The sequence below is a fragment of the Alligator mississippiensis genome, chromosome 15, assembly GCF_030867095.1.
Source record: "Alligator mississippiensis isolate rAllMis1 chromosome 15, rAllMis1, whole genome shotgun sequence".
NCBI lineage: Eukaryota > Metazoa > Chordata > Crocodylia > Alligatoridae > Alligator > Alligator mississippiensis.
Window position 1 is genome coordinate 11,550,260 of NC_081838.1, and position 278,198 is coordinate 11,828,457.

Consider the following 278,198-nt stretch of genomic DNA (forward strand, 5'->3'; position numbering starts at 1 on the left):
ATAATTTATAAAACACCTTGATGAAGTGGTTCAAAAGAAATAAATAGACTGCAAACAAATACATGCCTTAGCTCCATACTATAACAAGTCTCATTTACAAGTTCTCTATAGGATTGGCAGTACTTTGCACTTCTGACATTTGGGCCCAACAATTTTTAAAAGATCATAAAAATTAAAAATGGGCCAGTTTGTGAAGACTGATGATGATGATGTGGTTGGAGCAAATATAATTGAGAAGGGATTGAAGAAATGGGATGAGGCAAAAGAAACCAAATACAGATGAGCCAACAGATTTGGAAGAGTCTTTAAATGAGGACAAAGGCTTGAACTTGTGGAAAGGCGAGATGTGCCTGGAGGAAGTCTGTGTTCAACACACACACTCAGGCACACACACAAATTCCCTGGTGTTCTGTAATGAGATTTTTATGAGGCAGGACTTTTGTGTTCCCACAGTGAGTGATCCACATTCATCCTTACCCTAATGGATTTTCTCAGAGATAGAAGTAGTAAAATTTATTCCCCCCCCTTTTTTGCCAGTTTTTACAGCTGGTTCCTAGTCAAGAATAATTTGGCCATAGCAACTAGCTTAACCCTCTCTGCCATTTAAGCACCTGTTTTATTATTCTGACACCTATTTGCACATAAGTAATAAAGAGAGCAAGCTGGCTATTGCCTGTAGGAGGGTTGTGTGTTGCATACATTCATGGTGACTGTTCACTGCATGGTGCAATAATTTCCCAGTTGCTCAAAGTTTATGAAGCATTTACCATGTGGGCTGGAATTTATTTTTATGTATATCTACCTTAGGCCAATTAATATTATTTTTTGGAAAGCTTCAGCTGAAAGAGTTTAGCCGCTCCCAAGAATAAACTTAGAAAAAAATCCATTGTTCAGCCCACATTTATCCCTCACTAAAATTTTGGTGGAAAGTCTTGGGACTTCTATGCTTTGGAGAAGGACTGTGTTTTGACAATAGCACAAGAGGGCTGATGTAAAGTTGCCTGGGCAGCCTAAATTATAGCGTTTTTTAACTTCTGAGTGCTTGACTTTGTAACCTTAAATGCTTTGCTTGAGGTTTTTCTCTCTCTTTTTTTTTTATAGTAAAATATCAACAACTCTTGTGCTCTATGCTGAGGACAAAAACACCTCTTCAAGCATTTTGCTTTTATTTGCAAGCTGAAGCAGATACAGGACCATCAAACCAAACATTTGCAAGCCAAAGCAGATTCAAGACTGTCATAGATAATCCTGTTAGACATACTGCTGATGGGCAGTGTTGAGATGGTGGCTAATGACAAAGCTTGGTGGCAATGTTTCTGTTTTCTGCAACCTACCTTATCCTGTAGCACTTTGTCTAATGCACTGAAGGGTTTGACTTTGAAAGAAAAAAAAAATATGAGAGTCTCTTTCCACTGTAAAAAAACTCCAAGATGACCTTTATATCTTTAATAAGTTGGTGCTAGAGGAATAACAAGTAGTAACAAGAGATGGAACCTGTCAACAATGCAGGTAGACTGGTAACTCTTCAGGAGAGGGTGTAAAATGAGTTAGTGTGTTTCTAATGTCCAGGTTCAGCAGGATCCATAATATATCTCCATGAATGGTCGTTTCACACAGATTTCGTTGCCCTCCCATTGTCTTTGCTTTCCTTCTCAGAGCTTTTACTAACATCTTGGTTTTGTTTCAAACAGAATTTGATTTTTTTTTTTCCTTTTCGTTAAAAAGTATTTCTTTAGTTTGCCATCATAGGGCTTTTCCAGGATAACAAAACACTAATCAGAGTTTTCTTCATTTGTCAAAGAGTTCAAGCCAAAGGACATTTCTGGTAAATGTTTCCCTTGCTAGTAAACTGCTTTTCAGGGCTTTATGCTAATTAAAATCCAGCCAGATACCAGCTCAAATATCTAGTCTTATAGCTTTTCTGACATGTTATGTTAAAGGCACATATGGAGTGGAATGAGAAACTCAAGACGACAGAGAAAAGAGATGGAGGTGTATATGCTTGAAAGTAAGGCAACTGTTCCATAATAAACTCAAGCCTAGTTGGACTTCTCTCTCATAATAAAAAAGTTCAGTCTCCAGGCTCCATCCAAAGCACTTGGTCCAGTTTATGAGTCTAACAACAAGGACAACATAAAAGAAAATACCAATAAAGATGCTACTACTTGATGTTGGCACCTGTCCACTAGAAACTGAACTAAGATGCACCAAATTCGTATCGCAATATTGTTTTTGCCAAGAACTGGCCTTACATTTTTGGTTTCAAGTTGTACAGATAAAAAATGTACATCCATCCAGCTGGCTGTTCAGCTCTGGAGAATTTGCTTTTTTTTTTTTTAAGCTAACAAAAAGGAATATGTGGATCTCAATTTAATACTGCATTAATACTTTTCCACATCACAGATGTATTGCCTAAACTCGTTCGATCTGAATTTTCTGCTCAGGAACCAGCATTTGCTCAGGACCGGTGCAGAGTCAAGATCCCAGTGTGCTGGCAGCAATGTTACTGAGCTCCACGTTGGGAGATCAGTAGGTACCGCAAATAAAAAGTGAACTGTGTAAATATTGATACAGGAGACAGAACATGTGTGATGTAACAGTTATATATAGTAGTAGTATATCTCTAGATATCTCCACCTTTGTCCATTATGTTTTCTAGTGCCGGTATTTTGTTTTCATGAACACTATTCTTTTACTCCTACTCCACTACATAAACTGAAGACAAATTTGTTTGAAGGATGACTTCTGAAAAAGATAGGCCGAGCAGTCTTGTCAGCTGAGCGATGGGAGGCTGCCAATCCAGGTTTAATGGTGAATAGTGTTTTCCTAGCCTTTTGGACTTTTCTTTCCATGACCTGAGGTAAGCTGAGTGGCGCAAAGATCAAAGGAGGAAACAGCTCTTTATTCTGAAATCTATCATCATGTTTTAAAATCTCTCCCTCTTAGATTTGCTTTTTGCTTGCTTGCTTTTTTTCTCTTTTAGAAAACAAGTGCTGGGAAACCAAGTTTGTGTGGGCTCAGGACCATTCTGTACAACATAATGTATCTATTGCCAGAGATGCCTTGGTTGCCCATGCAATATTACATTTAGTTATTTGCTTCCTTAACTAAATGCATTTGTTTGCTAATTGACAACTTGGCAGAGAATACAAAAATGACTGTAAAACTGAACAGCTCCAACATGTGATACTGTGGTGTTTGTGCCTTTCAACTTAAACAACATTTCCACTGATTTTCTACATCACTTTTTGGTCTAAAAAGTTAGTATGGTTATCCTCATTCTGTAGGCAGAGAACCGTTTCCTAATACATGATACGTTATGCCTAAGGCTTCTACTGTGATTTACAAATAATGTTAAAAGCCCTTGTGAGGTAAGGAGGTATTGTATCACTTTATGGAAATAGAAGAACAGAGAAGCCAAGGTTGAATGTCATGGATAGACTCAAAATTAGTGACTATGATTTATGACACAAAGTCTGATCTTTTTCAAAGTCCTGATTACTCACAGCCCCAATTTATGGGATTAATGGGAGCTGCTAGTCCTCAGCAGCTAAACTACTTTATGCTACAAACCTGTAATCATGCATTCTGCTGAGGCACACTCACTAAGCTATGGGGACAGCAAAGGGGAGCCACGTGTCAAGAAGGTATCTACCTACTGGTCTGGGAGGAATGTCTGTCTTCTACGCATACTTCTCCCCCCTAGGGAAGGCATAGTGTGGCCTGTGGAAGACTATAGACATAGCCATTACCAGATTCAGCAACAAACTTGAAAGATTTTTTAGCCTACAAGAGCATGAGATTCATAGCACAGGAGAATAAATTTAGTTCATTGCTTGGACACCAACAGACATCTCCCAGAAAAGTGTTGGTTCCAATACACTGGGAAAGGCCAGGCAAAGGGAAGTTATCAGAAAGCGCTTCCTTCTTCTGTAACTTTGATCTTGGAGTCCTAGTGGACTCCAAGTTGAACATGAGCCGGCAGTGTGACGAAGCCATCAGAAAAGCCAATGGCACTTTATCGTGCATCAGCAGATGCATGACGAATAGGTCCAGGGAGGTGATACTTCCCCTCTATAGGGCGCTGGTCAGACCGCAGTTGGAGTACTGTGTGCAGTTCTGGGCGCCACACTTCAGAAGGGATGCGGATAACCTGGAGAGGGTCCAGAGAAGGGCAACTCGTATGGTCAAGGGCCTGCAGACCAAGCCCTACGAGGAGAGACTAGAGAAACTGGACCTTTTCAGCCTCCGCAAGAGAAGGTTGAGAGGCGACCTTGTGGCTGCCTATAAGTTCATCACGGGGGCACAGAAGGGAATTGGTGAGGATTTATTCACCAAGGCGCCCCCAGGGGTTACAAGAAACAATGGCCACAAGCTAGCAGAGAGCAGATTTAGACTGGACATTAGGAAGAACTTTTTCACAGTTCGAGTGGCCAAGGTCTGGAACGGGCTCCCAAGGGAGGTGGTGCTCTCCCCTACCCTGGGGGTCTTCAAGAGGAGGTTAGACGAGTATCTAGCCGGGGTCATCTAGACCCAGCACTCTTTCCTGCTTATGCAGGGGGTCGGACTTGATGATCTATTGAGGTCCCTTCCGACCCTAACATCTATGAATCTATGAATCTATAACCAGAATGGCTTTTGCATGCTCACTGTTTCTGCCCGAGCATCAGACCATCCACAAAAGAAAATGAAGTCCTCTCATTCTCCTGTGGACAAATGAATGCAGAAGGAAATGTGATGTGCTCATCCAGACTTAAAACTGCACCATTATCTGTATCTGAGAAGTGATGGATTTAGCTGTAAGATATGATCTTTAAATGCATTTAGCAATGCAGAAACTGGGTGCTCATCCTCTGTACATTTTCAGCTCAGGTAGTAACTTGAGCTGTGTTCCAACGGGAATCCATACTTATACAATACACCTGTTCAAAGTAAGTGTTGCTTTAAACTCAGGCTAGCTGGTAAGTTGGAGATAGGGTGAGATGGTTTCATGCTAGAGTAGTGTGGAAATGAAGGGGCATGCAATTTTGAACTACAACAGCTTGTCAGGTACTAATCCACTCCTAGATGGTTTAAATTTGGCTTGTCCAGCATACGGCCCACAGGCCGCCATACAGCCTGCCAAGCCATTTTATCTGGCCCGTGGCTGCAGTGGTGGTGCAGAGCACGGAGCCGCAGCGGCAGCGCGGGGTGCTGAGCCGTGGTAGCGGTGCAGAATGCGGGGCCGCTGCTGTGGACCTGCGGCAGTGGCGGCAGTGTAGAGTGCGGAGCTGTGGCAGTGCAGAGTGTAGGGCTGTGGCAGCGGAGGGGCCACGGCAAGGCGGGCAGGGCTGGCCCGTGGGCCCCAGCCGGCAGCGAGGGGAGGGGAGCTGCTTACCCCCATGGGGCCCGGGTAGTGGCCCCACACAGGAGGCCCAGCAGCAGTTGCTGGCACTGCCAGCCCACGCCTGCCTCCTCACCCGCCCGCTTCAAGTCAGCCCCGCCCTACCCTACAGCAAAGCGGCACCTGCTCCCCCAGCCAGTCTCCCCCGGGCGCTGCAGCCCTCCGGGCCCAGCACCCGCATGGAAGGCCCTGAGGGGGCTGCTTCTCATGTGCTGCTGGGGACGGGAGGAGGCCGGCTGGGTCTGCACTGGCCAGCAGAAGTGGCGATGGAGCCATGTGCCGCTCGGGACAGGACGAGCCTGCAGTGGTCAGTCCCGAGCGGCACACGGCTCCGCTGCCACATGGGAAGCCAGCTTCAGCTGCATGCTGCTTTTCCTGGCCAGTGCCGAGCTGGTTCTGCTCAGACGGGTCCTGCAGCACCATGTCAACCCAGGCATGGCACCAGCGGGCTGGGTGGGCCCCAGGTTAACCCCAGCCTGGCCCCGAGGCTTCTCCAGCACCAAGTCAACCTGGCTGTAGCCAAGCGGCTCCTGCAGCACCCCGTCAACCCAGGCATGTATGCCATGTCAACCAGCACCATGTCAACCCCTGCAACTTCATTGGTGTCAAAGGTCACGTGACATCACTTCCTGATATGATAACACTTCCTGTGACGTCTGTGGCAGAAATGCCACCGTCTGTGTCTCTCTCCAGAAATCTGTCTCTGCCAGTGTGAGAGGCTGGTGTTGAATTCCTCAGGGTGGGGATCTTCCTCCCTGCCCACATGACAAAAGCCTGGTGCCTCGGACGTGGATTCTCTGGTCACCTGGGGAGTGGGAAGGAAAAGCCCTGCTCACTGGCCCAGGTAGCCAGTGATGCTTTTTAAATTGGTTGGCTAGTGGCCAGCACTGGCAGCTTCGATTGGACCAGGCTGCTGAGGTCAGGAAGGTTATTTAAAGGCCTGGTCCAGGAAGAAGTCAGCCATTAGCCATGCGGTCATCCAGGTGAATCTGAAACTGGCTCTCTCCTCCTAACCGCATACTTAAAGAGTGACCTGCCTCCAGAGGGAAACTCCAACCACCTCTGGATGATGCGTGTGAGTAAGCTACTCGAGCTCCGACTAGATATTTAGCTTACAGTAACTCAGATGCAAGATCAAAAGGGCTACCTCAGCCACCCTGGTTTGCTCTATGGGATTCCTCTGATATTCCTCTGATATTTCTATGATACTGCTCTACCTTTTACCCTGTTTCTGCCCTACCCCCTGTAATCAATAAAGTTCTCCTTGTGACCGGTGTGGGAGACTTATTGAGGGGTGGGTCTAAATTATGCCTAGGAGGCCCCTTAGGTCTGTGGACTAAAGGAGGCTTTCCTAATAAGCCCCTGACTTGGGGGAAGTGCCCCAAGTGCCTGTATTGGGTCTAGTACCCATTGGATGATCAGGCCTGTGTTTTCCAAGGTGCGCAGAGCCAGAATTGAGTCCAGAGCCTTGGATGGTGGCAGCAGGAACCCCAGGCTAGCGGGTGTGCTCCAGGGAAGGGGTCGGCCAGACATGAAGCACCCCAGGGAGGCACTCAGATCCTGGAAGGTGGTCAGGTGCAGTGAGGTGGGCGGCTCAACGCAGGAGTGCCCCCTACTGGCCCGCCACACCCCTCACTGGAAATACAATCAAAGTCATGCAGGAGAGTTTAGGGGCCTCCTCAGGGGATCAAGGTCCCTCCCAGGGATCACACGAATCCCCATTACATCCACCACCAGGCACTTGTGCTAGGGTGGTGCGGGAATGGGTGTTCAGAGCCAGGCAGTCACAGAAGCAAATATACCCCATAGTAAAAGTTAGTTTAGATATCCCAGAGTAAGGTAGGAAGAAGTTCTGATCTTGTATAAGAGAAACATTGATTAGATTGTTGAACCAGTTTGTGAGGTACTTGATACGTTTAGCTAGGTTGTAAAGGGATAATAGTCAAATATATTCTCTCTGGGCAAGGTACTTCAGGCAAATCATTTCTGAAGACACTGCCCTGGGTTCAGGGGAAGTGATTAGTACAAGAAGTAGAGGGTTTCCTTTGTTTCTGTTTTGTTGCAGCTTCAAGGGTCTGGCAAGTCACCTGCTCTAAAACTGAGCAGAGTGAATTACTGCAGTGTGTATATCTTTGGCCAGCATATTGTCACTAATCACCGATTCTGGGTGCAATGTCAGCTAAATCCCTTGCCAATCTAGTGCCTTGGTCTATCTGCCTGTGAAACTGAGTTAAGAACAGAAACCAGCCTGCTGAACAAGTGATATGCTTGAGCTAAGCAGATGGGCTCTAAAAACAATAACTGTTATTATTCAAGCTGGTATTTTCTGTTAATACAGGAACCAAGGTCCTACCATTCTTGCTGGAGTAACCAAGTTCTCTCAGGACCATCTGTTTTACTTGCTATGATCAAGAAAGGGTTAAGTCCTTCCTTGACATCCATGGTCCAACTTTCTTGGACGCTTTAGATAAATACTACAAAGTTTGTGCGATCACTTCTCATGAATGACCCACCCCACCCCCATCATCTCATTTCCGGAAGGATCTCACTCTTACAAAGATGCAGAAATATGAACGTCTAGTTTGAGGAACAGGAGATACTTTCATTTGATTAGGTCTGGCTCTAAATATGGAAGACTGTTAATACACTGAATTTAGCAATATGCTGGATGTGTGAATTTAGATCTTGATTTTCCTTTTTAGCTACCAGGGTCCAAAGTTTAGGAGTATTCCAGTCTGGGATCTTGGTTTGGTTTAGTGTATACAGACTGGGGGAGATCAGAAGCTTAGTGTAGGTTCGGGCTCCAGCACTTTCCCCAACAAGTTTGTGACATTGAAACCTGGGACTGAAAGAGCAAAAGGTTGAATCATCCTTTGTGGTAGGATAAGCACATAGAAGCTGACATTCTAGACATAGATCTGCCACTGACTGGCTGTGTGGTCCTGAACAAGTAGGGGAAAAGACATCTTTTCCCCCCCTGATAACTTTTATTGGCCCAACTGTATAGTTGGGAGAATTATAGGATGAGCTTTTCAGTAGGGCTGTGTGAGGCTTCAGACAGACAAAGCTTCAGATCCAGAGAAGCTTCGGATGATTCGGGGTCGGAAGCAATACATCCGGATCGAAGTGCTGGTCTCGTTAGGCTTCCTTAAGAGCTTCGGAGCCGCCTCACAGATCCGGTCATAGGGTATAATGGGGAAACAATAAGATACTTATAACATGGTTGTTTTTTTGTCTGATTTGGATACAATTTTCAGGGGTGGTAGACCCTACCAGCAGGATGAAGCCTGCCAAGTTTTAGGAAGTTTGGTGCAGGGGTTTGGGGAAAACAGCACCCCAAATTCTTGAAAGCAAAACTGATGTCACGTCTAAGCATTACAACATAGCCAGGTGAAAACTGCAGGGGTGGTAGCTCTGATTGAGGCCACAAAGCCTGCCAAGTTTCAAGAAGATTGATGCAGGGGTTTGGGGGGGGGGGGGAACTGCCCCTCAAGCTGCGGACAAGCACAACTGGTGCCATGGGTGCTTGTGGGACTGTCTCCCTCTTGCAGGGTGTGAGACACTACTGCAGGCCTGGATGCTAAGCTACTGTGTTACCAGTTACCAATCGCTCATGATTCACTCAGGGATCAGCTCAATGCACAGGACCTAGCTACTACATAACGACTTAACAAGCATCAATCAGCACCTACAAAACCAAGCTAAGGAGAGGAAAGACTTAATACAGACAATCAACTACCCCAGCACAGACACAGCCTCGGCACGAGTTTTGTCTGTCGGCAGCTGGGGTGCAGGGCCCCAGAGCCCCCCCCCTGCACCGATCTCCCCAACAGCTGGCAGGCATCGTGGCCTCAGCAGGGGCCACCACCTCTGCAGCTGTCATCCTGCCGCGCCTTAACACACAAAGTTTCACCCACGGCACGAGTTTTGCTTGTCCACAGCTTCAGGTGCCGTTCCCCCCAAACCCCTGCACCGATCTCCTTGAAACTTGACAGATTTCATGCTCTCAGCAGAGGCTATCATCCCTACATGTTTCATCCAAATTGGACAAAACCCAACAAAGTTATAGATAGTTCCTTGATTCCCCATTATACCCTATGGCCGGATCTCCAAGGCGGCTCCGAAGCTTCAGAGCCACTTCAGCCGGATCGAGGCAGAAACCCAATCCGGAGCTCCAGATCAGATTGCGGCCATCCAAAGTGGCTGGATCCAAAGCCGACTCACACAGGCCTACTTTTCAGATATTAAATGCCCTTCCTCAGCTCTCAGAAAGAGGCAGTCCCAGGTGGAGCTAAATAGTGTAGACAAGTGAATACCAACCATCTGCTGGGACAGGCAGAGGAGGGCTGTGAACTAGGAGTGAAGAGGTGTTATAGCATTTCTTTTGTCCTGATAACAATACTTCAACTGTACTTGAACAAGTAATTTTATCTATATGTTTCTGTTTCTCCATCTGTAAAATGCTGAATTGTACCATATAAGTGAACTCAAAAATCAGGCTTACCAAGGAGAATTTTCTGCCCCAAAAAGGTAACAAAGAGGTGCCTGATGCTAAGCTTTTAATTTCCCCGTTCCTTGCCTGAAAAACAAATAAGAACAGCAAGGATAGTGAATTTTACTTAAGCAGTAAATGCAGCAACAAAATACTAAGCTTGACCCCCACAATCCTCAGACTTCCCACAGAAAATAATTTTTTAAGGGCATCAATTAGTTATTAAAAACTGTAGCTTGTTGCAGGGACTGATGGAAGAGGAACATAACAGTAGCTGAGGATTTCTAATGCATCTCCAGGCAAGTTGACTGTTTTAAGCCTGCTCCAGTTTAAAACCAAGGAGCCCTGAGTACCTATCAAAACATTTGTTTATTAACTGCGTTAATCATTGCAACCTACCCTGAGGAATGAGAATGCTAATAATTGTACGGTCTATGTTGCAAGCTGGAGGGGATTGCAAAGTGTCAGCATCTTCTGTTAAATGCAGCATGCAGACATAAAGGAAGCCGGGACATTGTTATGGTCAGTCATTACTGTAGGTTCACTGAAGAGAACTGGCAAGTCTGAGTAAAGTTTATAGCCTGCATTGGGATAACCCAAGCAGAAATAAAGAGGGATGTTAACCTGCACATTTATAGTGAGTTGTAAATCTTGTTACCTTTGCTCAGGAGACTTCTACCAACATTATTATTGCTCAGTTAGTGACCATATTTCTTTCAGCTCAAAATGGGACAGCCTCCTCACCCCCTGCTCTCTGGCATGTTTAACTGTTTCTGATCCTCAGATAGTGTGTGTTGGTGAGCAGGGGACAGGGATGGGAGGTTCGGAGCCGAGTGCACTGGTGAGTATGGAAGGGTGCATCTGGCTGGTTTCTTCAAATTAATGCTCTTGTCCCATTTCCAAAACACCCTCCCCCTCTCTCCTAGCAAAAACAGGATGTATGGTTGCCCTAAGCTAATTTCTGTAAGACCAATGATGTGTTTTTTCTATGCAAATACAAGGTAGTACCCCCCTTCTCTAATAAGCGGAAGACCATGCCGGAGAAGATGGGATGTGGTGTGAAGGGAACCCTCCAGTCTTTTCCCCTCCCTTGCGTGTTCTCATCCTGAACATGTATCACTCACAAGTAAAATTCTATTTTAAGAACACAGTGATCTTTAGACATTTTCATTTTTTTCTGCAAGGCTTTCACCTTCCCCATTTCCCTTCCTCCTCTGTGCTTCATTACCTCAAACTCTTAGCACAAGAGCAATCTGTGATTCTTCCTTTATTTTTTCTGGCCCTGTGACTTTCAATATACAGCTCAAATTGCTATTTGAACCTTCAGTTTCAGCATTCCCCTTTATACTCTAGGGTTGGTTGGTGGGGAGCATGGGGGAGGGGGAGGGTGTGGTACTAGTGGACTCCTAGGCTCTGTATCAGCCATTCCTGTGTAACCCATTTCTCCCTTGGACCCCTTTTTCCAGCACAGTGTGCCTTTGACTTCTGGTGCCAGGTTATATCTAGAGGCTTGTATTGTTAACAACTCTTTATTACATACTGGAACTTATATAAAATTATTATTGGTAAGAGACATCAGTGGCTAGCCTGCTCCTGTTCTGCCATCTAGAGGTGCCTGTTGGCCTCACCCAAAGGTCTCCTGGGACATCATACTTTCTAGACACTCTGTGCCCAGGAGAACATACTCTGTCACAACTCTAAACTGAATATGAGATAAGAGTGTGTTCTTGCTGCAGAAAAAGCCAACAGTTTTATATATATATAGGAGCCATAGTCTGTCTGTCTGTCCATAACACTTTATTTGCCCTCTGAATGGTTGTCTTGGCAGCCAATCACAATGCTTCCTGAAACAAGCAATCAGAATGCTCTGCACAGACAGAAGTGCTGCCATGACAGCAGGAATTGAGGAGCCAGAGTGGAGGGGGGGGGCAAGGCCAGAAATGCTGGCCTCGCCTCCCCCCTCCACTCCGGCCCTACTCCTTGGAGGCCAAGGGGATAGCGGGGACAGTGCCACCATGACAGTGGGGACTAAGGGGACAAAATGGGGCAGGGAGACAGGCCAGCATCCCTGCCCCAGTAGTGGGGAGGGGATTGGGGTCAGGCTTGCAATGCTGGGGAGGAATTGGGGTCAGGCCTGTCACAGTGGGGGGGAATGGGGCCATCTCCACACTGGTGGGGGGGATGAGGGAGGACAGGCCTGCACCCAAAGTGCCAGGGAGTAACAGGGTCAGGCCTGAAGTGATGGAGAGGGCAGTGTTGGTGGCGCCTTTTCTCAGGGGGTGCACATGAACCCATGGCTGTCAGACAGCAACATCCTCATGAGGGTGGTGGGTCTGATTTCAGCCCTACTCTGGCCTGTCATTGCATGCCTCTCCATGGTGACCTTCTCTGCCCGTTCCCTATTCATTGGGTGATCCCCATGCACAGAAACATGCTTACTCTCAGGTTTACCCCTGGGCAAAGTTAAGCCATTCCTTTCCAGTATTCCTCAGCAATCCTTTGCAGTCAAGGAGGATTGTCTTCCATGACTGTCTTATCTGTCCTTTCCAGTGTATAATGGCAGACCATCAAGTCATGGAATATGAGGCATGTCCCAGAACCATAACATGTCCCAGAACCATAAGAAAGCTCAACTAAGATCAATTACAGAATAGGGCCACATTCTGTCATAGGCCACAAATGGGCCTTGGGCATTGCTACCACATGCTGCTTCATCTCTGTCCAGAACTGCTACCTCTCCTGCCAGCCTCATGGCACAGCAGGGTGCTGGTCCCAAGAAGCCCAACAGCCCATGCCAGTTTATCCTAAGGTACTGCAGCATCCTGCCAGGATGCATCCTGCCAGACTACCACTGAATTGGGCCCTGACTCATGGAGGAGCTTCAAGGAGCCCCACTGACCATGGACTGAGACTGCTGGTGACAGTGGTCCCCAGACAGTAGTAATTCTGGGTGGGCTGGGAGGTGGCACCATCAGTTCCCATCATAATAGCCCATCCCCAGCTTTGGGACTCTTGCAGGATTGGACCCTCCATCTCTGCAGTTGGTGGCTGACACCTGTCTCCAGGGACTTGACTCTGTCATGGGAGTTTTGGTGGTAGAAGTGTATTTTGTTATACATTTCATATTTATTACTAGTAATGAAAAACTGCTTTATCTTAAAGGCAACACAAGGAATTACCTGCTGCAAGTTGAGCAGGTTCCTGGAGATCCACATTGTAGATATAATCCCTGCCCTTCTCGCCCACCTTGTCCTCTCAACTTCACACTATTTTGGTTCCTGCTTTCTGGGTTTTATCTTTTTTTTTAATGTACTCTCCTCCCATTTCCTGCCTTCACAGTACAGAGCTAGTCTTGTTTATCAGGCCCTTCCTTTCCCAGCCCTTCCTTTCTCTTTTCTTTTTCTTTTTCGATGTTCTCTCCTCTATGCAGCAGCACTGGAAGGTAAGAAGAGATATGCCCGACAAAGAGCGCTCAGAGCTTGTTTATGAAGGTGTTCCAGGCAGCTGTGGGACCTGGTGGGAGTTAGGGATACTTGAGGTTGGCACAGGCTGCAGAGAGATCAGGAGCTGGGAGGGAGGGAGGACAGTCCCACTGCTGCCACTGCTGCTGCTCTTAGGATGCCTGGAGTGGCAGGGCAGGGCTCCAACAGTGGAGAGGCAAGTCAGGGGCTGTGGGGTGATCAAAGGGTGGCTGGGGGGTGATTGCAGGGTGTACAGGGGATTTAGGTTCTGATAGGGAGCAGTGAGGTGATTTTGGGGGTGGAGGAAACAATGCAAGTGGTTCAGTGTGGGGAAGTCTGCCAGCCTGAAGACAGTTCTTTGCAAAACTGCAAAATCCAGGGGCTTCTCCACTAAAATGAGAAATTCGTGTTTTATTCCAGTAAAGGGGAAAATCCACATTTTTCTCCATTTTGCCATGGGAACCTGAAAACCTGTCACTAGCACTAGTTCTCCTTCACACAGAGTAACAGTCATTATAATTAGCACTTCCTGAAACTAATGTGTAGTCTCACCTGTGCTGTCCAGCAGAGTTAGGATTTTTTTTCCAGGTCTTTAAAAATCTTTAAAATTCCACTGAGTGGGTATGTCTAGCCATTTTTGACAAAGGGTGCCATTGGGAACATTGCTGAGGAAGGAAGCAATTTTTTTAATCTGTGTGTTTGGCAATTGGAAGGAAGTGGGGACACAGAAACAGGTCAGTCATGGGTGGTTACTGTCTTTGGATTACTTTCCTGTGTTGGTGTCTGTTACAACATAGTGAATGTTGCTGCCTAAATAATGTCACCTCATTCTAGAAATACCAGGCTACTCTGTTACTAAGGCATGATGGCTACCAGCTCAAGTTAACAGCAGAGGTAATGATTGAGCTATGGGTATACAGCCAGTTTCCATCCAGAGTGTGCAAATGGCTCCTTTTCAATGGTGCACACAAGTTGAGGTGTATAAAGCTTTAGGGTGCATTTGATTCTTTCTTCTTTTTCTTGAAGGAGTGGATGACAAATGGTAACCAGACGACTGAGGTCCTATATGGGCACAACATGACATTTTCTTCCTGTGGAGTAGGGTCTTCCTCCCCTGATGTCAGGGATTTGAATTTGTTCTTCATCTCAATGATTGGGTGCTCAAAGGTGGAGCACTGACAGGTGCCAGCTTCCATCCTTGTGAACACCCTTCTCCTTTCCATGTTGTCTTCCTGGGTCTCTTGCTCAGTCTTGGCAATCTCCTTGAAGACTCCTTGTTCTTGGCTTGTGGCTACTGTCATCAGCTCCAGATGCTCAGCAATGGCACGCAACCTTATCATTGCATCTTGGACCTGTCCCTTGCTTCTGCTTTTTGACATGGTACACAAAGTACTGAGCTTCACCAACTGACCTCTGCCTGGCTCTTAAGTACATACTTAGCCATGAGCTCTAGCTCCAAAACACTTTGGTGCAGGCAAACAATGACAAGAGGGGAAATGAAGATTCCTTTTTAGAAAAAAAAGGTTTTATAGTGGATTTTTACTATCTTTGTGTTTGGTTATGCATAAAGAACTGAACTTTCACAAGCAACAAACTACTTCAGATGGTATGAAAAGACTGCCAGAAATAGATGTTTGATGTAGAAAAGAAAGGCAACACTGATAAGTGGAAAGAATGAGTTGATTGGATCAACTGAGAGGAACAAGGCAGTTAAGACCCCAAGAGATGCTTGTATTGACAGCTCAGCCAGGTAATAGGATAAGAGGATAAAATAGGATAAAACACATCTGTGCTGATACCAAGATTCATAGAATTCTGTGGGGGATTTTCTGCTCTGCATTTGCACATTCCAGTCAGTTTTAGAAGCTTTGCTGTTTAAGATGAGCTACTCTGAGGTCAGTGATGGCTTGTCCAGGGAGGCTAAAGTGCTCTGCCATGGGTTATTGTGTCTCTGTGATATTCAAAACAGTGTCCATACAGATGGGCAGGTGGTGTGCTCTCTGTACATGATGGCCTCAGGGACCCTTCCTAGGAGACAGGGAAGGAGGATATGGAGGAGGAGGGACCCGGGTGGGACCCAGGAGGAGGACAAGGAGGGACCCTTTCCTGCTTCAAAGTCCTTCTTTTGTATTCTCCTTTGCTCCTGATGATTCCTGATGCCTCTTTATCTGTGGCTATCTCTGGTTGGTCCCTCTGTGTGGTTGTCATGCATCCATGTAGCTTATCACATGCACACATACTAATTTGGTCTTTCCAGGCTTTCTTCCTAATTTGGTCTGTGTGATGCCTCAGCTTGGTTAGTGAATGGTCATGTGGTACCCAGAGAAGGGCCCCTCCCCAACTTTCCTGCCATGTCTTGATGCTATTTCAAAAGAAGTGGGGTTCAGTGATGTAATTGGTGGTCCCCATGGGGCTACTCATGATATAGCCATGGTTCACTTGGGGCTCCACCTTCCCTACATGCTGTCCAGTCACCAACCATTGATGTCGATACTTTGAGGTCTGTGCTAGCTTCTCTGGCTCTCTGGCCCCATTCATCTCTCACCGACTGAAACTCCAATGTCAGTCCTATGCTGGGCAATCCAGGGTATGATGTGAGTTTTCCTGGCATCCTTTTCTGCCACTCAGCACCAACCCTTATACCTGGGCCTATGGTACTGGGCCTTCCCCTATTAGGAAGTAGCCCTTACCCTTTTGGCCCACCGGGTCTCCAAAAAACCCCAAGAGTGGAAGGCAAAGAAAATAGCAAAAGAGCTGTCTCCGAGAAGCTCAGACAAGCGTCAGCAGGTTACCTACCTTCTTAGTCTCTCTTCCAGACAGAAGCAAGGGAGGTGAGGTAGAGTGAAGAGCCTGACAGGAATGCCATGCTTTCTCCGGTCCTTATCTCAGTGGGGACCCAGCTAGTTGGGTGACCCATCAATCTGACTCTCTCCAGCATCTCCTGCTCCCAGGCTCACTCTTTCCAGTCTCAGGTCCATATCTCCTCCGCTTCTTCTCTTTGGCAGCATCTGTGCCTTTTAAACTCCCCATGGTGGTGACCAGGGCTGATGTCATCAGTTGGGTGTTGCCAAGCTGGACCGACAGTGTGGATAAAAAGTGGTGCTGCAGCACTGCACATGGTATCAGTCCAGGCTCACTGTACCTTGCTGGTGAGTACTGAGCTCTTCGGAGTCTGGACGGACTTGTGCAGTCTTTGTCACCACAGTCTATCCCCCAAATCTGGGACTCAGCTCCCCCTGCTTTGGGGCCCTGTTAGCTGGTGCCACTTTGTCTTGTTATGGAACAGTGTGGTGCATGTTCCCCTGTTTTCTGGAATATGTGTCTTTGGCCTTGTGGTGTTAGACAGCCTGTCTGCTTTCAAGACTGTGTGAAATTATGTGGCTGTGTGACTCCGACACTTAGAAATCAATTAACTCCTGCTTCCCATCCAGAACCATTCTACTGCATATATATCTATATATCTATCTCTCTCTCTCTATATATATATAGATATAGATATAAGCCAATTCCCAAAAAGCAAACCCTTAAATACCATTTCTAAGCCAACAGTGGCAAGAGGGATCCTGCTGCTGCCTTCCTTGTCATGAGATCAGTACTGTAGGAAGTCAGACTAGAGCCTAAGGCTGATTCTTTCATTTAAGTGGTTACAGTTCTGGGATTGTATTAGAAGTATAAGAAACCATGTCCTGCATCCTGTATCCTGATCAATGGGATCAGAGCAGATACAGTTATATATGGATTTATTTGTTTATGAGTGTAGTAATATAAGTCAAATTGAACATTTTCATTCTTTTATCAGGAAGACCAGCCTGAAGTCACAGATCATGAGGGAGCTTGGAGTCTTTTGGGAACCCCCATGTATTAAGGCTGTCTTCTTTCCTATGCAATAACAGAACAAAGCAATGCTTCTGTGTGTCCTACCCCTCAGTCACCTGGGCTAATCCTTCCACCCACATTTTCAAACTTTAGTGATAAAAGTTAAGCTGTTAAATATATATTTGGGCATTTTGTCAAAACTGGCTGCTTGTGAAGGAAACCAATGGGGAACTGCTTTGAAGTGTTCAGGAAATACACCAAAAGACATGAGACTGCTTTAAAAATGTCACCACTTAGTAAATGCTTCTATTAAGTTTTTTTTTTTGGTTTTTTGTTTGTTTTTTTTACTGTTGTCCTATTTCTTATTGGATACAGGGGGGGGGGAAGGTGTTTTTTTGGGGGGTTTTAAGGAATGGAGAAGTTGGGGAAAAGAGACTTTCTCTGAGCTGCAGGGGAGGAAATGAGCAGGGAATACTTTTGAAGAAAAAGCTGAGGAAAGCAGTGGAGAAGCAGAGTTCACACTGGTAGAGAGTGATGGGTGGAGATTCTGTTTAGAAAGTGAAACTTTTTACTTTCCACCAGCCTGTGGGGGGTTTGCTCAGTGTTGGTGTTCTTAGCTGATCTGCAGCTACGCAGATGAGCTGCTACACTGGAAAGGAGAAAACTGTTCTGCCCTGTCCTGTTGTTTCCAGATGTGCTGGCAGATGTTCTTGAGGGTAAGAGAATGAGAAAAGGGGAAGCAAGAACCGGCAGGAAGCTGCGTGTGGCAGACAGTGTAACTCAGAGGTGGGCAATCATTTGGACCAGAGGCCACTTAGGGAGTTTTGGTGAGCTCTTGTAGGCCAGGTTAGGGGGTTCAGGTCATACACTGGATTGTCCTAACAGGGGATCAGCCTTTTCGTGACACTGCCTCAGTGTGGAGTAGAGACTACTGGATCTCCAGTGCAGGGCACCCATGAGAGAGATCCTGCCTCTCTCCACTCATCTCCCAGAGGAAGAAATGCTGCCCACTCTGGGAATTTAGATACTGGGCCGTTGTTGAATGTTGTGTGTGATTGTGATTGGTGGGCCTTCTGCCCTGCTTTCTGCCCAGAAGGGCTGATATGGTAAGGAGATGGTTATTAATAACTGATAGGAAAAGGCAGCCTGAGACATGGGTGCAGGGGATGTATTGCTTATGCTGCTGAACAAGGAGGATTTTCACCGAATAAGATGGGGGTGGGGAAACAAATAGGAAAGTAAACTGTCCAAATATGGACGGTTGTTGCATGTGGGTCACTTTGCTGACGAAGGTGGTGCGGGGGACACGCCTTCTTCCAACCATGTTCTTAGCAAAAGTGTCCTTTGCTCCGAGCTCAGGCTGCTGCAGAGGAATCCAGGAAATGAGAAACAAACAGTTCCATGAACTGTACAATGCAGATGTCACACTGGAAAATTAGCACCTTATGCACATTAAAATATTAACAGCCAAGACTGAATAAAATGCCCAGCACACTTCAATTCATGCAGCTTTACACCTGTTATCTGTTACATCGTCTGGACACAGCATAATCAACCTAAGACAGAATTTAAAATGCTCCTGAAATCTTTGTTGTATGGAGGCTGTGTGACATGACTCTGCACCCAGCCTTCAGGTTCCAGGCAAACTCTGGCTGAAAGAGAGGGAGTCCTTTGGGAGTGAGTGCTGGTGCTGTCCCAGTTCACCTGTTGTACAGGTTGTTATCTGGGAGGTATCTGTGATGTGTTAGTTTGGGTCTGTAAGCCCATGTGTAGATGAAATGAGGGGCTTGGGTGCATGACACTTTAAAGCAGGCTGAATGCTTTTGTACCGCTTTACTGGTGACAGTGTTTGCACGGCTCAGCGGTGTATTGTGCATTAATTCCAGCTGCTGTAGGAAATTCAGCAGCGTAATGCACCTTAAATGACTTGTGGCACAGCAAACTTAAACTTCTCTGAGGAGTTTTAGTTTGCTGCCCCTACAACCTCAGACTGAAGCACCGGGCTCCGTGCAGCTCAGGGGCTGTGCAGGAAGCCCTGCAGGCAGCCTGGCAGCATCCTGGGAAGGCAGACTCTGCCCAAGAAAAGCAGAGAGCCTAGTTTTGGGGGTTTTTTTCCCCTGGAGCCTGACTGCATGCCTGAGCTGAGTGGGGGCCCAGTGCTTCATTCCCTGGCTGTGGTGCCCCCAGGAGCTGGTTGCCTGTGGGCAGGTGCTGCCTGGGAGCATGCCCTCCCTCCCCACTGGAGAGGCAGGTAAGTTGGGTGTGTGTATGACACAGGGGTTTACTTGGCCCTAAATTGAAGCAGTGTTTTTAAAAACCCACCGCTTCAATTTAGGGCCTATGTTTCATTTAGTCTATGCCTGCCCTAAGTGTTTTGTTTACATGCGTCTTTGACTGAAGGGGTCTATGGCAGTGCACCTTTGGGTGCCTGCCACTTTAGGGGCAGAGGCAGGCAGCTAGCTACCAGGTGCTTGATGGGGGCAGCCATTTTGGAATACTAGGCTATAAAGGCTGCAGTTTGCTTTTGCCAACCCAGGTAGAAACATCACCTGGCTGAAAGGCATGAAGCTCTAGAGGGAAGAGCAGGAGGCTCTTGGTCCTGGGCATGACCTAAAACTGCACCTTGCCAGCAAGGGTGGCCTGGTGGGCCTCCTGGCGGCATGGGAGCTCCCAGGAAATGCCAGGCCAGTTACCACCCCGGTGAAAGGCATGTTGGGGTGCTTTAACCCCAGCCCCCACCATCTAGTGGGTAATTCTGAGAGCTGGGGGAGTAGTGGGGGCCAGGTATGCCCACGTGTAGGCTCCTGTGCTCAGCAGGGATGCAGATCCCAGAGACCTCAGAGTGGGTAGTATGTAGAGCATTGGGAGACCCCACACAGAGTTGGGCTGAAGTTGGAGTAGACCTGAAGGACAGTCCCAGGGGCATGCTGAGTAAGCCTGAAGGCCAGCCCCATGAACAGTTGGTTGCAAGCATGAGACAGAGACCCCAGGGTGGGGTGTAGTGTAGAGTTGCCCGGTGAGGGGCTTGGTGCAGAATTATCCCAGGGTTTGGCACAAGGCTGGACCACGTAGAGTAGGGGAACTTGCGGGAACTAAAGTACTGCGTGGCAAGGCTAGTATGTGAGTAGGAAAGCCTGATGGCCCAAGAGGGGCCACTCAAGGAGGAGCAAGGGCAGTGGAGTGCGGCCCAGTAATGGGAGGTATGCTAGATGCCCCAGTGAAAGGGGGAAGAGTGGAAGAGGCCTCCTGTGAGAGGCAAGGCAATGTGAATGAGTGGATGTGAGGAGACTTTGGATTTGGTTTGCTGTGGTCTCAGACCAAGGAATAATATGAATCTGGATACCATCTGTGAGGCATGGGCTGTGGTGTCGCAGGCTTGGAGTCACAGATAGCATCCCATGGCATCATGGCAGGGAATGGGCAGCCTCCCGCATTATACCACCAATTTATGGGAACAGCAAAGTCGTGGCAGGAGAGACTGGGCAGATGGCCCCATAGAGACAGGTGGGAGGGCCAACAGGAAACCTGGCCCTGAGAGTTGCCCCCTGTCACAGGGTCACTTGAGCAGGAGAAGTGCTTGATCTTGCTTCAGGCCCTAAGTAGGGTCAACCCAGAAGATGGCTTTGGCTACCTGAGGTTTGACCTTCTCACTCTAGGATTTCTGTGCAGGTTCCAATCAGAGCACGTCCAGTCTTTCCAGTCTAAGGCCTTCTCAGGGCCAGAGCCCTTGCTCATTTTAGTCCTTCACCTCCAGGCCCACCTGTTCTCTCACAGCAAGCATGGGGCACCCTGCAGAGTGCTGGGAAGGCTTCCCCAATCTGTGCTTGGCCTCAGGACCACAAGGCTGGATTTCTCAACAGCTCCCCTCACAGCATTTCCCTTCCCTCCAGTTAGTTTCCCTTGTGGGTTCCATGAACTGTTGGCCCTGTTGATGGCTTTTTGAAGTGTGGTGGTATATTCACAAACAGGGAAGAATTGGTGGGAGATACAGAACTGGATGGCAAGTTAGGCAGCAAATGGGGAAAGTTGTAGAGGAGACTTGGCTGTATTTTAAAGAAACCTTACTGAGGGTGCAGGAACAAACCATCCTGACATGCAGGAAGAGTAGGAAATGTGGCAAGCAACCAGCTTCGGTGAGCTTAAACATAGAAATTAAACTTACAAAAAGTGAAAGCTTGGACAGATGACTAGGGAGGTGTATATGAATATTGCCTCAGACATGGAGGGATGAAGTCAGAAAGGCTAAAGTGTAATTGGAGTTGCAGCTAGGAAGGGATGTGAAGGGTAACAAGAAGGTTTTCTACAAGTTTATTAGCAACAAGAGAAGGACCAGGGAAAGTGTAGGTCCCTTATTGAATGGGGGAAGCAACCTAGTGACATCTGATGAGGAAAAGGCTGAAGTACGCAATGCCCCTATACCTTGGTCTTCTTGGGCAAGATCAGCTCCCACACTACTGCACCTGGCAGCACATTTTGGGGAGAAGGTAAGCAGCCCTCAGTGGTGAAAGAACTGGTTACAAGGTACTTAGAAAAGTCCCTTTGAACACTTCACTGGGGGAGGCCTTTTCTTATAGGGGGACAGGCCAGGACCCTCCCATTGCTCTTTAGTCCTTCAGATGTTGTGAGGAATTGTGGACGTGGAGTCCAGTTTTGAAAAAGTCTTGATAGACATGGAGGATGAAGGCTTGTTCACACCCTAGGCACCATCTGATTCACTTGAAAAATAATTCTGTTTATAGTTAAGTCCCTAGGGAGGTTTCCATATAAGCCTGTGCCCTAGTATTAAGGAACCAGCTATCAGACCAAGGACTAGGAGAGATGTTAGATCTTCAAACCTCACCTGCTGGGTTTTTTTTCCTCTCTACCACCTTCTGGCGAACCACTTCATGGTGCAGAATTTCTATCCATTTTTCCTTGATTTCTATCTCTACTTCTTGTCCCTGTTCTGCCTTTTGGATCAGCAGTCCTGAGATTGGCCTGCTTTGATTTATTCCATTATGTGACCGCTGTATGTATCTGAAGGAAGCAAAAGCAGTTTCAGAAGTTCTGTCCTGGACTGGAATAGTAGTTGTTGTGAAAAAGTGGCCTGAAACTCAGGGGGTGACTTGGCCCAAAAGCTGAGAGGTGTGCGAGTGTGGGCAGATGGAAAGTTGAGAACGTCTAACTATGCTTTAAACCCCAAGAGTCTAGACATGCAGGCTGCTTCACACCAGTCTACGTTTCCTGGTACGTTTCAAGAGCACCATCTTGCCCCATCCTGTGTGAACTGGTTCAGGGTTATGTGTGGATGCAGAACTTTCTGTGACCAATCTCTGGTCAGTCCCCCAGGAATCCCAGACTGCCCTGCTCCCCTCCAAAATCCATGCAGGGCAATGGGGCTGCTGAGAGAGCTATTGCTCACAGAGACTGCAGTGCGCAGGGTGGGGGAGCAGAAAACTTCTGCCTCAGTTTCAATTTCCTGCTAGGGACCCTGAGGGAAGGGCCCAGGCTTTTTTGGGGTGGGGTAGGGTACCCAGGTTATGGGAGGAGATCTTTTGTGCCCCTGCTTTGGTGGGTAGGTAGTTGTCTCTGTAACACTACACACCAGCCAATTTCTGGGGGGTGGACAGTGGGAGCCTGGAGTAAGAGATCCATTGCACAATGAGCACTTAGTACAATAAAATGGTTCTCAAGTCCATGCTCAGTGGGTGTGTCTACATGTACGATTATTGTGCCTGAATTTTCATCGTAGAAAATGCAGGTGCATTAAACTGCAGCCAGGTGCACATCTACATGTGCTCTGAGGTCAGAAGCAAACAGCCTGACAGGAACAGCTTACTCCAGGGCTGCTCCTGCCCTGCTCTGCCCTCCTGCAGCAGGCAGGGGAACTCCAGGTTCCCCCAGGTGCCAGCCCTGAGCTGGCAGGAGACACTGGGGGAATCAGAGGCTGGCAGGGCTCATGGGAGGTCAGTCTAAGCTCCAAGCAGTGGGGGAGGAGCTGTCCTCCACTCTGGGGGTATCTCCATTTGGCAGGGTGCTCAGGGCTGGGTGGGCAGGGCAGGGCAGGGCACAGCAGTGACAGCCCAGGGCCCCAGGCTGGTGGCTGGGAGTCATACCCCTACTCGATCCATCTGGGGGTGCTTGCCCTCATGCTGCCCTGGGTATCTTGGGGCATCTCAGCAGGTGAAGCACATGTGTGTTGGGGGTGGGGGGTGGAGAGTGAGATGCAGGAGGGCAGTGTAAAGGGAGGGTGAAGTTTGCCTGGCTTTCTTTGCCCAGTCCCCAGAGGCCAGGCAGCTGCAGTTGCCAGGGGGCTGCCTCTACCTCTGCCCAACTGTTTCCTCCCGCTCAGCACTCCCAGGGGGCAAGGGGTCCCTTCCATGGGGGCCACTGCTTGTCCCATGGCTGAAGAAGGAGGAAGGGCTGTGCAGGTGAGGCATGCAGGAAAACTGAGGAATGGGCTATGGGTTGGGCGGAGAGCAGCAGTGGTGGTCCAGATGCAGGAGGCAAGCAGCACCTGCAACCTCCCCCCACCAACACACACAACTGAGCCTGTGACTGCGCCCCCAGGAGTCCTAGCAGGGAAGTGAGCTTGACAAGGCGGCTTTCCAGGGCAGGGGTTGGAAAATCCAGGGAGTTCATGGGGGTGGTGGGGAGAGGCTAAAGCCCCCTGCCTCCTGGGAACCACAAAAATGAGGGCATATAGCCCTGCCTGCAGCACCTGACACCACCCCATTCCCTGCACATATACTCCCACTATGCACATCTCCCTTCCCACCCCCTGGGAAATCCTGGGGAAAATCCAGGCATTGACCCAGGAAGGTATGATGATTTGGATGTACTGCCCGCCCCTGGGGGCCTTTTGGAAGTAATACAGTCTCTAAAAGGTGGGGTTATGCATCTGCAGCAGTGTATGTGGGGACACTTTTGACCAGGGACACTTTTTGATCTGGTTCCCAATTGGTGACTTTCTTGGAATGATTCAGGTGTTATGTGTGTCCATACCCTTTGTGCCCGCACACCCTGCCTCTGCCCTTCATCGAAGTAAGGGTCAGATACAGAATCTGGACACTTTGCTTTTGTTTATTTCTCTTACCATTTTCCTACAGCTGGGAAGAAAACCCATGATTAGTCTCCATCCCATTGTCGTGGAAAAAACATGCTGTAGAATTTGGAATCAGGTCGGGTAGAAACTTTATTTTGATAGCTATCGGAGAGAAACAGTTAAAGGGAAGATTCCCCCTGGCTCTCTGCCTTACAGCAAGGGCAATTAACCTTTTAAAGATTCAAGACAAAGGGTTTCCTAAACTAGCTTTTCCCACCTTGGGGCTATCTGTTTTGTGTCCTTCAAGACAGCTTTAATGGTCATCTTCCTCTTATCTAAGGAATTTCTCTCTCTCCCCCCCTGAGGACTCAGCCATTCTTTGCTTCCACATTTCCCCCTTTTGAGACTTACAAGTCTCATCTTATTCTATTTCTATTCCCATGAGTCTCTTTATTTCATTTTGCATCCTTCTATATCTTCTTTCAATCTGCTCACATTTTTTTAGTACTCTCATTTTAGTTTCTGTGGTGTGTTTTCTTCAGTTACTGAGTCTTTAGGTTTGTGCAGGACGATTTAAACAAGCAAACTAAGAACTACCCAAGTCACGACCAACCAATCCCATCTCGGGAACCAGGAACTAGGTGGAGGCCTTTTTCCTTTCCCGGAGGGCATAGTGGTGTCGCAGGGGCATATCTTCTTCACTCTGTAGTGGTAAATCCTCTTCGTCAGTGGGCGCTATGCTCACCACTGGTCCTGAATTCTTCTGCTGGCAGGCGCTGAGCTCACTACCAGCTTGTGGAGTCTTTCTGTCCGGTTGGAATTCAGCTGCTTTGGGGTCCAATGGAGGTGAAAACTTTTTACAGTGCAAGGCATAAGTTTACGCCTGGTGTCCTTGGCAACGAACGGCAGTGTTAGTGGTTAGGAGCACCTGGAAGGGGCCCTTCCATCTGGGTTGTAGTGAGTTTTTTTGTTGATGGACCTTGATAGATACCCAGTTGCCAGGCGAATGGCACGGGACGTCTGCAGCGGGTGGCAGCACTTCCTGAACTTGTGAATGAATAGATCTGACACATTTCATTAATGCCTTACAGTAATTTAAAACAGTTTCATCATTCAACTGAAGATTAGTCTGAGGAGGAAATGGGGGTGGTGTAGTGGCCATTCTCATGGGACGCGCCATGAGAATTTCATGCGGGGACAGTCCGTGTTTTCTGTTGTCAGTGTTTCTAATGTGCATGAGTGCCAGTGGCAATGCATCTGACCATTTCAAGTTAGATTCAGCACAAATTTTAGACAGGAGTGTTTTTAAGTCAGAGTTTTTTCACTCTACTGCACCACTGGATTGGGGATTGGGGGCACAGTGCAGGTGCTGGTGTATGTTCAGGGTCTTATAGATGTTTCTAACAATCTGCCCTGTAAAGTGTGTTCCTCGGTCGCTGTCTAGCATGAGTGGCAGGCCAAATCTGGGGATGAATTCTTTCAAAAGTTTCTTTGCTACAGTGGTGGAGTCTGCATGTTTACAAGGATAAGCTTCTACCCAACCAGAGTACATATCAACAATGACAAGAATATATTCAAAAGAACAACATTTTGGCATTTGAACAAAGTCCATTTGCAAATTTACAAAAGGTCCCCATGGTGGGGGGTGTGCCGCTTGTCTAGTTTTAACCTTCTGACCGATGTTATGGGCAAGACAAATGGGACAAGTGCTACAGTACTGCTGCACCATGGAGGGAAAATTTGGGGCAAACCAATCGCGCTGTACTGTCACAATCATCCCCCCTTTGCTTGTATGGGCCACCGAGTGGGCCAGATGAGCAAGGTAAGGTAGCAAAGCCTTGGGCGTCACCAGACAGCCATCCGGGGAGCGCCACAAGGTGTCAGGATGCAGCTGACATCCTTTGTGCAGCCAGTCCTCCTTCTCAAATTTTGGAGCCTGGTCTTGGAGCAGGGCCAAGTCGGAGAGATTGGCCAATGGAGACAGGTCTGCTAAAAGGCAAAGAAAAATATCATTAGGAGCCTGAGGGCCAGAAAGGTCTGCATTCCTGGCTGCATGGTCAGCTAGGGCATTTCCGCGTGTGACATCATCATTAGGGATTTCATGGGCTTTACATTTAACAATAGCAATAGCAGAAGGCAATAGGAGAGCATGTAAAAGAGCATCGACATAAGAACCATTACTAATCTGAGTCCCAGCCGAAGTAAGGAATCCTCTTTGTTTCCAAAGTTGATCAAACTCATGTACAACACCGAAGGCATATCTGGAATCAGTGTAGATGGTGGCAGATTGACCCTTAGCCAAGGTACATGCTCGAGTGAGAGCTACCAGTTCAGCCACTTGAGCAGAGCGGGCATGAGGCAACTGGTAAGATTCTAAAACTTGGTGTTGATCACAGACTGCATAGCCAGCAGTGAGCTGTCCCTTGGAGTTTCTAAGGCAGGAGCCATCTACATATAGCAGGAGATCTGGGTTCTGTAGTGGTGTATCTTTAAGATTGATATGAGGAGTCAAAAGCTGGGTAGTTACAGTTAAGCAATCATGAGGTTCTCCGTCTGATGGGGTAGGAAGTAAGGAAGCAGGATTCAGGATAGAGCAGCGTGTTAAAGTTACATTGGCAGCTGAAAGAAGAAGCTTTTCATATTTGGTAAGTCGGGAGTTAGAAATATGTTGTGTTTTGCCTTTCAGGAGCAGGGCCATAACAGCATGGGGAACAGCAACAGTTAATGGGTGTCCAAGGACTAAGGAATCAGCCTTTTCAACAAGCAGGGCAGCAGCAGCTACAGATTGGAGACAGGGCGAAAGTCCTGCTGCAACAGGGTCTAAGGCAGAGCTATAATAGGCAATGGGGCATTGCTTGTCACCGTGAAGCTGAGTGAGCACCCCTAGGGCAATGCCATCTCGTTCATCACAATACAGGGTAAAGGGTGTCTTGTAATCAGGAAGTCCTAAAGTGGGTGCTCTGGCGAGGGCTTGCTTGGTCTAAATAAAGGCTTGTTCGGCTTCTGGAAGCCAAGGTAGTGGTTCGGGAGTAGAATCAAGGGTAAGGGCCTGTAGGGGTTTGATGATGGAGGCATAACCCATAATCCATTGCCTGCAATACCCAGCCATCCCTAGAAATCTTCTCATTTGTTTCCAGGTAGTTGGTTTAGGGACTTGGAGGATGGCGTTAATTCGGGATTTGGACAGAAGTTTTTGTCCTGCTGAAATATCATGCCCTAAATAATGAACTCTGGGTTGGCATAATTGCAGCTTGGCCTTATGTCCCTGAGAGGCCAGGGCAGTGAGTAGGATGAGGAAATCCTGTTTACATGCTTCCAGAGAAAGTGAAGCCAGCATAAGATCGTCCACATACTGGATTAGCATGGAGCCCCCCTTGAATTCTATAGCATCTAAATCCTTTTTGAGGATCTGGGAAAACAAGGTGAGACTTTCAGTATACCCTTGTGGAAGTCGAGTCCAGGTGTACTGAAGACCTTGGTAAGTGAAAGCAAACAAAAACTGACTGTCAGGGTGAATAGGAATAGAAAAGAAGGCAGAACAGAGGTCTGTTACAGTGAAATGAGTAGCAGTAGCAGGAATACAGGATAGTATAGTGGCTGGGTTGGGAACAACAGGGAAAGTAGGTAGGACGGCAGCATTGACAGCACAAAGGTCTTGTACAAAGCGATAAGTTTCTTGACCCGGTTTTTTAACGGGAAGGATAGGAGTGTTGCATGGGCTATGGGTTGGGATGATGATCCCTTGTTCAAGGAGGGAAGTAATAACAGGTTGAATGCCCTCCTTGGCTTCTTTAGAGAAAGGGTATTGCGGAACACAAGGGAGAGGTTTGGCAGGATTGAGAGTGATGTGCACAGGCTCTGCGCTGAGCGTGTGGCCCACCTCATTGGCATGAGTGGACCAAAGTTGTGGAGGGACTTGAGCCAACAGTTCCTGTTGCAACGAGGAAGTGTCAGCTTCAAAATCATCCTCCAGTTGTTCTTGTAACAGAGCCAAAAACTCGGCCTCCCTTGGTTCCGGCAGTTCTAGGTATATGCCATCTGGGGAGCAGTAGATGACACAGCCCAATTTACACAACAAATCCTTTCCCAAAAGATTTACGGGGGTAGAGGGGCTAAGCAAAAAGGCATGTGTCTCAGAAATGGGACCGATAGAGACAGAAAGGGGTTTGGAAACAGGGTGGGGTAAGGGTGTCCGCTAATGCCAACAGCATTAACAATTTTGTCAGAAAGAGGTATGCTAGAGAAATCAGAGGCTTTTAAAGTGGAGAGGGAAGCTCCTGTGCCTACCAGGCAAGATATAATTCTGCTGTTTACAGACCAATTAAGAAAAGGACTAGATTGGTCAAGTGAAATAAGTGGGGCGATGATGTCATCCCTCAGGCTGTCCTATGCTTGGGTAGGGAAAGGAGGAGAATAACCTGGAGGGGGAGCTGACAGGCTTGGTTTGTTTTCTGATTCAGATGGGGCTGGATTTTCAGCTAAGGCTGGATTGATACAAAAGTCTAATACGGCTTCTGGAGGTTCAGTTAATGGGGGTACCCCTTTCAATACTGGGTATAATGGACTGCAGCTTGAATTTAGGGGGGCGGCCAATTTCTCCTGTATTTCCTTCAATTGTTGTTTCAAATTTTTTCCTGTGAGTCTTTCAGGCTCTTGGTCTGAGACTCAGTGCATCTTTTTGACATCTCTTCATACCAATCAAAAAATGCATTCCACTGGCATTGAGGATTTTTGGATCCACGGGACTCTAACGTCCCTTTTAAGTGCACTATTTTATCTAGATTGAATGTGCCTTCCTCAGAGAACTGCTTGGAAGGATCATCCCTGGTATACCAGTACCACTTATCAGGATGCAGTTCAACAAGGAGAAATGCAAAGTGCTGCACCTAGGGAGGAAAAATGTCCAGCACACCTACAGCCTAGGGAATGACCTGCTGGGTGGCACAGAGGTGGAAAGGGATCTTGGAGTCCTAGTGGACTCCAAGATGAACATGAGCCGGCAGTGTGACGAAGCCATCAGAAAAGCCAATGGCACTTTATCGTGCATCAGCAGATGCATGACGAATAGGTCCAGGGAGGTGATACTTCCCCTCTATAGGGCGCTGGTCAGACCGCAGTTGGAGTACTGCGTGCAATTCTGGGCGCCGCACTTCAAGAAGGATGCGGATAACCTGGAGAGGGTCCAGAGAAGGGCCACTCATATGGTCAAGGGCCTGCAGACCAAGCCCTACGAGGAGAGACTAGAGAGACTGGACCTTTTCAGCCTCCGCAAGAGAAGGTTGAGAGGCGACCTTGTGGCTGCCTTTAAGTTCATCACGGGGGCACAGAAGGGAATTGGTGAGTATTTATTCACCAAGGCGCCCCCAGGGGTTACAAGAAACAATGGCCACAAGCTAGCAGAGAGCAGATTTAGATTGGACATTAGGAAGAACTTCTTCACAGTTCGAGTGGCCAAGGTCTGGAACGGGCTCCCAAGGGAGGTGGTGCTCTCCCCTACCCTGGGGGTCTTCAAGAGGAGGTTAGATGAGCATCAAGCTGGGGTCATCTAGACCCAGCACTCTTTCCTGCTTATGCAGGGGGTCGGACTCGATGATCTATTGAGGTCCCTTCCGACCCTAACATATATATATATATATATATATATATAGGTATTTGCAAGTCTCGGGAAAATAATGTGTGTACATATAGTACGCTGGAGTTCCCTTAGAGGGGACTGGCACTTGCTTTGACTGTCCTGTACCCATTTCACAATCACACAGGGAAAGACAAGACAAAGGAATGGCTTATTAAGGAAGTCCGTGCCGATCCGAACTTCAGTCCTCAATGCTGCCAAGGTGAGTTCTGGATTTGGCAATGGCTCATAAACAGACTGTTTATCTACACAGTAGAATAAGGGTGGGGGAACAACAAAAGGAGTCCGCTAAGGTCACAGAAACCTGCTCGTATGCCCGTCTGATGACCGAGGCTACATACATTCAGGCAGCGGATCTATAGCGGCTCATGAATGGAGGGGGGGGACACAAGACACAGGGCAAAACAAGAGGGTGAGGGACCAGTGACAAGTTCACTGGGGAGGAAGGAAGGGTTGATTTTTGTCTCTCAACCTTGGCTCCCAGTGACTATTCTTTCACCACGCACCCTTGCATTCGAGTTGCGCTGGTCATCGCCCAAACCGGGCTCACGTACGTCTTGGGGCGGCTGCACGTGGTTTCAGAATTTGCCCTGGACCAATTCCAAATCACCATTCAATCAGGGTCACAATCTTATTCCCATTACCCACTCAGACTTCCTAAAGCCCAGTGTTGTGCTGGATGCAAGTGCTTGTGCAACAGACAGATTCTCCCTACCAGTTATGCGTGCTTTCCAGAGACAGACAGAATTTTACCAGATTAGTATGACCGGTCTTGGTTCTACACTGACCTGTAACAAAGGATTGAATCCAGCTACCCAACGTGAGCAGGGAGCCTATGAGCAGTCCTCCTCCAACACCCCAATAGAGATTTAAAAGGCCTCTTACCTTTATTGGTGGCGCTGGGGTTCGGTGGGGAATGGCTCACAGTCCTCCGAACACGTCGTTGGCTGTGGATCCAAGTCACGGCACCATTTAAGTGTCGTGGAAAAAACACGCTGTAGAATTTGGAATTGGGTCAGGTAGAAACTTTATTTCAATAGCTATCAGAGAGAGACCGTTAAAGGGAAGATTCCCCCTGGCTCTCTGCCTTACAACAAGGGCAATTAACCTTTTATAGATTCAAGACAAAGGGTTTCCTAAACTAGCTTTTCCCACCTTGGGGCTATCTGTTTTGTGTCCTTCAAGACAGCTTTAATGATCATCTTCCTCTTATCTAAGGAATTTCTCTCTCTCCCCCCATGAGGCCTCAGCCATTCTTTGCTTCCACACCTCCATTGAAAATATGGTTCTGACAACATGAACTATTTCTAAAACTTCCACACTAACAATTCAGGGGGAGGGGGTAGAGGATCAAATTTTGTTTTAATTTTCCCTCTTTCTGTTTCACAGAGTTCTCCAATTGGAAAACAAATGTAGGAGAAAATGGGCTTCTTTAACAGCTTTCATGGAAACTTAGTCCATTCTGACATTTGATGGTTGGCACACAAGTGTTTTCTGCTGTGAAGGGCAGAACTTCAGCCTCTCAGTAATTTATGAACTCCTGGGCATTAATAATCTGTGGCAGTTTGGGTGTTCCTGTTGTCTTGGGGCAATATGCCTTGTCATTGTGGGACAAGGTTTACTGTAGAGTTTTAGGGCTAGGTTACACAAGCACTTGCTAAGGACACTTTGGGTAAGGATGATCCTGCCTGGAGCAGGGACTTGGACTAAATGTAATCCCCTGAGGTCCCTTCCAGCCAACTTTTCTATGATCCTAACTGCTATTCACATGCCAAAGCCCCTCGTTCCCAGCTCCATCATTCTCACCACCCCAACTCAACCCCAGAAAATATTCAATATCCCCCAGAAGTCCAAATCCCCTCCCTGACAGTGGGGCTATAATTCCCCTTGCCACCCCACACCCACCTAATGCGCCCCCCCCCTTACCTGTAGCTTCCTACATTATCAGTCCCAGAGTGCAGGCAAGGAAGGGTTAACCTGCCAACTGGTCTGTCCTGCCAGGATAAGCCTCCTCCAGGAAGCAGCAGCAGTGGGGGTGGCTGGGCAGGCAGGTTAACCCTTTCTTGCCTGCTCCCTGGGTCAGGCAACATTGGCAGCCACAAGTAAAAGGAGTGTGGAACAAGTGGGATGTTCACACTGAGGTGTAGCCTAGAGAAGCTGCACCTTAGTGCAACATGAGATGGGTACTAGGGGTGAGACATAATCCTACTCTGCAGTGAGATCGCTCTGAGCTGCATAAGGACTGCTTACAATGAGTTTCAGGTCTTAATGTGCAGACAATCCAAGGGGTAAGAGCTCCAAGAGCCAGCTAAAATTAACATTTGCCAAAGGCGTTAGTCACAGAAGAGCCAGAATTAGCAGCTGTGACCCAATGCAGATTAGGACCCAATGCAGAGCTGCCTTCTGGAAACGAGGAACCTCCCAGGTTTTCTCAATAGCTTAGTAATTAGGCCACTTACCTAGGGAGCTGGACACCTACATTTAAGGGCCTCTTTACACAGAGGGAGTTTAAACCTGCTTCCCAGAAAGGTGCTCTAGCTACCAGGCTTCAGGCTGGACACCCCGTGGAGCACTCAGAAGCCTTTCTCTGGAGAAAATGTTAAGTGTGAACAACAGAAAAAGATCCAGTCATCAGGAGGGTTGTTCACTGAAATGGATGGTGCCACAGAAAGAATAGGACATGCATTTTAACCTGGGCCCCTATCTCAGTAGGCTGAAATGACCCCACTGCTTTCCTTCCATTTTATGCAATGAATACTACATGTAAGGTGCAGTGGGCTGTCCTCCAAGGGGAGGGATGGAAAGCAGTCCACGCAACACTTAATTTGTTTTCTGGTAGTTAAGGCACATTGCAGAGAAGTTAGAGATTCAGGTCTTACTACTCTCTGCATGCAGTGGGCCCAGGTCTTACTACTCTCTGCATGCCCAGGTCTGTGGCCTGACAAGCAAGGGCCCCAGGCCCCAGGCTATTGAGCTGAAACAGGACAGGGCCCTCTGCCTGCATTCTGCTTCTAGCAAGTAGGTGAGCATGGAGAACCCATTCTGCCACAGGTGGAGAAAGAAACCAAATTGCAGAGGTGCCAAAAATCCCATTTCATGGCTACGTAAGTGCCATGTAAGCATGTGAAACTCAAGTAGTATTTTGCCCAGCGTGCTTCCATATGCTATGCAGACAAGGTTACTTGTGTGAATTTGGTATCTTTTATTAGACCAACCCAAATAGTTGGAGAATAGTTATTAAGCAAGCTTTTGGGTTCAAAAACCCTTTGTCAGGCTAAGGAAGTTTCAGCAGTTGGTGTGTGGCAGGAATGTCACCGTCTGTGTCCCTCTCCAGAGATCTGTCTCTGCCAGCGTGAGAGGCTGCTGTTGAATCCCTCAGGGAGGGGGATCTTCCTCCCTGCCCACATAACAAAAGCCTGGTGCCTCGGAGGTGGATTCTCTGGTCACCTTGTGGGGGAGGGAAAAGCCCCGCTCACCTGCCCAGGTAGCCAGTGATGCTTTTTAAATTGGTTGGCTAGTGGCCAGCACTGGCAGCTTTGAGTGGACCGGGCTGCTGAGGTCAGAAAGGTTATTTAAAGGCTCAGTCCAGGAAGAAGGAGGTTTTTAGCCATGCGGTCACCCAGGTGAAACTGAAACTGGCTCTCTCCTCATAACCACATGCTCAAAGACTTACCTGCCTCCAGAGGAAAACTCCAACCACCTCTGGATGATGCGTGTGAGTAAGCTACTCGAGATCCGACTAGATATTTAGCTTCCAGTAACTCAGATGTGAGATCAAAAGGCTACCATCAGCCATACTAGTTTGCTCTATGGGATTCCTCTGATATTTCTATGATACTGCTCTACCTTTTACCCTGTTTTCGCCCTACCCCCTGTAATCAATAAAGTTCTCCTTTGTGACTGGTGTGGGAGACTTATTGAGGGGTGGGTCTAAATTATGCCTAGGAGGCCCCTTAGGTCTGTAGACTAAGGGAGGCTTTACTAATAAGCCCCTGACTTGGGGAAGTGCCCCAAGAGCTTGTTTTGGGTCTAGTACCCATTGGATGATCAGGCCTGTGTTTTCCAAGGTGCGCAAAGCCAGAATTGAGTCCAGAGCCTTGGATGGTGGCAGCGGGAACCCCAGGCTAGTGGGTGTGCTCCAGGGAAGGGGTCGGCCGGATGTGAGGCACCCCAGGGAGGCACTTGGAGCCTGGAAGGTGGTCGGGCACAGGGAGGTAGGCGGCTCAATGCAGGAACACCCCCTACTGGCCCGCCACAGTGTGTGCTCTTCCTGGATGGAATGAAAAGTAAAGAAGCCAGGGGCTGGGCTGGGGAGTCAGATGTCAGGCAGATTATAATGTATCAAAAATCCAATGTCTGTGTTTAGTCCATGATCTCTAGTATCCAGGAGGTTGATGAAATGGAGCTCATAGGCTCATCTCTGGGAAATGTTGTGTAAGTTTCCCTTGAGGATCAGGACTGAGAGATTGGAGAGAGAGTGGCCCTCCTGTGAGAAATGTGCCCCCACCGGTAATTGAGTGTTTCTATCTTTGATGGATTTCCGGTGTGCGTTCATTCTGGTGCGCAGTTGTTGTTTGGTCTCTCCTACATATCTTCCATCAGGGCATTTGGTGCATTGGATGAGGTATATTACATTTCTGGAGGTGCAGCTGTGAGATCCTGGGATGCTGATGGCTCTGTTGTGGGGTGTAGTAATAGTGAGGGTGGTGGAGATGTGTTAGCAGGTTTTGCATTTCTTGTCCTGGCACGGTCTGGATTCTTTTGGTGTGTTCTGGGCTTGAGGAAGTTTGCTTCTGGTGATGAGGTTGACAAGGTTCGGTGCTTGTTTGAAGGCTAGGATGGGTGGCTCTGGGAAGATCTTTTTAAGAATAGGGTCTCTTTCTAGTATGGATTGCAATTTTTTGAGGATTTTCCATACAGGTTCAAGGGAGGGGTGATACATCATAACCAGCGGTGTGCGATTTGTGGTGGGTTTTTTTCTGTACTGCAGCAGTTCTTCACGTGGTATCCAGGTGGCTCTTTCAAACATGTGATCTATCTCTCTGGATGAGTGTCCTTGTTGGGTGAAAGTCTTTTAAAGATTGGCGAGGTGGCGATCCCGGGTGTTCTCTTCAGTACAGATGCGATGGTATCTGAGGGCTTGGCTGTATATCACAGCTTTTTTGGTGTGTTTCGGGTGATTGTTGGTTCTGTGCAGATATGTGTGTTGGTCTGTGGGTTTCTTGTGGTCTGTATTTTACCCTTCTGGATACTGATCATCGTGTCTAAAAAGGAGATGTTGGTATTGGAGTATTCTAAAGAAAGTCGGATGGAGGGATGGTGACTGAATTTCTGATGGAACTCAATCAGAGATTGTAGGTTTTCAGTCCAAATGATGATGTCATCAATGCACCTTAAGTATAGCAAGGGTTTGATGGTGCAGTTCTTGAGGAAGTCTTCTTCCAGGTGGCTCATAAAAAGGTTGGCATACTGTGGGGCCATTTTAGTGCCCATAGCTGTTCCCATCATCTGGAGGAAGTGTTGATTATTAAAAGTGAAATTGTTGTGTGCGAGGATGAAGTGTATAAACTCAGTAATATCTTTGGGTCTGTATTCTGAGTTGTAATCTTGTTCCTGTAGATATGTAAGGCAGGCTTGGATGCCAGCCTGGTGTGGGATGTTGGTATATAGGCTGATAACGTCCATGGTGGCTAGGAGTGTGTTGCTGGGAAGGTGGTCTATGTTTTTAAGTTTCCGTAGAAAGTCTGTAGTGTCTTGTACAAAACTTGCTCTGTGGGTGACAAGCGGTTTTAGTATTGATTCAACGAAACCTGATATTTCCTTAGTTGGGGTCCCATGGTTGGATATGATAGGTCTGCCAGGGTTCCCTTGTTTGTGGATTTTAGGGAGCATGTAAAAAGTCCCCGGGTTAGGTAGCGGGGGGATCAAGGTCTGTAGTTTTTCTTGTAGTGCTGATGGAAATGATTTGATAGTATTGTTGAGTTTTTTTGGTGAAAAAGGGAGTAGGATCTTCTTGTAGATCTTTGTAGTAGGTGGTGTCAGAGAGCTGTCTCTTGGCTTCCTTTATGTAATCCTCACGGTTTAGGATGACTATGGCTCCTCCTTTATCTGCTGGTTTTATTACTATTTGGTGGTTAGATCTTAGTGTTTCCATGGCCTTTTTCTCTGGTAGAGAGAGGTTGTTGTGGTGGCGCGTGTTGCTGATTATTTCATTGTTCATCCTTTCCCTGAAGCAGTCACTGTAGCGGTCAAGGTTAGAGTTTCGTCCACTGTGAGGTGTCCGATCTGATTTTTTGGGCTTTTTGGCATTGATCCTTTCCTGAATGTTGTCAGAGGATGAGTTGTTGTTGGGAGTGGGTTCAGTTTGGTCGTGGAAATATTCTTTGAGGCGGAGGCGCAGGCATCAGAAGAATTCTTTTAATTCTCCACATTGAAGTATTTTATTAGGGTATTTTTCTGGACAGAAATTTAGGCCTTTAGAAAGGACAGATTTTTTAGTTTTGGTAAGCGTGTGTGTGGAGAGATTGATAATATTTGTGGGTTGGTTGCTGCTTTCAGTTTCATCAAGTCTGAGGTTGGAAGGTCGTAAGGTGTTGGTGTTGTTCCTCTGCTGGTGGTATTGTGGCTGGGGAGCTTGTTCTTGGGGTAATTTGTTCCATTTCTTCTTTTTATGTAGGATGAATGCTGTAGAAAGTTTTTCGTAGTCTCTTTGTATCCACTGTATATTGTCAGGGAACATGCATGGATTTCTGTCTTTTAAGTTGTTGTAGTATACGGTGATTTCCTTCCTGAGTTGGTCTCTTTTGGAGTAGAGTAGGTGAAGTAGATGATTTCTAATTTTCTCTGAAGTTCTTCTGCATAGCTGTGAAGCATATTTGGAGTTGTGTGTAGTAGTCAGGGGACTGTAGATGTTCAGTCCTCGGGGAATGAAGTTGTGTTTCTTGCAAAGGCTTAGAAAATATATGTCGCTGTTGAGTTTGGCTTCTTTCTTTTTCATGTTGTACAGTTTCCATTTCAGATGGCTGAATTCAATATCTTCCATGTTGCAGGGGTTTAGGTTGTAGCCGTGTTGGTCTATCTAAGGACATAGGCAGACAAGGTCCCTTGGGTGAATTTGATATCTTTTATTAGATCAACCCAAATAGTTGGAGAATAGTTATTATTATTATGTTATGCATGCACTTATCCTCTTATCCTGCATCTTGGATGTGTTCATTGAATAACAAAACAGGGTTTGGATATTTTACTTACAATGTGTATACATAAATTTACAGAGACACATATACATCGGTGGTTTGTGTGTGTAAATATATGTTTACACAGACACACACACACACACACACACTTGTCTATGCCTGTGTATGTATGCATATACATGTGCGTATTTTAGATAGTTATAAAAATAAAGTGATGTTTGCTCTTTATTCTTGATATGAATTTCAGGTAGAGGTTTAAAGAATAAAACACTATGGGAGATACAAGATACCACAAAAATTTTGTCATAGATACTGACAAGAATAGGAGGAATACATTCACATTTCTTTAATCCCAGGTTCAGTAGCAGACGGTCATACCAAAACCATGTACGATTATTCTGTTGTACAGAACTGAGAAACACCATTACAAGTCACAATGTTTTAACACTATGGGTTCCTATTTGAAATGCCTGGGTTTAGATTTGCAAGCATGAGTCACAAGATAACAGCACAAAGATATTATGTAGGCCCATGGCACACTTGAAAAGATCTTAACGCACCCCAGGTGGACCACAGCACCCTGGTGGAGGTTCACTGTACTAAACCAAATTATTTAGATGTGCCTGGTTGAAGTGTGAGTGAGGCATTCAAATTCTGACTATTTAAAAATCCCTGTGCTCCCATTTGCCTCTTCTTAAGATGTTCTGACACCCTACCACAATCCTTGGCTGTGCTGAAAGACTTGTTCTTTTACTAACATTTCTTGAAGAAAACTGTGCTGCTCTGGGAGCAGAAGTCATAATTTCAGAACTTTCTAGGATGAAAATCTACTGCCCTTTTGGCTCACGGCAGTAATGTGCCTATAAGCAATATCCTTGAGTGATCAGGGGCAGTTAGTATCCAATAATTTCAAAGATCAGGTAGGAAGCCACAATATTGACTACTTTTGAGTACTCCCATTAAGTGCTGGTAAGGTAGTAAGAAAAGTTATCATTTAGAGGCACTCCTTTGTTTAGACTACAGAGGTTGGGAAGGGGGAAGTGGTCCCTTAGAGTAGTTAGTTAGAGCCTGAGAGAGATTCTGTAAAGAGTTTGGCTACTGCTCCACAAATAAAGTTTAGGGTGAGGATCTGTTCATCAAAATTTGGTTTAATTTTACATTTTCTTTTAGGTTCATTTCCATATGCAGTGATGGAAAATCAAAGAAATAGAATCCATAACTTTCTCTTACGAGCCCTTGAAGACCTTTCGCAAGAAGACTTCGACAGGTTTAAGGATGATTTATCACATTCTGACCCTGGGGGAAAGGGCAGGATCCCACGAGGGCAGCTGGAGAATGCCAACAGGATAAATACTAAGAACCTCCTCATGGATTTCTATGGGGCAGATGCTGCAGTGGATGTAACCATTGAAGTGTTCATTCGGGTCAATCTCAGGGACACCGCTGCCCAACTGCGAGAGGAAAGACAGAAAGGTAAGAAACCTGGAGTTAATGCGATGCCTGTGGGTCTTGCCCAGGACTGTGCCCCAGTGCAGCAACCACAAACCCTGAAGGAGAAATAAGAGGCTGATGGCAAGAAAAGCGAACTCTAGATCCTAGCAGGAAGTCAAAGATACAGCAGAGATGCCCAGTGTGGGCCAGATCCTTTGACCTGCCCCACTCCTCTCTTGCTTCTCTGATGGCCTAGGGAAGTAAAGGCAGCCTGTAGCTCCCTCCCTGGGGTTGTCTGCGGTGTGGTGGAATCAGCAGTGGGCATTAGGCTTGTGCGAAGCAGCTAGTATTTGCTTTGGATTTGGCCGATTCGGGGGACATTGATTCAATTTGTTGATTCGAATCCTGATGACATCCTCATGGTTAAACTGGAGAACTGCGGCCTCGACCCTCTCATGGTCTGATGGCTGGGGAACTGGCTCTGGAGTCATACACAACAAGTACTAGTTGATGGGAACGAATCAATGTAGCACAAGGTGACTACATGTGCAGCCACGGTGAGGGGTGGGAGAGCCATGGAGCTGTGCTCCGGCCTCATGCCAGCCTCCCTCTCCTGGGTAGGCAGCCGGGCGGCGTGTGTGTGGCTCGCACGTGGCAGGCACCATGACACTGTGCCCCGCATCGCTTGCCCACAAAGCCCCCCAGCAGAGGAGCACCCCTGCCCTTACCCCCTAGCCCTGCTCCCAGCTGTGATGTGCTGCCTGGGGCCAGCAGCATCCCCCACTCCCTCAGCCCCCAACCATCTTCCCCAGCCCTGCCCTACAGTCCCACTTACCTCTATGCTCCAGAGGCGAAGGGCGAGTCTGAGCCTGAGCCCAGCCTTGGCTGCCTCAGAGGCTCAGGCCCTGCTCCCCCCCCCTCTCCCTACCCCTCTGGCCAGGGCTGGGGGTTTGCCATCCTTTTTGCAATCCCTCTTGCAGGCTGGAGCTGTGCCAGTCTGCAAGAGCTCTTTGCAAAAGCGGAGAATCCATGCATTTCTCTGCTAAAAAGAGAAATCCATGTTTTCTCTGATAAAAACAGGGAATCCATGGTTTTCTCCATTTTTCCATGGGACATAGAAAACCCAGATCCCTGCTGATCACAGGCCCTGGTTCTCACGGGGGACTTCAATCACCCTGACATCTGCTGAGAGGGCAATACAGCAGCACACAGGTCATGGGTGACTGGTGCCAACTTAGTCGGGAGCGGGGGATGTGCCTGCCTCCCCCCCCCCCCAATGACTAGTCAGTGACTGGGGGGCAGGTCCCCTCGCAGCCAATTGTGAGATGGCTGATTTCTGTGGCCTCTCCCAGAATTGGCTGCAGCCACTTCTGGGAGTGCCATGGTGCTCCACTCCCTGGCCAGTGCTTACAGAGGGTGCACCTATGTGCCTGCCTGCCCCCACTGCCAAAGTGGCGAGCTCAGCTGGTCAGGGGGTGCACCGGTGCTCTCAGAGTGTGAGAGCACATCGCCCTATGCACTGCCACTGTTCAAATATAATGGCCAGTTGCTCTGCAATCACATCAGCCAGCCCCCTCAGCACCCTCGAATGCATCCTATCCTGCCCCATGGACTGAACACATCCAGCTTTTCTAAATAGTCCCAAACCTGTTCTTTTGCCAGTGTACACTGCTTACCTCCTACAGTTGCCTGGGTCCTCCCTCTTTGTTATTAGGAGTGTCGCCAGCAGATCAAGGGAAGTGATTCTTTCCCTCTATTCTACACTTGTGAGACCACGTTTGGAGTACTGTGTCCAGTTTTGGGCACCAGCTATACAGAAAGAGTGTGGAAAAATTGGAGAGAGTCCAGCAGAAGGCAGCACAAAGGATTAAAGGGCTGTGGTGCATGACTTGTGAGAAGAGGCTGAGGGAACTGGGCTATTTAGTCAGCAAAGAGAAGTCTGGGAGGAGATTTAATAGCAGCCTTCAAATACCTGAAGGGCAGTTGCAAAGAGGATGGAGCTGGACTGTTTTCAGTGATGACAGATGATAAAACAAGGAGCAGTGGTCTCAAGTTGCAGCAATGGAAGTTTAGATTAGATATTAGGAAGAATTTTCTCAGTAAGAGGGTGGTAAAACACTGGAAAAGGTTACCTAGAGAGGTGGTGACAGCTCCATCCTTGGAGGTTTTTAAGACCCATGTAGGCAAGCTTTGGCTGGAATGATATTGCTGAGGGTGGACCACTTTTGAAGAGGGAGTTGGACTAGATGACCTCCTGGGGTCTCTTTCACCCCTGTTTGTAATTCTATGATTCGTGAAGTGTTAGGGCCCAAAACTGGACACAGCACTTCAGGTGAGGCCTCACCAGTGCTGAATAGAGTGAAGGATCACTTCTCTTGATTGGCAAGTTATACTCCTCCTAATATAAGACTCCTCCTAAAGCTGTTTTTGTTGTTTTCCTCCCCCCTGCCCCCAACCTGCCCCAACAAATGCACACTTCTGGCTCGTATTTAACTTCTGGTTCATAGTAACCCCCAGGTCCTTCTCTGGGACACTGCAGTCACCTCCCAGGCTCTGTTTATGCATGCATTTTTTCCATCATAAGTGCAGAACTTTGCAGTTGTACTTGTTGAATTTCATCTGATTCATTACAGACTATTTATTAAAGTGATTTAATAACTTCACTACAGAGCATCTTCAGCTACATGAAACTGGTTGTCATGTGCAAGTGTGCCAAACATGCACTCAATTCCATCCTTCAAACTGTTAATGAAGATGCAAAATAGCACTGGACCCCAGACAAACCTTTGGGGAATCTTATCCAACCTCCTCCCAAACTTTTTCAACCAAGGTATAATTAATTTGTGAACCTCATGGCTAGGTAATACCACTACAACACTCCCAGAGAGATTAGGTGTGTATATAGGAAACAAAAATATTTGGATTTTGAAGAAAGATATAAACTTCATGCTTTCATGATGGCAGAGTAACCCAATTGGTCTGTATGCAGTAACCCATTGCTCTGTATGTTTTCCTGTACTTTCTTGTGTAAATTTTAGTCTTGAGCCCTGTCAGAGATAGGATGATGAACAAGTTGGAGCCTGAGTCTGATACCGTCAGGCCATTCCTATGTTTGTGTGCTTGAGGGGATCCGGATTTCCATTTTGTAAAGGAAGTTCAACTTCAATAGTTTCTGAAGGAGTTTAGAGAGCAGCACAGCAGGTTTGCTTCTTGTTTTCCTGTCTCCTATTTTATGTCTACAGGCTCATGTCCCTTTGAGTCTTCTGGTAGCAGGAAAGTAGCAATAGGAACAAAAGATGTACGCAAAAACTAGCATTGTGCTACTTCCTGAGCTACAGAACAAAATACATTTCTTGTGGGATGCTGACTCCACATACAAAACTACCACTGGGTACTCAGTAATGCAACAAGAATCTGCCCAAATGAGCTCAACAACAACAAAATTGCAAATGTCTTTGGGCTTTTCTCAGCACACTAGCGTAAAAGCCCATAAAAAATGACGGGCAAAAATAGGCTACTTGTTATACAGTACCACATTTCTGTTTTCCACAGTGTAATACCAACTTGAGCTGTTCTGCCTGGTTTTCTTCTATACAACAGGCATCCATCAACATTTCCAAGTGTATCCTCTCTAAACTCCTTCAGATATTCCTTCAGACATTGATGATTTTCCATTCACAGTGCATTTGGATTCAATCCTCCACATGGTCCATGAGTCATACATCTCGTCACAATGATCTTTGCTCACCTTCATTCGGATGCATGTGAGACATGCGATGATAAATTTGTCCATGAACTCTAAAGCAGTAAGGACCTGGACCTCTCAAATTTGCTACTTGTGCTCCCACGGATGCAAAAGGCAACGGGCTGTTATATGATCAAATGCTTATTTTAAGGTTCTGGTAATGCTTGTTGTTCTGATTTGTCATCAAATCCCTCAAATACTCTGGAAATGGTCTTCTAGAGTATTCTGGAGGCAGAATCACTTTACCCTTATGACAACAACTCTGGAATTGGCCATCTGCTGGTCTTTCAGCTTGGAAATATAAAGTTAAGAAAATTGGCATGCTACGTTCATCAATCCACAGCTATGTTCCTCAGTCTCATCTTTAATTAATTTATTGTTGTCTACTCTGTCAGCCTCTCTTTTATTGCCTCTGTGAACCCTTTGCCTTTCCACTGCATCTCTTCTACAATGACCTCTTTTTGTTCATTTGTTTCATTTTGTCTTACTTTTGCCATTCTTTCTGCATTCAATTATCATCTATTCTCTGCTTCACCTTGGTCAGGGTGTTATGGGTTAAGTAAGGGTGCTAAGGGACAATTTTTGCTCAGATACCAAGAGTACACTGTAACTAATTGAAATCAATCACTAAAAGACCAGAAAAGTGAGCACAAATAGGTTTTTGTGAGTGTGACAGACAGAATGACAAAAACACAAATGAAGCAAATTATTAATATGATTCTTTATATTTTTTATTTTTTTAATTTCCCCTTTCTAAAAGTGAATGTCCTCAGGCTGGTTTTTGACTCTCACATTTGGCCAGATGAAATATAAATAGCTATAGTAATGTAAAGTGGCTGATATGAACAGGGTGCTTTCATCTATAATAGTTATAACTAAGAGTAGAATTTGCCTAGTGGATGAGGGTTTTTTTTAATATTTCCTCCCCTTACATGGTATTTCCCTGTCCCCCATCTGTAGGAGATGCAATAAAATCTTCATTAACCAGAATTTCCAGCTGGCCAGCTGGCCAGCGAGGTGGGGGGGCTTTCACATGGCCATGGCTGCCACTGCCACTCCCCACCCCTTCCCCTTGCTCTGCATGATCTGAAAACCCCTACTAGGGTTTCAGATAACTAGAATGTGTATGTAACCAGCAATCCCCTTATCCCAGGCATGCTGGATAGCAAAGATTTTACTGTACAAGCCAAATGACAAGACCTTGCTAAGAAAGAACAGGGCTTTATCCACATTTCCCAGGTGGAAAGGGATCTAATAGCAGTAGGAGAAGATGCTGGGCAGTTGGGAATGGCAACTGGTCTAAAATCAAGAGTGGGCAGGGGATCTGTGTCTAATGCGGTGGGTGGGGGGCAGTGATGGTGTGCACCTGGCAGAAGAGAGAGCAGCAGCACGAGCAGGGAAGAGAAGGCAGAAGCTATTATAGGAAGGTCATGTTCAGGTGCCAAGTGGGGCATGTTCGTTGGGCCAGGGGTTTCTGATGGGGAGTTGAGGTGAAAGGGAAGGGGTGCTGCTGCCTCAGGTGGTAAAGAGTCTGGGGGACTCTGAGCAGGGGAGCGATAGCAGGAAGCACTGGTCAAGGAGAGGGTGCCTGAGTTTGGCAGTGCTGTGCAGCAGCAGCTAAGACTTTTGTTCAGCTCTCAAACAACAGCAAATCCAACCTCAAATTGCTGCCCAGTGTCACCAATGCTGTTTTTTTGGGCTCCCATGTGAACCTTATGGATGCAATAAAGAGGGAGACTAGGCAGTGAGACATGCATATGGGGCCCCATTTTCAAAGCTATTTGGCTCCAAACTGCTAAACAAGGACTGGATTGCAACAGCCCTTCCTGTGCTGAGCTCCTGTGGGAATCTGGCCCCATCTGTAGGAACAGAGCTGCTTTTGGTGGCAGGGCCCATCATGGTAACACCACAAGCATTGCTGGGCCACTTCCTGACAGCAGATTGCTTTGTACTCCCTAACTCCAAAGAAATCTCTGCCTCTAGGCTTTAGGCTTTTTCTAGCTGTAGAAAACCCTGAATGAAACACTTCTCTCACTTCCCTCCATGGGCAACACTTTCTCTTCAGTTCTGTAACTCCAATACTCACATGCTATTTCTTTTCCAGCTTTAGGCCCTGATCAAACCCTTGGAAGAAGAGCAGAAGGTACGTGACATTGCAACAGGACTGTTATCACCGATTGGCAGTTACTCTAGAGCGACCAATGTTTGACTAGCTAATAGGAGTAGTGAATAGCACACCTGAAACCATAGTCTTTTCAGAACCCAGAAGAGGTTTTCTCAGTCCAGATGGAGGCATTCCAGGAGAACATGAATCATGTGACTAAGTCCATATGACAAAGTGATCATCAAGGCTAACCACACTTTATCATGCATTAGCGGATGCATGACGAACAGGTCCAGGGAAGTGATACTTCCCCTCTATGCAGCACTGGTCAGACTGCAGTTGGAGTACTGAGTCCAGTTTTGGGCGCTGCACTTCAAGAGGGATGCGGAGAATCTGGAGAGGGTTCAGAGGATGCCACCTGTATGGTCAGAGGCCTGCAGGCAAGGCCCTACAAGGAGAGACTGAGGGACCTAGATCTCTTCAGCCTTCACAAGAGAAAGCTGAGAGGTGATCTTGTGGATGCCCATAAATTCATCAGGGGATGGCAGCAGGGAACAGGAGATGCTCTATTTACTAGGGCACTCCCTGGAGTAACTAGGAACAATGGCCACAAATTGACAGAGAGCAGATTTAGGGTGGATATTATAAAGAACTTCTTCATAGTAAGAGTTGCCAGAGTCTAGAATGGGCTTCCAAGAGAGGTGGTCCTCTCCCCTAACTTGGGGGTCTTCAAGAGGAGACTAGACAAGCATCTAGCTGGGGTCATCCAACCCCAGCGCTCTTTCCTGCTCAGGCCAGGGGGTCGGACTCAATGACCTACTGAGGTCCCTTCCAACCCTAACATGTCTGAATCTATCAATCTTTGTGAGAACATGAATCAGGCCCCCTCCACTTTCAGTAGATTCTCCAAAATATCTGAACTTCCTGTTACATTCCTTCTTACTTTGTAGCCTAAACAGGGGTCAGCAATGTATGTCCCATGAGCTAGATATGGCCTGCTCAGGACCCACTACTGCTAGAGCTCCTTGTGTTGCAGCATGACTCCAGCCACCTGAGACCCGGTGCCACCTGTGCCACTTGTTGCAGCCCGGCCCAGCCTGGAAAGGGGCTTTGTGCCTTCAGGCAGCACTGGGCCACTCAGGCTGTCACCCAGGGCCTGAAACCGCTTGCAGGGGGCTACATGTTGCGTTACGCTGGGCTGGGTCCTGCCTCTACAGACCTGGCCCAGCCCAACAGCACATGGGGCATGTGAAGGCAGGACCTGGACTGGTGTGACACGATGTGTGGCCTGTACGAGTTGTACCAGGCCCTGAGTGAAAGTCTGAGTGGCCTGGTGCTACCCAAAGGTGCACAGCCCTGGGCGGGGCTGGGCCAGGCTGGGCCTGGGACAAGCAGCACAGACAACACCGGGTCTGAGGAGGCCAGGGCCGTGCCACGCTGCAGGGGGCTCTGGCAGCAGTAGGCCCTGAGCACCCAGTGGCTACTGCTGCTGTGGCAGGGGGAGCTGTGGACCCCATGGGGGGGTGCTATGGGCCCTGTGGGGGTAACAGTCTGTGAGCTGTGCAGGGGGGGCTGCTCCCTGTGGGGGGGCAGGGGACCCACCCCTCCTGAGCAGCCCCCCCACACCCACGGTCCCCCCACAAACCCCACATACCCAGCTACAAATCTCAAACCCTGCACAAGACCTATACCCCTCCCGAAACCCCACACCCTGCATGGCCAGCTGGGACCTGCTGGTAGGAGTTGTGGCTGCAGGGGCAACTGCCACACTGCAACCCTGCCCTGTGCCCACACTGTGCTGGTTTATGTGGCCCCAGCCTTGTGGGGGGAGGGTCCTGGTCCCAGGAGCCACTTGTGGGGTGTGATGGGCTGGGGGGAGAGGAGGAGGTAGCAGCAGGGCTATGTGAGAAAGGGGTGCTGCGGTGGGAGGGGGGGTGCTGCAGATAGGAGAGGCCACCAGAGCCCCCCTACGCCCTAGAACACTGTCCCAGGGACAGCATGGGGCAGGAAGCAGAACAGCAAGGGCTGGCACTGCTCAGAGCCACAAAGCTGTGGGTGGGAGAGCTGCAGCTGGACTCATGTCCTGGTGCTGGGACAGAGCTGCAGCTGGGAGGAAGCTAGGAGGGGCAGGCAGGGGCTGCAGGTCAGGACTGAGGAAACTGGCCAGGGGGGCAGGGGGTGCTGTGGATTGAGGGTGAAGGGCAAGGGCAGAGTCAGGGCAATGGCATATGAGTGCTGCTCAGTGCTGCACATCCTGGTGAGCGAAGGGGTTAAGGGCAGCTTTGATTTTGCTATGACAAAAAGCCCATAAGTAAATGTCAAAATGTATAGATATTTAAAATCCATTTTATTATGATGATAGAGCCACTGGTAGGCTTCCAAATTGCTTTAAACTTGTAAATATATCAATAAAACATTGCTCAACTGATCTCTCTACATAGTGGCATTTCATTTTAATAGTGGAAGAACACTGTTTTGGGTATTTTAATGAGAGAATTTGGGTTTCTATCACATAATTTGCAATTTTTAAACAGGGAACACCAGGATCTCTGCTGGTGAGACAAGTGGCAAGACCTGAGCAGAGGAGCCTGTCCATGGCCAGCATTGGGGACCCAGCTGGAGGGCAGATGAGGTGGCTGATATCCTGGCCATTTGGGGCCAAGAGGACACACTTTGACAATTCAAAGCAGGCCACCACAAGAAACACATCTTTTGGGTGATAGCTCCAGGTGGCAGAGTGGGGGCATCCCATCTGGGTCTGGCAGCAATGGGGCTTCAGGTCCAAGGAGGTGGATACTGTTGCAGGTGGCAGCAGGTCAAAGCCAGTCAGCAGCCACCACTGCCAGGTTGCTGCCATGGGTAGAGGGTGAGGGGACTCCAGGTTAGGGCTGCTTCAGCAGTCCTGCTGGCACAAGGGGCAGTGTCCCCAGATACCAACTGGCTGGGCCTCTGAAGCTCCTGAGGGCAAGTAGCCCTGAGCTGCTCACCAGGGCAAGTTTTTATACATTTCATAGACATTAAGGGATGGAAGGGACTTCTTGACATAATCGAGTCCAGCCTCCCCTGCCATGGGCAGGAAGTCTGCTGGGGTCAAATTATCCCATCAAGGTAAGCATCCAAACACTTTTTAATGAGTCCAGAGTAGGTGCTTGCACCACCTCTGGGGGGGAGCCTGTTCCAGACTTTGGATACTCGGACAGTAAAGACATTTTTCTTTATGTCCAGTCTAAACTGGCCTTCCAAAAGATTGTGGTGGTTAGACCTAGTTATCCCTTGGGCAGCCCCGGTGAACAACTGTTCTTCCAGATCCTGGTGCACCTCCCTTATATACTTATAGACTCCCACCAAGTCCCCCCTGACCCTTCTCTTCTCCAGGCTTATATTGCTGCGGCCAGCACAGGTTAGGTTTTTATACTGCCGGAGCCAGCACAGGTGCTGGTCCCAGCCTCTGGGTCCCCTTGGCTGCAGATCTGGGAGGAGCTGGACAGAGTCAGTTTGCCCCAAGCAGTACAACTTGTCCCACACCAAAGTCCATGTTCAGGCACGTATGCAGAGGCAAACATCTCTGGCACAAACTTGCGCCACTTGTATTTGAGCTGCTGCAAGCGCATGTGCCTGCATGCGTGGATATGCCCAGAGTTCAAACCAACCGTTTTACCTGCATCCTAAATCTAATGGGACTGCTGATGTAAATGTAACCCTTCTGCCGGGCACCAGCCTGCAGCAACAAGGGCGGGGTTCAATTTTGGGGTCTAAGTATATTCTACCTTGGCTTGAGCCCCACCCAGACCACCTGGGATACACTAAATAAATTACTCAGGTAATTACTCCCTGTGATGCTTTAGGGTGATTTCCACTTGTGCCTGGTGGCCTTGGTGGGTTAACTGTGGCTCCAGACCGCATGTTGTGCCCTTACAGTCCTAGTCCCAATCCCTATACTGTACTAAAGCCTGAATTTATAGCTGGGGTTCAGCCACACAGCTAGGCTGAAAGACCAGAGCTTCAGAAACAGGAGAAAAAAAGGCCCAGGCCTATGGCTGTGACCTGGACACCTGGTCTCAGCTGTAGCCCATGCTTTGAGGATACAATTTCAAGTCAGAGGGGGCCAGGCCCTTGTAGCCAGTAACTGCCAGGACCCATTCCTGGGCAGTTTGCTTCAGAGATTAATACCCACATGGCATTAATCCGTTTAATAAAAAAAGGTCGGGGGGAAGAGGGAGGAAATAGGAATAGGAGTCTCAAACTCCAAAATAGACTTGTTCTCCCTCTACCTGAGGCTTTCCCCTTAAATAGCGTTTGCCTGCCTCTCCAGTGAAGATAAGGGGAGACCCCCACTGGGAGCAGCTCCCGGCCCCAGGAGAAAGAGAGAGAGGACCTTAGTGAATGATTCTTATATACCTGGAGTGACATCACCCAAACCTTCTCCAACCTGGGAGGGACACAGTTTAGTCCTTCTCCCCACCAATCTTCCTGAAGCATCCTCTGCTTCCTCTGCCCAATGAGGCCAGAGGGTTTTAGATATTTGCCCCAGATCCAAGCCCCAGCTTGCCATGTGCTGGGCACATGGCCAAAACAACAGGGGCCATCTTACCCATATCCGAACACATGCACAAAAACAGGATGCACAGCCCAGGGTACATGGGTGGGTGTTACAGAAAGAAGACGACAGGACATCCAGCTAGTGGATACCATTTATTCTTGTTAAAATAGCTTCACTGCAGTGTTAATTAAGAGTGTTATTTTCCCTGAACTTCTACCTCAGGATATCTAATGCTTCATGTCTCTAACCCAGGTTACAGGGAGAAGTACACTGAGCACGTACAGGACAAGTACGGAGTAATAAAAGACAGGAACTCTCTTCTTGGTCAGAATATAATTCTAGACAGCAGATACACCAAGCTGATTATTGTAGAGGAAACACGTGCCAGAAAGGAAAGAGAACATGAAATAATGGCCTCGGGACAGAGACATGCAGAAATCATGTCTGAGCAAAAGAGATCCATCACCATCGGTGACTTATTTGCAGCTGATGAAAAAGGGAAAACTCAACGAATCATTGTTTTGCTGGGAGCTGCAGGGATTGGGAAAACACTGACAGCAAAAAAGATCATGTTTGACTGGGCGACTGGAAAGCTTTACAACGAGGCATTTGATTATGTTTTCTACATCAACTGCAGAGAAGTTAACTTTGACACTGAGGAGGGAAGTGTTGCAAATTTGATCCTAAGGAATTGTCCTGATCAACATGCACCGATTGAAGCAATGTTGGTGAATCCAGAGAGACTCCTGTTCATAATCGATGGCTTTGATGAACTGAGATTTTCCTTGGATCAGCCAGAAGAGAATCTGTGCTCTGATCCCTGGGAGAAGAAACCAATGGAAATCGTGCTGAGCAGTTTGGTCTGGAAAAAAGTCCTTGAGAAATGCTCCTTACTCATTACTACAAGACCAGCTGCTTTGGAGGAGCTCAGGCAGTGCTTGCACAATGAACGCTGTGCTGAAATCCTGGGGTTTTCAGAAACCGAGAGGAGAGAATACTTTGACAAATATTTTGGGGATAAAGGGAAAGCAAGAAAAGCCTTTAATTTTGTAAAAAGAAATGAAATGCTCTTCACCATGTGCTTTGTCCCCATTGTCTGTTGGATCGTCTGCACTGTCATAAAGCAGCAGATGGATGAAGGTGAAGATCTTGCACAGACTTCGACAACAGTCACAGGAGTGTACCTGCTCTACCTTTACAATTTACTGAAGGACCCAAGAAGCAAGTCAAAGCAACTCCTGCAAACTAACTTGAAAGGACTTTGCTCCTTGGCTGCAGATGGGGTCTGCAGGCAGAAAATCCTGTTCGGAGCAGAGGAACTCCAGAAGCATGGCTTAGAAACAGGTGACTCCCTCTTTCTGAATGAGAACCTCTTTCAAAAAAGCACCGACTGTGAATGCCTCTACAGCTTCATCCACCTGTCTTTTCAAGAGTTTTTTGCAGCTCTGTTTTATGCTCTGAAAGAAGAAGCACATACGCAGAAGGGGAAAAAATTATTAGGAGGCACTGAGAGCACGCGTGCAAGTGAGTGCACTCAGCCCCTCCAAATTGGGCGTGGGACACAGCTGCAAGCAGCTCGTCCGGGGAGCACAGGGAGGGGGAAGCAGCTCCTACCACTGCACGCACCCAGGGAGGGCATGGGGGGCGTGTGCCCCCAGATTTGCATGAGGGGAGGCAGGCTGCCGCTGCAGGCTGGGGCAAGGGCTGTGCTGGGCTCTTCCCAGCCGGCATTGGGCCAGGCTGCACTTGGGGCAGGTGGCTGCAGCGCTGGGAAGGGGGATCGAAGGGGCAAATTTTTGAGTAGCTGCAGCCCCCACCATAGCCCTGCTCCCAGTGCCACTGCTGCCCACCCCAGGCGGAGCCTAGCCCAGCTCCCACCCAGCCGGGAAGAGCCCAACGCAGCCCCAGCCCGACGCAGCAGCCTGACTCCCCCAGCGCAGATCCAGGGGCACGTGTCCCCCATGCCTTCGGGGGGGCATGTAGCAGCAGGAGCCATGCCCCACCCCACGCCCCCCCGACAAGCTGCTCGCGGATCTGTTAGCACCCCTGCTTCCACCGCCTATGAAGAAGCAGCAGCAGTAGGCAAAGGCTCAGGAAATGACATGCAAGCTGTGACAACTTTGTTAGCCAACTATGGGAAACCTATGAATCATTTAATGCTAACAGTGAGATTTCTGTTTGGTCTCTTAAATGAAGAGAGAATGAAGGACATTGAGAAAAAACTTAGCTGTAAAATTTCATTGAAAATTAAACCAGAATTACTGAAATGGTTTGAAGCAAAGCCCCAAACACCTGACTTGTCTCTGAAATCTCATTGGCAGAAGTCAAGTTTAGGAGCTCAGGTTAAAGCATTTCATCAGCTTGAGGAATTTCACTGTTTGTATGAAATTCAAGAAGAAAATTTTGTGCAAAGTGCACTAAGTCATTTAAGAGCTGTGAATTTAAGTTCTCACGAATTTACCCAAATGGATCAAGAGGTACTTGCATTCTGTTTAAAAAACTGCCACAAATTAGATTCACTTCTTCTACAATTTTGCGACTTCAGATATGAAGCCCCAGATGAAGATGTTTCAAGATCCCCAAAGCAGCCACCTCTGTGAGTATTACCTGGGCTTCAAAAATTCTTACACAATTTCTTAAGAAACTTAATTTAATCCCTGAAACATTGTCTTCCTCTCCCCCTTCTCTCCTCCCCACCCCAGATTTCTTGAGCTTTAAAATGGTCCATTGTAAAAAATAACTGTAGTTAAGGATTAAGGCTTCAAAAGGATGTGCTACTTCTGCCCAAAACCTGGGAAGCAGCATTTGGAGGAATAAGAAATTAATTGTTCTTCAAACTGTCAGTATATGTATGAAGTTTATCAAACTTGCTGTTTCACACAGGACCATGGGATGTGCTGGTGTGTCCATAACATCATTGCAGGGATATTGGAGGCAAAAAAGGCATGCACTGATCCCCCTCCCCCCACCCTTTAAAAAAAATTACTTCAATAGCTAGAATATGCATGTGCTACTGAGTGATCAATATAATGCAGTATTGTCATATTTGTTTAGCATCTTCATCAGTGATTTGGACGAGGGTGTGGAGTGCACCCTCTCCAAGTTCACACATGATACCAAGTTATGGGGCAAAGTTAATACACCGGAGGCAGGGAGCAGATTCAGGCCAACTTGGACAGGTTAGATCAATGGGCAGAGAGAAATAGGATGCAATTAAACAAAGATAAATGTAAGGTACTCCACCTAGGAAGGAGGAATCCCCAGCACATCTACAGGTTGGGGGCTGTCCTTCTCAGCAGCTCAGAGGCTGAGAGAGATCTTGGAGTCATAGCTGACTCCAAGATGAACATGAGCCAGGAGTGTAACGAGGCCATCAACAAAGCCAGTCACACCTTGTCGTGTATTAGCAGATGCATGAGCAACAGATCGAGGGAGGTGATGCTCCTCCTCTATGCAGCACTGGTCAGGCTGCAGTTGGAGTACTGTGTCCAGTTTTGGGCGCCGCACTTCAAGAGAGACACAGAGGATCGGGAGAGGGTTCAGAGGAGGGCCACTTGCACGATTAGTGGTCTCTGTAAAAGACCCTATGAGGAAAGGTTGAGGGATCTGGATCTCTTCAGTCTTTACAAAAGAGCTGAGGAGTAACTTTGTAGCTGCCTACAAGTTTATCAGGGGAGGACAGCAGGGAATTGGGCATGCACTGTTTACCAGAGCACCCCAGGGAGTAACTAGGAATAATGGGTGCAAACTAGTGGAGAGTAGATTTAGGTTAGACATTAGGAAGACATTTTTTACAGTAAGGGTGGCCAGAATCTGGAATGGGCTTCCAAGAGAGGTGGTGCTGTCACCTAACTTGAAGATCTTCAGGAGGAGGCTTGACAATCACCTGGCTGGGGTCATCTGACTTTGGTCCTCTTTTCTGCCAGGGGCAGGAGGTCAGACTTGATGATCCATTGAGTCTCTTCCAACTCTATAATCTATGACTGTATGAAAACAACTGTCTCTATGACAGACACAGCTTGTCAAACTGTTCCAACTGAGCTTAGTCCAAGGTAGTTTGTTTGTAGTAGGATATGGTCTAAATGTTCTCTTGCATGTGAATTTTCATTTCCACCTAGGAGAAATGTTACAATCTTTGCATTCTCCTATGCCTGAAGAAGCGAGTGTGTGCCTGAAAGCTTGAAAATAAAGATATTTTTGCAAATGTCTAGCTGGTCTAATAAAAAGATATCACCTCTGTCACGAGTTCTGATTCCTCTTGCATGTGAATCTCTCTGGAAATAGCTGTTATATTTTTATTGTTCTCCAGCAAATGGGAATTACATTTTAGATGGAAGGTCATTCTTATCAGTTATTAATGCAGCTAGTCTTGTTCTGGTGACAAAGAATGTGAAATGTTTCAGTTCAAGATAATGAACACACATGACAGAAATATTTGAATATATGCCTATTACCATGGCTGTGGGCTGCTATCACGGGAATGAACTCTATGATACTGAGACTATGGACAGACATGTAAATTCTGCCTTTATTTCATAGATTCATAGATGTTAGGGTCAGAAGGGACCTCAATAGATCATCGAGTCCGACCCCCTGCATAGGCAGGAAAGAGTGCTGGGTCTAGATGACCCCAGCTGGATGCTTATCTAACCTCCTCTTGAAGACCCCCAGGGTAGGGGAGAGCACCACCTCCCTTGGGAGCCCGTTCCAGACCTTGGCCACTCAAACTGTGAAGAAGTTCTTCCTAATGTCCAATCTAAATCTGGTCTCTGCTACCTTGTGGCCATTGTTTCTTGTAACCCCCGGGGGCGCCTTGGTGAATAAATACTCACCAATTCCCTTCTGTGCCCCCGTGATGAACTTATAGGCAGCCACCAGGTCGCCTCTCAACCTTCTCTTGCGGAGGCTGAAGAGGTCCAGGTTCTCTACTCTCTCCTCGTAGGGCTTGGCCTGCAAGCCCTTAACCATACAAGTTGCCCTTCTCTGGACCCTCTCCAGCTTATCCACATCCCTCTTGAAGTGCGGTGCCCAGAATTGCACGCAGTACTCCAACTGCGGTCTGACCAGCGCCCGATAGAGGGGAAGTATCACCTCCTTGGATCTATTCGTCATGCATCTGCTGATGCACGATAAAGTGCCGTTAGCTTTTCTGATGGCTTCGTCACACTGCCTGCTCATGGTCATCTTGGAGTCCACTAGGACTCCAAGGTCCCTTTCCACTTCCATCCCACCAAGCAGGTAATTTCCTAGGCTGTAGGTATGTTGGACATTTTTCCTCCCTAGGTGCAGCACTTTGCATTTCTCCTTGTTGAATTGCATTCTGTTGTTTTCCGCCCATATGTCCAACCTGTCCAGGTCTGCCTGCAGCTGTTCCCTGCCCTCTGGTGTGTCCATTTCTCCCCACAGTTTTGTGTCATCCGCAAACTTGGACAGAGTACACTTCACTCCCTCGTCCAAGTCGCTGATGAAGACATTGAAGAGTATTGGTCCAAGGACCAAGCCCTGCGGGACCCCACTGCCCACATCCTTCCAGGTCGAAGCCGACCCATCCACCACGACTCTCTGGGTGCGACCCTCCAGCCAATTCGCCACCCACCGAACTTTGTAGTCATCCACGTCACAGCCTCTTAACTTGTTCACCAGTATGGGGTGGGATACCGTATCGAAGGCCTTCCTGAAGTCTAAGTAAACAACGTCAACCCCTACTCCTGCATCCAGGTGTTTCATAACCTGGTCATAAAAAGAGACTAGATTAGTCAGGCATGATCTACCTGCTACGAACCCATGCTGGTTTCCCCTCAGCATAGTTTGTCCTGCTGGGCTCTCGCAAATGTGAGCCTTGATAATTTTTTCAAAGACTTTGCCAAGGATGGAGGTGAGATTGACTGGCCTATAGTTGCCCAGGTCCTCCTTCCTCCTCTTCTTGATAATGGGGACCACATTGGCCCTTTTCCAGTCCTCTGGGACTTGGCCCGTGCACCACGAGTGTTCAAATATTCCTGCCAGTGGCTGTGCAGTGACGTCAGCCAGTGCCTTCAGTACCCTTGGATGGAGCTCATCTGGGCCTGCCGACTTAAAGGCATCCAGTTCTTCCAAGTACCTCTGCACCATCTCAGGGTCTACGCATGGTAGTCTGGCGCCTTGCTGCTGCCTCTCTACAACCCCAGTGAGAGACTTGTCATGCCCCTCGCTTAGGAACACTGAGGCAAAGAACTCGTTGAGGAGTTCAGCCTTGTCGCCCCTGTCTGTCACCAATTGCTTCTGCCCATTTAGCAGGGGTCCTATTCCTCCCTGGGCCTTCCTTTTACTCCCTATATATCTAAAAAACAATTTTTTGTTATCCTTAACTTGGGATGCCATCCTCAGCTCCATGGTAGCTTTGGCCCGTCTAACTGCCTCCCTACAAGCGCAAGCAGAGGAGGTATACTCCTCTTTAGTAATCTCTCCCTGTTTCTACTTTTTATATGCTCTCCTTTTTGCCCGTAGGCTGCTCTGGATTTCTCTGGTCAGCCAAGGAAGCCTCTTGGCCCCTTTCCCCCTTTTTCCTCGCATCAGGATTGTCTCCCTCTGTTCCCGAAGGATCATTTCTTTAAGGCACAGCCACCATTCCTGGGTTCCCATCTCTTCAAAACTCTTACTCTGCAGTGCGTCCTTGACTAAACGCCTGAGTTCATTGAAATCAGTTTTCCTGAAGTCTAGCACTTTCACCCTACTAGTTACCTTACCCACTCGATGTCTTATGATGAATTTGTAGCACTTGCATTGTGGACCCCTTCAGCAACATGTAAATATAAAGCCCCTTCCCAGCTGAGGTGCTGCTTCACCACTCCACAGTGCAGGGGCTGGTGTGGAGGGATCCTAGAATAACTCTCAGCCACGGATCCCCAGATGCTTCCAGGAGCAGCCGTGTGGAAATGGGGAAAGTGTCTCTTGAGTATGGGACTGCCAGCTTCTGCCCTGTGCTTCTTCCTTCAAGTGCAAGTCTTGTTGAGTTCATTTCTGGGGGGCTGGCCAGGTGCAGCATTAACTAGGTCCTCTTATGCCTTTTAATCATCTTAGTGGACTTGGACCCTCAGCTCTGATCTTAGTCCACTCTATGTCCTTGAAAATTCATTAACACATCTGCTTTGCCAGTATGCCATTTGCTTGGCTTTAAGATGTAATCATGAACAAACCTGAGTAAAAGCAAGACCTACACAAAATTTGTCTGACAAATTGTTCAGGGACTTGAGCAGAGTGGAATAGGATCACACTTGAGCACCTAAATCCTCTTACATGCTTAATAGATGAAATAGGGTCTGGACCCTGCTGTCAGTCTTCTGTTTTCCAGAAACATGCACCTCACATCCATGATTTGATGATAGCTGAAACCTTTGCAGCTGCTCCTGTCTTCTACTGACATAGGAGCTTTCTTGTCTTACTGCAGATAAAGGCAAAACCTTTCATAGTGTCCTGTCCCTGCAGAGACCTAGTCACCCATAGCTAAGCCTCGGGTTTCCTTACCCCACATCTTTTCCTACTTGATACACATGGTGCCAGACTATTTCCTTGAACAGGATCCCTACCAGGCTTGGTGGCTGCACGTCTGCTCTGGAGAATCAGCCCCTTCATCTCCAGCCCTGCCTTCCCCTGGATGTGTGGGCAGTCCAGGAGCTGCAGGAAGATGGGCTGGGTCTGCTTTAGCTACCTCATTGCTTCCTGAAAATGAAGGAATGCATCACTTCTATCCACTTCCCTCACCCAAATACCCATCTGTCCTTCTTTCCTGCTTACCCTGCTAGCTATGTTCCCCGCTGTGTGACAAAGTGCAGTTCAGTCAGCCCAGCCCACATGGCTGGACATGGCACAGCAGGCTCTGAGCCTCAGTCTTCCCTGCCTGGAGCTGCTTCCTCTGTCTCAGGGCTCTGCTTCTTACACTTCGCCTTCGCAGCCCCGCTCCTTCCAAGGGGACAATGACCAGGGAGTCCCAAACAAATCAGGTGAAGTCCCCAGGGCTACTGCCACATGCTCCACTTCCTCCTTCCCTTCGAGACACCTGTCCTGTCTCACTCTTCAGTCTAGGCAGCGAGACTGAGGTTTTCTCTCTGGTGTTCTCCAGCAGCACTCATGGGACATCCCAAACAACCCAAACTCCACTGAAGAAACTTTCATTCAGTCTGGGATGAAGCATTGAGTCCCTGCTGGACTCCGTTTACATTCCTAGGTCCTCTTAAGCAACACCAAGACACAAGGCTGCCTCCCTGGGCCTTGCTCCTTCTCATGGTCCACTACTGTGGAGCAGCTGGCTTCACTTCTTATTCCCACCCAGCTTCCACCACAGGGAGAGGCAACACCTTGGTCTTTCGTTTCCTGATGAGTTTCATTCTCGTTTAAGGGACTCTAACTTTTAAAAGCCTCTACCTCAGGCTTTTCATGCTTCCCCACATGATGTGCCACCAGCTTTGAGACAACTTAGGATGCCTCAAAGCTCCTGACATGTTACACACTATTGATTGCTTCCAAATCTAACATGACAGCTAAAATCCAAACCTTTAGATTTTGTGGCTAAATTAAAATCCACATTCATGATTCAGTAAAAGTGCTGATTTCTACTGTATCTCCAAAAACAATAAAACAGTTGGTTAACACAAAAAGGGAAAAAGCATTGGAGATGTTTGCTAGGTACATTCTGCTTTAGATGATGTGCAGTGGATTGAAACTGTAGACTAGTTTACATGTAAGATATGATCACATCATCCAAGATGGGTTTGGAAAGCTGAAGAAATGAACTGAAGTCTGTCGGTAGAGAATCCAAACAGTTCTGTTCTCTCTTTGTAGGGAACAGGAGACTCACTCGCCTATTTACCTGCTGTGTCAAGCACTGAAAGACCCACACTGTAAAGTGAAAAGACTATGGTAAGAAACTTTGTTCCTTTTAAAACCTCACACTCCCTGATGTTACCACAGGAGTCCTACAGCAGAGCAGGAATCTAGGGGTCCCAGGTCTGGTGTAATGATGGTAGAGAATGGTCTCATCTCTTAGGACTGTGTTTGCATGCACAGTCAGTGGGGCAGATTCTCACTTGGAGTAAGTTGTCTCCAAGCTCCCTCACTTCAGTGGTCCTGTAACAATTGACACTTGCTGAGAATCAGCTGAAAAGTGTGTGTGGTCAGTTTATGTCAGCCTGGCCTTTCTGTGATGTTTAACTCAATTAACTCAAAGGAGCAGTAGTTAGAAAGGAGATCTGTATGCTTGCAGAAGGCTGGCAAGAAAACATAGGGTGCCTATACGTGAGCGTGAAGGCTTCTCTGAAGCAGTGGAGTTCCAGCGCATTGGAGCAGACTCTATTAATCAACTCTGTTAGAGCATGGCAATTTTTGCACTCCAGCAGCCTCCTGTGTTTCGTATATCAGCATCCCTGTGCTTTAGTTCAGGCATCCCTGCTGCCATTTTTAAGTGCAGGGATGCTGATACATGAGCCACTGTAAAGAAAGCACTGCCTCCCACCCCCGGAGCACGTGTAAAAGTGCCTTAGGTATTCAGATTTTAGGGAGTTTTAAGTACCTGTCACCACAGTTTGTGAATCCTGTGCACATCTATGTAATTCACAGGCACTTATCCACATTTCATCTCTTTCATGCTCACTCAGTGGTGAGGTGATAGGTGAGGAGGGGGTTATTTTTACCCCTTTCTTTCTGTGCCAATCACCCTTTCCTTTTTTTTTCCCCTTGCTTTCTTCTTCCACTCTTAGGTCTCCACCCCTCTTGCTGTACCAGTTATTGTTACTGGTAAGGCCTTTAAAAGAAAGGTAATCTGGTGTTTGGATTTGGCAGGGCCAGGCCAGGGCTCAGCTTGGTCCTCTCTGACAAGGGTTTCTACAATTGGATCATTGCTGTGGACCATGCTCTACTCCATCTCCAGAGATTTGCAACCACACTTCTCTTGTAGGACTGGGGCAAGCAGCTGCTTGGCAGGGCTCAGGGTGGATGAGCTTCTCTGAGACAGCCTATGCTAGAGAGCAATGGCCTTGCCAGCAATACTGCAACTGCCAGACACAGGTGTGACAATGCAGTTACAGCCACATGTTCTACCAGCAGTGCAAAAGAGTTGCATCTTCCTTGGTATTCAGCCTTCCACAGAGCCAGGGCAACCAGAACTGTCCACCAGCAAGTCCCTTTGCACTGCCCAGCACTGGCAGCTCCACAGATCTCCTTCCCCCAAGTGCATAGCAGATTTGACAGCTCAGAGGACCAGCTCTGGCATCTGCTGAGTCCAGCTCCTCATTGGAGCTAGTCAGAAAATGTCGGAACTTCAATGAAAAAGTATGCAATGGCAAGCAGCATTTTCCAAAGAGCACAGTTCCCATTTCCAGCAGTTCTGCTACCACACACCTGCTGCAGGCGAGATCCAGAGGGCAGGAGGGGAGCCATGGCTGGTCTCTGTGCTGTCTCTGCTCTGCCTACCACAACCACACCAGGCCTCAGAAAGGGTAGGACTACACATAAAATTGTATAACACCCCCTAAAACGCTGTTTTTTATGTGGTATCTTGGGATTCTTCTGGAAAAAAAATATAACATGCAAATTAAAGGGTAATTAGCATTGCTACAATGCACATTCCAGTGCCTCCCACTCCCCCACACACACTCCCCCACACCACCATACACATGTCCACATTCAGTTGCACAGGGACAGACATACATACATAGCTGGATGCACATGCACACCCCCAACACACCATTTCCAGTGAGAAAGGCCATATCTATTGGTTTGTTTTCAGCTGACTTGTCCATCTGAAATGAATGAAAAGGATGTGGCAGGGGCTGTGAATGTGAGTGGCCCATGCCTAGTGTGTCAAGGACCTCCTATTGGCCTGAGCTGGCTCTGTCAGACGTGTTCCTGCAGGTACACACATAGCCATGGACATAAGTGAGGCTGTCCCAGGTTCATTTCACTGTAACTGCTCTTGGACTCCTGAGAGGCAGGACCTAAAACAGAGTCTCAGAGAGATCAGTCCAGAGCCCTGTACCAGACATTTCTGGGTTTGGAGCATGTCTGGGGGTACAGGTAGGTGGGACCCAGGCAGAGCAGCATCAGACCCATCATATCTGAGTCATGTCACAAGTCCTATGAGGCCATGGGGAAAGCTGCCCGTCAGGAGTAGACAGCAGTATGGTGGGAGGGCCTTGAGTTCCTTGGGTTTATAACACCCCAGTGCCTCAGTCTTGTGCTCAGCTGAATGGCAGCTCCTCTGGAGCCCAGTCACTGCAGGGGGGTTCCAGAAAATAGATGAATGAATAAGCCCTCCAATTGTTATTCCCAAGGATCTGGGTTTGGGGTTTCCCATGGCAAAACATGGAATTTTCCCCAGGGGTGTACTGATAGAGATTTTTTGGCCCAATACCAGTGTGCAACCCTAAATGCTGTTTGGACATCTACTGTCTTGTGTTACCATTGCAGGCACTCAGCATTCACATTATCTAGTTCAATATTCTCAATATGTGAATGAAGCTCTCCTACTTCTGTAGCATCATTGGTAGTGTCCTGTAGGAGTTTGTTTATCTGAGCTCGCAATCTCTTGGCTTCGTGACTATGTTCTTCTCTGAGTCCATTTATCCTTGTTGCTTGTTGCTTTAGTGAGTCTTAAAACATTCCTTGGTTACCCCCATTAATCCTATTACGGCTGCCTTTTTGATGGCCTTCTTAGTTCTAGATTTTCTTTCCTTCCAGGCACAAAACATATTACAAAATCTTTTATAAGTATGGGCATCACTTCCTAATTCTTCTTTTTCCCACACAGTACATTGATCTGCTGGGCAGATCCATCTATTTTTTAGAATGATCTTTTTCTAGTATCTACTGCTCAAAATCCTCCATGCTGCCACATGTGCTGATACATAGTTTCTTCGCTTCCTTTTTCAGTTTACTCTCAGCTCTGTTCATTGCTATTATGGGTTGCAGGGCCATACTAGATGGCGCTGCAGAGCCGATTATGTCACTCTTCTTGGCTTCAAGACTTTTCTTCTGGGTCTTCTCCATCCAGTTGGCAATGTAGTCCTTGATATCTCTCTGCATCTGCACAGTCCTGTTGGTAAGCAGACTTTTACTCTTTGCAATGCCAGCGCTGTCTTAACACTGATTGACTGGATTAACAAGACTAGCAGGACAGACTCACAATATAATACACAGAGACCAAGACAGAAATCTTTCCCACCAAAATAACTCCCCACTAATTGATCCATTCCGGTTAATTACCAAATTAGCTAAACTCATCAGAGCCCACCCAGGGATGCCAAAACTGTTAGTGGGGGACCTGAATTAGCGTCCAGTCAATTAATCAGGATCACCTAAAGAGTGGCTGACTCCTCAGTCCAGTTGCTAAGGAGGAGGGTGGTTTTTAGCCCTGGAGATAGCTAGCGTTTGGCACCATTCATATCTAATCACCACCTGACCCTCCCGGTAATTAACACCGAGATGTGATTAGTAAGCATGCCAACACAATTAATTAAATTAAATAAATAACAGTAGTTTATTAACTTACTAATAAGTAATGTGTAAGCAAGTAGAATTCACAACACGCACACATAATAATAACACACTCTTTAAACAATCTAACTAGCTATCGTTTTCTATCTATCTACACTCCTTACGCTATCAAATCCAAGACAATATCAACTTTATTCAAGAAGAGGAAGGGAATCTTTATTAGACTTGGGCTGCTGCAGTCATTGGGTTCCTGAAGGCAATCTGCCTCGCAAGTCCATGCCAGACAGGCAGTGGCTTATCTTCCACTGGATAAACTAGGGAACTTATTGCTAATAAAGGACAGGAGCAGAGAAGGGAGGTAGGGTTGATTACAGCTATGGGGCAAAGGGCCATTGCCACAAGCATTAGATGCACCTGGAGGGGGAAAGTTCTGGGGAGACAACCCTGATTGCCTCCACTGTGGAGTCCGTTGATGGGGAGCAAATGCAGGAGAATTTCGAGCCTCTGGAGTATTCAGTGGTACTCGTCCACAGAACACCTTACTTGTCCTTGCTCTTCACCTTTGACAGGTCCAATCATACCCCTGCACTCTCTGTCTCAATATCAAATCACCAGGTATCCAAGTCACTCTCTGTCACATGCCAACACACTCATAGAACATCATGACACCACATGCACACGCCAGTCATGCACACACCAGAGGCACAGGCAAGCCCCACATACCTCCTAAGCTCCACCCACACACACCTTTTATACAGATGGTGCACATGGCTCTTCTAGGTTGATGGCCTTCTTCACAATTTTTTCAAGGGTTTTTCCCAGGACCAAAGTCAGACTGAAAGGTCTGTAGTTTGAAGGGTCAGCCCTCTTCCCTTTCTTAAAGATGGATACCACATTAGCCCTCTTCCAGTCATTTGGGACCACTCCCAAGTTCCACAACTTTTTGAACAGCTTCACCAGATGCCCCACTATGAGCTCAGCCAGTTTGTTCAGGACTCTTGGATGCAGGTCATCTGGCCAAGCAGACTTGAAAACATCCATATGTTCTAAGAGTACCCTCACCTGTTCAGAACTGATTTCATGTGGACTGTTGTCTTCCCCATATTTCCTGGGTCTCTGGACAGGTGACCAGTTCCCATCTGATTTCAGGAATATTGATGTGAAGTAAGTATTTAGGAGATCTGCCTTTTCACGGGGATCAACTGTGGGCTTCCCTCCTCCCCCCCCCCCCGCCCCAAGTATTCAATAGGGGTCCCACAGTGGAGCTTGATATTTTGTTGCTCCCTATGTACCTATGGAAGGACTTTTTGTTGTCTTTTATTTTGGCTGCTAGCTTGATCTCCATGCATGCCTTGGCTTTCCATGGCTCATACCTGCAGACCCTGACCATATAAGTATATTCCTCTCTGGATGCTGAACCATTTTTCCATTGCATATATGCTTCTTTTTTCTTTTTCAAAAGTTCTCTAATATCCGTGTTGAGCCAAGTGGGTCTCTTGGCCCCTTTCCCTCATTTTGACTGTTTGAGGATGGCATCTTTTTGAGCAGTGAGAATTGCCACCTTAAGGAAGCACCACCATTCCTGAACTCCTAAATCATGCAGCTGCTGGTTGCAAAGGGGCTTTCTAACTAGACTTCTGAGGTTACCAAAGTCTGCCCTTCTGAAATCTAGGACTTCTGTTTCACTTAGCGCTCAGTGCATTATAATGCTCAGTGTGGGCAGAAGCAGTGGCGGCGGTGGCAGTGGTGTTGAGGGAAGTGGTGAGTGGCAGCTGGTGGAGGCCCAGGGCGGGGTGGTAGGAACCTGGGGTCCACTCTGGCATGTTGTGCTGGAGTGGGCGGGGAGCAGAGGCAGCAGCAAGAAAGGGCAGGTGGGGGGCCGGGCTGTGTGAGTGCAGAGCCTGGGCTGGCGGAGCCCAGGGTGGGGTGGCAGGAGCACAGGATCCACTCTGGCACATGGTGCTGGAGCAGCCGGCAGGTGGGAAGGAGCAGCACAGTGGCAAGAAGGAGCAGGTGGGGGTGTGAATGTGGGGCCTGGGTCAGTGGGCCAGTAGGAGTGCAGGGCCTGAGTCCAGGGCCAGCAGGAGTGTGGGGCCTGAGCCGGTGCTCAGGGACACATGTGCAGTGTCCCCTGCCCCAGGTCACAGTGGGGCTGAGCCCACAGAGCCCCCCACCTGTTCTGCTCCTGTCACACACTCACCTGTGGGGCGCAGACACTGTCCCAAGCCTGTAGCGATTTGGTGGTGGAAGTTAGTCCCAGTGCCAGGTGCCCTGGAGGGAGCCCCTGCTGGGCAAAGTGGGGCACAAGGCACTGGCGGGTGGGTGGCCCCACTGCTTCTCTCGTAGTGGCCCGAGCCCCACTTCCTTCTCACTAAATCCCTTAATGAGGCCGAGAGGAGCCGGTGCCTTCCCTGATGGAGCCTGCGTATTGCTTTGCAGGTCAGGCCCAGGGCAGGGCTGCAGGAGTGAGGGTCTGGGCTGACAGGTGATGCAGAACCAGTTATACTTGTTTACATTACATTTTATGGGGAAATGTGTTTCGCTTAACACTGTTTTGCTTAGCGCTCAGTTTTTCCAGAACCAATTAAGAGCGCTAAGCATGGGTTGCCTGTATGTATATATATATCTATATCTATATATCTATATATATATATAATCATAGACTCATAGAAAGGAGGACAGGAAGGGACCTGTAAGATCATCAAGTCTGGTCCCCTGCCATGGGCAGGAGGTAACTGGGCTCAAACGAGCTCAGCAAGGTTTTTGTCCAGATTCCTCTTAAAGACCACCAGAGATGGTGACTGCACCACCTCTGCTGGAAGTGTGTTCCAGATTCTAATTACTCATATGGAAAAGAAGTTTTTTTCCTTATGGCCAGCTGAAACTTTTCCTTGACTAACTTGTGTCCATTGGTCCGGGGGGTTAGGATGGGGAGTTTTCTGAAAAGTTATTCTCCTAAGATCCTGGGGTTCTCCCTTGACATATTTGTAGGCGGCTATCAAGTCACCTCTCAGCCTTCTTTTGCTCAGGCTGAATAAACCCAAATCCCAAAGTCTTTCCTCATCCACAGGCCCTTGATCATGAGGGTGGCCCTTCTCGGCATCCTTTCGAGCTTGTACACATCCTTCTTGAAGTGTGGTGCCCAGAATTGGACACAGTACTCCAGCTGTGGCCTCACACCAAATAGAGGGGGAGAAGCACCTCTCTGGATCTGTTGGTGACACACCTACTGATGCACACCAAAGTCCTATTTGCTCTGTTGGTGACTTCGTCACACTGGTGGCTCGTATTCATCCTTCCTTGATTGACAGCCCCAGGTCCCTTTCCGATACAGTGCCAGTCAGTGGACCACTACCCATTGTATAGGTATGGTGAGGGTTCATTCTACCCAGATGAAGGACCCAGCATTTGTCCCTGTTGAACCTCATATGGTTTTGTTCAGCCCATAGGACCAGCCTGTCAAGGTCTTCCTGAATCCTTGACCTGTCCTCTGATGATACCAAACTATGGGGACAAGCGGGTACATCTGCAAACTTAATCATTGCACTTTTCACTCCCTCATCCAGAGTCATTAATAAAGATATTAAAGAGCACAGGTCTGAGCACTGACCCCTGGGATACACCACTGGAGATGGCCTTCCAGGATGAGGTCACCCCATCAATTGTGACTTGTTGGGATTGGCCGCTAAGCCAGTTCCCAACCCACCTCACTGTAGCCTGGTCTAGGCCAGTACTCTCCAACTTCACTGAGAGGATTTCATGGGAAACAGTATCAAAGGTCTTGCTGAAATCTAGGTAGATGATGTCCACCTCCTGTACCAAGTCCAGGTTGTTAGTTACCTAGTCAAAAAAGGACACCAGGTTTGTTATTCATGACCTCCCCTCGACAAAGCCATGTATATGTGTATATATAAACCTGAGAATTTCTGATCCCTGATTATTACCCGTGGGGGCTGGGGAGCAAGCCCTGGGAACCTGCTCCCAAGGGCAGTGATCTCTCAGGGTCTCCTGTCTGCGCACAACAGCCTCTTGCCATTGCTGCCTTGGCCAAAGGGAAAGTCCAAGGGCAAGGCCTAAAATGCTTGCCCCACCCCTCATTCATGATTCACCGGGAGCAGAGGTTTGGGGCTGGGCCCTTCTCTGTTGATTGAGGTGCAGCACAGACATTGAGGCTTAGCAGGAAGCTCTGCTTTCTCCTTGGCCAAGGGATGGCTCCTGGGCCAGGGCAGGAGGCGGGACTTCTGTCCCATTGTCCATGCTGATTGACCAGGGCTTGTGGGTGGGGCTGCCTATCAGAGCCCAACTGGTCCATTCATGCCCTTATCACTCTGCTCTGTGCTTCTCTCTCTTGCAGGTTGCAGTGGTGTGTTCTCACACCCACCTGCTGTAGGGATCTTGTCGCTGTTCTTAGCACCTGCCCCAGCCTGACGGAGCTGGACCTGAGTCATAACACTCGTGTGGGGGATGGCGGTGTGCAGCTGCTGTGTGAGGGACTGAGACATCCCAGCTGCAAATTACAGACACTGCGGTAAGGAGTAGGTGGTGTCCTTTAGGCACTCCCCGGGACCTCTCTATAATATGCTGGAGGGGCAGGAGACATCAAGGGTCTGGTGCCTGATGTCTGCTCTCCACAGCAGCGGCAAGGAGCTCAGTGCCCCTAGCCCCTATGTCACTGTCTCACAGCCTGCACCCACCTGCCTGCACTGGGATGACGTGTTGTTCTGTAAAGCCAGGCCCACCCGGGGCACCTCTGATGGACCCTAATTCAGCTCCCTTATGCAGAGGAGGCCAAGGGGCAGAGCCATGCAGCCCAGAGCACAGGCGTTAGTTCCAGGGACAGACCTGGGACTGGGGGATGAACCAGGACTGAAACAGCTGGGTGAGGGACTGAAAGGCCCCAACGGCAAACTGCAGGCACCTGTGCAGTGGTACAACTGGGACAAATTATCTTGTGTTGAACAAATTTACTCTGCTGCATGACAGGGTTTTTCCCTATTCAATATGTGGGAGGGGGTATGGAGGGGACCTCCTCATTAATTGGAGTAGCAGCCTGGGACAGGCGACACCTGAGCTCCATATTAGCCCAGAATTTTTCATTTGAATGGGGAAAGGGCACATGGCACAGGGGACCAGGAGGTAGCCAGGGGAACCTGCAGGCTGCCCCCTGGCCCTGCCCCCCCCCATGCCTATGTCTGCTCCTCCCCCCATTACTTTCTGCTGTGGCTCAGGTCCCTCCAGCTCTAGCCTAGCTGGGAACTGCCCCCACTTCTCCCTGGCCAGGTTGGGGCCCTACTGCTGCTGACTGCTCTAGAGGAGCAGAGCTGCAGCAGAAGGTAGGAGGTAGTGGGTGGGCAGGGTGTCAGGGGCAGGCTGCAGGGGGCAGTCGGGCAGGCTGCAGGAGGGAGTGTGCAGCAGGCTGCAAGTGGGGTCAGACTGCAGGAGGGAGGTGGAGGAGGGGGCAGGCTTCAACAGAGTGCCCCAGGTTGTGGAGCAGGGAGTGGGGTAGACACAGGCTCTGGGTGGCAGGCAGGAGACAGAAGACACATGAGGATGGGGGGTAGGGGAGCCAGGGGCTGGGATCTGGCCCGCTGCCCCTGCCCTTTTTGTCACAAGAATGAAGGGGACACATTTAAGATGACCTTCCACTAATCAGATGCTAGACATACAGAATTATAACATTTTTAATTTTCCATGTACAACATCTCATTATGGGGAGGAGGGTCATGGGGTGTGGGGAATTCAGTCATCTTAAATCCAGGAGCATCTTAGTTTCAGGTACGTATGGTAAATTGTGCCCCAGCTACCAACTGTATCTTAGTGAGGCAGTGCTGGCCCCAGAAGGGCCCTTGTTCTCTGCCCTGCTGCACTGGCAGGTTGCATTGGACTAGGGAAGGGGTTCAGTACCATTGTGAGTGGCTTTTGGTTCGGCTCAACATCTGCCTGTCTTCGTGGCAGATCCTCAAGCTCTGTGCGCTGTGGCCCACCTGGCCCCACTCCTGCTGTGCATATTCCCAAGAAAGCGAGTCTGGATCCCTTTATCCAGCAACAACTACTTGGATTGTACCTGGATGCTGAAGGCTCCCATGCCCTTCCCACACTGATGCATGAAGGGCAGGATGGACCCTGCCATCCCTCAACCCCTTCCTCCTGCCTGTGACAGCGGGGCAGAGCCCCTCCATGTCCTTCTGTTTTCTTGCCTCCCTGCTCAGAGGAGGGTGTTTGCTAGAGATTTCTGTGTATCAGTTTGTCTGTTAGTTAAGGAGGGGCAAATTGAAAAGTATCCGGCATGGGCTCAGAGTCTTCTCTTCTCTCTCCCTGCTTTGCTGCCGTTCCAGGAGGTGGAGTGAGCACCTCCTCAGGACAAAATTGTGCCCTTTCTCTGTTTTTTCCCTTTACAAGGTGTACATGGGTGCTGCTTTGCTGAAGGAAGCCCTGTCTTAGGGCACTGGCCCATCTGAAGCTCTTTTTTCTAAGCAGTGCCAGCGGGCAGGGATGTGTTCCTAAACCTCCCTTCTGGAGCACTCCCTGAGGGCCTGCCCAGGCGTGGTGAGCCAGGCAATCCTCCTTGCCGACCCCTAGTGATTTAGGAATCCCCCGCCAAGTGCCAAACCTGTATTGTCCACAGATCCCAGTCTGCAGCTTCAGTCAACCTGCAGTGTCTCAGGAAGAGGCATTGTGGGAAGCATCATGGACACAAGAGGCAGGTCACCCCTCCAGTACTGTTCAGGTCTAGCTCTCCCTGTACAATTCCAGGCATCAGTAGAGGCTGAGCCTGACTAGCTAAGCAGAAGCCCTGCAGAAAAGGACCTGAGGGTTACAGTGGACAATAAGCTGAATATGAAGCAATAATGTGCCCTTGTTGGGAAGAAGGCTAACGGCATCCTGGGCTGCATTAGTAAAAGCATTGCCAGCAGACTGAGGGAAGCAATTATCCCCCTATATTTGGCGCTAGTGGAGGAAACCTCTAGGACTGTGGAGGAAGGACTGCCAGAGGTGGCACTAGAAGAGGAAGAGGGTCTGGCCTCCCAGGAAGGTGGAGCCAGTCGGCCCCCAGCCTGCACTGGTGCATGGGGCTGTCCCATCCTAAGTGCAGGCAGGACTTTGCACTTGTTCTTGTTGAACCTCATGCGATTTCTTTTGCTCCAATCTTTCAACTTGTCAGAATCTCTCTGGATCCTAGCTCTGCCCTCCAGTGTAGCTGCTACTCTCCCAGCTTGCGTCATCCACCAGTGTCCAAATAGAGGGGAATAATCTTTGAGTCCTGTGTCCAGTTTTGGGCCCCCCCACTACAGAAAGGATGAGGACACATTGGAAAGAGTCCAGTGGAGGATACAGAAATGGTTCAGGGTTGGAGCACATAATTTATGAGGAGAGGTTGAGGGAACTGGGCTTATTTAGTCTGGAGAAGAGACAAGTGGGGGTAGCCTCAATAATTTTCTGCTGGCCTGTCTCTGTGAGGCAGAAAGCAGAAGCGGCTGCCCAAAGATCTTACAGGCTGCTTCATCTAGTCAGGAAAATGCATTTCTTCTTCTTTTTCTCCCATTAGATGAAAATTCAAAAATCTTAGGTGGAAACTGACTCTTTTGCAAAGGTTACTGAGTAGTCCCATTAGTTTTTTCTGGGGAGAAGTTCTGATGGATCCTGCACTTTCAGCTGTGCTTGTAATGATATTGGAGACAGCCACTGCTGCTGCTCTCTCTCAGCACGGGGCTGTAGCTCCATTCTGCTGGAGGGGGTTGACACCTGCAGACTGAACCTGTCTTTGATCTGGATCCGGACTTCTCAGAGCCAGAGAGAGCTGGGCCCAGGAGGGGCGAACTGTTTCTCCACACTGAAGTGTGGGACGGCTGCAGAGCCAGCAGATTTCTGGTTTCTGTTCTCTGCACTCAGGACACAGAGGGCAGGGCAGGAAGGAGGAAGGAGGGACTATTCAGGTGTGATGAACCTTGGTGAAGAGAGCTGAAGAAAGCCTGGCTCTATGTCCCCACACTGCAATGGAGCCCACACATAACCTGTGTCTGGTTTTAATACACTTCTGTTTTTCAGATCATATAGGAGGCTTTTCCACATACAGGAACCCCTGCCTCTGTCCTCTACTCAGGAGCGGGCAGAGGCCAGGAGCCCCAGATTGGGAACATGTTCATCCACATGTGTCTTCCAGCTGTTGCCCACTTCCAATGAGGTGGGAGACGTCAATATTATGAATCAGTCCTCTTTGCTTTTTGGCAGACAGTCCCCAAGAGAACACCCCTCTCAGCACATTTCCACTTTTATATTAATAGAGGGAGAGTGGCCTTCTCAGAGTTTCATCTTTCACAAAGTATTTAACCTTTCTCACTCGTGCTCTCCCCACCTGTGTGATTTCTTTGCCTTCCCTGCCCCACTGCTCTCAGCGGAGTTCCCTTCTCACTTCTCATTAGGTCCCACTTCTTCATCTTTCTCATCCTGTCCATTTTTCACTGGTGTCCCCTAAGAGCCCCACCGCAGTCAGACACTCCTTCCTCCACCTCACCCTCATGCCCTACCTCAACGGGCTGCTGGTGAGGCAGGCATGCTCTCCTCTGACTCTCACTTTGCGGTATGCTCTCTCCTTACGCCACTGACGGCACGTGATCTACACAGCCGCTGAGATGCTTCTCTCTGGAATGGTCCAGGGTCCTACCCTCCCTCCATCTCGCCACATATGCATCAGGGGCTGGGGAGCAGGTTTCGTCCTCATAACCTGATGTAACGACCCCCTGCAATGTCAGGCACAATCACTATAGACAATAAGGGATTTACTTTATACTGATTGTCCTAGGGGTTAGGATCACAGATGAGCAGAAAGGGACAAATACAGGTACATAGGCATCCAAAGTATAACAACATACACTTAGAGGGCAGGTAGTGGTCAGTACCACTGGGGTACACACATTCAGCACATAGTCCCCTGACCACTTCCGGAGGTGTCCCCAAGAACCAGCCTTCAGTCCAGAGTCACCCTGTGCAGGTCTCTAGGTCAAGGATCGTGTGTAGTCAGTCGGTGGGTCAGCTGTGCTGTGCAGAGGCTTCCCTCTCCTTCACTCATTCTCACAGCAGACCCCATTACCCCCTGGCACCTTGGTATGTAGCCCGCCAGGGCTCAGAGATTGCCACCTCTTCCTCCTGCCCCCAAGGTTTTCTGGACTTTGCAGTGCAGCAGCGGGGCTCTGAAGGGTTTCTTGCCACTACCTCTTCCTGCTTCCACGTGCCTCTGGGATTTGAAGTCCGTGGTCAGCAGGACTCCACAAGGTTGCTTCCCCTGTCACTTATATCACATTTTCCATGCACACAATGCATTACATTACACTGATGCGCCACCGCTCTTGAGGCTCTTCTCTCACTAACTCAAACCGACCCTGTGGCTCTACTAATTTCTGTGGCACCTGGGGACTTGCTTCATCCCTCACAAAAGATCCCATGGCTTTTCCTGTTGCAAATAGTGGGAGCAGATCCCCCAGCTCCTGTGTGGAGCCTGCCTAGTGCTGGGGAGGGGACTTCTCCTGCAGCCTCCTGCGCTGGGGCCGCTCCGCCTGGCCTGCACCTCTGGGGCTGGGTAGGGATGAACCCACCTGATTCCTATGGAGCTGAGTGGGCGGCACTGATGGGTCAGCCTCCTGCATGTGCTGCCTTGTGGTTGGACAGTGGGAAGGTCCAGGATGCAGGTTTAGATGGGAAGTGTGTGCCCCACTCCCATTCCTGATTGGCTGGGAGCCTAGGATGGGCCCTTCTCAGTGCTGGTTGGCCACAGGTATAGCACAGACATTGGGGCTGAGCAGGAAGCGCTGGTTTCTCCTTGGCCAAGGGGTTGATCCCGGGGCTGGGCATGGGGTGGGACTTCTGTGCCATTGTCCATGCTGATTGACCAGGGAGGGGGCTGGTGGGTGGGGCCACCTGTTGGAGCAGCTTTGCTGGCCCTATTCATGCCCTGATCTTTCTCCTCTGTGCTTCTCTCTCCTGCAGGTTGTGGAATTGCCGTCTCACACCCACCTGCTGTGGGGCTCTCACTGCTGTTCTCAGCACCAGTCCCAGCCTGATGGAGCTGGACCTGAGTTATAACGGTGATCTGGGGGATGGCGGCGTGCGGCTGCTGTGCGAGGGACTGAGACATCCCAGCTGCAAGTTGCAGACGCTGCGGTAAGGAGCTCGCAGGCTGCACCAGAGGGAAAGTGCCTTATCAGTACAAGGAAATTTTGACGGTGGCTGAGCATGGAGGCAGAGGCTTGTCTTCATCATTACATCTGTTCCCACGTGCCAGGCTGTTCTCTCTTAAGGCTGGTTGCACACTCAAGGGATGGTACCATAGTTGGGAGCTGCTGAGGCCCTGCAGTGCTCTGCACATGTTCCTGGGAGGCTGCAATGCCTAGAGCATGCTGGGGACCTGCATTAAGGCCAGTCTATGATGTGCAGGGCTTCCTCCACAGACAGGGAATCTTTTATTGCCCTGGAAACAGCATTGCCACCTGTTATGCTGGTACAGCAGAGTGCAAGAGCTGTGTCAGGGCTGTGTCAGCATCTACTTTGTTGTTTATCGCCCCCCTCCTGTGTGGTCTGGGATAATTGCATGAATGATGTGTGGCCCCAGAGGCTGGGGGGGCATGGCGAGCTCCCACAGGCAGCATTGGTGCTGTCGGCAGTGGGAGCGTAGTGGAGGAAAGTGGGGAGCTGCCACAGGCAGCCGCAACACTGTCGGCGGCAAGGGGGGGGGGGGGGCGACGAGCGCCGACCAGTGGGTGGTGACCACTTACAGACACTGCTGGCAGTGGCAGCCACCAGCAATTGTGGGCTGCCTGCAGACACTGCTGGCGGTGTCGACAGCGAGGAGTGGAGTAGTGAGCGGCAACTGCCGAAAACCATGGAAAATCATGGATTTCCCCCTTTGAAGGAGGCATGCCTGGGTTTTCCCCTTCAAAGTGGGAAACTACAGGTTTCCCTTTGCAGGCTGACAGAGTTCCAGCCTGCAATAAGCTGCTTGGGGCTGGAGGGAGCAGCAGAAGGATGATTGGAGGCAGGGCTGGGGAATAAAAGGAGAAAAGAAACAGGGCAAGGGGTGCCATGTGCATTTGCACCCACACACACACAACTGGCAATACAACCAGGCAGGGTGGTGGGAGCAGCCCCAGCAGCTGCATGCAGACAAATCTATGGGGCAGGTGTGTGGGGGTGTTGGAGGACCAGGGCTTGGGGACTGACGCTGCTACATTGGGGGGGGGGGGTAGGGACAACTCTTGTGAGCACAGACCAGCCCTGCACCATCAGTGGGCCTCCCAATGGCATAGGGGCGGTCTAGATATGCTAGAGCTTGGTGCATGGCCTCGATGGCACAGGGCCCATCTGGGACATCAGGGTCCAAGCTCTGATGAGTCTGGACCATTCCTGCATTACTGAGGCAAAGAACAAGCTGTGGAAAGCTCCACACATCCCCTGCCCCACACACATTGGTGACACATTGGAGGAGCATGGGGGCCCCTCCAGATTTCTTTGCTGACAGTGGGACACAGGGCACAGGACTGCAGCCGGGCCAGACCTGCACCTGGCAGAAGCCACCTCCATGGTCTGGTGGGTGGGACCCAGTGCAGGTGTGAGGAGCAGGGTGGGGAGATTTGGTGCTCCCAACACTGACCGGAGCCCTGTGCCTGCCACACCACCATGGCCACCAAGGTGAGATTCCCCCTGCCCACCTGGAAGCAGTGGGGGTAGTGCTGTTGGCACAGAGTTATGCCCCTTCACTGTGGTGGCAGCATGGAGTTGTGCCATCCCCAGTGCCAGCACTTATGCATTGCCTGTGTCCACACACTACTGCCCTGAGCACCAACCCCTGCCCCACACAGCCACTTGGTGCAGGGGGAGAGCTGCTACTGGGAGAGAGCAAGATAGAGGCAGGAAGGTGTTGTCAGATGGCAGTGAGGGGCACTGGCCATGGTAGCGGGGCTGTGGTTTGGGCATGAGGGGCAATGGCATGGGCAGGGGCTTGGTAGGGCTGTTCAGCACCACAAACGAGTAGAGAGGACAGCTGCAGTTGGACCCATGTTCTGGTGCTGGGGTGGGAACTGCTGCTGGGCAGGAGCAAGTGGGGGTAGGCAGGGGCCACAGCCCCTGTCTACCCCCACTTGCTCCTGCCCAGCAGCAGTCACGAGTCAGGGGTGCAGGTCAGGAGTGCAGGTCAGGAGCGAGGGGCACGGACAATGCTGTGGGGGCTGCGGCTTGGGAGTGAGGGGCACCAGCATATCAGAGCTGCTCAGCACAACAAAACAGCAGGGGAGAAGGGGCGGGCAGTCACAGCTGGACCTGCTTCCTGGTGAGCTAAGGGGGCAGGTGGAGTTCTGATTTTCTAAGATAAAAAAGCAAGATCAAACTCCAAAATCTCTAGGTATTTAGAATGTATTTCATTATAATAAGTAAGGCATTGGTGGGCTTCCAAGCTGCATTAGAATTGTACATATAGCAATAAAACATTGTTTTCAACCAGTTACCTATATGCATAGTGGCATTTCATTTTAATCATGGAAAAACATGGATTTGGGAGATTTTCATCAGAGAATCTGGGATTTTTATCAGAAAGTTTTGGACTTTTTATCAGAGAAAACCAGGATCCCTGCCAATAACATTTGTGTTTTAAAACAGCAACAGGGCTGTGGAGCAGGCTGTGCAACCAGGCTCACAAAGTCCATGCCCTCTCAGGGTCTTGATTTTCCCCAGTCTCCTATGGGTCTTTCTTGGTTTGTCATTGGGCAAGGCCTGAAACATGGACCAGGCCTAAGACAGGACTTTCTGCCTGTCAGAGGATCTGCACTGGCCTTATTCATGCCCTGATCTCTCTCCTCTGTGCTTCTCTGTGCAGGTTGCAGTGGTGCGGTCTCACAGACACCTGCTGTGAGGATCTCGCCGCTGCTCTCAGCACCAGCCCCAGCCTGACAGAGCTGGACCTGACTCATAACAGTGGTCTGGGGGCTGGCGGTGTGCAGCTGCTGTGCGAGGGCCTGAGACAGCCCAGCTGCAAGTTGCAGACACTGGGGTAAGGAGCATGCAGCTTCCTCTGGGCGCTCACTAGGGTCTCTGGGGAAATGTTCAACATGGCGAGGTGTCTTCTTCCTAATATTTAGGATAGTGGAATAGATAGGCTGACCACAGACACCTGGGTCTGTGACTCTGGCTCTCTGTTGGGTAGGGTGAACATACCATTTTTAGAAAAATTGAGCATAATGGTAAGGAAATCTGGGATGGGGGCACCCCCTATGCCTGCTCTCTCACACACATAAAGGGCACATACACACACACACGTAGACATACGTGTGCCTCTGCACCTTACTCCCCACATGGACACACGTACATGCACAGAAACAGCCCCAACCCCATGGCCCCCAGGAGCCCTCATGGTGGAGTGGGGCAGGGTGGGATAGCGTGGGGACCTATGCCCAGCCTCCATCCCCATCATGGAGAGGCTGGACCCAGCTGGGAGCAACCCCTTTACCATGCCCTCTGGGCTCTGCCAGCCCTTCTGTCCTCATTGGCTGGGAGCAGCAGGAAGCACTGGTTTCTCCTTGGTCAAGAGGTGGATCCTGGGGGAGGGCAGAAAGTGAGACTTCTGCCCCATTGTCCGTGCTGAGTGGCCATGGAGGGGGCTGGTGGGCGGAGGGACTGAGACATCCCAGCTGCAAGTCCCAGACACCGAGGTAAGGAGCATTCAGCTTCCTCTGGGCACTCATTAGACTCTGTATGGAAAACATTCAACAAGGGGAGATGTCTTCGTCCTAGTGTTTGGGCCAGTGGAATAGGTCGGCTGACCACAGCTGCCTATGTCTGTGTCTCTGGGCCTCTGTTGGGTATGGTGACCATACAGGTTTTGGTGAAATCTGGGATGCAGTTAAGGAAATCCAGGATGGGGTGCACTATGCATGCACACAGGCACACATGCACGCACGCACAAAAAGACACACATACACACACACCTCTCCTATGCTTCTGCACGCATGCACATACCCACACACAGACCCGTGGTTCTGCACCTCCCTCCCTGCATGGATGTACATGGAGGCACACACAGAGCCCCAACCCTGTGGTTTCCAGGACCCCTCATGGTGGAGTGGGGTGGGTTGGGACGCTACAGAAGCCCACAGCTGGTTTCCATTCCCCACACATAGTGGCTGGATCTGGCTGGGATCATCACAAAGAGGATCTGACCTCTTTGTGATGCCCCCTGGGCTTGGCCAGCTCATGCTGCATGGCTACACAGTGCCTCCTCCCCACCACTAGAAGCTGCCTGGGTTTGCCAGTGGTGTGCTTTGTCCCAGGGTCCATGGCTTCTACACGGAGTTACTGACAGAGAGAATTCATGTTTATTCTTTTTTCTTTTCTTTTCAACCCAAAGGTTGACCCTTCCCAAACTAAATGCAGAAACAAAGCAAGAGCTGGAGGCTGTGAAAGGAATGAAGCCTGGTCTGATCATAGAGCAATTGGAAAAGGACCATTTCCTCAAAGATAAAGATTGGTAGGAAATCATCCTGCACAGGCTGCCCTGCCAGTAGCTGGCAGAGCAGGGGGGGAGCTGGGAGCGCCTGCCACTCAAGCTGGGCACCGTCACTGCCAGGGACGCCAGCAGCAATGCACAGCCTGTGTGGTAGGATTTGGGTGAAGATGGTCAGGACCAATCTCCTGTGGGTGGGAGAGACTTATGGGTAGGAGCTGGGTTTGCGCCATGACAAAACCAAGTCCCCCACAATCTGACCCTGTGGGGGACTTGGTTTAGGGGTGGGGGAGGGGAGAGAGCAGCAGGGCTGAAGGGCTCAGGCCCTGGGGACGGGGAGCTGTGGGCTCCTGAGGGGTCTGGGTACCATTCCTTTCTGCTTCTGTGGGTGGAGAAGAGGCCCCCAAAGCCGCTCTTTGGAGCCTGTGGGGATTTCCCAGTCTGTCATGTAGCTGTCCCTGGTACTTGCGTATCCCCAAGGTGTTTGCGGTGTCACGTGCTTCCACAGCCGCAGAGCTGGTGTTTTCTGTCACTGTCCTCAGCATTGCATTTCCCTGCTGTATTCTGTGTCCATTTTGTTGGAGTCCAATAAAGATCCTGCATCCAGAAACTGCCTTGCACTTTGGGGGTCTCATCCTTGCTGCAGTCTGTGCTGCTTTCTAAGATTTTCCCCATTCCCAAGACAAAAGGGAGTCTTCAGTGATGTTGCCAAGGAAAATTTCCATGGTCCTAGTTTCTGATCCATTGTGGTCATGTGTGTGCAGACAAAGTGACAGTTCAGACAGTCAGAAGACGATCGAGTCTTTCCTTCTCTGCATCCTCAGGGCCTTTTCAGAAAGACAGTGTTGGGGGCAAGAAGGGGTCATGAGCATGCAGCATGGGGGAGCAGGGCGGTGAGCGGGAGGGAAGTCAAGGGAAATGAAGGGCCAGGCCAGCCCTCAGCACGATGGTCAGGGTGTGAGGCTCTGCGTGAAGAGTTGGGAGCCCTGGGCCCAGCACTGCTCTGGCACAAACTTCCTCTGTGACCCTCTGGCTAATTGCCCAGGCTCTATATACTGCAGTTCCCACCTAGAGAATGAAGATGACGGCACTTCCCTGCCCCCAGGGGAACTGGACAGACAAAGACACAAGCACTTGGTGCCAGATCCAGAGCGGGCAACCAAGGCCGCATCCTCCACCAACAGGAAATCTCCCAGCACCAGCTCTTTCACTCTGCTTTATGCTCGAAACCTGGCAATGTTGAACAAGCCTCCGTCTAGTCTGGTTTGAAGATAAATGCCCTCACAGGCAGAGCACACGGTCTGAGGAGTCTCCATGACCAAACTGACTGCTCCAGCTGGTTTCAGTCATCAAGATCATAGAATCCTAGAAAATGAGGGCTGGAAGGGACCTCAGGAGGTCATATCTAGCCCAGCCCTGGCTCAAATCAGGACCAGCCCCAACTAGATAATTTTGCAAAGACTTTGTCAAGCCAGGTCTTAAAAACCTCCAAGGATGGAGATTCCACCACCTTTCCAGGCAGCCTGTCCCAGTGCTTCACCACCCTCCTAGAGAGAAAGTTTTACCTAATATCTAACCTAAACTTCCCTTGCTGCAACTTGAGCCCATTGCTCCTTGCCCTGTCATGTGCCCCCACTGAGAACCGTCCAGCTCCATCCTCTTTAGACCCCACTACAGGGACTTGAAGGCTGCTATTCAATCCCACTTCAGTCTTCTCTTCAGATCAAATAATCCCAGTTCCCTCTGCCTCTCTTCAGAAGTCATGTATCCCAAATGGTGAGTGGTGGCACTGAGGGAATCACTGCCCTGGCCATACTGTTCAGGCATCAGCAGTGTCTGCCGCTGGCCCTGGGGGGCACTACCTGGAAGACAATGATATTGCTGTGGGTACTGTGCTGACCTTGCTTCTGTTCCCTACAGCACCGGGTTGCACCTGCCAGGCTGTGGAGACCCTGGGGCAGGGCAGCAGGGTGGGAGCCCAAGCCTGCAGCAGGCAGCCTGTGCCTGCCCATGCCCTGCACACAGATCTGGGGGACACAGGCCCCCCCTGCCCCCCTGGGAGTGCACCCAGGGGCACCCCCACCCCCCAAAGACACAGCAGGCAGAGGGAGGGAAGCCTGACCTGCTGCACTAGCCGCCACCTCGTGCCCGGTTGCTGTGGACCTGGGTCCTTGGTCCTTGCAGCTGGGGCCACCTCCAGCAGGGCTGGGCAGCAGTGTGGGGGGAGTAAGGGGCACAAGCAGGCCTGGCGAGCTGTGAAGGGGAGTGAGGGGCCTTTCATTTTAATCACAGATTTGGGGAGTTTTATCAGAGAATTTGTGATTTTTTATCAGGGAAAACCCGGATCCCTGCCAATAACAAATTTTGGCAAAACAGCTACTTGTAATATTCCCAAGGATTAATCAAGACACTATTCACTTCACAACATCACTTGTGATAGTGAGGAGTGATGTATCCACAATAGTCCAGGAAACACAAGGCAAGGATTATGGGTGGTGATGCCTTTTCTGGGCCCAACTGTACAATCGGAGGCAGATAGACAACTTTTTGGGCAACACGTCCTCACACCTGAGGAAGGTACAGTGCTATCAGTGCCTCTGTTTGGGCTCGTGGTGCTAGTGGAGGGGTGGGGAGGTTAAAAGGGCTGGTCCCTCAGCGTCCCCCCAGCTGCATTGTGGAACAGCACCCAGTTGTCCGTGTGCCAGGAGGAGAACGGCAATGGGGAGGCGGGACATACCCCTGACAGTGGTGCTATATGGTTTGGGTAATAGGGCAGGGGTCTTTACTCTCCTGGGGGTGCCAGCTCTGATCTGCGTCGGGGCAGGCTCTGCCTGTCTCTGGGGGCCAAGAACAGGATGAGGAGTCTCCTCTGCTGAGTGTATGGGGGGAGCAGTTCCCTAGTCTTTATACCCAGCGGCCGCCTCTCCACTCTACCTCAATTGGGGACAGGTGTTTCTGTCCTGTTATTTCTGCTCTTGGACCAACCTCCTGGGAATCAGCAACTTCCTCCTGGACAAACTATGGGGAACCAGTCACACTGTCCCTCTCTGCCCCACGGGACTACATCAGGGCAGGGCTGGACTGAATCCTTCCGTGTGCTGCAGCCCATCCAGACGGAGCTGGGGTCCCCTCCTGCCATGGCAGCTCCTCCATCCCAGGGAGTCTGCCCCACTCCCCACATAGGGCCCACACCCCCACACCAAGGGGAAGAAATAGATGCGGGGCTCCTGAGGCAACTCTTGGAGACCATAACAGCTAAAGAGGCGGTAGTCATGGGGGACCTAAACTACCCGGACATCTGCTGGGAGACACAGACAGCAAGGTCCCATCGCTCACGCAGGTTTCTAACCTGTGTACAGGACCTCCACCTAACACAGGAGGTGCACGGTCCCACTAGGGGGAATGCCATACTGGATCTGGTATTGGCAACAGGAGATGACATGATAGGGGACCTCCAGATCGGTAGCCATTTGGGAGACAGTGATCACCTAATACTAGAATTCAACATAAGACGGCGAGTGGGTAAGGTAACTAGTAGGGTGAAAGTGCTAGACTTTAGGAAAGCTGATCTCAATGCACTCAGGCGATTAGTCAAGGACGCACTGCAGAGTAGGAGTTTTGAAGGGATGGGAGCCCAAGAAGGGTGGCTGTGCCTAAAGGAAACAAAGCAAGACAATCCCCGAGCAAGGGAAAAAAAGGGAAAGGGGCCAGGAGGCTTCCTTGGCTGACCAGAGAAATCCAGGGCAGCCTAAGGGCCAAAAGGGGAGCACATAAAAAGTGGAAACAGGGTGAGATCACTAAAGATGAATATACCTCCTCTGCTCATGCTTGTAGGGAGGCAGTTAGGCGGGCCAAAGCTACCATGGAGCTGAGGATGGCAACCCAAGTAAAAGACAACAAGAAATTGTTTTTTAGATATATTGGGAGTAAAAGGAAGGCCCAGGGAGGAATAGGACCCCTGCTAAATGGGCAGAAACAATTGGTGACGGACAGGGGGGACAAGGCTGAACTCCTCAACGAGTTCTTTGCCTCAGTGTTCCTAAGCGAGGGGCACGACAAGTCTCTCACTGGGGTTGTAGAGAGGCGGCAGCAAGGCACCAGACTTCCATGCGTAGATCCTGAGATGGTGCAGAGTCACTTGGAAGAGCTGGATACCTTTAAATCGGCAGGCCCGGATCGGCTCCATCCGAGGGTGCTGAAGGCACTGGCCGACATCATTGCAGAGCCACTGGCAGGAATATTCGAACTCTCGTGGCGCACGGGCCAAGTCCCGGAGGACTGGAAAAGGGCTAACATGGTCCCCATTTTCAAAAAGGGGAGGAAGGAGGACCCGGGCAACTATAGGCCGGTCAGTCTCACCTCCATCCTTGGTAAAGTCTTTGAAAAAATTATCAAGGCTCACATTTGTGAGAGCACGGCAGGGCAAATTATGCTGAGGGGAAACCAGCACGGGTTTGTGGTGGGCAGATTGTGCCTGACCAATCTAGTTTCTTGTTATGACCAGGTTACGAAACACCTGGACACAGGAGGAGGGGTGGATGTCGTATACTTAGACTTCAGGAAGGCCTTCGATATGGTATCCCACCCCATACTGGTGAACAAGCTAAGAGGCTGTGATGTGGATGACTACACAGTCCGGTGGGTGGTGAATTGGCTAGAGGGTCGCACCCAAAGAGTCGTGGTGGATGGGTCGGTCTCGACCTGGAAGGGTGTGGGCAGTGGGGTCCCGCAGGGCTCGGTCCTTGGACCGATACTCTTTAATGTCTTCATCAGCGACTTGGAAGAGGGAGTCAAATGTACTCTGTCCAAGTTTGCAGATGACACAAAGCTATGGGGAGAAGTGGACACGCCGGAGGGCAGGGAACAGCTGCAGGCAGACCTGGATAGGTTGGACAAGTGGGCAGAAAACAACAGGATGCAGTTCAACAAGGAGAAATGCAAAGTGCTGCACCTAGGGAGGAAAAATGTCCAGCACACCTACAGCCTAGGGAATGACCTGCTGGGTGGCACAGAGGTGGAAAGGGATCTTGGAGTCCTAGTGGACTCCAAGATGAACATGAGTCGGCAGTGTGACAAAGCCATCAGAAAAGCCAATGGCACTTCATCGTGCATCAGCAAATGCCTAACGAATAGGTCCAGGGAGGTGATACTTCCCCTCTGTCGGGCACTGGTCAGAACGCAGTTGGAGTACTGCATGCAATTCTGGGCGCCACACATCAAGAAGGATGCGGATAACCTGGAGAGGGTCCAAAGAAGGGCAACTCGTATGGTCAAGGACCTGCAGACCAAGCCCTACGAGGAGAGACTAGACAACTTGGACCTTTTCAGCCTCCGCAAGAGAAGGTTGAGAGGCGACCTTGTGGCTGCCTTTAAGTTCATCACGGGGGAACAGAAGGGAATTGGTGAGTATTTATTCACCAAGGCACCCCCGGGGGTTACAAGAAACAACGGCCACAAGCTAGCAGAGACCAGATTTAGATTGGACATTAGGAAGAACTTCTTCACAGTTCGAGTGGCCAAGGTCTGGAACGGGCTCCCAAGGGAGGTGGTGCTCTCCCCTACCCTGGGGGTCTTCAAGAGGAGGTTAGATGAGTATCTAGCTGGGGTCATCTAGACCCAGCACTCTTCCCTGCTTATGCAGGGGGTCGGACTCGATGATCTATTGAGGTCCCTTCCGACCCTAACATCTATGAATCTAGGTGGGCCCCAGGGATCGGAAGGCTTTGATGGTCACACACGCGCGTCCCCCTTCTCCCCGAGTGGACCCAGCAGGGGAAAGAGGGCAGGGCGCACCAAAAGGGGGCAGGGCAGGATCCACCGAGACTTGAACTCGGATTCCTGGATTCAGAGCCCAGTGTGCTCGCCTTTACACCATGGAACCCTGTCCGGAGGGGCTGGCGGCGCAGCATGGGGGAGCCTTGCCACAGGCCATCTGCCCAGCTCGGCATGTGTCCAAGCTTCCCGGGGTGTCTGCGGAGAAGAGCTCCTCCCGCGGGTGAGGCAGGCCCACTCAATGCCACTCCTCCAACTGGGAAGGCTTCGGAAAGAGGTGCCGGAGCTATGCAGAAGGAGGCAAGCACTCAGGCTGCCCCTCTACGCCCTGCTTTCCTCACGCCGCGAGCTTGCAGCAAGGGCAGGGGCTGGGCCCTGCACTGGTGGTGTAGTGGTGAGCATCGCTGCCTTCCAAGCAGCAGGTCTGGGTTCGATTCCCAGCCAGCGCACTTTTGCTCCCCTTGCCGCTGACCTGCCCCTGCATCTCGTCTTTAGTCAGGAAGGGCAGGACTGCCCTGAGACATACCTGGGACAAACCAGAGGGACGGGTCAGCAGCCCCTGTGACCTGGGGCACCCTGAATGCAGCTAACAGGGCCAGGTGGTGCTCTTCCCCCTGCTGCTGCTGCTGCTGCTGCTGCTGCTGCTGCTGCTGCTGAGGAACTCGCTTAGCAGTCCCCTGCTCCTCTGGGAGCTTGGCAGAGGTGAAGGGCATTCACTTGCTTCCCCTAAGCCCCTGGCCTGTGCTGTCCCCACCGTGGTCAGGCTCCTTCCTTCTCAGGCTGGCCATGTCCAGGCCAAGTGAAAGTGCCATGACTGCCCCCCCAGGCAACCAGGGCCCCCACAGCCAAGCAGGGCTCCGCAAGACCTTGGCAGCTCCTCCCAGCTCACGGGCATGGCAAGACCCATGGGCTCGGGCTCTCGTCCTCTAAGCACGCAAAACCACCCACCAGCCAGCACGCCGCAACACTTTACCCCCAACCAGAGCACGGCCAGGCCCTGCCTTCCCGAAACCTGCCACGGCGCACCAAGGACAAGGGCACCTGCCAGCTTTGCCATTTGGCACCAGGATTTCCCAAACAACAGGGGCTCCACACCTTCCCGCCACCCCCACAGCCAGGCCCTTCTCATGCCACCAGATGCCCTGCAGGACCTGGAACCAACGCGCCCCAGGCAAAGGCTGCGAGGCCTGCAGGGACAAAAGGAGCCTTCCGCAGCCAAGCCTAAAGCGACAAGGATGGGATTCGAACCCATGCATGCAGCGCACAACGGATTAGCAGTCCATCGCCTTCACCACTCGGCCACCTTGTCCAAGCACAGCCTGCCCCTCCGCCTGCTCCTCCTGCTTCTGCACCTACTGCCTTTCACGGGGGCACACGCTCGCTTTTGCTGCCAAGGGAGAGGCGAGAGTGGGATTGCCGCACCTGCGGAGCGGTGCAGAGCGCGCGCAAGACAGCGAACGGTGGCAAGCCTCGGGGAGCTAGAGGGTTGGGAGTGGCGAGGCCCAGCCGCAGTGAGGACGACATGGGCAGCACAGGGGAGGGAAGGTGGTGCCCTGACTGGATCCCGCAGCGCAGGGCAAGGGACGCCAAGTGAAGGAAGAAGCCTACGGCCCGGGGCTTCACGTCGCCTGCTCGCTGCTGCAGCATCGCACAGGGGGCCCTCTGGCCCAGCTCTCCAAGCTCCAAAAAAGGCACAGGCAAAGAAAACGCAATGTCTTCTCCAGGCCTCCGGCACTGCACCGGCGGCATTGCCAGGGAACGGGCTTCCTTCTCCGCGGGTTCCCTCGCGGGCAGAAAAGGGCTTCAAAGGCTCGATTCAGCTGTGTGCAGATGCTCTGAGGACTCTTGCCCCCCTGCCTGCTACACAAGCCGCTCACCAGCCCAAAGCACAGCCACCTCCATGGCATCGGGCGGCCAGGCCGGGAAGGCTCGTCCTGGGGCCCCCGCTTCCTGCCTCGGGTTTCTGCGCAGGGTGGAACCTTCTGGCAGGGGCTCCCAAATGCGGCCTTTCCTCTTCTCCCGAAACACCGCAGTGTCTATACTTAGCGTCAGCCGTTCCCTGCACTGCAGGTTAGGAAGCCTCTTTCCGCTTGCCCCATATCACTGATCTTGACTAGTACTGTCAGGCTGGAGGTAGCCACCTTCCTTCTGAGCTGGCGGTCAGTTTTCTTGCCGCTTGCTCATCTTCTCCCAAGCCAAACTGCTTCTTTTGGGTGGCTGGGTGGCCAACTTCCGGTTTGGATGTTGGTGGTCCAGGCAACGGGTCTCCCCACTTCTTCTTTTTCTTCGCCAGCAACGGGTCGTGGCCCAAGTCACCCTCCTGACTTCTCTCATGGCCGAGTTGCAGCTTTGCAGCTGGTAGAAGCCAGGCTTCCATCTGCCGCAGCTCGGCCTCATGCTAGGCGCCACAGCTCAAAACCCGGGGCCCAAAGGCCTCTTGGCCCCCACCAGTCCCCTCCTTTGCTAAGTCCTCCGCACACGGCTTATCGCACCAACCTACCTGGCCTTGGTGGAGCGTACGTCGCTTCGTCGAAGCACTCATAGAGGGGTGCTGCTCAGGGCTGCCGAAAAGCTCTGGGCAACCGGAACACGTGACGATAGGCCCGGCACGTTTAACTTCGACCACGGTCTCACAGCTGGTCTTTTTCATAGAATTCGCCGGAGCACGTTCTTCTGCACGAGGCCAAAGTCACTGCAAAAGGCTCCAGTTCAAACCTAGCGGGATCGCACTCATGCCTGGAGAAACCCAGGCTTTAGCCTGGACACTCTGCGCCGTCCGGCGAGGCCAAAACGACTCCAAATCACACAGCTTCATAGAAGAGACGTTCCAAAAACACCGATTCAGCGAGAGTGACCTTAAACACAATGCCAGTTCAGGAAGCATTACACAGGGACAGTGCGGCCGTACACAGATCCACCCGCTTGCCGCGTATCCAAGAGCAGACGGATTTTTGCCAGTTAGGTCAAGAGCAGGCGGTCACACGCCAAGGTGCTGGGACAGGTGGGCCCCAGGGATCGGAAGGCTTTGATGGTCACACGCGCGCGTCCCCCTTCTCCCCGAGTGGACCCAGCAGGGGAAAGAGGGCAGGGCGCACCAAAAGGGGGCAGGGCAGGTTCCACCGAGACTTGAACTCGGATTCCTGGATTCAGAGCCCAGTGTGCTCGCCTTTACACCATGGAACCCTGTCCGGAGGGGCTGGCGGCGCAGCATGGGGGAGCCTTGCCACAGGCCATCTGCCCAGCTCGGCATGTGTCCAAGCTTCCCGGGGTGTCTGCGGAGAAGAGCTCCTCCCGCGGGTGAGGCAGGCCCACTCAATGCCACTCCTCCAACTGGGAAGGCTTCGGAAAGAGGTGCCGGAGCTATGCAGAAGGAGGCAAGCACTCAGGCTGCCCCTCTACGCCCTGCTTTCCTCACGCCGCGAGCTTGCAGCAAGGGCAGGGGCTGGGGCCTGCACTGGTGGTGTAGTGGTGAGCATTGCTGCCTTCCAAGCACCAGGTCTGGGTTCGATTCCCAGCCAGCACACTTTTGCTCCCCTTGCCGCTGACCTGCCCCTGCATCTCGTCTTTAGTCAGGAAGGGCAGGACTGCCCTGAGACATACCTGGGACAAACCAGAGGGACGGGTCAGCAGCCCCTGTGACCTGGGGCACCCTGAATGCAGCTAACAGGGCCAGGTGGTGCTCTTCCCCCTGCTGCTGCTGCTGCTGCTGCTGCTGCTGCTGCTGCTGAGGAACTCGCTTAGCAGTCCCCTGCTCCTCTGGGAGCTTGGCAGAGGTGAAGGGCATTCACTTGCTTCCCCTAAGCCCCTGGCCTGTGCTGTCCCCACCGTGGTCAGGCTCCTTCCTTCTCAGGCTGGCCATGTCCAGGCCAAGTGAAAGTGCCATGACTGCCCCCCCAGGCAACCAGGGCCCCCACAGCCAAGCAGGGCTCCGCAAGACCTTGGCAGCTCCTCCCAGCTCACGGGCATGGCAAGACCCATGGGCTCGGGCTCTCGTCCTCTAAGCACGCAAAACCACCCACCAGCCAGCACGCCGCAACACTTTACCCCCAACCAGAGCACGGCCAGGCCCTGCCTTCCCGAAACCTGCCACGGCGCACCAAGGACAAGGGCACCTGCCAGCTTTGCCATTTGGCACCAGGATTTCCCAAACAACAGGGGCTCCACACCTTCCCGCCACCCCCACAGCCAGGCCCTTCTCATGCCACCAGATGCCCTGCAGGACCTGGAACCAACGCGCCCCAGGCAAAGGCTGCGAGGCCTGCAGGGACAAAAGGAGCCTTCCGCAGCCAAGCCTAAAGCGACAAGGATGGGATTCGAACCCATGCATGCAGCGCACAACGGATTAGCAGTCCATCGCCTTCACCACTCGGCCACCTTGTCCAAGCACAGCCTGCCCCTCCGCCTGCTCCTCCTGCTTCTGCACCTACTGCCTTTCACGGGGGCACACGCTCGCTTTTGCTGCCAAGGGAGAGGCGAGAGTGGGATTGCCGCACCTGCGGAGCGGTGCAGAGCGCGCGCAAGACAGCGAACGGTGGCAAGCCTCGGGGAGCTAGAGGGTTGGGAGTGGCGAGGCCCAGCCGCAGTGAGGACGACATGGGCAGCACAGGGGAGGGAAGGTGGTGCCCTGACTGGATCCCGCAGCGCAGGGCAAGGGACGCCAAGTGAAGGAAGAAGCCTACGGCCCGGGGCTTCACGTCGCCTGCTCGCTGCTGCAGCATCGCACAGGGGGCCCTCTGGCCCAGCTCTCCAAGCTCCAAAAAAGGCACAGGCAAAGGAAACGCAATGTCTTCTCCATGCCTCCGGCACTGCACCGGCGGCATTGCCAGGGAACGGGCTTCCTTCTCCGCGGGTTCCCTCGCGGGCAGAAAAGGGCTTCAAAGGCTCGATTCAGCTGTGTGCAGATGCTCTGAGGACTCTTGCCCCCCTGCCTGCTACACAAGCCGCTCACCAGCCCAAAGCACAGCCACCTCCATGGCATCGGGCGGCCAGGCCGGGAAGGCTCGTCCTGGGGCCCCCGCTTCCTGCCTCGGGTTTCTGCGCAGGGTGGAACCTTCTGGCAGGGGCTCCCAAATGCGGCCTTTCCTCTTCTCCCGAAACACCGCAGTGTCTATACTTAGCGTCAGCCGTTCCCTGCACTGCAGGTTAGGAAGCCTCTTTCCGCTTGCCCCATATCACTGATCTTGACTAGTACTGTCAGGCTGGAGGTAGCCACCTTCCTTCTGAGCTGGCGGTCAGTTTTCTTGCCGCTTGCTCATCTTCTCCCAAGCCAAACTGCTTCTTTTGGGTGGCTGGGTGGCCAACTTCCGGTTTGGATGTTGGTGGTCCAGGCAACGGGTCTCCCCACTTCTTCTTTTTCTTCGCCAGCAACGGGTCGTGGCCCAAGTCACCCTCCTGACTTCTCTCATGGCCGAGTTGCAGCTTTGCAGCTGGTAGAAGCCAGGCTTCCATCTGCCGCAGCTCGGCCTCATGCTAGGCGCCACAGCTCAAAACCCGGGGCCCAAAGGCCTCTTGGCCCCCACCAGTCCCCTCCTTTGCTAAGTCCTCCGCACACGGCTTATCGCACCAACCTACCTGGCCTTGGTGGAGCGTACGTCGCTTCGTCGAAGCACTCATAGAGGGGTGCTGCTCAGGGCTGCCGAAAAGCTCTGGGCAACCGGAACACGTGACGATAGGCCCGGCACGTTTAACTTCGACCACGGTCTCACAGCTGGTCTTTTTCATAGAATTCGCCGGAGCACGTTCTTCTGCACGAGGCCAAAGTCACTGCAAAAGGCTCCAGTTCAAACCTAGCGGGATCGCACTCATGCCTGGAGAAACCCAGGCTTTAGCCTGGACACTCTGCGCCGTCCGGCGAGGCCAAAACGACTCCAAATCACACAGCTTCATAGAAGAGACGTTCCAAAAACACCGATTCAGCGAGAGTGACCTTAAACACAATGCCAGTTCAGGAAGCATTACACAGGGACAGTGCGGCCGTACACAGATCCACCCGCTTGCCGCGTATCCAAGAGCAGACGGATTTTTGCCAGTTAGGTCAAGAGCAGGCGGTCACACGCCAAGGTGCTGGGACAGGTGGGCCCCAGGGATCGGAAGGCTTTGATGGTCACACGCGCGCGTCCCCCTTCTCCCCGAGTGGACCCAGCAGGGGAAAGAGGGCAGGGCGCACCAAAAGGGGGCAGGGCAGGTTCCACCGAGACTTGAACTCGGATTCCTGGATTCAGAGCCCAGTGTGCTCGCCTTTACACCATGGAACCCTGTCCGGAGGGGCTGGCGGCGCAGCATGGGGGAGCCTTGCCACAGGCCATCTGCCCAGCTCGGCATGTGTCCAAGCTTCCCGGGGTGTCTGCGGAGAAGAGCTCCTCCCGCGGGTGAGGCAGGCCCACTCAATGCCACTCCTCCAACTGGGAAGGCTTCGGAAAGAGGTGCCGGAGCTATGCAGAAGGAGGCAAGCACTCAGGCTGCCCCTCTACGCCCTGCTTTCCTCACGCCGCGAGCTTGCAGCAAGGGCAGGGGCTGGGGCCTGCACTGGTGGTGTAGTGGTGAGCATCGCTGCCTTCCAAGCAGCAGGTCTGGGTTCGATTCCCAGCCAGCGCACTTTTGCTCCCCTTGCCGCTGACCTGCCCCTGCATCTCGTCTTTAGTCAGGAAGGGCAGGACTGCCCTGAGACATACCTGGGACAAACCAGAGGGACGGGTCAGCAGCCCCTGTGACCTGGGGCACCCTGAATGCAGCTAACAGGGCCAGGTGGTGCTCTTCCCCCTGCTGCTGCTGCTGCTGCTGCTGCTGCTGAGGAACTCGCTTAGCAGTCCCCTGCTCCTCTGGGAGCTTGGCAGAGGTGAAGGGCATTCACTTGCTTCCCCTAAGCCCCTGGCCTGTGCTGTCCCCACCGTGGTCAGGCTCCTTCCTTCTCAGGCTGGCCATGTCCAGGCCAAGTGAAAGTGCCATGACTGCCCCCCCAGGCAACCAGGGCCCCCACAGCCAAGCAGGGCTCCGCAAGACCTTGGCAGCTCCTCCCAGCTCACGGGCATGGCAAGACCCATGGGCTCGGGCTCTCGTCCTCTAAGCACGCAAAACCACCCACCAGCCAGCACGCCGCAACACTTTACCCCCAACCAGAGCACGGCCAGGCCCTGCCTTCCCGAAACCTGCCACGGCGCACCAAGGACAAGGGCACCTGCCAGCTTTGCCATTTGGCACCAGGATTTCCCAAACAACAGGGGCTCCACACCTTCCCGCCACCCCCACAGCCAGGCCCTTCTCATGCCACCAGATGCCCTGCAGGACCTGGAACCAACGCGCCCCAGGCAAAGGCTGCGAGGCCTGCAGGGACAAAAGGAGCCTTCCGCAGCCAAGCCTAAAGCGACAAGGATGGGATTCGAACCCATGCATGCAGCGCACAACGGATTAGCAGTCCATCGCCTTCACCACTCGGCCACCTTGTCCAAACACAGCCTGCCCCTCCGCCTGCTCCTCCTGCTTCTGCACCTACTGCCTTTCACGGGGGCACACGCTCGCTTTTGCTGCCAAGGGAGAGGCGAGAGTGGGATTGCCGCACCTGCGGAGCGGTGCAGAGCGCGCGCAAGACAGCGAACGGTGGCAAGCCTCGGGGAGCTAGAGGGTTGGGAGTGGCGAGGCCCAGCCGCAGTGAGGACGACATGGGCAGCACAGGGGAGGGAAGGTGGTGCCCTGACTGGATCCCGCAGCGCAGGGCAAGGGACGCCAAGTGAAGGAAGAAGCCTACGGCCCGGGGCTTCACGTCGCCTGCTCGCTGCTGCAGCATCGCACAGGGGGCCCTCTGGCCCAGCTCTCCAAGCTCCAAAAAAGGCACAGGCAAAGAAAACGCAATGTCTTCTCCAGGCCTCCGGCACTGCACCGGCGGCATTGCCAGGGAACGGGCTTCCTTCTCCGCGGGTTCCCTCGCGGGCAGAAAAGGGCTTCAAAGGCTCGATTCAGCTGTGTGCAGATGCTCTGAGGACTCTTGCCCCCCTGCCTGCTACACAAGCCGCTCACCAGCCCAAAGCACAGCCACCTCCATGGCATCGGGCGGCCAGGCCGGGAAGGCTCGTCCTGGGGCCCCCGCTTCCTGCCTCGGGTTTCTGCGCAGGGTGGAACCTTCTGGCAGGGGCTCCCAAATGCGGCCTTTCCTCTTCTCCCGAAACACCGCAGTGTCTATACTTAGCGTCAGCCGTTCCCTGCACTGCAGGTTAGGAAGCCTCTTTCCGCTTGCCCCATATCACTGATCTTGACTAGTACTGTCAGGCTGGAGGTAGCCACCTTCCTTCTGAGCTGGCGGTCAGTTTTCTTGCCGCTTGCTCATCTTCTCCCAAGCCAAACTGCTTCTTTTGGGTGGCTGGGTGGCCAACTTCCGGTTTGGATGTTGGTGGTCCAGGCAACGGGTCTCCCCACTTCTTCTTTTTCTTCGCCAGCAACGGGTCGTGGCCCAAGTCACCCTCCTGACTTCTCTCATGGCCGAGTTGCAGCTTTGCAGCTGGTAGAAGCCAGGCTTCCATCTGCCGCAGCTCGGCCTCATGCTAGGCGCCACAGCTCAAAACCCGGGGCCCAAAGGCCTCTTGGCCCCCACCAGTCCCCTCCTTTGCTAAGTCCTCCGCACACGGCTTATCGCACCAACCTACCTGGCCTTGGTGGAGCGTACGTCGCTTCGTCGAAGCACTCATAGAGGGGTGCTGCTCAGGGCTGCCGAAAAGCTCTGGGCAACCGGAACACGTGACGATAGGCCCGGCACGTTTAACTTCGACCACGGTCTCACAGCTGGTCTTTTTCATAGAATTCGCCGGAGCACGTTCTTCTGCACGAGGCCAAAGTCACTGCAAAAGGCTCCAGTTCAAACCTAGCGGGATCGCACTCATGCCTGGAGAAACCCAGGCTTTAGCCTGGACACTCTGCGCCGTCCGGCGAGGCCAAAACGACTCCAAATCACACAGCTTCATAGAAGAGACGTTCCAAAAACACCGATTCAGCGAGAGTGACCTTAAACACAATGCCAGTTCAGGAAGCATTACACAGGGACAGTGCGGCCGTACACAGATCCACCCGCTTGCCGCGTATCCAAGAGCAGACGGATTTTTGCCAGTTAGGTCAAGAGCAGGCGGTCACACGCCAAGGTGCTGGGACAGGTGGGCCCCAGGGATCGGAAGGCTTTGATGGTCACACGCGCGCGTCCCCCTTCTCCCCGAGTGGACCCAGCAGGGGAAAGAGGGCAGGGCGCACCAAAAGGGGGCAGGGCAGGTTCCACCGAGACTTGAACTCGGATTCCTGGATTCAGAGCCCAGTGTGCTCGCCTTTACACCATGGAACCCTGTCCGGAGGGGCTGGCGGCGCAGCATGGGGGAGCCTTGCCACAGGCCATCTGCCCAGCTCGGCATGTGTCCAAGCTTCCCGGGGTGTCTGCGGAGAAGAGCTCCTCCCGCGGGTGAGGCAGGCCCACTCAATGCCACTCCTCCAACTGGGAAGGCTTCGGAAAGAGGTGCCGGAGCTATGCAGAAGGAGGCAAGCACTCAGGCTGCCCCTCTACGCCCTGCTTTCCTCACGCCGCGAGCTTGCAGCAAGGGCAGGGGCTGGGGCCTGCACTGGTGGTGTAGTGGTGAGCATCGCTGCCTTCCAAGCAGCAGGTCTGGGTTCGATTCCCAGCCAGCGCACTTTTGCTCCCCTTGCCGCTGACCTGCCCCTGCATCTCGTCTTTAGTCAGGAAGGGCAGGACTGCCCTGAGACATACCTGGGACAAACCAGAGGGACGGGTCAGCAGCCCCTGTGACCTGGGGCACCCTGAATGCAGCTAACAGGGCCAGGTGGTGCTCTTCCCCCTGCTGCTGCTGCTGCTGCTGCTGCTGCTGAGGAACTCGCTTAGCAGTCCCCTGCTCCTCTGGGAGCTTGGCAGAGGTGAAGGGCATTCACTTGCTTCCCCTAAGCCCCTGGCCTGTGCTGTCCCCACCGTGGTCAGGCTCCTTCCTTCTCAGGCTGGCCATGTCCAGGCCAAGTGAAAGTGCCATGACTGCCCCCCCAGGCAACCAGGGCCCCCACAGCCAAGCAGGGCTCCGCAAGACCTTGGCAGCTCCTCCCAGCTCACGGGCATGGCAAGACCCATGGGCTCGGGCTCTCGTCCTCTAAGCACGCAAAACCACCCACCAGCCAGCACGCCGCAACACTTTACCCCCAACCAGAGCACGGCCAGGCCCTGCCTTCCCGAAACCTGCCACGGCGCACCAAGGACAAGGGCACCTGCCAGCTTTGCCATTTGGCACCAGGATTTCCCAAACAACAGGGGCTCCACACCTTCCCGCCACCCCCACAGCCAGGCCCTTCTCATGCCACCAGATGCCCTGCAGGACCTGGAACCAACGCGCCCCAGGCAAAGGCTGCGAGGCCTGCAGGGACAAAAGGAGCCTTCCGCAGCCAAGCCTAAAGCGACAAGGATGGGATTCGAACCCATGCATGCAGCGCACAACGGATTAGCAGTCCATCGCCTTCACCACTCGGCCACCTTGTCCAAGCACAGCCTGCCCCTCCGCCTGCTCCTCCTGCTTCTGCACCTACTGCCTTTCACGGGGGCACACGCTCGCTTTTGCTGCCAAGGGAGAGGCGAGAGTGGGATTGCCGCACCTGCGGAGCGGTGCAGAGCGCGCGCAAGACAGCGAACGGTGGCAAGCCTCGGGGAGCTAGAGGGTTGGGAGTGGCGAGGCCCAGCCGCAGTGAGGACGACATGGGCAGCACAGGGGAGGGAAGGTGGTGCCCTGACTGGATCCCGCAGCGCAGGGCAAGGGACGCCAAGTGAAGGAAGAAGCCTACGGCCCGGGGCTTCACGTCGCCTGCTCGCTGCTGCAGCATCGCACAGGGGGCCCTCTGGCCCAGCTCTCCAAGCTCCAAAAAAGGCACAGGCAAAGAAAACGCAATGTCTTCTCCAGGCCTCCGGCACTGCACCGGTGGCATTGCCAGGGAACGGGCTTCCTTCTCCGCGGGTTCCCTCGCGGGCAGAAAAGGGCTTCAAAGGCTCGATTCAGCTGTGTGCAGATGCTCTGAGGACTCTTGCCCCCCTGCCTGCTACACAAGCCGCTCACCAGCCCAAAGCACAGCCACCTCCATGGCATCGGGCGGCCAGGCCGGGAAGGCTCGTCCTGGGGCCCCCGCTTCCTGCCTCGGGTTTCTGCGCAGGGTGGAACCTTCTGGCAGGGGCTCCCAAATGCGGCCTTTCCTCTTCTCCCGAAACACCGCAGTGTCTATACTTAGCGTCAGCCGTTCCCTGCACTGCAGGTTAGGAAGCCTCTTTCCGCTTGCCCCATATCACTGATCTTGACTAGTACTGTCAGGCTGGAGGTAGCCACCTTCCTTCTGAGCTGGCGGTCAGTTTTCTTGCCGCTTGCTCATCTTCTCCCAAGCCAAACTGCTTCTTTTGGGTGGCTGGGTGGCCAACTTCCGGTTTGGATGTTGGTGGTCCAGGCAACGGGTCTCCCCACTTCTTCTTTTTCTTCGCCAGCAACGGGTCGTGGCCCAAGTCACCCTCCTGACTTCTCTCATGGCCGAGTTGCAGCTTTGCAGCTGGTAGAAGCCAGGCTTCCATCTGCCGCAGCTCGGCCTCATGCTAGGCGCCACAGCTCAAAACCCGGGGCCCAAAGGCCTCTTGGCCCCCACCAGTCCCCTCCTTTGCTAAGTCCTCCGCACACGGCTTATCGCACCAACCTACCTGGCCTTGGTGGAGCGTACGTCGCTTCGTCGAAGCACTCATAGAGGGGTGCTGCTCAGGGCTGCCGAAAAGCTCTGGGCAACCGGAACACGTGACGATAGGCCCGGCACGTTTAACTTCGACCACGGTCTCACAGCTGGTCTTTTTCATAGAATTCGCCGGAGCACGTTCTTCTGCACGAGGCCAAAGTCACTGCAAAAGGCTCCAGTTCAAACCTAGCGGGATCGCACTCATGCCTGGAGAAACCCAGGCTTTAGCCTGGACACTCTGCGCCGTCCGGCGAGGCCAAAACGACTCCAAATCACACAGCTTCATAGAAGAGACGTTCCAAAAACACCGATTCAGCGAGAGTGACCTTAAACACAATGCCAGTTCAGGAAGCATTACACAGGGACAGTGCGGCCGTACACAGATCCACCCGCTTGCCGCGTATCCAAGAGCAGACGGATTTTTGCCAGTTAGGTCAAGAGCAGGCGGTCACACGCCAAGGTGCTGGGACAGGTGGGCCCCAGGGATCGGAAGGCTTTGATGGTCACACGCGCGCGTCCCCCTTCTCCCCGAGTGGACCCAGCAGGGGAAAGAGGGCAGGGCGCACCAAAAGGGGGCAGGGCAGGTTCCACCGAGACTTGAACTCGGATTCCTGGATTCAGAGCCCAGTGTGCTCGCCTTTACACCATGGAACCCTGTCCGGAGGGGCTGACGGCGCAGCATGGGGGAGCCTTGCCACAGGCCATCTGCCCAGCTCGGCATGTGTCCAAGCTTCCCGGGGTGTCTGCGGAGAAGAGCTCCTCCCGCGGGTGAGGCAGGCCCACTCAATGCCACTCCTCCAACTGGGAAGGCTTCGGAAAGAGGTGCCGGAGCTATGCAGAAGGAGGCAAGCACTCAGGCTGCCCCTCTACGCCCTGCTTTCCTCACGCCGCGAGCTTGCAGCAAGGGCAGGGGCTGGGGCCTGCACTGGTGGTGTAGTGGTGAGCATCGCTGCCTTCCAAGCAGCAGGTCTGGGTTCGATTCCCAGCCAGCGCACTTTTGCTCCCCTTGCCGCTGACCTGCCCCTGCATCTCGTCTTTAGTCAGGAAGGGCAGGACTGCCCTGAGACATACCTGGGACAAACCAGAGGGACGGGTCAGCAGCCCCTGTGACCTGGGGCACCCTGAATGCAGCTAACAGGGCCAGGTGGTGCTCTTCCCCCTGCTGCTGCTGCTGCTGCTGCTGCTGAGGAACTCACTTAGCAGTCCCCTGCTCCTCTGGGAGCTTGGCAGAGGTGAAGGGCATTCACTTGCTTCCCCTAAGCCCCTGGCCTGTGCTGTCCCCACCGTGGTCAGGCTCCTTCCTTCTCAGGCTGGCCATGTCCAGGCCAAGTGAAAGTGCCATGACTGCCCCCCCGGCAACCAGGGCCCCCACAGCCAAGCAGGGCTCCGCAAGACCTTGGCAGCTCCTCCCAGCTCACGGGCATGGCAAGACCCATGGGCTCGGGCTCTCGTCCTCTAAGCACGCAAAACCACCCACCAGCCAGCACGCCGCAACACTTTACCCCCAACCAGAGCACGGCCAGGCCCTGCCTTCCCGAAACCTGCCACGGCGCACCAAGGACAAGGGCACCTGCCAGCTTTGCCATTTGGCACCAGGATTTCCCAAACAACAGGGGCTCCACACCTTCCCGCCACCCCCACAGCCAGGCCCTTCTCATGCCACCAGATGCCCTGCAGGACCTGGAACCAACGCGCCCCAGGCAAAGGCTGCGAGGCCTGCAGGGACAAAAGGAGCCTTCCGCAGCCAAGCCTAAAGCGACAAGGATGGGATTCGAACCCATGCATGCAGCGCACAACGGATTAGCAGTCCATCGCCTTCACCACTCGGCCACCTTGTCCAAGCACAGCCTGCCCCTCCGCCTGCTCCTCCTGCTTCTGCACCTACTGCCTTTCACGGGGGCACACGCTCGCTTTTGCTGCCAAGGGAGAGGCGAGAGTGGGATTGCCGCACCTGCGGAGCGGTGCAGAGCGCGCGCAAGACAGCGAACGGTGGCAAGCCTCGGGGAGCTAGAGGGTTGGGAGTGGCGAGGCCCAGCCGCAGTGAGGACGACATGGGCAGCACAGGGGAGGGAAGGTGGTGCCCTGACTGGATCCCGCAGCGCAGGGCAAGGGACGCCAAGTGAAGGAAGAAGCCTACGGCCCGGGGCTTCACGTCGCCTGCTCGCTGCTGCAGCATCGCACAGGGGGCCCTCTGGCCCAGCTCTCCAAGCTCCAAAAAAGGCACAGGCAAAGAAAACGCAATGTCTTCTCCAGGCCTCCGGCACTGCACCGGCGGCATTGCCAGGGAACGGGCTTCCTTCTCCGCGGGTTCCCTCGCGGGCAGAAAAGGGCTTCAAAGGCTCGATTCAGCTGTGTGCAGATGCTCTGAGGACTCTTGCCCCCCTGCCTGCTACACAAGCCGCTCACCAGCCCAAAGCACAGCCACCTCCATGGCATCGGGCGGCCAGGCCGGGAAGGCTCGTCCTGGGGCTCCCGCTTCCTGCCTCGGGTTTCTGCGCAGGGTGGAACCTTCTGGCAGGGGCTCCCAAATGCGGCCTTTCCTCTTCTCCCGAAACACCGCAGTGTCTATACTTAGCGTCAGCCGTTCCCTGCACTGCAGGTTAGGAAGCCTCTTTCCGCTTGCCCCATATCACTGATCTTGACTAGTACTGTCAGGCTGGAGGTAGCCACCTTCCTTCTGAGCTGGCGGTCAGTTTTCTTGCCGCTTGCTCATCTTCTCCCAAGCCAAACTGCTTCTTTTGGGTGGCTGGGTGGCCAACTTCCGGTTTGGATGTTGGTGGTCCAGGCAACGGGTCTCCCCACTTCTTCTTTTTCTTCGCCAGCAACGGGTCGTGGCCCAAGTCACCCTCCTGACTTCTCTCATGGCCGAGTTGCAGCTTTGCAGCTGGTAGAAGCCAGGCTTCCATCTGCCGCAGCTCGGCCTCATGCTAGGCGCCACAGCTCAAAACCCGGGGCCCAAAGGCCTCTTGGCCCCCACCAGTCCCCTCCTTTGCTAAGTCCTCCGCACACGGCTTATCGCACCAACCTACCTGGCCTTGGTGGAGCGTACGTCGCTTCGTCGAAGCACTCATAGAGGGGTGCTGCTCAGGGCTGCCGAAAAGCTCTGGGCAACCGGAACACGTGACGATAGGCCCGGCACGTTTAACTTCGACCACGGTCTCACAGCTGGTCTTTTTCATAGAATTCGCCGGAGCACGTTCTTCTGCACGAGGCCAAAGTCACTGCAAAAGGCTCCAGTTCAAACCTAGCGGGATCGCACTCATGCCTGGAGAAACCCAGGCTTTAGCCTGGACACTCTGCGCCGTCCGGCGAGGCCAAAACGACTCCAAATCACACAGCTTCATAGAAGAGACGTTCCAAAAACACCGATTCAGCGAGAGTGACCTTAAACACAATGCCAGTTCAGGAAGCATTACACAGGGACAGTGCGGCCGTACACAGATCCACCCGCTTGCCGCGTATCCAAGAGCAGACGGATTTTTGCCAGTTAGGTCAAGAGCAGGCGGTCACACGCCAAGGTGCTGGGACAGGTGGGCCCCAGGGATCGGAAGGCTTTGATGGTCACACGCGCGCGTCCCCCTTCTCCCCGAGTGGACCCAGCAGGGGAAAGAGGGCAGGGCGCACCAAAAGGGGGCAGGGCAGGTTCCACCGAGACTTGAACTCGGATTCCTGGATTCAGAGCCCAGTGTGCTCGCCTTTACACCATGGAACCCTGTCCGGAGGGGCTGGCGGCGCAGCATGGGGGAGCCTTGCCACAGGCCATCTGCCCAGCTCGGCATGTGTCCAAGCTTCCCGGGGTGTCTGCGGAGAAGAGCTCCTCCCGCGGGTGAGGCAGGCCCACTCAATGCCACTCCTCCAACTGGGAAGGCTTCGGAAAGAGGTGCCGGAGCTATGCAGAAGGAGGCAAGCACTCAGGCTGCCCCTCTACGCCCTGCTTTCCTCACGCCGCGAGCTTGCAGCAAGGGCAGGGGCTGGGGCCTGCACTGGTGGTGTAGTGGTGAGCATCGCTGCCTTCCAAGCAGCAGGTCTGGGTTCGATTCCCAGCCAGCGCACTTTTGCTCCCCTTGCCGCTGACCTGCCCCTGCATCTCGTCTTTAGTCAGGAAGGGCAGGACTGCCCTGAGACATACCTGGGACAAACCAGAGGGACGGGTCAGCAGCCCCTGTGACCTGGGGCACCCTGAATGCAGCTAACAGGGCCAGGTGGTGCTCTTCCCCCTGCTGCTGCTGCTGCTGCTGCTGCTGCTGAGGAACTCGCTTAGCAGTCCCCTGCTCCTCTGGGAGCTTGGCAGAGGTGAAGGGCATTCACTTGCTTCCCCTAAGCCCCTGGCCTGTGCTGTCCCCACCGTGGTCAGGCTCCTTCCTTCTCAGGCTGGCCATGTCCAGGCCAAGTGAAAGTGCCATGACTGCCCCCCCAGGCAACCAGGGCCCCCACAGCCAAGCAGGGCTCCGCAAGACCTTGGCAGCTCCTCCCAGCTCACGGGCATGGCAAGACCCATGGGCTCGGGCTCTCGTCCTCTAAGCACGCAAAACCACCCACCAGCCAGCACGCCGCAACACTTTACCCCCAACCAGAGCACGGCCAGGCCCTGCCTTCCCGAAACCTGCCACGGCGCACCAAGGACAAGGGCACCTGCCAGCTTTGCCATTTGGCACCAGGATTTCCCAAACAACAGGGGCTCCACACCTTCCCGCCACCCCCACAGCCAGGCCCTTCTCATGCCACCAGATGCCCTGCAGGACCTGGAACCAACGCGCCCCAGGCAAAGGCTGCGAGGCCTGCAGGGACAAAAGGAGCCTTCCGCAGCCAAGCCTAAAGCGACAAGGATGGGATTCGAACCCATGCATGCAGCGCACAACGGATTAGCAGTCCATCGCCTTCACCACTCGGCCACCTTGTCCAAGCACAGCCTGCCCCTCCGCCGGCTCCTCCTGCTTCTGCACCTACTGCCTTTCACGGGGGCACACGCTCGCTTTTGCTGCCAAGGGAGAGGCGAGAGTGGGATTGCCGCACCTGCGGAGCGGTGCAGAGCGCGCGCAAGACAGCGAACGGTGGCAAGCCTCGGGGAGCTAGAGGGTTGGGAGTGGCGAGGCCCAGCCGCAGTGAGGACGACATGGGCAGCACAGGGGAGGGAAGGTGGTGCCCTGACTGGATCCCGCAGCGCAGGGCAAGGGACGCCAAGTGAAGGAAGAAGCCTACGGCCCGGGGCTTCACGTCGCCTGCTCGCTGCTGCAGCATCGCACAGGGGGCCCTCTGGCCCAGCTCTCCAAGCTCCAAAAAAGGCACAGGCAAAGAAAACGCAATGTCTTCTCCAGGCCTCCGGCACTGCACCGGCGGCATTGCCAGGGAACGGGCTTCCTTCTCCGCGGGTTCCCTCGCGGGCAGAAAAGGGCTTCAAAGGCTCGATTCAGCTGTGTGCAGATGCTCTGAGGACTCTTGCCCCCCTGCCTGCTACACAAGCCGCTCACCAGCCCAAAGCACAGCCACCTCCATGGCATCGGGCGGCCAGGCCGGGAAGGCTCGTCCTGGGGCCCCCGCTTCCTGCCTCGGGTTTCTGCGCAGGGTGGAACCTTCTGGCAGGGGCTCCCAAATGCGGCCTTTCCTCTTCTCCCGAAACACCGCAGTGTCTATACTTAGCGTCAGCCGTTCCCTGCACTGCAGGTTAGGAAGCCTCTTTCCGCTTGCCCCATATCACTGATCTTGACTAGTACTGTCAGGCTGGAGGTAGCCACCTTCCTTCTGAGCTGGCGGTCAGTTTTCTTGCCGCTTGCTCATCTTCTCCCAAGCCAAACTGCTTCTTTTGGGTGGCTGGGTGGCCAACTTCCGGTTTGGATGTTGGTGGTCCAGGCAACGGGTCTCCCCACTTCTTCTTTTTCTTCGCCAGCAACGGGTCGTGGCCCAAGTCACCCTCCTGACTTCTCTCATGGCCGAGTTGCAGCTTTGCAGCTGGTAGAAGCCAGGCTTCCATCTGCCGCAGCTCGGCCTCATGCTAGGCGCCACAGCTCAAAACCCGGGGCCCAAAGGCCTCTTGGCCCCCACCAGTCCCCTCCTTTGCTAAGTCCTCCGCACACGGCTTATCGCACCAACCTACCTGGCCTTGGTGGAGCGTACGTCGCTTCGTCGAAGCACTCATAGAGGGGTGCTGCTCAGGGCTGCCGAAAAGCTCTGGGCAACCGGAACACGTGACGATAGGCCCGGCACGTTTAACTTCGACCACGGTCTCACAGCTGGTCTTTTTCATAGAATTCGCCGGAGCACGTTCTTCTGCACGAGGCCAAAGTCACTGCAAAAGGCTCCAGTTCAAACCTAGCGGGATCGCACTCATGCCTGGAGAAACCCAGGCTTTAGCCTGGACACTCTGCGCCGTCCGGCGAGGCCAAAACGACTCCAAATCACACAGCTTCATAGAAGAGACGTTCCAAAAACACCGATTCAGCGAGAGTGACCTTAAACACAATGCCAGTTCAGGAAGCATTACACAGGGACAGTGCGGCCGTACACAGATCCACCCGCTTGCCGCGTATCCAAGAGCAGACGGATTTTTGCCAGTTAGGTCAAGAGCAGGCGGTCACACGCCAAGGTGCTGGGACAGGTGGGCCCCAGGGATCGGAAGGCTTTGATGGTCACACGCGCGCGTCCCCCTTCTCCCCGAGTGGACCCAGCAGGGGAAAGAGGGCAGGGCGCACCAAAAGGGGGCAGGGCAGGTTCCACCGAGACTTGAACTCGGATTCCTGGATTCAGAGCCCAGTGTGCTCGCCTTTACACCATGGAACCCTGTCCGGAGGGGCTGGCGGCGCAGCATGGGGGAGCCTTGCCACAGGCCATCTGCCCAGCTCGGCATGTGTCCAAGCTTCCCGGGGTGTCTGCGGAGAAGAGCTCCTCCCGCGGGTGAGGCAGGCCCACTCAATGCCACTCCTCCAACTGGGAAGGCTTCGGAAAGAGGTGCCGGAGCTATGCAGAAGGAGGCAAGCACTCAGGCTGCCCCTCTACGCCCTGCTTTCCTCACGCCGCGAGCTTGCAGCAAGGGCAGGGGCTGGGGCCTGCACTGGTGGTGTAGTGGTGAGCATCGCTGCCTTCCAAGCAGCAGGTCTGGGTTCGATTCCCAGCCAGCGCACTTTTGCTCCCCTTGCCGCTGACCTGCCCCTGCATCTCGTCTTTAGTCAGGAAGGGCAGGACTGCCCTGAGACATACCTGGGACAAACCAGAGGGACGGGTCAGCAGCCCCTGTGACCTGGGGCACCCTGAATGCAGCTAACAGGGCCAGGTGGTGCTCTTCCCCCTGCTGCTGCTGCTGCTGCTGCTGCTGCTGCTGCTGCTGCTGAGGAACTCGCTTAGCAGTCCCCTGCTCCTCTGGGAGCTTGGCAGAGGTGAAGGGCATTCACTTGCTTCCCCTAAGCCCCTGGCCTGTGCTGTCCCCACCGTGGTCAGGCTCCTTCCTTCTCAGGCTGGCCATGTCCAGGCCAAGTGAAAGTGCCATGACTGCCCCCCCAGGCAACCAGGGCCCCCACAGCCAAGCAGGGCTCCGCAAGACCTTGGCAGCTCCTCCCAGCTCACGGGCATGGCAAGACCCATGGGCTCGGGCTCTCGTCCTCTAAGCACGCAAAACCACCCACCAGCCAGCACGCCGCAACACTTTACCCCCAACCAGAGCACGGCCAGGCCCTGCCTTCCCGAAACCTGCCACGGCGCACCAAGGACAAGGGCACCTGCCAGCTTTGCCATTTGGCACCAGGATTTCCCAAACAACAGGGGCTCCACACCTTCCCGCCACCCCCACAGCCAGGCCCTTCTCATGCCACCAGATGCCCTGCAGGACCTGGAACCAACGCGCCCCAGGCAAAGGCTGCGAGGCCTGCAGGGACAAAAGGAGCCTTCCGCAGCCAAGCCTAAAGCGACAAGGATGGGATTCAAACCCATGCATGCAGCGCACAACGGATTAGCAGTCCATCGCCTTCACCACTCGGCCACCTTGTCCAAGCACAGCCTGCCCCTCCGCCTGCTCCTCCTGCTTCTGCACCTACTGCCTTTCACGGGGGCACACGCTCGCTTTTGCTGCCAAGGGAGAGGCGAGAGTGGGATTGCCGCACCTGCGGAGCGGTGCAGAGCGCGCGCAAGACAGCGAACGGTGGCAAGCCTCGGGGAGCTAGAGGGTTGGGAGTGGCGAGGCCCAGCCGCAGTGAGGACGACATGGGCAGCACAGGGGAGGGAAGGTGGTGCCCTGACTGGATCCCGCAGCGCAGGGCAAGGGACGCCAAGTGAAGGAAGAAGCCTACGGCCCGGGGCTTCACGTCGCCTGCTCGCTGCTGCAGCATCGCACAGGGGGCCCTCTGGCCCAGCTCTCCAAGCTCCAAAAAAGGCACAGGCAAAGAAAACGCAATGTCTTCTCCAGGCCTCCGGCACTGCACCGGCGGCATTGCCAGGGAACGGGCTTCCTTCTCCGCGGGTTCCCTCGCGGGCAGAAAAGGGCTTCAAAGGCTCGATTCAGCTGTGTGCAGATGCTCTGAGGACTCTTGCCCCCCTGCCTGCTACACAAGCCGCTCACCAGCCCAAAGCACAGCCACCTCCATGGCATCGGGCGGCCAGGCCGGGAAGGCTCGTCCTGGGGCCCCCGCTTCCTGCCTCGGGTTTCTGCGCAGGGTGGAACCTTCTGGCAGGGGCTCCCAAATGCGGCCTTTCCTCTTCTCCCGAAACACCGCAGTGTCTATACTTAGCGTCAGCCGTTCCCTGCACTGCAGGTTAGGAAGCCTCTTTCCGCTTGCCCCATATCACTGATCTTGACTAGTACTGTCAGGCTGGAGGTAGCCACCTTCCTTCTGAGCTGGCGGTCAGTTTTCTTGCCGCTTGCTCATCTTCTCCCAAGCCAAACTGCTTCTTTTGGGTGGCTGGGTGGCCAACTTCCGGTTTGGATGTTGGTGGTCCAGGCAACGGGTCTCCCCACTTCTTCTTTTTCTTCGCCAGCAACGGGTCGTGGCCCAAGTCACCCTCCTGACTTCTCTCATGGCCGAGTTGCAGCTTTGCAGCTGGTAGAAGCCAGGCTTCCATCTGCCGCAGCTCGGCCTCATGCTAGGCGCCACAGCTCAAAACCCGGGGCCCAAAGGCCTCTTGGCCCCCACCAGTCCCCTCCTTTGCTAAGTCCTCCGCACACGGCTTATCGCACCAACCTACCTGGCCTTGGTGGAGCGTACGTCGCTTCGTCGAAGCACTCATAGAGGGGTGCTGCTCAGGGCTGCCGAAAAGCTCTGGGCAACCGGAACACGTGACGATAGGCCCGGCACGTTTAACTTCGACCATGGTCTCACAGCTGGTCTTTTTCATAGAATTCGCCGGAGCACGTTCTTCTGCACGAGGCCAAAGTCACTGCAAAAGGCTCCAGTTCAAACCTAGCGGGATCGCACTCATGCCTGGAGAAACCCAGGCTTTAGCCTGGACACTCTGCGCCGTCCGGCGAGGCCAAAACGACTCCAAATCACACAGCTTCATAGAAGAGACGTTCCAAAAACACCGATTCAGCGAGAGTGACCTTAAACACAATGCCAGTTCAGGAAGCATTACACAGGGACAGTGCGGCCGTACACAGATCCACCCGCTTGCCGCGTATCCAAGAGCAGACGGATTTTTGCCAGTTAGGTCAAGAGCAGGCGGTCACACGCCAAGGTGCTGGGACAGGTGGGCCCCAGGGATCGGAAGGCTTTGATGGTCACACGCGCGCGTCCCCCTTCTCCCCGAGTGGACCCAGCAGGGGAAAGAGGGCAGGGCGCACCAAAAGGGGGCAGGGCAGGTTCCACCGAGACTTGAACTCGGATTCCTGGATTCAGAGCCCAGTGTGCTCGCCTTTACACCATGGAACCCTGTCCGGAGGGGCTGGCGGCGCAGCATGGGGGAGCCTTGCCACAGGCCATCTGCCCAGCTCGGCATGTGTCCAAGCTTCCCGGGGTGTCTGCGGAGAAGAGCTCCTCCCGCGGGTGAGGCAGGCCCACTCAATGCCACTCCTCCAACTGGGAAGGCTTCGGAAAGAGGTGCCGGAGCTATGCAGAAGGAGGCAAGCACTCAGGCTGCCCCTCTACGCCCTGCTTTCCTCACGCCGCGAGCTTGCAGCAAGGGCAGGGGCTGGGGCCTGCACTGGTGGTGTAGTGGTGAGCATCGCTGCCTTCCAAGCAGCAGGTCTGGGTTCGATTCCCAGCCAGCGCACTTTTGCTCCCCTTGCCGCTGACCTGCCCCTGCATCTCGTCTTTAGTCAGGAAGGGCAGGACTGCCCTGAGACATACCTGGGACAAACCAGAGGGACGGGTCAGCAGCCCCTGTGACCTGGGGCACCCTGAATGCAGCTAACAGGGCCAGGTGGTGCTCTTCCCCCTGCTGCTGCTGCTGCTGCTGCTGCTGCTGCTGCTGCTGCTGCTGCTGCTGAGGAACTCGCTTAGCAGTCCCCTGCTCCTCTGGGAGCTTGGCAGAGGTGAAGGGCATTCACTTGCTTCCCCTAAGCCCCTGGCCTGTGCTGTCCCCACCGTGGTCAGGCTCCTTCCTTCTCAGGCTGGCCATGTCCAGGCCAAGTGAAAGTGCCATGACTGCCCCCCCAGGCAACCAGGGCCCCCACAGCCAAGCAGGGCTCCGCAAGACCTTGGCAGCTCCTCCCAGCTCACGGGCATGGCAAGACCCATGGGCTCGGGCTCTCGTCCTCTAAGCACGCAAAACCACCCACCAGCCAGCACGCCGCAACACTTTACCCCCAACCAGAGCACGGCCAGGCCCTGCCTTCCCGAAACCTGCCACGGCGCACCAAGGACAAGGGCACCTGCCAGCTTTGCCATTTGGCACCAGGATTTCCCAAACAACAGGGGCTCCACACCTTCCCGCCACCCCCACAGCCAGGCCCTTCTCATGCCACCAGATGCCCTGCAGGACCTGGAACCAACGCGCCCCAGGCAAAGGCTGCGAGGCCTGCAGGGACAAAAGGAGCCTTCCGCAGCCAAGCCTAAAGCGACAAGGATGGGATTCGAACCCATGCATGCAGCGCACAACGGATTAGCAGTCCATCGCCTTCACCACTCGGCCACCTTGTCCAAGCACAGCCTGCCCCTCCGCCTGCTCCTCCTGCTTCTGCACCTACTGCCTTTCACGGGGGCACACGCTCGCTTTTGCTGCCAAGGGAGAGGCGAGAGTGGGATTGCCGCACCTGCGGAGCGGTGCAGAGCGCGCGCAAGACAGCGAACGGTGGCAAGCCTCGGGGAGCTAGAGGGTTGGGAGTGGCGAGGCCCAGCCGCAGTGAGGACGACATGGGCAGCACAGGGGAGGGAAGGTGGTGCCCTGACTGGATCCCGCAGCGCAGGGCAAGGGACGCCAAGTGAAGGAAGAAGCCTACGGCCCGGGGCTTCACGTCGCCTGCTCGCTGCTGCAGCATCGCACAGGGGGCCCTCTGGCCCAGCTCTCCAAGCTCCAAAAAAGGCACAGGCAAAGAAAACGCAATGTCTTCTCCAGGCCTCCGGCACTGCACCGGCGGCATTGCCAGGGAACGGGCTTCCTTCTCCGCGGGTTCCCTCGCGGGCAGAAAAGGGCTTCAAAGGCTCGATTCAGCTGTGTGCAGATGCTCTGAGGACTCTTGCCCCCCTGCCTGCTACACAAGCCGCTCACCAGCCCAAAGCACAGCCACCTCCATGGCATCGGGCGGCCAGGCCGGGAAGGCTCGTCCTGGGGCCCCCGCTTCCTGCCTCGGGTTTCTGCGCAGGGTGGAACCTTCTGGCAGGGGCTCCCAAATGCGGCCTTTCCTCTTCTCCCGAAACACCGCAGTGTCTATACTTAGCGTCAGCCGTTCCCTGCACTGCAGGTTAGGAAGCCTCTTTCCGCTTGCCCCATATCACTGATCTTGACTAGTACTGTCAGGCTGGAGGTAGCCACCTTCCTTCTGAGCTGGCGGTCAGTTTTCTTGCCGCTTGCTCATCTTCTCCCAAGCCAAACTGCTTCTTTTGGGTGGCTGGGTGGCCAACTTCCGGTTTGGATGTTGGTGGTCCAGGCAACGGGTCTCCCCACTTCTTCTTTTTCTTCGCCAGCAACGGGTCGTGGCCCAAGTCACCCTCCTGACTTCTCTCATGGCCGAGTTGCAGCTTTGCAGCTGGTAGAAGCCAGGCTTCCATCTGCCGCAGCTCGGCCTCATGCTAGGCGCCACAGCTCAAAACCCGGGGCCCAAAGGCCTCTTGGCCCCCACCAGTCCCCTCCTTTGCTAAGTCCTCCGCACACGGCTTATCGCACCAACCTACCTGGCCTTGGTGGAGCGTACGTCGCTTCGTCGAAGCACTCATAGAGGGGTGCTGCTCAGGGCTGCCGAAAAGCTCTGGGCAACCGGAACACGTGACGATAGGCCCGGCACGTTTAACTTCGACCACGGTCTCACAGCTGGTCTTTTTCATAGAATTCGCCGGAGCACGTTCTTCTGCACGAGGCCAAAGTCACTGCAAAAGGCTCCAGTTCAAACCTAGCGGGATCGCACTCATGCCTGGAGAAACCCAGGCTTTAGCCTGGACACTCTGCGCCGTCCGGCGAGGCCAAAACGACTCCAAATCACACAGCTTCATAGAAGAGACGTTCCAAAAACACCGATTCAGCGAGAGTGACCTTAAACACAATGCCAGTTCAGGAAGCATTACACAGGGACAGTGCGGCCGTACACAGATCCACCCGCTTGCCGCGTATCCAAGAGCAGACGGATTTTTGCCAGTTAGGTCAAGAGCAGGCGGTCACACGCCAAGGTGCTGGGACAGGTGGGCCCCAGGGATCGGAAGGCTTTGATGGTCACACGCGCGCGTCCCCCTTCTCCCCGAGTGGACCCAGCAGGGGAAAGAGGGCAGGGCGCACCAAAAGGGGGCAGGGCAGGTTCCACCGAGACTTGAACTCGGATTCCTGGATTCAGAGCCCAGTGTGCTCGCCTTTACACCATGGAACCCTGTCCGGAGGGGCTGGCGGCGCAGCATGGGGGAGCCTTGCCACAGGCCATCTGCCCAGCTCGGCATGTGTCCAAGCTTCCCGGGGTGTCTGCGGAGAAGAGCTCCTCCCGCGGGTGAGGCAGGCCCACTCAATGCCACTCCTCCAACTGGGAAGGCTTCGGAAAGAGGTGCCGGAGCTATGCAGAAGGAGGCAAGCACTCAGGCTGCCCCTCTACGCCCTGCTTTCCTCACGCCGCGAGCTTGCAGCAAGGGCAGGGGCTGGGGCCTGCACTGGTGGTGTAGTGGTGAGCATCGCTGCCTTCCAAGCAGCAGGTCTGGGTTCGATTCCCAGCCAGCGCACTTTTGCTCCCCTTGCCGCTGACCTGCCCCTGCATCTCGTCTTTAGTCAGGAAGGGCAGGACTGCCCTGAGACATACCTGGGACAAACCAGAGGGACGGGTCAGCAGCCCCTGTGACCTGGGGCACCCTGAATGCAGCTAACAGGGCCAGGTGGTGCTCTTCCCCCTGCTGCTGCTGCTGCTGCTGCTGCTGCTGCTGCTGCTGCTGCTGCTGCTGAGGAACTCGCTTAGCAGTCCCCTGCTCCTCTGGGAGCTTGGCAGAGGTGAAGGGCATTCACTTGCTTCCCCTAAGCCCCTGGCCTGTGCTGTCCCCACCGTGGTCAGGCTCCTTCCTTCTCAGGCTGGCCATGTCCAGGCCAAGTGAAAGTGCCATGACTGCCCCCCCAGGCAACCAGGGCCCCCACAGCCAAGCAGGGCTCCGCAAGACCTTGGCAGCTCCTCCCAGCTCACGGGCATGGCAAGACCCATGGGCTCGGGCTCTCGTCCTCTAAGCACGCAAAACCACCCACCAGCCAGCACGCCGCAACACTTTACCCCCAACCAGAGCACGGCCAGGCCCTGCCTTCCCGAAACCTGCCACGGCGCACCAAGGACAAGGGCACCTGCCAGCTTTGCCATTTGGCACCAGGATTTCCCAAACAACAGGGGCTCCACACCTTCCCGCCACCCCCACAGCCAGGCCCTTCTCATGCCACCAGATGCCCTGCAGGACCTGGAACCAACGCGCCCCAGGCAAAGGCTGCGAGGCCTGCAGGGACAAAAGGAGCCTTCCGCAGCCAAGCCTAAAGCGACAAGGATGGGATTCGAACCCATGCATGCAGCGCACAACGGATTAGCAGTCCATCGCCTTCACCACTCGGCCACCTTGTCCAAGCACAGCCTGCCCCTCCGCCTGCTCCTCCTGCTTCTGCACCTACTGCCTTTCACGGGGGCACACGCTCGCTTTTGCTGCCAAGGGAGAGGCGAGAGTGGGATTGCCGCACCTGCGGAGCGGTGCAGAGCGCGCGCAAGACAGCGAACGGTGGCAAGCCTCGGGGAGCTAGAGGGTTGGGAGTGGCGAGGCCCAGCCGCAGTGAGGACGACATGGGCAGCACAGGGGAGGGAAGGTGGTGCCCTGACTGGATCCCGCAGCGCAGGGCAAGGGACGCCAAGTGAAGGAAGAAGCCTACGGCCCGGGGCTTCACGTCGCCTGCTCGCTGCTGCAGCATCGCACAGGGGGCCCTCTGGCCCAGCTCTCCAAGCTCCAAAAAAGGCACAGGCAAAGAAAACGCAATGTCTTCTCCAGGCCTCCGGCACTGCACCGGCGGCATTGCCAGGGAACGGGCTTCCTTCTCCGCGGGTTCCCTCGCGGGCAGAAAAGGGCTTCAAAGGCTCGATTCAGCTGTGTGCAGATGCTCTGAGGACTCTTGCCCCCCTGCCTGCTACACAAGCCGCTCACCAGCCCAAAGCACAGCCACCTCCATGGCATCGGGCGGCCAGGCCGGGAAGGCTCGTCCTGGGGCTCCCGCTTCCTGCCTCGGGTTTCTGCGCAGGGTGGAACCTTCTGGCAGGGGCTCCCAAATGCGGCCTTTCCTCTTCTCCCGAAACACCGCAGTGTCTATACTTAGCGTCAGCCGTTCCCTGCACTGCAGGTTAGGAAGCCTCTTTCCGCTTGCCCCATATCACTGATCTTGACTAGTACTGTCAGGCTGGAGGTAGCCACCTTCCTTCTGAGCTGGCGGTCAGTTTTCTTGCCGCTTGCTCATCTTCTCCCAAGCCAAACTGCTTCTTTTGGGTGGCTGGGTGGCCAACTTCCGGTTTGGATGTTGGTGGTCCAGGCAACGGGTCTCCCCACTTCTTCTTTTTCTTCGCCAGCAACGGGTCGTGGCCCAAGTCACCCTCCTGACTTCTCTCATGGCCGAGTTGCAGCTTTGCAGCTGGTAGAAGCCAGGCTTCCATCTGCCGCAGCTCGGCCTCATGCTAGGCGCCACAGCTCAAAACCCGGGGCCCAAAGGCCTCTTGGCCCCCACCAGTCCCCTCCTTTGCTAAGTCCTCCGCACACGGCTTATCGCACCAACCTACCTGGCCTTGGTGGAGCGTACGTCGCTTCGTCGAAGCACTCATAGAGGGGTGCTGCTCAGGGCTGCCGAAAAGCTCTGGGCAACCGGAACACGTGACGATAGGCCCGGCACGTTTAACTTCGACCACGGTCTCACAGCTGGTCTTTTTCATAGAATTCGCCGGAGCACGTTCTTCTGCACGAGGCCAAAGTCACTGCAAAAGGCTCCAGTTCAAACCTAGCGGGATCGCACTCATGCCTGGAGAAACCCAGGCTTTAGCCTGGACACTCTGCGCCGTCCGGCGAGGCCAAAACGACTCCAAATCACACAGCTTCATAGAAGAGACGTTCCAAAAACACCGATTCAGCGAGAGTGACCTTAAACACAATGCCAGTTCAGGAAGCATTACACAGGGACAGTGCGGCCGTACACAGATCCACCCGCTTGCCGCGTATCCAAGAGCAGACGGATTTTTGCCAGTTAGGTCAAGAGCAGGCGGTCACACGCCAAGGTGCTGGGACAGGTGGGCCCCAGGGATCGGAAGGCTTTGATGGTCACACGCGCGCGTCCCCCTTCTCCCCGAGTGGACCCAGCAGGGGAAAGAGGGCAGGGCGCACCAAAAGGGGGCAGGGCAGGTTCCACCGAGACTTGAACTCGGATTCCTGGATTCAGAGCCCAGTGTGCTCGCCTTTACACCATGGAACCCTGTCCGGAGGGGCTGGCGGCGCAGCATGGGGGAGCCTTGCCACAGGCCATCTGCCCAGCTCGGCATGTGTCCAAGCTTCCCGGGGTGTCTGCGGAGAAGAGCTCCTCCCGCGGGTGAGGCAGGCCCACTCAATGCCACTCCTCCAACTGGGAAGGCTTCGGAAAGAGGTGCCGGAGCTATGCAGAAGGAGGCAAGCACTCAGGCTGCCCCTCTACGCCCTGCTTTCCTCACGCCGCGAGCTTGCAGCAAGGGCAGGGGCTGGGGCCTGCACTGGTGGTGTAGTGGTGAGCATCGCTGCCTTCCAAGCAGCAGGTCTGGGTTCGATTCCCAGCCAGCGCACTTTTGCTCCCCTTGCCGCTGACCTGCCCCTGCATCTCGTCTTTAGTCAGGAAGGGCAGGACTGCCCTGAGACATACCTGGGACAAACCAGAGGGACGGGTCAGCAGCCCCTGTGACCTGGGGCACCCTGAATGCAGCTAACAGGGCCAGGTGGTGCTCTTCCCCCTGCTGCTGCTGCTGCTGCTGCTGCTGCTGCTGCTGCTGCTGCTGCTGCTGCTGCTGCTGAGGAACTCGCTTAGCAGTCCCCTGCTCCTCTGGGAGCTTGGCAGAGGTGAAGGGCATTCACTTGCTTCCCCTAAGCCCCTGGCCTGTGCTGTCCCCACCGTGGTCAGGCTCCTTCCTTCTCAGGCTGGCCATGTCCAGGCCAAGTGAAAGTGCCATGACTGCCCCCCCAGGCAACCAGGGCCCCCACAGCCAAGCAGGGCTCCGCAAGACCTTGGCAGCTCCTCCCAGCTCACGGGCATGGCAAGACCCATGGGCTCGGGCTCTCGTCCTCTAAGCACGCAAAACCACCCACCAGCCAGCACGCCGCAACACTTTACCCCCAACCAGAGCACGGCCAGGCCCTGCCTTCCCGAAACCTGCCACGGCGCACCAAGGACAAGGGCACCTGCCAGCTTTGCCATTTGGCACCAGGATTTCCCAAACAACAGGGGCTCCACACCTTCCCGCCACCCCCACAGCCAGGCCCTTCTCATGCCACCAGATGCCCTGCAGGACCTGGAACCAACGCGCCCCAGGCAAAGGCTGCGAGGCCTGCAGGGACAAAAGGAGCCTTCCGCAGCCAAGCCTAAAGCGACAAGGATGGGATTCGAACCCATGCATGCAGCGCACAACGGATTAGCAGTCCATCGCCTTCACCACTCGGCCACCTTGTCCAAGCACAGCCTGCCCCTCCGCCTGCTCCTCCTGCTTCTGCACCTACTGCCTTTCACGGGGGCACACGCTCGCTTTTGCTGCCAAGGGAGAGGCGAGAGTGGGATTGCCGCACCTGCGGAGCGGTGCAGAGCGCGCGCAAGACAGCGAACGGTGGCAAGCCTCGGGGAGCTAGAGGGTTGGGAGTGGCGAGGCCCAGCCGCAGTGAGGACGACATGGGCAGCACAGGGGAGGGAAGGTGGTGCCCTGACTGGATCCCGCAGCGCAGGGCAAGGGACGCCAAGTGAAGGAAGAAGCCTACGGCCCGGGGCTTCACGTCGCCTGCTCGCTGCTGCAGCATCGCACAGGGGGCCCTCTGGCCCAGCTCTCCAAGCTCCAAAAAAGGCACAGGCAAAGAAAACGCAATGTCTTCTCCAGGCCTCCGGCACTGCACCGGCGGCATTGCCAGGGAACGGGCTTCCTTCTCCGCGGGTTCCCTCGCGGGCAGAAAAGGGCTTCAAAGGCTCGATTCAGCTGTGTGCAGATGCTCTGAGGACTCTTGCCCCCCTGCCTGCTACACAAGCCGCTCACCAGCCCAAAGCACAGCCACCTCCATGGCATCGGGCGGCCAGGCCGGGAAGGCTCGTCCTGGGGCCCCCGCTTCCTGCCTCGGGTTTCTGCGCAGGGTGGAACCTTCTGGCAGGGGCTCCCAAATGCGGCCTTTCCTCTTCTCCCGAAACACCGCAGTGTCTATACTTAGCGTCAGCCGTTCCCTGCACTGCAGGTTAGGAAGCCTCTTTCCGCTTGCCCCATATCACTGATCTTGACTAGTACTGTCAGGCTGGAGGTAGCCACCTTCCTTCTGAGCTGGCGGTCAGTTTTCTTGCCGCTTGCTCATCTTCTCCCAAGCCAAACTGCTTCTTTTGGGTGGCTGGGTGGCCAACTTCCGGTTTGGATGTTGGTGGTCCAGGCAACGGGTCTCCCCACTTCTTCTTTTTCTTCGCCAGCAACGGGTCGTGGCCCAAGTCACCCTCCTGACTTCTCTCATGGCCGAGTTGCAGCTTTGCAGCTGGTAGAAGCCAGGCTTCCATCTGCCGCAGCTCGGCCTCATGCTAGGCGCCACAGCTCAAAACCCGGGGCCCAAAGGCCTCTTGGCCCCCACCAGTCCCCTCCTTTGCTAAGTCCTCCGCACACGGCTTATCGCACCAACCTACCTGGCCTTGGTGGAGCGTACGTCGCTTCGTCGAAGCACTCATAGAGGGGTGCTGCTCAGGGCTGCCGAAAAGCTCTGGGCAACCGGAACACGTGACGATAGGCCCGGCACGTTTAACTTCGACCACGGTCTCACAGCTGGTCTTTTTCATAGAATTCGCCGGAGCACGTTCTTCTGCACGAGGCCAAAGTCACTGCAAAAGGCTCCAGTTCAAACCTAGCGGGATCGCACTCATGCCTGGAGAAACCCAGGCTTTAGCCTGGACACTCTGCGCCGTCCGGCGAGGCCAAAACGACTCCAAATCACACAGCTTCATAGAAGAGACGTTCCAAAAACACCGATTCAGCGAGAGTGACCTTAAACACAATGCCAGTTCAGGAAGCATTACACAGGGACAGTGCGGCCGTACACAGATCCACCCGCTTGCCGCGTATCCAAGAGCAGACGGATTTTTGCCAGTTAGGTCAAGAGCAGGTGGTCACACGCCAAGGTGCTGGGACAGGTGGGCCCCAGGGATCGGAAGGCTTTGATGGTCACACGCGCGCGTCCCCCTTCTCCCCGAGTGGACCCAGCAGGGGAAAGAGGGCAGGGCGCACCAAAAGGGGGCAGGGCAGGTTCCACCGAGACTTGAACTCGGATTCCTGGATTCAGAGCCCAGTGTGCTCGCCTTTACACCATGGAACCCTGTCCGGAGGGGCTGGCGGCGCAGCATGGGGGAGCCTTGCCACAGGCCATCTGCCCAGCTCGGCATGTGTCCAAGCTTCCCGGGGTGTCTGCGGAGAAGAGCTCCTCCCGCGGGTGAGGCAGGCCCACTCAATGCCACTCCTCCAACTGGGAAGGCTTCGGAAAGAGGTGCCGGAGCTATGCAGAAGGAGGCAAGCACTCAGGCTGCCCCTCTACGCCCTGCTTTCCTCACGCCGCGAGCTTGCAGCAAGGGCAGGGGCTGGGGCCTGCACTGGTGGTGTAGTGGTGAGCATCGCTGCCTTCCAAGCAGCAGGTCTGGGTTCGATTCCCAGCCAGCGCACTTTTGCTCCCCTTGCCGCTGACCTGCCCCTGCATCTCGTCTTTAGTCAGGAAGGGCAGGACTGCCCTGAGACATACCTGGGACAAACCAGAGGGACGGGTCAGCAGCCCCTGTGACCTGGGGCACCCTGAATGCAGCTAACAGGGCCAGGTGGTGCTCTTCCCCCTGCTGCTGCTGCTGCTGCTGCTGCTGCTGCTGCTGCTGCTGCTGCTGAGGAACTCGCTTAGCAGTCCCCTGCTCCTCTGGGAGCTTGGCAGAGGTGAAGGGCATTCACTTGCTTCCCCTAAGCCCCTGGCCTGTGCTGTCCCCACCGTGGTCAGGCTCCTTCCTTCTCAGGCTGGCCATGTCCAGGCCAAGTGAAAGTGCCATGACTGCCCCCCCAGGCAACCAGGGCCCCCACAGCCAAGCAGGGCTCCGCAAGACCTTGGCAGCTCCTCCCAGCTCACGGGCATGGCAAGACCCATGGGCTCGGGCTCTCGTCCTCTAAGCACGCAAAACCACCCACCAGCCAGCACGCCGCAACACTTTACCCCCAACCAGAGCACGGCCAGGCCCTGCCTTCCCGAAACCTGCCACGGCGCACCAAGGACAAGGGCACCTGCCAGCTTTGCCATTTGGCACCAGGATTTCCCAAACAACAGGGGCTCCACACCTTCCCGCCACCCCCACAGCCAGGCCCTTCTCATGCCACCAGATGCCCTGCAGGACCTGGAACCAACGCGCCCCAGGCAAAGGCTGCGAGGCCTGCAGGGACAAAAGGAGCCTTCCGCAGCCAAGCCTAAAGCGACAAGGATGGGATTCGAACCCATGCATGCAGCGCACAACGGATTAGCAGTCCATCGCCTTCACCACTCGGCCACCTTGTCCAAGCACAGCCTGCCCCTCCGCCTGCTCCTCCTGCTTCTGCACCTACTGCCTTTCACGGGGGCACACGCTCGCTTTTGCTGCCAAGGGAGAGGCGAGAGTGAGATTGCCGCACCTGCGGAGCGGTGCAGAGCGCGCGCAAGACAGCGAACGGTGGCAAGCCTCGGGGAGCTAGAGGGTTGGGAGTGGCGAGGCCCAGCCGCAGTGAGGACGACATGGGCAGCACAGGGGAGGGAAGGTGGTGCCCTGACTGGATCCCGCAGCGCAGGGCAAGGGACGCCAAGTGAAGGAAGAAGCCTACGGCCCGGGGCTTCACGTCGCCTGCTCGCTGCTGCAGCATCGCACAGGGGGCCCTCTGGCCCAGCTCTCCAAGCTCCAAAAAAGGCACAGGCAAAGAAAACGCAATGTCTTCTCCAGGCCTCCGGCACTGCACCGGCGGCATTGCCAGGGAACGGGCTTCCTTCTCCGCGGGTTCCCTCGCGGGCAGAAAAGGGCTTCAAAGGCTCGATTCAGCTGTGTGCAGATGCTCTGAGGACTCTTGCCCCCCTGCCTGCTACACAAGCCGCTCACCAGCCCAAAGCACAGCCACCTCCATGGCATCGGGCGGCCAGGCCGGGAAGGCTCGTCCTGGGGCCCCCGCTTCCTGCCTCGGGTTTCTGCGCAGGGTGGAACCTTCTGGCAGGGGCTCCCAAATGCGGCCTTTCCTCTTCTCCCGAAACACCGCAGTGTCTATACTTAGCGTCAGCCGTTCCCTGCACTGCAGGTTAGGAAGCCTCTTTCCGCTTGCCCCATATCACTGATCTTGACTAGTACTGTCAGGCTGGAGGTAGCCACCTTCCTTCTGAGCTGGCGGTCAGTTTTCTTGCCGCTTGCTCATCTTCTCCCAAGCCAAACTGCTTCTTTTGGGTGGCTGGGTGGCCAACTTCCGGTTTGGATGTTGGTGGTCCAGGCAACGGGTCTCCCCACTTCTTCTTTTTCTTCGCCAGCAACGGGTCGTGGCCCAAGTCACCCTCCTGACTTCTCTCATGGCCGAGTTGCAGCTTTGCAGCTGGTAGAAGCCAGGCTTCCATCTGCCGCAGCTCGGCCTCATGCTAGGCGCCACAGCTCAAAACCCGGGGCCCAAAGGCCTCTTGGCCCCCACCAGTCCCCTCCTTTGCTAAGTCCTCCGCACACGGCTTATCGCACCAACCTACCTGGCCTTGGTGGAGCGTACGTCGCTTCGTCGAAGCACTCATAGAGGGGTGCTGCTCAGGGCTGCCGAAAAGCTCTGGGCAACCGGAACACGTGACGATAGGCCCGGCACGTTTAACTTCGACCACGGTCTCACAGCTGGTCTTTTTCATAGAATTCGCCGGAGCACGTTCTTCTGCACGAGGCCAAAGTCACTGCAAAAGGCTCCAGTTCAAACCTAGCGGGATCGCACTCATGCCTGGAGAAACCCAGGCTTTAGCCTGGACACTCTGCGCCGTCCGGCGAGGCCAAAACGACTCCAAATCACACAGCTTCATAGAAGAGACGTTCCAAAAACACCGATTCAGCGAGAGTGACCTTAAACACAATGCCAGTTCAGGAAGCATTACACAGGGACAGTGCGGCCGTACACAGATCCACCCGCTTGCCGCGTATCCAAGAGCAGACGGATTTTTGCCAGTTAGGTCAAGAGCAGGCGGTCACACGCCAAGGTGCTGGGACAGGTGGGCCCCAGGGATCGGAAGGCTTTGATGGTCACACGCGCGCGTCCCCCTTCTCCCCGAGTGGACCCAGCAGGGGAAAGAGGGCAGGGCGCACCAAAAGGGGGCAGGGCAGGTTCCACCGAGACTTGAACTCGGATTCCTGGATTCAGAGCCCAGTGTGCTCGCCTTTACACCATGGAACCCTGTCCGGAGGGGCTGGCGGCGCAGCATGGGGGAGCCTTGCCACAGGCCATCTGCCCAGCTCGGCATGTGTCCAAGCTTCCCGGGGTGTCTGCGGAGAAGAGCTCCTCCCGCGGGTGAGGCAGGCCCACTCAATGCCACTCCTCCAACTGGGAAGGCTTCGGAAAGAGGTGCCGGAGCTATGCAGAAGGAGGCAAGCACTCAGGCTGCCCCTCTACGCCCTGCTTTCCTCACGCCGCGAGCTTGCAGCAAGGGCAGGGGCTGGGGCCTGCACTGGTGGTGTAGTGGTGAGCATCGCTGCCTTCCAAGCAGCAGGTCTGGGTTCGATTCCCAGCCAGCGCACTTTTGCTCCCCTTGCCGCTGACCTGCCCCTGCATCTCGTCTTTAGTCAGGAAGGGCAGGACTGCCCTGAGACATACCTGGGACAAACCAGAGGGACGGGTCAGCAGCCCCTGTGACCTGGGGCACCCTGAATGCAGCTAACAGGGCCAGGTGGTGCTCTTCCCCCTGCTGCTGCTGCTGCTGCTGCTGCTGCTGCTGCTGCTGCTGCTGCTGCTGCTGAGGAACTCGCTTAGCAGTCCCCTGCTCCTCTGGGAGCTTGGCAGAGGTGAAGGGCATTCACTTGCTTCCCCTAAGCCCCTGGCCTGTGCTGTCCCCACCGTGGTCAGGCTCCTTCCTTCTCAGGCTGGCCATGTCCAGGCCAAGTGAAAGTGCCATGACTGCCCCCCCAGGCAACCAGGGCCCCCACAGCCAAGCAGGGCTCCGCAAGACCTTGGCAGCTCCTCCCAGCTCACGGGCATGGCAAGACCCATGGGCTCGGGCTCTCGTCCTCTAAGCACGCAAAACCACCCACCAGCCAGCACGCCGCAACACTTTACCCCCAACCAGAGCACGGCCAGGCCCTGCCTTCCCGAAACCTGCCACGGCGCACCAAGGACAAGGGCACCTGCCAGCTTTGCCATTTGGCACCAGGATTTCCCAAACAACAGGGGCTCCACACCTTCCCGCCACCCCCACAGCCAGGCCCTTCTCATGCCACCAGATGCCCTGCAGGACCTGGAACCAACGCGCCCCAGGCAAAGGCTGCGAGGCCTGCAGGGACAAAAGGAGCCTTCCGCAGCCAAGCCTAAAGCGACAAGGATGGGATTCGAACCCATGCATGCAGCGCACAACGGATTAGCAGTCCATCGCCTTCACCACTCGGCCACCTTGTCCAAGCACAGCCTGCCCCTCCGCCTGCTCCTCCTGCTTCTGCACCTACTGCCTTTCACGGGGGCACACGCTCGCTTTTGCTGCCAAGGGAGAGGCGAGAGTGGGATTGCCGCACCTGCGGAGCGGTGCAGAGCGCGCGCAAGACAGCGAACGGTGGCAAGCCTCGGGGAGCTAGAGGGTTGGGAGTGGCGAGGCCCAGCCGCAGTGAGGACGACATGGGCAGCACAGGGGAGGGAAGGTGGTGCCCTGACTGGATCCCGCAGCGCAGGGCAAGGGACGCCAAGTGAAGGAAGAAGCCTACGGCCCGGGGCTTCACGTCGCCTGCTCGCTGCTGCAGCATCGCACAGGGGGCCCTCTGGCCCAGCTCTCCAAGCTCCAAAAAAGGCACAGGCAAAGAAAACGCAATGTCTTCTCCAGGCCTCCGGCACTGCACCGGCGGCATTGCCAGGGAACGGGCTTCCTTCTCCGCGGGTTCCCTCGCGGGCAGAAAAGGGCTTCAAAGGCTCGATTCAGCTGTGTGCAGATGCTCTGAGGACTCTTGCCCCCCTGCCTGCTACACAAGCCGCTCACCAGCCCAAAGCACAGCCACCTCCATGGCATCGGGCGGCCAGGCCGGGAAGGCTCGTCCTGGGGCCCCCGCTTCCTGCCTCGGGTTTCTGCGCAGGGTGGAACCTTCTGGCAGGGGCTCCCAAATGCGGCCTTTCCTCTTCTCCCGAAACACCGCAGTGTCTATACTTAGCGTCAGCCGTTCCCTGCACTGCAGGTTAGGAAGCCTCTTTCCGCTTGCCCCATATCACTGATCTTGACTAGTACTGTCAGGCTGGAGGTAGCCACCTTCCTTCTGAGCTGGCGGTCAGTTTTCTTGCCGCTTGCTCATCTTCTCCCAAGCCAAACTGCTTCTTTTGGGTGGCTGGGTGGCCAACTTCCGGTTTGGATGTTGGTGGTCCAGGCAACGGGTCTCCCCACTTCTTCTTTTTCTTCGCCAGCAACGGGTCGTGGCCCAAGTCACCCTCCTGACTTCTCTCATGGCCGAGTTGCAGCTTTGCAGCTGGTAGAAGCCAGGCTTCCATCTGCCGCAGCTCGGCCTCATGCTAGGCGCCACAGCTCAAAACCCGGGGCCCAAAGGCCTCTTGGCCCCCACCAGTCCCCTCCTTTGCTAAGTCCTCCGCACACGGCTTATCGCACCAACCTACCTGGCCTTGGTGGAGCGTACGTCGCTTCGTCGAAGCACTCATAGAGGGGTGCTGCTCAGGGCTGCCGAAAAGCTCTGGGCAACCGGAACACGTGACGATAGGCCCGGCACGTTTAACTTCGACCACGGTCTCACAGCTGGTCTTTTTCATAGAATTCGCCGGAGCACGTTCTTCTGCACGAGGCCAAAGTCACTGCAAAAGGCTCCAGTTCAAACCTAGCGGGATCGCACTCATGCCTGGAGAAACCCAGGCTTTAGCCTGGACACTCTGCGCCGTCCGGCGAGGCCAAAACGACTCCAAATCACACAGCTTCATAGAAGAGACGTTCCAAAAACACCGATTCAGCGAGAGTGACCTTAAACACAATGCCAGTTCAGGAAGCATTACACAGGGACAGTGCGGCCGTACACAGATCCACCCGCTTGCCGCGTATCCAAGAGCAGACGGATTTTTGCCAGTTAGGTCAAGAGCAGGCGGTCACACGCCAAGGTGCTGGGACAGGTGGGCCCCAGGGATCGGAAGGCTTTGATGGTCACACGCGCGCGTCCCCCTTCTCCCCGAGTGGACCCAGCAGGGGAAAGAGGGCAGGGCGCACCAAAAGGGGGCAGGGCAGGTTCCACCGAGACTTGAACTCGGATTCCTGGATTCAGAGCCCAGTGTGCTCGCCTTTACACCATGGAACCCTGTCCGGAGGGGCTGGCGGCGCAGCATGGGGGAGCCTTGCCACAGGCCATCTGCCCAGCTCGGCATGTGTCCAAGCTTCCCGGGGTGTCTGCGGAGAAGAGCTCCTCCCGCGGGTGAGGCAGGCCCACTCAATGCCACTCCTCCAACTGGGAAGGCTTCGGAAAGAGGTGCCGGAGCTATGCAGAAGGAGGCAAGCACTCAGGCTGCCCCTCTACGCCCTGCTTTCCTCACGCCGCGAGCTTGCAGCAAGGGCAGGGGCTGGGGCCTGCACTGGTGGTGTAGTGGTGAGCATCGCTGCCTTCCAAGCAGCAGGTCTGGGTTCGATTCCCAGCCAGCGCACTTTTGCTCCCCTTGCCGCTGACCTGCCCCTGCATCTCGTCTTTAGTCAGGAAGGGCAGGACTGCCCTGAGACATACCTGGGACAAACCAGAGGGACGGGTCAGCAGCCCCTGTGACCTGGGGCACCCTGAATGCAGCTAACAGGGCCAGGTGGTGCTCTTCCCCCTGCTGCTGCTGCTGCTGCTGCTGCTGCTGCTGCTGCTGCTGCTGCTGCTGCTGAGGAACTCGCTTAGCAGTCCCCTGCTCCTCTGGGAGCTTGGCAGAGGTGAAGGGCATTCACTTGCTTCCCCTAAGCCCCTGGCCTGTGCTGTCCCCACCGTGGTCAGGCTCCTTCCTTCTCAGGCTGGCCATGTCCAGGCCAAGTGAAAGTGCCATGACTGCCCCCCCAGGCAACCAGGGCCCCCACAGCCAAGCAGGGCTCCGCAAGACCTTGGCAGCTCCTCCCAGCTCACGGGCATGGCAAGACCCATGGGCTCGGGCTCTCGTCCTCTAAGCACGCAAAACCACCCACCAGCCAGCACGCCGCAACACTTTACCCCCAACCAGAGCACGGCCAGGCCCTGCCTTCCCGAAACCTGCCACGGCGCACCAAGGACAAGGGCACCTGCCAGCTTTGCCATTTGGCACCAGGATTTCCCAAACAACAGGGGCTCCACACCTTCCCGCCACCCCCACAGCCAGGCCCTTCTCATGCCACCAGATGCCCTGCAGGACCTGGAACCAACGCGCCCCAGGCAAAGGCTGCGAGGCCTGCAGGGACAAAAGGAGCCTTCCGCAGCCAAGCCTAAAGCGACAAGGATGGGATTCGAACCCATGCATGCAGCGCACAACGGATTAGCAGTCCATCGCCTTCACCACTCGGCCACCTTGTCCAAGCACAGCCTGCCCCTCCGCCTGCTCCTCCTGCTTCTGCACCTACTGCCTTTCACGGGGGCACACGCTCGCTTTTGCTGCCAAGGGAGAGGCGAGAGTGGGATTGCCGCACCTGCGGAGCGGTGCAGAGCGCGCGCAAGACAGCGAACGGTGGCAAGCCTCGGGGAGCTAGAGGGTTGGGAGTGGCGAGGCCCAGCCGCAGTGAGGACGACATGGGCAGCACAGGGGAGGGAAGGTGGTGCCCTGACTGGATCCCGCAGCGCAGGGCAAGGGACGCCAAGTGAAGGAAGAAGCCTACGGCCCGGGGCTTCACGTCGCCTGCTCGCTGCTGCAGCATCGCACAGGGGGCCCTCTGGCCCAGCTCTCCAAGCTCCAAAAAAGGCACAGGCAAAGAAAACGCAATGTCTTCTCCAGGCCTCCGGCACTGCACCGGCGGCATTGCCAGGGAACGGGCTTCCTTCTCCGCGGGTTCCCTCGCGGGCAGAAAAGGGCTTCAAAGGCTCGATTCAGCTGTGTGCAGATGCTCTGAGGACTCTTGCCCCCCTGCCTGCTACACAAGCCGCTCACCAGCCCAAAGCACAGCCACCTCCATGGCATCGGGCGGCCAGGCCGGGAAGGCTCGTCCTGGGGCCCCCGCTTCCTGCCTCGGGTTTCTGCGCAGGGTGGAACCTTCTGGCAGGGGCTCCCAAATGCGGCCTTTCCTCTTCTCCCGAAACACCGCAGTGTCTATACTTAGCGTCAGCCGTTCCCTGCACTGCAGGTTAGGAAGCCTCTTTCCGCTTGCCCCATATCACTGATCTTGACTAGTACTGTCAGGCTGGAGGTAGCCACCTTCCTTCTGAGCTGGCGGTCAGTTTTCTTGCCGCTTGCTCATCTTCTCCCAAGCCAAACTGCTTCTTTTGGGTGGCTGGGTGGCCAACTTCCGGTTTGGATGTTGGTGGTCCAGGCAACGGGTCTCCCCACTTCTTCTTTTTCTTCGCCAGCAACGGGTCGTGGCCCAAGTCACCCTCCTGACTTCTCTCATGGCCGAGTTGCAGCTTTGCAGCTGGTAGAAGCCAGGCTTCCATCTGCCGCAGCTCGGCCTCATGCTAGGCGCCACAGCTCAAAACCCGGGGCCCAAAGGCCTCTTGGCCCCCACCAGTCCCCTCCTTTGCTAAGTCCTCCGCACACGGCTTATCGCACCAACCTACCTGGCCTTGGTGGAGCGTACGTCGCTTCGTCGAAGCACTCATAGAGGGGTGCTGCTCAGGGCTGCCGAAAAGCTCTGGGCAACCGGAACACGTGACGATAGGCCCGGCACGTTTAACTTCGACCACGGTCTCACAGCTGGTCTTTTTCATAGAATTCGCCGGAGCACGTTCTTCTGCACGAGGCCAAAGTCACTGCAAAAGGCTCCAGTTCAAACCTAGCGGGATCGCACTCATGCCTGGAGAAACCCAGGCTTTAGCCTGGACACTCTGCGCCGTCCGGCGAGGCCAAAACGACTCCAAATCACACAGCTTCATAGAAGAGACGTTCCAAAAACACCGATTCAGCGAGAGTGACCTTAAACACAATGCCAGTTCAGGAAGCATTACACAGGGACAGTGCGGCCGTACACAGATCCACCCGCTTGCCGCGTATCCAAGAGCAGACGGATTTTTGCCAGTTAGGTCAAGAGCAGGCGGTCACACGCCAAGGTGCTGGGACAGGTGGGCCCCAGGGATCGGAAGGCTTTGATGGTCACACGCGCGCGTCCCCCTTCTCCCCGAGTGGACCCAGCAGGGGAAAGAGGGCAGGGCGCACCAAAAGGGGGCAGGGCAGGTTCCACCGAGACTTGAACTCGGATTCCTGGATTCAGAGCCCAGTGTGCTCGCCTTTACACCATGGAACCCTGTCCGGAGGGGCTGGCGGCGCAGCATGGGGGAGCCTTGCCACAGGCCATCTGCCCAGCTCGGCATGTGTCCAAGCTTCCCGGGGTGTCTGCGGAGAAGAGCTCCTCCCGCGGGTGAGGCAGGCCCACTCAATGCCACTCCTCCAACTGGGAAGGCTTCGGAAAGAGGTGCCGGAGCTATGCAGAAGGAGGCAAGCACTCAGGCTGCCCCTCTACGCCCTGCTTTCCTCACGCCGCGAGCTTGCAGCAAGGGCAGGGGCTGGGGCCTGCACTGGTGGTGTAGTGGTGAGCATCGCTGCCTTCCAAGCAGCAGGTCTGGGTTCGATTCCCAGCCAGCGCACTTTTGCTCCCCTTGCCGCTGACCTGCCCCTGCATCTCGTCTTTAGTCAGGAAGGGCAGGACTGCCCTGAGACATACCTGGGACAAACCAGAGGGACGGGTCAGCAGCCCCTGTGACCTGGGGCACCCTGAATGCAGCTAACAGGGCCAGGTGGTGCTCTTCCCCCTGCTGCTGCTGCTGCTGCTGCTGCTGCTGCTGCTGCTGCTGCTGCTGCTGAGGAACTCGCTTAGCAGTCCCCTGCTCCTCTGGGAGCTTGGCAGAGGTGAAGGGCATTCACTTGCTTCCCCTAAGCCCCTGGCCTGTGCTGTCCCCACCGTGGTCAGGCTCCTTCCTTCTCAGGCTGGCCATGTCCAGGCCAAGTGAAAGTGCCATGACTGCCCCCCCAGGCAACCAGGGCCCCCACAGCCAAGCAGGGCTCCGCAAGACCTTGGCAGCTCCTCCCAGCTCACGGGCATGGCAAGACCCATGGGCTCGGGCTCTCGTCCTCTAAGCACGCAAAACCACCCACCAGCCAGCACGCCGCAACACTTTACCCCCAACCAGAGCACGGCCAGGCCCTGCCTTCCCGAAACCTGCCACGGCGCACCAAGGACAAGGGCACCTGCCAGCTTTGCCATTTGGCACCAGGATTTCCCAAACAACAGGGGCTCCACACCTTCCCGCCACCCCCACAGCCAGGCCCTTCTCATGCCACCAGATGCCCTGCAGGACCTGGAACCAACGCGCCCCAGGCAAAGGCTGCGAGGCCTGCAGGGACAAAAGGAGCCTTCCGCAGCCAAGCCTAAAGCGACAAGGATGGGATTCGAACCCATGCATGCAGCGCACAACGGATTAGCAGTCCATCGCCTTCACCACTCGGCCACCTTGTCCAAGCACAGCCTGCCCCTCCGCCTGCTCCTCCTGCTTCTGCACCTACTGCCTTTCACGGGGGCACACGCTCGCTTTTGCTGCCAAGGGAGAGGCGAGAGTGGGATTGCCGCACCTGCGGAGCGGTGCAGAGCGCGCGCAAGACAGCGAACGGTGGCAAGCCTCGGGGAGCTAGAGGGTTGGGAGTGGCGAGGCCCAGCCGCAGTGAGGACGACATGGGCAGCACAGGGGAGGGAAGGTGGTGCCCTGACTGGATCCCGCAGCGCAGGGCAAGGGACGCCAAGTGAAGGAAGAAGCCTACGGCCCGGGGCTTCACGTCGCCTGCTCGCTGCTGCAGCATCGCACAGGGGGCCCTCTGGCCCAGCTCTCCAAGCTCCAAAAAAGGCACAGGCAAAGAAAACGCAATGTCTTCTCCAGGCCTCCGGCACTGCACCGGCGGCATTGCCAGGGAACGGGCTTCCTTCTCCGCGGGTTCCCTCGCGGGCAGAAAAGGGCTTCAAAGGCTCGATTCAGCTGTGTGCAGATGCTCTGAGGACTCTTGCCCCCCTGCCTGCTACACAAGCCGCTCACCAGCCCAAAGCACAGCCACCTCCATGGCATCGGGCGGCCAGGCCGGGAAGGCTCGTCCTGGGGCCCCCGCTTCCTGCCTCGGGTTTCTGCGCAGGGTGGAACCTTCTGGCAGGGGCTCCCAAATGCGGCCTTTCCTCTTCTCCCGAAACACCGCAGTGTCTATACTTAGCGTCAGCCGTTCCCTGCACTGCAGGTTAGGAAGCCTCTTTCCGCTTGCCCCATATCACTGATCTTGACTAGTACTGTCAGGCTGGAGGTAGCCACCTTCCTTCTGAGCTGGCGGTCAGTTTTCTTGCCGCTTGCTCATCTTCTCCCAAGCCAAACTGCTTCTTTTGGGTGGCTGGGTGGCCAACTTCCGGTTTGGATGTTGGTGGTCCAGGCAACGGGTCTCCCCACTTCTTCTTTTTCTTCGCCAGCAACGGGTCGTGGCCCAAGTCACCCTCCTGACTTCTCTCATGGCCGAGTTGCAGCTTTGCAGCTGGTAGAAGCCAGGCTTCCATCTGCCGCAGCTCGGCCTCATGCTAGGCGCCACAGCTCAAAACCCGGGGCCCAAAGGCCTCTTGGCCCCCACCAGTCCCCTCCTTTGCTAAGTCCTCCGCACACGGCTTATCGCACCAACCTACCTGGCCTTGGTGGAGCGTACGTCGCTTCGTCGAAGCACTCATAGAGGGGTGCTGCTCAGGGCTGCCGAAAAGCTCTGGGCAACCGGAACACGTGACGATAGGCCCGGCACGTTTAACTTCGACCACGGTCTCACAGCTGGTCTTTTTCATAGAATTCGCCGGAGCACGTTCTTCTGCACGAGGCCAAAGTCACTGCAAAAGGCTCCAGTTCAAACCTAGCGGGATCGCACTCATGCCTGGAGAAACCCAGGCTTTAGCCTGGACACTCTGCGCCGTCCGGCGAGGCCAAAACGACTCCAAATCACACAGCTTCATAGAAGAGACGTTCCAAAAACACCGATTCAGCGAGAGTGACCTTAAACACAATGCCAGTTCAGGAAGCATTACACAGGGACAGTGCGGCCGTACACAGATCCACCCGCTTGCCGCGTATCCAAGAGCAGACGGATTTTTGCCAGTTAGGTCAAGAGCAGGCGGTCACACGCCAAGGTGCTGGGACAGGTGGGCCCCAGGGATCGGAAGGCTTTGATGGTCACACGCGCGCGTCCCCCTTCTCCCCGAGTGGACCCAGCAGGGGAAAGAGGGCAGGGCGCACCAAAAGGGGGCAGGGCAGGTTCCACCGAGACTTGAACTCGGATTCCTGGATTCAGAGCCCAGTGTGCTCGCCTTTACACCATGGAACCCTGTCCGGAGGGGCTGGCGGCGCAGCATGGGGGAGCCTTGCCACAGGCCATCTGCCCAGCTCGGCATGTGTCCAAGCTTCCCGGGGTGTCTGCGGAGAAGAGCTCCTCCCGCGGGTGAGGCAGGCCCACTCAATGCCACTCCTCCAACTGGGAAGGCTTCGGAAAGAGGTGCCGGAGCTATGCAGAAGGAGGCAAGCACTCAGGCTGCCCCTCTACGCCCTGCTTTCCTCACGCCGCGAGCTTGCAGCAAGGGCAGGGGCTGGGGCCTGCACTGGTGGTGTAGTGGTGAGCATCGCTGCCTTCCAAGCAGCAGGTCTGGGTTCGATTCCCAGCCAGCGCACTTTTGCTCCCCTTGCCGCTGACCTGCCCCTGCATCTCGTCTTTAGTCAGGAAGGGCAGGACTGCCCTGAGACATACCTGGGACAAACCAGAGGGACGGGTCAGCAGCCCCTGTGACCTGGGGCACCCTGAATGCAGCTAACAGGGCCAGGTGGTGCTCTTCCCCCTGCTGCTGCTGCTGCTGCTGCTGCTGCTGCTGAGGAACTCGCTTAGCAGTCCCCTGCTCCTCTGGGAGCTTGGCAGAGGTGAAGGGCATTCACTTGCTTCCCCTAAGCCCCTGGCCTGTGCTGTCCCCACCGTGGTCAGGCTCCTTCCTTCTCAGGCTGGCCATGTCCAGGCCAAGTGAAAGTGCCATGACTGCTCCCCCAGGCAACCAGGGCCCCCACAGCCAAGCAGGGCTCCGCAAGACCTTGGCAGCTCCTCCCAGCTCACGGGCATGGCAAGACCCATGGGCTCGGGCTCTCGTCCTCTAAGCACGCAAAACCACCCACCAGCCAGCACGCCGCAACACTTTACCCCCAACCAGAGCACGGCCAGGCCCTGCCTTCCCGAAACCTGCCACGGCGCACCAAGGACAAGGGCACCTGCCAGCTTTGCCATTTGGCACCAGGATTTCCCAAACAACAGGGGCTCCACACCTTCCCGCCACCCCCACAGCCAGGCCCTTCTCATGCCACCAGATGCCCTGCAGGACCTGGAACCAACGCGCCCCAGGCAAAGGCTGCGAGGCCTGCAGGGACAAAAGGAGCCTTCCGCAGCCAAGCCTAAAGCGACAAGGATGGGATTCGAACCCATGCATGCAGCGCACAACGGATTAGCAGTCCATCGCCTTCACCACTCGGCCACCTTGTCCAAGCACAGCCTGCCCCTCCGCCTGCTCCTCCTGCTTCTGCACCTACTGCCTTTCACGGGGGCACACGCTCGCTTTTGCTGCCAAGGGAGAGGCGAGAGTGGGATTGCCGCACCTGCGGAGCGGTGCAGAGCGCGCGCAAGACAGCGAACGGTGGCAAGCCTCGGGGAGCTAGAGGGTTGGGAGTGGCGAGGCCCAGCCGCAGTGAGGACGACATGGGCAGCACAGGGGAGGGAAGGTGGTGCCCTGACTGGATCCCGCAGCGCAGGGCAAGGGACGCCAAGTGAAGGAAGAAGCCTACGGCCCGGGGCTTCACGTCGCCTGCTCGCTGCTGCAGCATCGCACAGGGGGCCCTCTGGCCCAGCTCTCCAAGCTCCAAAAAAGGCACAGGCAAAGAAAACGCAATGTCTTCTCCAGGCCTCCGGCACTGCACCGGCGGCATTGCCAGGGAACGGGCTTCCTTCTCCGCGGGTTCCCTCGCGGGCAGAAAAGGGCTTCAAAGGCTCGATTCAGCTGTGTGCAGATGCTCTGAGGACTCTTGCCCCCCTGCCTGCTACACAAGCCGCTCACCAGCCCAAAGCACAGCCACCTCCATGGCATCGGGCGGCCAGGCCGGGAAGGCTCGTCCTGGGGCCCCCGCTTCCTGCCTCGGGTTTCTGCGCAGGGTGGAACCTTCTGGCAGGGGCTCCCAAATGCGGCCTTTCCTCTTCTCCCGAAACACCGCAGTGTCTATACTTAGCGTCAGCCGTTCCCTGCACTGCAGGTTAGGAAGCCTCTTTCCGCTTGCCCCATATCACTGATCTTGACTAGTACTGTCAGGCTGGAGGTAGCCACCTTCCTTCTGAGCTGGCGGTCAGTTTTCTTGCCGCTTGCTCATCTTCTCCCAAGCCAAACTGCTTCTTTTGGGTGGCTGGGTGGCCAACTTCCGGTTTGGATGTTGGTGGTCCAGGCAACGGGTCTCCCCACTTCTTCTTTTTCTTCGCCAGCAACGGGTCGTGGCCCAAGTCACCCTCCTGACTTCTCTCATGGCCGAGTTGCAGCTTTGCAGCTGGTAGAAGCCAGGCTTCCATCTGCCGCAGCTCGGCCTCATGCTAGGCGCCACAGCTCAAAACCCGGGGCCCAAAGGCCTCTTGGCCCCCACCAGTCCCCTCCTTTGCTAAGTCCTCCGCACACGGCTTATCGCACCAACCTACCTGGCCTTGGTGGAGCGTACGTCGCTTCGTCGAAGCACTCATAGAGGGGTGCTGCTCAGGGCTGCCGAAAAGCTCTGGGCAACCGGAACACGTGACGATAGGCCCGGCACGTTTAACTTCGACCACGGTCTCACAGCTGGTCTTTTTCATAGAATTCGCCGGAGCACGTTCTTCTGCACGAGGCCAAAGTCACTGCAAAAGGCTCCAGTTCAAACCTAGCGGGATCGCACTCATGCCTGGAGAAACCCAGGCTTTAGCCTGGACACTCTGCGCCGTCCGGCGAGGCCAAAACGACTCCAAATCACACAGCTTCATAGAAGAGACGTTCCAAAAACACCGATTCAGCGAGAGTGACCTTAAACACAATGCCAGTTCAGGAAGCATTACACAGGGACAGTGCGGCCGTACACAGATCCACCCGCTTGCCGCGTATCCAAGAGCAGACGGATTTTTGCCAGTTAGGTCAAGAGCAGGCGGTCACACGCCAAGGTGCTGGGACAGGTGGGCCCCAGGGATCGGAAGGCTTTGATGGTCACACGCGCGCGTCCCCCTTCTCCCCGAGTGGACCCAGCAGGGGAAAGAGGGCAGGGCGCACCAAAAGGGGGCAGGGCAGGTTCCACCGAGACTTGAACTCGGATTCCTGGATTCAGAGCCCAGTGTGCTCGCCTTTACACCATGGAACCCTGTCCGGAGGGGCTGGCGGCGCAGCATGGGGGAGCCTTGCCACAGGCCATCTGCCCAGCTCGGCATGTGTCCAAGCTTCCCGGGGTGTCTGCGGAGAAGAGCTCCTCCCGCGGGTGAGGCAGGCCCACTCAATGCCACTCCTCCAACTGGGAAGGCTTCGGAAAGAGGTGCCGGAGCTATGCAGAAGGAGGCAAGCACTCAGGCTGCCCCTCTACGCCCTGCTTTCCTCACGCCGCGAGCTTGCAGCAAGGGCAGGGGCTGGGGCCTGCACTGGTGGTGTAGTGGTGAGCATCGCTGCCTTCCAAGCAGCAGGTCTGGGTTCGATTCCCAGCCAGCGCACTTTTGCTCCCCTTGCCGCTGACCTGCCCCTGCATCTCGTCTTTAGTCAGGAAGGGCAGGACTGCCCTGAGACATACCTGGGACAAACCAGAGGGACGGGTCAGCAGCCCCTGTGACCTGGGGCACCCTGAATGCAGCTAACAGGGCCAGGTGGTGCTCTTCCCCCTGCTGCTGCTGCTGCTGCTGCTGCTGCTGCTGCTGCTGCTGCTGCTGCTGCTGCTGCTGCTGCTGCTGAGGAACTCGCTTAGCAGTCCCCTGCTCCTCTGGGAGCTTGGCAGAGGTGAAGGGCATTCACTTGCTTCCCCTAAGCCCCTGGCCTGTGCTGTCCCCACCGTGGTCAGGCTCCTTCCTTCTCAGGCTGGCCATGTCCAGGCCAAGTGAAAGTGCCATGACTGCTCCCCCAGGCAACCAGGGCCCCCACAGCCAAGCAGGGCTCCGCAAGACCTTGGCAGCTCCTCCCAGCTCACGGGCATGGCAAGACCCATGGGCTCGGGCTCTCGTCCTCTAAGCACGCAAAACCACCCACCAGCCAGCACGCCGCAACACTTTACCCCCAACCAGAGCACGGCCAGGCCCTGCCTTCCCGAAACCTGCCACGGCGCACCAAGGACAAGGGCACCTGCCAGCTTTGCCATTTGGCACCAGGATTTCCCAAACAACAGGGGCTCCACACCTTCCCGCCACCCCCACAGCCAGGCCCTTCTCATGCCACCAGATGCCCTGCAGGACCTGGAACCAACGCGCCCCAGGCAAAGGCTGCGAGGCCTGCAGGGACAAAAGGAGCCTTCCGCAGCCAAGCCTAAAGCGACAAGGATGGGATTCGAACCCATGCATGCAGCGCACAACGGATTAGCAGTCCATCGCCTTCACCACTCGGCCACCTTGTCCAAGCACAGCCTGCCCCTCCGCCTGCTCCTCCTGCTTCTGCACCTACTGCCTTTCACGGGGGCACACGCTCGCTTTTGCTGCCAAGGGAGAGGCGAGAGTGGGATTGCCGCACCTGCGGAGCGGTGCAGAGCGCGCGCAAGACAGCGAACGGTGGCAAGCCTCGGGGAGCTAGAGGGTTGGGAGTGGCGAGGCCCAGCCGCAGTGAGGACGACATGGGCAGCACAGGGGAGGGAAGGTGGTGCCCTGACTGGATCCCGCAGCGCAGGGCAAGGGACGCCAAGTGAAGGAAGAAGCCTACGGCCCGGGGCTTCACGTCGCCTGCTCGCTGCTGCAGCATCGCACAGGGGGCCCTCTGGCCCAGCTCTCCAAGCTCCAAAAAAGGCACAGGCAAAGAAAACGCAATGTCTTCTCCAGGCCTCCGGCACTGCACCGGCGGCATTGCCAGGGAACGGGCTTCCTTCTCCGCGGGTTCCCTCGCGGGCAGAAAAGGGCTTCAAAGGCTCGATTCAGCTGTGTGCAGATGCTCTGAGGACTCTTGCCCCCCTGCCTGCTACACAAGCCGCTCACCAGCCCAAAGCACAGCCACCTCCATGGCATCGGGCGGCCAGGCCGGGAAGGCTCGTCCTGGGGCCCCCGCTTCCTGCCTCGGGTTTCTGCGCAGGGTGGAACCTTCTGGCAGGGGCTCCCAAATGCGGCCTTTCCTCTTCTCCCGAAACACCGCAGTGTCTATACTTAGCGTCAGCCGTTCCCTGCACTGCAGGTTAGGAAGCCTCTTTCCGCTTGCCCCATATCACTGATCTTGACTAGTACTGTCAGGCTGGAGGTAGCCACCTTCCTTCTGAGCTGGCGGTCAGTTTTCTTGCCGCTTGCTCATCTTCTCCCAAGCCAAACTGCTTCTTTTGGGTGGCTGGGTGGCCAACTTCCGGTTTGGATGTTGGTGGTCCAGGCAACGGGTCTCCCCACTTCTTCTTTTTCTTCGCCAGCAACGGGTCGTGGCCCAAGTCACCCTCCTGACTTCTCTCATGGCCGAGTTGCAGCTTTGCAGCTGGTAGAAGCCAGGCTTCCATCTGCCGCAGCTCGGCCTCATGCTAGGCGCCACAGCTCAAAACCCGGGGCCCAAAGGCCTCTTGGCCCCCACCAGTCCCCTCCTTTGCTAAGTCCTCCGCACACGGCTTATCGCACCAACCTACCTGGCCTTGGTGGAGCGTACGTCGCTTCGTCAAAGCACTCATAGAGGGGTGCTGCTCAGGGCTGCCGAAAAGCTCTGGGCAACCGGAACACGTGACGATAGGCCCGGCACGTTTAACTTCGACCACGGTCTCACAGCTGGTCTTTTTCATAGAATTCGCCGGAGCACGTTCTTCTGCACGAGGCCAAAGTCACTGCAAAAGGCTCCAGTTCAAACCTAGCGGGATCGCACTCATGCCTGGAGAAACCCAGGCTTTAGCCTGGACACTCTGCGCCGTCCGGCGAGGCCAAAACGACTCCAAATCACACAGCTTCATAGAAGAGACGTTCCAAAAACACCGATTCAGCGAGAGTGACCTTAAACACAATGCCAGTTCAGGAAGCATTACACAGGGACAGTGCGGCCGTACACAGATCCACCCGCTTGCCGCGTATCCAAGAGCAGACGGATTTTTGCCAGTTAGGTCAAGAGCAGGCGGTCACACGCCAAGGTGCTGGGACAGGTGGGCCCCAGGGATCGGAAGGCTTTGATGGTCACACGCGCGCGTCCCCCTTCTCCCCGAGTGGACCCAGCAGGGGAAAGAGGGCAGGGCGCACCAAAAGGGGGCAGGGCAGGTTCCACCGAGACTTGAACTCGGATTCCTGGATTCAGAGCCCAGTGTGCTCGCCTTTACACCATGGAACCCTGTCCGGAGGGGCTGGCGGCGCAGCATGGGGGAGCCTTGCCACAGGCCATCTGCCCAGCTCGGCATGTGTCCAAGCTTCCCGGGGTGTCTGCGGAGAAGAGCTCCTCCCGCGGGTGAGGCAGGCCCACTCAATGCCACTCCTCCAACTGGGAAGGCTTCGGAAAGAGGTGCCGGAGCTATGCAGAAGGAGGCAAGCACTCAGGCTGCCCCTCTACGCCCTGCTTTCCTCACGCCGCGAGCTTGCAGCAAGGGCAGGGGCTGGGGCCTGCACTGGTGGTGTAGTGGTGAGCATCGCTGCCTTCCAAGCAGCAGGTCTGGGTTCGATTCCCAGCAAGCGCACTTTTGCTCCCCTTGCCGCTGACCTGCCCCTGCATCTCGTCTTTAGTCAGGAAGGGCAGGACTGCCCTGAGACATACCTGGGACAAACCAGAGGGACGGGTCAGCAGCCCCTGTGACCTGGGGCACCCTGAATGCAGCTAACAGGGCCAGGTGGTGCTCTTCCCCCTGCTGCTGCTGCTGCTGCTGCTGCTGCTGCTGCTGCTGCTGCTGCTGCTGCTGAGGAACTCGCTTAGCAGTCCCCTGCTCCTCTGGGAGCTTGGCAGAGGTGAAGGGCATTCACTTGCTTCCCCTAAGCCCCTGGCCTGTGCTGTCCCCACCGTGGTCAGGCTCCTTCCTTCTCAGGCTGGCCATGTCCAGGCCAAGTGAAAGTGCCATGACTGCCCCCCCAGGCAACCAGGGCCCCCACAGCCAAGCAGGGCTCCGCAAGACCTTGGCAGCTCCTCCCAGCTCACGGGCATGGCAAGACCCATGGGCTCGGGCTCTCGTCCTCTAAGCACGCAAAACCACCCACCAGCCAGCACGCCGCAACACTTTACCCCCAACCAGAGCACGGCCAGGCCCTGCCTTCCCGAAACCTGCCACGGCGCACCAAGGACAAGGGCACCTGCCAGCTTTGCCATTTGGCACCAGGATTTCCCAAACAACAGGGGCTCCACACCTTCCCGCCACCCCCACAGCCAGGCCCTTCTCATGCCACCAGATGCCCTGCAGGACCTGGAACCAACGCGCCCCAGGCAAAGGCTGCGAGGCCTGCAGGGACAAAAGGAGCCTTCCGCAGCCAAGCCTAAAGCGACAAGGATGGGATTCGAACCCATGCATGCAGCGCACAACGGATTAGCAGTCCATCGCCTTCACCACTCGGCCACCTTGTCCAAGCACAGCCTGCCCCTCCGCCTGCTCCTCCTGCTTCTGCACCTACTGCCTTTCACGGGGGCACACGCTCGCTTTTGCTGCCAAGGGAGAGGCGAGAGTGGGATTGCCGCACCTGCGGAGCGGTGCAGAGCGCGCGCAAGACAGCGAACGGTGGCAAGCCTCGGGGAGCTAGAGGGTTGGGAGTGGCGAGGCCCAGCCGCAGTGAGGACGACATGGGCAGCACAGGGGAGGGAAGGTGGTGCCCTGACTGGATCCCGCAGCGCAGGGCAAGGGACGCCAAGTGAAGGAAGAAGCCTACGGCCCGGGGCTTCACGTCGCCTGCTCGCTGCTGCAGCATCGCACAGGGGGCCCTCTGGCCCAGCTCTCCAAGCTCCAAAAAAGGCACAGGCAAAGAAAACGCAATGTCTTCTCCAGGCCTCCGGCACTGCACCGGCGGCATTGCCAGGGAACGGGCTTCCTTCTCCGCGGGTTCCCTCGCGGGCAGAAAAGGGCTTCAAAGGCTCGATTCAGCTGTGTGCAGATGCTCTGAGGACTCTTGCCCCCCTGCCTGCTACACAAGCCGCTCACCAGCCCAAAGCACAGCCACCTCCATGGCATCGGGCGGCCAGGCCGGGAAGGCTCGTCCTGGGGCCCCCGCTTCCTGCCTCGGGTTTCTGCGCAGGGTGGAACCTTCTGGCAGGGGCTCCCAAATGCGGCCTTTCCTCTTCTCCCGAAACACCGCAGTGTCTATACTTAGCGTCAGCCGTTCCCTGCACTGCAGGTTAGGAAGCCTCTTTCCGCTTGCCCCATATCACTGATCTTGACTAGTACTGTCAGGCTGGAGGTAGCCACCTTCCTTCTGAGCTGGCGGTCAGTTTTCTTGCCGCTTGCTCATCTTCTCCCAAGCCAAACTGCTTCTTTTGGGTGGCTGGGTGGCCAACTTCCGGTTTGGATGTTGGTGGTCCAGGCAACGGGTCTCCCCACTTCTTCTTTTTCTTCGCCAGCAACGGGTCGTGGCCCAAGTCACCCTCCTGACTTCTCTCATGGCCGAGTTGCAGCTTTGCAGCTGGTAGAAGCCAGGCTTCCATCTGCCGCAGCTCGGCCTCATGCTAGGCGCCACAGCTCAAAACCCGGGGCCCAAAGGCCTCTTGGCCCCCACCAGTCCCCTCCTTTGCTAAGTCCTCCGCACACGGCTTATCGCACCAACCTACCTGGCCTTGGTGGAGCGTACGTCGCTTCGTCAAAGCACTCATAGAGGGGTGCTGCTCAGGGCTGCCGAAAAGCTCTGGGCAACCGGAACACGTGACGATAGGCCCGGCACGTTTAACTTCGACCACGGTCTCACAGCTGGTCTTTTTCATAGAATTCGCCGGAGCACGTTCTTCTGCACGAGGCCAAAGTCACTGCAAAAGGCTCCAGTTCAAACCTAGCGGGATCGCACTCATGCCTGGAGAAACCCAGGCTTTAGCCTGGACACTCTGCGCCGTCCGGCGAGGCCAAAACGACTCCAAATCACACAGCTTCATAGAAGAGACGTTCCAAAAACACCGATTCAGCGAGAGTGACCTTAAACACAATGCCAGTTCAGGAAGCATTACACAGGGACAGTGCGGCCGTACACAGATCCACCCGCTTGCCGCGTATCCAAGAGCAGACGGATTTTTGCCAGTTAGGTCAAGAGCAGGCGGTCACACGCCAAGGTGCTGGGACAGGTGGGCCCCAGGGATCGGAAGGCTTTGATGGTCACACGCGCGCGTCCCCCTTCTCCCCGAGTGGACCCAGCAGGGGAAAGAGGGCAGGGCGCACCAAAAGGGGGCAGGGCAGGACTCTTGCCCCCCTGCCTCACCAGGGCATTCTTTGAAAGTGCCCCAACCACACTGCCCTCAACTGAGTCCACCTGCACTGCTGGTGGAGAAGCACTGCTACGTTCTCATAACCAGCCTCCCTCCTTTGCACCGGCAGCTGCTCCTGGGTGGGCCTACCAGGAGGAGGGGTGAAAACAGTCCCGGGACCTCGAGAGCCTCACCTTGCAAGGCCACCCAACTCGCTCCCCCTCCCTGTCCCACCAGACCCAAGCTGGGGTCCACCTGGCTCTCCCCCCTGGCTGCTGCAGTGGCAGGGGTGAGGGCATGGCCCCACTAGCACCACTGCCTCTCACCCTGCATAGTCTGCAACAGCTCTGACAGGGGCATGGCAGTGGGTCCTGTTCCCATCAAGGTCCTTGCCCCTTCACTGCTCCAGCAGCATGGGCAAGGGTGTGGCCAGAAGCCAGCTGGCATTACCCCCTTAGGTGAGGGGGCAGGAAGGGGGGTCATTTCCCCCTTCCCCCTAGTATCTGGTGAAGGGGGCAGGGAAAGAGCTTATTCCATCACTTGCCCCATGCAGGGAGCAATCAGCAAAGGCAGCTGACGGGGCTAGCAGACCCCAGCTGCAGACGCCCGGGGGGTAGTTGGGACAAAGGAGGGAATAAACCTCCTTCCTGCCCCCTTTGTCTCAGGGGGCCATGCTGGCCAGCATCTGGACATACCCCCTCTCGGGCCGCTGGAGCTGCAAGAGGGGAGTGTCAGGAGGACCCCGACTCAGGTGCGTGCCAGTGAGAGAGGGAGGGGGGGAATTAACCCCCTTCCCTGGCCTGTTCACTTGAGGCTTCTGCCAGGGCTGACCGTGCCCCACCAGCACAGCTTCCCAGCAGCCGAGGCTGCACTGTAGCACCCCCCGGCCTGAGCCACTGCAGGCACGTGCCTGCATTTCCTGAGTCAAGAAGAAATGTCTATTCACTTGCAAATTGGTTCAATCTAGGCATGTTAGACGAACCTGCAAATATTGAATCAATTCAGGCTCTGGCTTTTTGAGTGTCTGTCCCTAGCCATAAGGGAGACCAGCAGCACTACAGCAAGACAGATAAGTGCCAAGCCTTATTTGCTCTTTGGGGGGTTTATGTTTGGAGTGAAGGAAGAACAGCCCACAGATGAAGCTGACCTGTGGTAGGGAGATTATGTGTTAGTAATTGAGTTGATGCCCAGAGGGGGGTCCTTGACCTGGTGGACCAGGAAGTGGCTGAAGTGGGGAAGGAGGCTATGAAAAGTGGGGCAAGGGCAGCACCCTGAATCCCCAGGACTCAAGAGCAGAGGCGCACAGAGACAGAGGGATATGCTCAGCGTGGTGGACTAGAAGCCAATGTTAACTGATGGGAGTGAGGGCAATGAGAAACTGATTGTAGGCTGGACGTGGAAGGGCAGGCAGAGGCTTAAAGGGGATGATCCAACTCCAGATCACCAATCCTGTGCTGAGAGCGTGTCCCACTGTGATGGAAGCTGGTGGTCCTGAACAGCAGGCTCCAGGGTATCTGATGCAACTAAAACAAACTTGGTCAGGGCCTGGATAACCCTGACCAGACACACACCCCAAGTTCAGCAACCGAGGAGCCCTACCAGGCTGAGCTTGTATCAGTTCGTCCCATCCAAGACTGGTGGGTAAGTCATTGACAGGCAGCTCAGAAAAGAAAGGCAGCAGCAAGAAGCTCCAGGAAACAAGTACACCCGACTCTCTTCTGCAGGAGCATACAACATATTTCATAAAACTTATTCTCCTTTCTTAAGAATAAATGCTACTGAGAAACTTGCAGGAACATGAGGAAAACCTGAGGTTTCATATGCAAGACATCCCAGCGGATCAGCTATCTCCCGGCTCATCAGAACTAGAAAATAACATTTAAACACAACCTTGAAGAGTTGGAATTGGCATGACGTAACGCAACTCAGCTCTCAGCACACAGAGGAACTGCTGTGTTTGCAAACACATCAACACAAGGCTCAGGAGTGACCTGATGGCCACCTATAAGTTTATCGGGGTGACCACCAGTATCTGGGGGAACGTTTGCTCACCAGAGCGCCCCAAGGGATGACAAGGTCGAACGGTTATAAACTACTGCACGACCATTTCAGGCTGGACATAAGGAAGAATTTCTTTACTGTCCGAGCCCCCAAAGTCTGGAACAGCCTGCCTCCTGAGCACCTACATTGAACAACCTTCAAGAGTAAATTGGATGCTTATGTTGCTGGGATCCTGTGACCCCAGCTGACTTCCTGCCCTCCAGGCGGGCGGCTGGACTCGATGATCTTCCAAGGTCCCTTCCAGCCCTAATGTCTATGAAATCTATGAAACTGCTTGGGATTAGCTGTGCGCTATGAAACTAGCTAAAGAGTAATCACGCTCAGTTAATGCTGTACACGTGACAGGTCTTGTGTACGGTGATTGTCTAACATGGTACCTGTGGCGGGCCAGTAGGGGGCGCTCCTGCGTTGAGCCGCCCACCTCCCTGCGCCTGCCCACCTTCCAGGCTCCGAGTGCCTCCCTTGGGGTGCCTCCCGTCCGGCCGACCCCTTCCCTGGAGCACACCCGCTAGCCTGGGGTTCCTGCTGCCACCATCCAAGGCTCTGGACTCAATTCTGGCTCTGCGCACCTTGGAGAACACAGGCCTGATCGTCCAATGGGTGCTAGACCCAATACAGGCACTTGGGGCACTTCCCCAAGTCAGGGGCTTATTAGGAAGCCTCCCTTAGTCCACAGACCTAAGGGGCCTCCTTGGCATAATTTAGACCCACCCCTCAATAAGTCTCCCACACCGGTCACAAGGCAGAACTTTATTGATTACAGGGGTAGGGCGGAAACAGGGTAAAAGGTAGAGCAGTATCATAGAAATATTAGAGGAATATCAAAGGAATCCCATAGAGCAAACCAGGGTGGCTGAGGTAGCCGTTTAAACACGCATCTGAGTTACTGAAGCTAAATATCTAATCGGATCTCGAGTATCTTACTCACTCGCATCGTCCAGAGGTGGTTGGAGTTTCCTCTGGAGGCAGGGCACTCTTGGAGCATGCGGTGATGAGGAGAGAGCCAGGTTCAGATTCACCTGGATGACCGCATGGCTAATGGCTGCCTTCTTCTTGGCCTGAGCCCTTAAATAACCTCTCTGACCTCAGCAGCCCGGTCCAATCGAAGCTGCCAATACTGGCCACAAACCGACCAATCTACAAAGCATCCCTGGCTACCTGGGCCCGCTAAGGGCCAGGTCTTCCCCCCTGCCCAGGTGACCAGAGCCTCGCTTCCCAGGCGCCAGGCTTTTGTCATGCAGACAAGGTGGGAGATCCCTGCCCTGAGGGATTCAACACCAGCCTCCCAGGCTGGCTGAGACAGATCTCTGCAGAGGGGCACCCACGGTGGCATTTCTGCCACAGTACCAGGTTCCCAAAGATCCTGCTCTAATACATCATCATTTTCCACTGTACCAATTGGCTCTTCTTCAGTGGCCATTAGGGAGCATGTCCCTCCACGCCCCAGGACTTACCGAGATCCACTGGAGAATTCAGCAGAACTTAGAGCAAAGCAGGACCGTATTTGGATGTATTTGACCCAATATTTGCATCGTCAAATTAAACGTGAAAACCATCATCCTGAATATTTCTGATGGCTTAATTGTTTTTCTGGTGTGAAGAGCTGTGTGTGGCCTGAGGGAGTCTTGGGCACAGAGTACTGCGGGCACTGCCCCCCGCGCAGCAGGGAGGAGAGGGGGAGCGCTGTCCCTGGTGCAGAATGAGCAACCCTCTCCCTCGCACACGTGTTGTGCAACACAGCCGGTGCCGCAGCCCCGACTCGCACTGCACAGCCGAGTGCTGCTCGCAGACAGGGCGACACACCCACCCCTTGTGACGTCACGGGAGCACCGCCCGCTCCGAAGGGGGGAAGGGCAGCGTCTGGGTCCGCTCTGGTGGCCTCGGAGGACCGCGACTCTATGGTCTGGGTCCGCCCCGCCCCCGCAGCGCAGCAGTCAGGAGCGGGCGGGGCGTGCGCGCGTGTCTTCCCCCGGACCTGGCAGGCACGTGTGCAGGTACGTGCACATCTGTGCGCTTGGGCACGCGTGTGCGTGCGTGTTCCTGCAGCTGCCCGTGCGTGTGTCTGCATGCGCGTGTCCACGTGTGCTCATGTGTGTGCAAGTGCTTTTGTGTGCCTGTGCATAGTCGTGTGTGTGTGCACATTTCCGCCTCCATCTGTGTGTGCACGTCTGTGCGCATGTGTGTGCACACGTTTCCGCATCCATCCGTGTGCGTGTGCATGTGCATGCCTGTGTGTACGCGCATGTTTCCGCATCTGTCTGTGTGCATGTCTGCGTGTGCGCACGTTTCTGCATCCATCTGTGTATGCACATCTGTGTACACGTTTCCACATCCATCTGTGTGTGCATGTCTGTGCGCACGTGTGTGCACATTTCCGCATTTGTCTATGCGTGTGTGTGTGCACGTGCGCATGTGTGTTCATGTACAGGACTGGGAACACCCAGGGTTCAACCCCACTCCCGGGCTGGCGCGGCTGTGAAAGGGTTCGCGAAGTGCCCTGCGATTGCAGATGTGCCCTGGGGGAAGGGGCTTCTGCCCCCCTGCATAGGGATCATTTCCACAGCGGGCAAAGCAGCGGCCCTCCCTGAATGGTAACTCCTGCCCTGGAAAGCCCCAAATGCCGGGTGTTTGTCACCAGCTAGACCGTCCAAAGGAAGCAGCCTGCAGCTGCCTCTGAGGACATGGGGGAAGGTGGGCAGATTAAATCCAAATATGGCCAGGAGCCAACTGTCCAGTTTTCCATCCCCTGATCAGACATTGTGATCCCTTTTATTGGTTAGAGGATGGCCTCAACCAGGTCTGCGTGCAGCTCAAGCTGCAACACAACGTAGCCGGTCCAGCCTGGCCTGTCCTTCCTCGAAGGGAAAGCAACAACTGAAGCACAGCCAGGGGGCTACATTCAGAAAGTGAAAATGATTCAAGGATTCAACTTGGACTTTCCCAGAGACTGATTTATTGTCCAGAGACAGTGTTGCCAACTCAGGCAGTCGGCAATACTGAGATAAATCTAAAAATGCTGATGGCAAATAGCCTGAAATTGTAATTGATGATGCTGGCCTGTGCTTGTGGGTTCAGAGGTGGTGTTACAAAGTGAGACAAGGCTGCAGCAATTCCAACCATTTCTGGATCTTTTTTTCATCCTTCCCCATTTCTTTTTGCAGCCGAAAGCTAGGGGGAGAGGGTGGCAGAGATATTGTTAATGCTTTGGAAAAGAAGCTTAAGAAATGTTTCTTGCTGAAAGCAAAACGGTGAATTACCACATGCTTGTGTTAATATTGTAGGTCAGACCCTGCCCCCCCCAAGGAACCCAGTACCAGATAGAAGGATTTACACTAGCTTGTAAACATTTTTCTTAGCAGATTTAAAGCTCTACTTGTATAGTGTGTGTGCTACAAATTTTTTTACAGCAGCATTTTAAGTTGAAACAATCTCCAGCCAAATCTGAAATGCTTTTTAAACCCTTTTAAGTGTGTTTGTGTCCATATCCATATGCATGTCCATGTTACATTCTTACAATATAATAAAGTATTCATTTATTTCAAACATAAAGGTCCGTAGTGATTGTTATTACATTGCTGTTTCCAAATGCTGGGAAAGCTATTTAAGTGTGTCTGGGTTCTGGTGTAATCCAATTTGTGTGCGTGTTTGTAGAACAACGTGTGACAGAAACACATAAATCAGTTCCTATTAATTCTAAAAACTCCCTTAGGATGTTTTCCAGCAGTTGCTAAAACAGCAGCTGAAAGTGATTTTGCAGTCCATCAGAGCACTGAAAAGGCAATTCTCAGCCTCGGTGAAATACATATAAGAAAAAACAAAATATAGAAACATACCCATGACATCTTCACAGCCCTCATTGAAACGACAACTCCACATCAAAGGCAGACTGCCCCGAGAAGCCGGGGTCAGGAGGATTCAGAACTGCCCGGTGAGACCTCCAGGGATTTATAGTAGATCACTGTACCTGCTCAACCAGGTCATCGAGCATCCTTAGTGTTCTGCATTCTCAGGTTTTACTGATTTTTTTTTTTCACTGATAAATTCCCTGATTTTTTTTTTAAGTCATTTGGTTTTTACTGATTTACAGCTGTTTTTCTATTCAAATCCCTGTTATGATCCTGAGATGTGAGCAGTGGGGTACCCTTAGGCCCGCACTGTTTAACATCTTCATCAGCAACTTGGACGAGGGGGTGGAAAGCACACTGTCCAAGTTTGCTGATGACACTAAGATGTGGGGCGAGGTGGACACACTTGAAGGGAGAGAGAGGCTGCAACTAGATTTAGACAGACTACAAAAGTGGGCAGACGAGAATAGGATGGGGTTCAACGTAGACAAATGCAGGGTGCTGCACCTTGGGAGAAGGAATCCACAGCATACATACAGGCTGGGGAGTTCCCCTCTCGAAAACACAGAGGCGGAAAGGGATCTTGGAGTCATTATTGACTCCAAGATGAACATGAGCCGCCAATGCCAGACTGCAGCCAGCAAGGCCAGCCATACCTTGTCATGCATCCAAAGGTGCATCTCAAGCCGGTCCAGAGAAGTGATACTCTCCCTCGCTGCGACTTTGGTCAGGCCGCAGTTGGAGTACTGTGTCCAGTACTGAGCGCCACACTTCAAGAGGGATGTGGCCAGCCTGGAGAGGGTTCAGAGGAGGGCCACCCGCTTGGTGAGAGGGCAGCAGCACAGGCCCTACGAGGAGAGGTTGAGGGACCTGAACCTGTTCAGCCTCAGCAAGAGGAGGCTGAGGGGGGACCTGGTGGCTGCTGACAAGCTCATCAGGGGAGATCAACAGCAAATAGGCAGCACCCTTTTCTCCCCAGCACCACCTGGGGTGACGAGGAACAATGGTCATAAGCTGATGGAGAATAGGTTTAGGTTAGAGATCAGAAGGCAATATTTTACAGGTAGGGTGGCCAAAATCTGGAACCAACTTCCCAGGGAGGTGGTCGTTGCCCCTACCTTGGGCAAATTCAAGAGGAGGTTGGACGATCACCTGTCTGGGGTCTTGTGAACCCAGCATTCATTCCTGCCTGTGGCACGGGGTCAGGCTACATGATTTGTTCAGGTCCCTCCTGACCCTAGGTGCTATGAAACTATGAAACCGGCATGACTGGGGAATGGCCCATTCCCCGCTCGTGCCAGTTAGCAGGGATTTGAACTGAAAAACAGGTGGTGCCGGTAAGCTAAAAGTGCTGCTGTGCCCATTACCTGAGCCACAGGTTTCCTGCCAGATGCCGGGGGGCGGTGGTGGTAGCTGCATGCGGAGCGGTGGTGAGGGGGTGGCGGTAGCCACATGGGGTCTGGGGGAGGATGGTTGGGGGCGCAGGGCGGGAGGGGTCGCAGGAATTGATCCCAGGGTGGGTGAGTCTGAGCTGCACCCCGGTGGCTCTGGCTTTGGCCCTGCACAGGTGCTGGAAGCTGCGGGAGAGCCCAGCCCTATTCCCTGCAGCAGGCATTGCACACAGGCACTCTGCATGGGCCCACAGGGCTGGAGGCGCTGCCTGGGAGCACAGTGCTCCCAGCTCTGACCCTGGGTGGGACGGGAGGTGCCGGCGGTGGCACTGGCCTCTTCCCGGTAGTTGGGGCAGGTGGGAGCCTGCTCTCCTTCTGTGCGCAGATCCAGGGGCACGTGCCCCCTGGGAAGAGCCTGGCACAGCCCCCCAGCTTGCAGCAACCAGAGCCACGTCCCCCTGCCTTGCACCCACTGACAGCTCCCCCCGCTTTGTTCCCTGCTGCAGCCCCGGGAGCATCCGATAGGCTGTGCCGCACCCCTCCCCCTTCCCCTTCCCTATTCCCAGCCGTACTCCCTCCCTCCCTCACCGCTGATTTTTCCCTGATTAAAACCGATTTTTTTCTCTTTTCTTCCTTTTATCCCAATTTCATCCAAGTTTTTGTTTCAAAGATAAACCCTGAAATAACCCCGGATTTTTATTTTTTTTTTGTAAATAAAAACCAAGAATGTGGAACGCTAAGCATCCTGTTGGAAGACACTTCCTAGTGCATGGCAGATCAGCCAGGACACAGGAAAGCAAAGACAAACCAGTGTCTGGAGATGCCTTGACTAGGTGACCAGCTGGGTGGAGATACCTAAGGGCCCTGCTACACATTCAGATTAAAGCTGCATAGACACCAGCTGTAGGGTTGTTACACATTTTCAAGCACCAACTTTGTAGCTGGTTTCCTCTCTTTATAACTGGCTAGTCATTTTTATCATGTGGTAATTACTTTGCACATGCAGCTGGTCTTACTTTGCTTGTGTGGCAGGTCTAAATTTATTGTGGAGCTAACCAGTCAGTTGCATAATATATGTAACATGTGCTAGGAGCCTAAGACAGGAGCAAGGTCATCCCCAGTGAAGTGCCAAATACTCCAACTGTTCTGGGCAAATTTAATGCACCTGAATTTACTGCATAATAAATGCAGTTGCATTAATTGCACGTGTAGATGTGCCCCCTGGGTAAGAGCCTTAGTCACTAGGCCCTCAGGTTAAGTCCCTCCTCCCTTGGTCTCAAGCAGTTGCTAGTCGGGCTTTCTTTGCAACTACATTTTCAGGAGTTGGCTGGCATTATTATGCACGTCCACAGGCAGATTGATTCCACTCACAGCCAGTGCATCCAGAGTGAAGCATCCTGAACAGGCTCAGAGGGAGGTGGAGCAGCAATGCAGCTGCATAGGTGCAAACAGATTCCAGGCAACAGTTGTGCTGTTACCCACTGATCTAGGTGTATCATAGGAGTTAGCATCATACCCTATTGCACTGGCACTGGGTAAGATACAATAGCAGAGTAGCTAAGGTGTCTTCACCGCTATCTGGAAGTGAGTTCAAGCCTTGCTGTGGACTTACACCAGATGCCACCCACAGCTGCCTAAGCTAGAAATAAGTACCTGCTCATTTGGGCTGGGCATTGAAGTGGGACTTGATGTGATGCCAGTCTCATCACTCCCTTGTGTGTCATGAGCTAAGAAAGGTGCCTGCCAGCCTTGTAGGCTGCCTAGGACAGGCTTATTAAGTACATTGACTAATAGGGTTGTGCAAAATTTCGCTGCCACTTTTGTTTTGACACTGTTTCAACCCATTTCGAGGTCGAAACAGCAAAATCGAAACGAAACAGATGTCGTCAAAACAGCCTCGAAACAAAAGCAGGCAAGTTGAAACATTTTGAGGCTGTTTTGACGTTTCATCCAAGGCTATAATGGGGAAGGACAAAACTGCCTATAACTGTCATTTCTGGCTTGATTTGGATGAAACGTGGGAATGGTAGCCCCTTCCGAGGGCATCACGTCTGCCAAGTTTCAAGGAGATGGGTACAGGGGGTTCGAGGAAACTGCACCTCAAGATTTTGAAAGCAAAATTTGCGTCATGTATGTGTTAAGCCACAGCGGGGTCAAAACTGCAAGCATGCTAGCCCCTGCGGAAGCCACAAAGCCTGCCAGCTGGCCACGAGTTAGGTGCAGACTGACTGTCTGTCTGTTATCCTTGCTAGCTACTGTGTATTGAGCAGGTCCCTGAGTGAATCATGATTGATTGGGTAACACAGTAGCTAGCTAGCATAAAAAGTAAATGAGCAAGGATTAACACCTACAAAACCAGAGACTAAGAAGAGGAAAGAATCAATACAGAGCCAGGAACTGCTTCTGCCCCAAGACAGACTGTCAGTCCCACAATTACCCATGTCACGAGTTTTGCCTGTCAGCAGCTAGAGGTGCAGGGCCCCAGAACCCCCCTGCACCGATCTCCTTAACAGCTGGCAGGCTTCGTGGCCGTAGCAGGGCCTAGCAGCCAGACCTGCAGTAGTTCCCCCCCATGCCCCAAGACAGACACAGTTGCACAAGCACCCATTACACAAGTTTTGCCTGTTAGCAGCCCAGAAGCCCTTGCACCTATCTCTTTGACAGCTGGCAGGCATCGTGGCCTCAGCAGGGGCTAGCATGCCTGCAGCTGTCACCCTGCTGCGCCTTAACACGCACAGTGTCACCCATGTTACAAATTTTGCTTGTCCGCAGCTTGAGGTACAGTTTCCCCTAAACCCCTGCACCTATCTCCTTGAAACGTGGCAGGCTTTGTGGCCACAGCAGGGGCTAGCATGCCTGCAGTTTTGATCCCGCTGTGGTCTAACACATACACATGACACAAGTCTTGCTTTCAAAACCTTGGGGTGCAGTTTCCCCAACCCCCCTGCACCTTTCTCCTTGATACTTGGTGGGCTTGATGCCCTCGGAAGGGGCTACCATTCCAAATCAAGCCAGAAATGACAAAGTTATAGGCAGTTTTGTCCTTCCCCATTATATCCTATGGGCGAAACATTGAAACAGTTTCGCCTTTTTGACCCTATTTCAACAGAACAGAACAGCTGTTTCGAACTGAAACAAAATTTGAAACGAAACACTGTTCCGTCGAAACACTGGTTGAGACGGGACGCTGCCGTTTCGCACAACCCTGTTGACTAAACCTGGTCTTTCAAAAAAGGCTAAGCCTTGATTCTAAGGCATGAAGCGAGGGAGAATTCACCACTTCTCTGGTACTATTTCTTATTGGTTATTTATCTAGGGTTGTTCTCTAGCCTAGTGGTTCCCAGCCTGGATGCTGTGGCACACAAGGGTGCTACAAGGCCCTTTCAGTGGTGCTGTGGCATGCCAGGGGCTGCAGCATGAGTATGCACTCGTATCTGCATTAGGGTTCTCTAATAAAATTAAATCAGGCAGGAGTCTACGTGTTATTAATTTCAGAAACACAGCTGAAAATGAGGGCTGGTATCAGCTGAACAGAAAAAGAGACCACACGTGCACATGGGGCAAGGGTGGCTGCTCCTTATTAACGAATTAGGAGGACCAACCCTACCAGCAGATGGGGGCCTAGATCTTCCATAAGCAGAGCTCTGCACTCCTGGAAAAGCAGGGCTTTTTTAAGTGTCCCAGCTGAGTCCTGCAAAAACTGGAGTGCCCCGAATGATGATTGTCAACTGAAGGGCCCCTGGACTTCCTGCATCGAAGCAAAGGCAGGGGGGGGGTCACATCTCCCTTGCGTCGGGAGAAGGAAGGGCTCCCTCTACCTGCATCCACAGAGGGTACTGCTAAATTCAGAGAAGCCACGGAGGTGACCTGGGGTCTAAAAATGTTGAGAACCATTAATATCAATGCTCCAATGGCCCTTTCTGGTCTTCAAGCCTATGAGTGTCCAAACTGTTGCATTTTTTATTTCACTTCATCAATAATTTTCAGTATAGTTTTTGTGTGGGACTTTAGATCTGGTGTGCAGTCCCATTAAAAAGTCACTACCTCAGTACACAGTTGCAAATTGCCCAGCTGCACCCTGGGCAGAGTTCAAGGAGTCAGTTTTCCTCCTAACTGCCTGGAACACCTGTCCAAAGATTACAACCAGAAGCAACAAGAAGCTTCAAGTGGCTGGGTTGGGGAGATGTTGTTTGAAGGTGGCACAGTTCTCTGCCGTCTTTCCAGGTTTGGCACGTGTAAGCAGGAAGGCAGGGCTGTGCTCTGCAGTGCTGGCATTAGAACATGGAGCAGACATTGCCTCAGGGTACAGCTGCATGGCACAACTTGGAGAAGTGGGATTAATTCACTCTCCCATAGAAATCTATGCGTCCTTTTCTAGGGGGCTTCAGCTATCTGAGCTAGCCTACTTAGTACTACCTCTGTATCTGCACTGTACTGCAGGGTGCAAGGTAGATGGGCCCTCAATCAGTGGGCAATTCACACACTGGGAAGAAAACACAGGTATGAGGAGAGAAGCAAAGTAGCTCATACAGCAAGGCCCAGTGCTCCCACTTCTGTCCCCAGTGGTGGTTTCATCTTCTACACTGGCAGGGACTCCCAGGCACTGAGATGTGGGGAAAAAAAATCCCAGAAGCAAAAGCATGTTAGTTTGACCAGGCTTCACAGCATCTGTATAGATCAGGCACCTCAAAGGGGCTTGTTCCACTTTTATTTAAAGCTGAATCAATCAGCTTTAAGATAAAAGCACCAAAAAAGTCCACTAAAGCGCCCAGTCTATATAGATATTGGGAAAGCTGGGTCCAACTAACATGAGGCCTCTTTTTGGGCATGCGCTGGGCTCAGCATGGGAGCACACCCAAGTTTAAAGTGCCATTTTTTTCCATGTTGCAAGCAGTCCCACAGACTAGCAAAATCAAGATGGGCCATTACTTACAAATTGGCCCCAGAGTATTCACCAGGATACTGGGCTTTATGTTTCTTTGGGAGTCAGATGACACAATTATTACGGGCCCTAAAAGGACCTATGAAAGCCCCTGAAGCACCTACCCTGTGCACACACACAGGGCCTCCCTTCCTCTCTTACTCTGCTGGGTAATGCTGCCCTAAAGTCCCTATCACCATCCCTGGGTCCTTCCTATCCCCTTGTCTTCCTTCCATTTACCCTGGGAACAACTTATGGAAAAAGCTGAATCTGCAGCAGAGAGCAACATCAGGGTTAATCTGCCACAACTGCCTCTCCGCTTATCATAGCCAGGGCAAGCAGGTCCGGAGCAAGCACTGCAGGGACCCTGACCCCCATGCACTCCAGCCTGGGGCTTGGGCCCTGCCTGCACGGGTCCTGGCTGCTCTTTGTGAGGCCAGAGCCAGGGCCTGCAGTGGTGGCAGCTAGAAGGAACTGCCATAGCTGGGGCTGCCAAGACATGGAGTTTGGTCATGGAGCCTCCCCAGCCCTGCTGTGGGCCTATGGACGGCAGGATGCACCACGGGCTAGATGGTACCTGGGCCAGGTGGAATCAAGGGACTCACTGCAAGCCAGACAAAGTCCCTGCAAGGGTTGAATCTAGCTCATGGACCGTATTTTGTTCACTCCTGTCCTATTCACACGGCCTTAGAGGCCTCAGCTCTGGTGGTCAAGGGCAATCCAGGCCCTTGTGGTTATAACATACCAGGAGGAGGAAGTGGAGCAGTGTTAGCAGCAATGAAGCTGGTGCCCTCAGGCCACCTGGGATCTGCCAGGAGGTGCCCTGGGGCCAGAGCAGCCTCATGCAGGTGGGGAAGGAGGGGAAGAGGAGGAGGAGCTTTACAGAGAAAATGGATGCACATCCTGGCATGCAATTGTCAGGAGGGGAAGGCCTGGAATATGAGACAGGTGTAGGGAGAAGAGAGGAAGGAAGAGGAGAAACCCTGTGAAATGCAGTACCTGCCTCCTCTTGGTGCAATTCAGGGAAACACCAGGTGTCTGCACTCGGGTGCTTGGGGCAGGGAAGCGGGGTGTCAGGAGGGGAGCAGAGGCAGCTTGCTGAGTTTGAACTGTTTTTTTAAAAAATCCCTGTGTAAACCAGTTGCAAGCTCTGACAACCATGTCCCCCCTGCAGTGGCTGAAGGGAAGTGAATAGTCCCTCCACTGCTGCTGCCCCAGCTGCCCCAGAGCCTTCCGGCTGCATCCGCCTCCTGCCACGTCACAGCTGCGGCGCCCAGCCTCCTGCCGCCTGTGGCTCCTGCGCAGGAAGAGGCTGAGCGGCTGCTGCTGCTGCCAGCACCAAGGCAACAGAAAGAAAAACTCACCTCTTCTATGCAGAAAGATTGACTGCACTTTCCATGGCTTTCCTGAAAGTGCTGGGGGCCACCTTTTTTTTCTGGAAAAGATGTATTTATAAATAAATACACACACACACACACACAACTGTACCTCTAACAACCTGTCAAATGACCATGGTGGCTCACTTGCAAACCAGCTCATATTTGACAGTTGAGCTATTTTAGTCCCATTACAGTTTGCACTATGCACCCATCACCATTCCAGTGCTTTCATTCATTGTTCTCTTTGGAGAGTTTTCCTCTGAAAAGTCCATGCCTGAAAGTGCCAGGAATTAACATGGGCACACATGATGGCTGCTCACAACCCCCCAGCTGGTAAATGGACTGTTCCTGGAGCTAGAAGCTGCCCCTGCTACAGACATTGTGTGAACCAGCAAGGGACAGAGCAGGGTTGGCACCATAATAACACCTTGAAAGGCAAAAAGGTTCACCATTTACACTGGCCTCCCAGACTCAACCTCCCCCAGCTGTATAAGCAGGCTCCCACCTGCCTGAACACAGCCTGCATGGGGAGGCTGTCAAAATGCCAAGGAAGAAAGAACTTGTCCATATCACCCTGATGCAGTGAAACACAAAGTAACACCCTTCTGGTCCCAAAAGCCCCTGGAAAGTGTGAACCAAAAGACAACCTGAGTATTAGGTGGGAATGAAACCTGCATGGCCACTAGCAATGGCACAGGTATCAAGCCAGATAATACAGACAGGCCAGGGCAGCAAGCTGGACTCAAAAAACTACAGATGATGCTGGGGTCAGGGACCTGCATGAATAGTGGAAGTGCAGGCACAGGACCAGGACCAGGGACAGGGCAGGAGTCTGTGTGAAGTGATAGGAATAGCGTGGTCCACAAGCTGATGAGAGGACTTGTGCACACAGCTCATCCCCATCTGCCTTGTGGCTTTAACCTGTGTTTGATTCCCCCCCCCCCATCAAGTGCAGGTGGTTGTACAAGGGGCCAAGCAGGAGCCCCTAGGCGCTCGTGTCCCTGTTCTCCTGGGTTTTTGTGTTCATCTTCCTGGGCCTGACCCAAAGCCTGTGCGAGCTGCAGGGAGGCCTCCCATTGGCCTCAGTGGATTTTGGATGAGCCCCTAGTGGGGGTCACAGCTTGAGGGGATGTCCTCATGCGTGTGCAGCCTGTAGCCCCTTGCTGGGCTTCTCCTTTGCCCCTCCAGACCTGGTACTCTGCAGGGCGGAGGCTGCTGACCTCAGGTTAGGCTTGGCGTCAGTGCCGCGCACATCTCCGCTGCAGGCCCTGGGCCAGGGGCCTGTCTGCCCTGCTCAGCGCCTCGGGGCGCTGCTGGGGGTGCCTAGAGCCTGCAGGGCCAGGGGACACGGGCAGGGCCCGGCCTGGGGGCCGGCGGGCTCCGGAGGCTGCAGCAGTGCGAGCGCGTTTCGCAAGGGGCTGCACGGGAGAGAGGGGCTCTCGCCGGCCCCGCCAGCCCCGCACCTGCGGCCCGAGTCGTGGGAAAACGGGCTGCCCCGCGGGGATCGCAGCCACAGCTCGCCCCACGGGGCTGAGCGACCCGTGCGCGGGGCAGCCTCGGCCGGGAGCAAGACCCTGCAGCCGGGACCGCGGCCCGCCCCGCCCGGCCCGGCCCGGGGGAAGCGGGAGGCGGCGGCGGAGAGCGAAAGCGAAAGCAGCGCCGTGCACACACGCACACACAAGCGCGCGCCCCGGCCCGGCCCGGCCCGGCACCATGGACGTGGCGACCTCGCCCCCCGCCCCCCAGGGCGGCTTCAGCTTCCTCAACTGCCTGCGGTGAGAAGGGGGACCCCCACCCTTGGGTCCCCCCACGGGGCGATGCCCCTGCTCCCTGCTCCCTGCCCCGCACCCCCAGGAACCGCGCGGATAGCGCTCCTGACTCCCGCCCCGCACCACCCTCCGGCAACCAGCCCCTGCGCCTTGCCCCAGCCCCATGCGGGTGCCCTGGCAGGGCTGTGGGGCTCAGCTCGGGTGCCACCCCAGGAGGGTGCCGGCGGGGCAGGGGGGACAGCGCTGCATGGGACCAAAGTCCTGCTGGGGACAAACCCCGCTTGCTTCCAGCTGGTCCCCCCCCCCAGACTGGGCCCGGATCGGGCCCCATGCCAACCCCCGTCTCCCCCCAGGAACACGGCGCTGGAGCAGGGTTTGGTCTCACAGGGTTTCCAGGCCCCCAAGGCCAGGAAGACGGGGACGACCATCGCTGGGCTGGTCTGCGCGGTGAGCCAGGATGGGGCCCATCAGGGGGTGGGAGCGGGTGCAGAGCAGGGGCTGGGAGGGGGAATGGAGGCATTGGGGTCTGGGCTGGTGTGGGGGGCAGAGAGTCCGTGCATGATCTCAGCGCTGACCCCTGCCCCTCCCCAGGATGGGGTGGTGCTGGGGGCTGACACCCGGGCCACTGATGACATGGTTGTGGCTGAAAAGAATTGTCTCAAGATCCACTACCTGGCACCCAACATCTAGTGAGTGATTTCCCCCTTCCCCTTCCCTGTCATGGTGACCCCCAGGCTTGCCGGTGCCCCTCACTCGCAGCTGGCAGCCCCCTGCCCATCCCCACCCCTGCTGGTGCCCGTCACTCCAGACCTGCAGTCTGCACTTTCCCCCAGCTCCTCATTCCTGACCCACAGTTGCCTACCCCCATACCCATCACTCCCGACCCGCAGCCCCCTGCCCTGGTGCTCCTCACTGCAGCTCCTGACCAAGCATCTCCCTCCCTCCCTCCGGCAGCTGCTGTGGGGCAGGGGTGGCAGCTGATGCAGAGGCGACAACCCAGCTACTGTCCTCCAAACTGGAGCTGCATTCCCTGGCCACGGGCCGCCCGCCCCGCGTGGTCACCGCCAACCGCTTCCTCAGGCAGATGCTCTTTCGGTGAGTGGGAGGGGCCTCCCACATGACATCATCATTATGATGCCATCACTGTGTGATTACACTTTGTTAGGGTGTGACATCATAGCATGGAGGTGGAATTTCTGGGGTTTTGGGGACATGACATCACTACTGAGATGTTGCTGTGTGACATCACTGTGTGTGTCAGGGCCCTGTGACACTTTAGTTTGGAGATGGAGCTTCAGGCTGGCAGCAACAGGGCCTGGGGGGCATGACAGCACAGCAGCGGACAGGCCAGGAGGGTGTGATATCACAGCCTAGAGGTGGAGCCTTGGCAGGGGTTAGGCATGACCTCAGTCCTAGGCTCTTGGCATTGCAGCTGGGGTGTGGCATCATGGCATGACCTCCCTGAGCCAGGTGCAAGCTTGTGGCATGATGTTGCTTAGAGAGGAACAGCTGGGGTTTGGTGTCACAATATGAAGTGGGGCTTTGGGGTGTGACATCACAGATGGGGAGACAGCATGGGTTTGGTGTCGCAGGACAATGTATGACATCAGGGAAATGTTGTGGTGAAAGGCAGGCCATTGCTGGGGTGACATTGCAGGTTGGGGGAGGGAGTGGGGCATCTGAAGTTGTGGAGAGGGGAATGGCCAAGCCTGCTCCTGTGACCTCACAGGTTGGGGTGTGATGTCACTGAAGTGGGGGTGAGGTCACAGGACCTTGATGTCACCCTCTCTTCTCCCCCCTGACCTGCAGGTACCAGGGCCACATTGGGGCATCCCTGATTGTAGCCGGTCTGGACTCCACAGGGGCTCATCTCTACAGCGTCCACCCCCACGGATCCTCCAGCCGCCTGCCCTACAACTCCATGGGTGAGCTGGGGAGGGGCTGGGCTCCAACCGAGGGTTTCGGGGGTGCTGAGGAGAGTAGGGTTGGTGGAGGGTCCTTGGGGAGTCCATGCAAGACACTCCAGCTGAGGAGAAGCCATGTCAGCCACAGATATAGGCTGCACGAGCCAGCTGGCATGAGGGCAGCCCGCAGGGAAGGGGCTTGTGGATGATGACTCACAGCCCCCTGCCCTCCTCTCCAGCCTTGACGGTGTCCCTCACTCCTGATCCACAGCCCCTTGCTGTCCCCAGGTTGCAGGGTAGAGTGGAGCATCTGGGTTTATTGCCAGGCTTCAGGGCTTGGCTGGTGACCACATGGGCTTGGGAAAGAATTTCCCACTCCTGTTGCTGTAGGTGTCAGGGGGATTTTCCCCTCCCCAGCAGCATTGGGTGCTGGTTGCAGTCAAGGCTGGTGTTGGGCTGGGTGCTGTGAGTGGGGGGGAGCAGGGTCCATGGGACAGGTCTCACCCCTCCTTCTCCCCCACCCCAGGCTCCGGGGCAGGGGCAGCTATCTCAGTGCTGGAGGACCGGTTCAAGCCTAAGATGGAGGTGAGTCTAGGGCAGAGCAAAAGGCAAGGGCCCAGGAGTCCAAGAGCACCATGCCTGACACACAGAGGCCTTGGGGGAGCCCGGCTGGGTTGTGCCAGGCAGGGACGGGCAGGCTATGGGGAAGAGCCCAAAGTCCAGGAGGGCTGGGGCTGGTACCACAGTGTCTGGCTAGGCAGAGCTAACCTGTCTGTCCCTTCCCCCTGCAGCTGCTGGAGGCACAGGAGCTGGTGGCTGATGCCATCCAGGCTGGCATCCTGGGGGACCTGGGCTCAGGCAGCAGCGTGGACCTGTGTGTCATCACCCAGGATGGTGCCCGCCTCCTGCGTGGCTACCGCACCCCTGCTGCCCCCGGCAAGAGGTGAGACCCCCGTACCTCTCTGTCCTCCCAGGCACTGAGATGGGTTTGGAACTGGGGGCTGTCTTGGAGAGTGAGATGGAGAATGGGCCCAGGCATCTGGTCATGGGGATGTCTTGGAGTGAGAAATGGGATGGGACCTAGGTGTCCAGGATGGGTAGTCCAGGTTGCAAGGCGAGACAGTGGAAGAACCCAGGCTTCTGGATCATGGGTTTGCATTGGAGGGGGGACGAGGTGATGACCCAGGAGTCCAGAACAGAGGTGCTGGGACCCAGGGGAGGGGTTGGAGGCTCAAGGGTGGGAGTTGTGCGCCATGGGAGCTCTCAGGGTGCCAGCGCTGATGCCGCTCTCCTGTAGGCTGGGCCGGTACCGCTACAGGGCAGGCACCACGGCAGTGCTGAGTGAGAAGGTGGAGCTACGGTCCCTGGAGGTGCTGGAGGAACATGTGCAGAGCATGGATGTGGAGTGAGAGGTGCTGGGCTTTCATGTGGGCAGCTGCCCCTCTCCCACAGCACAGAGAGGTTGTAGCCATTTGGAAGCCAAACAGAGTCCACAGATGTTCCCTGCTTAAAATCTTTGCTAGGCAGAAGTTGGGGTTGGGAGTTAAACACACTCCAGCCAGCTTGCAGCCCTAAAATTTAGAATTTCAAATGCTGATAAATCAGAGTCCAAGTTGATTTAATAAAATAAGTCTAAATGATTTTGACTCCAGGTGTTACATTTCCTTAAAGAGCTTGTGGGCATGTTGGAGTGATGGTTTAGCCATGACGGTCCAAGAAACATGTAAGAGGCAAGGATTTCTGTGCAACCAGAGTTGTACTGTAGTCCTCTCAGTGGAAACACAATTGGGCCCTCAGTTCTTAGAATCACAGCTCTTGCCACAGGGAACAAGCTGTTTTGGTGCCACAAGGTAAAAAACAGGTTATCATTTTAGGGTGTTCAGTTTTAACCTTTTAAGTTTAACCTTACTTGGAATTTCTTTGATTATTTGAGATTTGGTTGTGTGATTATTATGAAATTCTTGTAATTGCTTTCTTTACTACTAATAAAGACTGTCAATCTGAACTCCATCTTAATGTAGTTATTTGTTCAACGAGCCCATATTCATTTATTTTATTACTTACCCCATACCATAGTAGGTATGTGCAAGTCTATTGTTGCCGATAAAAAAAAGTTAGACAGGTCCTCGCTCCAAGGCTTAAGGCATAAGTAAGCACCATTTGGACCAAGAAAGATGCAACCATAAATATGTTTAAACTACTGATGTCCTGCTTTCTAGTTTCACGTTTTCTTTTACACTTTTATTTGAAAGCCTTAAAATACAGATCGTTCTTCTCGCTCCTTTGTGTGAGTTCCAGACTAAAGGCTTCTTTAAAGACTCTAGCAAAAGGAACATTCACTATTACATATTTGTCATTTAAACAGCACAGACAGGACTGAGATGTCTGATCTACCTGCTTTAGTGTGCAAAAAACCTACCTCATTTCAGATGCTGTTCCAAGTTGTTGGTTCCCACTGATGTAAAACAGACTCCAGTTTTCATGCACACAGAGATATCCGTGGTGCGTGTTGGTCGCAGCAGGTTCCTTGGAGGGCAGTGAGAGAAGGCAACTAGAGGCTGAGCAGCTGCTTGTGGCTGGTAACTCAAGTAGCAGAGGAGGAGAGGGGCAGCCTCTGGTTACAACACTGTTATACTTCAACTTGCTTCCCTGGGAGCTCTGCCTTGGCTTTAGTGAAAGTGAAATCAGTTTAAAGGAGCCATTTTCACAGACCTGCCTTTTGCATGTCGGCTCAAGCTTCTGTTCCTGCCAGAAGAGCAGACAGACACCAGCAGACTCTCCCTATGCCTGAAGAAGGGTGTCTGTGGCCAAAAGCTTGCAAAGAACATTTTTTCTATTTAGTTGGTCTGATAAAAGATTGCTATCACGTTTACCTGAAGAACTTGTCTGCCACCAGTCCAAAGGGCAGAGCGTTCCCCTCCAGCCACCCTCGAGCTCTCATCCCAAGCGGTTCTCGCTTTTTACAGGGGAAACCCAAGCCAGGGACTTTTTCTCTGGTCTCCAGTTTTGTGACAGCATCATTCTTGGCCCTGTTTCAGGAGTTTCCTGAAATCTTTAGGTAAAACTGAGCCAAGTTTTCCTTCAACTGTTTCTTGCCCCCAAGTGTGCTGAAGCCCATGGAGGATTTTAACCAAGATTGTGCAAAGCCTTCTGCCTTTGCTTGGGCTTCACATTGTGTTTCTCATAAATTCATAGATTTTTAGGGGCTGGAAGGGACTTGGCAGATCACTGGGTCCAGCCCCCCTTCCCTCAACCAGCTCTAGGCAGGAAGACAACTGGGGTTAAGTGACCCCAGTGAGGTGACTGTCCAGTCTCCTTGAAAACCTCCAGGGTAGGTGATTGCACCACCTCTGGAGGGAGCTTATTCCACACAGTCTGGACACCCTGACTGTGAAGGAGTTATTCCTGGTATAAGCCTGAAGCAGCCTTCCAGGAGTTTGTATCCATTGGTCCTGGTCTTCCCCGGGGGTGCCCTAGTGAACAGTTGTTCACCGAGCTCCTGATGCACTCCTCTGCTGAGTACAGTGGGAGTATCACTTCCTTAGTTTTACACAAGATGCGTTGGTTGATGCATGCCAGCGAGTTATTTTCAGGTTCATCAAGTTTTCAGGCCCCTCTGAAGAACTGCAACTAGTTAAAAAAGAGTTTCACTGTATCCTAAGCAAGACACTAATGAGGTGAATACAGTGCCATGCTCAGCTCCAATTTCCATCTTTCTCCATGGGAAACCCATGGTTGTGAGGAGAACAAACAATTAGAAGTTTGCATCTGAGAGGAGAAGGTGTAACAACTGGTATAGGGGTGGGAGACACTCCCTATCAGCTCAGATCAGCTCCTCATCCAGGAAGGAGTCTGTATAGCACCTGATTGCCCCCCAGCCCCAGCCTGGCTCAGGTCGGAGCCGTGTCAGAGCCACTGCCCTCCCCATCCTATAAAGACCTTCACCTTGTCCTAGAAGGAAATCAGCCTGTGTGTGCAAGTGTTGCTCTTGACAAATCCACATGGGCTGTTCCTCATCACTTTGCTGTCTTCCAGGTGCCTAGAAGTATATTCCTAGATGTCATGTGCCAAGGTTTTCCAGAGGTCAAATTAGACTGACTGCCCTGGAATTCCCTTGTCCCCTTTCTCCCCTCCTTTTTAAAAGATGGTCATTGTATTGGCTCCTTGTGCATTTTTGGAAGTCCCCTGCTCCTTGTGAGTCCTCAGAGATAACAGCCAGCTCTTTGAGTACTCAAGGTGAATGCCTCTGGCCCTGCAGACTGAAACACGATGCCCAAGTCATCTCTAAGTAAGAAATCTCTAAAAACATCTTCCCTTACTGTAGAGTAGTTGTCTCCACCCCTGTCCTTGCTACCAACTGCGCTCTTCATCTAAGAGTTGACCTCTATCCTGGCAGCTAAACTGAAGATGCCATCTCTTGCTCTTCCTTAATTAGCTTCCAAATCCCATGGGGAGAGGCCTACACTTTTCTTGGTCCTCCTCTTCTAGCGTCCTGGTAGAAGGCTGTTGTGTTGTCTTTTTGACCCCTGTGCTAGATGTAGCTCCATTTGTGCCTCAGCCTTCCTAGTTTACTCCCAATGTACCCATGCATTACTCTTCTTCTCATCCTTAGTACTACAGCTAAGGTCCCTGATTGAGAGAGACATTTTTAAGTTTTGGTCAGACTAAGAGACTTCTCTTTTCAGAACAGCAGGTCTCCATTTCCATGAGCATCTTTGTGGAAGTTCCTCTGTTTTGAAGTTCAGGGCCCTCTGGCCGGCTCATTTGGTGACAACCACACACTTTCTCCCCTACAGTGCCCAGCCATTGTCCTTAATGATATCCTGAGCCTGGCTGAATTTTAACACTCGAGTTTATTATTTAGACTGGGGGGAATCGTGTCTTCTTTGGAGAAGATGAGGGCCCAGCCTTGGAGGAGGCATCCTTCTGACTCCTTCCACTGTAAGACAAGGGAAGAACAGGGGACGTATTAGGAACAGGCTGCATCCTTGCCCCGGGTCAGGGCACAAGCAGCTCCATTTTGTGGTCCGTGTTGTGGCCACAACGTTGGGACTGAGTTGAACATTGCCTGACTTCAGCCATCTCTTCCTGCCAGTGCTGGGGATGCTCCCCTGTCCCACAGCTGCTCTGGGCCTCTCGGAGCATGCATGAAGGCTCTGCTGTCCCTGCACATAGTACAGCACTGCCCACCCTGCCCATTGGGCTTCTCACCACCACCCTGACAGGCCCAGCAGCTCATCCCCTGGGGCTCCAGGTCTAGGCACAGCAGTCTGGGTGCACAGCCCCCCCCCCCCCCCAGGGGCCAGGGCCTCTCTGCAGTCTCTGCTAACAATCAAAAGCCTTGGGGGTTAGAAGGGTAGTGCTTTGAGGGGAAAGCTCCCCCTGAGGTGAAAGCAGGTAAGAGGAGGTGGCAGAGGCCCTAGAGATGGCAGGAGAGAGAGAGGAAGAGGGGCCAAGGCCCCAAGCTGCTCATCTCCTGGCTGTCAGGGCCAGCCCTGCCGAGCCCTCCCTGACCCCAGGTGAGCAGGTGTCACTGTTCTCTCCAGGGCTGCACAGACCTGTTTTGCTGAAATTGCTTGCCCCAGTGGTGCTGCTCCTGGCTCTGGTCCCTCTTTGTAAGAATCAGTTCCAGCTGCTGCAGCCGGATGCTCTGCTGCCTCTGTTCCCTGCCCAGCCGAAACCTCTGTGGGACAGGCAGGGAGCGTAGGAGGTCTCAGGGCCGGGAATAGAGAGCAGCTGCCTGGGACACAGCCCCATAGATGCACTGGCTGCACCACATTGCCCTGACACAGAGCCAGGTGCAAGCCTGTCCCCGATGCACTTGCATGTGCACACACACATCAGCCACACACCCATGCATGCACTTGTCCTCAGCTCACACATGCGGCCAGGCAGACACATTTGCACACGCAAACTCATCCCCACACAGGCTATGCTCCTACCAACACATTCACAAATGTTCAGAACCCACAAGATGGAAATGGGGCCACACACACACACACACACACACACACACACACACACACACACACACACAGAGTGACAGCCCCCCTCCCCCCCCCCGACCCTCGGTCAGCAGCCCCACTACCCACCCCTCAGCAGAACCACAGACCCACTTTCCCACCAGAGGACAGGGGTTGCCCGTGACCCTACCTGCTTCCTCACTTCATGGAGCTGCCCCAGGACTGCTGGAGTCGGCACCAGCAGCAGGAGGACCCTTTCCTCCCGCTGCAGCTTCTTGGCCTGCGCTTTACTTGCCTCAATTGCCACTTGAGTGTCCTGATGGAGACGCTGGTAGCGTCTCACATCACAAATGCCCTGCCAGGGAACATAGCACAGTGCCTTTAGCCCAGGGAAGTGGTTCTTTCTCTGCTCTCTGGGAAAGGTGAAGTCCTAGGGAACCCCTGACATCCTCCACCTCATCTGCAGGAGCCCCCTACATCCAAGGGCCCTGGCAAGCAGCCATCCTCAATACCATTAGCAAAAGAGACTCCACCAACTGGATAGCAAAAGGTGGCAAGGGACATAAAGTGCACCCAGTGCAGGAGCATTCTTAGGCCCAGACAATGTCCCTCATTAGAAAAAACATTGCAACAGCAGAGAGAGAGGGGAAGAACCAGTTTGCAAGAACTGACAACCCAAATGAGCAGAAGTGAATGAAAACGCCCAGCAAGCCACGTACCCGCCCAGTCTGCAAACGTCTTCGTTCCTCCATGATCCTTCAGTCAAGATATTCATAACCTGGGGGGTTCTTAACACTAGGGCAGTGGTCTCCAACCTTTTTGGGTAGGAGATGACTTTTTTAATTAACCAGCAACCCAAGATCTACCATGCCCAGCCCCTGCTCCTGCCCATGCCCTGCTCCCTCCCTCACCACTGCGACCTTGATCTATCCCCCCTCCCCACGGCGGTGAGTGAGGGAGTGGGGCAGGGGCAGGCCCTGCACAGCTGGAGCAGGTCGCAGGACGGAGGCGAGCAGCTCATCTCGAAGGTGTAGGGAAGGGGGGCACGCAGCCTAGGAGGGCATGGGGGTGTGCCCCTGGATCTGTCTGTGGGGTGAGATGGGGCAGGCTGGGGCTGGGGCAGCGCCGGGCTCTTCCTGGTGTGGGTGTTGGGCCGTACTGCACTTGGACCAGGCCCCTACCTGCCCTATGTGCAGATCCAGGGACATGCCCCCTATGCCCTCCCAGGCTGAATGCCACCCCCTTCCTGCATCCCCTGGACAAGCCACTTGTGCCTCCAGTCCATGTCTACCCCAGCTGTGCAGGGCCTGCCCTTGCCCCACACCCTCACTCACTGCTGGTGCAGCCGCCCACGCTGCCCCATGTTTGATGGAGCACGTGCCCCTCCCCATCTGTGCATGGTGGAGGCGGCTGGCCCCAGAGGTGGCTGGCCGGGTGGTCAGGGAGCAAGGCTCAGCCCAGCAGCAGGGCACACATTGCATCAAGCTGTTCCTGTTCCGGCTGCAGCAGGATCAGGGTGCAAAGCCCAGCCCGCAATGACAGCCACCTCCACTGCACACATATGGGGGGGATGGGGGCACATGTCCCACAGGGCCTCCAATGGGGTGCACATAGTGGCGGGAGCCCCCCCACACCTAGACCCGCCCTGCCGGGGCCCCAGTCACCTTACCCCTGCTCCTGCCTCTGCTGCGCTCTGTCCCTCACCGAGGGGGCCTCGATCTGGCCCCTGCCCTTTCCTCCCCCACGGACTGACCTGGGCTGGGGGGGTGGGCATGCACACATGCATGCACACACTTAACACCCTCCCCCCCAGCCTCAGATAGACCTGAAGAGGCTCTAGGATTGACCAGTCGATTGCGATTGACAGATTGGTGTCCACTGCACTAGGGGCTACTAATTACTAATAATGTGAATAACTAGCTATGCTAACGCCAATAACTATACTAGTTCTAAAAACATATGAATACTGTCTCCTAATAATGCTACTACTATTGACTAAGAACACTAATACTAACTACTGACAATGCAAATAATTGAACACGGGGAAAAAAACTAACTACTACTAGAATAAAATGTTACAATCCTTTAACTCTCCCAACAACTACTAATGTTCTCTTTAGGTCAACCTACAAAGTTACCACCAAAAAAAATCCTTTGCTAGGCCTTTTTGCCCGCCACAGCATTGGTGGTCTCCATGGCAATGTGATGACACAGAGAAGAAGCATCACAAGGCAGCCTGTGCCAGGTCCTGTACAAATGCAGCTGGGCAGGGACACTGGGCCAGATCCTGAACCCCTGTGATACTCACACATCTGAGGACGATTCTCTTCCACCCAAAGCCTTTAGTGCTGCAGAAGGGCAGTTCCTCCTCCTCCCTGATGCTATATTATCTGCTAGTGAGAGGCCAAGATGGGCAGCATCAACGTGTTCATGGTTTTAAAGGGGCTCAAGCAGGCTGGAATAGGATTGGATTTAGATGCCAAATTACCATGAAGAATGGGTTAAATCCCAAATTGGTTGAGCCCAGAGGCCAGGCCAACTTGAGATGGCAAGACAAGGCTAATTAATGAACATCCCCACAAACTCAGACTTGTTTATAGATCAGGTCCCCCTCAGTCCATCCAACTTCAGCAGTCACCAACCCAGGGGACAAGTGCTGCCCTGCAAGGGGGATGGGTGGAGGTGTCCACTCCTTCCCTTTATGTGTCTAAATTGCAGTCTGTCTGTCAGATGCCCCACAGCTCTGAAAAGGCCAGAGAAAATAGGAGAGCAGACAATGTTATGAAGCAGCTGGAGACGCCCTTCTGGGAAGACAGAAATGAGTGTGAGCATTTAGTTATTAGCATTAGTAATTAGCAGCCCCTAGTGTTAGGATTCCCCGTTGTTTGTAAGTATAGTGAAAGCAACATCCACAGCCCATGTGGGTACGTGGCTTGATAGTGGTTCTTTTAACTTCTGCTGCTCTGAGTTGCCAAGTCTTGCAAATTGGATCCCTCTCTATCTCCCTTGTAGGAAAGTTTTTCTAATGAGGGACACTGTCTGGGTCCGTGCCTGCTCCCACACTGTGTGCGGTTTGTGTCCCTTCACACCTCTTTTCATTCAATGTGTGGAGTCTCTTCTGCCTGTTTTTCTCCTTGTTCTTATCTGGTTTTCTCCCTGTCTCCCAGCTGCTTCTCCTGCTCCTCAGTCTATCCAGTACAGCTGCATCCTGTTACACTCCCAGCTTTTCTGGTCTATCCTGATGGATCACTGCAGCTTGGTGCAGGCTAACAGCTTTTTCCAAGTCTGTCTTCCTGCAACCTGTTCTGTGGCTTGGGCTCTTGCAATGGAAACACTGTCCGATCATCTATAGGTAATGTGCCAAACTGCAGGGATGACAAGCCTGACTTGGCGAGGTGGAACTAGCCATTCTTGCACTCTGGGCAGAGGTGGTGTATGGGGCTGCCAGGTGCAACACTGGTATGTGGCAGGAGCCCCTTCCAAATTGCAGCTTGGAGATGGTGTCCTGTGGTGTCAGAGGCCATGAAGTCTGGCACTGGTTGGGGTGTGAACAGTCAGCCTCTGGGGCCCTCCTAGAGCCTGGACACTGAATGCACCTCTGGGGGAGATGTGATGCCCCTCACTGGTGCCAGGACCTGGGGCTGTTTCTCTGTGAAGGGCTAGGTGGGAAGCCCCATGCTGGGCCCTGGGTCAGCACTAAGGTAGAAGAGCCCCTGGGCTTCCCCATGGCCTTCAGGGGAAGTCGGTGGGGGAGACCTGACCCCAGGCAGCTTCTGCTAAACATATCTCATCTGCAGTCAATTCCCTGGGGTGAAGGCAAGCAGCAGGGCAAGAGGAAATCTCACTCTGAGACCACCAGCTGGCAGCCCCAAGGCCACAAGCAGAGCTCCATAACATGTCCAGTCTCTCCACAAGAAGAGTGAGGCAGAGGCCCGAAGCCCGGGGCCCTGATCCAGGGGAAAGGCTGTGAAGCACGTGCCAAGTGGGGTCAGGCTCTGGGTCTCCAGCATCTCAGGATCGCAGGGTGTGGGAAAGATCTGCCCTGCAGCCACGTCCCCGTGCCCCGGGCGCTGCGCTGTTCCCTGGCAGGACGGCAGCAATCTCAGAACGGACCGGTGACTCCACAGTGACACCACAGATTTCATAGGCATTAAGGGCTGGAAAGGACCTCATGAGATCATGCGGTCCACCCCCCTGCACCCTAGACGGGAAGTCAGCTGGGATCAAGTGACCCCAGCAAGAAGTATATTCACCTGTTTTTTTAAAGAGTCCAGAGTGGGTGCTTGCACCACCTCAGGGGGAGTCTGTCCCAGACCTTGGACACTTTGACCATAAAGAACTCTTTTCTTATGTCTAGTCCAAATAAGAGAGACCTCCAGCCAAACTGAGTCCCAGTGAAGAAAATAAAGGCTATCTTTCCTGTCATGGTATGTTAGAGTGATTTTGTCGCCATGTTGGTCCAGGAATTAATTCCAGCTACAACTTCACTTTAACCCAATGATTCTTATTCAGGTGCTACAGCACCCTGGGGTGCCATCAGATCCTTGAAAGGGCACCTTGATTTGAGAGGAGGGAAGTGAGGTGTGAGGAAATAAGCAGATAAGCTCAGGTTTGTCCCTGTCTGGCCAATCCCTCACCACTGCATCGCTCCTGTGCAAGGAGATGATGAGATGGCTCTTCTGAAATTAGGTGCCACTGAATTGACAGAAGTCCAGGGAGGGGGGCTTGAGTGCCCCAGTGGCGGGGGGCTTGAGTCCAAAAATGTTGAGAGCCATGGCTCTAACACCACTTGAAAATAAACTGTTCCCATGCGTGTGACAGCCACCTCACCCATCTAAACATTGCCCTTACCCAGCACAGCGGCTGCAGCACAAATATAGACTGTATCTTTGAACAAACCATCCGGATACCCCACAGTAACTTACTCTGATACAGAAAGGACCCCCCTGCCCACCCCACTGACCACACGCCCCAGGTTGTCACACCCCGCCCTGGAACCTGTAAGAAGGGTTATCAAAAAAGTACAACCTATCCTTGAGGAGGATCAGACCTTGAGAGAAATATTTCAAACCTCCAAACCTTGCACAACTTATCAGCAGAGGCAAATGGATCCCCACTGACCAAAAAACCCCCAGCAAGCTGCATGCAACCCAGTTTTAAGAAGAGATGCAAAGCTTGTCATCCCATCTCTACTGCCACCATGATCACCATTCCCCAGAGGGAAACCATCCAGAAACACACACTGATCACAGCCCCTGCAGCAATGATGTGAGTGAAACCAAATAACCGTTACAGTCCGGAGCCAACTCTCAGAGGAAAAATGTAAGAGAGAGGGACACCCAGCGCCTTGTGGGAGAACAACAACAATAAAGATCCCAAACGAATGCCTGGGCACTCGTGTTGTGGCTGTAACGAAGTTACTAGGAGCAAGCCCCATGACTGGTTTCCCCGGCCTCTTGGTCACCTTCCCAGCGTCTTGCCCTAGAAATCTCCCTGAGCCCCCGCCTGGCTAGGAGACATGGATGAAAGGAAATTGCTCCTTACCTGGCACTGGAGGACAAGGTGCAGGCCCTGACTGCCCTGCTGTCTTGTATACCTGATGCACTAACTGATCCTTGGGTGCAGGGGTTGTGAAGCACTTGGCATATGGAGAGTTTGTGTGTAGGGGTGTCTACATCTGCTTTCGCACTGGCATACGTCAGGATGAAAGGAGCCGCACAGTGAGCCCCAAGCAGTGTAAATGAAAACCACTGGCCCAGAAGAAGGAAGGAAGTCCGCAAAAAGCAGCCTCCGAGTTTGCTATGTTGTTTGCATTCATTTCCTGATAAGTATCTGCTAACACTATAGGCATCCGCCGCCCCAAAGTTACCAAAAAAAAATGGGAAATGGTTGCGGACTTGATAAAGTAAATCAGGGATTGTGTCCATCTCTTTTCCTTAAAATGTCAGTTTTCAGTACAGCAATCTTGGAACATTGTCAGCTTTTTTCAGGTTCCCACTGGGGAGAATCTAAAGACAATGTGTGCTTTCCGGTCAGGTTGTTACGAACTTGTGCGTGCTTGAGCTGCCAGAGGCTGTGGGTCATCCCTTCTCTTTTATAAGGTGGGCTCTGCGGCTGGATCACTCCTCTCTCATATTGCAGTGTATCATGGGAGATGTGGTTTGGCTGGGGAGTTCAGCCCATGGGGGAGGACAGGCATGGGAGCACCACAGCAGCAGGACTGGGCACAATTCGGTGCCACCCTGACCAGAAATAAAACTGTCTGTTGTTTTTCTGCCAACCGTTTCACAAAACCTGGCCTTTCTCACAGCCGTACGTGACCAACCCCACGGTGACCAACCCCTCTCTTGTCTCGGACAGGCCTGATCTCAAGTGAGCAACTGGTGCATGGAAATCCAGTGGTTATTGGTGGCTGTGGTGGCCCTGCCGGATGCCCTGGAGGCAGGCGGGGGGTTTCCTGTTGAAGCAAGATGGTTATGTAGCACCCTGCAGCAGTGCTTCCTCCCAGGGGCCACAAACTGAAAAAGACCTTTGCTTCCAGCATGGAGGGCTAGGACCTTTATCTGTCATCACTTGGACCCTGTGCAAGGAGGTGGGATCAGGCCCTCCACATGTTCAGGCATCTGTTGGACTTTGCTAGTAGCTCAGTAATGCAGGTTCAGGGCTGCAGCTTTAAAGAGATGCTCTAGTGCGACCACAAGCAGGTTAGTGCAGGACCACTGATTACACAATCCTTCCTCTTTGTCCCACCTGTCAGCTCAGCGGGGCTAAATGAGGTCTTGTCTCTCAAGTGGTCTAACCCACTATTCCCTGCCTTGCGCCTGCAGTGCCTGGGGTCCTAGACTGGTCTCCTGGCCATTCCTGGCCAGGTCCAGTACTACTTAGATCCCGAGAGCAGGTGTTGTCAGTCTGACACGGCTGTTTCTGCCTACACCACAGTGCGGTACAATTCCCGGCACTGCAGGAATTCATGGGTGGCATCTCTGGCCTGTCATTCAGGAGGTCAGACTAGACAATCATAATGGTGCCTTCTGGCTGTTAAATATGTGGAAGGGCATTGAGATATAAGATCTGTAACTGAGCTAACTCTCATGGAAATAGCTCTAAACAATAAATCATATCAGAACATCAGTGGAATCCATTTTGCAATTTTAAAATAGCAAAATTTCCTTTATTAGTGAAGGAAAATGCAAGGTTTTTGGTTTTGTGCGTGTGCATGTGTGTGTGTGCACGCGTGTAAAATATCTGGCCTCTGAAGAAATCGAGCAGAAATTATTTTTAGGTTTTTAGTGCAAAATTGGGGAAATTCTGTAAAAAAACAAACAAAAAAAACCCTTTTCTCTTCACTGTTGTTTTTCTGCAGAACGTGGTTATCCTTTCTCTAGATATAATGCAGCTGAGTGAAAGTGTAATAAAACGGAAATTTTCATGGAAAATGGAGACTTTTGATGAACAACTTGTAGTGAAACTCCCTGTTTTCCATCAAAACAATTTTCTGATGGGCAATCTTCCTAAATGTAATCTTAGTTTTATTAAGTGTCTCTTGTCCACAACTGCTACAGCACAAGGGAAAGAGTGGGTGGGGGAGGTAGGGGCTTGATAATTTTTCTAGGGGAGTTGTCCTTTGACTCGGGGCCCAGGCTTCTGTTCAGACTCACTGGGAACACCTGCGCTACGTACCCACCATGGGCTGCCCGAGTGATTTCTGTTCAAATGTGTTGAACTGTCATCCTAACAGTTTTATCCTTGTCTATTTTTTTCCAGCTGATTATCTAGGAACTGGTGAGACCTACATCCAAATTGAAGGAGCTTTGATAAACAGAAAACCTAGAAACCAGGTTTGTTACAATTGATCAGACGTAACTCCAGTCGTCGAGAGAGTCAGACCAGACATCCGGTCCCCGCAGTCCCCAGCTTGTTTCAGTCTGAGACTCAGGAGAGAAAACTGCTGTTCAGCATGAAAAGGGGCATTGTCACACTGGCGTGGATGGCCAGGCTCTGGTTTCAGGTAGCGCATGCTGCAGCCATGTGTACCACCCTTTTTTTTTCAGGTACTGGGACTTCCCGATATCTAATTTTGGCTCTGGGCTGCAAATATAAAGCACGAAGAACCTTTTCACATGCACCATACACTTTTTATGGTGCCGCAAAAGCCTTTCAGGTGCCACAAAGGGCATGTGCACGCTCATCTGGACTCATCAAACTATCTCCTGGAGCGAGGTGGTTAGTCCTGGGCAGAGATGGCCCAAGACAGACACCCCAGAACAAGAGGATGTTTGCATTTTTGGGAAAGATCCACAGCTGGTATTAACCACTGCAGTTCCCATTCCTTATGCTGTCTTACTTGGGACTTGTCTCTATTTTGGCAGGGGACAAGCTGATGAATCATAGCACCAAGTCGCCCACCCAGCTGGAGGAAGGCTTCCTTTCCGAAAGATCTCATGGCCAGGGTATAAGCCAAACGCCAATGCCAGAATTTAGGCCTATCTGGAAATCTGAGCTCCTTCCCAGTACTGTCCAGGGTACTTATGGGTACTTTTCTTTCAGGTCCTGAGAGTACATCTAGGAAGTCTACTTGCCTCAAAGCCATCAGAGGAATCACAGTTGTGGCCATGACTGTAGCTGTCATTGTTTTAGCCGGTGAGTGGCAAATATCTGCATTTACTCTGGCTTTTATATTCTCTACTGAGCTCCAGGATTGCTGTGGACTTGGCCTCTATGCTTATCACTTCTTTTGTGTAGATAGTCCCTTGACCACTCACAGCACTGTGGTAGCTAAGCACTTCTCAGGTGATAGGGAACTGGTTCTGGCTCTCCCTCTGCTAGGCAGAGAGGGAGTCTTGCCCCCATTTTACAGATGAAAAAACTGAGGTACAGGCGGATAAAGGCCTCAGTTTTCAAATGAAGCCTCTAGTGCGTGTGTGTGTAGTGTCTAACTCCAGTAAATTTAATGGGATTTTCAGGATATTCGGGATGATCCATAGCAGTTGTTTTAGGAGTGTAGCCATCCCCAAGCTGCATCAGACCCAAAGCCCGTGTATCCCAGCTCCTGCCTCTGACAAGAACCAATATCAGCTGTTTTGAGGAGCTGGGTCTGGGACAGTGTCAGTGTCATGTGCTGTGGGGTCTGATGGGCTGGGGTCTGATCAGTAACTGAAACCAGGACTGGCCATAGCGTTTTCCATCTAAATAGTTTTTCACTGGAAAATTGGATTTTGGAGGAGCTGGATGTAATTGGCAACATCTTCCCACAGTGTTTGGCATTTTCTATCCCCTGATAGTGAATGACCCCAAAGTTTTGACCAACATTTACAATATTCTGGTCTCACTGTGCTGCTGAGGGGAGGATCTTGACACCCGGCTTTGCACCCTGCCCCAGGGATAGTGCTCACTCCCACCCTCCAGCCAGCAACCCCGAGAAGGTGAGCGGAGGGAGGAACACCTTTCCGTGTTCCCATTGCCCCATCCCAGCCAGCACCCAGCACCCAGCCCCCTTCCCCACCTGGCAACGGGTGACCATGGTGCCCTCCCTTCCTGCAGAGGGAAATCCCAGTGCCCCTGGACCAGTTTTGCAGCCAAAGTTGGGACAACCTGCCCCCATTACCCTGTGGACCATCCTGCAGTGCATCTTCTGGCTGTTCCAGCATGTGGCCTTCAGCTACCCGAGCTCTGTGTCAGCCGGGGATGTGTCCACATTAGTGTCAAAGGCAGCATGGTCCTGCTGGGCCCAGATAACCTCTGTGCTGGGTACCACCTGCTTTGACCTAACACCTACCCCAGACCTCTGACCTTGCTACCCCCACACCTGCCTCCTGCTGTGATCCTGCTGCATCTCCCCTACAAAGACATGTGGCGTCTCAACCCCACGTACAGCCAGCACCTGCTGCCTGCAGCCCCTGCCCTGTGGCACAAACAGGTCCGTTGTGCGGAGAGTCCCCATCTCCTGCGAATGATTCACTGGCACCCTGTATGTAGTAACAGGTGTTTGGTATGACTTTGTCCATCTCCTCTCAGCCTCACTCTGTGCTGCTGCTCTCCCTAGGAACAACCTTGTCAGCATCAGGGATTTCTCCCATTAGCCGGTCCCCACACAGCTGCCTGCTGTCTGCACAAGGGAGAGTTCAGGGAGCTCCCTCATCTGCTCCTGCGGTTGCTACTAGATCCCGTTCCCAGTGCAAGTGCCCAGATGAGGGGAGGCCAGAGCCTGAAGCAGCGAAAGGCACATGGGGTGCCAAGCCAAGGATACCTGTTCTGGGGTCATACTGGAGGTGGGGAGACAGGACACCCTCATTCCCCAGTCTTATACACACACTCCAACCACGTGGGGAGTCAGTGGTACCAGGAGGGAGTGGATGTGGCAGAGGACAAAGCGGGTGGGTCTGGAGAAGGTGGGGGCCGCAGCACAACCTCTTGCCCAAAGTGCATGGACACATAAAGCAGAGATCCTGTGTACATTGTGGGAGCCGCCTGTGATCCCAATGAGGCAGCTGTTCAGGCTCCTGGCAGCAAGAGCTAATACAGGCATACAATAATGCCTGTATTTCTTACACAGATCAGGTATTTCCCTCCCATCCTTCACGTTTTCCTTGCTGCTAACTCTGAGCTGTCTGGGTGCTGATCATTTTTTCTCAGCCTTCTCCAAAGCCCTGGGGGAAACTGAGGCCTTCACTGCAATGATGACCTCAGATCAGCTGGGAGAAAATGAGAGCATGACCTGGGTCTCTCAGATGAGGGGAAGGAGGTACAGCAGGCTAGACCTGTGAAGCTGAAGCAGACCTGTGGGGTCTGATCTGGGACAGGAGGAAGGAGTGCAGAAAAAAATACTACACTGGAAAGGTCCCCACTGTCTGATCTGGAGGGGCTGGCAGTGTGGAGGACACCGAGCCCATGGGTCAGGTCTGGATCACCAATATCCCTGACCTATGGAGATAGCACAGAGGCCTCCCTGAGTGTCCATAGCAGCATGCTTATTTTCAGGTGCAGTCAGCACAGTAATTAGCATGTAGGACTAACGAAGCGCCTGCCTATCTCAGCCTGTCCATGCTCAACCTGTTCTCACAAATCCACAAAGTATGAGAAGGCCTCTCTCCCCTGCCTCGGTTCCAGTCACACCTATTCCCAAAGCCGCCCTTCCGACTCAGAGTGCAAATATGACACTAGGATGGGCCATATCATGTGTTCAGGTTGAGGGGTGCGAACAGGGCGGAAATGGGGCAATCCATGACAGAACCTGGGAAGGGGCAGAGAGATCAAATATTAACATAGATCACCTGTCTCACAAATATTGGAGGGGAATAAAATACACAAACAAGTCAGAGTTTTAGACAGAAAATGTTTCTTGTGGTTAATTTCCCTTCCATGGTCTCCGGTATCCAAATCCTGCCAGTCTTTCAGCTTTCCACACCATTTGCCAAGATAAACAGGGTAAAAACAACCTATATGTGTGAGCCAAAGGCCTAGGCCCTGGGTGGTGGGGGTTAATCCATAATATAGGAAAAGCAGATGGGGAAGAGATTCTGTTTGAATCTTGTCTATGCCACAGACTCCCTGTGTGGCCTTGTGCAAATCACTTAACCTTGCCGGGTCACTGTTTCCTCACCCGCAACACATGGGATAAACCCGCTCTGTCTAGTTAAGCAGAGGCCCCTGAGACCAATAATAATAATGATGATTCACCATCCAGTCCTGCAAAAAGACGTCCCACCATGTTTTCATATGTTTTGCTATTACTCCACTGCTCAGGTCCTCAGCTGCTGTAAGCTGAAGCCCCTTTGAGTCCAGATGAGCTGGGCCCCTTTACACCTGTTGCTGTTTGGCCATACTGACTCTAGTGACACAAGAGGGGGGGAAGGCCCCAATTGACTCTAATGGCGCAAGATGGATTTGGACAAGCTGAGCAGCTTGTCTGGCCATTTTTTGCCCATAGTTTTACTTCCTCTTTTTCTACACAGCTCTGAGAAGCTGCCCCAGCCCCTGCTTGGCAAGTGAGCATCCTTAAAGCAAAGTCCATGTCTACTGCCCAGCCAGGGCAACCTCTTTGCAGAGCACAATCCCTCTCCTCCTGGAGAATAAAGCAAAGGCAAGATTGGGCAAATGGAGGATGAAGCAGAATAAAACTGGCAGCAAAAGAGGAAAGACCCCAGGAAACCATCTTCCCCTGGCACCCAAGGTAGCCATTTAAAATCCCTACGCAAACCAGTTCCTTCTGTGCCAGTGCCCCATGTCCTCCCCAGGCATCCCCATGTCATGCTGTGTGGTGCTCCTGGCAGGCCTGGCCTTGTGCTTTGCTGTGTCACTAAAGGGGTGAAAAGGCAATCTGGGATATCTGTGGGTAAACGGCTGCCTGTGAATGCAGGGGACTGGATTCCATGCCCTAGGAGCTCCCTTTCAGTCCTAGTCCCTCCAATCTCCCCATGCCATCCTTATTGTAAGTGCCTCACTTACTTTCATACTAAGCAGTGAGCCTGAGCTCAGCCCCAGGGGAAACACCCCATCGGACATACTAAAGACCACTGTAGAGATGGGCTGCTCTGGTGGGCACAGGAGCCACAAGAATGCTGGTGACCTAGGATCGGTGCCCAGCTCCTTCCCACACTGCCTGGGCGATCTCAGGTGAGCTACTGCCTCTCTCGGAGCACTAGCTCCCCATCCGCCCAATGGAGGTCGGTCTCCCTTGTCTAGTTTGAGCCTGAACTCTTCAGCCCAAGACCTGTCTGCTACAGAGGTGTCCTGCTGATCTCCTCCCATCCTACCCCTTTGCTTTTGGTATTGATCGTTGTGTCACCTTTAAGTGAAGCCAAGGCCAATTGTTCAAGCAGTACAAGCTTGTGTGTGTGTTGGGATGGGGTGGTCACCCTCAATAAACAGCTCAACCTCTGCCCTCTGATGTTGGTGGCTGAGCCAGATTTAAGAGATTTCCAGGCCAAAAATCCTGATTTCAAGGCCTTTTAGTTTTCACCATCTCCATCCACCAATTGTTCCAGTGCTTAATTGTCTTTGTTGTGCAGCTTTCCCCATCTCCAGCCCAAACTCTCTTTAGATTAAAGGTAGAAACCATGGGAAGATTTAGACTAGTGGTTTCCAAACTGCATTTCAAACTGTGCGGTGTCAAACTGTGATCATCAGAGGTTCTGCAAAGACATTGTGGGTAACTGCGGAAGTGGCCAGGAGACGGCGTGGCACTATTGCTGGGCTGGGTCACCCAGCCGTGTGGCACGCTTTAGGATAGGGGTAGGGGCTGTGGCAGAAGTAGTGACACAAAATGTTTCCATGACTTGAGGAAGCTTAAAAAACACTGGCTTATTCTGAGGAGCCCTTCTCCCCATGCTGCCACTCACACAGAGCAAGCTTCACTTGTGTCCACTAAAAGGACTGAACTTCTTCTATCACTGCCAAAATGGCCACACAAATTTCTCCTTTCCTGAGCGTCCCTTTTCTGATCTGCATTTTGCTGGGGGCATCAATGAAAGAACCATGCACATAAGCGCGCACAGCCACACACAGCCACAGGCCTAAGGAGCAAAATTATGGATAATATTGGCATTTTTCTATTTAAAAAAACAATCAGCTGAAGTTAGCCAGAAAATAATGCTTTCTTTCCACACAACATTTTAACAAAAAGAACGTAGAGAACATTTTTTTCCCCCAGAATAGTTAAAATGTTCATTCAGAAAATTTCCAAATTTTTGGTCAAGAAACTGACTACACATAGATCATTATCATCAGCGCCATTTTTGGCAACCAAAACCCCATTGTTTTCCATTGAAACCTGTAAGGAAAAAAAGTGCAAAAAAAAAAAAAAAAAAGAGAGAGAGAGAGAAAATAAAAAATATGGTTAAAAACTAATATATTTTGTCCAGAAAATCAAATTTAGTAAAGAATGGCTAAAGATTCCCATTCTTAGCCATAAAATGCCTATTTTCAATTCTCTGCATCATTTTTTGTTTAGCTATAAACTGTAAGCTGTAAATTCATTGCCCAAAAGACCTAATCTTCACATAGAACTAAAGCCATTTTCTAGCATGATAAAATTTGATTAAAAAATGCCAGTGTGCTCTGTCTCTCTTCTGCACACATGGTTTCATGCAGCACAACCTCCATAGTGGATTTTCTACCCCTTTTTCTTATGATGCAGTCTCTGCCCCCTCTGTATAATCACATCAGCCAGACCTGTCCATGTCCCGGCCAGTCTGACAGCCTACCTGCCCTTCCACATCCAGGCCCCAAGCCCAGGGAACAAGTGGTGGTTAGTGTCCAAGCTTGTGTACACCCTTGCATACCTCAGAGTATGCACCAGAAACAGCACGCACTCGTGGGTGAGTCCCTACCACCTAAATGTGGACCACACTTAGGGTTGCCAACCCTCCTGGAGTCTCCAGGAATTAGATATAAATCTCCAGGAGACTGCTGAGAGTCACCCAGGAGATACATAATAGGGCATTCATTAAAATAAATATTAAATGTTGAATCCAATGTATACAGCAGCCCATTGGGTTTTTCAAATGTAAGAGGCATGTGCATTTGCCTTCTTGACATAAGGTCTATATGCCATAATCCATGGTTGATATACACAAGCGTGCGGGCACATTCGCGTTGTGTCGCGGGCACGCTGGCATACCAGAAACCTCCTGGAACAGATTCAAACAGGGTTGGCAGCCCTAACCTCATTGCACTGTAGCAGCAGTTGATGGAGGTGTCCTTGAAGAGCCCCTCTACACTGAGGCTCTGTAGCCTTTGGACTGAGGATGTGGGGAGATACCAGTGGTCGTGCTCTCCAGTCTGGTCCCAGATGCCCAAGGGACGTGGCAGCTCAAGGTGACAGGGTGGATTTAGGATTCTGGGGTTGTTTCCAACCAAAAATGAAACACAGTAAAATGGAAATGGAAATTTGTGGCCAAACAGACAAATCTATTCCCAAAAAATATTTCCCTGTGCATTGAAAATTGGGTTTTCATCAAAGCAAAAGACATGCTTGGACAAAAGGTTTTGGCAGAGCCCAGCTCTTGTGCCCTAGCTGCATAGATCAAAACCACTGGGGGATCCCTGTCCATTTCCCAGCTTCCTTGCAGCACCATGAAGAAGCAAGCACCCCAGCCCCTGGCAAAACCCTGAGCTGGGGAATCCCAATCCACCTGTTCTAGGACGGAGAGAACCACAGCCACTGTCCTTGCTACCAAATGGTGCCATCTGCCTGCTGCCACAAGGGAGCAGCGCCAGCCTACATGATGACAGAAACCCTCTCCAGGGTCAGAGTGTGTGTTTGTGCCAAGGGTGCCCAACATTTTGCCCCTGAGGGAGTCCTGGGTGCAACCAGCCAGACTGAAAACTCAGTTGTGCTCTCTGCACACTCCATAATGCTGTATAAGTCAATTGGCCTGGTTATGGCCCAGTGTTTTTCGCATGAGTTTAGCTGTTCAAAAAAAAGTACAACCAAGCTGCATTTAGCCCACAAGCCACATTGGGAACCTCTGATCTACACCAGGGCTACAAGCCGCCAACAAATAGCTTCTCGGGATATGACACGCAGGCAGCAGCATGGAGTGCCAAAAGAGCTTTCTCTGGCATCAGCACCCAACAGGCTGGTTACAGGTGAGATTTCAGTGGAAATTGGGCAATCATACTTTACCGATTTCCCCCCAAAACCACAGGCCTCCCCTCATTGAGGCCCATCACATTCCTGGAAAGCTAGAGTCAGGTGGATGTGGGCAAGGGCAGATCTAGGATTTTGAAAAGAGGGATACAGATGGTGTGGTGCATTCTCACGTATTACATAACACACATTCTGCATCAGTTAAAAAGAAACTAAAAGTTTCACTAATAAGTAGGGGCCTCAGGCTAGATTATTCAAATTAAGACTGAAGCAAAATTAAAAAAAAAATAAAAAAAACCAACTTCCACTGCTCCAATGCTTCATTGAAAGTGATTTCCACACCTGAGCTAATGTTCACCTGAGTTAATATTTCCACACCTGAGTTAAATGTTTTTAACTAGAATTAAAAAAAACCCCCAACCATCTGTGGGACTGTGGAAGAGGAGCTATGTTAGGAGGAGCAGATGGCACACAACAGCATTGCGGAAGTAAGGATCCCTGGAGAAGTGCAACCATTAAAGACCATTTAAAAGGAAAGAGGGTCATTAGCTCCTGTAGAATGAAGAGTTTAGAAGGAATCAAGTAAATTATAATGAGTGGTTAAGTCATCTGACTCCCTCACTGCTGCATGAAATGCTGCTCCCATGGCTATGCAGGTGGCTTTAAACTTTGGATGGACAAGGAATCCCCCCTGGGTCCACCCCTGGACGTGGGTAGCTATGTTGCAGTATGCACATGCAGAAATGGATGTAGGCCCTACTCCACCCTCACTGGGATGGTCCAGGGAGTAGAACACAGGCCTGTGACCCAGACAACCTGTACTTCACTCCTCTGCTACTAACCCCATAGTGTGGCCTTGGCCAAGTCACTTTACCACCCACCCTTGGTCTATGCTGCTTGCGAGATCTGTGGGCACAAGGGCTGAGTGGCCCCATGCTTGTGCAACATTTGGCACAATGGATCCTTGATTTCAGTGGGGATGCCTGTATCACAGTGGTTCTCCACCTAGTTAGACCCAAGCCGTCACTGGTTAGACTCCCAGCCCCTTCATTAGTTTCCATGAGCCCCTTGGAAAATGCAGGCTCAGACCTTTTACTTGGTTTTTGACAATGGAACAATAATAGAGCAATTCTTCTGCTGCAAAGAGCTCCGATCACAGCAGGTCGGAATGGGTTTGACACTGTGCATTCTTGCTTAGAGTCTCTGGTTTACCTTGGGAATCGTGCAGGTGTTTGCACACCTAAGGGTGCTAATATTGTGCAGCACCCCATGACACCCTTAAAAGGATCTCCTGACACTCCAGTTTACCACAGACCCCTGACTGGGAATTGCTGCTCTGTGATATCAGACTGGAGTGAGTTTCAGGTCCTCTTTCAGAACGTGCCATGTTAGGCCCTCTGAGCAGTAGGACGGACCAGGTTCACTTTCCCTGGGGTCCTTTCTTAATAAAAGCAAACAGCAGCAGTTCATGCCCCCTCCCAAAAACCTGGGGAACTCAGTCACAGTCTCTGGGTGCTCGTGACGGATGGCATTTCTCCTCCCGTGAGGACTGAGTCCACGTTCAAGGGTTTGCACAAACAGACCTTTATTGGGAGGGGGTTGGGAGCAGGTGGGGGGGACAGAGTACAAACCTGGAAAAAGTCAGACCGATAAATCAGCCCTATTAGCTGAGATGCCTGCCCTAGGCATATCTTAGTAATGGCCTTAGCTGTAAGTGGATGTAGCAGAGTCCCCCAACACCTGCTATGTCAAAGCCATGAGGGCAGCATCAGAGGGCTTCTGTGCAATGTAGACAGCTAAGCAGGGGCCCCCAGCAGAGAAGCAAGCAGCACAGGATGAGGCACAGAGAAGAGCTGAAGACAGCGGTCTGGGGCAGGGTGCCCTGCTGTAACCTGCAGGGGCTGTGTTTTGGCAAGCAGACAGCTTATGAGCACAGGGCTAGGGACAGACATCACACATAAACCAATTTAAGTGATTAGAAACTGGTTTCAATCTGTAACAGAACAGATGCTCAGTGCACATAAACCAGTTTGAAAATGGCTGAAACTGGATTGAGACAAACCTGGTTGAATGTAGTGTCAGACTTAACTGATTTGGCTTAAACCAGGTTTATGCAATGTCTGTCCCAGACCAGGGAGCATAGCTGGGCAGGCTGCAGGAGGAGCAAAGGGCTACACAGAAATCCAGAGTCAGTCAGAAGCCAGGTGACTGGAAAGGGGTGGAGCGCAGGACACTTAGTGGACAACTTCAGTGCCAGGGGGTCAGTCTGGCCCTGAGCTGTGGAGAGAAAAGTGCTCCTGAGTGTCCAAAGGCTGCTAAGGTGGGGGACCCAGTCAGCTTAGCATCCCATGAACCTGGAGGGAGCCAGCGGGCAGAGGACTGGAAGCTGCTGGGACCTGGAGATGCAGGAGACAGGAGGGCTGGGTGTGGCTGAGAGGGGTGGTGCAGAGGCCATGGGTGGGCCTGGGGGGCTCTCCGTGTCATAAAGGGCTGAAGCCCAGATAGAGCCCCGCCAGGTTCTGGGACCCAGGGAGAAGCGTAGGCTAGAGTGGATAGGGCCAGGGGCCCAGTGCATGCACAGAGAAAGGACTGAGGCCAAGGCAGAGCCTCGCACGTGTTGGGGGCCCAACAGGCTGTATGAGCCAAAGACAAGCAGGTCATGGCTGAGGGTAACAGTCCAGAAAGAGTCAGGGACTCAAAGGGCTGTGACCAGGATAGGGCCAGAGGGCCTGGTGAAGGACTGAGAAGTAATATCCACAGACCATGGACATAGCCATGGGGGAGGCGGGAGGCCGTGATTAAAGCCCTGAAGGTAATTAAGGCCTGGAGGGCTATGATGGGGGCCAATAAGGCCCAATGCAGGATAGACGGGGCCAGCAGGCTGGTACAGCTGTGTCCCAGAAGGGGCAAGGGCCCCAGATGAAGAGCAACTGTGCCCAGGAAGCTTGCTGGCCTCTGAGGGCCATCTCCCCCAACTTGACCACCAAGGCGTGGCAGGCGGGATAACAGGGTGATACTTTGAGATGCCAGAGGGGAATAAGCCAGGCAGCTGCTTTCTGGGGCTTCTCCCACCTTCACTCCCCTCCCTGCTTCAAACGCTGCAGCTGTGGCCTCACAGCATCTCTGCTTCCCACCTCCAGTCAGCTCAGCTCAGCTCCCCTCTGCCTGCAGCCTCCAGGGAAGCCTAGACAATAATCGCCAGCTTAAAACACACCCCTGACAGGAGCCCTGCTCTCCCAGCACCTTCCTCTGCCCAGGGCTCCCATGGCCGGCAGCTCCAGACTGCACCTCAGGGCAGGGTGACCCCTCACATCAGTCATTTTTGGGTCAAGTCTCAGGTGCCTTTGTGGATCACAGCATTGTATGAACTCTGACTTCTGTGCTTGAACCACAGTGCCCCAGAACTGATGATGAAATGAAGCCTGGCCCATGATACAGGCCAGTGGTTTTCAACCATTTTTCATTTGTGGACCTCTAAGGAATTTCAAATGGAGGTGCTGGCCCCTCTGAATTGGAAGTGTGGGTATTCACATACTTTTGATTGATCACAGTCATCTTTTGTGGGCCTCTTAGACATAATCTGTGTATCCCTAGGGGTCTCCAGGCCGCAGGTTGAAAACCACTGATATAGGTCTTTCCCCTCCCACTCATTGGCAGTGGCAGAAGGGCTCTCCCTGATATGGGGTCACTGCCCACCTGTAGCTCTGGGCCATGGTTCTCCCTGGGCAATAGTGAGCATCTCCCTGCTCCTTCAGGGCATCAGGCTGCAGGGCTGCAGTGTTTCCAGATTAGAGGCATGCCCCACAAATAAAGGGGGACAGACCTCCACACTAAGAGCCCCACAAATTAAATGCACAAGGCAGAGTGGGGAGGGGATTAACTCACCTGGGGTCCCCCATGGGAGCAGGAACCAGGTTGCCCAACTTTCACTCCAACGTCTGAACCAACAGACCAGGCAGGATTTTGAAAACACCTGCCATCTTCCACAAAACACTGTGCAGAGCTCGCTGCAATGGGAGCCCCCAATGCCCTTGCTTTCCCCTTAGCTAAATTAATGACTCCAACACGGATATGATTTACATCTGCACTTTCTGTGTCCACACCCAGTAGCAGCACCTGGGTGTTTTCAGCTGGAGCATTTTTTGTTGGGAAATGGGTTTTCAACTAAATAAAAAAAAATAAAAAAATCAGGGAAAGATGTTTACAAACATTTAAATTTCTTCCTAGAAGACAGGATTCTTCTTAATGGCTAATTTACAGCTTTATGGTTTTTTACAGTTTCAAAAATGATTAGGTTCAGTTGTCGAAAAAACCACGAAAAAAAACCCCCAAACACATTTCATCTTTTGCAAAAAACTGAAAATATGCCTCCGAAAATCCAGCTAAAATATTGATTTTTCATCAAAGTTTTCCACAGCACCTAACCAGTTCAGAGATTTTAAATGGTGCTGAGTAAACACCTTCCCAAGGAGAAAATACGATTCTTAAGGCCCTGTTGGTTAAGCAGAGAAAGCAGAACAAGAAGCAGTGACTGGAAGAGAGAAGCATTCATGCTGACTAAGGGTTTTTCAACCCGAAAGCTGGCTTAAAAATTTTTTCCAACTGTTTAAGTTGGTCTAATAAAAGCTATCAGATTCACCCAAAGAACCTTGTCTGCTAGAAACAAGGCACAAATGCTCATGCAATGAGTGACCACCCACTGGGGCCAGCTGTCACCTGGAGGCCTGGCTGACACTCCCTGCCTCTGCTGGCAGGCATGTCTGCAGTGAGAGACAGGTTGCTGGGCTCCGTGCAGGAGCAGCAGGGCTGTGGGAACCCACAAGGCCTGTGTTACATGGCGTGTATGAGACTGGTTGGTGCAAGGGTGGGCCCTTTCTGTGAATCTGCGAAGCCTACCCAGAAAGCTTTCTCCCAGCCCTACCACCTCTTTCCACCAGCAGCAACGTGAGAAACCCAGTAGATGAGGTGAGATGCAGTCAGCCCAGCCTGGAGGGCTGCAAGTGCTAAACGCTGCCCAGCTGTGCAGAGAGCAAAATGGCACTTGGCCAGAAGCCCCTTTTTTCTCCTGTGACCACATCCTCCTAGAGATGACACCGGGACAGATCTGAGCAGAGCCTAGAGTGAGTGCAGCCATGCTGCCAGCCTCACCTTGTCAGCTCCCCTCACCTGCATGAACAATTACTTTATGATCCTGCCCGCAGCATGTGCCAGGTTACACCAGCACCCACAGTCAATCCCCCTCTCCTGCTGGGCTGTTTTGGGTACCCCCCTCATCCATGGATCTTTTTTTTTTTCTCCTTTTCTCTCTCTCCTTCTTGTTTCAGGTGCCACAAGGACAATGGGCAGCAGTGGCAGCAGTGGCTGCAGTAAGGGGCACATGAGAGCAACCCTCAGGACAGAGGAGGGAGATCTGTGGGGGCAACGGGCAGAGAGGGGGAGAGGAGTGCATGCAGCAGGGTGAAAAAGAAGGAGGTTGGCCCAGGGCACAAACTTTAGCAGTTGCCTCTGGAAGTAATGGACCCAAAGGAAAGTTGTTCCATTTTCAAAATACATTTTTCCCAATTACTCAAATGAAAACTTCATCAGTATCACCAGGCTCCTACAGAAAGTCTCAGTTATGACGGGGGTGTAGGTTGTAACCCTGATGGTCTAAGGACATAGGCAGACAAGGTTCTTTGGGTGAACCTGATATCTTTTATGATATGAATTATCCGAACACTGTTCTTAGATGGCAAAGACCATTCCATCAGAAAATCCCAACTAGCCCAACAAGAACAGGGACTGACTTCTCTGATGTGTATGGGCAGCAGCAGTGAGTTAATGCATTGTACTGAACCTCTGTCCACAGATGCTTTAATCATCTGGAAGGATGGAGTCAAGATTGTGTGTATTTTTCTAGACTGTAAATGGATAGAATTTGTTCAAGCTTAACCAGAATTTCAATTTTCTGGGTTTCTAGTGCTCAAATGATGTCTGTGGCAGCAAACTAACTTTGACTAACTTTCTGATGGGCAACAGTTTTTGATAGTTTCCAGTTTTCTGATGAATATCCCAAATATTCTGAGGAAAAAAGAGGCTTTCTGCAAAAATTTGCAATTTGGGAAAAAACCCTTTCTGGGGAAGAAAAGCTTGGAAGGACATTTTCTCTCTCCTCTTGCATTCAAGTCCTGTTCTAACATTTGAAAGTGCAAAGTATTATGAACATGAAGAGCTGTCTGTTTGGGGCAGAAACCTCAAGGAGACGTGCTCTTTGACCACAAAGGCACTGGTTGCTTGAACTGTGATGACAGACAGAAATGCACGTGTGTGCTGGGCTCTGTGAAGGGCTCATGGCTCAAATTTGCAACCTCACCTGGTAAGGACTTCTACTGAAATTGGGGTAGATTTGGGTGCCCAAACCCCTTGGACACTTTGCGAGCAGCAGCCTCCTGCACAACTGTGCTGAAGCAAAATGTGCAACCTATTCAGCTCAAAGCCCACTTGCTGTTAAAATAGAGCTAGGAGACCAAAAGCTCTTTACAGCAGTTGATGCTCAAGAAGGTGTTGACCAGCTCCGTTCACATGCAGTAGAAGGCTCCCCTGAAACCAAGACTTGTGCTGACCATGGCTGGGGAAGTAATCTATACTGATTTAAATTTTCCTGGAAGCTCTTCAATCCAACATGAACTGACTTCACCTCCACGTCCTGGTAAGTGAGCTTGACTGCCTGGGGTTTCATCAGGGCTGGCGGTCGCAGGGGCTGGGAGTCTTTTTTTCTAGGCCTTCTGTAATGAGCTTTGAGACAGCAGCTCTTGGGGGCAGTTCCCCAACTGGTGTAAATGGGCAGACCTCCACTGACTTCTCTGGGGTGTCCAGATTTCCATCTGGGGATGGAGATCAGAGCTTGGCCCTGGCTCCAGTGACTTCAGGAGGATGATGCTAGGTTCCCTCCAGGGTTAGTGTGATCACAATCATGTTCCCCTTCTGTGCCCTTCAGTGAGCTCTCTCTGGATTCGTGAGGTCAGAATCTGTCCTTTACGCCAGCTTTGTCAGGGAGGTCACTCTGTATCTAAGAGGGTGAAAGAGATTGAGACATGGCCCTGATGTGATGAAAGAGAAAATACAGGGAGAAAAATTAACATGCCCTTAAAATTGGCTTCAGCTAATGTGGGACTAGAGTTCATTAAACCTGGCGGTATGTTTATCACATGGAAACACGGTGGGACAGAGATGCATCGTCCATGCAGTTTAACTGTTGGTTTCAGCACTTGTGCTGTATCTCAGTGTGATGTTAACTCTGAATTCCCTGGGTTTGGAGAATGCTTTGAGCCTTAAATGGCTGGTAGATGGTTTCAAATTCACCGCTGACCCTGGAGTTTTGTCCAGGGATAAATATTAAAGGAGGCAGGGGACATTTCCTGAGCTGATATAAACGGGTGCATTTATATGCTAGCACCATTTAGATTGGCCTGTCTCACTGCCAAGGGCCTGGCCCAATTGAGATCAGAGAGGGATGTGGCCCAAGGATGGGAATGGAGCTTGGGCTGGCTTAAAGAGAAAGGTGCTGAAACATGAGGTGTTGTGTCTTGGTTCTAGCTGGTACCTGGAGAAGCCATTGCTGAACATGTGCAGGCTAGGTGCAGACAAACCTCGTGTGAATTAGGAGCGGTGGAGGGTGCAGGAAAACCTTCACTGCTTCCAAGATGGGGCTTGTGAAGGGTTATGAAAGGACTCCTACGACATGGTAGCCTGCAATAGCAGGGGACTGGATGCAGAGACCCTGGTTGTCTAACCAGCCCCTCATTCCTGTGCTGTTCTGCGGGGCTCAAGGGACTCTCCCTGAGCTGGAGGATCATTTCTGTAGGGGGGATCCTCCAGCACGCTCAGTGCTGGCAGCAGGATCAGAGGACCTGAAGAACACTCTCACAAAGGCACCAAACTCCACTGCTGTACTTTAGTCACTGAGCCAAATTTTAGGCATTTGCTAGACATGCCTGGTTTAAAACCTACAGAGATGTGACTAAAAGGGCACGTCTACATGAGACATTTACTGTGAAGTTGCCAAATTTGCTCCTTAGCAAACTTCTCAGTGTCTAGAGGTGCAGTGCTATTAGGATGAAGTACACTAATTAACTCCACCACAGGTTAGTACTTATAAACAAAAGTATTATCCTACGGCAGAGGTTACTTACTCTGCAGCAATGCATGTGTAGACGCTGATGGGGCTAGCTGAGACACGAGTGTTCTTCAGTGCAGGGCTAGCCAGTAGACAGCCCCCCACTGAAGCACCCTCATGCCCCAGCCAGCCCCTCTGCAGCACGCTGAGCCAGGTTGGAGGAGCCCTGGGCTGGTAAGCTGACCCCCTGGACCCCTTGCCAACCAGGGCTGCTCTGCCCTGGCTCAACGTGCTGCAGTCCCAGGAGCGTATTCAAACACAGTGTCCAGGAGCAATAAACTCCAGCATGAACTGTACCAGAGTTTATTGCTTCATGTTAACTGCATGTGTAGATGCACCCAAAGAGTCTCAGACTGATTGCACTCAGAAAAACTTTGCCCCAGTGACACCCTGTGCAGCAGCTTCATTGCTTGCAGAGGCTGGTGGAGCGGGAGAATTTTTTGGCATTGAAATAAGCAGTCACTAAGGGGAATGAGAAGGAAAGTCCTGTAGTTATAAAATTGGCCCAAGACCTAGTTTCAAGTTCCTGATTGACCATGGGCTTCCTAATATATCACCACACGACTCAGGGTTCAGTCCACAAAGGGTTTTAGATGCTGCATCTTTTAGGGCCCTGGAATGACTTCAAAACCCAGTGCTAGGTGCCAGAGCTCCTTACACGGAGCATGGAGACAGTTGGAGGGGGCATATAATGGGGATGAACATGGTCACCTGCTAAGCAGGACCTGCCTAGAGCCAGGCCAGGGTGACTGGAGAAGGAAGAACGGGTGTGTAAGGAACCCATGGGTGGCTCTAGGAAGTTGAAAGGGGTGAAGCAGATGGTGTGCTGGCATATTTTTCTTTGGGTGAAAAGAAGAACTAGAAGCTTTATTAATATGCTCTCATTCAATCTAAGATCAAAGCAGAAACAAATATAACTTTACTGGAATGTGCATTAATATGCTATAGCATAAGTTTTATATTCAAAACAGAACAAACTAGGCAAAAATAATTTTAAAAGTGTTACTTCTTTAGTCTTGTCATTAGATTTCCATGTACATGTCTTTCAGATTTATAAAACAAAATCTAGCCATCTTGAGAGTGCATCTAGTAACTCAGTATTTCCATACCTGAGTTAATGTTTCCACATCAGAGTTAATATTTTTAGCTAAAGTAAAAACCAGGCTGCAGGGGTGTGAAGTAGGAGCTACATGACCAGGAGCAGCTATCAGACAGCAGAACTGCAGAAGAAAGAACAGCTTGAGTAGTGGACCATTCATACCATTAAAAAAGAGAGAGGGTTGTTAACACCTGTGGGATGAAGAGTTTAGAAGGAACCAGGTACATTAAAATGAGCCATGAAACCAAGTGACTTCTGCACTGGTGCCTGACTAGAAATGCTGCTGCCACTGCTAGGCGGTTGGTTTGAACTGTGGGTGGAGCAGGAGAAGGAATCAAAGATTGCGGGGGGAGTGGGGAGGTTAAACTCCACCACTGCACCTCCTGGATCCACCCCTGGGGCACCTGCACTGGAACAAAGGCTTCTTTCCCAGCACTGTGATGCTGCATTTTGCTGTAACCGTTGCAGGTTAAACCAGCGAACACTGATGAGATGCTCCACATTGTGGAAGTCAGGCTCTGAAACATCTGAGGGGAGGAATCCTGATCTCTGCCAGGCTTGTGCCTATGATATGGCACAAGTTGCCCCAGGAGTGTCCCACAGAAGAGTCCCTCTGAGGAGGTGGCATTTGCACTGCAGACATGCCCCGGCTTGATGTGTTTGACTGCATCATTTCTGACTCTGCATCATGGGGCCTAGGGAAGAAGTCACTAGGTGACAAGACCCCCTGCTCAGTGGAGGAGCTGATCCGGGCCACACTGCTTGGCCCTTTCTCAAAAAAGCCAGTTGCAACTGAGCGCTTGCTCTGCAGGGCTGGAGCAAGTCACAGCTCTGGGTTCTCAGAGACACCTACGTCTGGGCTACCAGTGACACCTACACCCATGCGTAGCCTCGTAGACTGTCGGCTCATAGTGGGTTATCTGAAGCACTAAGATAAGCAGAAGAGTTGTTGGTGGTTTTCTACCTCTTCTTCTCGCTCATGAGCTGCCACGGTGTTTCTTAACTCACCAGAACAAGGGGGCTTGTGGGGGAGGAGTGAGGTTTCAGCTCAGACGGGGAGAGCTGCAAACAAGGCATTAAAAGGCAAAGGCCTGCTCATGTCTCCATTCTCTGTCTCTTGCCCAGGTCTCTCGCAGTGCCCACACTGGCATCGGATGGCTCTGGGAGTCGCGTGGGCCGGGAACGTCGTCCTGCTGGGAGTGGCAATAGCGCTGGGTGTCTGGAGTAGTGAGTAGTTCTGGGCTCTACTTGTGTGGGGGGTATGTTATTGCTGGTCCATGGACCCCAAACAAGGGGCTGAGCTCAGTGCAGGAGTCAATGGCCCGCAAGACATGGGAGATGGGATGGGTAAACCAACGGTGCCCAGTGACCAGAAATCCTGATGAAAACACAAAACCGGTGACCCTGCTGAGCCAGGCACCCAGTGCTTTTCCCTTGTTGTAGCGCCCTTGCTGTTCCCAGCTGGAGGCTGGGCCCATTGTCACCAATGTAGCTAGAGCCAGTACAGCCCAGTGGTGGCCCTGGCCCCACCAATGTCAGTGGCCTGATTTATACCCTGTGGCCTCCACAGGAGCTGCAGCTGCCCCGTTCAGCTGGGATCTGGCCTCACTGAACGGACGGGGCTAGTGCCGATTTACACCAGGTGGGGATATGGTCTCAGTGGGTCACACAGGTTTCCCCAGTGGTGACCAGGCCCTGTGTGTTCCCACCCACAGACGGGAGCAGCCACATGCAGAGCCTCTGCTCTGAATTTTGCCAAAAGGAGCAGAACGGAGCAGCTGCCTGCAGCGCCACCAACAGCAGTCGCTCCTCCACGCAGGTGGGAACAGGATGTACCTGTGCCCTGGAGGACTTCCGGATTTCCCTGAAGCAAAATGTGTGTGAGGTGGGGAACAGCAGCCTGGCCGGTAAGTGCCCCCCTCCAGCCGCCTGTGGTCACCAAACCACTGTCTGACATTTGCACAGAGCTGCCCTGCTCCTGGGCTGCTCCCGGCCCCATTTACTGCTCCAGGTAAGCAGCACCTCAGCAGGGACCAGCCTTGTGATCCCTTTGTGCCCATGGGGGCTCTTTGCTTGTACGCCTCTGGCAGCACTCGCCCTGCCCACTCCTTGCCCCTCTCCCTCCTGCTTCCCCACCGACTGCGTGCTAATCATGCACTCCACTTTACACTCTGCTCTCTGCCCTCCTTTCATAGCATCTGATTAAGTGAACTGGGGTTCACCAAAGCTTGTGCTGTCTATGTATCTTTGATTCTTAGTTACTCTACAAAGGTGCATCTCCACCCTGCCTCTGCCAGTGAGAGTAACCACAGGCTTAAACAAGGGCTGTGCTGATGTCAATGCAATGTGAGCTCACTGGGCTCCAGCAGATCAATGTAGCTCCCTGGGTATCCCCACTGACGCAGGAGTCTGATGGTGCAGGGTGCTGTACAGGCACAATGTGGCTTACAGCCTGAAGTAAGATGTGAGGAGAAGCTGATGCCCAGAGAGGGGAAGGGACTTGCTCAAGATCACCCAGGAGAGCAGTCACAGAGTCAGGAATAAGACCCAGGCACCTGTGTGCCAGCCCAGTGTTTAAAGCAAAAGAGGGCCTGTCCTTCTAAGGGGCGTATTTGGGGTTTTCCTTCACCTGGAGTCTGGCTGCTGCTGGAGCAGAGCATGTGCCACTGAGATGTGGCCCTCAAGGCAGGATGCCCTGTAGTGTCTCGCTCCACCCTTTGTAGCATGGACTAACTGGGTAGATTCACCCCAATTTTTGCCCGTGCCTGCCCTCTGCAGCACAGCACCCCCAGCTCCACTGGGGTGCGGGGCATGGACCCCAACACTTCCTGCTAGGGAGAGGGACCACTGCTGAACCCCATACTCTGCAGTGCAGCCCCCACCCACTCACTGCTGCCCAGCGGTGTCGACGTGTGGTGTGACTCAGAGTATCCAATAAAGCAACACTCTTCTCACTAATAACAGTTCATTTCCATTTCCTCCTTCAGAGGACACAAGGTGCATGCTCTGCCCCCCGAACTGGCTGTCCTACAGGGACAAGTGCTACTGGGTCTCTGGAAAGATGGCATTATGGAACGACAGCGAAGATGAGTGTGCAAAGAAGAGATCACATCTGGCAGTGATCAAGGACCGGGGGGAGATGGTAAGGAACACACTGAACTTTTTCCTGGCAACAGTTTGTCCCCCCTAATTTGAACTGGGTAAAAATCCTCTTTTGTCCCCACTGACACATTTTGCGTGTAGCATCTTCATTCAGAAGGTTGCTGTGCTTAACAGGCCATTGATAGTGGGTTTTTCCTGTCATCTCACTTGTCAAAACTCACAGTTTTTTAACATTTGCACATTTTGGTTTTCTTCTTTCTCCTCCCTTTGACTCTAATTGAACAAACAACCCCTAGGAAAAAAATTATTTTCCATTTTTTCCCCATTTTTGTCATTTATATTTCTGTGCTTAGGAACTTTCCAAAACTAAAACTTTGGTCATGCTCCAGAGCTGCCAAAGTGAAAAAAAAAGTTGTACTTTCCAGCAGGAAAATCTGTAGGTCAATAACTTCCACTTTAAGGCCTCCAGGGCCTTATGCCCACATGCCCCGTGCATCCCACTCAGGACTGAGATGGCAGCTCCTGCCTGCAGTCCTTCCTTGGTGCAAGCCCCCATTACACCCTCGTTAGACTCCCAAACAAATCCTTTTTTGCTTCTTTCAGGCAACTCTTCCCATGCACAATGTGCTCCCTGTAAACACCCACAAAGCCACCTCACAACCTCTGAAATCCATCCTTGAAACCCTCCTTTCTATGGGATGGCAACAAAAACCTGGGCGCACAGAAGTCATTGATGTGCTGAATCAGCACCCATCAGGCAGCCTGATGCTGCTGCAATGTTGCCTTCTCCTTGCTGCTCGGTGTGTCTGTCTCCACCTATTGTCTCTTGTCTCATTCGTGGAGACTGAGTTTCCTGAGGTAGGGGCTGCATTTATTCTCTTTGTGCAGCACCTGGCAGAGTAGGGCCCTGAACCCTGACCTTTTGCTGCTTACAGGTGTGAAAAGAACAGCAACAAAAGAGAGTGCTTTAATTTAAGGCACACTCCCATGCTGAGCCCAGCGCATGCCCAGAACAGGCAGCCTGTTAGCTGGACCTGGCTCTGCAGTGTCTGTGTCTATAGATCAGGTGCTTTAGTGGTGCTTTTTGTGCTTTTATCTAATAGCTGATTGAAGCAGCTATTAGATAAAAGTGGTAAAAAGCCCTGCTGAAGCACCCGACCTTTACAGACACTGCAAAGCCAGGTCCAATGACCGCTCTGCTTCTTCCGGTAAAGTGCGGTTTGTTTGTTTGGTTTTTCATGTCTCCAAGCAGCCAATACAGAAAGGTAGGATGAGTTTATTTTGGGTGCACAAATAAAACAGGGGCGGGTGAGTATAGACAAGCAGGGAGGTGGACAGGCAAACACAGACAGACAGATCCCAAAGCCCTTTATAGTCTTAATAAACCTGACCTCAGAAAGGTTAGATACAATCTACAGGAGATCACTGAGGCAGCACTAAAGGGTGCAGACAGAAGTGCAGCTGTCTCTGGGATGAGGCAACATACTTGTAACTGCACACCAACACCATGCAGCTCAGTTACGGGTGGTGCTGAGATGCTGCCATTTCTGGGATAGGGCGTCTGTTTAAGAGAGACACTGTCCTGCCTCAGGCAGATCACTTTTGCCTATGATAAGATGCAGCTGCCCCAACGGGGACAGAGCTGAACAGCAAATTGTGAAAAAAGAATTCTTCAGGATCTTGGAGCGAGTCATTAGTTCATATAAAAATTATATGCTATTACTCTGTTTACTTGGCAAGGAGGGTTCAGTGTCATTGCTTCTTTTGTGGCCAGGGATGTTTGACATTTGTCTTTGAACTTAATTATCAAGAACCAAGCTCATTTGCACAGTGAGCAATAAACCAAGGACCTTGAGCCAATTCTTGTCGTTCTGACAAGCTGTCCATTTTGCAGGAGTTTGTACAGAACATTAAAGAAGTTTCAGGTCGCCTTGCATGGATTGGACTGAGGGTCTCTGCCCCAGAGAGGAACTGGGCCTGGGTGGATGGATCTCCATTAAATCTAACGCTGTGAGTGATTCCCAATCAGTATTTCACATCCATCTGCAGTGAACATGAAAGGTCAAACCCTGGCTCCCTTCCCGTCAACAGCAGAACTGTTGGTTTCAGTGGGGCCACAATTCAGTGAGACACAGGCCCTGACTCTGTAAACACTAGGGCTGTGCAACATTCCGCCACCAGCTTTGTTTCAACGCTGTTTTGACCTGTTTTGAGGTCAAAACAGCAAAATCAAAGTGAAACAGATATGGTCCAAACAACCTCAAAATGAAATGAGGCAAGTCGAAATGTTTTGCTGTTTCGACCCTGTTTTGACATTTCACCCATAGGCTATTATGGGGAAGGTCAAAACAGCCTGTAACTTTGTCATTTCTTGCCAGATGTGGATAAAACTTGCAGAAATGGTAGTCCCTTCTGATGACATAAAGCATGCCAAGCTTCAAGAAGATTGGTGCAGGGGGTTCAGAGAAACTGCACCCCAAAATCCTGAAAGCAAAACTTGTGTCACATGTATGTGTTAAGCCACAGCAGGGTCAAAACTGCCAGGATGGTGGCCTCTGCTGAGGCCACAAAGCCTGCCAAGTTTCAAGGTGATAGGTGCAGGGGTTTGGGGGGAACTGCACCTCAAGCTGCTGACAGGCAAAACTCATGACATAGATGACACTGTGTGTGTTAAGGCACAGCAGGCTGAAAACTGCAGGGTTAGTAGCCCCTGCTAAGGCCACAAAGCCTGCCAAGTTTCAAGGAGATAAGTGCAGGGGTTTGGGGGAAACTGCACCTCAAGCTGAGGAAAAGCAAATCTCATGACATGGGTGACACTGCGTGTGTTAAGGCGCAGTGGGGTGAAAGCTGCAGCGACGGTAGCCCCTGTTGTGGCCATGAAGCTTGCCAGCTGTCAAGGAGATCGGTGCAGGGGTTCTGAGGCCCTGCACCCCTAGCTGCTGACATGCAAAATTCATGACATGGGTGCTTGTGCAACTGACTGTGTCTGTCTTGGGATGGTTGATTTTCTGTATTGATTCTTTTCTCCCCTTAGTCATGGTTTTCTAGGTGTTAATCCATGTTCATTAAGTCGTTATGTAGTAGCTAGGTACTGTGTATTGAACTGGTCCCTGAGCAAATCATGATTAATTGGTAACTGGTAACATGGTAGCTTAGCAGCCAGGCCTGCAGTAGTGTGCCCCCCACCCTGTGCCCCAAGACAGACACGGTTGCACAAGCACCCATGTCATGAGTTTTGCTTCTCTGCAGCTTGAGGTGCAGTGTCCCCTAAAACCCTGCACTTATCTCCTTGAAACCTGGCAGGCTTCATGGCCTCAGGAGGGGCTACAACCCCTGCAGTTTTCAGCCTGCTGTGCCTTAACACACACAGGGTCATGTATGACACGAGTTTTGCCTGTCAGCAGCTTGAGGTGCAGTTCCCCCCAAACCCCTGCACCTATCACCTTGAAATTTGGCAGGGTTTGTGGCCTCACCAGGGCCTACCACTCCTGCAGTTTTGACCCTGCTGTGGCTTAACAGATACACGTGACATGAGTTTTGCTTTCATGATTTTGGCGTGCAGTTTTCCCAACCCCCCTGTACCTATCTCCTTGAAACTTAGCAGGTTTTGTGGCCTCAACAGGGGCTAGCAAGCCTGGAGTTTTGACCCCACTGTGTCTTAAGACGTACACGTGACACAAGTTTTGCTTTCAGAATTTTGGGGTCTAGTTTCTCTGAACCCCCTGCACCTATCACCTTGAAACATGGTAGGATATGTTGCCTTAGCAGGGGCTACCATCCCTGCAGTTTTGACCCTGCTATGGCTTAACATATACACGTGACATGAGTTTTGCTCTCAAGATTTTGGGGTGCAGTTTCTCCGACTCCCTGCACCTATCTTCTTGAAGCTTGGCATGCTTTATGCCCTCAGAAGGGGCTACTATTTCTTCAGGTTTCGTCCAAATCTAGCCAGAAATGACAAAGTTATAGGCTGCTTTGACCTTCCCCATAATAGCCTATGGGTGAAATGTTGAAACAGGGTCGAAACAGCAAAACGTTTCAATGGAACAAAATGGAACAGACGTTTCGACTCGAAACAAAAGTCAAAACAAAGCACTGTTCTGTCAAAACGTCGAAATGTTGGTCAAAATGAAATGCTTCTGTTTTGCACAGCCCTAGTAAACACCTCCCCACATTGGGAAGTTAAAGGGTTTGTTTGCATGGGAATTAAGTGTGCAGTAATCTAGGGAATTAATTTTCAATTCACCAGCTATACTGAACTGACTCTTTGTGTGGGTGCTGTTACAGCTCCTTTATGCTCTTTATCCTCTTGCTCCTTTATGCTCCTAATGTGTAGATGGGTAAGTGCTATTTCAAGCACTTAGGAAGAGTTTGGACTCTCCCTGCACTTGTATAGTCACTTCGGCTTTTCTTTCTTTCTGGATGTGCTCAGTAGCCTTCACTTGGGCCATGCAGACTTCAGGGTAAATGAGTTGGAGGGTATAAGAAAGAAAGGCCTCCCCATTTTTAGCCTAATAGCTCACTTCACCTTATAGCCAAGCAGCCCCCTATCTCCCCCTGGCTGAAGAGCTCGCTGAAGAAAGCCTTCACCATGATTTGTATCTTCCCAGCCGTGGGGCTCTGAATGTATTCACCCAAAATGTGTTATTGCTACGAAGTGCTGCGGCTCTTGTAACACCACAAATCAATGTGTGCTTAAGGCCTTAGAGCCCACTTGGGCTGCTCATGTGGGAAGCCAGTGAGGATCCACATGGAAGCTTCCTGCACCCTCACTTCCCAGTGCAGACAAGCCCCCTCTGCTTCCCCCCCCCCTTCTCCCTTTAGTTGCAAGCAGTGGCACAACTCTCTTGAGAGCATGTAAGCAACTACATAGGAACCTGGAACTCAGCTTCTTGATTTGCCTCTCACCCCACAGGTTTCCAGTGTCAGGTGCCACTGATGAGAAGAGCTGTGCTGCAGTGAGAGGTGGTCATATACAATCTGAAATCTGCAACACCCCCCACAGATGGATTTGCCAGAGACAAGCTGTGCAGATTTAAATATCTGGATTCATGACCTCTGCTCACAGAGACGGACTGGAAAACATCCTGCACGTTCATTTTTATTCCATCTAGCAACAATTGTGGACCAGACCCTCATTATAGGGAATAGAGATATGTCTCAATGACACCGGCTGTGAAATCTGGCTCTTGGTGATTTTCAAAATATGTAATCAAGACATTTGTAAACAAGACTCTGGTAAGGGTTCTCAGCTTATATGAGATTTCTTCATCAACTTCTGCATTATAGCACTTGTTCGACCCTTGACAGAGACCAGGCCCCCATTTTGCTGGGCTCTTCACACACACACACACACACACCGTAAGAGATGGTCCCTCTCCCAAACAGCTTCCAGTCAAAGGCTAGGGTGCAGACAAAAGTAACAATTTTTGCCTGATTTGGCCACACAAAGCAGTTTATAGCAATGACCAAACACAACTGCACAGTTGAACACAGCTTTAAAAATGGTCAACTGGGTGAAAATCTGATGAAGACGGGCAAAAGGAGCGTCTTCTATAACTTGTGTCTGCAGAGCTCCCAGCCTGACAGTGTCTTCAGAAAGGGAGAGGGGAAAGAGAGCAGAGGGAGTTCAGCCCCTGATGGAGGGTGGGGTGGGTGTATTAGAGCCGCTCTCCTCCCCCACTCCCCCAGATGGGGGGCTCCAATTCATCCCTCCCATCCTCCAGAGCCATCTGGGGAACCCCTAGAATGAGTTCCCTGTGCTCCTTTCCCCTCCTCCCATTCTGAAACAGGAAAAATTGGGAAAGAAGAGGGGCCCTGGCTAAGGGAAACCGGCTGCAGGCTCCAGCCAGCAGCTGGATTCCCTTCCCCCCCGGGAATCAACAGTGAACTTCTGTTTGGTCCAGGGGATGGTTGTAACTCTGAACGCTTCCTGCAAAACCTTCATAGTTACAGTGGGGAGCTTCACTTCTGTCTGTGCCCCTGATGTCTAAATCCCTCTTGCCCGCAAACCCCCACAACATCTGGGAAAGAGCAAGAGACTGTAGTGATGTTTCCTGAGGGTCAGTCCCGTGTCTTTTCCACAGTACCACCCTATTTGTGCCCTCTGTGAACTCTGCTGGGACAGGAGAGGGATTCCCTGGACATTGCTTTTTGTAAGTTCATTTTTCCTTACAAGTTGAATGGCTCCAAGTTCACAACCTTGGTGCTACATGTAGACAATTTTTTTCCATGTCATTTCTTTGATTTTTAATCCTTCAAAACTCAAATAAAATTAATGAAGAACACTTGCTAGTTGGATGCATTTTGCTCACAGAAGATGTAGTTCCTTTGAAGTCATTGGCAATATGACAATATATATAACAGCTGAAGCTCTGCTTCAAATAGTACCTTATTCCTCCAAATATACCATACGTTTTTCAAAACAAAATATTTCTTTTAAGAATGGCCTACATCCTTAATTTGACTAATAGAAAGTTAAAAAGCATCCTTGAAAGCATGTCTTGAATCACTGTTTTATGTTTTTATTAAATTCAGAAAAACATTGATGTATTAAACTCAAGGGTGTCTTGTATATAGAGGAATATGGCAGTATTAGGTCGCTCAGATCTTCTTCCTGCTTTTTATTATTTAATTAAAATAATCCACACAAACAACAAAGGAATGGGACGTGTCCAGTTTTGGGCCCCACTCTTCATTCTTTCTAATCAGTCCAAATCTTTCTTGCAGTGGAGAGCAACAAAAATGATTAGAGGTCTATGAAGTATGACTTATGAAGACAGGCTGAAAGAACTAGGATCGTGTAGCCTAGAAAAGCCTGAGTGGGGATTTGATTATCTTCAAAACCTGAAGGGTTCTTACAGGGGATGGAGACTTTTCTCTGAGTCTGTAGGGGACAGTAATAAGAGCAATGCTCTTAATCTGCAATGGCAGAATTTTAGGTTGGAGATTAGGAATAACTTTCTGACTTTGAGGCTTGTCAAGCATTAGAACAAGCAACCTAGACAGGTTTTGAAAGGTCCATCCCTGGAAATTTTCAAACAGCAGGTTAGATAGACACTTGGCTGAGATAATCTGAACAAGGACAATCCTCCCTTGAGGAACAGGCAGGAGTGTAGATGACTTCATGAAGTCTCTTCCAGCCCAACTTTCCCACGATTCCTTGTAAAGTCCCTGGCATTGCGTAAAGAACCTTCCAATGGCAGTAAAAACAAATTAAATGTGAGCAACAGATTTTAGAGGAAAAAAATAAGTCATTGCGTGTAGAGCCACAAGGGGCCAGTAAGTCATCCTGTCTGACCAACCAACCAACCTACCTGACCCATGGCAGATAGTGCCATTCAGCCATTCCTGCATGACGCTCCGTGATGTGCTGTTGAACTGATGCTGTCTGTGAGAGATGAATCTGACTATAATTTAAAGAAATCCTGCACATCAAAGGCCAGTTGCTTCAAGCGGTAACTTCCCCTGGCTATTAAAAATGGCTTATTGTTCATACTCTGAGTTGTTCTTGCTGAAGCTTCCATATGTTTGATCTTATTCTGCCTCTGTCTACTACAGAAAAGAGGAGTCTGCTGTCAGTGCTTCTTGTGTAGATTGCAATTAAGTCACGTGTTGATCTCCTCTTTGATAAGCTAAATAGATTAAGCTCAGCAAGTCTTCCACACTCTGGCAGACTTCAAATGACTCTTGTAACATGTTACAATTTGCAGATGTGTCAGACATCTTTTTGAAGATAATTTTGCCCCTGAAGAGTGATGGCTTAGAAAATGGTATTTAAAGGTTTGATCTTAAATCAAACAGGAACAGCCAACCCCCCTTAGCAGTTGTAATGAACAGTTATGGTAAGCATGCACAGCCCGCACTTTCCATTGCCCTAGCTCCTTTGATGTCATTTGAGCCCAGTTTTCTTCCTGTCCAGGCAGGGGGTCGGACCTGAAGATCTGCAAGGTCCCTTCCGACCCTACTTCTATGATGTCAGCCAAACTTTATTCACTGGCATGTCCAGTCCAACTTTTTCCAGAAGCTATATCAATTTGTGATATCTCTGCAGCTGACCACAAGTTCATTTTTTATCATGAACAATGGAATCCCACTGTTAAAAGCTACTAGTTAAGCCTGACCGAGCTCTGGCTAATTACCCAAACCAGCTGCAGAGCTTGCTGCTAGTCTGTGTAATAGCAGCGTGGCAATAAGGCAGGTAGAAGTGGTTGTCCAGTAAACCCAATTTAAAACTTTTTTTTTTGGTGGGGGGAATGAGGGAACATTTCAGAATTGCTGAAATAGCCATTTTAGTATTTTCCAATATAAATGGCTTGGCTTTCTGAGTCAAAATGTCTGTTTCAATATTTTAATAAATGTGGATGAGAAAAAGGGTCAAAGTTAAAATGAAACACTTAGAAATTATTCAGCTATAATTCATCCCAACTGAATTTCCACTGCCAGTTCATTGGTTCATAAGCATTTTTGAAATGTCACCCTTTCATCCTGATTTGGGACTGGAACCTTCTTTGAAACCTCAAGGATTGTCAATGGACGGGAAAACCACTTCGTGCCTAGTTCCAGTTATAAGGGGCTTTGCAAACAGGATTACAACTTAACAATTCCCTTTTGAAGGGAAAGGGTCCCAAGTCCCAGTCTTCAGCTTGGCTGGAGGTTAAGGAAGCTTTAAGTCCCATTTGGGTTCCCCACACTCTGGAGGGCCCTGCTCTTCCTCAGTTAGAGCAGACACAAGGCTGCAACAGTACAGCAGAGCTGGCCTTAGGGGTGGGCACTGTGGTTAGGGTGTGCCACACACACACACGCATGATGGGTGCCATGAGTGGCAGGTAGTGGTGCTGGTCTGGGGCATCGCTCAGGGCCCCACGCAATGCTGGGGTGGGTGGGGAGTGGGCTTCAGCAGGATGGGTTGGGGCAGGCTGCCTGGGATTGTGTGCATGGCTTCTGCCCAGGTGGAGCACGGCAAGGCAGGCAGCACATGCAGAGAGCCCTGGGCAGGGGTCAGTGGCCCAGAGGGAAGCAGGGAGGGCCCCTCAGATAGACTATGACCTTGCCTACACGCAGCCAGGTGCATGTCAGGCCCTGGAGGAGCCATGCGGTGGCTGCAGGTCACCAGTGCCAGCTGCTCATTGCAGGCTCCCGCTCCCTCTGCTTCGGATCCATGCCCAGCTCCCCTGCCCAACACCGGGACTCTTACTGATCCGGCAGTAACTCTAACAGGGCAGCAGGGGTAGCTATTCTACTGAAAGAAGACAAGATGTGCCCCCTGCAGCAGAGACAAATCCTGGAGGCCGACTGTTACAAGTCACCTGTGAAATAGCAGGAAGGAAATTTGACATTGACAATGGCTACACTCTAGCAAAACAGACAAAAATAGGTGCATCTTCCTAGAGAACATGAGGGTGGCACTACCCAGCACCTGACTGGTAGTGATGACAGGAGATTTTAACTGTATCATCAGTGAGAGAGACAGAATAAGCAGAGCCAAACAGAAGGGCCTGAACAAATCATCCAAACTGGTGCAGCAGCTCATCAGCAACCACTGCCTGGTAGACCTGGGCAAAGGGGCACAGGGTCCCAGGGGAAGCTTCACCTAGGTAGACCCCTTGGGCCAGGCTAAAAATCACTCAGACTCTGCGTCCTCCTCCCCAATGAATGGATAGCAGCGAAAGCAGAATCAGTGCTGGTTGGTTTCTCAGAACACTGCCTCCTAACAGCAAAGGCAGAAATGGTGGGGGCAGCCTGGGAAGGACAGAAGTTTGTTTTGTTTTTAATTTAAATTTTCCATATTACAAGCCAAATTAGCCACAATAAATTCCAAATTCGAGAGTCAGTCCAGAACCATAAGTGGCCCTACTACATTGTTTTCAAAGCCAGCAGGTGAGAGTTAGGTTATGAGACTGAGGCTGGAACAGCATGCCCGGGAGTGAGAGCCCAGAAAGAGCATTGAGAAGCACGGCAAGGGGAAGAAAGACCAGGGCAGGTAGGTCGGCAGAGTGGAAGGCTGAGTTAAAGGCCAGAAAAAGTGAGGACCAGCAGGAGGCCCGAATTAGAATGAGGCCTAGCCATAGGCCGAGTTAGGGGTCCAGGTATGCCAACAGATAGAGGATGCTTGCTAGGGCCCTGTCTTTGTGGCCCAGCTGATTGGCTCACAGCCCCACAGTGGCTAAATATGATGCACATTAGCTTAATGCACATAAAGGGGGTTTAGGCAGATGTCTACATGTGCAGATGTTGAACGGCATTAATGCTGTGTGTGGACTGACTTGGGACTCAAGTTAGTCCCAAGTCAGTCCACACACATAGTGTTAATGGCCTTTAATGCATCTACTTATGCATTATTACACTTTAACCTACAAGCATTTGCAGGTGTCAAATTTAGGCACAAAGGGCATTTGTGCCACAGCACTGGGCACTTTTAAAAGTGCCCGGTGCTGTAGGGTATGCATTTGTATAAATGGCAAAATGCACGTCAGTGCTGAGAAAGTGGCAGTAGTGCATTTTTGAACTAAAACCCATCAAAGGCGTTTTAGTTCAAAAGTGCACCACCGCCATTTTCTCAGTGCTGATGTGCATTTTGCCATTTATACAAATGTATGTCATGCAGTGCCAGGCGCATCAGCTCGTATGCAGAAGAGACTCAACTTAAACTCGAGTCAGCTCCGACACACCAAATCTCCAACATGTCGGAGCAGACAAATATATGTGTATAAGTGCCCAAAAAGCCTAAATTACCATTTTTAATGTGTAGTAAGAGTGCATGTGTGTAGACATGCACCCTTAATGTGCATTAACTTAAGCTAATGGGCTGGGTGCTGCCCCAGCTTACAGGCAGCACCCGGTTCAATCCAACTCTTCCCTGAGCCCATCTGGGGAGCAGCGCCCAGCAGGCTTCCAGTGGGAGAGTTCAGGAAACAGATAGATTGGGCCCAGTGCTGCCGCCAAGCTAGGGCAGCACTCAGCCCACTAGCAGCCTGCCTTGGTGGCCCCGGATCACCATGGAGGGAAGTACTGGGGCCCCTTACAGTTCAGGGGCTGCTTGGTCCACCAGCAGTTTATCCCCTGGCCATGGGAGAGGCGAGCAGGCTCCATTGAATAAAATAAATAAATAAATAAATAGGATTGGGCCCCTCACTACTTCTGCCTTCAGCAGGCACCTGTAGGCAGCAGGATGCCTGGGGCCACCCAGTAATGGGCTGGTTTGCCCCTGGGGCAGTGTGGGAAGGTGGTAGGAGAGTGGCTGGGTTTGCCTCTGGCCAGAGAAGGTGGAAGGGACAGAGTATGGAGCGCTGGAAGCCTGGGCAGGCTGCTAGCTGGCTGGGTGCTGCCACAGCTTGGAGGCACCCAATCCAATGCTTCCCCAAGCCTGTCCAGGCTTCCAGCACCCTGTGCATCATCCCTGCTGCCTTCTCCATCCACCCGCCTTCTGCCTCCCTGTGCTGCCCCAAGGGCAACCTGGTTGTGCTGGCAGCCAGAGAAGGCAGCAGGGAGGGAGCATGGGGTGCTGGAAGCCTGGGCAGGCTTGGGGAAGTGTTAGATCAAGTGCTTCTGAGCTAAGGCAGCACCTGACCAGCTAGCAGCCCACCTGGGTGTCCCTGTGCCCCATGCATGGTCCCTAACACCTCATCCAGCTGCCAGCAAACTCAACCACCCTCTTGCCTCCTCCCTGCAGTACCCAGGGGAAAGCCAACCCATTCCTGGGTGGCCCCAAGCATCCTGCTAGATGCATTAGCCCGCTGAAGGTAGAAGCAGAGAGGACTCCGATCCTTTTTTTCTGTGGAGACTGCCTCCCTGTCTCACAGCCAGGGGGTGAGCTGACAGCTGCAGCATTGCATGCTAAACTACATCAGGATGTTTTAGTTTGTAAAGATGCAAACTCATCTAAAACATCCCAAACTGGTGCACACATAGTGTGTGATGCCATTAAGCCACACAAATGACCTTTTCATCACATGTACATTGTGACAACCATCACGTGTACAAGTGCCCCTTCAAAGCAGCACTCTGACAGCAAGGGGTGGGACGAGGGCCTGGGCACAGGTCTACCAACTATGGAGCAGCACCCTAAGGGTTTGGGACTCTCAGTACTTGGCATGGGGCAGCAGCAGCCACCGCCAGTGTGCAGGGGGGTGGGCAGCAGTGGAGAGGGTGCAGAGAGAATGAGGGGTGGGGGATGCTGCATGATGGGATGCTGGAGGACCAATGACTATACAGATGTACCATTTTGTGTTTTATCTTACAAGACACTTCTCGCTCCATGCAGGCGCACTCCCAGACTACTGCACCTGGCAGCACAGTTTGGGAAGGAGGAGGTGAGCAGCCCTCAGTGGTGAGAGAACAGTTTGGGGACTATTTAGAAAAACTGGACATGTGCAAGTCTATCATGATCCTCCCCCTCTATGTGGCATTGGTCAGGCTGCAGTTGGAGTACTGTGTCCAGTTCTGGGTGCCGCACTTCAGGAGGGATGAGGCCAGCATTGAGAGGGTCCAAAGGAGGGCCACTCACATGGTCAGGAGACAGCAGGGCAGGCCCTATGAGGAAAGGCCACGGGACCTGAACCTGTTCAGCCTCCACAAGAGAAGGCTGAGAGGGGATCTGGTGGCCGTCTATAAACTTACCAGGGAGAACCTGCAAGGAACGGGAGAGTCCCTGTTCCCCCGAGCACTACCAGGAGTAACTAGGAATAATGGTCATAAGCCGACTGAGAGTAGGTTCAGGCTAGGTATCACAAAGCACTACTTCGCACTCAGGGCAGCTAGGATCTGGAAACAACTTCCAAGAGAAGTAGTGCTCGCTCCTACCCTGGGGGTCTTCAGAAGGAGGCTAAATAATCACCTAGCCGGGGTCATTTGACCCCAGCATTCTTTCCTGCCCATGGCAGGGGGTCAGACTTGATGATCTGCTCAGGTCTCTTCTGACCCTACCAGCTATGAAACTATGGGGCCAGATGTAGTTAAACCAAGGGTGCTTAGGGAGTTGGCCAATGTGATTGTAGAGTGGTTGCCTGTTATCTTTGAAAACTCATGCTGATGGGAAAAGTCCTGGACAATTGGAAAAAAGGGCACATATAGTGCCCGTCGTTAAGAAAGAGAAGGAGGATCCAGAGAACTACAGAAACGTCATCTTCACCTCCATCTGGAAAAATCATGAAGCAGGTCCTCAAGGAATCCATTTCTAAGCAGTTGGAGAAGAAGGTGACTAGAAAGTCAGCATGGTTTCATCAAGGGCAAGTCATGCCTGACTAACCTGATTGCCTTCTATGATGAGATAACTAGATCTGTGGATGTAGGAAGAGACACATTGTATAGACCAATGCACGGATGGTGCCACCAGTAGGGCTTTGGCTTCTTTGATCATGGGATGTTGTTCCAAGAAGAATCAATATGAAGAACTGAGATCCACATAACAAAAGAGAGGGAAAGGCATCTTTGCAGACAGGCTTACTAACACAGTAAGGAGGGCTTTGAACTAGATTCATCAGGGGATGGATACTAAAGCCCTGAGGTATCTGGGGGAGTGGATGACCTAGAGGAAGCACAAGCAGTATGGGGCAACAGGAGAAGGGTTTCATTCTTCCTGAGAAAGTAGGGCAATCAGCTAGTCATCTCAGGTGCCTGTACACAAACACACAGAGCCTTGGAAACAAGCTGGAAGAACTGGAACTCCTTGATGGTCACAGAGCTATGATGCGATTGGAATAAGAGATTTGGTGGGAGCGCTCATAACTGTACCCATCCATGACAGCGCTCCAAACTGTTCAGGTAGGACAGGCAGGGAAGAAAAGGAGGATTTGCACTTTATGTAAAAGAGCTGTATGCTTGCTCAGAGCTCCAGTATGAAGGTGGAGATAGGCCTGTTGCTAGTCTGTGGGTTAAGGTTCAAGGGGAGAGCAACAAAAATGATGTAGTGGTAGGTGTCTCTGTAGACCACCAGCTCAGGAGGAAGTGGTGGATGAGGCTTGTTTTAAGACAACTAGCAGAAGTTTCTGAATCACAGGCCCTGGTTCTCATGAGGGACTTCAATCACCCTGACATTTGCTGGCAGGGCAATACAGCAGTGTGCAGACAATCCAAGTTTTTGGAGAGTATTGGGGACAACTTCCTGATGCAAGTGCTGGAGCAGCCAACTAGGTTCCACCACCAGGGAAGAATTGGTGGGGAATGTAGGAGTGGATGGCAACTTGGGCAGCAGCGACCACGAGATGATGGAGTTCAGGATCCTGAGGAAAGGAAAGATGGAGAGCAGCAGAGTAAGAACCCTGGACTTCAGAAAAGTAGACTTTGACTCAATTAGGGAACCAATGGGCAGGATCCGCTGAGAAGCCAGTCTGAGGGGGAGAGGAGTCCAGGAGAGCTGGCAGTACTTTAAAGAAGCCTTACTGAGAGTGCAGGAACAAACCATACTGATGTGCAGGAAAAATAACAAGGATGACAGGTGACCAGCTTGGCTTAGGAGATAACTCTTTGGCAAGTTTCAGCACAAAAGGAAGCTTACAAGAAGTGGAAGCTTGGACAGATGACTAGGCAGAAGTATAAGAATATTGCTCAGGCAGTCAGGGAAGGCCAAAGTCCAAATGGACTTGCAGCTAGCAAGGGATGTTAAGGGTAACAAGAAGGATCTCTACAAGTATCTTAGCAGCAAAAAGATCAGGGAAAGTGTGGGTCCCTTACTGAACAGGAAAGGCAACCTAGTGACAGAAAATGCAGAAAAACTCCAGTACTCAATGCCTTTTTCATCTCAGTCTCTACAGGTAAGATCAGCTCCCAAACTACTGCACTTGAAAGCAGAATATGGGTAGAAGCTGAGCAGCCAAAACAGCAGAAAGAACAGGTTAGGGAGTATTTAGAAAAGCCTGATGTATATAAATTCATGAGGCCAGATGCAATGAAACCAAGGGTGCCAAGGGAGTTGGCTGATGTGATTGCAGAGTCGCTGGCCATCATCTTTGAAAATTCATGGTGATCAGGAGAGTTTCCAGAAGACTGGAAAAGGGCAAATCTGGTGCCCATTTTTAAGAGGGCAGAAGGAGGATCCAGGAAACTACAGACTGATCAGCCTCACCTCAATCCCTGGAAAAATCATGGAGCAGATCCTCAAGAAGTCCATTTCTAAGCACTTGGAAGAGAAGAAGCTGAATAGGAATGGTCAGCATGGATTCACCAAGGGCAGATCAAGCCTAATCAACCTGATTGCCATCTATGAAGAGATGACTGGCTCTGTGAATGCTGCGGGACCAGTGGATGTGATATAAATTGACTTTAGCAAGCCTTATGATACAGTCTTCCACAATATTCTTGCAAGAAATTTAAAGAAGTATGGGTTGGTTGAACAGTGTAACAGGTCACCCTCCCCAGCACCATCTTCTCTGGTAATCTGTGCCTTACATGGAGTGCCCTTGGCATCTTTTTTGAAGTTCTTATGTCCCACCCTCTACTCGTCTGCCACGTCTTGATGGAAATTATTATGATGATGTTCTTGTGAGCGGGAAACTGCCTATTGTATTTTGTATGTTGGGGCCTTTCACCTACGCGGGCCTGACCCCTGTCTTTCTCTAGCTAGGCCTCCCTATCTAAACCCACCAAACAGGGTTTGACTCCGAGGCTCTAGCCTTTTCTGGTGTCTTGATGCTCGTAGTCACCTTTTCTGCTCCAATCTGGAGCGCGGCCCCCCTGGCCCAGAGGTCTGGCCACCGGCCCCCACAGCCAGAAGACCACAAGTTCAAAGCCAAGGGACAACCCTGATCTTGCCCTCTCCTAGTCCAAAGAGAAGACCAAAATACAACTGTACCTCAGGTGCACCCAACCTCCCCGCTCTTTTAAGATTGCGCTTCCAAGCACTGGGGTCAGTGCACCCCAAAATCCTGCACCCCTACTGGCACCCGGGGCCTATGTACTCCCAAATGTACACCCTTGCTGGCTCTGGGGTCCTCACTCCATAGTGGGTCCCCAAAAATGAGGCCTCTTCCTTCCCCTAATAGCATCACCCAAACCACCAGTGTTATTTAGTAATCAAAAAGAAAAAAAAATAAACAATCCCATCCATGGGTAATAACTGCCACCAGCAAATGTGATCAAGAAAAGCAGCATGTCAGCTTACATTCGCACGGTTCATGCTTCGGCTCCCCACCGTCAGCTACAGTCCTTGCTGTGGTGCAGCTGCTGTCTCTCCAGGGCTTCTGTAGTTCCCCTCTTCCCACCTTTGGACCACTCACCAAGCCTCCCCATGGAGCTCCAGGAAGCACTCCTTCCCCTTTGACTCCTGCTCCCCCACTGCCACTCTGCCCAGGGTTTTTATAGTCCTGGCCTTTCCCTTCCAGGCAGCTGACTATCTGGACAGGCTCAGCATTTAACCCCTTCCTTACCAGCCCTCCGTGCCAGGAAAGTTCTGGTCTTAAACGAGCGGACCTGCCTTCTGGAGACAGGGCTAGGGTTCCCTGTTACAAATGGACTATAAGGTGGACAGAAAACTGGCTGGATTATGAGGCTCAATGGTTAGTAAACAATGGCTCAAAGTCTAGCTGGCAGTCAGTATCAACTAAAATGCCCCAGGCAGGGCTGTCCCTAAGGGGGAGCAAATCGGGGTGACTGCTCCAGACCCCATGCTTTGGGAGGCCCATGGAGCTGGGCAGAGCAGTTGCAGCACAGAGCTGGGTGGAGTGGCGGCTCCACGCCCAGCTGCTTACTATCCCCACCCTCTGCTGCTGATGCTGCTGCTGAAAATGGCAGCAGCAGCTTCTTCAGGTCCGGGGCCCATGGGATCGGGGAGGGGGCGGGGCCCTGCATGGGCTGATTTTCCCTGGGCCCTGCACCCTGCTTGGGTCAGTTCTGGCCCCAGGGGTCAGTTTTGTTCAATATTTTCATCAGCAACCTGGAAGATGGGATAGAGTGCACCCTCAGCAACTTTGCAGATGACATCAAGCTGAGAGGGGTAATAGATATGCTGGAGTGTGGGGCTAGGATACAGAAAGACCTAGACAAATTGGAAGATTGGGTCAGATGAAATCTCATGAAGTTCAACAAGCCCAAGTGCCAAGTCCTGCACTTAGGAAAAAAAATCCCATGCACTGGTACAGGCTGGGGGCTGACTGGCTGGGCAGCAACCCTGCAGAAAAGGACCTGGAGGGTACAGTGAACAATAAGCTAAAGATGAGCCAGCAGTGCGCCCTTGCTGCCAAGAAGGCTAACGGCATCCTGGGCTGCATTGGTAGGAGTGTTGCCAGCAGACTGAGGAAAGTGATTCTTCCTCTCTATTCAGCACTGGTGAGGCCACATCTGGAGTCCTGTGTCCAGTTTTGGGCCCACCACTACAGAAGGGATGTGGACACATTGGAGAGAGTCCAGTGGAGGGCACTGAAAATGGCTCAGGGCTTGGGGCACATGAGTTGTGAGAAGAGGCTGAGGGAAGTGGGCTTGTTTAGTCTAGATAAGAGAACACTGAGAAGGGATTTAATAGTAACTTTCAACTCTCTGAAGGGGACTTCCAAACAGGATGGAGCTGGACTGTTTTCAGTGGTAGCAGATAACAGAACAAGGAACAATGGGCTCAACTTGGAGCAAGGGAAGTTTAGGTTAGACATTAGGAAGAAATTTCTCACTAGGAGGGTAGTAAAACACTGGAACAGATTACCCAGAGAGGTTGTGTAATATATCTCGTCCAGTGTGCTAAATACCCTGATGGAAAATATGTAGGAGAAACCAAACAACTGCTCACCAGAATGAACACACACTGAAAATCTATCAAAAACAAAAACACCCAATTACCTGTGGGTGCACACTTCTCACAAGATAACCACTCTCTCTCTAATCTCTCAGTTCTAATCCTCAAAGGGAATTTACAAAGCACCTCTCGTAGATGAGCCTACAAACTTCACTTCACAAATCCAATTCGGTGGCCGATATTCCAAATCCAAATTGAATCAGGGGACCAACTTAAAGGTCTGAGTCAATTCAAAGCTCTCTGAATCTTTGGCAAAGATTCAGAGAGCTTTGATGATTCGGGCAGTCCCCGGTGGCTGCAGCAGGGAGCTGCAGCCAGCTCCAAGCTGGTAAGTACCAGGGGCAGGGGAAAGGAGACTGGGGGAGGGGGAAGGGGACCATGAGGAGACCCCTGCCAGCCCCCTCCAACCCCTGACTGCTCCCCCAGCCCCCACCATGGCTGCCCTCTCCCCCGCCCCAGTTCCTGGTACTTTAAAAACAAGCCCCAGTGCTCACCAGGTGCTGCCAGGAGGGGGGGCAATCCCCACTGCCACACACTGAGTGGAGGGCTCTGCACAAGCCCCCAAACCTTGCCTCACTCTCCCAACTCCCCCCGCACAGGGTGCCCCGATCAGACCAGCTCCATCCCTAAAAAAAAAAAAAAAAAATGCCGAGAAAAGCCCCAGGGTTCACCCCTCCTGGTGCAGCCTCAGGGCTTTGGGGGGCTCATGCAGAGCCTCCCATATGGTGTGGGGCAATGGGGGGGGCAGTGGGGATGGCCCCCTGCCAGCAGGAGTGGTCATTCTGGGGGTTTTTTCAGGTTTTTTTTCCTTAAAGGGTCAAAGCTGGCCCAGGCAGGGTGCCCGTGGGGAGACTGGGGGACCAGGGGGGGCGCTCAGAGGGGTCATGCAGAGTCCCCCCCATGCAGCGTGGGGCAGTGGGGGCAGCAGGGATCGCCTCCCTGGCTTGCAGCACTCGCTCAGTTGGGGCTTTTTTTTCCCCAAAGAGCAGGGAGCTGGGGCAGGCAGGGCAGTCATTGCCGGGCTGGGGGGGATGGGCTTGTCTGATTTGCTGATTTGGAGATTCAGCAGCAGCTGAATCTCCTAATCAGATTCGGCTGACTCAAATTGGGACAGTGATTCGAATAACCAAGTCGAATCACTGTCCTCTGAATTGGCCAAATCTGAAGCAAATACTAGCCACTTCGCATGGGCCTACTAAATATAGACACTGGATTTATTACCAGTTCAACATCTGCCCTCCCCCTCCCGCCCTGTCTCACAGCTACCACCTACCTGTCTCACAGCTATGGTCTTCCATTCCCTTTGATCCTCGCTGGGCATATGCATTTTCACAGACCTGCATTTTGCATATTGGCTTCTACTTCATCATGGAGAAGATGTAGCACCAGGGGACTCTCCCTATGCCTGAAAAAGGACGTTGGTGCCCAAAAGCTTGCAAAGAACAATTTTTCCAATTATTTTAGAGTTGGTCTAAAAAAGATATCACATTTACCCAAAGAACTTTTTCTAGCATAAGCAGTGCCATTCTGTGTCTCTATGTAATTATTTCACACTGGAAGTTGAGGTGACCCATTTTGTGCCCTATTTTGAGCCCCTGTCAATGAGCAGGTTTTTATAAGAATGTGGTTTGACACCTCAGACATATCAGCGAGCAGGTTGTGTCAGGATGTGGACTAGCACTTCAGGCCTTAGCGCGCAGTCTGAGGCAGCAGGATACAGATGGAACCTAGACAAACACTATGATTGGATGCTGGTATAGTAGAGCTGGTAAGTGCAAAGGTTGGTCTCCCGGCCAGTAAACCACACGTAAAATTCAGCTGTACAAAGAATAAGTTGTAAAACATGATGGTTCATTCTTGAAGCCAGAGTAACACCCCTTCGATAGAATATAAAATGCCTAAACAACTACAGGCGTGTAGATTGTAGCCGTGTTGTTGACATAGGCAGACAAGGTTCCTTGGGTGAATCTGATATCTTTTATTAGATGAACCCAGATAGTTGGAAAATAATTATTAAGCAAGCTTTTGGGTTCAAAAACCCTTCATCAGGCTAAGGAAGCGTCAGCAGTTGGTGTGCGCTTTTCCTGGATGGAATGAAAAGTAAAGCCAGGGGCTGGGCTGGTATGCGTATAAAACAGGTAGTCAGTGAAAATGTAGATTGAGGAGTCAATGGGTGAGAGACAGGCTGGGGGCGGGGAGAGAGAAGGGGGATGAAAGTGGAGAGATACCTGGGGAGTCAGTTGTCAGGCAGGTTATAATGTGCCATAAATCCAATGTCTATATTTAGTCCATGATTTTTAGTATCCAGGAGGTTGATGAAGTGGAGCTCATAGGCTCATCTCTGGGAAGTGTTGTGTAAGTTTCCTTTGAGGATCAGGACTGAGAGGTTGGAGAGAGAGTGGTTTTCTTGTGAGAAATGTGCCCCCACAGGTCATTGGGTATTTCTGTCTTTGATAGTTTTCCGGTGTCATTCATTCTGGTGCGGAGTTGTTGGTTGGTCTCGCCTACGTATTTTCCATCAGGGCATTTGGTGCATTGGATGAGATATATTACATTTCTGGAGGTGCAGCTGTAAGCTGTAAGCAACTGCAGCAAATTGGAAGTGCCGGAATTCACCCAAGAGCACTTAACGCCCTGCCGAAGATTTCTCCTGGGACCTCCAAGATGCCCGGCCAGCGGACTCTGGGGATCCTGACACTGAAGTTCTCCACAACTTGCAGTTGCGCCTCTGCGGTATGCTATGTTATACTGTAAGTGAAGCAAGCTTGTAGTTTGTTAATAAATCAAGCCAATTACTGGAATGGTTCCTTGGTCCCCATTTCACCCACCAATCCCAAAGGTATTCCTGATATCCCCAACAGAAGGTGAAGCGTGGGAGGGAGTGGGGTGCTGCTGGGTTGCAGAAGGGCCCATGTGAAGTGCGTGGGTGATGTGGGAAGTGGGGCAGGGAGCTGCTGAACTGCAAGGGGACCAAAGAGGGATACACACAAAACCACAAGTCAGATGCCCACACACATGCATGCCCACACCCCAGGCTATTCTTTGGTTTCTGTCATCACCAAGCAGCACAGCTGGGATACGTGGATGGCAGCAGCAGCAGGGGCTGCATGTGGTGACAGGGGAGTGCTCCTTGTATGCTTCTGGGCTTCCCTCTACTACTGCCAATGCCACCACCCTGGTGCCCTATGTAAGCAGTGATGGAAGCCAAAGACCAGTGTGTATGTGTGTGCACACACTAGAGTTGGTGTGATGTATGTGTGCATGCATACTGAGGCTGTGCATGTGTGTGTGTGCTTGTGTGTGTGTGTTGATGCTGGGGGCCTGCGTGCAGAAAGGGCAGAAGCAAACTTGTCAGCTTCTAGGTATGTCCCTGCTCAGGCCTCTGGTGGCAGCACAAAGCTGTGCTCTGACAAAGGGTTTTAACACTGAAGCTGACACTCTTCCAGCACATGCTAACTTGAACAGGGACTGATATTCATTAAAGTTAGCAGTTGCTAATTGTAACATTTAAGCACACCCTCTAGACAAAGCTTTGACTGGGATGATCTAGTTGGGGATGGTTCTGCTTTGAGCAGGGGTTGAGCTAGTTGTAACCTCCTGACATCCCTTCCAGCCCTTATTTTCTATGATTCTATAATTATTTGTAAGTAGTAGGCCCTAGAGTTAAGAATTCACTTAGGGCACTTGTACATGTGACGTAATTGCCCTTTTTAGTGGTTTAATTGCCCTTTTATAGCAATTTAATTGCATCACATGTTATACATATGGCAGTGTATTTCAATTGAATTTTGTCACACTGTACATGCACGGTGGCGTATTGCACTGTAAATGACTGTTACACAGCAAACTAAAATACAGCCTGATGTCTTTTAGTTTGCAACTTAACAAATTGCAGTGATACATCCATCCCTGAGCCGTCCTGGGCTTCCAGCACTCCATGAACCATCCCCACCACCTTCTCTGGCTGCCAGCACACCCAGCTTGCCTCTGGGGCAGCATGGGGAGGTGGCAGAAGGCTGGCTGGGTGTGCTGGTGGGGCTGGTGCACAGGGCACTGGAAACCCAAGCGGGCTCAGGAAAGCTCAGGCTTGGTGGGCTTTCAGTGCCCCGTGCACCTGTAGCAAGAAACCCTTTTGTCTGCCCCCCCACCCCCACCCCCCATGTGAAGCTCCTCCATATGGCAAAAGCCCTTCTTTAAGGATTTGCCCCCTTTTGGGGATACTTTCTCTTTTCTACCTTTTCTTCCTTCCTCTCTTTCTCTCTTTTATTTCACATTATTTTTATATAAGGTATATTTGTAATGACAAGAGAGCTTGTAGATGCTTTTACAAATGTACTTTAAGTTTAAAAGTAAGTTGTACCATGTAACAATGTTAGCAAGAGCAGGAATCTTTCTTTGGAGCAGGTCCCGGAATGAATCATGGTTGATTGTGGAACACAGTAGCTAGTCTGGATAAGCATGTAAATGAGCAGCAATTAACACCTACACAATGAGAGACCAAGGAGAAGAAAGACTCAATAAAGAGCCAGGAATTCCCAGAACTTCATTGTTAAAGGTATGGAAGCCCCCGTTTGAACTAATCAATGCAGGAAACAGACCCTTGTGGCTGAAATACCCCCTGATCAACCACTTCCAGAGCTCTAGTCATCACGGCAGTGAATCAATCAAAATTCATCAACGGACTCCTGAGACTGCACGTATGTGCGGACATGAGCCCTGGGGATGACAGCTGCCATCCAGCAGCTACCAAGAGGGACGTCCCTTAAGGTCAACGACCCCTGGATTGGGTAGGCCCAAGAATTGGGGAGTCAGCAAAGTCTGCCAGAGAGGGATAAAAGGCAGGGAAAAATGACCCACAGTGGTGCCCTCTTTGACCTGACCAGCACCCTGCCTGTCCAGCCAGAAGGACCAGCCAGCGACCCCCTTCTGAAGCAACATCGCACTGAAAGAAGCCTCAACTGGCCATCGACGACAGACTCCAGTGCTTGGGGATAGGTATATCTTGACACTGGTGCTTAGTGTTCATAGCTAGCTACTGTATGTATGTGTGTGTGTGTGCATGAATGTGTGTGTGTTTGAGGGGATCAGCACCAAGGTCTATGGTCTAACTTTTGCATCCGTCCAATAAACTAGAATTTTATGATGATCCTGTGAGTTGCTGCTTTGTAGCCAGCACACCATCCCTGACACCTTCTTCGGCCACCAAAACACCCAGCCACCCTTCTGCTGCCTTCCTGCAGTGCCCCAGGAGCAAGCCGCCTGTTCCTGGGTGGTCCTAGGTGGCAAGAAGGTAGCAGGGACAGTGCATGGGGAGCTGGAAGCCCCAGCAGGAAAAAAAAGCAGCAAGAGGCCCAATCCTTTTCTTTTTCCTGGTGGAGCCTGCCCATGGCCAGGGGACAAGCTGCCAGCAGCGTCTGAACTGCGGGGGGTCCGAACCTTCCCTCCCTGGTGGCAGAACTCCCCAGGACCATCTGGGTGGGCTGCAACAGGGCTGGGTGTTGCCCCAGATCAGAGCCAGCACCCAGCCCATTAGCAGCCCACCAGAAAAAAAAAGGATCGTGCTCCCTGCAGTAACCATGATGGAAGCCCCTAAATCGAATCTGTGGGTTTTTAACTGTCGCAATTAGAAATCCACCAATTAAAAACCCACCATTTCAATTTAGAGGACATAAACCCTCATCACGTGTACAGGTGGTCTTAGGTTATAAGTATTCACAGGCCATGTGGCTTAGGGTCTTGCTGCGTGTTTGTTCTTTTTCACATCTGCTACTCTTGGCTGCCAGTTTTTGCTAACTAGTGTGTGTGTGTGTGTGTGTGTGGAGTGCTTTTCTGATGTGGGATATTGCCACCATGAATGCACATTCCTGACCTCATGTGCTTTGTGTCCCTTGTCACCTTTTGCAGTTTGATGTGTGGAGTCTTTTCTGCCTGTTTTTCTCTTTGTTCTCAACTGTTTCTGATCCCAGCTCTTCTCCGTCTGTCAAGTGCAGTGGCATCCTCCTTCCCTTTCAGGCTTCCCAGTCTGTCCTGAGGGATTTCTGCAGCTTGGTGCAGCCCAGCAACTTTTTTGAAGTCTATGGCTCTGTTTTCCTGCAGCCTCTCCTGTTCCTTGGGGTCTTGCAATAGAATCACTGCCTGATCTCCTGTAGGGGAATGTGCCAAAGTGTCATGATGAGAAGCCTGAGTTGGAGAGGTGCAAATAGCCATTTCATCACCCTGGGAAGAGGTGTTGTCAAGGGCTGGAGAGTCAAACACTGCAGGATATTCTGGGAGCCCCTTCTGAATCATAGCCTAAGGGGCTCAGGTCCTTCTGCTCCTGCCCTAGTTACATTACCACTGACCTGTTAATATCAGATCAGACCAAAGCCCTTTAAAAGACTCTTCACCCCTGGGCAGGGCTGTGGGGATGAACAGGTCCAAATCCTCAGGATCTCGGTAGGTGATGTGAACAGCCACTTCCTGCCGCAACTCCATTTCCCACTGCAACTCCCTCTGGGGTTGTCTTAGAGCCTGGCCACTGATGAGCAGAGTTATTCATAGGGGAGAAGTGGTGCTGCTTGCTCTGGCCAGGACCCAGAGCTGCTTCTCTGAAAAAGAAAGGAAGGGGTGGGTGGATCTGAGTGCCGGCTGAGGGTTGGGTAGTGTGGCTTTTGGCCGGGGGGAGAGGGGGCGGATTGTGTATGTGTGAGGCTGTGTGTCTATGCGATGGTTTCTGTACAGGTTTGATTGTCTGAGCGGCAGCATGGTCTGCAAATATGCTCTGGGGATGAGTGTGTGTGCACAGATATGTCTGGCAGTGTGTGTGACAAGTGTATGCACAGTGCGTGGTGGTGACAAGTGATTGTACATGTGACCCTGTGGGGGTGGCCAGTGTGTGTGTGCACATGCCTATTCATTAGGGACATCCCTGTGCACGTCCTTGCATTGGGGAAGAAGTAGTTAAGCCTGTGCGTCTGTGGGGCCATGTCCCAGGCAGCAGCTCAGTGCTCCCCTCCCTGACACCTCCCTCTCTCCCCTGTAACACAGAAGTTCCTGCTGGGGAGGGAGATCCAGAGCTACAACACACAGATTCAGCAGGCGAAGAGATCATTGTGAGAACAGAGCAATGCCAGGAAAGGCAGGAGTGTGGTGAAGGGCTGCCCCCAGTCAGGTCCACGTGGCCACATAGGCCACCAGTTGGACAGCCTTAGTCTAAGCCACCCAAGCCCTTGAGACATCCTGGTATTAAACAGCAAAGGGAACGGGGCCTTCATCTGCCTTTGGCAGCTGGGAAAATCTCACTCTCACCATGGACCTTGTGGAGGAATAAACCTCCCTGCCTGCCTGTTTCACTGATGTAGGGCTACAGCCCCAGCCCTCCACCCCGGTTACAGTCTCTGGCTGCTGGATGCACCTGGCCTCCATGGTACCAGGGTTGTAAATTCCCGGGGCGGGGAGGCACTTGCTCATCCTCTCACCTGAGGATGCTAACGTTTTTTAAACCAACCAACCAGCATCAACCATGGTCTGGAGATACTGGCTTATGGTTGGGTCCAAGAGATGAGGTCAGAAAAGTTATTTAAGGGTCCCTCCATCTTGGGGAAAAGAGGAGGGACTTCTTGGAACTCACTCACCCACAAAGATGTGACTGCCTCCAGAGAAAGCTCAATCAGCCTCTGGATGATACTTGTGAATAAATTATCAGAAACTGAACTAGAAAGGTATCTTACAGCAAGTTAGAAGTGTATTAAAGAGCCATCAGGCCAGTTCTGTTTGCTCTGGGATTTTCTTTTGATACTTCTTTGACTTGTACCCCTCCCCAAGCCTGCCCTCTCTACCCAGTAGAGCTATCCGTTAGTACACGGTACATGCTTGAGAGGGATTGGGCATGCCTTTTTATTCCCCATGCTCAGCTGGCTAAGGGAGGCTACTTTCTGTGCTTCAGGTTAAAGGAAGCACCCCAAGATCTCACAGTGGGTCAAGTGCCCTCAAGGTCCACAAGGCCTGTGTACCCCAGGGGGCACAAGGCCTGAATACAGACCAGACCGCTGGGTGGTGGCAGCGGTTACCCCAGGCCTGTGGGTGTGCTCCAGAAAGGGGGTCGGTGAGATATGAGGCACCCCGGGGAGACACTCGAGCTTGGCAGGTGGTCCGGTGCAGTGAGGTGGGTGCAGGAACACTCCCTCCTGGTCCACCACAGACCCTGCCAAACCCCTCACAGTTTGTGCCTAGGGTCCATCCAGACAGATGCTGTCCCTGCAGGCTGCTTTCCCTGCCTTTACCAGCGACTCCTGACCCCAGGTCAGCAGCAGCTGACAGCTCCTAGCTGCATAGCCCTCATGGCTCTCATCCCAGTTCGTAATTTTTGTGGAGACCTAGTAACACTTTTTCCCCTGCAGCCTTTCTCAGTAGTTCAGAGACACACAGAGGCCAGAGGCTGCTGACCACAGGGCTTGGCTGAGCCTCTTGCTTCCTGTGTGATCTGATCTCACACGCCTGTACCATCAGGCTCAGAACAGTTCCTGGCAGCTGCCACATCCTAGCTCTATGCCACCATGCAAGACCAGGAGGGGAACACCATCCTGAACCTGCAGTCCAGGAGGGGCAGCCCATCCCCAACCAGGAACCCAAGTATCAACTTCACCCCTCTCCATGGGTGCCGTGTCCCAGCAGCAGGGGCAGGACTGGAGGCTACACCTCAGGGAGAGAGAGGGAGAGGGGCACCCAGGGGTGGATGGCACTAGGGTGTGACTGGGCACCAGGAGATGGTTGCTGTCCCTGAGCAGCCCTTACTCCCATGAGCAGCAGCCTGGGGCAGTGAGTCCCTGCCAGAAGCTGGAAGCCTGCACAACCAGGGACTCCTGGTGCTGTTCTGGGGGCTGGGAGGCTATGGGAGTCCAGCAGGAATCCAGCCAGATGGAGGATTGGAGCTGGGCTACCCCTGGAGCCTCTCACTGGGCTTCAGCATCCCCATCTCTAAACCAGGGAGGAAGATTCTGTCCTTGCATGTGCTGATCTGGAGTTTGTCTGGGCCAGGGCTGCATCTGCCAAGGCTCTGGTCCAGGCTTTACACTAGGGATTTGATTTGGTTCTGACCCCACAGGGCTGATCCTCAGCTGCTGCAGATCAGCAAAACTCTGGTGACACTGATGTGACAATTTCCACCCACAAGTGATTTGGCCCTGTAGTCATGCAAGACTCCAGTGCCTGGCAGAAGCATTTGGGGAGAGGGCAGGGTGTGACTGTGAGCACAATGCAGCCCCAGTGAAATGCCCTCACCTCGTCCCGACAGCTCCTGAGTGTATGTCCATGTTCCAGGCTCCCCCACAAGTCTCTATTGGTCCCACTTCACTGTTGTGGTCCTGGGGTCAGCATGCATGGCCTGACACTGGCTGTCATTGTCCTGAGCCGTGTAGGTACTTCCTCCATGCACTATGCCCCTCGCCCCAGAGCTGCCCATGGGGTGCAGAGCTGGGTGTGTTGCGGGGGCGACATGTAGGGGGTCCACGTGGGTGCACGTGCATGCCCTGAGCATGGTGGTGCACCCACTACAAACCAAACAACCAAACACCTCCTCCCTGCCCAAACAAGGATCACACATGACCCCGACAATGAAACCACCCCTGGAAGAGAGCAGATAATCAACCCCCTCTCAGTGACAAGGGAGGAAAAGAAAAGCCCAAGAACAAGTGAGCATCCAGAAACTGAGGGGAAGGCCAAGGAGAGGGGGCACAAGGGACAGAGACAGGCCAAGGCCAGGGGCCTTATCCCATAGGCCAGATTTCAGCGGTATCACAGCCTCTCAGGATGGGGGATGGGCATTGATGCAGTGATGGGGACAGCCCAGGGGCAATGAGGCTGAGTTCCTCATCTGGCTGGGTCAGGGGTTGGAGCCACTTTCTGCTGCACTAAAAAGCCACAAAAGCAAAAGTCTGTGTTGTTCCCCTGCCACTTCCCAATGTCCAGCTCTGGGTCTCAGTTTTCTGCACAGGGCTGAAGCTCCCAGCCACATCCTGCTGGGTATGAGTAAAACAACAGTGCAGTGTGCGCGGGGTGAGGGGTGTGGGGTGGGCTACACAGCCTTCAACCTGTTGTTCACAAGGGGCAACCCCTCTGCACTTGTACTCTAATGGTTAATTCCCACCCCTGTCCTCAGCCATGAATCCTCTGTGCCTCAGTTTCCTTTCTTCACAAGGCAGACACCAGTTCTGCCCAAACTCTTGGGACTGGGGGAGGATGAATACACCAGGCTGTGAGGCACGCGAATGCTTCCTGAGACATCAGCTTCAGGGATGAAAGGTCCACACCACACCCACAGCCACACCAAGGGCTAGGTGGCTGTACACATGCAGCAAGGTTGTTTCGGTACACTGTAATTACAGTGCATAAGAGCAGACTAATCAGAGCATATTTCATAGATTCATAGATTCATAGATGTTAGGGTCGGAAGGGACCTCAATAGATCATCAAGTCCGACCCCCTGCATAAGCAGGAAAGAGTGCTGGGTCTAAATGACCCCAGCTAGATACTCGTCTAACCTCCTCTTGAAGACCCCCAGGGTAGGGGAGAGCACCACCTCCCTTGGGAGCCCGTTCCAGACCTTGGCCACTCGAACTGTGAAGAAGTTCTTCCTAATGTCCAGTCTAAATCTGCTCTCTGCTAGCTTGTGGCCATTGTTTCTTGTAACCCCCGGGGGCGCCTTGGTGAATAAATCCTCACCAATTCCCTTCTGTGCCCCCATGATGAACTTATAGGCAGCCACAAGGTCGCCTCTCAACCTTCTCTTGCGGAGGCTGAAAAGGTCCAGTTTCTCTAGTCTCTCCTCGTAGGGCTTGGTCTGCAGGCCCTTGACCATACGAGTTGCTCTTCGCTGTACCCTCTCCAGGTTATCCGCATCCTTCTTGAAGTGTGGCGCCCAGAATTGCACGCAGTACTCCAACTGCGGTCTGACCAACGCCCTATAGAGGGGAAGTATCACCTCCCTGGACCTATTTGTCATGCATCTGCTGATGCACGATAAAGTGCCATTGGCTTTTCTGATGGCTTCGTCACACTGCCGGCTCATGTTCATCTTGGAGTCCACTAGGACTCCAAGATCCCTTTCCACCTCTGTGCCACCCAGCAGGTCATTCCCTAAGCTGTAGGTGTGCTGGACATTTTTCCTCCCTAGGTGCAGCACTTTGCATTTCTCCTTGTTGAACTGCATCCTGTTGTTTTCTGCCCACTTGTCCAGCCTATCCAGGTCTGCCTGCAGCTGTTCCCTGCCCTCCGGCGTGTCCACTTCTCCCCATAGCTTTGTGTCATCTGCAAACTTGGACAGAGTACATTTCACTCCCACGTCCAAGTCGCTGATGAAGACATTAAAGAGTATCGGTCCAAGGACCGAACCCTGTGGGACCCCACTGCCCACACCCTTCCAGGTTGAGACCGACCCATCTACCACGACTCTTTGGGTGCGACCCTCTAGCCAATTCGCCACCCACCGGACTGTGCAGTCATCCACATCACAGCCTCTTAATTTGTTCACCAGTATGGGGTGGGATACCGTATCGAAGGCCTTCCTGAAGTCCAGGTATACGACATCCACCCCTCCTCCTGTGTCCAGGCCTTTCGTAACCTGGTCATAGAAAGAGACTAGGTTGGTCAGGCACGATCTGCCCGCCACAAACCCATGCTGGTTTCCCCTCAGCATAATTTGTCCTGCCGGGCTCTCACAAATGTGAGCCTTGATAATTTTTTCAAATACTTTACCAAGGATGGAGGTGAGACTGACCGGCCTATAGTTGCCCGGGTCCTCCTTCCTCCCCTTTTTGAAAATGGGGACCACGTTAGCCCTTTTCCAGTCCTCTGGGACTTGGCCTGTGCGCCACGAGCATTCGAATATTCCCGCCAGTGGCTCTGCAATGACGTCGGCCAGTGCCTTCAGCACCCTCGGATGGAGCCCATCCGGGCCTGCCGACTTAAAGGCATCCAGTTCTTCCAAGTGACTCTGCACCACCTCAGGATCTACGCATGGAAGTCTGGCACCTTGCTGCTGCCTCTCTACAACCCCAGTGAGAGACTTGTCGTGCCCCTCGCTTAGGAACACTGAGGCAAAGAACTCGTTGAGGAGTTCAGCCTTGTCCCCTCTATCTGTCACCAATCTACTACATTTAGTAGATTCCATAGACATTAGGGCTGAAAGGGACCTTGGAAAATCATTGAATCCAGCCCCCTGCCCCAGGGGCAGGAAGTCAGCTGGGGTCACAGGATCCCAGCAAGATAAACATCCAATTTACTCTTAAAGGAGTCCAGAGAAGGTGCTTGCACCACCTCCAGCGGCAGTCTGTTCCAGGTCTTGGGGGCTCAGACTGTAAAGTTTTTCCTTATGTCCAACCTGAAATGATCTTGGAGAAGTTTGTGACCATTTGACCTTGTCATCCCATGGAGTGCTCTGGTGAACAGACGTTCCCCCAGATCCTGATGTACATCCCTTATAGACTTACAGGCAGCCACCAGGTTCCCTCTGAGCCTGTGCTTTTCCAGGCTGAAGAGTCCCATGGCTCTCAGCCTCTCATCATAAGGCCTGTTTTTCTGACCTCTGATCATGCACGTCACTCTCCTCTGGACTCTATCAAGCTTCTCCACATCCTTTTTAAATTGTGGAGCCCAGAATTAGATATAGTACTCAAGCTGCAGCCTCACCAAGGCCGAGCTCAGCAGGAAGATGGCAACCTCGGATTTGCTGGAGAAGCATCTATGGATGGAAGCCAGAGTTTTGCTCACTTTGCCAGCTGCAACATCACGTTGGTGGCTCATATTTATCTTATTGTCAATTTTGACCTCCAAGTCCCTTTCAGCCGTGGTGCTAGCAAGCGTGGCACTGCCGAGCCTATAAGCATGCTGTTGGTTTGTCTTCCCAAGGTGGAGTACCTTGCATTTTTTGGTGTTGAAGGCCATCAGGTTTTTGTCCACCATCTTATGAGCCTGTCAAGGTCAGCCTCAATCACCATCCTGCCCTTGGGTGTGGATGCTTTACCCCAAAGTTTGCTCAAGAGATCCTGGGTAGTGGGCCTCAGGCCCCCACTACAGAGGATTCTGTACTAATCTGACCACCTGGGGTTAAGTAAAATTCATTCTTAACCTCAAATACAGTAATCTGTCTGACCCTGAGCAGAGGGGCAAAGCCTTCTGTGGCAGGCCAGTAGTGGGTGCTCCTGTGTTGAGCCACCCACCTCACTGCAGGCTCCGAGCAGCTCTCGGGGATGCCTGATATCCAGCCAACCCTCTTCCTGGAGGACACCCGCAAGCCTGGGGGTAACACCGCCACCGCCCAGAGTCTGGACTTACCTTAGACCTGTGCCTTCTGGGAAACACAGGCCTTGTGGTCCTTGGGGGTACTTGACCCACTGCAAGAATTTGGGGTGCTTCCCTCAGTTTGAAGCACAAATAGTGGCCTCCCTTAGTCAGCTGAACTAAGGGAACCGCAACGCATAATCTAGGCCCTCTCCCAATAAGTCTCCCATGCTAGGTACAAAGGAGAACTTTATTGGTTACAAGGAGTAAGTTTGAAATAGAGTGCAGGGTAGAGCAATGTCAGAGAAATCCCATAGAGCAAACAGTGGCATGGTAGACTTTGATTATGCATCTGTATTACTGCAAGCTATATCTAGTTAGATCTCAAGTAGCTTACTCACAAGTATCATCCAGAGGCAGGCGGAGATTCCCTCTGGAGGCAGGCAGTTCATTGACCATGAGTTTCAAGCGAGAGAGAGTTTCAGATGGTCTACCTTCTCTGTAAGTTTTCATCATGGCTGCTGTGCGTCCTCCTGGGCAGTCTTTCACTTATGACCTCATTTACCTGATCCTAAGCCCTTATGACCTCATTTACCTGATCCAATGAAGGACAGCAACTGTTGGCTGCCAGCCAACCAATTTGAAATACATCGCTGGTTGCTGGGTAGATTGGCAGGGTCTTTAGCCCACTCCCAGTCATGTTGGCATCACTTAGAACAATAGGAAGTTTAAGCCTCCACCCAGGAGTGAGGCCAGTCACATAGGCAGAGGGGGCAGATTTCTCCCTCACTCAGGAACATGTCCAGCCCAGGTTATAACTCAGGGTTACCTGAAGCGGATGGGGCTGGAGGTGTCTGCCCTCTGCAGTGGACATGGTAACCAAATTGTCAGATAGCAGAGTTTGGGGAGAGACAGAGATGGTATTCTGCCACACCCTCCAGCCAGGAACCTCGGTAGAGCTGTCCTTTGCTTGCATGTTGTGGGACCAGGCTGCCGGAGCAGACAGGCTGCCACAGAGTCAGACAGCAGGGAACAGAGGACTGGCTGGGTAGTGAAGACTCGGGGCAGTGACAGGTCTAGTTTTTGACTCTGATGCTGACTCAGGCAGCTCACACAGTCTCTGTGGTTCCCGTTTTGTACATGAGGATGATCATCCTCCAGGACTTACCTGTTCCTGAGGCAGTTGGATGCTGCAGTGCAGGGGCTGGATGAGCCCCAAGGCAGACAGTGCAGCAGAGGGCAAGGGCAGGGGCTATGTCCCGTGGTGCTGAGGAGCTGTTCTGTGACCCAACCCAGCCCACATGTGCAGCAACAGCCAAGAGCACCCAAACCCAGAGGTTCAGCCCAGCACTGCAGCACCCACGTGAATCTGCCCCAGCATCTCCCCTTCCTGTGTGATGTGATCTCAGCTCAGCCCTCTCTGCTCTACTGTCACCAGCTGTCCTCAGAATGGGGGAGATGCAGGATGAGGAGGGCTACATGATGCTGAACCTGCAACACAAGAGGGACAGCTCCAGCAGCCCATCTGCAGCAGGTATCGATTTCCCCCCTCACCGCCCCCGCCCCAGCAGAAACTGCTGCAGAGGGGTCAGGGTTAGGCTGGGTCTGCAGTAAGCAGACAGTCTTCAGCTGGGCTGGGTCTAAGTCTGCAGCTGGGAGCCAGACGGTCATGCAGTTGTCACAGGCATGGGCTGGATCTGTGGTGCAGGAAGGGAGCTGGACTGGAGTCTGCTGCCCCTGGTCACATGAGAAAAAAGGGAGAGACAGGGGCCCTGGAAGCTCTTTACCCCATGAAGGGGCCATGAAAGACCTGCTTTAACATGCTTTAACATGCTAGGGCTGGACAAGGAATCCCTGGACTCTCTGGAGCCCACTCTCTTCTCAGCAGCTGGGGATAGAGCCCCTGAGCCCTCACTGCCATCAGCTTTGGGGAGCAGGGGGTGCATCTATCACCTGCTTTCATAACCCAGGCATTTTATGCAGTAGCTATGGCCGTGTGGTCAGTCTCGGACTCTCACCTCGCTGCCTATGGAGCTACTGCCCGCTGTCTCTGCTTCCTGTGTCATTTTGCACCCTGCCCCCACAGCTGCCAAAGGCTCCTGGCTGCACCTCCTCTGCCTCTGCTCACCAAGGGAGAGAACCAGGGGCAATCTGAACCAAGGTGGTTAAATATTAATGACACTGTGGCCCAGGAGGGGTGGCTTGGATGCCCCAGCCCAACTGGGAGCCAAGTTGGTGATTTCAGTCCCCATTGCTGCATTTGGAGGCTCCACATCACACAGTACAAGGGTCTGGAGTGGGGCTGTACCCCAGGGAGGGAAGCAGGGGACAGCAGAGCTGGAGACAGAGTGAGTGGTAGCCCTGGGGCAGATCACTTCTACAGATGGAAAGAAAGGACATTGGGCCTGATCCTTCAGTGTGAGGACTCACGTGCTGAGTGAGAGCTTTGTACCTCAAGTTGTAAAGAATGGGTGCAATGGGGACCAGACCCCAATGGGGGTAGAATGATTTCACCAAGGCATTGGTGATGTGTATGGAGTGCACGTGGGTGCACATGCATCCCCTGAGTGTGGCAATGCACCCCCTGCAAAAAGGTGCTGCTGACACTGCCGACAGCGCCTGTGGGCAGGTGCCGCTTGCCACCCCCTCCCTTGCTGCCGACACCACCAGTGGCATCTACAGGTGGTCCTCGATCACCGCTAGCCACTGCTGACACAGCCAGTGGCATCTGCAGGTGGCAGCTGACCGCCGGTCGGCACTCGCCACCTCCCTCCCCACTCTCAACAGTGCCGCAGCTGCCTACAGGAGCTCCCCGCTTGCCACCATCATGCTCCCACCACCTGTGAGAGCTTGCCATGCTCCCCAACCTCCGGGGGCATGCAGCATTCATGAACCAAGGTCACACCAAAGCAGGGGCAGGCAATTATTTCAGGTAGAGGGCCGTTTACTGAGTTTTGGCAAGCCATTGAGGGCTGTATGACAGGTAGCCAGGGGCAAATAAATATTCATTTTCTAAATTTTTAAGGGGCCCCGTGGGCTGGATAGAATGGCCTGGCAGGCCGCATCTGGCCCGCGGGCCACATTTTGCCCTCCCCTGCAGCAAAGCCACATTAGTCCTTCCTTTCTTGTATCCTTGTATCAAGGTATTTAGCAAAATAAACATATTCTTTGAAATCTGACAGGGCTGCCCTTTGAATGCTTCTGCTATGGCCTCAAACTCTCGAATGCTGGGCTTCCAGCTGGTTGCCCCAGTGCCCATGCTACCAGGGCAGGATGACACATCAGTGACACAGCTGGAAAAGGAACCCCAGAGTCCTGCTTCCTCAAATGTGCCCTTGTTGCTCCCTGTCCCTCTTCTGTTCTAAGCAGAAGACCCAGTTTGCCTCAAGCATTCAAAAGGAACCCAAGGGTCCGGAGCCCTGGACGCTCCTTCATGTATTAGCACTAGACCCAGTTGTCCCAGAGCTAGAACTCAGGGATGCTGATTCCCATTGCACTTCAGACTCCATCCAGAGCTCGGGATAGTACTCAAGAGTCTTGACTCCAGCTCCTTTACACCATAAACACTGAGAATAGTACCCATGAGTCCTCCTGACCCCCAGTATCACATGGAAAGAACACCTCTGCTCATTGCAAGATTGCTACTATATTTTCCTTGAAATAATTATTTGCACAATTGGTTCTTATTGTTTTTCATCAAATATCGACTCTTCCAGGTTCCACCCAGAATCCTCAATGTCTCTGGATTTCTCTGTGGGTGTCCTGTGCTGGGAATATCATTCTGGTGGTAGCGGTGGCAGTGCTGGGTGAGTAGTCAGAAGTTCTGATATAACTCTGTGGTTGCTGGAGCTGTAGCACAGGTTGGATTTAGCTAGGAGGGAGGGATTTTTTTTTAATGAAAAGTTCTTTCTAAGTTTCTAAAACAAATCTTTTTGACCTACCAAGGAACTTTTATAAGCAGTTTTGTATCATTAACTTTTTTCTGATTTTTCAGTGTAATTACAGTTTTCATTTTGTAATTATTAAATAAACACATTTTAATTTTAAAAATGCTTCTGAATGTTTGGGAAACCATGCCTCCTATTTCTTGCGTGGGAAAAGTCCCCCAAAATAATAGTAACAAATATATTTAAATAATATTTGGCATAAATCTGAACAGATTTTTTTTCTTTACTGTTGAGTGGTTTTTACCATAAATTTGAGGAAAGATTCAAACTGCAAAATTTGTCACAGAAAAAAAATGTCCCATATTTATAATCTGTACTAATAAACAAGCATATGCACACTCACTTACAGTACTTGCTGCTGACAGTCTGTTGAAATATAAACGCCTGCCATGAGAAAATCTAGACTAAGTCTGGCTGAAACATGAATGAAGGTCATTTGCAAATCGTTTCTCTGGTATTGTGCAGTGCACTGGAGCCGAAACTTCTAGGCAACATCCCAGGATAAATGGCCATGATGGGAGTGCAGGCCACAACCTCCTGTGTACTTGCAGCTTGGAAAGTGTTTGCCTCCTTTGAAGAGTCCAGCTACTGCATTTTATTCCATAGCACTTTGATCCAGATTTTCAACCTGAAGTGCCAAGGAGTCCTGAGCAATCACTGGAGAGACTTTGAGGTGCCTGAGGGCAGGGTCAGCACCTGGGTGAGCTATAGTGGGCACGTCTACATGTGCATTCATGTGCTGTAATTACAGTGAATTAAATGTAATACTTGTAATAACAGGTACTGTGTAATGCACAGTAATCCGCCCTACTGCACAGTAGTACTGACATACATCGTTTAAGTGATGCTAATGCAGAGTAGACTAATTGTATTGTGCATGAGCACGTTACACGTTAGCACGGCTTTTGCCGTGATGCGTTAATGCTCAGTAGAATTAGTCTACTGCGCTTTTAGCATCTCATGTAGACGTGCCCACAGAGACAGTGGACAGTGATATAACTGCCCCCATAGGGTGGCCCAGAAAGCCCAGAAATGCCTGGAGGAACCTTTAAACCCCAAGGACGTGCCTGAAGTCCTGTCTCTGACAGGAGCTTTGGAGCCTGACTCAAGCTGGAGGTCCTTAGGTGTTGTCATGCACTTGGATTTCAAACACCAACTACTGAGACAGTCCTGTCTTGGCTTTCCAAAGAAAGGCAGTTTGTGGTGATGGCGGTGCCTGCATTTTAACCTACAGTCAGCAAACTGTCAGTAGTTTAGTGGTAAGGACACTTGCCTAGGAAACAGAAGACCTTGGTACTAAGACCTCTTCAGCCTGAGAGGATTTGAACTCAGCTTTCACCCTTCCCAGGCAAATGCCTGTGCAAGGGAGCTCTTCATTCTGCTGTTGAAGCTGGTCCAGTGGGCAGACAAGAGTGCAAAGACTTTGGGGCCAGAGAGAGAATAAGCAAGAAAGGGCCTGATTTTGTAGCCTGCAGCATTCCCCTAAGAGAGGGGAGTCTTGGATTCCCATCCTTGCTCCCTGGACTGTTTGTGCATTTTGTCTTGTAGTGCCACGCATTGGGAAACAGAAATAACCCTGGCACCCATGGCTGGAGCCCAGGGCCCCTGTCTCTCCCACAAGGCTCAAAAGCTGTGCAAAGTTAGAAAGCACTGACAAAATGTAATGAAAATTTAAACTCAGCATTTTCTATGCTTAGAGTTAATATTAGGATGAAAAACTGGCAATGTGGAAAAATTCTAAACAGTGATAGACATGGTCAAAACAGCAAGGGAAAGTATGGCCAAAATATTCTCAAGGATGTTTTCCTTTTTTTAGCAAAAAGTACTTTCTTTTTTTTTTCTTTTAAAAAACTTTTTAATTGGAAAATATTCATTAATTTCTACATTTTGACAAAATGGAGGAAACTTTTACAAAGATGCATCTTTTCTTGAAATTTATTTTCAAATGTTGCAGGCATTGCAACAAGTGAAAAATGTAGAGTTAGAAGTGAGCTTTAGGATTAAGCTAGGAAATGGGGGCGGCCGGGGGGGTGGGGGGGGGATGACATTTAAATGTGTCCTGTGATTTTTTTTTCCCACCTTCCTGTCTAATTTATTAATTACCTTGATGCTGCTTTGAAGTTTCTCAATTGGTGTCTGAGGAGCAGCAAACACTGACAGATGTTTGGGATGGGCCTGGGTGCAGAAACATGTCTAAAGCAGGATGCAGCACCTGCCTAGAGCATTTTCAGTCTCAGCTGAAACAAAACCTGTGTGGGCCAACTCGGCAATCTTCAGCAGGTAACCTTAGTTTCTTGCATCTTTGAGCTCTTATGCACCCTGGCCAGGTCCCTGCCAGCTAAAACAGGCTGTAAAACCTGTGTGGAGTAGGGACATACTGCCCCAACCTAACAGCTGAGTTCATCCACTGTACTGAGTACCCTTAGGAAATATATCCATCTCAGCTCATTCTGCATAGCAGGGCTACTGAGGCAATGGATTTCTTACCCTGCAAAAAATGTTATCATTTCCCTGCCCACAAGCATGAGGGCTAGAGACAGATATTACCCACAAACTGGTTTAAGTGATCAGAAACTGACTTAAACCTTTAACAGAACATAAATTCAGTGCACATAAACTAGTTTCAAAATGGCTGAAATTAGTTTACGATAAACCTGGTTGAATGTAGTATCAGACTTAACTGATCTGGGTCAAACCAGTTTATGTAATGTCTGTCCCAGACCCCTTCCTAGTTTAAGTTAAACCAGAGTCCCCCAGCATCCCAGATGCTTTGCAGCCCTGGGCTGTGCTGTCTGCTCTGGAGAACAGGGCTGGCCCTGCCCCTCTGCTCCCTGGCCAGAGCTCTGGCAGAGACTGCAGGCACAGCAGGGTCCGCCTGGCTTCCCTTCCCCTGCACCCTCGCTGCTTGCTGCTCAAGCAGGGATCCCCCCTCCTTCCCTCCCATTTCCCACAGTACACACCCCAGCTCCACAAAGCTAAGGTATGTGATATGTTAGCTAATGCTGAAAGGTGTCTGTGTGTGTGTGTCTCCAGTTTCACTGGGACAGACAGACAGAACAGTGTCTACTTAGGGCTTTTTGAAGCTTATCAACAGGTAGCTGGTAATGTCCCTCTGTTCCTTCCTTGGAGAAAGTTGTTTAAGAAGTTATTGGACAAATGAGCAGGGCTTTTGTTTTGTCCATGGGCTGATAAACACTGTGTTACCAGCCCCCTGCTGGCTCCCATGCCTGTGAGGTTTGCAGACAGTATGAAGAAGCAAGGGGAGGGAGATTGAAAAGCTCAGTATCATCAACAGATGCATGCACTTCACACACACTCCTTTGCCTCAGAGTGCTCACCAGGGGCTGGCATCACTCCTACCCCTTGAGAAGCAAGCAGGGAAAATCTTGGGGCAGCACAAGCAGGGCAGGAGTTTACATCCCTCCCTAATCAGAGTGTCCTGCTAGGGCCTGGCCATGCCCACCTCAGCTCAGCACTGTGGAAGAATGGGAGGACTGCTCTAGTGCCCTCCAGCTTCTAGCCTGAGCCACTACAGGCATATGCTCTCATTTCTTCAGTCAGGAGGGAATGTGTGCACAGTTGCAAACTGGTTCAACCTAGGCAAAGATTGAATCAATTCAGGCTCAGGCTTCTTGAATGTCTGTCCCTAGCCAAGAAGGAAATGAGCAAAAATCAGACTTAGTATTGATGGTATCTGTCTCTCTTCAGAGGGCTCTGGGTGCAAACTGTGTCCCCGGGACTGGCAGTTGCACAGGGACAAGTGCTACTGGGTCTCCAGAGAATTTAAACCTTGGGATAGGAGTCATGAGGATTGCACATCCAGGAGCTCTCAGTTGTTGCTCATCCAGGACCAGGAGGAGCTGGTAAGGGGAATGAGGTTGTACTGAAGGAATAACACCTTTGGGCTGAGCAGAATCTATCACAGGGTGGGGTTGGCAAAGCTCTGTTAGTAGGTTTAGGCCCAGCTTCACTGATGTGTGCGAATGGGGTATCCAAATTCCTGGGCAGCTCTGACAATCTTGGTCTTCAATTGACCACTCAATTATCAGTTAGACACAAAGACTGTTTAAAGCTCTGTACTGATGAAAGCATGAAAGGAAGGGTAAGTGTGCAAGTGTGGCTATGGATGGGTGGAAGGATAGTGAAAAGCAATGAGAGGGTGTGTCTACATGAGACACTTTATTGTGCATTAAACTAATCTAATTCTCAGTAAAGCATCACCATCCACACATGTGGGGCTATTACTGCACAGTAGATTAGTCTAATGTACTGTTTTCTAGTACTTATAGATACAAGTACTTGAAATCGGTGCATTCAATTAATTCACTGAAGCACATGTGTAGTCACTGACCAGGAGCAAGTTGTTCTCAACCTAGGGAGCAGATGGCCACAGGGAGTGAGGAGAGCTGTTCCAGCTTGACGGGATGCTGCCTGTCAGCCACGCGGTGGTCAGGACCTATCCTGCTCTCCATAGGATGGGGAGAGCTATCCCAACTGCCAGACAGCTGCCTCCCAGCCATGTGGAGATTAGTACTGATCTCCACATAGCTAGGAGGCAGCTGGGACAGCTCCCCCCAACCCCACAGAGATCAGGACCAGCCCTCATGCCCCTGCCAACCCAGGGCTGACACCTGGAGGACCCTGCAGCTCCCCCTGGATGCTGCAAGGGGGCAGATCAGGGCAGGAGCAGCCCTGGACTGAACTGCTCCTATAGGGAGCAAATTTGCTCCTGGTGGGTGCATGTTAGGTGTGTGCAGGGTTGCAGTTTAATGTGTCTGAATTTTCTGTGTAGAAAATCCAGGTGCATTAGTTGAACATGTAGAAGTTCCTAGTATGTAGGTATGAATGCCTAGATAGACGGTGATTCAGCTGAGAATGTTACATACTTGTATGTGCAAGAAAATTACCAGCACTCTGTATTTACCCAGATCTCTGTCACATATTGATACAGGACTTCATTAAGGAACTGACACAAGCTTCAAGATACTTCTGGATTGGACTTTCCATCCCATCCCCAGAGGAAGGCTGGACCTGGCTCAGTGGCTGTCAGTTCAACCAGACCTTGTGAGTGGTTCCATTGGCAAATCCATTTCATTCTTTCTTTCCTTCAGAAGCGGCTGGTGAAGGGATGGGGGAAAGGGAAAGGTTGTAGGGAGTGAGGGTGACAAGCTCTCGGGCAGCCATGTTCAGTGTCATGACGGCAGTGACAAGACCCTAAGAGAAGTGGCTGTAAGGCCAGATGAGTAGGGGGGTCAAATAGAAGATGTTGCAGAAAGAGATATTTGAGACCCCAGCACTGAGATGGGTGCTGGGATTAGGGGCCTGGTGAAGGCAGCCAGTGACAGGGTGGGGTAAGGAGAGCAAAGGGCATTACCAAAGCCATCATGAGGGGTGGAAAGTAAGTAGCACCCATGACTGAGCAGTAAGAAAGGGCATCCTAGCTACCTGGGGACAGGCCAAGTGCACCCATCTTTAAAAAAGAGTAAAAAAGGCAACCTGGGGCACCATAGACCAGTGATCCTGAGTTTAATACCTGGGAATCTTCTGGAGCAAACTACTGAACACTCAATGATGGAACAATTACAAGTAGCCAACATGGATTTGTGAAGAACAAGTCATGCCAAGCCAACCTGATCTCCCTCTTTGGTGGGAGAGGTTTTGTGGATCACTGGTTTTGTGGATAAAAGAAGTATGGTGAACAGAATACACTTGGATTTTTGCAAGGTTTTTAACACAGTCCTACATGCCATCCTCCTAAGTGCACAACAGAAATGTGGGCTAGACATAATTACTATAAGATGAATACTGGATTGGATGAATACCTGGGAACAGAAAGTAGCTGTTAATGGTCTGATCTCAGACTGACAGAATGTTTCCAGTGGAGTTTCATGGGATCTAGTCCTTGTTGTTTAACATTTTCTGCATCCAAATCTTTAATAATAAAGGGAGCTTCTTGATCAAGTTTGCAGATATCACAAAACTGGGAGAGGTTGCAAGCACTTTGGAAGCTTGGGCTGGGTTGGAATGCAAAAAGACCTCCATAAATTAAAGAACTGGGTTCAGTGAACACAAATATAAAATGCTGCACACATCGGGAAAAACTAGGGTGTCCATCACAGAGAACAGTCTGGTTTTCTGCTACTCTGTCCTTTATTGATACAAAACTGGATGCCTTTATGTCCCCTATTTTTCTCTTGAAAAATAGGTTTCATATCAATAGAGGACAGAGTAGCAGAAAACCAGAACATCCTGTATGATGGCCACCCTAGGAAAAACCAGCCTTCAAATACAGAATGAGAGATAATTGACTTGGAAGTAGCACTGCTGCAAAGGATCTGGGTGTTTGCAAGGATCACAAATTCAACATGAGTAAAAAATGTGATGCTGTAACAAATAGAAAAAAAGGAAATGCAGTTTAGATCTACAGTACCAAAAGCATTGTATGTGATACATGGGAGTCCTACCACTCTACTCAGTACTGGTTAGGCCTCAGCTAGAGCCCTGTGTCCAGTTCTAGAGCCCACATTTTAAGGCAGATGTAGAGAACTATTGACTGGCAAGTGACAAGGAGGATAAACAGGATATGCCCAGAAATTGGCATCAGGAAAGCTTGAAGGAACTCGGGCTGCTAAGGGAAAAGGAGGTGAAGGGATGACACAACAGCAGTTTTCAAGTATTTGTAAAGTTGACATGGAGAAGTCGGAGAAAAACATGTTCTCCCTCACTACAGGAGGGAGGACGCGAGACAGTGGGTTTAAACTGCAGCAAAGTAGATTTAGATCATTTTCAGAAGAAACTTCCTAACCATTACAGCAGCAGAACCATGGAACAAGCTGCCCAGGGAAGTTGTGACCTCTCCTTCACTTTAGGTTTTCAGAGAGTCTGGAACAGTGTCTGTCTGGGACAATTCAGGAAAATCAAACCCGGAATCTGTGCAGGGGGGTTGAACTAGGTGGCCCTTGAGGTCTCTTCAGAGCCTGCAATTCCATATCAGCAGATGCCACCAGAACAGGAGTGAGCTTCTGCCAGCTCCATCTGCTGGGCTTGCATTCCCTGATGGGACCCTTTTCTCTGGTTCACAGGTTCCCACTCTCTGGCCAAGCAGAAGGGAACGGCTGTGGAGCAGTGACAGAGAATCACATTCACGCCGAGATCTGTGGTGCTGCTTATCAGTGTATTTGCCAGAAAACTGCCATTGAGATTTAACCACATGTCCTGGATTGACACAGGGGAGAGCAATTATTTCAGATGGAGGGATGTGTAACAAGTTTTAGTGAGCGGTCGAGGACCAGAAGGGTAGCCTCACCCCTTGATAAGCGCCCCGCCCCTTAGTCGCCATCTTGGGACCAGAAGTCTTGCCCCTAAGGTCTGACTGTTGCCACCAGAAATCCCTCCTTTGCCCCTGGAAGTACACCTTTTGGGAAGAGGTTTGCCATTTTAGAACCAGAAAAAAACAAACAAATTATATACTAAAAATCAAACATCCATAATAATATATTTTAATTTATTTAAAAATATATATTTTTGTCCTGGTTTGTGTGTTTGTGCTATGTAGAAGTGATTGCATAATAGCTCAAAATGAAGTCTTACTCTTGTATATTATGTGGGGTGTGGAGAGGTGTGGTGCCCTGACCGCCAGCGGAGGGTTCAGGATTGAGAGAGTGGTCGGGGGTAAAAAGCTAAGAAAGGTTTATTGACTTAACAAACACACACAACTATGCGTAGTATAATAAGACAATGACAGACCATAACAATTCACATCGGCAACTTATCGGCAGTCCCCTCTGATGCCTGATGTACAACAAGTTCCTCTTTTACAAAGCTCAGTGAAGTCAGGTGTCCCCAATCAGCACTGTCCGAGGGGTACCAGGAATGACCCTGGTATTCAGTCCTTGGGCTCCTCGAGATCCACTGGCCCACTGATCCAGGTCAGCAGCTAATTAGTAGCTTCTTTCACAGAGCTGCATCTTCCTTCTAATGATTTCCGGATGTGCTCGCCAATTTATAACTTCTGAGCTATGCTGATAACTTACAGCCATTCAGATTCTTCCACTACAACTCTTCTTAGGACTGACCAATATCAGTACAAGCCTTTGCACTTTTCTGATAAGGTTAATTTTAACTGTGCCACAAAGCCTGCTGCTACTTCTACAAGGCCTTGCTAAATTTACTAGGCCTTATAACATACAAGGCCTTACTAATCTTTGACTTTAATTAGGCTCTTAGAAGCAACATACAGCTTATAATACATGAACAAATGACAAAAAACACATGGTCTAATCCTCACAGCATTCAACAAGCACCTTAGACACAATTTTCAGCTATCACAGTATGGGAGGATGGGTATGGGGTTTGTGGGGGACTATGGGTGTGTCTGTGTGGATGTTGGTAGATGCATATGGGGGGCTTGTGGGGATGTGTGGGTATGGGGTTTGGGAGGGGCTATGGGGTATGTGGAGGAAGAGGGGGGCTGGGGGGGTGTCTGTGGGTGCATGTGTGTGGTGGGGTGTGTGCATGTAGCAATGAGTGGGGCTCCCCCCAAGAGGTGTGTGGATGTATGTGTGGGTACCGTATTTGTGAGGTACGTGATTGTGTGGGGAGAGGGTGTGATTGTGGGGTTTGCAGGGGAGGATTTGAGGGTATATGGGGTGTGCATGGGAGCCCCACACACATGCCACCCTGAGCCAGTCAGCATTTGCCCCCATCCCACAACAGCCTAGAGCCCAGGCACCCTGTGGCACCTCCCCAGTACCACCAACAGCACACAGCCCCAGTGCAGCCTGTGCGTGCTCTGCACCGCTCGGCTGTGGCACATCCTGCCACCCCGGGCATGCAGCAGAGGTGGAGCAGTTCCTTCCAGGTAGCAGGGGGGACCAGCACATACACTTCTGACCCTACGTGCCCTGTGCTGGTTCCAGACTTACCCATCCAGGATAAGCAGCAGCACCATGCAGAAAGTGTTGCTCAGTGTGGGGGGAAAGCAGCTTCTTCCCTTGCACAGAGACAGTTCTTGGTGCGGCCACCTGCGTTAGGCTGCCCTGTGGCTCTACCACCATCACCGCCCACCTCTGGGCTGCCTTGCAGCTGCTCCACACTGTCACCACTGCTGTGCAGGGCATTCCAGAGGCTATGGTGATGGAGTCACAAGACAGCCCAGCATGGCATGAGCTCCGGGCAGCCACACCAAAAACTGTCTGGCTGTGAAAGGGGGAGGGGCCACTTTCCTCCCATGTGAAGCAACTTTTTCTGCCCACTGATATCACCACTGCTGCTGCTGCTCAGCCCAGACAGGTGAGCCTGGAGTAGGTGCTGGGACCCCGACTCAGGAGCTGTGGCATGGGATAAAAACTGCTGCTCAGTGCAGGGCATAAATGGCTCCTCCCCCTCCCACTGCCAGCACTTTCTGGTGCAGCCACCCAGAGCCTTCACGGGGCTGCCCTGCATCTAGTCTGCGCTGCCACAGCTTCCCCACAGGGCAGCCCAGAGGCAGCAGTGACACAGCAGAGATGCAGGGCAGCCCGTGCTGAGCAGCAACTTGTCCCACACTGCCACTGCTCAGTCCACACAGGCGAGTCTGGAGCTGGCATGGCGTGCACAGGGTTCAGACTGCATTTGCTGGTCCCTGCCTGTACTGTGGGTCTGGGGCCAGTGGCAGTAGCAAAGGAGCTGCCATGGCCTGGGATGCTGAGAAAGGCAGCCCTGCTGTGGAGCTGCCTCAGCCCCAGGAGCCCCTGACTGTAATGTGAATGCTGATACACAAGACAGGGTGGCTGCTGGAGCATGCTAATTAACAAGCTCCAGCAGACTTGATTATTCAAGTTTGCTCCGATGCACCATAATTACAGCATGTCAGAGCAGGCATCCTGCTCATCTACAGGCACCTCTAGAGGGCATTTAATGAGCTTGAACAATCTTTCAAGTGCCCTTAACAAATACTAATTGTAACGTGTCACCTGATCTTGTTGGTCTATTCCACTCTTCCACCCTGTGAGAGGAGTGGGGAACAGGAGCCGTAGGTTGTCACTGCCCCTATAGAACCTGTCAGCCGAAGAGCACGATGCTGCACACAGCCATGGTGATTTTGAAGCACTCCAGCTGGGCGGGGAGTAGGGAGCACAACAGAGGTTGTATGAGTGTCCTGTATGTGAACCAGCATGGTTATTTAAGCATTCCCATGCCTGTTACACTTGGAAATACATCAAATGTTGCATCTATTTCTGCCCTGAAGTTCAAATCCAAGTCTTGCTGCCCCCAGATGACCCAGTTGTTAATGGTACCTGGTCATTTGGGCTGCATTGTAATGTTAGTCATGTTATTCCCTTGTGTGCCATTACCTACGCACAACAGTTTTCCTTAAGTATGCCAACCCATTGGGCTGTGAAATGTGACCTGACATTTGCCATTGGCTAGTGAGGATGCCTTCTGCACACTGATTTAAGATTTATTCCTATTATGCAGATTTGCTGGGCACAGGGGACTTCAGTTTTACTAGTATTTGTGTTATGGGAGTGCCTAGTTGGTACTGAGGTTCCTATTTCATCTCCAGCCTCAAGAAGAGCCTCGAGATGTCCATGATAGAAGCCTGAAGAACCTCAGGGAACCCAAAAGGCTGGGATGTTTGTCTGATGGAAAATCTTCATTTTTACCACTTGCCTTCATTTTGTGCAGGTCTAATGTAGGCACGCAATTTGAAATGTCACAGATGGCTTTGTGCCGGCTGCCCATCTATAGCTGGAATTTATAACTTGCTCCTTGCTCTGGCATCGTGCACATTTGCTCACTGCTTGTTCTGTCATTGACTGACCGTGTAGGAGCTTATGTCCTATTGTGTAGGAGCTTGTAGGACATGTTCCTCTGTCTCTGAGTGAAGGTGCTGCTACTATAACTTGTGACAAACGGTTTACATTGTCTCTTTCCTGTTTACTGTATAGAGTCCATAACTTTAGTGCTGTTGGTTCCTCCTTGCCCTTTCCCAAATAGCTGTTGTTCTCTTCTCTTGCCTGATAGTGGATGAAACCCAAATCTTTTCCACAGAATGTTTTATATCCCTGAGGCTCACAGAATGTGTTATTTTATGTGTTATCCCTCAGGTCCCTTCCCTTCAGAGGGCCCTAGATAAATTGAAGGGTTGGGCCAAAAGAAATATCATGAGGTTCAACAGGGACAAGTGCAAAGTCCTGCACTTAGGCTGGAACAATCCCATACAGGTAGGGAGCTGACTGGCTGGGCAGCAGCTCTGCAGAAAAGGACCTGGGGTTACAGTGGATACTAGGCTCAGTATGAGCCAACAGTGTGCCCTTGTTGCAAAAGAGGATAATGGCATCCAGGGCTGCATTGGTAGGAGTGTTGTCAGCAGTTCAAGGGAAGTGATTATTTCCCTCTATTCTGCACTGGTGAGGCCACATCTGGAGTTCTGTGTTCAGTTTTGGGCCCCCGCTACAGAAAGGATGTGGATAAATAGGAGAGAGTCTGGTGGAAGGCAATGAAAATGGTTCAGGGACTGGGGCACATGACCTATGAGGAAAGGCTGAGAGAATTGGGCTTATTTAGTCTCAAGAAGAAAAGACTGAGGGGGGATTTAATAGCAGCCTTCAACTCCCTGAAGTGGGGTTCAAAACAGGATGGAGCTGGACTGTTCTCAGGAGTGGCAGGTGACAGAACAAGGATAGGCAGGTACCTAGCCTTCCACAAATCATTTCTAAAGCAGGAAATTAATTGGCCAAAGCGAGCCACCGGGGTCCCCTTCTGCTTGGGCAGGTACCCAAATAGCACCACTTCTCTGGTCAGCATTGTGATCTTGAGGAATATAAACACTTTCTTCCACACCTCTTTGGTGAAAGGACAATACTACAGGAGGTTGTCAATTTTATCTGCTTTCCATGGTCAGGTTTCTCTGGGGCAGTATGGTTGGTTTCTCTGCCCCTCTGTAACACTGCACCCACGCTGAGAGAGCATGGTGAGCTACTTGCCAGTTCACATCTCTGTGCTCTTTCTGCAGGTCCTTGTGGAAGAATATCTGCCGCACAGCCTGGCAACCATTTGGGGGGAGTAGGTCCACGGTTGACACCACATCCCATTTCCTCACCACCTCCTGCATTTTGTGGTGGTTCATTAGGGTCCGGGCTTTCTTCCTGCAGTTTGTGCTTATTATGGAAGTGCTCCAGGGGTCTGTAGAACCGCGGTGGTTCCCACGTAGCCAGGCTCATGAGTGGCAGGCTCTTGTTCCTGTCCCTGCAGCCTCAGAGAAAAGTCTCCTTCCTCTATAATAATCCTTCAGGTTTTGATGATTATTAAATCTCCCCGCAGGCTTTTCCAGGGTGCACAACCCTAGGTCTTTCAGCCTGTCCTCATAACTCACATTTCCCAGATGTCTAATCATATCTGTTGCCCTCCACTGAATGCTAATCTGTCCAAACCTTTCTTGAAGTGTAGGGCCCAAAAACTGGACACATTTGATTCCTTTGTTGTTTGTGTGGATTATTTTAATTAAATAATGAAAAGCAGGAAGAAGAGTTGAAGGACCACAAACTGCCATGTTCTTTCATATTCAAGATGCCTTTGAGTTTAATACACCAACATTTTTTTTAATTTAAGTAAGACATGAAACAGCAAATCAAGACATGCTTTCAAGGTTGCTTTTTAACTTTCTATTGGTCACATTTAGGATGTAGACCATTCTTAAAAGAAATATTTTGTTTTTAAAAATGTATTGTATATTCAGAGAAATAAAGTACTTTTTGAAGCAGAGCTTCAGCTGTTATATATTGTCATGTGACAAGTGACTTCAAAGGAGCTACACCTTCGGGAGGCAAAATGCATCCAACTAGCACATGCTCTTCATTAATTTTATTTAAGTTTTGAAGAATTAAAAATCAAAGAAATTACATGGAAAAAAACACGTCTTCATGTAATACCAAAGTTGGAAACTAAAACCTGTACAGCCATTCAACTTGTAAGGAAATATGAACTTATAAAAAGCAATGTCCAGTAGGCCTGTGCGAATAGGCAGCTACTTGGTCCAGCTTCAGATCTGGCCACTTTGGGTGCCAGGGATCTGATCCAGAGCTCTGGACCGGGTTCCCACTTTGATCCAGCTGAAACAGCTCTGAAGCTTCAGAGCCACCTTGGAGATCTGGCCATAGGGTATAATAGGGAATCAATTAAATAGCTATAAATTTGCATTTTAATGTCCAATTTGGATGAAACTTGGAGATATAGTAACCCCTGATGAGTGCATGAAGCCTGCCAACTTTCAAGAAGATTGGTGCAGGGGTTTGGGGGGAACTGCACCTCAAGCTGCTGACAGGCAAAACTGACATAGATGACCCTGTGTCTGTTAAGGAGCAGTGGGCTGAAAACTGCAGGGGTGGCGGCCCCTGCTCAGGCCACAAAGCCTGCCAAGTTTCAAGGAGTTAATTGAAGGGGTTTGGGGGAAACTGCACCTCAAGCTCCGGACAAGTAAAACTCATGCCATGGGTGACACTATGTGTGTTAAGGTGCAGTGGGGTGAAAGCTGCAGAGATGGTAGCCCCTGCTGCGGCCACGAAGCTGGCCAGCTGTTGAGGAGATTGGTGCAGGGCTTCTGGGTTCTTGGGCCCTGCGCCTGTAGCTGCCGACAGGCAAAACTCATGACATGGGTGCTTGTGCAACTGTTTCTGTCTTGGGGCAGTTGGTTGTCTGTATTGATTCTTTCCTCTCCTTAGTTTGTGGTTTTGTAGGTGTTAACTGTTGCTAATTAACTGGCTACATTAGCTAGGTACTGTGTATTGAACTGGTCCTTGAGTGAATCATGATTGATTGGTAACTGGTAACACAGTAGTTTAGCAGCCAGGCCTGAAGTAGCTCCCCTCCCCTCCCCCCTGCCCCGCAAATGACAGACACAGTTGCACAAGTACCCACCTCATGAGTTTTGCCTGCCAGCAGCCAGAGGTGCAGAGCCCCGGAAGCCCCCTGCACCTATCTTCTCGACAGCTGGCAGGCTTCGTGGCCGCAGCAGGGGCCACCATCCCTGCAGCTTTCACCCTGCTGCACCTTAACACACACAGTGTCACCCATGTCATGAGTTTTGCTTGTCCGCAGCTTGAGGTGCAGTTTTCCTCAAACCCCTGCACCTATCTCCTTGAAACGTGGCAGGCTTTGTGGCCTGAGCAGGGGCCACCACCCCTGCATTTTTCACCCCTCTGTGTTGTAACACATATATGTGACATGAGTTTTGCTTTCAAGAATTTGGGGTGCAGTTCCTCCTGAACCCCTGCACAGATCTTCCTGAAACATGGCAGGCCTCATGCTCTCAGCAGAGGCTACCACTCCTGCAAATTTCAACCAAAGCAGACAAAAAACAACAAAGTTATAGATATTTCATTGATTCCCAATTATACCCCATGGCCGGATCTCCGAAGCAGCTCCGAAGCTATTAAAAAGCAATTTGGAAGCTCTGAACTGCTTCAAAAAGCCTAATGAAGCCAGTGCTTCGATCCAGACATGCTGCTTTGGATGCCAAAGCGTCCAAAGCTTCTCTGGATCCAAATCATGGTCCGAAGCTTCACACAATGTCCAGGGAATCCCTCCCCTGTCCCTGGGGAGTTCAAGGAGGGCACAAAACTTGTGGTACTGTGGAAAAGGCACAAGGGCTAATCCTTAAGAAACCTCACTACAGACCCTTGCTCTTACCCAGATTTTGTGGGGGATTTGCAGGCAAGAGGGATTTAGACATCGGGGCACAGTTAGAAGAGAAGCTCCGCGCTGTAAATGTGAAGGTTTGGAGGGGAGGGTGATTTGGAGCCCCCTCACCTTGGTGGGGAGGGCAGGGGCTCCAATACACCCAACCCACCCTCCAGTGGGGGCTGAAAATCCCCCAAACTGTACTCCCTCTGCTGCCTTTTCCCCCTCCCTTTCTGAAAACAGCCTCAGACTGGGAACTCCACAGACACAAGTTACAGAAGATGCTCCTTGCAAGTGTCTTCACCTGATCCCTCATGCAGTGAGAGGTCAGATTTCACCTAGTCAACCATTTTTAAAACTGTCTTTAGCTGTGCACTTGTGTTTGTTCATGGCTATAAACTGCTTTCTGTGACCAGATCTGGGAAAAATGGTCACTTCCGTCTGCACCCTAAAGATGCCAATAAATACCTAGTGGTATTTTCAAAAGCACCAAGGGAAGCAATAGAAGTTGAAACCTAATTTGCATGGGTAGTTGCAGAAAGGCCATGGAGCTGCCTATAGGTGCCTAGATCCCTTGTACAATCTTGTCCTGATTTTCTTTAAACTCCTGGGGAACTCCAGCCTTTGACTGGAAGCTATTTGGGAGAGGAACCATCTCTTACGGTATTTGTGTGTATGTGTGTGAAGAGCCCAGCACAGTGGGGGCCTGGTCTTTGTCAAGGGTTGGACAGATGCTATAATGCAGAAGCTGATGAAGCTATCTCATATGAGCTGAGAATCCCTACCAGAGTGTCATGAAAAATGTCTTGATTACATATTTTGAAAATCACCAAGAGCCAGCTTCCCCAGCCACCGTCATTCAGACATAGCTCTATTAACTATAATGATGGTCTGCTCCACAATTGTTGTTTGATGAAATAAAAATGAACATGCAGGATGTTTTCTAGTCCACCTCTGTGAGCAGAGTTCATGAATCCAGATATTTAAATCTGCACAGCTTGTCTCTGGCAAATCCATCTGTGGGGGGTGTAGCAGATTTCAGATTGTATATGACCACCTCTCACTGCAGCACAGCTCTTCTCATCAGTGGCACCTGACACTGGAAACCTGTGGGGTGAGAGGCAAATCAAGAAGCTGAGTTCCAGGTTCCTATGTAGTCGCTTACATGCTCTCAAGAGAGTTGTGCCACTGCTTGCAATGAAAGGGAGGCAGGGCGGGGGGAGCAGACGGGGCTTGTCTGCACTGGGAAGTGAGGGTGCAGGAAGCTTCCATGTGGATCCTCACTGGCTTCCCACGTGAGCAGCCCAAGTGAGTACTAAGGCCTTAAGCACATGTTCATTCATTTGTGGCATTACAAGAGCTGCAGCACTTCATAGCAATAACACATTTTGGGTGAACACATTCAGAGCCCCACAGCTGGGAAGATACAACTCATGGTGAAGGCTTTCTTCAGTGAGCTCTTCACAGGAGGAGATAGGGGGCTGCCTGGCTATAAGATGAAGTGAGTTTTTAGGCTAAAAAGGGAGAGGCCTTTCTTTCTTACCCCCTCCAACTCGTTTACTCAGAAGCCTACATGGCCCAAGTGAAGGCGACTGAGCACAATCAGAAGGAAAGCAAGGCCGAGCTGGCTAGTGCAAGGCTGAACAGGCCGAGCTGGCAGAGCTGGCTAGTGGCTACAAGTGCAGAGAGAGTTCAAACTCTTCCTAAGTGCTTGAAATAGCACTTACCCATCTACACATTAGGAGCATAAAGAAGCAAGAGGGTTTAGGTGTAACAGCAACCACACAGGGGGTCAGTGCAATGTAGTTGGTATTGCAAAATTCCCTGAATTATTGTACACTTAATTCCCATGTGAACAAAACCTTTAACTTCCCAATGTGGAGAGGTATTTCAGAGTCAGGGCCTGTGCCTCACTGAATTGTGGCCCCACTGAAACCAACAGTTCTGCTGTTGACTGGGAGGGAGCCCAGGTTTTAACTTTCATGTTCACTGCAGATGGATGTGAAATACTGATTGGGAATCACTCACAGTGTTAGATTTAATGGAGATCCATCCACCCAGGCCCAGTTCCTCCCTGGGGCAGAGACACTCAGTCCAATCCACGCAGGGCGATCTGAAACTTCTTTAATGTTCTGTACAAACTCCTGCAAAATGGACAATTTGTCAGAATGACAAGAATTGGCTCAAGGTTCTTGGTTTATTGCTCACTGTGCAAATGAGCTTGGTTCTTGATAATTAAGTTCAAAGACAAAAGACAGACAGCCCTGGCCACAAAACAGACAATGACACTGAACCCTCCTGTCAAATAAACAGAGCAATAGCAAATAATTTTAATGAGAACTAATGACTCGCTCCAAGATCCAGAGGAATTCTTTTTTCACAATTTCTTGCTCAGCTCTTGTCCCCGTTGGGGCTGCTGCATCTCATCCTAGGCAAAAGTGATCTGCCCGAGGCAGGGCTGTGCCTCCCTTAAACAGACGCCCTATCCCAGAAATGGCAGCATCTCAGCACCACCCTCAGATCTGCTGCGTGGTCTTGGTGTGCAGCTACAAGGAGAGACAGCTGCACTTCTTTCTGCACCCTTTAGTGCTGCCTCAGTGATCTCCTGTAGATTGTATCTAATCTTTAAGAGGTCAGGCTTACTAAGACTATAATGGGCTTTGGGATCTGTCTGTCTGCGTTCATCTGTCCACCTCCCTACCTGTCTTTTATACTCACTCACCCCTGTTTTATTTGTGCACCCAAAATAAGCTCATCCTACCTTTCTTTATTGGCTGTTGCAGACATGAAAAAACAATCAAACAAACCGCACTTTACCGGAAGAAACAGAGTGGTCGTTGGACCTGGCTTTGCAGTGTCTGTAAAGATCGGGCACTTCAGCAGGGCTTTTTGGCACTTTTATCTAATAACTGATTCAATCAGCTATTAGATAAAAGCATGGGTGGAAAAAACCCATGAAAGTGCCTGACCTATACAGACAGTGCAGAGTCGGGTCAAACTAATGGGCTGCCTCTTCTGGGCACGTGTTGGGCTCGGAGATGGAGTGTGCCAAGTTGAAATTAAATCGTTTTTTTTTTTGTTTTTTGTTGTTTTTTTCACATCTGCAAGCAGCAAAAAGTCAGGCATCAAGTCCCTACTCTGCCAGGTGCTGCACAAAGAAAATAAATGTAGCCCATCCCTCAAGAAGCTCAATCTCCATGAATGAGACAAGAGACAATAGGTGGAGACAGACATATGGGGCAACAAAGAGAAGGCAATATTGCGGCAGCATCAGGCTGCCTGATGGGTGCTGATCTCAATGACTTCTGTGTGCCCAGGTTTTTGTTGCCATCACATAGAAAGGAGGGTTTCAAGAATGGATTTCAGAGGTTGTGAGGTGGCTTTGTGGGTGTTTACAGGGAGCACATTGTGCATGGGAAGAGTTGCCTGAAAGAAGCAGAAAGGATTTGTTTGGGAGTCTAATGAGGGTGTAGTGGGGGCTTGCACCAAGGAAGGACTGGAGGCAGGAGCTGCCATCTCAGTCCTGAGTGGGATGCACGGGGCATGTGGGCATAAGGACCTGGAGGCCTTAAAGTGAAAGTTATTGACCTACAGATTTTCCTGCTGGAAAATACATTTTTTTTCTCTTTGGCAGCTCTGGAGCATGACCAAAGTTCTGGTTTTGGAAAGTCCCTAAGCACAGGAACAAATTACAAAAATGAAAAAATGGGAAAGAAAATTTTCCTGAGGGGAGTTTGTTCAATTAGAGTCAAAGAGAGGAGAAGGAAGGAAACCAAAATGTGCAAATGTTAAAAAATTGTGGTTTTTGACACGTGAAATGACAGAAAAAAATCACTATCAATGTCCTGTCAAGCGCAGCAACCTTCTGAATGAAGATGCTACACGCAAAATGTGTCAGTGGGGACAAAAGAGGATTTTTACCCAGTTCAAATTAGGAGGGACAAACTGTTGCCAGGAGAAGTTCAGTGTGTTCCTTACCATCTCCCCCCGGTCCTTGATCACTGCCAGATGTGATCTCTTCTTTGCACACTCATCTTCGCTGTCGTTCCAGAATGCCGTCCTTCCAGAGACCCAGTAGCACTTGTCCCTGTAGGACAGCCAGTTCGGGGGGCAGAGCATGCACCCTGTGCCCTCTGAAGGAGGAAATGGAAATGAAATGTTATTAGTGAGAAGAGTGTTGCTTTATCGGATACTCTGAGTCAAACCACATGTCGACACCACTGGGCAGCAGTCAGTGGGTGGGGGCTGCACTGCAGAGTATGGGGTTCAGCAGTGGTCCCTCTCCCTAGCAGGAAGTGTTGGGGTCCATGCCCCCCACCCCAATGGAGCTGGGGGTGCTGTGCTGCAGAGGGCAGGCACGGGCAAAAATTGGGGTGAATCTACCCCGTCAGGCCGTGCTGCAAAGGATGGAGCAAGACACTACAGGGCATCCTGCCTTGAGGGCCACATCTCAGTGGCACATGCTCTGCTCCAGCAGCAGCCAGACTCCAGGTGAAGGAAAACCCAAAATACGCCCCTTAGGGCTGTAAGGGACCTTGGAAGATCAGCGAGTCTACCCCCTTCCCCAGTGGCAGGAAAACAGCTAGGGTCAAATGATCCCAGCAAGATAAGCGTCTAAATGTTTCTTGAAAGTGTCCCATAGTAGGTGCTTATGCTGGAGGGACTCTATTCTAGGTGTTGACGGCTCAGACAGTAAAGAAGTTTTTCCTTATGTCCAGCCTAAAACGGTTTTCCAGGAGTGTGTGACCATTTAACCTTGTCATCCCTTGGGGCACTCTGAACCCCAGTTCACTTCACTGGATGCCATGAAAGGAGGGCAGAGAGCAGAGGGTAAAGTGGAGCGCGTGATTAGCACGCAGTCGGTGGGGAAGCAGGAGGGAGAGGGGCAAGGAGTGGGCAGGGCGAGTGCTGCCAGAGGCGTACAAGCAAAGAGCCCCCATGGGCACAAAGGGATCACAAGGCTGGTCCCTGCTGAGGTGCTGCTTACCTGGAGCAGTAAATGGGGCCGGGAGCGGCCTAGGAGCAGGGCAGCTCTGTGCAAATGTCAGACAGTGGTTTGGTGACCACAGGTGGCTGACGGGTGCAGGAGGGGGCACTTACCTGCCAGGCTGCTATGCCCCACCTCACACACATTTTGCTTCAGGGAAATCCGGAAGTCCTCCAGGGCACAGGTACATCCTGTTCCCACCTGCGTGGAGGAGCGACTGCTGTTGGCGGCGCTGCAGGCAGCTGCTCCGTTCTGCTCCTTTTGGCAAAATTGAGAGCAGAGGCTCTGCATGTGGCTGCTCCTGTCTGTGGGTGGGAATGCACAGGGCCTGGTCACCACTGGGGAAACCCGTGTGACCCACTGAGACCATATCCCCACCTGGTGTAAATCAGCAATAGCCCCCTCAGCTCAGTGAGGCCAGATCCCAGCTGGACAGGCCAGCTCCAGCTCCTGTGGAGTCCACAGATAAATCAGCCCATTGACATCAGTGGGGCCAGGGCCACCACTGGGGTGTACTGACTCTAGCTACATTCATGACAGTGGGACCAGCCTCCAGCTGAGGAAACCATGGGCTCTACAACAAGGGAATAGTACTGGGTGTCTGGCTCAGCAGGGTCACCGGTTTTGCACTTGAATTGGGATTTAAGGTCACTGGATACTGTTGGTTCAGCCCATCTGATCTCCCATGTCTTTTGTGCCATTGATTCCCACAGTGAGCCCAGCCCCTTGTTTGGGGTCCATGGAGCAGCAGTGACACACCCCACCTCACACACAATTAGAGCCCAGGAGATTGCAGGGGCTTTGTTGGGGTCGGCATCCTGCAGAGACCCCACGGTCTGATCCAGAGCCTGTTTTGGTCCAACATGAAGCAACTCCCACTGACTTTGCTGAGGCCTGAAGCCAAAAGCAGCGGATAACTGGGGCTAGCCCCTGCAAATGCAGGGCAGCAGGCCAGGCTGCAGGGAAGATTGGCCATGGGTTCTGGGCTGCTGCAGTTGGCAGGGAGGGATGCACACTCAGACACGCAGCCAGGATCTCAGTCCCGGCGTGTGGATTACTGCCCACCACAGCAGCCAGGCAAGTTTCAGTTTACTCTGTGAAGGGGCTTGCGGGGGCAGGGGGAGCAGATTGAGGCCCCCACAGTGGAGGAGGGATTGGGGCAGAGGCAGGCAAAGGGCCTGGGGTGAATGGGGCCCCAGGCTGGGTCGCAGGACTACTGGACCCCTGGGTGTCTCTGATAGATGTGCCGGACGTGAACACAGGAATATGTTGATACAGGACTGGCCAGCAGGGGGCACCTCCGAGCCAATGAAAAATATGAGTGGGCATATCTACACATTCATTAATGTGCCATCATTACTGTGTGTTACATTTAGCACCTGTAATAACAGGTACTAACTTAATGTGCCACAATTGGTGCTACTGCGCATTAGCACATACACATTTTTTTTGTGATGCTTAATGCTCATCTGACTAATCTACCATGCATTAGCACATAAGTATGGTTTTTGCCCCTTGTCCCACTTCAAGGACCCGTGAAGTATATATGAGTACCTGTGAAGTATCAAGATACTTCTTCCTGGGCCAATAGCAGCTAATTGACAGTATAGTTAATAGCCATTCAAGCTGTTATTGTTCCCTCCCACAACCATCACCTCCGAAGCCCAGTACAGTCAGCCTGGGATGAACCCAACGTCTGTTTTTGCTCCAAGGCAGCAGCATGTAGGCCCTCCAGCTGAGAGCAGGGCCTGTCCTGTACAAAGACAATCTAAAAATAAAGCTGCCCCTGTTACAGAGAGAGAACAGACTCACAGCAAGATCAAGCAAGATGTTCACAGTTTCCCAGCAGATCAGTGGTAGGGCAAAGAAACAAATCCCAAACACTGGAGATAGGGGCTTACAATTTAGGAGAATCTTTAGGAGATCTCTTTCTCATGAGAGGCAATGCCCAGTGGAGTGCCAGGTGACCAGGAAAATCTCTGCTTCTGCCTTACCCACCTGTGCCGCCTTCTGCTACTCACCCCAAAGCACCATCCGTATCACAACCATCAACAGGATGATGTTTATGATCCATCCAGACCACAAAGCAACTTGATGCCACTGTCGACTCAGCTGGGGACCTGGGAGAGCCAGCATTCAGGGACAACAATCAGCCTCTGGTTTATGAAACATTGATTAAAACTAAAGTTAAGGCTCTGCGCTTCCAGTGATGTGCATGAGGCCACAGTTCTCCTGGAGTAGAGAGTTTCGGAGGGTGAAAACCAGCTAAGAAGTTGGGTTTATCTTGGGACTAACCGTCCAGGGCTTTGACTGGAATCAAAACAGATGCAAGGGACTACTTGCACAGGCAGCTTGAATGGCAGGTGAATAAACCTGGACGCGTCCCAGCGGAAGTGATGTGTCCCAGGTATGTAAAGTGGGACAATGGGCTCATATGTGTCTAGGATCTAAGATTAAAAGGCTTTGTCTTAGAAATCCAAAGTCTGTTTTTACCCCAATATCGTCAAGGCCTGCGCAGGGTCACAGGGTCCTGGGGCTGGGAGGGGTCTCAGAGGCTCATCTAGGCCAGTGGTTCTCAACCTTTTTTGTACCAGGACTCATTTGTAAACATGGATGGCAAGGCGCAACCCAGTGCCCCTCACTCCCGACCTGCTACCTGCTGCTCCCAGCCCTCCTGTGTTCAGGGAAATGAGGGGCAGGGTGGGGTGCATGTGGGCCATGGGGGGCCCTAAGCAGCCCCTCACAAGCTGCAACTCTGACAGCCTGCAAGGAAGAAGCCACAGTTTCTTATGTTTTTCTCCTTTAAAGGAGAATCCATTCTTAAAGTTGATCCATTTCTAAAGGTTGGTTATAACCCCTTCATATATTCTTGCGACCCACTTTTGGGTCATGACCCACAGGTTGAGAAATGCTGATCTAGGGCACTGGGGGCCAATGCTTTTGGTGGGCGTTTTACAGAGTAGGCCAGCACCCAGACTATATACCGCTCTGATCCCCTTCCACTACTCAGTCCCCTCATTTACTTTCTGCTCTCAATTCCCAACTCTGTACTCTTTGCCCTCCTCTGCCTGGTACTTCCTGCCTGATCTCCTGCTCTGTTTTCTGCTTCCTACCCTATCAGCTGCCTGCTACTTCCCTGATCTGCCCCATGCCAAACACAGAGGATGACTGTGCCATTTGTGGTACTCATGCCACAGGTTGGATACCCCTGATCTAGGCAAAGCCCTGCACAGATCCAAGATGCCCTGTTTCCAAACTGTCCCCAACAGATGCCTCTCCAGTCTCTTCTTGAAATGTTCAGTACAGAAGATTCTCCCGCCTCCGTCCCAAGGCAGCTTATCCTATTGCCCTGCTGCTCCTCCATTTCAGAAGCAGACTCACCTGTGAATCATTCTCTTTTAAAAGCCCATCGTTACTGAGGCAGACCTGTGTTCGTCCCTAACTCTCTGTACACATGCATTGAACAGAGAAGTTTGAGAACATGTACGGTTAGTATCTCAACATTTATCATCTGTCTTCTAAAAATTGTACATGGGGATCAAATACGACCACTTCATAGATGCTAGAATTTTTTTTTCCACTAGCCAATTGCCCGTCATGAATGACGGATTTCCAAGAAGCGCTTACTTGGCTGGCCCCGAAGGGTGTCCCTGCCCCTAGCGCCGTCCCTGGGGGGCACGAATTGGGGTGACCACCCCAGGCCATGTGCTTCGAGGGTCCCCACAGAGTTAAGTGGAGCAGCATAGCCACTCTGTGCTTCTGCTGGCTTCACATCAGGCCGCTCAGCACCTCACCCCCACCTCCAAATCTTCCTCTGGCTTCCTCACATCTGGGGGCAGGGCCCCACACAGGCTGATTGGTCTCAGGCCCCGCACCCAGCTCTGATCATTTCTGCCTGCCTGTGGCAGGGCACTGTGTGTGCCTGCCACTTTAAGGGCCTGGAACTGGCAGCCCCCAGGTGCCTGATGAGAGCAGCCATTTTGAGTCAGAGGCTATCTATATAAACAGGGCAGTTTGACTGCTGGAGGCCAGGCAACAATATTGCCTGGCTGGAGGGCTGCTGAGATCATCTGGAGGTAAGGGAGGAGCTGTAGGGGATGGTAAGGAGGCTCTTGGTCCTGGACATGACCTGAAACTGCACCCTGACACTGAGTGGGTGGCCTGGTGGGGCTCTCAGTGGTGTGGGAGCCCCCAGGAAATGCCAGGCCAGTTACCACCCTGGTGAAAGGTGGGTTGGGGTGCCTTAACCCCTAGCCCCCACCACTGGGTGGGTAACTGCTGTGTGTATAGGGCACAGAGAGCAAACCCTGGAGAGAGTGAGGGGCTAGAGACCTGACCTGAACAAGAGAGTACCTTTGACTGGCCCATGCTGGAGCCAGGACCAGGATGGTCAAAAAGGCCAGGGGCCCACTGTGAGGGATGCCCAAGAGCCAGGGGCCTGGGGTCCCAACTGGCCTGGAGGTAGGCCAGGGCTGGTAGCCAGAGGTCCTGGGGGGGGGCACACCCAAGAGGGGGAAATAGTTTTGGGGGGCTAGGTAGCCTGAATGAAGGCGGAGAGGCCGCCTGAGTGGAGGGATCATGAAGGGATCCTGTTAAGAGGATTCTGGGGCCCAGTGTGGGGGCCGGTGACTATGTGAACATCAAGATGCCATCTGTGAGGCTTGGGCTGCGGCATAGTGAGGAAAGGAGCCGCAGAGAGCTCCCCCTGGCATCAGAGCAGCAAAATGGGTAGCCTCCTGCTTAATTGACATCAATTAATTAATCAATCAATTAACATCAAGGTGTGGCAGGAGAGAAGGCAGGTGGTTGGCCCAAGAACAGGGGGGTGGGCCACGGAGATCGGCCCCAAGCAGGCCCCCTGTTACACTGCCCCAGCCCTTCTGTTGCCCCTCACTGGCAAGCCACAGGACCCCCAAACCTGCTGCTGCCCCTCTCTCCTAACCCACTGACCCCAGCCCTGCCAGTGTCCCTTGCTCACCAAACTGCAGTGCCCTGCCCCCCTGGGCCACGATGGTGCCCCTCTCTCCCAACACACAGCCCCCCATCCCTGCTGGTGCCCCTCACTCTTGACCCATAGCTCCCTGGTGCTGCCAGTGCCCCCTGCATTCCCAGCCCACAGTCCCGTGCCCCTGCCCGGTACCCCTCATTCCTGGCCCACAGCTCCCTGCCCTGCCAATCCTGCAGGAGGGCCCCAACTGTCCCCATCCTGCCCGGACCGGAGTGCAGTGGCTCCGATGCATGCAGGCGGTAGAGTGTATCTGGCCCTAGCACAGGCTGAGGGAAGAAGAGGGGAGGCTTGTGGCACCTCCACCCTGGGATGGGGCTGCAGTGCCCTGCAGGCAGCCTGGGCAGGACCCCTCTCCCCCTTCCCTGCTTCTTCCCCACCTCCCCGAGCAGCAGCTGCTCAGCCTCTCTGAGCACAGGCACTGCTACAGCGGCTGCACTGCCCCCACTCCCCCCTGCCCCTTTTCTCTGCTGGAAGGGCAGACAATCCTCCCCTCCCCCACCGCCTGCCCTGTCTCAGTTGTAACCCCCTCTCCTGCCGCCCTGCCCAAATGTCAGGGATTTTGCTGTGCTCTGAGAGGGGGAGGCGATGGGAGGCATTGGGGAGCACCACATGGCTTCAGGCAGGTCTGTGTGTGCTCCCTGCTGCCTCTTATCACCCTCCCCCTGCTCCCATCCTGGGAGCAAAGGGAAATCCCAGACATTTGGGAAGATTTAAAAAAAATCCACCTGGAGGGCAATCGCAGAGCTTAAAAAGAGTGGGGACACTGTTAAAAAGAGTCACTGTGGAGGTGGGGCAAAGGAAGCAGCTACACCGGAGGCTGAAGGAGGAGGCAGGGCTAATGGAGGGGTTCCTGCCTTTTCTCAGCTGGCCCTGGCACTTGTAAAGTGCTCATGGCAATTCTTTTTTTACCTCTGTGGAAATAGGGCAGGGGGAGCCGCTGCACTGGAAGTTGCCGGAGGAGGCAACGCTGGTAGAGGGGCTCCTGTTTTATCTCAGCTGGCCCCACCCACCCACCTGGCCTGCACAGCCAATCAGTGCATGTGCAGTTGGGCAAAAGTATGACGGATGGACAGACAGACAGGCAGACTAAGGCTTTTATCGGCACATGCACAATTGGGCAGACAGACAGACCAGGGCTTTTATTATATTAGAATGTTTTCAATTCATCTCAGACTTTCACAGGAACTCTTTCCATCTTTTGTTCCTTTTCACACTTATTTAAATCTTTTGAACTATGCTTTCTGGTTCTGTTGTCAAGGTTTATTATTATTTGCTATCATTATGGTTTTGCTATCTTTTTTTTTTTTTTTTGTTCTCAAATTTCCTTTGTCCAGTATTTTTCCATTATTGAAAAAAATCTATTGGGAAAAAAAAGATCAAACCCTCTTTCTGTATTTTCCTTCTCTAGTTCCTGGGGCTAATTATTATTTATTTTAATTTGTTTGGGTATTTTCGGTTTTCCTCAAACATTTCCAATTACTTTGCAAATAAAAAAAATCTCTTTCTGTGTTGTATATTACTTTCTATTTATGTCTCCTGTTCCTGTTTCCAAAGTTTAACTCTTATGTATTTTTTGCCTCACCAATTCTACTGGGATATTCTTATCTGGGAAACCAAGAACATTTCCTATTAGGAAATGATAATAAGTTGATTCCAGGGGAAAATCAGAATATAAGAGAAATCCCAGCTTAAAAGCCAATAGAAGGAACCACATTCCACCTACAAACTACTACACTCCATTTTACTTAGGGCCCAGATCAGCCTCACAGGATGTCTGCAAGTCATCATATGGCAGTACAGCAATATGTTATGGCACGCTACAGCAACATAGTGGTCATGTGGCTCTACATGTGACTGCTAGCTACATCACTTGTAATGGCATGCTCCCTGTTTATAGTGCACAATATGGCAGGGAAATCAAAATGTGTACTGCCCACACAGTACAGTATGGACACTTACTGCACCATGCTTTAGTAGTTTCATTAAAGGAAGTACTAAAACAGCGTACCCAGAGGACTTCATATAGCCGCTCCTGAGTGGCTCGGAAATGGTTTTTCTTATCCTGCCTCTGCTTTCCCTCAGGCACTGTTGCTGACCATATGTCACCTCTCTAGGGAGACCCTCAATACTCGCCCGCTATGTCTAGTTGTTCTATTCAAGAGTGGGAGGCTCCCTCAAAGCTGGAACTTGCTAGGAGATGTCATCAGCAGATGTTCTGGGGCTCTCTCTCCCCTTCACCCTCTCCACACACCAACCAGCATGATTCAGCCAGACATTAGTCAGCCTGAACACTTTGGGCACCAAGCCTAGTGGAATGACCTCAGTCTGGGCCTTGAGTGTGACAGACTGAATGTGGCATTGGGTTTGAAAACCACTTACCATACAAGGGTCCTTTGTTTTTGGACTCATTAACATGAGCTTGGGTTATCCTTGTCAGACTCATCCCTGTCTTGGAACTGTGTGCCTGCTAGACTTTGGGAAACCTAATTGTTTTTCTGAGTCCATGCCTGGAGCATTCAAGGACCCCTGGATCCTTGGCCCCAGGAATGAAGCGTGTGGCTGTCCTCTGGCCTTACGGGCAACCAAAATGTAGAAGAAAAAAATAAATTAAAGTGGTAGGGAGCTACAGTTTCAACTCCCTACTCACGCGTCCCACATGTGCTGTGGCGGTCCATCCCTCGGCATCCTTCCTGGTCCAGGTGCCGATTGCCACTCTAGTTGCAGGGTGGACCCCTCTTCAAGACCCCTGTCCTGGGTCCCACTGTGTAGCTCCAGTTGTGCCAGAGGGAGCACACAGCTGGCTCTCAGCTCTTGCCCTCCAGCGTTCTCTCTGCCACTGCCTCTTATCCAAGCTGGCCAGCATTTTCTAATGATGTCTCTGCCTCATGCCAGCTCCAGCTGCATAAACAAGCAGCTGGTGAACCACACAGGCAGTTTGCATAGCTGTGGCAAGTCCCCAGGCAAAGGGTTTCCACCCTTTTTCTCTAATCACTCTGGGACACAGGGAAGTGTAGCAATGTAGAAATAGGGAAACATGTAGAAGTGCCCAAACTGAAGCAAATACTCAATAGGGAAAAGCCTATTGTAAGGGAGACTGTAAACTTGTTAAAAATGATGCATGGGCAGGAGTAAGGATTCCTGATACTGCCAAGCTAGGCTGTGTCACAGGATTGGACAGCAGCATGTACAGGACCTTTATTTAAGAAAGGGAGTGAGTGGTCTGCTCAGCTATTGTAATATGAGGCAAGAGCAAGTAAGAGACATGGAGTTAAATGGAAAATAGGAAAGAACACAACATGGCTTTTCCAGAGGCAGATGGTTGATCGCATCTTTGACAAGAAAACTGTTTTTCAATTCAAAGGAAACATAACAGAACCCTATCTGGATCATGCTTAAACACTTGATACTCAGTTGCTGGGGAAACTACTTCACCCTCAAACCTTTAAATGAGATCCACATACCTTGTTTTTTGAAGGCAAAATATAGGGAAAAAAAAAACCTGTTTCTAGAGTCATGGTCAACTGTGAAAGACCTGAGAAAATCAGTCCCTCACAGGGTGACTATGAAATAGATAAGACACGAAGAATAGGAAATGTTACATAGGGATGTACCATGCAAGATGTTCTCAGAGAGCTGGAGAAGGAATAATACCATAGTACAAGGTCCTGGGGGGACATCGCCTGGAGCACTGTGCGCAGCTCTAGTCATTCATGTTCAAGAGAGATGAAGTCACACAGGAAGATGTAGAGAGAAGGGCAACTGGCTGTTCAGGGCAAGGTCAACCTTGTCCTAGGTGAGGAGACCAGAGCTTGCCTGTACTGCAGACACAGCAGTGACTGTGATGCAGCACAGAGATAACCACGTCAGCTTTGCAGTAGCCAGCTCATACCGTGCAGCAGTCCAGGCAGTGGAAGCCTCTGCACTGGCTAATTTATTGTGCTCCCTGGGCTAGGTCAGTCTCCTGCTTCCCTCCCTGGGGTGCAGCCCCACTCCAGACCCTTGTACTGTGATGTGGAGTCTACAAGTGCAGCAATGGGGAATGAAACATCACCTTGGCTCCTAGTTGTGGATTGTCTACTGAAGCCACCCCTCCTAGTCCCAAGGCCATTACCATTCTGCCACCTTGTCTCATATTGTCCCTGGTGCTCTTCCCTGGTGATCAGAGGCAGAGGACGTGCAGCAAGGAGCCCCTGACAGCTGTGGGGGCAGGGTGAGAAATGACACAGGAAGCAGGGACTTGTGGTGTCAGCCCCACAGGCAGGGAGGGGACAGTCTGAGGCTCTGACCACAAGGCCATGGCTGCTGCAGACAATACCTGGGTTATGAAAGGGCTCTCAGCCAGTGATATATGTCCCCCCCCTACAAGGCTGCTGTCAGCAAGGACTCAGGGGCTCTATCCCCAGTTGTGGAGAAGAGAGAGGGCTCCAGCGGGTCCAGGAGCTGCAAGCCAGAGCTCCTGGATTCCTTGTCTAGCCCTAGCACATTCAAACAGATCCACCTTTCAGTTCCCTCATGGCTCCTTCACAGGGTGAAGAGCTTCCAGGGCCCCTGTATCTCCAGCTCTCACTCATGTAAGCACAGGCAGCAGACTCCAGCCCAGCTCCCTTCCTGCACCACAGATCCAGCCCATGCCTGTGACAACCATGACCAGACCCCTTACCCCCATTCAGGGGCAGCCCCAGCCCAGCCCTAGCCCCTCTGCTGCAGTGTCTGCTAGGAGGGGGTGACATCCTTACCTGGGCTCCCTGCCTGAGATACGCTGCAAGAGCTGCCCATCCTGCGCTGCAGGTACAGCACCGTGTAGCCCTCCTCTTCCTGCATCTTTCCCCTGGGCTGTTCTGAAAAGAAGCGGTGGCAGCAGTGTGGACAGGAGCTTCTGATCCCAGGGGAGGGTCAATGAGGGCTGAGGTGAGATCGCATTACACAGGAAGAGGAGATGCTGGGGCAGATTCACATGCGCGCTACAGTGCTGAGTTGAGCCTCCAGGCCTGGGTGCTCTTGGCTGCTGCTTCATATGTGGGCTGGGTCACAGAACAGCTCGTCAGCACTGTGGGTTGCTGCTCCTGCCCTAGCCCTGTGCTGAACTGTCGGCCTTGGGGCTCATCTGGCCCCCATGTTGCAGCATCCGACTGCCTCAGAAACAGGGCCTCACACGCACAACTGGGGAACCCCAGAGACTGTGTGAGCTGCCCACATAACCATCAGAGTCAGGCCTGGACCTAGCACTCCTGTCTTGCAACCCAGAGCATTTGCTACCAGGCCCATCCCCTGTTCCCTGTGGTCTGACTCTGCGGCAGCCTGTCTGCTCCAGCAGCCTGATTCGACAACACACGGGCAGTGGACAGATCTGAATGGTACTGGTGTATGAGCCCCCATGGGCTGCCATTCTCTCCATGTACATCAGGACCTGATTGATCATCACCAGCCTTTTGAATATTCACATTCATCTACTAAAGCAGCAACAGCTTTTCTATCCTTACGTCCAGGAGCAGTGGGTGAAAAACTTGAGGTTTTTGATCATGAAAACCTGAATTGTTCTTTGCCAGAACCTTAGACTTGGTCAGTCCAGAACAGCTGAAAGCTGGAAATTAAAGCTTATTTGCTGAAAACAATCAATATTTCAATTTTCCAGTGAAAAAGCAGTGTTTTCAAGGAACACAGGCTGACAGTCAGACACCTGATGCTATTTCTCCTTTGTCACCAGCTGCTACACCATCTTAATCTGGTGCATGCGTGTTTGGATCTCAGTTTTCCTGGGTGTGCAGTGGGGAGAGGAGTGAAACCCTGGTATGCACAATCATGGTTGCAGTCAGATCAGGTTGGCGTGTTTCTGGCAAATCCACGGAAAGGCGGTGTTGCAGGTTTCAGACTGGATATGATTCCCTGTCACTGCTTCCCCTGAGCCTCGCTGGGTCCTGGCAGCCTGTGAGTCAGGACAGAGAGTCCCTGTCTGGGGGGGGACAGGGCCAGGGTCTTGGGTGATGGGGGGTAGGGGTGTGTAACAGCCAACCCTAGCCCTGTTACCAGAAAGCAGACTGGTCTCTTTAAGACCAGAAGTTTCCAGGCTGGGCACAGCCTGCTGACAGGGTAGGGGTTAAAACCCAAATAGGCTCTGGGACCAGCAAGAGATGTGTGTGTGCAACCCCGCTGTACCCCTGCTCCCCCAAAGCCCCCCGGTGACCCCCAGCAGCTGCAGAGAACCCCGCCGACACCAAGCACAGCCAGAGGTAAGTAGGGGCCATGGTGGGAAGAGGTTAGCCCCAGGCTAGCCGGCGGCTGAGTGGGGCCAAGGAGGGTGTCACCCCACCCTGGCCCCTTCTCGCCCCAGCCCCCCAGGGAGAGAGTAAGGTAAAGGGGAGAGGGTGGTCCCTCTCTGGTGTGGCAGGATCCCCTAAATCCCAGGTAGGGTCCCCCCTAGCCCAGGGACAGCTAATTTCTGATGGTGGGCCCACTGTGCTTGTGTGAAGTTTAAAAGGACCTGCCAAAGGAAAAAAACCTAGACAGGATCCAGGAGCGGTGAGAGACATGCGGGTGCAAACCCGCTGTGCCCCCGCTCCCCCAAAGCCCCCCCCCCAGTAACCCCCGCATCTGCGGAGCACCCCACCAACCCCCAGCACAGCCAAAGCTAAGCAGGGCCCGTGGTGGGATGGGGTGGCTGAGTGAAGGAGGGTCTTGCCCCACCCTGGCCCCTACTTCACCCAGCCCCCCAGAGAGCCGCGTGACCAGAGCCTCGCATACAGGCCAGGCAAACAGGCATGTTTGTCTGCCCGGTGCATGAGTTAGTGCAGAGTTTGCACAGGAGGGTGAGCGGGAGGCCCCGAGGCCCTGCCTGTGCGCCCTAGGGAAGGCAATCCCACCCATAGCCAGCCTATCAGTGGCATGCCACAGATCAGGTCTGCTCCCTTTTGGGGTCTCTGGCACACCAGCTGGAGGAGCTCCAGGCCACAATCCAGAGATTGCGTGCCATCAGGGACTGTGAGCAGGAGATAGACTCCTACTTCCAGGCCCTTCTCCCCTGGGAGGTGGAGGGTAGCCAACAGTCACCCTTCAGGACAAGGGAGAACACTGGGACCTCCCATCCTGTCCAGCCAACTGTATGGACCAAGGTGGTCAAGGGCCCCAAGGCCCGCCGCACCAAGGTCCCCGTCCCACTGGAGCTTTGCAACAGGTACGAACCTCTTGCAGCCCCAGCAGAGCCTGCTGAGCTGCCAGTTCTTGCAGGCAACACAGGCTCAACTGTAGCTACTGCCCCAGCTCTCCCGAGGACAAAATGCAAAGTGTTTGTCATGGGAGACTCCATCCTGACCCCTTAGCTCATGAAGTTTGCTGTTTCCCAGGAGCCTGTATCCGGGATATTGCGGAGAAGATCCCTGAGCTCCTCCAGCCCACTGACTAATTAGCCCGAGAGACCAACTGGCGGCTTCGGCAGTGGTGTCTCGAGGCAGGTTTCGGCTTCCTGGCCAACAACCCGCACGTTATGATGAGGGACGTGCTCAGTTGGGGTGGGCTTCACCTGTCCCCCAAAGGTAAGCGTGTGTTTTCTTCTAGGTTGGCGGATCTCCTCCGGTGGGCTTGAAACTAGGCTCGTCGGAGGGAGGGGAAGACGAGGGCGGGGGAAGCTGTGGACCACCAAACCATGTGGCACCCACAAGGACAGCCCAGCCTAAAGAAGGAGAACATTGGGAACCTTCAAGCCATGGGGCGGCCAGCACTACAGCACAGGTAAGCAACAAGAAGGTAAGAAATAAGGGGCCCCTTGGGATTCAGATGACTTAATCAGTGACCTAATGATTGAAGGGAAGCTGGGTGACAGTGACCATAAGCTGATCACCTTCACCATCCACCATAAAGCTGGCAAGTCAGTTAGCAATACAGAAGTCCTCAACTTCAGGGAAGCTGACTTTGACAAGCTCAGGAGGCTCATCAATGAAGCCCTATGGGACCACAACCCCAAGGAGAGGGGAGTTCAGGAAGAGTGGTTGCTCCTCAAGGGAGCAATCCTAGATGCACAAGCTAAGACTATTCCATCTCAGAGGAAAGGCAGCAAAAGGGTACAGCAGTCCCCTTGGCTCAGAAAGGAACTAGCAGACCTCCTACATCTAAGAAAAAAGGCCTACAAAGGATGGAGGACTGGATCCACCTCCAAGGAGAAATATTCTGCAATGGTCTGGACCTGCAGGGAGCAAACCAGAAAAGCCAAGGCTGTGATGTAACTCCAACTGGCTACAAGTATCAAGGATAATAAAAAGTCCTTTTTTAGATATGTGGGGAGCCAGAGGAAAAGCAAGGGCAACATTGGACCCCTACTAAACCAGATGGGACAACTGACAACCGACACCCAGGAAAAAGCCAACTTTGCGTCAGTCTTTCACCAGTCCCATGGGACGCCCCTGCCCATCACGGGACAGGGAGGTCCGGGTGAGGGAGGTTCCTTGCCCTCCATCAATGCTGACCTTTTGAAGGAACACCTTGAGAGGCTGGACACCTTCAAGTCAGCCGGCCCTGACAATCTACACCCCAGGGTACTCAAGGAGCTGGCGAGCATCATAGCTCAGCCCCTGAATCTTCAAGAACTCCTGGTGCTCTGGTGAAGTGCCCGAAGATTGGAAGAAGGCCAGTGTGGTGCCTATCTTCAAGAAAGGGAGGAAGTGGATCTGGCAAACTATAGGCCCATCAGCCTGACCTCTATCCCAGGGTAGGTCTTAGAAAAGATTATCAAAGAGGCCATTCTTAATGAACTGGCTGATGGCAACATCCTGAGGGATAGCTAGCACAGGTTTGTTGTGGGTAGGTCTTGCTTGAGCACCCTTATTTCCTTTTACAACCAGGTGACCTATCACCTGGACAAGGGAAAGGAGATTGATGTCATATATCTTCACTTTAAAAAAAGTCTTCGATCTGGTATCCCATGATCACCTCTTGGCAAAACTGGCAAACTGTGGCTTTGGCTTCTCCACGATCCCTGGCTGGGGAATTGGCTCCGTGATCAGACCCAGAGGGTGGTGGTTGATGGTAGTGAATTGTCATGGTGCCTTGTGACCAGTAGGGTCCCTCAAAGCTCTGTCCTTGGGCCTATATTTTTCAACATCTTCATTAATGATGTGGACATTGGCGTCAAAAGCGGACTAGCCAAGTTCACTAATGATACCAAACTTTGGGGTAAAGCATCCACACTTGAGGACAGGAGGGTGATCCAGGCTGACCTGGACAGTCTCAGGAAATGGGCGGATGAAAACCTGATGGTGTTTAACACCAAAAAATGCAAGGTTCTCCACCTTGGGAGGAGAAACTTGCAGTATGCTTTTAGGCTCAGCAGTGCTACGTTGGCTAGCACTATGGACGAAAGGGACTTGGGGGTCATGATTGACCACAAGATGAACATGAGCCTTCAATGCGATGCTGTGGCTAGTAAAGCAAGCAAAATGCTGGCTTGCATCCATAGATGCTTCTCAAGCAAATCCCAGGATGTCATCCTCCCACTGTACTCAGCCTTGGTGAGGCTGCAGCTGGAGTACTGCATCCAGTTTTGGGCTCTGCAATTCAAAAAGGATGTGGAGAAGTTTGAGAGGGTCCAAAGAAGAGCCACATGCATGATCAGAGGTCAGGAAAACATATCTTACGACAAGAAACTGAGAACACCTGATGACTCTCAGAGAAGCGGCAGCAGTGCCACAGGGAGGTGCCTCACAGACCGTGAGGAAGCAGAAGCACCAAGCCATGAAGAAACATAAACTGGCATGCTGTCTTCTTTATTTTATTTTATTTTATTTTATTTTTTTTTTGTGGTTATAATCTATTGACTTACTGTTTATATAAAGTTGTTGATTGATAAACTGGTGGTTTGTGGTCAAGGCTGTAGGGGAGGAGGAGACCTCATTAGCACCTTGGGTGCAGTCATAAAAGGCCAAAGGGCTTAGTGCACTAGAGTATGCAGCCATATAGGTCCTGTAGCTCAGAAATAGTTGCAGGACTTTTAAGCTGGGTCCCAGTGAGGGAATCTTGGCTAGTAGCCTGAGCTAAAGGAAAGGGTGCCCTTGGGGAATGGAACTTATGCCCTGCTGGCTCCATACCCAGTGGATAGGCCTCTGAGCTAGAACGCCTGGGCTCCAAGTAGAAAAAAAAAGGAGGGCCACATGCTCCAAGAAGATTAAGGAGCTAGAGCCTCGGAGTCAAAACCCTATCTGATGGGTTCAGACTGGTAGGCCTAGCTAGAGAAAGAGTGGGGGCAAGGCCTGTGGTGGCTAAGAACCCCAACATACAATTACAATAGGCAGTCTCCTGCTTGTAAGAAAATCTAAATAATATTTACATCAAGCCGTGGCAGAAAAGTAAAGGTGGGATACGAGACGAACAAGAAAAGCTAAACATTAAGGGACTTCAGGGGTGCCCCTCGATTGGCAAAAAAAAAAAATGCCACTGGGGAGGGTAACCTGTTACAGGGGGGGAATCAGGGAATCAGGTGAGGCTGCTGTTCTGCTGGGATCCACTGCTGCCTTCTCACCCTTCCCTGGGCACTGACCTTCTCCCAACACTACTGCCCTTCCTCTTGCACCTCTCTCCAAAGAACTGTCTGCTAAGACTGACATGGGCAGTTTCTCATCTGGGGTGAAAGCTCTACAGAGGGAACAAGACAAATCATTCATCACAGGTTTGGGTCACAACACAACTAATTACAGGTGATCATTGAGGAAACCCTGCAGTGCTCATACCCCAAGCTGTTCCTGGCATGTGCTAGCTCTGTTCCCTGTACGTCTCTTGCTGCAGACTGCGTGGTTGTATGCAGGGAACCACCTCCCCTGTGGGCTACAGTGGGGTTATCATTCTGGTTGCAGCATTTTGGGGTTGCTGAGGGTGAGGCAGGGAGGGAGAGAGACTTTTTCTCCATGTGTAAGCAAGGAGTGAGTCCAGCTGAGGCTCAGTGCTGTTTTTATTTTAGACCGCGCCATATCTGCTTTGGGGGCAGTGCAGCCCAGAGCTTTGTATAAGGAACCACAGCTAAACCATAGTCTCCTGCAGCACACACTGCTTTCTGCTCATTTTTAGTTTCAAGGGGGAGGTCAGTGCTAGATAGATCTGGCTCTGGGGCATGCAGCGGCAAAGGAGGTTTGTGATTCATGGAGCTCAGGCCTGGGGTGGCCATCACAGAGGACATTCTAGTTTTCTGCTACTCTGTCCTCTGTTGATACAAAATCTGATGCCTTTATGTCCTCTAGTTTTCTCTTCAAGATAAATCCTCCAAAGGATTTCTAGTACATTATTTTAACCATTCAGCCATAACAGCCTGGCCTGCACAGCATGATGGGCAAATTGGAAGTGGCTTTTTTATGAGCTGGAGCACTGGAGTCAGGAGGGCAGTGGGGTTAGTAGGTTAGTGCAAGGGCAGCCTGGAGGCAGGATACTTGTATCCGATCCCATCCCTTGGGTGGAAGTGGGCTGTGATGAGGGAGGGCAAGAAGGGCTGAGAGGCATGATTCCTGGGGTCTCTCCCAACTCTGTGAGAACTGGGGGCAGACAGGGCTGAGAGTTTGGCTTCTGTTTTCGCTTATGTCACAGACTGCTCTGCAGTCTCAGGCCCAATTTTCTCTGCATCCCAGTTTTCCCAAGTATGACGTGGAAAGCAGAAAAGCACTGAGAGGCCCCATCAGCAACTTGGTCAGATCAAGATGATGATTTTACTGCAAATCCACTTAAATGCATTGGTGCAGGCTTCAGATTGAATCTGATTTCCATTCACCATCCCACAGCTCTGCCTCTCAGCCCAGCTGCGTACTGGAAGCCTGTGGAGTAAGGCAGAAAGTCTGTGCCAGGGAAGGTCCATTAGGTTGGGTAGCCATGGCCCAGCCCTGTTCTGCTGGGATGCATTGATGCCATCTCCTGCCCTGCCCTGCCCTGGGCCCTCCCCTCTATAGCACCATGAGGACAGGTCCTTTCCCTCTCTCCCGCTCAAATTCCTTGCCATGTTGCACACTACTGCCTGCCCCCTCCTTGATATTTTATCCCCACTGGTGGCCATGTCCAAGGACCCTGGAAGTCCCTCTGGGCTCCCGCTTCTATCTGTAACCCTTCTGCTGAGCTACCTTTCAGCAGCAACAAGGGCTGGGTTCAATTTTGGGGGTACTAAACATATTTTATGTTGGCTGGAGCCCCCACCCAGCCTGTCTGGGAAACACTAAATGAATCACTAGGGAAGGGGCAAACAATTATTTCAGGTGGAGGGCTGCTTAATGAGGTTTGGTGAGCTGCTCAGGGCCACAAGGGTAGCTCTGCCCCTTGGCAGTTGCCCCACCCCCTGTTCACCATCTTGGGACTGGAAGTCCCACCCCTAACACGTGACCTTGCCCATTGGAAGACCCTCTCCTTGCTTCCCACAGAAACTCCTTTTGGGAGTGGGAGTTGCCATCTCGGAACCAGAAAAAAACAAATTATGCACTGAAGTCCAACACCTGCTATAACGTATTTTAATTTTATTACAAAGAATATTTTTGTCATGATTTGTTTGTGTACCGTATATAGAAGGGATTGCATAATAATTCAGAAAATATCTTAGTCTTGTCTATTGTGTAGATGTGTGGCGGAGGGGAGGAAGGGAGGGAAGGTGGGAGGGCCAGCTCCCGCCAGGCAGTCGCTATAGCTAGCACTCCCTGCACTCACATGCCACGGGAGGGAAGTCCCAGGCTTCAGTACCAGTTATCTAGTAGCTTCCAGTACTTACCCCAGTACCTGAGGCTTTCTTCCTGTGCCGCGCAAGTGCAGAAAGCGCCTGCGATAAAGACAGCCCGGCAGGGGCTGCACTTCTCCCTGCGATGTGCAGCACTGGCAACCTCCAAGTACCAGTGCCCCCTTGCAACTGCTGCTGCTCCCCCACTGCCTGCCAGGGTGGCTTGCCATGGGGGGAGTGTGGGAGGGATCCCCAAGCTCCCCACCCTCCCTCACACCTACATGTGGGCAAAAGAGCTGAGTGGAGTACAATTGCTTGGGGGTCGCAGTGGGCTGGATCAAAGTGCCCGCTCAGCTGAATGCAACCCACGGGCCATATTTTGCCCACCCCTGCTCTAGGCTCTAGTCATCTGCATCATGCCTCCCAGGCATCCTCTTCCTTGCCTTGTCCTCAGCTGTTCCACTGCAGGGTGCTTGAAAGCAGTTGCTGACTTCAGTTTGTTTCCCTTTTATTCTGGGAGCCCTCCTTCTTTGAGCAGCCACATGCTGCCACTTCTCTTCATTTTTGCCTCTCCAATACCACCTCTCACAACTCCTGTCCAAGTAATCTTCCTGTTCCATGATGCAATGCAGCGTGGATACCTGTGTGCCCAACCTTCAATCTTCTCCTCCAGGACAGACACCAGCTTACACTTGGTGCAGATGAAGTGCTCCTGACCCTCTGGGAGGAAAATGAACATCCCACACAGGTCACAACTGCTCACCCAGCCTCCATTTGTGCCTCCTTTGACCCATGCACCAAGCACCCACACCTGGGACCTTACACACACGCACATGCACACACACAAACTGTCTTGCTCCCTGGCTCGCTCCTAGGACAAGTTCACTAGGTCAACTCCCTCTGTTTGCTGCCCTCTGCTCACTGCTCTACGCTGTCCACCCGGGGGCTGCCTTTTCATAAGCCTGCCTAGTAAGTCAATCACTTATAGGTCAAGTGTTTCCTCAGATCAGTCACCAGGGACTTGAACTTGTTATATCTGTGTCACCGGGGCTTTGCTCATAAACAGAAGCTGAGGATCTGCCTCTCTTGTGTCATATGCAATGGCTCTAAATTTTCATCTAAGGCTTCCCTGGTGCACTTTACAGGCCCCTCAGTCTCTTGGATCAACCTCTGGATGGAGCTGAACCAGCCCTGGCAATGGGCCAAGGCCACTAAATTCACCCATGAGGGGATCTCTGCCTGGTCAGCTCTTGTCAGTGCTGCAGGTCCCAGGGCTGGATCAGAAGGCTGCCCTGGCAGTGATAGGGCTGGGCTGGGTTTCCTGGCTCTTCCACCATCTCCCTGTGGGACCTGGTCCCTCTCACCAAGGGCCAGCATCTTGCCATGATGGGTCACTCTATTCCCACGGTGCTGCTGGCTGGCTCCCATCACATCATGCTCGCAGGCAACAGACTCAGGCTGAGAGCATGGTATGGGTGGAAGCAAGGAGGCAGGTCCTGGCTAGAGTTTGTCTGAGAGCACTGTGTGTCCAGCAACCCTACCAAGACATTTCCCTGGGATGTGTAGTGGCTGTGATGTGGCACACCTGTGCAACAGGGAGCTGGCACATGGCCCTCCCTGGGGAGGCTTTCCTGGAGAGGTGTCTTCACAAGCCCACGTGTCTGTTGTGTTACTGGGAGGGGGCGACCATGGCCCACCCCCTGTGTGTGGAAGTGTCTACTTGGAGAGGGGCAGCCCAGGGGCTGAAGTCCTCCTGCCATGGGCATAGGGAGGAACTAGGGATGGGTGTGTTCTGTGACACATGTCGGGTGTTTCACATGTGTAGGTATTTAGCACATGGATGTTTTGGTGCTCCCTGTGCAAATGGACACCCTATAACCAGTGCTGAGGGGATCAGGTCACATTAGGGCTCCAACTGGGGTATGGGCTTCTTTAGGGTGGAGTCCTGAGTGACCCTCAGCCTAGCAGAGTCCCAGGAGTTGATCACCTTGGCATCTGACAGCAAAGAATGTGCCTGGGACTCTGTCCAGGAGAGGTTCAAACACAGCTTGACACGCTAGGTAGTGTGTAGGCTCAGCCCATCATAGGAGAGGAGAAACCTCATCCCTGTCAAGAAACCACCCCATTCAATAGTTTTGAGCCCTGGTGACCTAGGAGCCCAGCCTCAAGGCTGGTGTGTGTCCCTGCACTCTTCTAGATCTGGGTCAAAACAGGGACTCCAGAGGTCACTCCCACCCTGTGGTGGTCCTGTTCTATGTCAGGGTCATGGAGCTGTTGTCTATAGGGATCTGCAGGGCTCTTGTCCAGCCCCCCACAGATGCAAGGTGCTTCACTCCCACCTGCCCATTCCCTGCCTGAGGAGCTAGACTACCCTCCTCTGCCAGGCACTGGGGCTACTCAGTGCAGGGCATGTAGGGCTCTCAATCCCCCTGTGCAGGACATGGGTGTCTCCCCAGGTTCTCCTGTTTCAGCTCGAGAACAACTGTAATCCACCTCCCCCACTGGTGAATGGGTCCTTGTAGGGGGGACCAGGGCATGAAGCCAGGCTCCTCTCTGACAAGGAGACCCATAGCTCTGCCACAGCCCTGGGGCGACATTGCATCTCCTACTGGATCTGAACAGCAGATCAAACCTCTCCCTGCCCCCCCCCCCCCCCCCCGACCCCTTGAGGAATACAGAGACCTAGCTCTGCCCAGGATTGGACTCCATGGCCCCACCACTGCTGAAACAGGTGAAAGGAGAGAACCAGGAACATCCTTTCAGTGGGAATTGGGACATACTGGCTCCCTGGGCCCAGAGGACTGGAGTCAGGAGGGCACTGGGTCTGTGGGCCATGACAAGGTGGGAGTGAGAACTGGAGCTCCTGGGTTCTGTTCCACACTCGGGAAGAGGTGTGGGATCCGGTGGGTTGGAGCAAAGGGAACTGGAAATCAAGGCACCTGGGTCCTGTCCCAGCTCTTGTTGGACAACTGGATCTGGTGCTTTGGAGGTGGAGGCTGCTGGGACTCAGGATGCCTGGGTCATATCCTGGCTCTGGGATGAGTGGAGTCCAGCAACTTGGAGCACAGTCAGGCTGAAAGTCAGGACACCTGGGATCTACTGTCCCTTTGTCACCTACTGCTGCACAATCTCAATTAGGTCCATTTATCCTTGAGCCTCAGTTTTCCCAGGTGTGAAATGACGAAGGCAGGGAAGCCCTGGGAGGCACCATCAGAGCCGCAGCTGGATCAGGACAGCGTCTTTCTGACAAATCCACAGAAATCCTGTGCTGCAGGATTCAGACTGAATCTGATTCCCACTCACTGCCCCACAGACCTTCCCCTCAGGCAGGCTGGGCACTGGCAGCCTGTGGATCAGAGCAGAGGGTCCCTGTCAGGGAGAGGGGCCATCCCACAGCACCATGAGGACCCTTTCCTGCCCTGCCCCAGCTCTGTGATCCCTGCTCCTTGCCCCTTCAGATCCTTGCTGTGCTGCCCATGCCTGACTGCCTCTCTGGTGTCTTACCTCGGAGGATGTCCAGGTTCCCTTTGCTATGGGGTCCCCTGCCCTCTCTCCCTGCCCCATTGCTCTTCTCCCCCCAACACTCTTCTTCCCTCTGCCCACTTCCTACAGTCCCTGCAGCATCAGTGTCACCTCTTCCTGGATGTCCAGTATCTCCCAAATAGAGCAGACATGTATCCCAGGATGACTGGTATTTTTTTCCAAAATCTCCCCACTTCTCTGCCACTTTCTGCTGAAAGAGAAAGTTAGTTTTGGAACAGGAAACACTCACACAGCTGGATTGAGCTGGGAGCCATTCAGCCAGGTCCAGCCTTTCTCTGGGGAGGGCACAAACAGGCCGATCCAGAAGTGTTTGTTCGCTTTTGTCAGGTTCTTCATGAAGTCCTGTGAGGACGTGTGACAGGAGCCAGGTGAACACAGCCTACCACAGCTCTCCCTGCTCATGCCCCCATGTCCTATACAATCCCTGCACCAGCTGCAGTCTGTCTGTCCCTATATATACCACTCCCCAGACATTTCCCTCTGTCCATCCACCCATGGCTTCATCCCCACACCTATGCACCTCCCATCCATCCTCTCACATCTGGCTCCTCTGCTTTAGCTGATGCTGCTTGGCAGAAAACCATGAGGGGCTCCATCAGGATGACATTAAGCCACCCCTGTGTCACACTCGTCCTGGGGATAGTGACTGACGGGGAAGATGTCACAGCTGCCCAGAGGATGTGGACACAGCATCCTTACCCATATGTATTGGGCTTCCCACTCACTCTGGGAGTTGTGAAATCCCACCCCAGGGATGAATCCTCCCAAGTCCCTTGGGGCCTGTCCTCCTCTGCAGGACACTGTCTTTCTCTTTACCAGCTCCTCCCGGTCCTGGATCAGCAGCAGCTGGGAGCTCCTGGCCGCACAGTCCTCTCGGCTCTCACTCCAGGACTTTGGTTTTGAGGAGACCCAGTAGCACTTGTCCCCATGCAGCTTCCAGTCCACGGGGCAGAGTCTGCAGCCAGGGCCCTCTGCAGAGAGATGGACACCATGATCACTGGTAACAAGTGTACCAGGTCTGAGTCTCTCTCTCTCTCTGCCTTCCTGCTTTGGGGACACAGGGTGGGGTTGGACCTTTTTTTAAGCTCTTTTTGTTTTTCCTGGACTCCAGGGCGGTGCATGGCCCTTCTTGGGACACTGCATTGACTAGAGCAACCTCAAAGCTGCTGGGAAGCAGAGATTACTCCCGGTGCAGCACTCAGGCCATGCGCCTGATCCCTCCCGGCAGCATTGGGGGAGATGCTAGAAGCAGGACTAATATAGGGGACACATGCTAGCTGGGACAGCCCCTGGCTCACACAAGAGATTTACTCAGTTGAAGCCCCCTTTCCATGGCCACTGCAGCCAAGGGAGGGCTGGGGTAACTGCAGACAGAGGCTCACTGTGAATTCAGCAGCAAATGGGAGAAGCGGGCATCAGCTGAAGGGAACAGGGAGGAACAGGAGGTCTCAAGAGTGATGCAAGGAGGGCCGTGGGGTGGGGTAGCAGCTGGGATCCTTGCTGTGGGGAAAAATGAGAGAAACCCTGTGACAGTGTAACCAAGACCTGTCTGTCCCCCTCCATGTCACTCAGTGCTGGTCAGGCCCAGTTGGAGCACGGTGCACAGCTCTGGGCACTGCCATTCAGGCAGGATGGGGAGACACTGGGAGAATCAGAGGCGAGAGACAGATGAGGAAGGGGCTGGGAACCAACCCATGAGGAAGGCAAGAGAATGAGGCTCTGAGCTGGGAAAAGGAGACAAAGATGTGGGGTGCCAGCAGCAAGCCTCAACTCCTGGAGAGGTTGCGGTACAGAGTAGGGAGAGGAAGTTCCCCCTGCCGCAGAGGGCAGGACAGGAAGCCACAGGGTTAGATGCAGCAAGTCAAAATCAAGCTAAACATCAGGAGAAGTGTCCAGCTCTCAGTTCGGTAGGAGGGTGGGATGAGCTGCACGGGGAAGTCATGGCTTCTCCTTCCGTGGCGGTTTGCAAGAGGAGACTGCAAACGTGTCTGCTTGGGATGGCTCAAGAACAGCCCATCCTGCATCTGTGCCGGGCTTGGACAAGACACCTCGCAAGGCCCCTTCCCTCCGTGCCCCTTTCCTCCATGACCCTGCTGCACCCACAGTCCCAGCAGAGGTGGGCGAGGGAACCAAGGAGCTGCGGTTACCTGCCGAGCTGTGCTGGGGTGGGGGGCACAGGCTCTGGATCAAGTCAGATCGGATCTGCTCCTGACACGCACTGCCCGTGGTGGATGACGTGTTTCCACTCCCAGCTTCTGGGGTCCCAGCATGACCACAGTTGCCTGGAGGAGAGAGGACTGAGTGGGAGCAAGAGACTGGGCCCTGCTGGGACCTTGGCCAAATCACTCCCCCCCCTCCCCCCCCCCAATGCCTCAGATTGCCCAGCTGTAGACAGGACTTGGCAACACCTCCTGGCTGTAGAGACCTCTGGGGGCAAAGAAGCTGGGGCTGTCCATGTGCACCAGCCAGTGTCATCCAGGCCTCTGGGACTGAGTAGGAGATTGCAGGAGTTTTGTTGGGCACGGCATCCTGCAGAGACACTACTTCTGATCCAGAGCCTGTTTTAGTGCAACTTCCAGAGACTCCCCCTGGCTTTGTCTGAGGCCTGAAGGGCTGGAGGAGAGTAAAGGAGTGTTTGGATTTGGGCGGTCCTGGATGTTTAAAATGGACTCTTGGGCCTTTCCGAGCCTTCCCCCAACCCCAAACCTGTGTCTCAGTTTGGTGTAGCTGGACCCCATGTCCACAGCATCCAGGTACCTCAAAGCCTGGTATAATAACCCTTACCCAGCCCCGTGAGCTTGGACTGTGATGGTTGGTGTCTGCCTGGCTGAGGGGAAATTTAAGCATGCAGAACTAGGGCCAAAACTGGATTGAAATCAGTTCCCATATTCCCAGGAAGGAATGGGATGCCTGAGCTGCCCCTGTATTCAAGACCATGTAGAGCCTCCCCTCCCCCTGTTGTTCTGCCTTACCCCCAAGAGGATGTGGCCAAGGGCCTCCAGCCCCTTCATTGCTCTGTGAGACATGGCACAACACGACCCTGATCTCAGGTGGTACAGGGGCCATCCCTGCCTGTATGCCCATGCAGCACACAACACGGTGGGGCCCTGGTCTCAGCCAGGACCTGTGCATATTACTGTAACAGGACCCTGATAAACAGTGCACTCTAATTCTCCAGTTGTCTTGGCCTCCTTGCCACTGGATCAAGGTCTCATTCTATCAAGAGCCATGTGGAAGCTGATGTGCAGCAGCCTCTGCACAATCAAAGAAATCACGGACCAGCATCTTCCACGGAAATGGCCCCAGGTCCCAAGCCCCATGGACCTCCCACGCTGGGCAGCAGCCTGAGCCCCGGCCATGCCCAACTCCCTCCCTCCCTCACTATGGAGGCCTCAATTCTCCCACCCCGCCACCACCAGACTTACCTGTGGGAGCTGCCCTGCAGGCTGCCTGGAAGCCATGTGTATGAACGCCATGTGCCCCTGGAGGCTAGGCGTGCACAGTGACTGCCCGCAGGCAGTGGTGGCAGCAGTGGGGGCATGGCAGCAGCAAGCGGGGAGCTCCCGCGTGTGGCCATGGCAGTGTCAGCAGCAGGGGGTGGTGGCAAGTGGCAGCCACATGCAGGCACTGCTGGCAGCAATTGGCGGTGCTTTTTGCAGGGGGTGCACCACCAAGCTCAGGGGGTGCACGTGCACCCATGTGCACCCTGTACACGTCACGAATGGTCATGTGCATGTCAACATGTGCACCTGCACATGGTGCCCCTGCCTGACTGCCCTCTTCCCACTGCCCCCAGCCCACTGCAGGTTGGAACTCTGCCAGCCTACAAGGGGAAACCAACCATTTACCAGGGTTTTTCTCCTTTAAAAGAGAATCTGGGTTTTACTGGTTTTTCCCTGGCAAACAAAAAACCCAGATCCCAGCCAATAATTAACAGAAAACTGGCTCAGAAGCATCTTCTGGGCCAGTTATTATCTGCATGAAGCCCTGTAAAATGATTGGGCTGGGCTGAAAGGGACTGGGTGGACTGTGGGGAAATGATGCTATCTGCTTCCCAAGCTCTTCTTGTAATTTTGTCACTGCCAGTTGGTTTTTAGACGAAGCAGTCATGGTGAAAAGGAGTAAACAAAGGAGGCAGACAGAAGTTATATTTGTCATGCGATCGGCTCCCTAAAAGCACTCTATAGCTATACCATGACACAAGTGCATACCTGCAGAGCACTTTTAAAGTGGCCAACAGTCTGACAAATTAACCTTCATCAGATGAGGGAGCAGACGAAGGCACTCCACTTGGGGCAGTTTAGGGAACATCTGTTCCCTAGGGCCAATCTGTTGTACAATTGGGGCTGGGCTGATGCAGCCCAGCCCTGCCCCCAATGCTGTCTGCAGGAAAGGAGGGAGGAGGGGAGTGAGCTGCAGGCTGGGGCTTGCGAGCTGGAGGTGAGGCACATGGATTGAAGCCTCCCCACCAAGTGCCCCACCCCAACCCACTCTGAAGACCACCCCCTTCAGCTCAGGCTGGGCAAACCCAGCCAGCAGCTCACTGCCCCTCCCCTTCTCCACTTCCCTTCCTGCATGCAGCACCAGAGCTGGGAATGGGGGAGGAGGAGCAGGGCTGCATCAGCCCAGCTCTGGTCATGCGACAGGCAGGCAAGCAGGCTCCGTTCCCCACCCCCACCTAACAGGAAAGTCTTTTGGGTGGGGAGTGTCACTCTAATCCATGGTGCTTTATCTGAAGTGCCATGAGTTAGGGCGCAGACCTGACACCCACAGTGAACACAGGAGTGTGTTGAACAGTGACTGGCCAGCAGGGGACACTTCAAAAAATGTTATGAATGGAGCTAAAAGCAGACACTAGATTTCTCCTGGGGGGGAAAAATACCTTTATCCTGAGATCCTGTAGAGGTACAAGCCCCTTGTCTCATTTTAAGGAGCAGTGAAGTACATATAAGTACTTGTAAAGTATTGAGATAATACTTCTTCCTGGGCCAATAGCAACTAATTCACAGTAGAATTAATTGTCATTCGAGCTGTGTGTGTAAATAACCGTTCCCAGTCAAAGCCCAGTACAGTCAGCCTGGGATGAACCTAACATCTGCTTTTGCTCCAGGGCAGCATCACGTAGGCCCTCCAGCTGAGGCCAGGGCCTGCTCTGTACAAAGACAGTCTAAAAATAAAACTGCCCCTGTTACAGAAAGAGAACAGAATCACAGTGAGAGCAAGCGAGATGTTTACAGTTTCCCAGCAGACCAGTGGTAGGGCAAAGAAACAAATCCCAAACATTGGACATAGGGGCTTACAACTTAGGAGAATATGTAAGGCCAAAGAAATATGCTCCTAAATCCCTTAGGTGCTTCTGAAGATCTCCTTCTCATGACACGAAATGCCCAGTGGAGCTCCAGGGGACCGAGACTATCTCTGCTACCGCCTTACCCATCCATGCAGCCTTCTGCTACTCACCCCAAAGCACCATCGCTATCACAGCCGTTCCCAGTATGATGTTACCGATCCATGCAGCGCAGAGTGCGACTCGATGCCAACGTGGACTCACCTGGGGACCTGAGAGAGCCAGCATTTGGAAAACAATCAGCCTCTGGTATATGGAGCGCTCATTAAAATTAAAATAAGTCTCTGATCTTACAATGATCTGAATGAGGCCACAGCTCTCCTTGAGTAGAGAGTTTCTAAGGAATTGTCCCAGGGGAAATGATATGTCAGTACCTCAGAGGTATGTAAAGTGGGACACTGGGTTTGTATGTGTGCAGGATCTCAAAATAAAAAGCTGTCTTGGAAATCTGTTTTATCCCGACATGTTCAAGGCTTTCCCAGAGTCACAAGGTCCTGGGGGGCCAACCTTTTTGTTGGGTATATCACAGAATAGCCCTGAACCCTACTGTGATCCCCTTCCCCTGCTCAGTCCCCTGCTCTGCTTTGTGCTCCCAACTCTGTACTCACTGCCCAATTTCCTCCTCTGCTTTGAGCTTCCTGCCTGGTGCTTACTGCCTGATCTCCTGCTCTGCTTTCTGCTTCCAGCGACCTATCAGCTCCCTGCCACCTCCCTGATCTGCCCCAAGCCACACACAGGATGACTGTGCCACTTGTGGCACTCATGGCACAGGTTGAATACCCCCGATCTAGGCCAAGCCCTGCACAGATCTGGGAAGCCCTGTTTCTAACCTGTCCCAGACAGATGTCTCTCCAGCCTCTTCTTGAAACGTTCAATGAGGAAGACTCTCCAGCCTCCCAAGGCAGCTTATCCTGCTGCCCTCCTGCTCTTCCATTTAAGAAGCAGACTCGCCTGTGCGCCTCATTTTCTTTTAAAAACCCATCTTTACTGAGGCAAGCCTGTATTTGTCTCTGCCTCTGTGTACATGTGTATTGAACAAAGAAGTGCATGGATGTGTAAGTTTAATTTTTCAACATTTATCATTTGTGTGCCAAAAATTGTGGGGATCAAACACAACCGCTTCTCAGATACTGAAATTTTATTTTTCTCTGTTTTCAATTCATCTCATATTTTCACATGAACTCTTCTCATTTTTCATTCCTTTCCACCTTTATTTGTTACTTAATTTGGGTGCAGCATTAAAACATTTGCTATTAACTATTATTGTTGCTTTTCCCATTTCAGTTCCCTCCAAATTTTTAGTTTTCAAAGTTTTTATCAAGAATTGTACCCATTATTGACAAGTTTTGTTCACTGCTTTCTGATACTGGTAGTGCTGTGGGGTGAGACCCAGCACCCAGCACCCAGCAGCAGTGGTGATTGGTCCACTAATCAGGTAACAGCTGGGAAGGGCTTGCCCTGCCCCTGCTTGGAGTGGGGGGGTGCAAGGAGCCCCTGGACCTGATTGAAGACTGTGCTTTGCAGGTCCGGCAGCCTTCAGGGTTGGGGCCTCCGGTGTAGATAAAAGCCCAGCATGCCCAGCACGAGGGGCAGATGCAGTGAGGGACTCAAGAAGAGCAGAGCCAAGAAAAGTTGGGGAGCTCTACCCTAGCGGGCAATAGGCCCAAGGCTTCTGCAGCCACCACTGGAGGAGCAGCCTTGGGAGCGGTGCGAGACTACTCAGGCTGTTGACAGCACACGGGGACAGTGCACGGAGACCCAGCCCTGGGAGCGGTGTGAAATCACTCGGGCCCATCACGGGGTGCAGTTTGGTGCACGGAGCCTAGATTTTGGGAGTCACAAGCGTTGGCTCGAGCCTGCAACCCCGGAGGGCCAGCAGGCCGCACAGTGCATGGGGCAGTGCACAGGGCAAGGGCCTTGGGGAATGCATTGAGGCAGCTCAGGCCCCATCTCCCAGCAAGCAGCCAGGTCCCGCAGTGCACAGGGCGGCATATGCGCCCAAGCCTTGGGAGCTGTGGTAGGGCAGCTCAGGCATCATTGTGAGTAACCCCAGCAGGCAGCTGGACAGGGAGGTGTGCAAGCAGCGCACAAGGAAGCGGAGCCAGGGAGCAGTGGAGGGACTTGGCTTAGCCACCTGGAGTAAGAACAGCTGGCCGGAGCCTGAAAGGCTTGGCCTGTGCTAAAAGAGCCCTCGGTGCCGAGCCAGGGCACAGGGAAATAGTAGTGCTGCAGCGTGAGGCCCAGCACCCAGAAGCCAGCAGCAGCGGTGCAGCAGCTGAGAGGAGAGGAGCTGAGCCCTTGGTGCCCAGAGCAGGGCACAGGGTGGGGAGGACCCGAGCGGTGCGGGAGAGGCCTAGAGAGGCGCTCCAGCAGAGGAGACCCCATCGAGCTGCATCCTGACCACCACCACCTGAGGGAGTGCGAGTCATTGGGCCCTTGGGTCCCACAAGGGAAAGACATTTAGGGTGGGCATACCCAGAGAAGGGGCTCGGTGAACAGCCCCTTGCCTGGTCAAGGCCTAAGGGGAGGGGCCTCTGGTCCTTCCTGGACACCCCCCAAGGGACCCCATTGGAAGAAGGACTATCTCTTGCCATGGGTCAGGGACTATATTAAGGAATAGATGTTATTAAAATAGTTCACGTTTGCGCCTTATATTTTGTAATTGAAATGTTGTATTGTGATGTTGTACGGTGTTGATGCTGCTGAACTTGTTTTATTGCAATGGGTAAATAGTGTTATTTAGGGTTTGACCTTGGTTATTGGTTAACATTCACTGTGTAAATATATGTATATAATTTTTCGTTTTAGGTTTATGTATATTAGAACTCAATAAATTGTATATAGTTAAGTAGTTTGGGCTTGGGCTAAGTCTATAGAGGAAAAAGGGATTCACTCAAAATTTTGGCATCCCTCTCACAGCACCCCCTCCTGCCTACCCATCCCATCCAATTGAGATTAGGGCACACCCTTGGGTGTACCTGGGTTACACATGGGAAATATCAGAATATAAGAGGAAACCACTGCTTGAAAGGCAATAGAAGGAATCACTTTTCAGCTACAAACTACTAGACTCAATTTTACTTAAAGCCCAGCTCAGCCACACACTGGAGCAGAAGTTCAATAGGGAAAAAGCCCATTGTAACAGAGACTGTAAACTTGTTATTAATGATGCAGAAAAGGCAGAAGCATGTGATAATTATTTCTGTTTGGGGTTTGAAAAGAAGCAAGATGAATCCCTTGCATTACATGAAGATGACAAAATATTTTCTGGTGTACTGGTAATTATTAAGAAGGAAGTTAAAAACCATTCTCTGCTGGGTAAATATTGTTGAAGCAACAGCAAGATGAATTAACTTGTTCCCGAGAGTCCTCAACAAGCTGCTGAAAGGCATTGCCAAGATGCTGAAGAATTAGAGGGAGGGCATAAAAGAGCCACTGAATGACTGGAGGGCTGGAGAAAATGCCTGTGAATGAGGGAAGATGGGTTGGCCAGTGCCCGTGTAGAAATGGATGTTACCACAACCAAAGTGAAAACAAAATGCAAAGCACTTACTGTGCTCAAGTCAAGAGCTAAGTGATGGTATGGGGTGGGGGTCCGGAGGAGGAGAGGGGAGCAGCGGGGATCAAAATACACCCCTTCTGGTCTAAAAATGATGAATCCCATCGAGATTGTGCTTGGAGAAGGATGAAGCCATGCCATTCTCCACTGTGTCCCATGCCAGCATTATTTTTTGGTCTTGAGTGCTAGGATTCATCACTGCCCTCTCTGTGCCGGGTGAGTTGGAACCACAGAGAAGAAAAAACAGGGTTAAAATATCCACGAAGAAGTGAGACTAGCTCAGAGCAAGATTAGACCACAGGCATCTTGAAGGAGTCTGCAAAAGTATGTCTAATGTCACTCACTGCAGACAAGACTTAGCTACCACCCTGCTGCTCACACAGTCCACTTTCTCACTGCGTGCTCTTCCCCTTCGAGTCTCACCGGGCTTTGCAGGGGCGGTCGGCATTTACAGAAGTGACACTGAGGAACAGGGAGTGGCAGGGGTTTGCCCGCAGGCCCTAGAAGAGCAGCAGGACTCCAGCCCTTGCCCATATCTTGGCCAAGCCCCACTCCAGTGCTCCATCCACCCAGCATCCCTGCCTCTCTCCACTGTATAGTACGTCCAGGCTTTCGTCTCCGGGCTTGTCTGTTGTGATAGCCCAGTGGTATCTCGAGGGCCAGTAGCCAAGATTAGGGCCTGGTTGTGCCAGCTGCTGCCAAAACACAGGGTAAGAGCCTGTCCTGCCCCACAAAGCGCCCTACAGCTGACATGGGAATGGCTGGGATGGGGAATGAGGCACCAGGAGGGGAAAAGTCTATCAGGAAGCGTTGTGGACTCTCTATCCTTGGAGGTTTATAAGACCCAGCTAGACAAAGCCTTGGGATGATCTAGTTGGGGCTGGTCCTGCTTTAAGCAGGGGATTGGTCTAAATGTGACTCCCTGAGGTCCCTTCCAATGCTAATTTTCTATTATTCTAAATCATTTGACCATGGATCAGTGGCAAAGGGAGGCAGAGAGCGCAGGGCCTGTGAGCCCTCACATAGTGCTCTACTGACTGGATCGTGCTGCACCAGTCACAGCTAGAGGCCAGACAGGCCTTGCAGGGATTGCAGTTAAATCCAAGGGAATCTAGCAAGGTGGATGAAGACCTAACACTGTCCCTTTCCTGCCCGGCCGCCTGACCCTAAGGTTCCCGTGACTGAGTAGACCTCCACCCACTCCTGGGACAAGTTCTGCAGCACACCACCTGCCTGGTGTGAGGGTCCCTGGACTTGCCCCTTCCTCCAAGGCTTCTGCAAGCAGCATCCCTGCATCCAAATGGATGCTGGTGCTGAGTGGAAAGGGAAACCCTGCTGTTTCCCACCCAGGGCATTTCATAGCAGGCAGACTAGGTGGGGCAGCTTCCTCTGGCTTCCAATGGAAGCAGCAAACTCTTCAGCAGGAAACAGCCCTGATGGAGGGAAGCAAGAGCCACTTACTGAGTTTCCGACGTGAGCTGGGCAGCTTTGGGCAGGGGGGCTCAGAAGGCACATTCAGGTCAGCGTAAACGATTTCCCCAGCCATGTTGCAGGAGGTTGATAAGAGCCCAGTCTGTGTTCGAAGGGCAGCCCAGCGCCTGTGTGCGAACCCAGCCAACACACACCCTCCGACATCAGAGGAAGTGCTGTTGCTCAGCAGGGTGAACTCCACTCCCCTCCTTTGTGGCTGTGTGGGCTCCCTTCCCACACACAGGCAAGTCAGTGCCTTCAGCTAGGGTAGCCTGTCCCTATACCTCGATAGTGGTGCACCTGGTGCCCAGCCATTGCACACACATTGCAGGGCCATTAACGAAGGAATGGAACTAAACGTCTAGAAGGGAGTTTGACCAATAACTGGTGGATTTGGTTCAACGGCAATTTATATAATGGGAGGCAAACCCCCAAATTGCTTTAAATTCGGCTGAAAATGAAGCTTTTGTGACTTCAGAACCAAAAGATGTGTTCCCTGTTGAACAAAATGCCTTGTTTCTATACAAGCTAAATCTTCCTTTTGATTTTGACCCCTTGTCAGGCTTTCCAAATGTTCTGTACACATTTACTTTCACGCCAAAAAGCCAGTAGAACTGAAAATTGCAATTGTTTTCCAAATACTGAACCACTTGGTTCTGCCTTGCTTTTATTTGCTTGTTCGGGTGTTTTGTGGGGTGGGTTTGCAATCATTTGGTGACATCAACATGAATTTATGAGTTGCTTTAGTGTTGCTAGATCTGGATTCATTTTTCCTGATCAAAAGGCTGTGTGTGAGAAATGTTGTCCTCTACCGATCAGGAGATCAATGCTTGATCTTACCTCTGTCTCTGACCTGCCAAATGACCGCTTCTTCTATTTATTCCTTGTCCATGTAGCTTATAAGTTCTTTGGAGAGGGGACAATTCAACGGTGCCCTGAGTAGCCCCATAGTAATACACTTAGTAATACCACTGTGCATTGTTGCTTCTCACCTATCTAATGTGGCCAAGTTTGCTGACATGAAAAGAATGCAATAACCAAAAAGCGGTGTTCATAATGAGCAACATTTGGAAGCACACATTACATTTAAGGCCGATTTAAGTTCTTCAAAATACAATTTTTAAATCTATTTTTCATAGACTGTTTTAAAATAAGTATTTTTCCTTTGTGTTTTGCCCCATCTCCTCTTTTCCCTTTTTTCCATGAACCATTTTCATAGAAATATTTTTCTTTGGAAATGAATGGAAGGAAAAGGAAAAGGAATGAGGGGGTGGGGAGAGAAAATAGGAGAAAAGCAAAGCATGAAGGAAAATGAAGGGAAAATGAAAAAAAAAAAAGTTTATAACTTTTATAAAAGGTTTTTGTCACTTAAGAGCCGGAGGAGCGGCCCTTGGCCGGCAGGCTTACACCAGGTGCCCCCAGTTTTTTTTAAATGGATTGTATTTGGATTGTGCAAAATGAGCTCTCTCAGGAAATTGCTTTTCCATTTCTTAAAACTAGCTTTATGCTGAATATCACTACAGCATTAAACCCTAGCTGTCATCCTGACTTTGAGTCACAATGCAACTGCTTGCAGTGGATACAAATCATTCATGCAGTGGGCTAGTCAGTGAGCAGCTTGGTGATTCTGCATTGCAAACAATGATGTAACCATAACTTTAAGCACAGCCATAGTGAGTAGAAGGAAAATGTGAAACTAGTGCCCAACTAGTTCCCCTCTTTCATGCCTGTACAGTGTTAGCAACTGTGACATTTGGGCTGTCCTCTGTACATTTCTCAACCACGTCATCCCAAAAGCAAGACCCACTTCACTAAACTGTGAGAGCAGCAACTTCTTCCTGTTTGATTTACTGCAGCACCTAGCAGCTGTAATCGTAGGCTCAGGCCCCCTTCATGCAACCTGCTGCAAGGCAAAAGGCGACCCCAGGCTCTGAATCACAGGGCACGTGTACACGCGCTGTTTAGTGTGTAGTGAATTAATTAGCCGCACAGTAAACATCTTGGTGTCTATCAATGTACCCCTATTATGCTGGAGTAAACGAATTTACTCTGCAACAGGATAGTACTTGTAAACACAAATATTCTCTGCAGCACCACACATATTGATGTTGCCCGGCTGGCTGGAGCACAAAGGTGCTGCAGTGCAGGGGCTGCCTGGTGCTAACCGCATGCTGATTCTCCCTCGTGCCCCAGCCAGCCCGTCCACAGCACATTAAGCCGGGGGAGCAGCCCTGGGCTGGCAGGCTTACCCCAGGTGCCCCCAGCCACCTGGGGCTGCTCCACGCGGGCTCCACATGTTGCACTGGAATAAACTGCAGAGCTTATTGCTCCGGAGTTAATTGCTCCCTTGCACACATTGAAATGGCGCATAGGGGAGCAATTAACTCCGGAGCAATATGCTCCACCAGTTATTCAGACACCGTAATTGTACATGTAGATGCACCCACAGAATCACAGAAAGTAGGGCAAGAAGGGACATCTGGAGGTCATCTAGTCCAACCCCCTGCCTGAGACAGAATCATCCCTATCCAACCCCCGCCAAGCAAAACCTTATCTAATTTAGTACTAAAACTACACAAGCAACCCTGTAACACAACCACAAGATATAGTACCCTAAACTGCTAGAGGTAAAGCAAAGGGATAATAGTGGCCAGTGTCTTACACTGCAAGGGTTGTTAAAATACTGTTGAGAGGTCCAAGGCAGAGGGCCACAGCACCTGCTGCAGAGGGAGAGAAAACACAGTCCATACCCATCTGACCAGCGGGTAAAATTCCTTCCTTATCACAGTTTGATCCTGAATGGAGAGGCAAGACCCTATAACCAGGAACCTCCAGGTTTTCAGCCCAGCAGGAGCGCTGGCACACCTCAGGCAAAATCCCCAGCTTTAGCTGTGGCCAAAACCCATTGCTTCTGAGGAAGGGGGAAAAGCCACTCTTCTGATACCTGTAGAAACAGGAGGAACATTGTTCCTTCCCAGTCCCATGCAGCAACTGGCAAGGCCCAGAAGCATGGGAAATACCCATAGTATAGTGTAGACAGAGCTGGTCATAGATCGTCCCTGACTAATGCTTATCCAACCTCTTCTTAAACACCCGCAATGGTGCAGACTCCACAACTGCCCGAGGCGTCTATTCCACTGCCTCCCTCCTGTAACAGTGAAGAAGTTTTTCCTGATATCCAATCTAAACCTACTTTGTTGAAACATCAGACCATTGGTCCATATCCTGCTCTCTGCAGCTAGAGAGATAAGGCATCTTCTCTCATCTTTTTGGCAGCTCTTCAAATATTTGAAGTCTGCATAATGTTCCCCCTTCAGCATATTGTCCATAAGTCAAACATGCATGTTGCCTTCAACCTCTCCTCGTATGACTTGCTTTCCAAGCCCTTGGTCATCTTTGTCACCCACCTCTGGGCTCTCTCTAACTTCTCCACTTTCTTCTAAAATGCAGAGCCCAGAACTGCATGCAGTGTCCAGATGAGGTCTAACCAGTGCTGAATAGAGAGGCACTATCACCTCCTGTCACCATGTTCATCTTGTGTGTAGCTGCATCACAACACAGACTCGTACTGAATTTGTAGTCCACCAAGATACCTAGATGCCTTTCTGTAGTGCTGCCATCCATCCATTTATCACCCATTTTGTATTCATGTTTTTGATCATTCTTCCCAAGGGGTAGCACCTTGCATTTGTCAGCATTGCACTTCAACTTTTAGCTCCAGCCCAGCTTTCCAATCTGTCAAGATCGTTCTGAATTCACTCCTGTCCTCCAGTGTGTTGGTAGTCTTTCCCAGTTTCGTATCATCTGTAAATTTGCTCAGGAAGCTTTCTATGCCACCATCCCTATCACTAATAAACATGTTGCACAGCACTGGGCCTAGGACAGACCCCTGTGGGATTCTACTCAAAACCTCCAGCCATTCCCACATGGATCCATGGTCTCAAAGAGCTGACAACCTAAGTGTAAGACAATAGACAACAGATGGATATAAGCAGATATGGAAGTGCCAGGGCTGGTGAAGCAACTGGACAGGTAGGAGATTGAGTAACCTATCAAGTTTAACTCCCATCAAGTTTTCTGTGGACCTAACTGTGAAGTAGGCATGTTGGGGAGGGAGAACAAAGATATTTTGGATGTGCACTGGGAGCTCTTCAGAGCATGAAGGCAGCTGGGAAAAGTATGAAGGTTTGAAAACCTAACGAGTGATGGAGGCTAATTTCATGAGGCAGTGGCAGGTGGGAGCCAATGACTTGATGCCAAATGAGAGCTGAGGCAGGGTGGGAGATAGGACACGAAGGACACAGGATGTGGAATCGAGCAGCTGAGATGGGACACAGCAGAAGAGGGAGAGGCAGCAGAGGGAGACCCAGAGAAGAGCAACCTGGTCAAAGAACATGGTCGGATCATGATCCATGCAGCCGTGCCCTGGATGGTCTAAGCAGAGCACAGTGTGTTGTCACAGCCACGGAAAGGATGCTTCACCAGGCACAAGAGGCTGAGGACCTGGATGAGGATGTTAGCTGAGTGTATGGATTGGATAGGCCAGGCCAGAGGTGTGTGCAAAGAACTTGCTAGACATGGCCTGGCTGCGAGGGCATGCAGGGGACTCTGACCCAAAGCAGGTGCCCAGCTTGCACACTGGAGTTACAGGCAGGATGGCAGGTGGTCCCCCATGATCAAGAAGGGAGTTTGGGACAGAATCAGGAGCTGACTCCCAAATGATGATGAACCACTAATAAGACAATGGCAAAGAGTCTGACTGAGATTGTAGTGGGAGCACAAAGAGAGGTCTAAAGAAGAGGGAAAGATGTGCGAGACATTATAGCATAGAAGAGAAATGTCAAACTCAAAGGAAATAATAGACTGGATCCAGACCCCAGGGCTTGCTGCTGGCTGATGACCCACTTTCACAGGCCAGATGTGGGGCTCTTGCTGCAGCTGCCAGACCCGCCGTCTCCACGCAGCTCCAGAACCCACAGAACTAACTCTGCCGCTGTTTGCCCACCCTTTTCCTATTTCTGGCTGCTGCCACTTTTAGTGACCAAACCCCGCAAATTTGGCAGGTAATAAGGGTGGGCAGCAAGCAGCAGCAGCCTTGTTCTGGAGCCATGAGACGCCCCATTGGCTGGATGACCCATGTCCATGGGCAGATCTGACCTGCAGATCATGTGTGTGACACCCTGGCACAGTGAGCAAACTTGTGTCTGCTTAGGCAGATGACACGTGTAGCACAAGGTCAAAAGGGGCAGAGATTTGAAAACATCGCCTGATCTGTGGTAACTGCAGATGCACACATCCGCTCTTGTCCTGCAGGAGGGTAAGCTGACCCCCAGCCATGATGTGCGCAGAGCAAGAGAGCAAAGTAATCAGCTTTAGCTTTCGTCTACCCTGACTGGGGAACAGGAAGGGGAAATGGAGGACCCACAGGGGCGTCTGTACAGTTTGGTTTTGGCACCACGCAGCGCCATGCTGAGACAGACCACGCTTGCTCCACATGTCGTCCCTACTGCTCCAGAAGTAATACAGCGGCTTTAGTACAGTGCAGTGCGAGCCCCACCAGGCTGTGCGTCTCAGGGATGACCTGTCCTCAGTGCTGTATGCACACATCACGAGAGAAAGACCCTCGCTCAAGAGCTAACACTTCCTTTGAATTGTCCACCCAGCTGGTCTTGGCTGTTTCCGAGGGCTCAAGGGCCAAGCTGTCAAAAGAGAGGGACGTGTTGCTGTCTCACTCCTCCTGATTTCAAAGCCTGGTGGAAAGTGCCACAGCCAGGTACCCTGAGCAGGGAATTAACCCAGCTCTCTTGAGCCATGAGACCCGGTTCTGCTCCCATTCCAAGCTCCACTGAAAGGACAGGTTTTTTTCAGTCTGAGAATTGTTTTTTTCAGCAGCATTGCTGTGCTGGGCATCTGACAGAAATAATAGTGATGTATGATTAGATTGGATAATTACTGCCAATGCAGTGAAAAGAGTCCAGCAGAGAAGAGAGCAAGAAACTACTTAGCCCAGTTATTGCTCGAGGTCTTTGGTGACCCACATTGCAAGTATGGCCTGAGCACTCGTCGGAAAATATGACTCTCACACCACAACAGGAAAGGAGAGAAATGTGCTCAGTGGTCAGCAGATATCTGTAGAGAGGAAAATGTCCCACAGTAACCAACACGCTGTGGCTTCACAGGCAACCATGAGCCAGTTGCCTCATGGGCCTCATTTGAGATCACTTCATTAGACTCAATGGGAGCCACACCCACCACTGCGGCAGACTGGATGTGTCTACATGTGCGCTTTACTGCAGAGCGGACTAATTTGCTCCATAGAAAAGCATCTGTGGGCACATCTACAAGAGATGCTGCTGAACAGTGGTTACTGCACTTTTGCAAATAAATGCACACTAACCAGAGCTACTGTTCAGTAGCAGCAGCAACTGCCTTTTTGTGATGGTACTGCGCAGTAGCCTAATACTACTGTGCAGTACTTTATGGCATGATTTTTGCCATGAGACGCTACTACACAACCAGTGTCTCATGTAGACATGTCCACTGCCTACACATGTGCTGCTGTGAGGGCACAGTAAACTAATTTACTCTGTCATAGGATAGTCCCATCAGACACAAGTACTATCAAACAGCAAAGTAAATTAGTATGATTAAATGCAGGTGTAGATGGTGATGTGGGTGCAAATTGTACCCAATCAGCCAAACCAGTGAGGGTCAGAGTCCTGCCTGCTGCCAAGCCATGTTGTGTGGCAGCTTCAGGAGCCTCATGGCACAGGCAGCTCCTCTGCCATGCAACTCAGTGACCCAGAACTCAGAGCTACCCAACAGAGACCCCTGCAAGCCCAGGCCTGGCCCCCGGCCACTGTGCCCCACTGCTGTGTGCACCTGTCCCTGGAGACTGCCACCCAGACCCTGGGGCTGTGCCACTGAGACTTCTGCTAGCCTGAGACTGGTCCCCAGGCACTGTGCCCCACC

General features: G+C 52.4%; 6 protein-coding genes, 1 long non-coding RNA gene and 34 other non-coding genes across 43 annotated transcripts; 22 read left to right on the forward strand and 19 right to left on the reverse strand.

The window, feature by feature from the left end:
• The first annotated feature begins 13,243 nt into the window (after positions 1-13,243).
• Positions 13,244-47,514, forward strand: LOC132245517 (NACHT, LRR and PYD domains-containing protein 6-like). Its single transcript, XM_059718048.1, has 4 exons — positions 13,244-13,317; positions 38,175-38,477; positions 44,285-44,323; positions 46,819-47,514. The coding sequence occupies exons 2-4, from the start codon at positions 38,195-38,197 to the stop codon at positions 46,860-46,862; spliced, it is 366 nt and encodes a 121-aa protein (XP_059574031.1). The 5' UTR covers positions 13,244-13,317; positions 38,175-38,194; the 3' UTR covers positions 46,863-47,514.
• Positions 47,515-48,000: 486 nt separating this feature from the next.
• LOC132245516 (NACHT, LRR and PYD domains-containing protein 3-like) lies at positions 48,001-50,494 on the forward strand (the record flags this gene model as incomplete). Its single annotated transcript, XM_059718046.1, has 1 exon — positions 48,001-50,494. A coding segment is annotated over exon 1 (1,440 nt), but the record flags the coding sequence as incomplete, so codon positions are not given.
• Positions 50,495-50,815: 321 nt separating this feature from the next.
• LOC102568284 (NACHT, LRR and PYD domains-containing protein 3) lies at positions 50,816-76,399 on the forward strand. The gene is made up of 6 exons (XM_059718047.1): positions 50,816-51,420; positions 57,642-57,719; positions 65,644-65,817; positions 71,271-71,444; positions 74,149-74,322; positions 75,676-76,399. The coding sequence occupies exons 1-6, from the start codon at positions 50,819-50,821 to the stop codon at positions 75,797-75,799; spliced, it is 1,326 nt and encodes a 441-aa protein (XP_059574030.1). The 5' UTR covers positions 50,816-50,818; the 3' UTR covers positions 75,800-76,399.
• Positions 76,400-81,920: 5,521 nt separating this feature from the next.
• TRNAG-UCC (transfer RNA glycine (anticodon UCC)) lies at positions 81,921-81,992 on the forward strand. The gene has a single exon. It is a non-coding gene; the product is annotated as a tRNA-Gly (tRNA).
• Positions 81,993-82,770: 778 nt separating this feature from the next.
• On the reverse strand, positions 82,771-82,852 carry TRNAS-GCU (transfer RNA serine (anticodon GCU)). Its single transcript has one exon. It is a non-coding gene; the product is annotated as a tRNA-Ser (tRNA).
• Positions 82,853-84,994: 2,142 nt separating this feature from the next.
• Positions 84,995-85,066, forward strand: TRNAG-UCC (transfer RNA glycine (anticodon UCC)). The gene has a single exon. It is a non-coding gene; the product is annotated as a tRNA-Gly (tRNA).
• Positions 85,067-85,841: 775 nt separating this feature from the next.
• TRNAS-GCU (transfer RNA serine (anticodon GCU)) lies at positions 85,842-85,923 on the reverse strand. The gene has a single exon. It is a non-coding gene; the product is annotated as a tRNA-Ser (tRNA).
• Positions 85,924-88,065: 2,142 nt separating this feature from the next.
• On the forward strand, positions 88,066-88,137 carry TRNAG-UCC (transfer RNA glycine (anticodon UCC)). The gene has a single exon. It is a non-coding gene; the product is annotated as a tRNA-Gly (tRNA).
• A 766-nt stretch (positions 88,138-88,903) lies between these two features.
• TRNAS-GCU (transfer RNA serine (anticodon GCU)) lies at positions 88,904-88,985 on the reverse strand. The gene has a single exon. It is a non-coding gene; the product is annotated as a tRNA-Ser (tRNA).
• A 2,142-nt stretch (positions 88,986-91,127) lies between these two features.
• Positions 91,128-91,199, forward strand: TRNAG-UCC (transfer RNA glycine (anticodon UCC)). The gene has a single exon. It is a non-coding gene; the product is annotated as a tRNA-Gly (tRNA).
• A 766-nt stretch (positions 91,200-91,965) lies between these two features.
• TRNAS-GCU (transfer RNA serine (anticodon GCU)) lies at positions 91,966-92,047 on the reverse strand. Its single transcript has one exon. It is a non-coding gene; the product is annotated as a tRNA-Ser (tRNA).
• Positions 92,048-94,189: 2,142 nt separating this feature from the next.
• TRNAG-UCC (transfer RNA glycine (anticodon UCC)) lies at positions 94,190-94,261 on the forward strand. Its single transcript has one exon. It is a non-coding gene; the product is annotated as a tRNA-Gly (tRNA).
• Positions 94,262-95,023: 762 nt separating this feature from the next.
• Positions 95,024-95,105, reverse strand: TRNAS-GCU (transfer RNA serine (anticodon GCU)). The gene has a single exon. It is a non-coding gene; the product is annotated as a tRNA-Ser (tRNA).
• A 2,142-nt stretch (positions 95,106-97,247) lies between these two features.
• TRNAG-UCC (transfer RNA glycine (anticodon UCC)) lies at positions 97,248-97,319 on the forward strand. The gene has a single exon. It is a non-coding gene; the product is annotated as a tRNA-Gly (tRNA).
• A 766-nt stretch (positions 97,320-98,085) lies between these two features.
• Positions 98,086-98,167, reverse strand: TRNAS-GCU (transfer RNA serine (anticodon GCU)). The gene has a single exon. It is a non-coding gene; the product is annotated as a tRNA-Ser (tRNA).
• Positions 98,168-100,309: 2,142 nt separating this feature from the next.
• Positions 100,310-100,381, forward strand: TRNAG-UCC (transfer RNA glycine (anticodon UCC)). The gene has a single exon. It is a non-coding gene; the product is annotated as a tRNA-Gly (tRNA).
• Positions 100,382-101,159: 778 nt separating this feature from the next.
• TRNAS-GCU (transfer RNA serine (anticodon GCU)) lies at positions 101,160-101,241 on the reverse strand. Its single transcript has one exon. It is a non-coding gene; the product is annotated as a tRNA-Ser (tRNA).
• A 2,142-nt stretch (positions 101,242-103,383) lies between these two features.
• TRNAG-UCC (transfer RNA glycine (anticodon UCC)) lies at positions 103,384-103,455 on the forward strand. The gene has a single exon. It is a non-coding gene; the product is annotated as a tRNA-Gly (tRNA).
• Positions 103,456-104,242: 787 nt separating this feature from the next.
• Positions 104,243-104,324, reverse strand: TRNAS-GCU (transfer RNA serine (anticodon GCU)). The gene has a single exon. It is a non-coding gene; the product is annotated as a tRNA-Ser (tRNA).
• A 2,142-nt stretch (positions 104,325-106,466) lies between these two features.
• TRNAG-UCC (transfer RNA glycine (anticodon UCC)) lies at positions 106,467-106,538 on the forward strand. The gene has a single exon. It is a non-coding gene; the product is annotated as a tRNA-Gly (tRNA).
• A 787-nt stretch (positions 106,539-107,325) lies between these two features.
• TRNAS-GCU (transfer RNA serine (anticodon GCU)) lies at positions 107,326-107,407 on the reverse strand. The gene has a single exon. It is a non-coding gene; the product is annotated as a tRNA-Ser (tRNA).
• Positions 107,408-109,549: 2,142 nt separating this feature from the next.
• On the forward strand, positions 109,550-109,621 carry TRNAG-UCC (transfer RNA glycine (anticodon UCC)). Its single transcript has one exon. It is a non-coding gene; the product is annotated as a tRNA-Gly (tRNA).
• Positions 109,622-110,417: 796 nt separating this feature from the next.
• On the reverse strand, positions 110,418-110,499 carry TRNAS-GCU (transfer RNA serine (anticodon GCU)). Its single transcript has one exon. It is a non-coding gene; the product is annotated as a tRNA-Ser (tRNA).
• Positions 110,500-112,641: 2,142 nt separating this feature from the next.
• Positions 112,642-112,713, forward strand: TRNAG-UCC (transfer RNA glycine (anticodon UCC)). Its single transcript has one exon. It is a non-coding gene; the product is annotated as a tRNA-Gly (tRNA).
• A 784-nt stretch (positions 112,714-113,497) lies between these two features.
• Positions 113,498-113,579, reverse strand: TRNAS-GCU (transfer RNA serine (anticodon GCU)). The gene has a single exon. It is a non-coding gene; the product is annotated as a tRNA-Ser (tRNA).
• Positions 113,580-115,721: 2,142 nt separating this feature from the next.
• On the forward strand, positions 115,722-115,793 carry TRNAG-UCC (transfer RNA glycine (anticodon UCC)). The gene has a single exon. It is a non-coding gene; the product is annotated as a tRNA-Gly (tRNA).
• Positions 115,794-116,583: 790 nt separating this feature from the next.
• TRNAS-GCU (transfer RNA serine (anticodon GCU)) lies at positions 116,584-116,665 on the reverse strand. The gene has a single exon. It is a non-coding gene; the product is annotated as a tRNA-Ser (tRNA).
• A 2,142-nt stretch (positions 116,666-118,807) lies between these two features.
• On the forward strand, positions 118,808-118,879 carry TRNAG-UCC (transfer RNA glycine (anticodon UCC)). The gene has a single exon. It is a non-coding gene; the product is annotated as a tRNA-Gly (tRNA).
• Positions 118,880-119,669: 790 nt separating this feature from the next.
• On the reverse strand, positions 119,670-119,751 carry TRNAS-GCU (transfer RNA serine (anticodon GCU)). Its single transcript has one exon. It is a non-coding gene; the product is annotated as a tRNA-Ser (tRNA).
• A 2,142-nt stretch (positions 119,752-121,893) lies between these two features.
• Positions 121,894-121,965, forward strand: TRNAG-UCC (transfer RNA glycine (anticodon UCC)). The gene has a single exon. It is a non-coding gene; the product is annotated as a tRNA-Gly (tRNA).
• A 787-nt stretch (positions 121,966-122,752) lies between these two features.
• On the reverse strand, positions 122,753-122,834 carry TRNAS-GCU (transfer RNA serine (anticodon GCU)). Its single transcript has one exon. It is a non-coding gene; the product is annotated as a tRNA-Ser (tRNA).
• Positions 122,835-124,976: 2,142 nt separating this feature from the next.
• TRNAG-UCC (transfer RNA glycine (anticodon UCC)) lies at positions 124,977-125,048 on the forward strand. Its single transcript has one exon. It is a non-coding gene; the product is annotated as a tRNA-Gly (tRNA).
• A 769-nt stretch (positions 125,049-125,817) lies between these two features.
• TRNAS-GCU (transfer RNA serine (anticodon GCU)) lies at positions 125,818-125,899 on the reverse strand. The gene has a single exon. It is a non-coding gene; the product is annotated as a tRNA-Ser (tRNA).
• A 2,142-nt stretch (positions 125,900-128,041) lies between these two features.
• On the forward strand, positions 128,042-128,113 carry TRNAG-UCC (transfer RNA glycine (anticodon UCC)). Its single transcript has one exon. It is a non-coding gene; the product is annotated as a tRNA-Gly (tRNA).
• Positions 128,114-128,918: 805 nt separating this feature from the next.
• On the reverse strand, positions 128,919-129,000 carry TRNAS-GCU (transfer RNA serine (anticodon GCU)). The gene has a single exon. It is a non-coding gene; the product is annotated as a tRNA-Ser (tRNA).
• Positions 129,001-131,142: 2,142 nt separating this feature from the next.
• TRNAG-UCC (transfer RNA glycine (anticodon UCC)) lies at positions 131,143-131,214 on the forward strand. Its single transcript has one exon. It is a non-coding gene; the product is annotated as a tRNA-Gly (tRNA).
• A 790-nt stretch (positions 131,215-132,004) lies between these two features.
• TRNAS-GCU (transfer RNA serine (anticodon GCU)) lies at positions 132,005-132,086 on the reverse strand. The gene has a single exon. It is a non-coding gene; the product is annotated as a tRNA-Ser (tRNA).
• A 5,792-nt stretch (positions 132,087-137,878) lies between these two features.
• On the forward strand, positions 137,879-139,508 carry LOC109285068 (uncharacterized). The gene is made up of 2 exons (XR_002092738.2): positions 137,879-137,953; positions 138,740-139,508. It is a non-coding gene; the product is annotated as an uncharacterized LOC109285068 (long non-coding RNA).
• A 9,316-nt stretch (positions 139,509-148,824) lies between these two features.
• On the forward strand, positions 148,825-153,173 carry LOC102572622 (proteasome subunit beta type-7). The gene is made up of 8 exons (XM_006264705.4): positions 148,825-149,270; positions 149,618-149,711; positions 149,856-149,953; positions 150,219-150,359; positions 151,074-151,189; positions 151,695-151,753; positions 151,960-152,111; positions 152,466-153,173. The coding sequence occupies exons 1-8, from the start codon at positions 149,209-149,211 to the stop codon at positions 152,575-152,577; spliced, it is 834 nt and encodes a 277-aa protein (XP_006264767.1). The 5' UTR covers positions 148,825-149,208; the 3' UTR covers positions 152,578-153,173.
• Positions 153,174-153,587: 414 nt separating this feature from the next.
• LOC109285067 (uncharacterized) lies at positions 153,588-163,011 on the reverse strand. 3 transcript variants are annotated; one of them, XM_019495340.2, is made up of 5 exons: positions 159,440-162,101; positions 157,851-157,946; positions 157,322-157,486; positions 156,727-156,851; positions 153,588-156,107 (listed from the first exon to the last, which is right to left on the reverse strand). In XM_019495340.2, the coding sequence occupies exons 2-5, from the start codon at positions 157,881-157,883 to the stop codon at positions 156,029-156,031; spliced, it is 402 nt and encodes a 133-aa protein (XP_019350885.1). In that variant the 5' UTR covers positions 157,884-157,946; positions 159,440-162,101; the 3' UTR covers positions 153,588-156,028. The 3 variants fall into 3 exon arrangements, 2 of the variants coding, with proteins under 2 accessions (XP_019350885.1, XP_059574162.1); XR_002092736.2 differs by lacking the exons at positions 157,851-157,946; positions 159,440-162,101 and adding an exon at positions 162,676-163,011; XM_059718179.1 differs by lacking the exon at positions 159,440-162,101 and having other exon boundaries at positions 157,851-158,030.
• Positions 163,012-260,855: 97,844 nt separating this feature from the next.
• On the reverse strand, positions 260,856-264,326 carry LOC109285069 (killer cell lectin-like receptor subfamily B member 1B allele C). The gene is made up of 5 exons (XM_059719060.1): positions 264,276-264,326; positions 263,635-263,677; positions 262,998-263,132; positions 261,667-261,821; positions 260,856-261,192 (listed from the first exon to the last, which is right to left on the reverse strand). The coding sequence occupies exons 1-5, from the start codon at positions 264,324-264,326 to the stop codon at positions 261,076-261,078; spliced, it is 501 nt and encodes a 166-aa protein (XP_059575043.1). The 3' UTR covers positions 260,856-261,075.
• Between the last annotated feature and the right edge of the window lie 13,872 nt (positions 264,327-278,198).

Coding starts and splice junctions, on each gene's coding strand:
- LOC132245517 (XM_059718048.1), top strand. CDS start 38,195: ATGGAAAATCAAAGAAATAGAATCCATAACTTTCTCTTACGAGCCCTT. Junction 38,478..44,284: donor GCGAGAGGAAAGACAGAAAG/GTAAGAAACCTG, acceptor TTTCTTTTCCAG/CTTTAGGCCCTGATCAAACC. Junction 44,324..46,818: donor CCTTGGAAGAAGAGCAGAAG/GTACGTGACATT, acceptor ATTTTTAAACAG/GGAACACCAGGATCTCTGCT.
- LOC102568284 (XM_059718047.1), top strand. CDS start 50,819: ATGCCCCACCCCACGCCCCCCCGACAAGCTGCTCGCGGATCTGTTAGC. Junction 51,421..57,641: donor TCCCCAAAGCAGCCACCTCT/GTGAGTATTACC, acceptor CTCTCTTTGTAG/GGAACAGGAGACTCACTCGC. Junction 74,323..75,675: donor TGCAAGTTGCAGACACTGGG/GTAAGGAGCATG, acceptor TTCAACCCAAAG/GTTGACCCTTCCCAAACTAA.
- LOC102572622 (XM_006264705.4), top strand. CDS start 149,209: ATGGACGTGGCGACCTCGCCCCCCGCCCCCCAGGGCGGCTTCAGCTTC. Junction 149,712..149,855: donor TCGCTGGGCTGGTCTGCGCG/GTGAGCCAGGAT, acceptor GCCCCTCCCCAG/GATGGGGTGGTGCTGGGGGC. Junction 149,954..150,218: donor TACCTGGCACCCAACATCTA/GTGAGTGATTTC, acceptor TCCCTCCGGCAG/CTGCTGTGGGGCAGGGGTGG.
- LOC109285067 (XM_019495340.2), bottom strand. CDS start 157,883: ATGGAGGAACGAAGACGTTTGCAGACTGGGCGG. Junction 157,487..157,850: donor GACGTTTGCAGACTGGGCGG/GTACGTGGCTTG, acceptor GTTCCCTGGCAG/GGCATTTGTGATGTGAGACG. Junction 156,108..156,726: donor AAGCAATTTCAGCAAAACAG/GTCTGTGCAGCC, acceptor CTTGTCTTACAG/TGGAAGGAGTCAGAAGGATG.
- LOC109285069 (XM_059719060.1), bottom strand. CDS start 264,326: ATGGCGTTCATACACATGGCTTCCAGGCAGCCTGCAGGGCAGCTCCCA. Junction 263,678..264,275: donor CTGCAGGGCAGCTCCCACAG/GTAAGTCTGGTG, acceptor ATTTCCCCTCAG/CCAGGCAGACACCAACCATC. Junction 263,133..263,634: donor GTCCAAGCTCACGGGGCTGG/GTAAGGGTTATT, acceptor TCTCTCCTCCAG/GCAACTGTGGTCATGCTGGG.